Below are 243793 nucleotides of genomic sequence, written 5' to 3'. Positions count from 1 at the left end.
CCTTTTCGGATCTTATTCCTTCTATATCCCTCTCCCATCTTTCCCTCTCCTTTTTCTTCTTCTCCTCACAATGTTCCCTGTACCTCTTTCTCATTTCTTTATATTTTTTCCCTTCTCCTCCTCTCTTCCTCCACCATTTTAACTCCTCCATAACCTCTCTTTTTCTATCCCTACATTCCTCATCCCACCATCCTCTCCGTTCCTTCTTCTCTTCCTTCTCTACTCTCTCTAATGCCACTTCTACTTTTCTCTTCATTTTCCTCCAAACCTCCCCTACCCCCTCGCCATCACTATCCCTCTTCCCAAGTTATTCCTCAAATTTCTTTTTTCCCTTCTCCGTCCAAACCCCCCTTCTTCCTCTCCCTTTCCTTTTCCCGGTCCTCTCTTCCCTCCGGCCTCCTCCCTCCACCCATACCGTTATCGGGTGATGATCGGAGTCTACCCAATCCTCCACCTTCATCTTTTCCACCTTCCTTCTTGTCTCCTCATTCCCGATCACATAATCTATTACGGTCCCTCCCTTCCCTCCTGTATACGTCCATTCCCCCTCCTCATCCCCCTTTACGCTTCCATTCAATATTGACCATCTCAATTCTCCTATATAACCACATAGCTTTTTTCCCTCTCTATTCATCTTTTCATCCTTCGAGCTCCTTTTTCCCTGTTCTGCCCCTCCCTCTTCATCCTCACCTATTCTTCCCCCCTCTCCCCGTCCTAGCATTGAAATCCCCTCCTATTAACACCCTCACCCCTTCCTCTCTGTCCTCCATCCACTCTCTCAGCCTTCCCATTTTTCCCTCCAAATCTCTATTTACATACGAGGTGTGTTCAAAAAGTATCGCGAATTTTGAATTTTCGCGGGTTACGTATATTCGAATTTCGATCTTTTTGTGGCGTTATGTTGGTACTCATGTCTCTCACTTATGCCGACAAGCTCGGCCATTTTGAATGTTCACTTAATTGTTGACAGCTGCTTTGCTTGCACGTGTTTTGGATCGTCTTCGATTTTTACCTATTCAAAAAAATGGATCAAAGAACCTGTATCAAATTTTGTGTGAAAAACGAAATTAAGTGCGCGGATGCATTCCGAATGTTGACTGTGGCATACGGAGAAGCTACCTTGGACCGAAGCAACGTTTATCGGTGGTACAAAATGTTCTCAGAAGGCCGAGAAGATGTGAACGACGAAGAGCGTGCCGGACGCCCGAGCACTTCAACAACAGACGAAAAAATTAATGAAGTGGAGAAAATGGTATTGGCCAATCGTCGAATCACCGTTAGAGAAGTTGCTGAGGACCTAAACATATCGATTGGCTCGTGCCATTCGATTTTTATCAATGATTTGGGCATGAGACGGGTCGCCGCGAAATTCGTACCAAACGCCCCTGCTCACACATCGTTGCTTGTGCGCGACTTTTTGGCCAAAAACAACACACTAATGATGCCGCAGCCACCGTATTCCCCAGATCTGGCCCCCTGTGACTTTTTCTTGTTCCCTAAACTGAAGAGGCCCATGAAAGGACGACATTACGCTACGCTTGACGAGATAAAGACGGCATCGAAGGAGGAGCTGAACAAGATAAAAAAAAATGATTTTTTGAAGTGCTTCGAAGATTGGAAAAACCGTTGGCACAAGTGTATAATATCTCATGGGGATTACTTTGAAGGGGACAAAATAGATATTCATGAATAAATAAATAATTTTTGAAAAAACACAAAATTCGCGATACTTTTTGAACACACCTCGTATACTCCTATTAGTCTCCACCACTCTCCCCCTAAATTTACTTTTACTGCTTGTAATCCCTCCTCTTTTCTTTCCTTATCATCCTTTTCTCTCCCTATCCCCTCCCTTATCCCCACAATCATTCCTCCCATTGCCCTCCCTTTCTTACTCTTCCTTGCCGCCTCTTGCACTTCCCACACGTATCCTTTTGGCAGCCATTTTCGAACTCTTTCCCATCCCTTCTTCTGTAACCAAGTCTCACTCAGGAACATCACATCCCATTCTTTTAGTCTCTCCCTGAAATCCTTCTCTTTATTTTCCATGCCTGCCACATTCCAAAAGCCTATTTTATACTTTTTGCCATCCTCTTTTTTCTTATTCCTCCTCTTTTTCCTATGCTTCTCATTTTCCATATTTCCTTCTATTTCTCCCTCTCCCTCTCCCTCCGTCCACCTCCCTACTAAAAATTCTCTTTCTCTTTTTCCACTCCTCTACCCTTCTCCATCCCCCCCTTCCATTCTCTTACTTCTTTTCCGTGCCATTCCCTCAACTCATCCTTAATCTCATCCCATACCCATAATTTCTCCTCAATCCATATTTTCATATAACCTACTCTTACTTTCCTACCTTCCCTCTTTATTCTTTCCGCTTCCTTCCTTATCCACCACTCTATCCTTCTCTCCTTTTCTGTCAGATCATCCACTATCCACTCCCTTCTTTCCCTCAGCTTTGCTTTTCCTTTCATCACTACAATTTTCTCCCCTACACTTGCTAATCTTACCCATACCATTTCCCTTCCTTCCTTATCATTTTTCCCTATACTCCTTATCCCTTCCACTCTCGCTGTCGCCCCCGTTGCCCCCACTATCTCTTCTATCTCTTTTCTTAACCCCTCTATTCCTTTCTCCTTTGCTTTCACTCCTTTTACTATTATATTTCTCTTCCTTTCTTCCCTTCTCCTCTTTTCCCCCTCTAACTCTATTCTCTTCATCCTTTCTTCTAATTCCTTCATCTCTCCCTTTCTTCCTCTCTCCATCTGCTTTACCCCTTCCTCTTCCTTCCTTTCCTCATCCCCTTCCTCTTTCTCCTCCCTCCCCCTACCTTTCTCTATCTCTTCCACTCTTTTCTCTAAACTGTCTAATCTTTTCCTCATTTCTTCCATCCATTCCCTCATCTCTGCTTTCCCCTTCTTTACCTTTCTTAATTCCGCTTTAATTTCCTTAAAACCCTCCCTTACTTCCCTTAATATCTCACTCAACCCCCCTTCTTCTTGCCTTTCCAGCTGTTTTTCCGACTGCTTTTCTAGCTGTTTTTCCGGCGATCTCACTACCTTTATACTTTTCTTAAAAATATCTGCCTGTAATGCATCTATCTCCTTCCTTTTCTCTCCTCTCTTAAACGCCTCTATCAGCGATAGACTATATGCTCTATCCCTCATCCCCTCTGCTTTGCTCGGTCTCCCCACCCTCCTCTTCTCTTCCCCTGTCCCCTCCTCTACTTCCCTTTCTCTCTCCATCTCGTCTTTCCTCTAACCTGCCTACTTCCTATTCACGAGTTTATTTACTTGCAGTCGGGTTGTAAAAGAAAAACAAAAATTTCTTTTAAGTAATCTATATATATATATATTTTTTTTGTAGAAAATATGACTCTTTTATATTTAAGATGATCACTTTTACTCTAAAAAAAAAAAAAATTTAAACAAGTTTTATAATATTTTAGCTTATTTTTATAATTATTATACCGCTGTAGCAAATGCAAAAATATAAAATCATATATTAAGATATTAAATCGGTTACTTAAACGTTACTCTAATTCAAAATTTCCCGCTACTGCACTTACTCTCTCCTGCTCTGCTTCTCACTTCTACCGCCCGATGTTGCTACCCTCCCTCTTTTCTGCTTTCTCTCTACACTCTAAACCTGCTCTCCCGTCTAACCTCCAAATCCCATCCCAACCCTACTATCCCTCCTGTCTCCCTATTCTCTTCCTCCGGCCCTTTACCCTTATTCACCCTCTACCACCAGCCCCTTCCCTTTCCCTTCACCTCCTCGCACTCCACCACGTCTCACCCTATCCCCTAATACCTGTTTATCACTCGCACTCTCCACACACACACGTCAGTCACTCTCGCTACCGGAAACGGAAGTCCCAGTCAATTAGTGTAATATGATTAATTATTTAAACTTTATTAGCTTACATTAATTATAAACAATTAAAATAATCGATAATCGAAAAATTTTATTTAATGAAAAATAAAATACAGCAAAGTATCTCAAAAAATTCTACAATGCGTGATCATATAAATTAAAAGTAATGAAGCATAAAATTTTTAAAAAATATGATTAAAAATAGGGAGAATGTTATAAAATATAAGATTATTTATTAAAGTTGAGTTTTGTGGTTATATATCAAATAATGTATCCCAATCAGTACACAGTATTTTTTAAATGCTTTTTTAATATTTATTCAATATTAATTATTTACAATTCATTATAACAATAATATTTATTAAAAACTTTATTAATATTTATTTAACATTAATTAAATGTTTAAAATAATAATTTAAAAAAATATTAATTTAATATTTATTCAACGTTTATTTAACATTCATATTTCATTAATTACTCATTTAAAATAATGATTTGGGAAAAAGTTTATTTAATGTTTATTTAACATTTATATTACATTAATAATTTATTTGCAATAATTTAAAAAAACATTACTTTAACATTTTTTTCAAAATTAATTAAATTTTTATTTTGTTCTAATTTTTTATTTAAAACTATAATTTCAAAAACGTTAATTTAATGTATTTAACATTAATTTAATATTTATTTTACATTAAATTTTATTTGAAACAATAATTTCATAAACATTAATTTAACATTAATTGCATATTTATTTTATATTTATTTAACATCCATTAATGTTTAATTCAAATATTATTTAATACTGATAGATATTTATCGTCTCGGTAAATCAATAACATGTGGTTATCCGCTGCCAAAATTGCGTTTCCGCGGAGATTTTTAATATATTTAACATTTTTAATATATTTTTTCCTACCAAACATTATTGATTATATTATTATATTTATATAATTGTAAATCACTCTTATATTTTAAGTACCATAGTAAAAATTATAATTATAAATTTTAACAGTTATTTTATGCAATTTTTTAACAGATCGAAGAACTGCATAAAGAGCATGTTAATGTATATATAAGTTGTGTAAAAAAAAAACTAAAAATATTTTTTATATTTTTTTTCCAATACTAGTCATGTTTTTACAAAAATAAAGGAATTAAAAATTTACGATTAACTAATCTTGTCTATGCTGTCATTTTTTTAAATTTAAGTATTTCAACTCCAGCAAACATTAATTTGAGGTTAGAATAGTACTCTACAGCTTTGTTTAAGTCTACTTCGACCACGATTTAACGAAGATCGTCTTATTCGGCTGTATATACGTCATACAAGACGTCTTATTACGACTATAAATTCATGACTAATAAGATAGTCTTAAGTCTGGTCTTATTTTGAATAAGATCTGTCTACGAATCATGTCGAGACCAAACAAGACGTTTCCAAACAAGATCGTCTTGGACAAGTCTTAACTTGATATTTTGCTCAAGCATTTGCTTGATTCATGACTATGAATCTAGAGGGTAACTTAAGACCGTACTTAAGACGATCTTGAAAATAAGTCGACTATGAATACGGGCCTATGACAATTTTTTGCGGACATAATATATTGCTGCAATATTACAGCAATATCTCTGTAATATTCTTTAATATTATATAATATTACTGCGATAAATTTTCGCGGACATTAAACATTGCAGCAATATTGCTGCAATATTATTGCAATATATCTTTGCAATATTACCGCAATATTGCAATATTGCAGCAGTATTACGTGCTATGCAATTACATTTGGACTGCATACAGGTTGGTGAGGTAAGGAGAATAGAACTAGCTGAAAATCGGCACGTGCATCGAAATGTGTATTTTTTGCCGAGCCTTGGTTACAAAAAATCATGTGTCCGCTTAAAGGTTTTCCAAGCTTTAAAACACTCTTTTAAAAAAAATAGTGCAACGATTTCTTGCAATATCGAATTTCTTTTATAAAAACTCATCTCTTATAAAATGTTATTTTTCAAACTAAAGTTTACGGAAAAATGAAAAAAAAAAAAAACGTATTTGTTATAATATGCCTAACTCGCACAATTTTTTTCAAAATTTTTTAAAGTTTTTTATGTACATCTTTGTGCGAGAAAATCTCAAACGTGCTAAAACTTTTAAGCGGTAGTAGTGTATGTATGTAAAAGAGACAAAAAATAAAACCTTTACTTTTTTTTTAAGAATGTTTGTCTATGGTTGGGAAAAAAGTACACACAATTTTCCTATGAAAATGTTTTATTGTTTACATTATGTGTACAAGACGACTGCTGTACATACGTAAGGAATGGACCAATGCGATTCGTGACTCTAGTCGAATAAACCTGTAATCACATAATGCATTGTGAATAAAATAGAATTAGTTGTCCATTAAGTGGATCAATTAAATTATTGTATTCTCATTTTTAGAATATTGTATCATCATATATATATTCTGTAGCTAATACATGCTATATTATAATCACTGAATGTCATACTATTCTTTAGTTGATTTTTAAAGATTTAAATATAAATATCTCTCTACGACTACCTCAATTTACAAATTCTCAGACTTATAACCGGCATGCTGTTAACTAAAAATGAACAAATAGACTATATTGAAGCTGATTAAATACTCGTTATCTCGTGATCTAAATTAATTATTAATTTTATAATATTAAATATTATATTAAGAGTTACATGTGATTGGATGATTCACTTAAAGTAAGATCAGAGAATCCAGTTGACGAAGCTGTATACAACAATATTAGGATAATAACTAGTTAAAAAGTTAAAGTTAAAAAATTAATTTTTAATTTAACACTGTTAATTTTAAATAATTTAATTTTTAACTAGCTATTTTTAAAACACGTAAACTTTAATTTATTAACTTTTTTCCTAAATTAAATCTATGTAAAAAGAAAAATTATAAAAGAAAAATTCCCATATAAAACTAATATTTCTTTACTTTATATAAACATAATTTACTGACAAAATATTAAATAATAATCTATTATAATTCTGTATTATAAATCTACATCAATGTTTTGAGTATAATTTAATAACTTTAAAAAAAACTTTACAAATTTCTAATTCTTTAATATGAATAATGTTTTTCAAAATTATAACGTTTGATTTAACTTAATTTGACTTTAACGTAATTTTTAATTAAGTTAGTTTTTTTTTGTTCATGTAACTTTTAACATAACTAAATTAATTTTATAATTGCCTCAATGGTCAAACTGACTAATGCCTATTTCCATCAACAGATTAACTTTAATCTGAACTTATTTTTTATAAAAGAAAGAATTCTCTGAGAATTCCTGGATTTTCCAGGAATTTTATTAAAAATTTCAGGTAAGATTAGAGAATTTTTTAATGCAGTTTTAAAATAAATTTATTTTATTATCTTTTAATGTTCCTTAATCATACAATCATGAAGAAAAGCCACTTAAGTTTTAAATATTAAATTTTAAAAATTAAATTTTAAAAAAGTACTAATATTGAAAAAATACTAACAGATAAAATAATATATAATAAAATAAAATAATATATTTAATATGACATGATCTGCCTGCAATACACATATCCAATTCACCAGAATTCAATAAATGATTAAATACACACTTTACATCAATTTAGAATATTGGCGTAATGCCTTTTATTATTAACCCTTAAACACACCGTTCCGGAAAATTACGATTTTTCGATCTGGGACTTTTTGAAGTTATAACTTTGGTTCCAATCAATATTTTTCTACAACCTTTTTTTCTTTTTTTTCTTTTCAAATAAAAGTTTTAAAATCTCAGAAATGTGACTGCATAATCAACATTGCCGAAAAGTGATTTATTGTTAAGTTATAAAGGAAAAACCATTAAGCAAAAATTAAAAATTAAAAATCCACTTTTTCTTTAAAAAAAACCATATCTTTGCAATAAAAATTTTGAAAAATTTTACAATAGCGTTTTAAAGCTAGAGTCATACTTAAAAAAAAATTGTCATTTTTATTCCTTTTAAAAACTAATTATATAACAAGAGATATGAGATATTTTTGATTAACTTAAAGTGCCTAAAATTGAAAATTGATGTGTTTTATGGTATATTTCAGACCCCGCGCAGAAGTCCTCTTTTCCACAGCACTACATAGTATTTTAACTTTAGGCAAAATATATGCAAATAATATACGCAAACGGACCTGTTCGAACATATTTTGTCAAGTTTTTTTATATAAAATTATTCACAAAAAAAAGTTACACTCACAGTGATGGTCCCACAGACACCAATAAAACTTTGCTACCGCACCGTTCAAATTCTACTTGATCAATAAAGTTGATCAACCATATCAATTGAAAGAAATTTCAAACTTTTTACCCCCTGGTTCAAACCTCTTATCTCCTTTCATCTTTACATAAGCGTTCAAAATAGCACAGTAAATTTCCCCCCTAGTGTGTTTAAAGATTCCAATTATATAATTTTTTATAAGAATTTACAAGTCACATAAAAATGGACATGTATACCATATTTATTGTCAATTAATTTTGCATTAAAAAATTGATCAAAAAAATAATTTTGTTAAGTTTAACAAAAATAAAATTCTAGATTTTCCTGAATACCAGTAAAATTCCATGGAAATTCATAATTTTCAATAACAAAAAATTAATTCCCTGATAATTTCAGATTTTTCTGTATAAATTTGATATATAACTTACCAAAACCCATATCATCGTCTGATTCTTCTTCTGGTTCTTCCTTCTTCTTTTCTTCTTTGGCTGGAGCAGTTTCAGCGCTAACAGGTGCTGCAGCGGCCGGAGCTTCAAAAGAACAAAATAAAAATGTTTTTCATATAGAAATAATAATTAAAATAGTTAAAAAGTAATTAAATAATAATATAATTAAATATCAAATATTGTAATTAAAAAGATTATGTTTGTTGGAATAAATACTACTAAAAAAATAATTACACACTATAATATAAAGTAGTGTTCTACTAAAAATTACACAATTTTATGTTTTTTTCTTTTGTTGTCAACAAAACCTTGAGATTGTATCCTCATTGATAAAATCAAAAAAGTTTGTTTTCAGTTTCTTTTACCTCTTTTGCTGACCGAGCTAGCAATTTTAGTAATCTAGATCAGTGGATGAAGAGGTAATTATAAAATAACATTTATAAGTTTTTTTTATAGCAAAACTTAAACAACGTTATTTCAATTTATTTTGGATATGTGCAGTTATAAACTTGTTATCAAATGTCAAGCTTGTAATTTTGTATTTATTTTTTTTTATTTTAAGGTTTTCCAATCTTTTTACATAATAAAAAAACTCAATTAAATTTTAAGAACAAATTTATGATTTATAAATAGATACTTATAAATATTTCAAATCTTTTGATTGTACTGTTTTCTTTAAATAATTCTAAAACAGCATTAAATCTTATAAAAAGAAAAGTTTTGAACAATTTAATCGCAAATAAAATATAAAGATTTTGAAAAATTATATTAAAAAAAGTTTACAAAACATTTTAAAATTAAAAATAAAATTTCCCTGTATCATTTTTGTGTCAAAGTATAAAATATAAAATGTTCATGAATTATACAATTTTCTTTCATCATATTAATAAAAACTTGTTACTACATTAAAATTTTTATTATAAACTTTTCATTTTTTCCTACATCAATATTTATTAACATTACAAAGAAAATATTTTTGAATAACAAATGATCATTTTTATTGCTGAAATTTTCTTTATTATTTATTATGTTAAAAATGACAATGCTAAAAATTTCTGTATTAAAACATATAAATGAAAAGTCATGTGCCTCCTTTCACTTTCTTAAGTAAAAGAATCATCATTAGTAACAATAAATAAAGTATTATATTATAAGTAAGCTTATTTATATCGTTGAATAAAATAATATTTCAAAGCATACTTCCCACTAAACGGAAACGAATTTAAATTGATTAAAAATTTGTAAACCATTTTAATTCATTTTAATAAATTTTAGATTAAAAAATAGTAATTACATCATTTCAATCCTATGTGACAGAAATTAAAATGGATTGTATAACTCACAAAAACTTCTTTTGGATTGAAAAAATAGGAATCACTTCATTTCAATTCCATTTCATTAAAATGAATTACATGGTCCACATAACTTCTTTTGAATTGAAAGAATAGGTATTCCATAGTTTCAATCCCACTGCAAGGTTTAAAATGGATACAAGGACTTCTTAAATTATAATTAAATTTAAAAAAATCAAGAATGTGGATTTGACTACACGAATCCGTTTCTATCCATTTCATTTCATTTCCATTTACTGTAATGGGTTACATTACATACCTTCTCAACTTTCAAAAAAGTCAATTCTTTTTTTTTTTTAATTTTTCTTTATGGTGTTTAGAATACAAAAAGTGGAAAATTATTAAAAACATAATTATTCACATGGATTTTCTTCATCAAACTTTAAACACGTTTTTTCAAAACTATGTTTTTCAAAAATCTTAGCACAATAATGTTAACAATTTTCAATCTTTTTTAATAAAACAAATTTTCACTTATGTAAAAATGCAATTCTCTGTGTCCTGTTGGGCCATTCTTTTTTAATTTTTATAAATATATAAAGATTAAAAATTTGGTGACAAAAATTGAACTTTTTTTTATAAACACTAACTTTTTGATTCTTACAAAATTTTGGAATTTGTCCTGTTAATGTGTCTTGTTAACAATCACTCTAGAAACTCGTAATAGTTTTTATTTCTGTTTGCCTTACAGAATTCTAGAACGCTAACTCTAGAGGGATATCTTGCCAAACAGTCCAAGAGCAATAAATGTCAATTTAAATAAGCCAAAACAGTTTTAAAATATCTTTTTCACATTAATAATCAATAAAACATCCTAATCAATAAAATGTCCTTTGTGTAGATATCAAACTTATTATCCTTTCAAAAAAATATTCTCAAAAAATCAGTAATCTTCTCAATATTAAGATATGTAATCACTTAAAGATGTTCTGGCATACAATCCCAGACAAAAATTGCTTAAATTTGAAATTGATAAAATTCTACCGTTTTATAACTCAAGACGTACACTATATGTACTCGTATCATGTATAGGACTTAAATAATGTCAGTTAACTTGATATTTGGCACTGCAAATAAATATATTTGTATATTTTTGCAATCGTCAACAAAAAACTTTTGGACGTGAATTTTACTAGAAATAAACTGTAAAAAATAAAAAAACGAGATGCATATTGATAACATTTAATGCAATTTAATGTATATTAGATATCAAATCGTATTTAAAAATTCATAAGATATTTAAATAAATATCATTAACATAATATTTGTCCTTCTATCACTTTATACAAGTCAAAGTAGAATGTGGTTACGTAGCATGGTTATGTAGCCCATTCAAAAATTTGACATTTACTGAAATTTTGAGTCATTTTATCATTGATATCTTAGTTAGTAAATCGGTATAAACTTTTTTTTAGAAATATTGCTCAATATTTTATTTACTCATAAACAAAGTTTCAGAATATTGGCAATGTTGCTTCTTTACAATTTCATTGATATAAGTAAAAATGTACTGCTACACCATAAGAATACATGTAAAATTTAAAGCTGAATAATTCCTGAACAAGTTAGAAGATCAATTTCAAATTTTAAACATGTGTTCAGATAATAAATAGAAACAATTTATAAAATTTTCAAGGAATTGTCAATGTTAGACGTTACCACCAGTACATCCTTAATTTATCTTGTATTATATTTTACAAAAAAATGTTACAAAAGGAACATAGTATTATGATTAAAGTTTGCAAATAGTTTATCAATAGAAAAATATATACCTGCTCCAACAGGCGCTGCTCCAACACCAGATCCAATGTTTGTAATCAATTCTTTAACATTTATGCCTTCCAAGGCTTTGGCAAAAAGTCCAGGCCAATAAGATTCAACATTTACATTGGCTGCTTTTAAAATTGTTTGTATTTTCTCACCCTGCAAAATGAAAATATGTAATTCAAATTAATATATTGCACTTATTTTTTATTCTGTATAAAATTAGATTTGGCAAACTTTATTTTATTTCATGAAATTCAATGACATAACTAATAATTAATTTAACTTTCTGCAGTAGTGAAATCAAATTAAAAGTACTACCACTATAAACTTTAATGAAAAATTACTTTGTAATAATTATAAAAATAAAAAATTACTAAAATTTAAGGCTAAACCTAAAATTTTATTTAAAAATTTTTAAATAATTTTTATAATCTTCATATAAATCAAAGTGTTTATACAAATTATCACAAGTTAATTAAAAAAAAACTATTAAACAATTCTTTCTAAATTTTATTATATTCAACAAAAAAATTTAAACCATTTAGTAGTAAAAAATAACAAAAATTCAAGATTAACTTTAATTTTTCTTTTTACTATAAACGAACACGTGTATAAATCCAACGAGATGAGAGGTTAGGAAACATAATTGGTTAAACATTTCATTAAAATAAGACATTACGTACAAAACTATATATGCGTGATGTAATTGTAATATTAATGAACAAATATAAGAACGATAGTGAAACGCATCTGATAAAATCGATAAAATAAAGGTGAAAATAAAGCATGATAATACTAACGGTTACGGCGATATCATCATCGACGAGAATTAATGCGGAGTAAACGCATGCCAGTTCAGCCTCGGTCGTCATTTTCTTGTTTTAGATTTGATTACTCAAAAACGGATTGAACTTATATCGGTGTAAGTCGTCGGATACGACCTTAGCTCTAAAAGAGAGAACAAACACCAAGTTCACGACTTACTAGCAGTAAAGAGCAAAAGAAGCGGAAGAGAATCTTTGTGTCGATTTACCCGGATATCACGTGATGTATTTACAGTCGTGATCATTAAAGGGCCTCGCACATGAAATGCATAAAGGTTGGTTTATGCAGGCCGTAAACGCTAACTTATTCCGGAATCTATAAAAAATTGACCAATCATAATCAATGTATAGAAAAATAATCGACTATGATTGGTCAATTTCTTACAGATTCCGGCATAAGTTAGTGGTTACGGCCTGCATAAACCAACCTTTACATAACATAAGCACGTTTTATAAGACCAATGGACCAATGAGCATCCAACATAAAATCGCCATATTGATTTACATAAAATTCCTATTGGTCCAAAGGCTTTAAGGGCCTCGCACATAAAATGCATAACACAGCATAAAAGTAGCATAAAATCTCAGGACCAATGGGAATCTTATGTAAATCAATATGGCAACTTTATGCTGGATGCTCATTGGTCCATCGGTCCTATTTGTACAGTCGTGAGCTAAAAGGTTGCAACACATTTTCTTCGATGGTTTTTGGAATGTAGATTTGCTTATCAAACGGCGAACGTAATTGGTTCTTACCTGTGAATATAACCAATTACGTTTGCCAATTGATGACATCGAAGAAAATGTGTTGCAACATTTTAGCTCACGACTGTACAGTTTGTGCTAGGTATACCTAGGGTCCGATTCTAGGGTCCACGTTTTGTTCTTAGTTGTTTTTACGTTCATGACTATTATAAACGGATGCTGCGTCAGCAATCATGAGTGTATCGTAGTATTAGTAAATTATGTTTTGACAGCCGGCCGATGTAACCTCAATTTTGATCGGTGAAATCTCAGAAATATTCCAAAGCTTAATTAAAAGGAAGCGGATCAAAGCCTTTGATAATTATCGTCACAAACACTCCGTTGTTGACTATCCTTACATTTATTAAAGAATACGGTAATGTCTTGCACCAAGTTTTATTATTACCTGTAATCGTCAGAAAAACAGTTCACAAAGTGTATTTTCTTATTGCCAAATAATAGCACTTTTTATTTTCAAAACTACAACTTATCTGATATATCAAAGGCTTCGATCCGTTTTTTTTTTTTTTCAATTAAGCTTTGGGATATTTCTGAGATTTCACCGATCAAAACTGAGGTTACATCGGCCGGCTGTCAAAACATAATTTACTAACACTACGATACATTCATGATTGCTGACGCAGCATCGGCTTATAATAGTCATGAACGTAAAAACAACTAAGAACAAAACGTGGACCCTAGAATCGGACCCCAGGCATATCTGGCACGAACTGTACACCTCTGGAATTTGATGAGTGACACTCTTTTGGACACAGCATAATTGGACACCAACCAATCATTTTGACTTATCTAACCAAACCAACGGAAAAACTCTAAGCATTGGCCGCTGTGAGTGGTGGTGTCCAATCGTGCGGTGTCCAATCGTGCGCACCCCGAATTTGATTCTGTCCACGGAAAATTTTCTAAATTGAGAAGTCACCACTTTCTACATACCGTTTGTTTTCTGGGGGTCTATCATGTAACATTTCCCCTAAGGCGAAAACGTGAAAAGTGAAAAGTTTCACGTGAACTGCACGATCATGTACACCCAAGGACTTTGATTCTGTCCATGGGGAAATTTTTCAAACTGAGAAGTCACCACTTTCTACATATTTTCAGTTCATGATTAATGAAACAACTAGAGCTTATTGGTTGTTACGTTAATCATAAACTGTAAATATGTAGAAAGATAGCGACTTCTTAGTTTGGAAAATTTCCCCATGGACAGAATCAAAGTCCTTGGGTGTACACCCAAGGACTTTCCGTTTGTTTTCTGTTCCTGAACTCTCTAAATAAGTGTACACTTAAAATGAAATAGATAGATGTTTCAAAGTTAGCGAAAGCAAGAAGGAACGTTCCAGTGCAGTCTAGTACAGGAATAGAAAACAAGCCTTTTGATTCTGTCCATGGGGAAATTTTCCAAACTAAGAAGTCACTGCTTTCTACATACTTGCAGTTCATGATTAATGAAACGACTAAAGCTTATTGGTCGTTACGTTAATCATGAAGTGTAAGTATGTAGAAAGATAGCGACTTCTCAGTTTGGAAAATTTCCCCATGGACAGAATCAAAGTCCTTGGGTGTATATACACGAGTATGTAGAAAGTGGTGACTTCTCAGTTAAGAAAATTTCCCCATAGACAGAATCAAATTTCATGGGTGTACGATTCCACGGAATCATGTAACTCACTCATGAGCGGAAATATGAACTTTTTCGCCATTAGCCGTGATGGCGAAAAGATGAAAATTTAGGGAATTAATAAATTATATGTATTTTGAAATAAGAATGAAAGTGTGGTAACAGTGTGGTAACAGTTTGAAGAGGTATTATTGAAGAGGTTAACCTTTTTGGTATTGCATTGCGTTGATAGGATAAAGTAATACATACATAAATAAGAATAATGCTTTTGTGATATAATTAGGTTTGATATTTATATTTGACAAATTGATATTTTGATAATTATATAGAATAAGGCTTCATCAAATGCAAATTTAGATAAAAATATACTTTAACGCGTTTTGATACACAATGATATAAGAAAGGTGCGTCTGAAATAGAATATTAATTAATCATGTAAGTGTTTATAACTTATAAATTTGGAAAATACAAGTGTGAGCGGAGAATTCACTTTTGATCAAAGTCCGTATTCTAAATTATTCAATATTTTTTAATTAAACAAAGTTAAATTAGTGACTAATAAAATTAATTTACTTTAAAATTTGCATAAATATAAAACTAAATTAAAGTTATTTTTGAAAAACGTTGTATTAAATTACAATGTAATTTTTAGAATTAGATTACTACATAATAAAATAGTTGTTACAACCCACATAGCACGTAATATTGCAGTGATATCATAGCAATGATATCATAGCAATATCATTTTTACATTGCAATATTACAAATGAATTATTGCAGAAATATCACGAAATATTACTGTGATATCACAGTAATATTAAAATGTCCGCGAAAACGCATCACAGTAATATTACTGTGATATTTTATAGTAATATTACTGTGATATTTCACAATATTTCTGTGATGTTTATATGATATTTAAATAATATTGCAAGAAATTAAATAAATAAATTATTTCAATTTATTTTATTTTTATTGTTATTCTTAATATTATTTTCATATTGTTACATGTAAAACATATTAAACATAAAAAAAATTATATTTATTAAAACAGAATACAATAATGTAAACGTAATAAATGTTTAATTTACAAAAAATAATCTCTTGTATCCTTTTTCATTTTTGTTAAAAAAGATTCAATTTGAATTATAATTTTAATTTATGTTCAAGATTAAATAACAATACAAAATATTATTTACATGTAAAAATATAAAATTTTATATGGACCAGCGTTCCACGCGTACCCCTTAAAAAAAATTGATAAACTTGTTTGACAAAATATAATCAGTTACTGATCAGTAATCAGTTTATTGAAACAAGTTTATCAACTTTTTTTTCAAGGGACGTTACATTGGAAAAAAAATTAGAACAAGTATTCGTTTCCAAATTACAACAAGCAACGATTTTCTTTAAAATCTCACTGAAGTGTGAGCTAGTGAGTCATGGTGAGTCGGCCCGGTCGGCCGTAGTGGCGTCTAAATATAACACCTGTGGCTGCACTTGACTCACGAGAAGGTCTCCAGCGGCGCGGCCACCTAGCGGTGGTGCCAGCACTCACTTGTTTACGTGGAGTCTTATACACACGGCGGGACCGCATAGCGGCTGTGCACGCGCTTGCTTGTTTCATCGTATGTTGTGACGGTCGGTGACCGAGCCGCAACATTATATACATACATATAATTAATGAACATTGTAAAATACCTAATTAATGATAGAATATATATATAATCATATTTTTTAATAGAGTTGAAAAAAAGTGAAATCTAAAGAAAAATTTGTTGGAAATTTAATATTTTAATTAACTTGAAAAACCTTTTACTGTGGTGTATAATAGTCTAATCAATATTAATGAATAAACTATTTCACAAAATAATGTACCAAACAGTAAATATTAAATGACGTGAAAATGTATATTTTTTTAAAAACTTCTAAATATACTTTGAAATATTTATTGCCAAGTGAATAATAAATGTGTATTAACAAAACTTTTTGTAAACATTTTTTTTTAAATTCCTCATGATAAAAATTTTTAAAAATTAAAATCAATTTTGTGCTCCTGTAAAAATTATAAATGGCAATAAGACAAATACAAAGGTTTTTCTGTAATTTTTTAATAAAATCATTATTGATCGAGTTGTAAAGCAATAATTAAATTGATAGATTACATAGAAGAGCGTACATTATAGTTTATACATATATACAGTTTAAGGAATAAACTAAATCTATCTAAACTAATAATAAAAATTAATTAATTTTTTTTCTTAACATTTACTTTTATTCCACGAAAGGGCAAAAACATAATTATTTTATTTGTAAGTTGATTTCTTCTATAGGATATCGAAATTACCAAGAATATTAAGGATACTAAAAATATCGAAATTAATCAAAGAGATAGTGACGTTGCATTAATAAGACATAATAAAAACGTCATTTGACATTACCTTGTTCTTTGAAATTAAATATTGCAACAATATATTGCAATGATATCATTGGAATATTTTAATGTTATTATCACTGTGTAATATCACAATAATATTTCTGTGATATTTCTGTGATATCAGTGGAATATTTCAATGTCATTAACACTGTGTAATATCATAGTAATATTTCTGTAATATTTCACAGTAATATGTAATATTTCTGTGATATTGCAATGATTCTGTGATATCACAGAAATATTACGTGCTATGTCGGAATATATGGATCATCAAAAATAAATGTAATATATATTATATTTGTAAAATAAGTTTATGCAATATAACTAAAAAATATTGCTTTTTATTTATGAATATATTTCTTTACAATTTCTTTTTTTATATAATTAAATTTTTACAGTAAAAGTTATATTATAAAAGCAGGTAGAAATCTTTTTCACGACCGCTTAATAATTGCGATGACAGATTCGAGCTTCTAAAGGCTGAATTTTGGAACGCAACCTAAACTTCCGCGCATTATCCATACATAATCGCTGTGCGTGAAAAGATTCACGTGAACTTTCTATGAGTGAAAAATGAAAAAATGAGAATTAAAAGGTAAAAAGTTCCACATGAAGTTACATGATTGACCCCCTGCTCCTGAACTCTCTAAATAAGTATACACTTAGTGCCACTTGCACCAACGCCGATTAACTTAATCGCTGATTAGTCTATCGGAATTGACCAATTGTATTTGTCGTTAAGTAAAAACGACAAATGCGATTGGTCAATTCCGATAGACTAATCAGCGATTAAGTTAATCGGCGTTGGTAAAAGTGGCCCTTAAAATGAAATAGATAGATGTTTCAAAGTTAGCAAAAGCAAGAAGGAACGTTCCAGTGCAGTCTATGCAAGAATAGAAAACAAGCCTATACTCGCAGTTCATGATTAATGAAACGACTAGAGCTTATTGGTCGTTACGTTAATCATGAACTGTAAGTATGTAGAAAGATAGCGACTTTTCAGTTTAAAAAATTTTTCCATAGACAGAATCAAAGTTCTTGGGTGTACACCCAAGGACTTTGATTCTGTCCATGGGAAAATTTTCCAAATTAAGAAGTCACCACTTTCTACATACTCGCAGTTCATGATTAATGAAACAACTAGAGCTTATTGGTTGTTACATTAATCATGAACTGTAAGTATGTAGAAAGATAGCGACTTCTCAGTTTGGAAAATTTCCCCATGGACAGAATCAAAGTCCTTGGGTGTACAGTCGTGTTCATTATAGGCTGCGTTCCGAAATTCACTGCCAGTACTGAAAATCTATAGTATACGTAACATGAACTATAGATTTTCAGTACTTGCAGTGTATATCGGAACGCAGCCATAGTTGCGACACTTTTTCTTCGATGGTTTTTGGAATGTAGCCTTGCTCATTGAGCGGCGAATATAATTGGTTGGATCCACAAGTAAGAACCAATCATGTTTTCAGCTCTTGTTATAGTTGCGTGTTCAGAGACGCATCTAAGAAAAAGTGTCGCAACTATGATGAACACGACTATACACCCATGGAATTTGATTCTGTTCATGAGGAAATTTTCCAAACTAAGTAGTCGCTATCTTTCTACATATTTACAGTTCATGATTAACATAACGACCAACAAAATCTAGTTGTTACATTAATCATAAACTGCTAGTATGTAAAAAGTGGTGACTTCTCAATTTAAAAAATTTTCTCATGGACAGAATCAAATTCCATGGGTGTACACCCAAGGCTGCGTTCAGATTCCCCACCCGAGTGCACCCAGGCACCTAAAGAGCGTTCAGATTCCTTTAGAGTGCCCCTACCGGACATTAGGTGGGTCGTTCACTTTATCACTCTGTCTATCCCGAGAGAGTGGAAAAACCACATGGGTCCTTGAGCCGGGTGAAACGGGTGGGTGACATAAAGGTGCGTTCCAAAATGTATCGCTATAAAAATTTCTATATATTTGTGATAAAGCTCGTATATTTAAAACAAATTTAAAATAAAAAAATAAATTTAATTTAAAATATTATAGTAAATAAAAATTAAAATGTATAAATATAATAAAGAAAAACGTTAATAACCAAGTAAAGTTTAAACGTTTTGTTTATTATTCTGTTTATGTAATTACAGATTAATAAATATTAATCTTTTATTCTATTAATGTAAGGTTTCTTGGTCTACAGTCTCACAAAACCGTTATATAAATATTTATATTTGAGATTAGTATGTTAAAGATTTTTAGTATTATTAAATATTTTCTGATACTAATAAAATATACTGTTTGTTTCTGTTCCTGAACTCCCTGAATTAGTGTGCACTTAAAGTGAAATAGATATATATTTGAAAGTTAGTAAAAACAAGAAGGAACGTTCCAGTGCAGTCTAGTGCAGGAATAGAAAACAAGCCTATACATATAATAGATGATATGCGCAATATATATCTTCATCTAATTTGTTAAAATAAAAATTTATTTTCATTGTTTAAATTGATTCGTCCTATTCTACTAACATTTAATTTTCATCTACTTTAGTTATATTGATAAGAATATTCATAGTAAAATATTTATGTATTATCTTTATCGTTTATCTTAATTTATTATGTAATTTATTCTGAATCTGAGATATTTATGTTACTATTTCTCAGCGTTATTTGCTAAACACACCCAATGTTTGAGAGTGCGTTCAGATTCCATAAACCACTAGGGAGCTTTTCATTAGCTCCGCCCATTTACCCAGTCACCCAGAGATCACTCACCGGGTGGAGAATCTGAACGCAGCCCAAGGGGTGTTTACGATAACTAATCGGATCTCGGATTGGATTGAACAATGGTACTCAACGTAGGTATAGAAAATTTCCCTAGGCCAATCGGAATGACGATTGCTGTCTCAAATGTAATCCGATTGATGACGAAAGCGTGGAGACCGAGAAGCATGCTTGAAAAGTAAGTCTCTTTATTTTTTTAAACGTTACATCCAGCCTTAAGGAAAAGAGAGGCTATAGCCTGCCGCAGACGATACGTTTTTTCTTATTGGATTTTTAACTGGATTTTCTTACTTGCTACCGTACGGGCAATGGTACTGGCAGTGCTACTGGCCGTGGCTTCACACGGTGTGAGTTTTCGTACGGGTTGAGCAACTGAAATTTGTTTCATAGAAGCGGCACACTTAAATATGGATGAGATAGATGAGATGGATGAAATTATTGCAACAGTTGTACATTGTCATAAAATTGCTATTGCATTATTTTTAATTATTGAAAAATTGCAACAACAAAATAAATATCGCCGACGTTTATGGAGTCGACAGTCAATACATTCTTTAATGCCTTACTTTTACTGTGCTTATTATTGTAATTTGGTGTGTTTATCGCATATAAACATGGTTCCTATTAGTAGGCCTCTATTAAACATAAAATACTTTTTTTGGACTATTTTGAAGTCTTTTCATTTTTGCACGACGTCATGTTTGCGAAGTGAATTCACGTTTGAACTTTGACAACACTTCGACAGTATAACCTTCGACAATATAACCCAGTATAACCTATACGTCCTGATTGGCTTTCACAATAAACCAGTACAGAATCACGTAAGAAAAATAGGACATGATCTATTACGAAAATCCAGTACGCGAGCCAGTAGCGTAGCCCGTAAGCTACCCATTTCCAGTACGGGAGCACGTAAGACTGCCAGTATAGGAGCACGTAAGCAATCCCGTAAGAAAAAACGTATCGTCTACGGCAGGCTTATCTCTCAAAGATGCCTGGGACTTGGTGAAGGCAGGGAAGGATGCAACAAAATCTCTTTTATTCTCGTGACCGCACTAGTGGGATGTACGGCACGAGCCGAACGCACTTTTGATGATTCCGAAATTATGCGTCAACGTGTAATGACACGCTTTAACGCCTTTTCAGAATCGTGCGATCGTTGGTCCTAATTTGAGTCAGAGAACTCAATCTCTATAACTCGGGATTGGACCGAGTGCAATCTTTTCGAGTCGGGAGGTTAGTGTGTGAGTACGAGATGGGTTGATGAAATAAAATTTTACATTGGAGCTTCCTTTTAACTAAAATTTAACATATATTCTGATACTTGAATTTTACATACATAAAGGTTCAAAGAATTAGCAAATAAATACATAATCGGTTATTGTTACTTAATAGAAAAAAGAAACCAGTGTAACAAGGTGATCGTTATCAACTAAAACAGGAGTACGTAATTAAAATATAAAACCGATTAGGTAAAGATTAAAATTTAAGTACATTGTTTAATATGAAATTAACATTATTTTTGAGGGTTGAAAACATTGAGATTTACAAGATGGAATATGATTAATAATCAAGAATACAAATAATTAAGAATTAATGTTAGTGTAAATTACCTATTTTAATTAAAAAAGCTAAACGGTGCATTTTGAATAATTGATCTAGAAACTATATATATATATTGAATTAACATTAATTTTTGAAAACTTAAGCTATACGCATTATTATATACACAGGAGGAGATGGAATTAATTAATTTCGGTTATGGTAATCGTAATTATGCGTTGAGATTCATATTTTAACTATTGAATCAAATCAAAACCTAAGATTTAAGAATAGAAGTAAAACATTTACACTTACATAAAGATTTAAGAAATATTTAGAGGGAAAGTCGGGAATTGTTTAAGATGAGAATTGCTGTATTAATCCGAAATAGAATAATAATATTGGGAACAAGGAGCTGGGACATGAATGGCTGTGATTGCTCATTAGCGATTGATTCCTGGCGAGTTGAATGGAAAATTGAAGTAAAACCGAAAAAGAGAAAAGAGAAAAAACTTACTTATTAGTTGGACAAGAAGAGAAAGGGGAGAACTATGGAAATCTACGGGTTGAAAGGTGCTTGACGCAGCTCAGGCTGTCCGCTCAGGGGATGCTTCAACGGTGAGCTGCTCGGAGTTTTAATGTATGTAATTCTTAAGCACAGATTCTAAGTTTAAAACGATTTTGAAAATAAGCATAGCGCACAGCTTTGATACTTGCAACGCGTGGATGTGAGTGCAAACTTGGAATTTTTTGAATGAATGTTCGAGGCATTCGAAGCTGCGTATTTTATAGGGCTTAAGAAAAGGGCGTGAGATTAGTTTAGTGGGTGAGATGAGGATTTGATTGGGTAAAGCCTTTTGAGCTTTTTCCCTTTCCTTGGAGATTCCTTGTTGTCGAAATTTTGAGCTTATTCATTGGGTAGTTCACCAACGCTCACTACCAATCATCTTCTCGGATGATCTCTCGTTGGCTAATTTTCCATCTTCTCTCGATTTTTCTGAACTCTAAGAGGGGCGAGCAGTTGCATCACCCAATCGCTTAAGGGATTTGTTATCTTACAGTTTCTCTTCTTGGAACGTTCGGTCCCGATTTTTTATATCGCCGCGTCCGTTTATTTGGGACTCGCTTTTCATATGAATCATCTTTCCGTTCGTGATGAAACATAGGTTCGAACAAACAAAGCCGGGTTGTAAATTTTGATTTTATAGTTTTATAGTTTCCGTCCGGCGTCGCGAGTCAATCTTATCTCTGATTGTTGCCAGACTTTAATAACGTTTAGATTTTTTCTCTTTCGAGTCCAGGCTTTGTTCGTCCATATGAATTATTAAATAAGCATCGTTGCTTGTAATTTTGTCGTCGCACGATTTCTCCTTTTTTTGCTTTTATTTATTGCTCCGGATGTAATATGTGGCCATTATATATATTTATATATATATATTCCGAGAACAATGTTTGATTTTTTCTTCTTCTTATAATAGCCGGGTGATAGTGTTATTTGTAAAAGAGAAATCGTGGAGTTCCGGGTATAAGTATTGTAAATTTTACAGACAATCCCTTAGCTTGTTTAGCATAATTTATATAATGGATGCGAAAAGGGAAATCGTGCAATCCTCCGGATGTAACATAAATAATAACACAAAAAATCAAAGATAAAGTTAAAAAGAATGATTTGAATTTAGATTTATTGTAATTTTTTTTGTCTAAACACTGGATTTCGTTTAAATTTCTGTTTGTAAAAATTAATTAATCTATTCTAAAGTTTGTAGTTATATCGGAAACAAATCAAAATTAATAAAACAATTATTAATTATTAGGTACATATTAAAGCATATAATATTTCAAGCATATCATAGAATTCCTGTTTATTATAAACTTAGTAAAAATAACTTTGAAATTATTCAACTACATTATACATTAATCAATATTAATTTATATGTTAAAAATCAATAATGTCTCTGAAAATGTTTTTTTATTCTTTTCCAGATCGTAAATAAACTTCAACTCCAAGAATAAATAAAAATTACTGGAAAATGGATTGACATGAAAAGGGCATTATTGAACAATATCAATTTGTGCTAACTTAAAATTTATAAAATCTGCTATTCTTTGTTAGTTGTTTATTAGAGAGTAATAATAGAAGAACGGAATATACATAAATAAAATTAAAATAATTGTATCCATATATGATGCGTATATTCCATTTTTATATTATTACTCTCTAATAAACAACTAATAAAGAAAAGTAGATTTTACAAATTTTAAGTTAGCACAAATTGATATTGTTCAATAATGCCCTCTTCATATAAATCCATTTTTCCAGTAATTTCAATTCCAGTAATTTTTATTTATTCATGGAATTGAAGTTTATTTACGATCTGGAAAAGAATAAAAAGAACATTTTTAGAAACTTATTGATTTTTAACATATAAATTAATATTGATTAATGTGTAATGTAGTTGAATGATTTCAAAGTTATTTTTACTAAGTTTATAATAAACAGGAATTTTATATGACATGTTCAAAATATTATATGCTTTAATTTGTACCTAACAATTAATAATTGTTTTATTAATTTTGATTTGTTTCCGATATAACCACAAACTTAAGAATAGATTAATTAATTTTTACAAATAGAAATTTAAACAAAATTTAGTGTTTAGACAAAAAATATTATAATAAATCTAAATTCAAATCATTCTTTTTAACTTTATCTTTGATTTTTTTGTGATTATTTAAAAAAATAAAGAGACTTACTTTTCAAGCATGCTTCTGTGTCTCCACGCTTTCGTCATCACATTTGAGACAGAGATCGTCAATTCGATTAGCCTAGGGAAATTTTCTATACTTACGTTAAGTATGTACCATTGTTTAATCCAATCCGAAGGCTTGTTTTCTATTCCTGCACTAAACTACACTGGAACGTTCCTTCTTGCTTTCACTAACTTTCAAATATATATCTATTTCATTTTAAGTGCACACTAATTCAGGGAGTTCAGGAACAGAAAACAAACGGCGAGATCCGATTAGTTATCGTAAACACCCTCCACTACGTGATTTTAGCACAGACTTGAACCATTTTTATCGACAGTGTCGCAAAATGGATGTAGTTTTAGTTCATATTCCGGCCTAAATGGATGTGCGTCGTTAGTGCGCCGGAAATTTTAGTGTTATAAGAAAAAGGCCGGCGTGGCACCTCTCAGGTTCCTCTCTGATTTAACATTTATGTTGGACAAATTAGGAATTGGAATAGGAACTGGATTTGTTACTGAATGTAACAAACGCTAATATTTCAGGAATTAGTGAACATGACTGGCCTAGGCATGGACTTCGAAGACGATTTCTTTTTCGAGGAAGACAAAATGTTGGTTATGTAAAGAATTGTGAATATTTTTATTGTTCAATTTCATTGTTTTATCACACATCGTCATACTTTATTGGTCATACTGTATTGCAGTTTGAATGTGCTTTTTTTCATCGTAAAATGCATGCTTGAATGCCACGGTGCGGTGGAAAAGTGACAAGTCATTTGATTATTCCAATCGTATTCACAAATAGTACGCTGGCGTACTTCAAACGTTTGAACGCAGATTGAGTTTGGAAAAACTTTCGTCGCTCTGATACCACCGTGCCATCGGCTAGCATGGAGACACATCAGCTGATTATTTTGGAGGATCGCATGTAAACACCATTGTTATATTACATTGATTTTTTTATGTTTCTATATAACACAAATGTTGAATCAACATTTGAAAAATGTTTTGTTACAACATAGCGAATGTTGAAATCAATGTTTTAAAACGTAGATTCTGTGCTGAAAAGGCATTGTAGAAATGCCCAATGTTCTTGGAATTAATGTCCATTGAGAATCTCGCAAACATTACAATTCAGGAACAATGTTTATTATTGTTTTGACATTTATGCAATGACCTTATATACATTGCATTAAACCTCTATTAGATGAAAATTTTATTTATGCTGTTTCACTTTGCTGCAGAAAATTTCTATAAGTCAAAATAAAATTTATCTTGAATTATTTGTCATACAGTCATACCTTGTTAACTCAAATCTCTAGGGAAGATTTTGAGTTATAGAGGTTTTGACTTATGAAAGTTTCTGAGTAAAAGAAGGTAAAATTATGAAAATTTGATTTATGGAAGCTTTGTACTAGAATTTCGTACTACTAATTTTCTAATTATAAATGCTCTTAAAGGAAAAAATTCAATTTTTGTTAATGAACTATTTATTGCATACATATAATGTAAACATAAAATGAATATCAGACTGCTACTCATAGTTATTAAAGAATCTGTAATTTTACTATGTTAATGAATTAATACATTGTTGGCATTTTCAACTATAAAGCAGAGAATATATTATTCTCACTATTATTACATTCTTTTATAAAATTTTGTAAACATTACCATTGTTCTGGCCAGCTTAATTGATATTGGAGTTTCTTTCTCTACAAAAGGTTACAACTTCAAGTTATAGAGACAACAACAATAGAAATTTAACTAAAGGTAAACGTTGACTTTCAAACAGAAGTTTGACTACTTTAAATTTGAGTTACAGAGATAACACCTCTACAGATCTAGACAAATAATTGGAGTTAAGATGAGTTTTATTTTAACTTAGAAATTTTCTGCAGTGCGGAGGAAGGAAACAAATTTTTCATCTTATAATTTTCAAGTTATAGAGGTTTGAGTTATCAAGGTTTGACTATATTTATAAGTATTATTTTACCTCTGTAACTGTAAGTCAAACTTTTACTGCCGCTGCTACTATAACTCAATGTTGTAGTTATGGTCAGTATTCGTAGTTGATTCTTATATTTAAGACCATCTTAAGTATCATCTTGAGATGTCATCTGTCAATTAAAGAGTGGTATTAGCCTATTAAGACATTACTTAAGATGATTTTGAAATAAGAATTGACTATGAAAGTTTGATTGTTAAATTATTGAAAAAATTAAAATTTAAAAAGTAGTATTGATTCTCATTATTTAAAATTTAGTCTACTTACTGAACTGCGTACATTTAGGTATGTAAAGTATTTTAGAAAGAAGAACCAATTTTAAATAATAAGAATCAATATTACTTTTTAAATTTAGATTTTTTTATAAAAATTTAAGAACACATTTTTATACACTTATTTTATTCAATTTTTTTTATTAACACAAAAATAATTGTAGTTTTATATCTCTGCAAAATTAAGAATCTTTTATGAAGAAAAATTAAGATATTAATTGAACATTGAAAAAACATAATTTAAGATTTAACATTGCTACGTCTTAACAATGATTTTTTCTTGTTTATTTTTACTATATGAGTTTTTGTTTCATATTTATTTTTTTTACATCATGTCAATTATTTTTTTTACACTGTTGCTTAATGAGATCTAGTCCAGATATAGAATTGGTTATACAAGATTAATATGTACAGCAGCTACTCATCAGTTATTTGTAAGATTTATTATAAGGCATTTTATTACAAAAGATATTATTAAAATGATTTAAGGTTGAACATTTAGAGCCAAAATCTATTATTTATTACATGCTTTATTGAGTTAGCTAAGACACCCACCCTTGAAAGTCTAGAGATTCTAAATCTCTAATGCGATCCTTGACTAAAGTGTTATTTTTTGTAACAAATTCTTTAGTTTTGTTTAAAAACAAAACGGATACACACATTTAGATGCTTGTTAGCATCAACTTAACGTGATATTGCTTATTCTTGTTTAACTTACCAGGGATGTCCGGCGCCGATTTGATTCTCCTTGAAATATGTTGTTAAATATGAAAATTAAAGAGACTCGTTTTTTTATATGGGCGAAATCTCATGCTTGTGGGGTTAAATACCCCTTTGAACAAAAAGGTATTTTTCTTTTGGAGCGAATATCGTCGAAAGTATAAGAGATAAAAAAAAAACTTTTTTAACAAAAGTTGTATGGTTTAAAGAGTACATTAAAGTCGTAAAGAAAATTTTTTTTTTGTTTTTGTTTAACAAAATACTCCCACCACCCAACGTTTTTTTTTAAATTAAAAAAATTTTTTTCAACAAATTAAAGGTGATTTTTTTTCTAAATTTAACCATATATATATATATAGGGGAGACCGGGGCAAATCGTTAAACGGGGTAATTCGATAATTGGAAATATCTTTTTATGGGTACATATTAAAAATTTACTTTAAACACTGTAAACACGTCCTAATGTAACGATGTTGCTAACAAAGATTTGTTGGTAACGGCGTCATATTGAAGTCGTAGTAATGAAAAATGTGTTTTGCGACGGTCGAAGTAATTTCTGATAGTCGGCATTTCTTCGAAATTTAAATAAGATAATAAGGTTTTTTTGAAAACTTTGAATGTGTCGTGTCCAGTTGAACGTATTTGAAACATTTCGTGTTTACTTTTTGCTGTGTGATGTTTATTTTTGTCGATCATACGCAATAATGCGCACATTTGATGTTGAGGCTATTCATAATATCGAGCACCGGGGCGATTCGTTAATACTGATTGCAGCGCCTAACCTAAGTTGGGTAATCCTAACTTTTCGGCTGTGTTACGAACGTCTGCGCTACAGAGTTAAACATTGAGGTAAAGTTCTTCATTGATTTAGTTCAAACATGATAATATTGTGTCTTTTAATACATAGAACATGAATATGAATATAAAATCGTCGCTCTTAAGCAGGTAAAAAGTTATAAAGCGTTAAAGATTGACACTTGTGAGGTTAGGAAATCTGTCACACCGATGGCATAAAAGAACATGCGAACGTGTATGTTTGCATTTGTTTTTTGTATACCTACAACCTTTTTTAAATAAAATAAAGTCTTAACAACAGCTTTTTTACAGACTTTCAACTTAAAATACAAATTTCGGAATATTCCCGGACTAGTTACGAATTACCCCGGGCTTGGGGCTATTCTTAATTCTTGACATTGGTCGACATTTTTATATGTACTTTAAAGCAAGTTCATTTGCATGTTCTATTTATATCGGTATTGTGAAGGGGAAGGTTCAACCTTTCAAACCGGCTTATGTTTTTTTTTTATTATTATTAATATAGGACTCAGGAGACACAAAAGAAAAAAAAGGTCTAACGATTTGCCCCGGTCTCCCCTATATAATTAAAGTATCTTACGAAATACCATTTTTTTAAATTAATTATAAACGCCTCCGTATACGCTATCCTCATATGCGTAAGTAATTACTTCAAATTGTTGATCAATAAGACATAATTCGATAAATAAGAAAATTGTTGCTATTGATATACCCAGCAATACAGATTATAAATAATATTAAAAAAATTAAAATTAGGAAATAATGAGCTCAAAAGCCATGTAGGATATCAGACGCAAATAAATAAATTACAGCATAAATCCAATGTTAAGCAAATGTTTTGACCTTTTATGACGGTTTTCCTCAGTACAGATTTACAAGTTGAACAAATAGCAATTGTGCGAAACCACGATGTACATCTTTTTTCAACGTCTTAACATAATAAACGACCTTACAGAGCGTGTGCAGAGACAAAAGTTTTGTAAAAACAACATGAATTGGTTGCTCTAAGCACTAAAACTCGTGTCACAGCGTTATGAGATGAGATGTTACATCTTGGTGAGAATAGATACAAAAAACATTTTTGTAAGTGAGGTCGTTTATTATGTTAAGAATGAAAATGTACATCACAATTTTTATTTGTTTGACTTGTAAATTTGTATTGAAGAAGACCATCATTAAAGGTCGAAACGTTTGCTTGACATTGGATTTATGCTGTGATTTATTTATTTGCGTCTAACATCTGCGAGGCTCTTGAGCTCATTATTTCCTAATTTTAATTTATTTATAAGAGCCTTAAGCTTTGTTTATTTTGTTTGTTAATATTGGATGTACAATTTAATTTGGTCTGTTTTTTTGCTTGAAAAACGCATTTATTTGAACGATAAAATGAATTAATACCTTATTCAAAGTATTACTATTGCTAGCCAGTACTTTTTTTCCATCTTTCTGACAATTTATGGATTCCGTCGCGGAAGAAGCGTTCATCTTTTGAAGCCAAGAATGAATCGAGCCAATTTTTGATAACCTGTTTTAAAGTAAAGCGTATTCCAATCAAAGCGTTCTGCATCGTTTGAAACAAATGGTAGTCGGAAGGGACAAGGTCTGGGCTATTAGACGGGTGAGCCAGAACTTCCCATCGGCTATTTTCCAAATAGTTTTTAACCGGAACAGCAACATGAGGCCGAGCGTTGTCATGGGGAAAGTTTATGGACTCGTATCTGGTTGCATATTCTGGATGTTTTTTGGCTTCTTTTAAACGGATCAAATTGCCTGTAGAAGCCTCCCGTGATGGTTTGACCAGGCTTTAGCAGCTCATAGTGGATCACACCCTTCTGATCCCACCAAATACAGAGCATTACCTTGGCATCATGGATATTTAGCTTCGGCGTTGATGTTTTTGGTTGGCCAGGTTTTACATACGATTTTTTGCGTTTCGGGTTATAGTGAATCCATTTTTTGTCCCCGGTAATGATTTGATGGAGAAAAGACTTCTTTTTGTACCGTTCAAGCAATATTTGGGACATGCAAAATTGTCGTTTGATATCTCTCGGTTTCAAATTGTATGGGACCCAATTTCCTTGCTTTTGGATGTATCCCGCGGCTTTGAGTCGTTTCGAAATAGCTTGTTGAGTAACTTCCAATGTTTTTGCGAGCTCTTGCGTCTGACACGAATCTTGATCGAGTAATGTTTCTAATTTTTTATCTTCAAACTTTTTTGGTTAACCCGAACGCTCTTTGTTTTTAACACTAAAATTACCACTTTTAAATCGTCGAAACCATTCTCTGCAAGATTGATCCGATGGTACAGATTTACCATACACTTCCACAAGCATTCGATACGCTTCAGCTGCACTTTTCTTTCAATTGAAACAGAAAATTAAAACTTGCCGCAAATGGTGCTTATTTGAAACGAAACTCGACATTTTCAACGCAGTAAAAATTAAACTTGTTGTGCAAAACTCAAAGGCTTGTAAACAATATTAATTTGGTTGACAGATGTTGACATTTCACGATACAGCAAAAATCAGCTGTCGCCGTCAACCATTTATAGCACCTAGAGCTATTTTTTGAAAACGGACCGAACTAAGTTGTACACTCAATATTAAAAATTACAGTTTTTATTATTTTTTTTTTTAGTAAATCTTTTATTGTTTATTTATCTTTGTATATTATTTCCTTACAATATTTTCAGATTATCTTAAAAATATTTTTTGCGTTTTTACATCTGACTTATTTGTGATGTACTGAATAATTTTAAATGTATTTTAATAGTGAAATAATTTTTAAGTGTTTATGTAATTTTATATTTTGTAATTATTCACTTATTATACTTATTACAGTAATAATGTTTGAAATTTGCTTATTCAATAAAGAAAAGTTATTTAGAACAAATTTAGCACAGTAAAAAATGAGACAAAGTAATTTATTTGACTAATTTTTATATTATTGCTTAATTATTAATTTATTAAATAATTAAAAAGAGTAATAATCTTGATACAATAACAAAAGATAAGGGAAAATTATATAGATATTTAAATTAATCCTTAAATACGTAAGTGGGTCTGAGAGACCCCATATGAAGTTTCAAATGCTTCCTGTGTGAAGACGGAATGAGATAGGAGGTTCGGACCAAGACGTAAAAAAAGTTTGAAATCTCCTCTTTCGATTGATATGGTTGTTCAACTTTTTTGATCAACTAGAATTTGAACGGCACGACAGCAAAGTTTTGTTAGTGTCAGTGCGACCCATATAGCGTGTAAATGAAACTTTTTTTGTGAGTATTTTACATAAAAAAGCTAGACAAAATACGTTTGAACAGGTCGGTTTGCGGATGTTACTTGCATATACTTTGTTTAAAGTTGGAATACTATAAAATGCTGTAGAAAAGGGAGTTTTTCTGAAATATATCATGAAACACATTAATTTTTAATTTTAGACATGATTTAATCAAAAATACCTCATATTCGCCTTGTTACATGAGTACATTTTTTAATAGAAATGACAATGATATAACTTTTTTTTGAAAGTATGAATCTTTAGCTTTAAAACGCCGTATTGTAAAGTTTTTAAAAGTTTTTTGTTGCAAAGATATAATTTTTTTTTAAAAATGGATTTAAAAATGCACCGGCCGCACGAGTATTGGCAACCGCTTTCAAAGCTACGCGCACCGAGTCAGGTGCATTACTGTAACTTGCCCTTCCGGCACACGAATAAAATCGTGCATTTGCCGCACGATTGTTACCGGTGGATTATACGGCCGACAACGTGAAATTACCGGTGACACGATTACGCCTATCTTGTAAATACTTTATATTGCGTTATTATTACGAATCACTTTGTCTTGTAATTATTTCTCTAAATAGACTTGTACATATTTTATACATTTAAATCACCGTCTAGTTCTTTCTTAATCCGGATCGTGCCCTGGAATTATCGGCGAGCTACGTCCGTGCGCGATTTCTACACAAGAAAACGGGTTGTTACATGGTGCTCGAATAGGGACCGTTTCCGTTCGGAGAGAATTAGATTTGGGCCGGTTATGCTGGATATACCGAATTGACTGTACCGCGCTAGAACATCATCTTGAAACTCTCGGGTTAGAAACTACCGGGATAGTTGACGATCTCCGCCGCCGCTTAAGAGAATCTTTGATCGGACATCCCGGGTACTGCGAACATGCCGCCCCCCGAGGACGTACCCGAGATCCGTATTGAAATACTAGACCCGCCGACGGAGGATACGCATCTGACATCAAGCAGATGAATTAAATCCGGAAGTGGGGATGCCACTTTGAGGGGAAGGATCCTGTCGCGTTTCTCGAATGAATCGACGAGCTGCAGCAGGAGTACGGGTTCTTTGATGCACTGTTGTTATGAGGGCCCCTCGAGCTGTTACGCGGGAAAGTGCTCCTGCGATATCGCAACAATCGCGACGCTTGGGACAACTGATAAACGTTTACCGACGAATTCCGGAATATTACCTGCCGCGCCGATACGTTGCTAAACTGAAGCGGGATATTTAGGCGCGTAAACAAGGTACCGATGAATCATACCGCAAATATGCGACTGATCTTTTCACGATGATGCGTTGCGCCGGGGGATACGATAAGGAGGAGCAGCTCAATCTGCTATACAAAAACCTTCACCCGCGGTACAAACTGTACGTCCACCGCGAAGGCCTGCGACGAACCACTGAGCTGCTTTGACAAGCAGAAGAATTTGAGGAGATCAGCGCGCAATGCCGCGACCACAACGCAACCCCCAAACCATTCTTCAACAACATCGGCGTGACCGCGTATATATTTCCAAATTTTAAATTTGTAAACATCTAATTGTTGTATTTTCCCTGTAGTGCCTTTAGGTATAATTATAGTAGTAATATGTTTTCCCGGAGGTATTAAATCTGAAATAGTATTGAGACAATGTTCAGTCCATGAATCGATAAAAAAAAAATTATTGGAATCAATGTTTGGGAAATAAGTTTCTCTTAATTACATTTTAAAATAATTTGTAAGAAAAGTTGACTGCGAACAGTCGAACCGAGCGGACTCTAATATTGTGGCTCTCTGTGATACCTGAGTACGACAGTGCGGCGTGGTTGCGCGGGGGTGACTTGAGGGGTTGAGTTGCTTTAGCAGATTATTAATAAAGGGTCCAAGATATATCATGGAAAATGTTCCCCCGGCCGGATGGGGGAGCAGATTCAATCCCTATTCTAAAAAAGAGGTTAGAAAGGAAGTGAATAGAGGTAATAGGAGAAGAAATATGTCGTTGAAAAGTCAAGATTTAAATGAGGCGGGACGAGAAGACGAAGATTTTGCGGCGGAGGAGAGCGATGTAGAGATAATGGATGTACAAGAATGCGCTAAAATATTAGGCATAAAATCGGTTAAGACCCCTAATTTGAAAAGTAGCGTGATTCAAAGTGAGCCAGTAGTGGCCAAGGAAAAATATTGCGAGACAATGGACGAGACGGTTAAAGGGGAGAAAGGACACGTCGGTACAAGTCAAGAAGTAAATATGTTCACAAATAGCGAAGGAATAGAGAAAAGAGAGCAGGTAAAGGATAGGTCGGTAAATACGAAACGTGATAAAACAACCAAACAGAGTACGTCTCAGGAATATAAGTTAAAAGGAAACGGTAATATCTTGCAAGAGAAGTACGTAGTAGTAGAGGGGGAATTAAAGGATGAAAGATATAGAAAAAAGTACTTATGATAATCTAGTGAAAAAAATCAATAGATTTGATAAATTTGCTCAGGGACAATGTAAAATTAAATGCAAGATATCACAAAGTCATTGCACTTCTAACAAAGGAAAAAATAGTATTAAGATATCGTTATGGTGTAATCAGAATCTGGTTTGTCTGATTCCGTTGTATTGATATGATTAAGTACAATCTAGCAGTATTAACTTTCAAAAATGCGTTAGCTTGTCTGGATAAACTTGATAAACAATCTAATGGTTGGTTACACGGTTTTGTTGATTTTGCAGATACCTTTAGCAAGAGTGTAATCACCGATTGCCATATAAAATTTCAGAGTTATGGAAAAATATAGTAGATAAAAAGGATATCTTTAGAATAGAAAAAAATGAAGAAAAGAGCCTGGGATCAAGAGACTAAAAAGTTTCAGATGCAATTTATAAACAATTTTATAATTACTTTGAAAGGCAAAATCAAGGATAGAATTAAGATCTTTAATAACTTAAATATCGACTTGAGAATCAAACCGTATGTGGCTCCTGTGATTCAATGCTTTAACTGTTTTAAATTTGGCCATTTTAAACACCAATGCAAAAATGAGGCTGGGTGCATTGTATGTGGGGACAACATGCACGGTGAGTGTAATAAGCCGGAGGCATGTAGGAACTGTGAAGCCGCTCATCATTCTACCAAAAGAAGTTGCCCTGTTGCTCTTAGAAATAAGGAAATTAAAACAATCATGGCACATTACATTTTTTGAAGCAGAAAGATTACTAGAGGATAGTTTTTCAAATCAGAATGTGACAAAGTGTGACAGATATACGAACCCCTCGACGTGGCCTAGGATCGGCCGCAATAATAAAGAGAGAAAATGAGACTGAAATAAAGATAACTGATTATTCTCGTAACATAAATAATGGCAATAGTATTAAGTATAATAAAGCGACACCAAATCATTAGGTAAATTATAGAACTTATTATAAGGATATAAAGAGATAGAGAAGAAAAGGAAAGACGATGACAAGAGAGAAGAGAAATAGAGGAAAAGGAAAGGCGAAGACAGGAAAGAAGGGAGAGAGAGAGAGAAGCAGGAGTAAGGCGGAGACAAGAATATACACTACTCAAAAAAAAATAGGGAACACTTTCCAGACACCAAAAATTAGGCTATTTTCAAATGACTGTAACTCGGTGAAAAATCATCGTAGATAAAAAATAAAAAAAGCATTTTGAAGCTTGAAGATTCAACTTTAACATTCTATTAGCAGATTTTCAAAATTCTTTTAACTTCCTTGTCTTATGCAGTAAAAAAGCACACCTTGTTTTGTTCCTTAAAATTTCGTATTTTTGACACTTTGCAGCTCGATCAACAAATTTTTTTCGAATAATTCAAGTAAAGCTTCATAAACTACAACATTTTGCCTACAAAATGCTTTTTTTGAAATTTCTCTACAATTTTTTTTGACCGAGTTACGCAACTTTGAAGCTAAACCTGCATTTTTTACAAATGATGTCCATACTCCGTGAAAAATCATCGTAGACAAAAAATCAAAAAACCATTTTAAAGCTCGAAGTTTCAGCTTTAATATGTTATTAATGGTTTTCGAAAATTTTTTCAATTTCTTAGTACTATGCCCCAAAAAAGATACACTGTTTTTTCCTTGAAATTACGTATTTTTAACAGCCTGTAGCTCAATAAAAAATTTTTTCTCGACAAATCCAATGCAGGTGCCATAAAGTATGACATTTTTTCTACAAAATTCTTTTTTTAAAATTTTTCTACGATTTTTTTTGACCGAGATACAAGACTTCGAAGAAACACATTTTTTACAGTACGTTTTTCTGAAAAATGACGTCTACCGCCGACATTAGCATTACCCAATATGCACCACGTGGAAATTGCCGGTCGGATATTTGCACATCGTGTGTGTGTGTGTGTGTGTGTGTGTGTGTGTGTGTGCGTGTGTGCGTGTGTGTGTTACAGCAGAGATAAGGACCCCACAATTCGTCACTTCTGTGGTAGGTGTTTTTCCAAAAACACGGATTGGAAAGTATATCATGATAAAATAGAAAATGAAATAATAACTGCACAAACATTTATCAGTAAGGCAGAAAGAAAAATACAAGACCTATACCTATACTCTTGGTTCGTAAACAATATGAAGAAGGCCATTCTGATTGCCTCAGGAAAGGATCCAGAAAAAGTTAATAAATATGGATGTATAAGATAAAAAAAAAACAGATCAGGTATCTAAAAGACAAGAAGTCAGATGGTGGTACGAGGAATGCGCCAAAGTAAGAAAGGATAGAAAAAGCAAACTAAAAATATGAACACGCACCGGTAGAATAGAAGATTTTGTAGAATATAAAAGATATTGGGCCATTGCTAGAAAAGTTATAAATAAAAAGAAAAAGAAAGACTTTATAACATTCTATAACGGAATTAATAGGTTTACAAGTCTTTCATATGTGTGGAATACAATGAGAACTATGAAAAATGTTCAAAACAAAATGAATTGGAATACCTGGCAACATAAAGATAGATATATAGAACAATATCAGATTTGGCACCATCGTGGGTCGAAGAAATAAGACAGGAAGACAATAAGATGGAAGAACGGTCCACAAGCGACATGAACGGTGAATTTTCTATGGATGAGCTTTCCCGAGCTATGCATATGATCAGAAAAGATTCAACCCCTGGGTTGGATAATGTCGATTACTTGATGTTGAAAAATCAGATAAGCGGAAAACAATTTCTATTAGATCTTTACAATATTATATAGAACGAGGATTATTTTCCTTTAAACTAAAATAAATACCAGGTTATCTTTATTGATAAAGTCGGTAAAGACAAAGTGAGATCGATCACATCGTCTTGTACCCTATGATCAGAAAGTACCGGGAATTTTTAAATAAAACAAAATAGAGTTAAATTTCAGGCAAATTTATTTTATCTCCTTCAAAATATGATCCATCTGAAGCAACACACATGTGCCAACGCTTGACCCAGTCCTCCATGCATCCCTGGTAGGCCGACGAAGGGATGGCTTTTAGTTCTCTCGTCGCATTCTCTTTGATCTCCTCGATCGACTGAAATCTCTTTCCACGAAGTGGCAACTTCAACTTGGGGAACAAAAAAAAGTCGCACGGGGCCATATCAGGTGAATACGGTGCTTGCTTGATGGTATTTACTTGATGTTTGGTCAAATAATTAAGTACAATTCGGGCTCGGTGCGATGGTGCGTTATCATCATGCAAAATCCAAGAATTGTCGGCCCACATTTCCGGCCGTTTGCGACGTACAGCATCTCTCAAACGCTTCAAAACGGATAAATAATATTCTTTGTTGACTGTCTGGCCCGGTGGAAGGTACTCATAGTGCACAACGCCTTGGCAATCGAAGTAAACAGTCAACATCACCTTCACTTTTGAGCGGCTTTGACGCTGTTTTTTTGGCGCTGTTTTTTCGGCGCTGTTTTTTCGGCAGGTTTCGGCTCGTCTTCGAAGCGCCACTCGGACGATTGTTGCTTTGTTTCCATGTCAAATTCATAGACCCATGTCTCGTCGCCCGTAATTATCCGTTTCATGAAGGTTGGATCACTTTGAGCTTCAGAAATCATCTCTTCAGCAACTGTCTTTCGGTGGTGTTTTTGCAAGAAATTCAGATCCTTCAGAACGAGCCTGGCTGCCATGCGTCTCATACCCAAAACATCAACCACAATATGCTGTGCCGTTCCATATGCAATGCCAAGTTCACTAGACATCTCTCTTAAGCTGGTATGACGATTTTCAAGCACCATTTCTTTCACTTTCTTCACGTTTTCATCGGTGTTCGACGTCGATGGACGTCCGGAACGAGGGAAATCTTCCACCACTGTACGACCACTTTTAAAGTCTTTATACCACTCATATGCTTTTGTTTTTGATAGAGCATCTCAGTGATAACAGTTGGTACCGCGTGAAGGTGGGGAAATAACCAACCTTGGGCAAGTTTTTTTAAAGGGATGCCCTCGCCTACCCTTATAATAAAATTAAATTTGAGTAACAAATAATAATTCTCTGAAAACAAAGTAACTCAAAATAAATTAATCAAACATCTAAATTAAAATTCAAAGGAATTAGTTCTGGGCAAGTTTTTTTAAAGGGATGCCCTCGCCAACCCTTATGAATTGGAGTACAGAATTGGAGTATAAGAAATATCTGAAAATTTCAGATAGACTCATCTGATTGTTCACTATCCGTACTCATATTATCTGAAGTTTCATTTTTCTCTTCATTTATTGTTTCTTTGAACAATTCAAAAGTTTCCGGAAACATTTTTTTTTGCTTACTTCGACTTGAATGTCTTAGACTCGTTATGTATGGATCAGATGAGATCAACAGGGAAAACGTAATGTCTTCATTTGTACATTTTCTGTTCTTTTTTCTTGTATTATTTAGTCGAAATCGTCGAAATTCCTTATGTCTTGCTTCTATAACTTCTTCAGATAATTGGCCTATAGGAAGAAGAGCATTCCTTATAATATTGGCACCATGACATAAAATTTTGTGCACACTTGCTGGCATATAATACCAGCCGTACTTTTTTATAACAAGTTTTGCTAAATCCTTCGCAAAAATATCAAATTTGTCAGGATCGATTTCTTCACCACACGCAATAGCCTGTAACAGAATTGAAAATTTTCTTATTATTATTTCGTCCAATCCAGTGATTTCTGCAGTTACTGAAAGATTTTCAAAAAATCTTCTAGCCGTATTTCCATCGTTACTTGTTCCAACACCCTGTTTCACTACATCTATCAATAATCCGAGTTTCTGTCTGAATTGTTGTTGTATATTTTTTTTTCTTTCTAATTTTAATATTTTCTGCTGTGGATCTCTTACAGACCATTTCTGTATTTCAAGATTGTATGAAATGTGAAGCAAATATTCCATACATCTGATCCATGCATGAAGACTGGACATTCCAAATTTCAAATTATTTATGTTTATTGTTCGTTATTGAACAATATCAAAAGAAATCATCTGCTTTGGAGTTGCCCCGCATATATAACAATTCATTGATGATGATTCTGCTACGGCTGAACAAGCTTTACCATCGATCATCGTCAATATCATTTCATGTTTTACGATAATATCGTTATTCAAATGTGTTACAAACAGATTATTTATTTTATTATCAATATTTTCTCTTTCGCGTCTAATAATTTCGTCACTTTCTTTTATAAATTCAAATTTTATTGGGCTACAACATTTTGTTGAAGATGGTTGTGGATTTTGCCATATAATTTTGTCATCACTAACCAATCTCAAGGGAACAAGACTAATTGCAAAAACTGATTCATCTCTTGGTTTATCTATATCAATGATATTATCCGTGAATACTTGTTTGTAAAACGATTGTCCACTAGCTCCATCAAAACCCCATTTAGAAATCAATTTCAAATTTAATAATTTTTCATTAGTATCAATTTTCAGAGTTTTCCATAATCTTTGAACAGTAAGATCCAATAATGCTTGTAATTCGATTTCTGCGTGTGTTTCTGTAAATATCATCATTTCCTTAAGTGGATAACAACTCTTTTAGCTAACTGTATTTGATAGTAAGACGGATATAGATTTACACCGTGTTCTATTGATGTCATTCGTAATTGTATGTATTTCGATTTTGATAAATTCAGCGATATCATTAATGCTAAAGCTTTTTCCCTAGAATATATTTTCTCTTTATATTGGCTTTTACCCTCGTAAAATGCCCATATCTTTGATGCTTCTTCAGGATTATTCATTAGATATGATAATATCTTCGAAATATCTTTATTTCCTGATTGTTGCATTTTCATTTTTGTAGCAAAGGCCAATTCATCTCCATTATTATTCATCCTTAATATTTCGGTTCGTCTCTTCTTTTGTTTGTCAGATAATTCCGAAAATGATTTTCTTTTCACTGGCCTCGATGAACCGGATGAACCTGCTCGTATTAAATGTATTTCTAAACTCTCCTTTGGAATATTGAATTTTTTATTTAACCATGTTTGATGTTTTTTTATGAAATTTTCATAAGTCCGATTTGCATTACACCATTTTTTATATAAATTATTGCAAAATATTCTTAGGGGATCATGTAAATAATTTCTAGCACATTTTGAGAAATTGAAAGAATTATTTGCTTAAACCATTTCTAGTAATGATTCATGATCTTTGAGATTTTTTCCTTGAGTCCTCAAAAGATTGAATAATTCGTAATAAGATATTGATTCCATTTTTCTAAAGCCGAATAAAATACGATAACAAGTGTATCAATAGAAATGAATTTAAAGATTAAATGAAATAAATTGTCAAAGATACTTATAAATTCAAACTTGAATTAAAACTTGAAAATCCTTACTAAGCGTCAATAATATCGCACAAAGAACAAAGATATACGCGTAAGAAGAAACCTTCCATATTTGTATCATATCTTACAACATATTTATACCGTTTGTCGTTTAATTTTAAATATGAGAAGAAGTCGACTGTGCGCCATCTGTTGATTGATGCCAGCGATAGATGTAGCGCTTCTTGTCACAAATGAATTCAATCCATTAAATACATTAAGTACCCAACAAAGAATCGTTATGATTTTAATAAATGATGCTTTAACCACAGAATAAGATATAAACATTTATTACAAAATAAATTATTGTCAAATAAATTATTACAAAATATTAATTGAGAATCATGGTTCTCAATTAATATTTTGTAATAATTTACATAAAACATTTATATATGCAAACCAAACTTAAAAAAATTTATTTATTGTTATTACAAGTATGCTTTTATAATAATTAAAATAATTTTTAATTAGAAATAATATAAAATTGACAATCCGCATAATTGACACTCCATGTAAATCGCAATCCGTATAAATTGCACCAAAAATGTGAAAATATCTTGTGAACGGGCACTTTCGGGCATTCAATTTTTACAAATATTTGAACTAAAAGTGTCATAGAATGATATCCGTGCTTTAGTTATTCGGTCAAATGCGGTCAATTTTTTATACAATTCAAAGAAGTTACGATTATGTGACATATTTCTATGTTTGAATAAAATGTGAACACAAGTAAATATATATAGCCAAATTTTATAACTACATATGGAAAAGAATGTTAAAATATGTTGGATTCAAAGTACATAAGTAATCAAGGTTACATATAAGAGCATCTGCTTTAATTTCAAAGCAAATAGCAGTAATATTTCTTCAGTAATTTTGGGATTTCGAAATTGCTCATGTTTGACTGACGACAGCGGAGAAAATATTAATAAAAATGCATTAATCGATTTAAAATGCTTTGGTTTGATAATTTTAGAATACATTTTTCATAGTTTTTAAAGAAAAATCACTACTTTATTTTTTAGTTCATGTCCATTGATTTTATTCATTCGATCCACTGTGCGCCGGTGCGTTGAAAAACAAATTCGGCACCGGGGCCGCTTGTTGCATGTAGAACTGACTCGGCGTTTTAGGTGGTGAGGGAACCTCTTTTTTTCTGTCCTTTTCCTCTAACTTTTTGAAAATAACATTAATTTTTTTTTTAAGGAAATGTCTGACGTATCTTTTATGTATATCCCCGGATGGGGCTGTGTATAGATTCCGCCGACCGCCACATCGTCAGCATTTTTTGCTCTGCTTGGAACTTTCTTCTTTTCATAAAATGATAAGAGATGGTCTATACTCGCGTGTCTGCTTTCATGGAGGGGATTCCCGTTTTGACGAGCTTGTCGTGAAGCTTGGCGTCAGAGAGCTTTTCTAAATCTTCTCAACGCATAGTTATAATCTCTGAACAGGTAATCACCATGTGATCCTCGTGAGAAATCTTGTATCAAACGATTGTTGACGAAACACAAACCGACGTGTCGTGGACGCGCACGTGTAGCTGGTCGCGTGGGAAAAACTTTGCAGACGGAAGAAAAAAACGATCGAATATGACGACTTGTTTATAAGTCGACCAAGACGGACGAGCGCTGAGTAAACCGATGGGTATTTATCTCACTTCTGAACTGTAAAAGTATTTAACTCGTTTATGATTTACACAAGTATTTATTCGTTTTTTTTTTTTTACAAGAGCTTCTTGTTTTGAGCACGCAAGTACAACGAGTGAGTCTTCGCGTTAGATGCGCCAGAGGGCGAATGCATTTAACTTAAGCGACCAATCAGCGAGTTCGGGATTCGCGGCAAGTGCGCTAATTCTTTACTGTGCGCCATCCTGATATGGCGGGTAATATGAATGGAGTTAATCTGCGCGAGACGCTTTTTCAATATGTATATATATACAGGGTGTAACAAAACAAAGGGACCTGCAGTATACAATGAGTTAGAGGACACGAATTCAAGTCGAAAAGTCCTGAGTCATTTTTTGATCTAAGCCTTCTGTTCCATGCTATATTATGTTAAAGTTACCGAATAAGCGCCCGTCTATAGAAAGAAAGCAGTGACGAACAATAGACGAGCGGAGCGGAGATAAAAAACTATGCGGCAAGAGAACAACGATGAGCAGCGAAACGGTTGTAATCAAACACACACACACACACACACACACACACACACTCTCTCTCTCTCTCTTTCTCTCTCTCTCTTTCTTTTCCCCTCTCTCTCCATCTTGTTTAAAAAAAATTTTAAAGATCCTAAGATGCATAACTAAAATAAATGTTTCGGTGTTATTGTAATTTATTAACCCTTAAACACACTGATCCTGTAAAATACGGAAACACATTTTTGGGGAGACTTTTTCAACTTTGAGAAGCTATATCTTTGATTACAATCAATATTTTTCTACGATTTTTTTTTTTAAACGAAAGTTCAAAATCTCAGGAGTGTGACTGCACAATCGGCATTGCCGAAAAATAATTTATTGTGAAGTTATAAAAGAAAAACTATTAAGCAAAAATGAGAAATTGGTCAAAAATTTACTTTTTCTTCAAAAAATCATATTTTCGCAACAAAAAACATTTAAGGATTTTCAAATACGGCGTTTTAAAGTTAAAGAGTCACAGTATCAAAATAAAATTTGTCAAAGTCATTCTTTTTAAAAAGTATAATTACGTAACATGGAGAATATGAGGTATTTTTGGGCATCTAAAAATCTACTTTAAGAAAAAAATTATATCTTTGCAACAAAAAACTTTGAAGAACTTTACAGTACGGCGTTTTCAAGCTAAAGATTCATACTTTCAAAAAAAAAATTATATCATCATTTCTTTTAAAAAATGTACTTATGTAACAAGGCAAATATGAGGTATTTTTGATTAAATCGTGTCTAAAATAAAAAATTGATGTGTTTCATGATATACTTCGGAAAAACTCTTTTTTCTACAGCATTTTATAGTATTCCAACTTTAGACAAAGTACATGCGAGTAACATTCGCAAACCGACCTGTTTGAACCTATTTTGTCCAGCTTTTTTTATGTAAAATACTCACAAAAAAGGTTTCTCTTACACACTATATGGGTCGCATTGACCCTAACAAAACTTTGCTGCCGTGTCGTTCGAATTCTAGCTGACCAAAGAAGTTGATCAACCATATCAAACGAAAGAGATTTCAAACTTTTTTTACGTCTTGGTCCGAACCTCCTATCTCATTCCGTCTTTACATAGCAAGCATTCAAAACTGCATATGGGGTTTCTAAGACCCACTTACGTGTTTAAGGGTTAATTAATTATTTATTTCCTTATAATTATAATAAATAACTTGATAACTCCGTGGTCTGTTCGATCTCCGGATTACAATTCGTGTGATTTTTTTCTTTAGGGAGCAATAAAAGAAAAAATATTTATACACACCAACATCGAGACAGCTGACGAGATGATGGAATTAGTATTCCGCACTATTGAGGGAATTAGTAATGTTTAAGTTCGAAGAGCTACGCAAAATGTACAAAAAAGAGCAAGAACGTGTATCGAAGTAGGAGAAGCACACTTCGAACATTTATTATAATTATAAGGAAATAAATAATTAATTCACGTTGAATTGATAAATTACAATAACACCGAAATGTTTATTTTAGTTATGTACCTTAGAATCTTTGAGGTTTTTTTTAAACAAGATGGAGAGAGAGAGAGAGAGAGAGAGACAGTGCATGCGTGCGTGCGTGCGTGCGTGCGTGCGCGTATGTGTGCGCGCGCGCGCGTGTGTGTGTGTGTGTGCGTGTGCGTGTGTGTGCGTGCGTGCGTGCGCGTATGTGTGTGTGTGTGTGTGTATACACGTATATGTTTATGTACAGGGGTTGGACAAAATAATATGAACAACCATTTTGACTCCGAAAAATAGGCGTAATTCAAGAGAGTGTAACTTTGTCAAAAATGATCGTAAAAAAATTTTTTTTAATTATTTTAAAGCTTGAAATCTCTAGTTTTGAAATTAATTAATCATTCACAGATCATTTACGAAGTTACGCGGATTTAAATGAGGATGTGTCAAATCTCAAAATATTTTACAAACTTTACAAAACTTCTCGACGCGAAATAAAAATTGCACCAAATGCGATTTACATCATTTGAAAGCGTAGAACTTTACCTTTAATTTGCGTTTTTAATGAGCGTTTTATGATCTTTTTTCACTCCGTTAGGCAATATTAAAGCAAAAATAGCCTCTTTTGCTTCAATGTTGTACAATTCAGTAAATAAAAATTGTACAACGCTCAACAAAAACGCAAATTAAAGGTAAAGATTCACATTTTGAATGCTGTAAACCGCATTTGTGTGCGATTTTTAATTCACATAAAATAAACTTGCAAAGTACATAATAAATTTTGCCGGGGACTTCCGTTTCCGGTAGCGAGAGTGATTGACGTGTGTGTGGAGAGTGCGGTTGATAAGCAAATGTTAGAGGATAAGGTGAGACGTGGTGGAGTGCGAGGAGGTGAAGGGAAAGGGAAGAGGCTGGTGGTGGAGGGTGAATAAGGGTAAAGGACGGGGGTAAGGGAATGGAGAGATAGAGGGGAAGTAGGTGAGTAGGATTTGGAGGTTAGGCGAGTAGGAGATAGAGCAGGCCACGAACGTAGTTAGTGGAGAAAACACTAAGCAGAAGAAAGGCAGAGATAGCGCCGTCGTGGCAGAAGTGGGAAGCGCAAAGGAAGAGATCAGGCGGGGACGCAGGAAATTTGAAAAGGGAAAAGATAGTAAGATAGGAGAAGAACGGAGTGGAAGAAGGAAAAAGGGGCGGTGAGGCGGGATGGGAGATAGGAAGGCAGGAAGAGGGGAAAGGGGAGGAGAAGAGGAAGGTGAGAAGACCGAGCAAAGCAGAAGGTTTAGGATAGAGTATACAGTCTGTCGCTGATAGATGCGTTTAAGAGAGGAGAGAAAAGGAAGGAGATAGATGCATTACAGGCAGATATTTTTAAGGAAAGTTTAAAGGTATTGAGATTGCCGGAAAAACGGCCGGACAAGTAGCCAGAAAAGCAGGAAGAAGGGAAGTTGAGTGAGATATTAAGGGAGGTGAGGGAGGTGTGAGGGAGGGTTTTAAGGAAATTAAAGCGGAATTAAGAGAGGTGAAGGAGGGGAAAGCAGAAATGAGGGAGTGGATGGAAGATATAAGAAAAGATTAGACAGTTTGGAGAAAAGAGTGAAAGAGATCGAGAAAGGTAGGGGGAGAGAGAAAAAAGAGGAAGGAGGTGAGGAAAGAAAGGACGAGGAAAAAGTAAAGCAGATAGAAGGAGAAAGGAAGAGATGAAGGAATTAGAAGAAAGGATGAAGAGAATAGAGTTAGAGGGGGAAAAGAGGAAAAGTGAAGAGAGGAAGAGAAACATAATCATAACGGGAGTGAAAGGAAAGGAGAAAGGGATAGAGGGATTAAGAAAAGAGATAGAAGAGATAGTGGGGGCGACGGGCGGCAGCGAGAGTGGAAGGGATAAGGAGTATAGGAAAAAAAGATAAGGAGGGAAGGGAAATGGTATGGGTAAGATTAGCGAGTGTAGGGGAGAAAATTGAAGTAATGAAATGAAAAGCGAAGCTAAGGGAAAGAAGGGAGTGGATAGTAGATGATCTGACAGAAAAAGAGAGAAGGATAGAGTGGTGGATAAGGAAGGAAGCGGAAAGGATAAGGAGGGAAGGTAAGAAAGTAAGAGTAGGATATGGATTAAGAAGAAATTATGGGTATGGGATGAGATTAAGGATAAGTTGAGAGAATGGCATGGAAAAGAAGTCAGAGAATGGAGGGGGGGGGGATAGAAGAGGGTAGAGGGGTGGAAAAAGAAAAAGGGGATTTTTAGTAGGGCGGTGAACGGAGGGAGAAGGAGAGGGGGGAAAAAGAAGGAAATATAGGAAATGAGAAGCATAGGAAAAAGAGGAATAAGAAAAAAGAAGATGGTAAAAAGTATAAGATAGGCTTTTGGAATGTGATAGGCATGGAAAACAAAGAGAAGGATTTCAGGGAGAAATTAAAATAACGGGATGCGATGTTCTTGAGTGAGACTTGGTTACAGAAGAAAAGATGGGAAAGAGTTTGAAAATTGCTGCCAAAAGGATAAGTGTGGGAAGAGGCGGCAAGGAAGAGTAAGAAAGGGAGGGCAATGGGAAGAATGATTATGGGGCTAAGGGAAGGAATAGGGAGAGAAAAGAATGATAAGGAAAGAAAAGAGGATTACAAGCAGTAAAAGTAAATTTAGAGGGAGAGTGGTGGAGGCTAATAGGAGTGTATGTGAATGGAGATTTGGAGGAAAAAATGGGGCAGCTGAGAGAATAGATGGAGGATAGAGAGGAAGGGGTGAGGGTGTTAATAGGCGGGATTTTAATGCTAGGACGGAGAGAGAAGGGGGAAGAATAGGTGAGGATGAAGAGGGAGGGGTAGAACAAGGAAAGAGGAGTTCGAAGGATGAAAAAGTGAATAGAGAAGGAAAGAAACTATGTGGTTATATATGAGAATTGGGATAATCGATATTGAATGAAAGCATAAAGGGGGATGAGGACGAATGGACATATACAGGAGGGAAGAGAGGGACCGTAATAGATTACGTGATCGGGAATGAGGAGACAAGAAGGAAGGTGGAAAAGATGAAAATGGAGGATTGGGTAGACTCCGACTATCAACCGATAACGGTATGGGTGGAGGGAGGAGGGCGGAGGGAAGAGAGGACCGGGAAAGGAAAAGGGAGAGGAAGAAGGGGGGTTTGGACGGAGAAGGGAAGAAAGAAATTGAGTAATACTTTGAAAAGAGGAATAGTGACGGTGAGGGGATAGGAGAGGTTTGGAGGAAAATAAAGAAAAGAATGGAAGTGGCATTAGAGAGAGTAGAGAAGGAAGAGAAGAAGGAATGGAGCTTTCAAGCCTTACAACTCGTAAAGTATTTAATGAAAATAAACTTTCTTGTAGTGTTTTGGAAAGGTTTCGAGATAAGCTACAAGAATATGTAATAAAAAATAGACAGTCCCATTTAAACAATTGAAGGTGTCCTTCACGTGACTTTCAAGCAACTATTCAAGGTCAAATTAATAACATCTTATGATCCCTTTGAAACCATGCTACTTTTGTCTGAAACATTTTTACTGAAAATGCTTCATTGAAGAATTATTGAGGTGCGTTTTTTTAAATGGCACACCTTGTATGTAAGGCGTGGATGTTTGTGCATGATCCCGTGTCTCGCGCGAAGAACCGCTGCGAATTGTATCAAGTGCTCGCTGCATTTTTCAAGAAGACCCGATGCTTGCTAATTTAATAGAATTAGGATCTGTTAATAAATTGAATCCGGTTTTGTGAACACATCATAAACATTTTTGTTATTTTTAATTGACATTGCCAAACTGCTTTTAGCGTAACCCAGGAACAACGACGTGGACGTAGCAGTTTTCTGTTCCCTTCGGGGTGCTTGATTAATGTGAGTCCCCTCGCCTCTCACAATTCTGTAAGTCTGTAATTTCTACCACATTCACCAAAGGTTATAAGAATATCGACTACTTCTGTAGGCGTATAATTTGCCATTTTACCAGAATTTTATCAGAGTACAAATGTTAAAAAAATACATAAACACTTGTGACTTTGGCACTGAATGACAAAATTTTGGAGAGATACTTAGAGGAACTCCATCAGATGAAAAGTCCAAAATGTCTTGGTACTTTGGACCATTCAAGTTGCCTAAAGGGCAGGTTACGCTAAAAGCAGTTTCTTGAGAAGTAATTAATGAGTAATAAAAAATAATGAGAAGTTTGTTTTAAGACTAATTTCGAGTATTAACAATGAAAACGTGGTATTTTTATTGTTAATTCATTGCAGAATCGTAAGCATGGGTTCTCAGTAAGAGAAATCGAAGAAATTGAATTTCGTCGATTACAGCGCTATCTATCATGAATCGAGAAAAATGTTTCAGACAAATTGTATGTGTTTTTAGCCAAAGATTCCGAATATGCAATAAAAAATAGAGGTTCCCATTTAAGATTTCAAACTTGCCCCTCCTCACCGTCCAGAGGGAGGGGGGGGCTGATTTTAACGTCATTGTACGTCCCCCTCGAAATGACAAAATTTTGATTCTAAACATTTTTTTGTAGTGTGCTTATTTTTCGAGTTATTTGGCTGCCTAAGTTAAAATAGGTCACCCGGTATATGTACATATAATATATATACGTACATATATGTACAATGAGGTGCATTAATAAGGTTCTAATTTTGGTGTGGCTAGTGCAAAAGTCACAGCAATCTTAGCCAATTAAACGAACTCACTAAGTCAATGGCAACACAATGGGTGATTAAACTGCTGAAATTTCTACACCGAAAAAGGATCTCATTAATGCACCTCATTGTACATATACACTAACCTTATTGTTTCTTTCACATTTAATTTTTTTCATGAATAAAAGTTGAAGACATTTTTATTACAACTTTATTATCTATCTTTTATAATATATCTATTGTATAAAATTAAATATGAAATAATTACTTATGCGTATAAGCACGGATAGTGTACGGATAGTGTATACGGAGGGGTTTATAATTAATTCTCAAAGATGGTATACTATAAGATACTTTTATTATATGTGGTTGGATTTGAAAAAAATAACCTTTAATATGCCTGAAAAAAAATTGAAAAAAACATAGGATGGTGGAGGTATTTTGTTAAACAAAAACAAAAGAATTTTTTTTTACAACTTTAAAGTACTCTTTAAACCATACAATTTTTGTTAAAAAAGTTTTCTTTATCTCTTATATTTTTGACGATATTTGCCCCGAAAGAAAAATACCGTTTTTTTTTTCAAAGAGATGTTTCACCACCTAAACATGGGATTCCGCCCATATAAAAAAAACGGATTTTTTTAATTTTTTTGTAACGACATATTTCAAGGACAATCAAATGACAGGACAATCAATCACACTTATGATTATAGTTTTAAAGGCTTGGGAAAAAATCCGTTTTTTTTTTTAATTTTTCGCCGACTTTTTCGGTTTTTTCTCGAAGGTAGAAAAATTCACACAAAGTGTTATATTATGTTGCTACCTCATTAGTATCAAAATTATCTGTTTCATGATATGATGTCTTAACTCTAGCTCGCATTACTCATGTTCGATTTCGTAGTTTGCCATACTTCTATTTGTAAGATAGCTCGATTTTTCATCTTGTCACTTTTTTTAAAATTAATATTCTAAAACTTGTATGGTAAAAATTAAAAAATACATAGTCTAAATATCATACTCATAAGATAATAGTAGATTGACAAAATGATTTGAAATAATTAAATTTATAACAATTATATATAGAAAGAAGTAAACTATAAAATGAGATTAAACTTCAGGATTTTACTGAATCAGGATATGGCGAACTAGAGTTAAAAATATATGTTAATAAAAAATAATTAGAAAACTGTTTGTAAAAAGTTAAAAAGTTAAACTAATATTAGTTTCTGTCCTTAAAGTTTTTCTTTTTATTTACGATAATGTGAATATGAGGGAAACAAAAAGCATATTATAAAACATACATATAAAAACAGAATTGATTTATTTTTTTAAATAAAATGAAACGTATATACTTTTTGATAATGGCTAATATTCTAAAATGTTCTTCAAATAATTTATATATATATATATATTACTTAAAGTAGTCTTTAATCTAGTTGCTAGGATTACATTTGTTCTTAAAACAGTTTGTTTAATAATTATGATAATTATTAAACCTCAAGTGATGTAAATACATTATTCCAAATATAAACATAAAAATTAGCTCAATATTCCAGCACTTATAAAGGTGTCTTACTTTAATAATATTGTAAAATTAGGTACTATGTCATTTACATAGTAAAAACAGCAATTTTTTGCAGAAAAGCAATTTTTCAGAAAAAAATCGGAATTTTTCTGGTTTTTTCCAGTGATTTGAAAAAAGCGTTTTTTTTGAAACTGTACTCATGACAGTTCCCTTGTTAGAACTGTGATTTAACACCAAAAGTTATTCGATGTGCGATTTTGTGAATTTAAAAAGTATATAAAATCACAATAAATATTAACACTAATTGTAAGATCTAGCTTTGACTGACAAGACTTTTTGTTTATATTGAGGTATTATTTGTTTATTAAAATTTCTTTATAACAGTATTGTATCCTAGCTTTAGTCCTTGACAATTTAGATTGATTTAAATTCTTAGAGCATATACAATAGTACATTATGTACTCCCGAGCCGAGCTTTGCCGTTCTCGACTGAGGACAATGTTTTCAGTACGAGGCGTAGCTACGCGCGCAAGGCGCTGCGTTAGCCGAATACTGAAAACAGCGTCCAAAGTTGAGAACGCGTTTGGCTCCACGGTGCATATTGCAGGACAGTTGGTAACATGGCCGTAAATGGGCAATCTTTGGTGTGGGGGATATTGCCATCCGTGGACGGCAAAATGGACTAAATCAATATTTTTGTATGGTTCCGCATGCGTACTTTTGTCACGTGACTTTGCACGTTTCGTGACGCATGCCCTGAACGTAGAGTCGAATGTATGAGCGAAGGTAGTACACTGAGCTCTCATAACTTGTACGACCAACTGTTGCGACCAACTGTCGCAAAAAAACGTGCTTTCTTTGCATAAAATATTGTTTTAAATTTAATGTTATTAAAGCAATTATATTATCAAATTATATATTACGTAAATATTGCAGGAAATTCTTAAAAGGACATATATACTTGGATGAAGCCTAATTTTACGAATTTTTTATGGAGAAAGATTGAGGAATTGTGTTTATTTTATTGTTAGAATCATACTTCTTTCTATTTCGCGTTTAAATTTTATTAAAAAAATTATATAAAATCTTGTTATTCAAATTATGTTTTCTAAATAAACTATAACTTGAAAACGGTTTTACTGATGGACTTGCAGTTTTGTACACTTTTCAGATACTAAAAAATAGCATTTTACATAGTAATTTTTTTACGATGTATAATTTTTTTTTGTTGCAACAAAAAAACGCATAAAATTTGTAGTGAAAACTCATATTAACTTTGATTAGCTGTTATTTTAATCAATAAATGCAGTATTTCGAAAAAAACAGTAACATCAAATGCTAGATAAATTCTGTGGTAATAGCAATGATCCCCATAAATGCTGCTTTTCATAGAACATTTTCTAGGAAAATTAGAATGGTAATGCTATTTCATATTATGTTTTATATTGAAAAAATAATATAAAATTGACTTTGAGAGTCAAATGCAGTTATCTTTGCGCGAATAATTACGTGTACTTTATTGCATCCTTCTCCTGCGATTACTTTGCCAACATTTCGGTTCTAGTTTAAGCCATTTTCAAGATAAGTACAAAAAAATTTTTTCTTATTTAAATCTGTTGTCTCGTGCTTTTAAAGATCTAAGTTTTCAGCTCTCTTAATTTCCAATAATTCATTTTTAGATATTGAGAACAAAGTCCATCTACGAGAGAGAACTTTATTAAGAAATACTTTATGTCAGCAGCATCACGCCTCGTCAAAATAAAACTTCACAAAATAAAAGTTAAAGACTACAAAAGCTTCTGTATGACAGTAATGCATCTCAACGTCATGCAATCACATTATCGAGTCTAGAGTTAAACTACAGCCGAAATATTGACAATAATCGCAGAACTTTAAGAAGGATGCAATAAAGTACATGTAATTATTCGCGTAAAAATAACTGCGTTTAACTCTTAATGTCTAATTTTTAAATATTTTATTGAATATTTTATATAAAAGAATTTGTTGAAACATTAAAATTTTGTTAATTTAAGTGACAATGCTATTCAAGCAATGCTATTAAACGCCAAATAGAAAAAATATATATATTTACAGTAAAACACGATTTTTCTTTCCACTTTTCCACAAAAAATTCACAAAGTTAAATGTCTTTTTGATCTTTGTTTAGTGTATATGCCTCTTTAAAAATTAATGAAATGCGCTATAAATAAAAAGTACATAGAATATGTATAAAGACAATTATAATTTTTTGATTTTTTTAAATATTTTTATCAAAATTTAAATTGTACATAACAAAAATTAATATTGTTAAATATATAATTTTAGATAATATAACATGATATAACAAATTTTGAATGTTTTTTGTAACATAGATAGATAGATGGATATTTATTGTTCCCTTTAGGGTTACAATCTTTTACAAACATAAACGTAACACTTAACCTCTACCTAAAATGTAACTTAATCTTTACCTTAAATCTGACCTAAATCTAAAATCTATAACGCTTGCTTTATGCACACACACGTCCGGAACCTTCGCTTCCGTTACAAGCCATCCGTTTTTATTGTCTTTCTCTCTTTTTCTATTCAACATTTCCGAGGCTTGTTAACCGAGAAGGTTTCCGGATGGATGCCACATGCATGTTGGGCACATTGCTGTTTCGCAAACATTGCAGCTTGCATCATCAGGGCTGAGAGCTCCAATGCTGAGCTCCCTTCGGTTGTTGTGGTTCTTATATATCCCTGTTGCGCCCGGTGGGGGTTGGGGTGAGGGGGGTTGATTTGGTCAGCCAATCGGAGCGTTTTGATTGATCGGCTGGTCAATTAAAAAACCCGGGAGAACCGTATGCCAAATAGGATTTACTTGAAGGCCTTTGTCGCGGTTGAGGTTGTCAGGATGTTTCAAGATTTCCAGACCTTCCCGATATTTTCTGGCGAAGTAGACGGGGCCAACATGGTAGACTTATCATACTGCACGGCATGTCCAGTCTCCATCCAATGTTCCGCCAAGGCTGATTGCGAAAAGTGGCTGTATTTGGCACACTTCTGGTGTTCCTTGATCCGGGTACTGATCTTTTTCCCGGTTTCTCCTATGTACACTACCGCAGACGCAAGGTATCTTGTACACATCTGGTGTTTTCAGGTGGTTTTTGATCCTTAGGATTATGGAGTAATTGAGCAATTTTCTTCTGGGGTTTGAAGATTACTCTGATGTTATGCTTACTCAAAATTTTGCCTATGCGCTCTGTTGTACCTTGAAGATACGGAAGGACAGCCGTCATTTTCTTTTCTCTTTCTTCATCCAGAGTTTTGGTGTCGTTGGGACTGGAGATCTTGTTCTTCAATTTCTTGGTTATCTGATTAATGTTCTTGCTGTTGTACCCATTCCTAGTCAAGGTCTGATTAAGTTGTTGTAACTCCTCATTCAGGAACGTTGGTTCAGAAACTGTGAGGGTTCTGTATACCAATGGGGCGGATCCCGACAGCGCACGGTGCGATAGCCCACGTCCCGATAGCACACGTCAAATTTAAAATAATTCCCGATAACCCACGTATCTTTAGCACACGTGCCGATAACCCACGAAGAAAAACGCACGACTGGTTGATAACGCACGTCTTGATAGCGTACGTTTTTATAGCGCACGTCTTGATAGCCCACGTCTTTATAGCATACGTCTCGATAGCTCACGTCTCTTTAGCGCACGTCCCAATAACCCATGAAGTAAAAAATGCGCTAAAGAGACGTGGGCTATCGAGACGTGCGCTATAGACACGTGCGCTATAGACACGTGCGCTATAGAGACGTGCGCTATCGAGACGTGGGCTATTGGGACGTGGGCTATTGAGACGTGCGCTGTAGAGACGTGAGCTATCGACAAGATGTGCGCTATAGAGACGTGGGCTATCGAGACGTGCGCTAAAGAGACGTGGGCTATAGAGACGTAGGCTATCGAGACGTGCGTTATCGACCAGTCGTGCGTTTTACTTTGTGCGTTATCAAAATGTGTGCTAAAGAGACGTGGGTTATCAGGAATTATTTTAAATTTGACGTGTGCTATCGGAACGTGGGCTATCGCACCGTTCGCTATCGGATCCCGTTTTCCTCTCCCACCTTTCTATCATCTCCATCTGTTTCTTTATTGCCCCTATCATTCAAATCTCTCTTCCTTCCGCTCTCCGCGCTGTCGATTTGCTGTCTTTTTACTCTTTTGAAATACCTCCCCCACCTCTACCTCGTCTCTACCTTCTTTGCCCTCCCCTCCTACCTCTATATCCCTTTTTTTTTCCACATTTTCAATACTCCTGATGTATTTCCACTGCGTTCCTTCCTTATACTCTTTAAACTCAGCACCTTTTTCCCCGTCAAGTTTTCCCTTATCTCGTTCTCCATCTTTTCTTTTCGTCTCCTCTTTATTTTTGTAACTTTTACCACTTTTCACTTTCTCTTTCCTTTCTCTGTTCTGCCTACTTCTTGACTGTGCGCGCGCACCTTGTCGTCCACGCCCACGTTTGCACGTGGCTTGTGCACTCCTTTCTCCTTTCCCCACTCTTCTCTCACCTTTCTTTTTTGGTCCGGAATTCTTAACCCTTACTTCTACTTGCTGTCACTTGCACTCTGTTTCTTTTTTATCCACTCCACTCAATCTTTTTTTTCTCATTTACTCCATCTTTCTACCGTTTTCACTTTCCTTCCACATACTCTACTCTTCCTTTCTACTCCCCTCAGTTACTGTTCGCCTTTAATTTGAAAATCTAATCGCACCCGTCTACTCTCGCTTGCTCCGGAAACGGAAGTCTTGTTTTTGTAACATAAATCGTATTTATAATTGTTTTATACAAATAAATTATAATTTTTTTAATGATATTTTATACATATTTACAGTGATAAAAAGCAGAATAGATTTTCACTTAAATACTTACATAAGGTTATTTCCTTTAAAAGTCAATGACCTTGACATATGTTGTCAAGGTCATAACTGTGAATAATGATCTACAAGTTTTAATCGTCGCTTATTGTTTATAAAAAAAGTAACTAACAAATAAAACCAATAATTATTAATAAACATGTATTTATCTTTGTTGCATTCTCTGCAAAGGATTTTTTGTTGTATATTTATGTATGTTTTTATGTATTTGGTAATTGATTTATGTTGCATATTTAATACTGTTATGTTCCTAAGACTCGTGCGTACATATCGTATGAGTAACAAAAATGTATAACTATTTTGCATTAACTATAAGTTAAAAATAAGTGTATTCAAAATTAACTTTTCTTTACGAAAAATCATGCCAGAATGAAAATGATAACATACATACTTTTTTATCAACATCTTTATATTAATGTTTTTGAATCACTGATTTTAAATCTACATTCATAATTGGCAAATTTTTAATGGCAGATTTAAAATGGTAACTAAAATGGCTATGTATTGAATTTTGATTTTAATAAAACTTTATGTATACATAGGTGAGATAAATAAATAAACATAAAAATTAGAGAGAAATAAAGGGAGAAAAAATTACTCTAAGGCTTCTGACAAAGAAAGCCCGCGACTAGTATATTGATTTTAATAAAATGTTATGGATGTGTAGCACTCACTCACACATTTACAACAGTAAAGCCGTTCATTGCGAAAATTAGCCATTCTCGAGAAAATGACGATTAAACATTTCCAGCATCTTTAGTATCGTTACAGAAGAACGATTGTCAAATCAGCGACATAGCGTGAGGTGTTAAGACGTCGAGTGCTACTTTCGAGGATCTAGGTTCGATTCCCGCGGATAAGACTTTTTTCATTTAAATTTTTTATTTTTAATGATATATTTAACTTGTAACGGTACGCAGTTTTGTGCGGTGCAGGAATTTCGGGATCGATCCGGATAAGGCTTGTTGGTTGGTCAGGTGTTCGAAATGATCGTACTCGATTAAGTAGTTGGTAAAGAAATACAAATTGATTTATTTAGGTCAAGAAATGGAAATAATCGTTAACAAAATAAACCATAACGCATGATTCTTGCGTAAATAAAGAAAGTATTGTACGCAAATGAAACAGAGAGAGCAGTTTGCAGGTATCTAACTATACAGAAAACAATAACGAAAGAATATTGATTTGCGGATGTTTTTTTTCGGTTGCGAACTAAGAGATGCTGACGCGCAGTAGGCTTGCGGTTAATGTAATCGAAAAAGTAACAACTCGTAATTACCCTAACTAAACGGAAAAGATAACATTGCTCTATACTGAATGACTAACTAATACTGTTACGCGGACTTGGTCCGTTTGGTTGGGGGAACCGCGGAACGTGGCGTGTGCATTGCAAGTGCATGCGCGTGGAAGTTGCGAGCGCGGTACGTGGCTGGTCGGTTTGTTTCCGCGTTTGCCCGAGCGCGCTTTATACAAAAAGAGCGTATGATCGCCAGGGCGCAGATGCCCTGCCGATTTTTGAGTTACGAAAGCGACCTTGTTTTCTACGGCATTAAGGTACTCAGGGACGACGGTGATTGGTTGAGAATGTTTGCCCGGTGATAGTGACGAGGATACTCGTCGAGAATCTTGGAAGTGATTGATCGAGAATGCTCGGCCTGTGATAGCGACAAGTATGCTCGTCGAAGAGTTGGCTGATCGAAAATACTCGGGGATAACGATGAGAATAGTCATCGAGGAACTCAGGAGGCGATGAGAATGCTCGTTTTCCAGGAGCGATTGAGAAAGTTCGGTCGCCGATTGGACAGATCGGAGAGTCGGAGGGATCTGAACACTGCGTTCCAACTGCCAGCTTATATATCCGAACGCTCGGTACGCTAATCCGCTAGCTTGGCCGGCCAAGCTGGAGTGGGAGCATTGCGGAACGCCATGGTCGGCGCACGTGCCGCCGCGTGATCGCGCCGCGATTATTATGCTGTACGCGTTCGTGGCTTCTTGCCACGCTCGGTGTGCGATGAACAGAATGGGGCGGATCCCGATAACACACGGAACTGATAGCACACCACCACTCACAGCGGCCGATGCCTAGAGTTTTTCCGTTGATTGGGTTATCCGTTGATAAGTCAAGATGATTGGTTGGTGAGCTATTGCACCGTGCGCTATCGGATCCCGTCCGACGGAATGATACAGAGGCGCGCGTGCGGTAGAGGGGCGTATCGTTACAAACTGAAAGTGCTTCTGTAAATATATAACATACTACTATTTATAAATAAATTTTTTGCAACGGATATAAATAAAAAATTTTGTTAAAAAGAACTTATTGATCTTAATTATTGATTTCTTTAAAATCAACTAATTTGATTTATATTTTGTTTTAGTTGAGCTCAAGTATCTATTGGCGAAAATAAAGTTTGAAAATATCAAGTTTTGAGAAATTTTACAGACAGCCAAACGAACAGTCAGATCAATACTATAAAATTATAAAACATTTTGTTACGCTGCACTGTTTCATTATAATTTATTATTAACTATATTATAACATTTTTTTTTACTTGTTTCTACATTTGTAATCTTATTCTATTGCTTTATCTAAAACAAAACATTTCATCTAAATTTGGTTTCCATATATATATTTCAATATTACAAAGCCTGGACAAAAAGTTCGTGCAGTGACTTTACAACAAATTTAATTTTAATTATTCTCCGGAACGGGAACGGTCATCCTCAAAATACTCTATATTCGACTAAATGCATTTGACTTAACGTTTCTTTCATTGTTAAAAACAGTGTTACGTGTTCTTTGAAATTAGGCCCTTCAGAAGCCTCATCGTTTCACATTTGATACTCTTTACAACCCAAAATATTTACCTTGCGTAATCGTTTTTACTTTAGAGAATTATAACATAAAAAATCACAGAAGACTAAATTGGGCGAGTAAGGAGGAATTATCTTATTTATAGCGATAAACTCGTGCACAATGAGTACCGAGTATGCGGGTGCATCGTCATAATGCAGGATCCAGTTCTTTTCCAATCATAATTCAGGTCGTGACACATCGCACACGTTTACACAAATGTTTCAAAACTTCTACATAAAATGCAGCATTAACTGTTTGACTTTGTAGAACAAAATAACGGAATGTAATGCGGCATATATGAGTCAGGCGCGGTTGACGGTGCGCAGTAAATAATAAGTAATATTTGGTGTTAAACTTAATTTCTGCCGTTTTCTCGTTTATAAAATCGATTTGTTTTGAAGGGAAGATGAATGAATATCTTAATCAAAGTAATTTCCTTCACTTTCTACTACTTTTTTCCATCTCTCCGACAACAGGGCAATCCCACGACGGCAGAACGCGGTGTCTTTTGAGGCGAACCATTCATCCACCTATTTTTGGACTTTGTTGTAACTGGAGAAGTGTATGTCCGTAAGCGTGTGTTGCATCGATCGGAGAGAGATGGTAATCCGACAATGCTAAGTTTGAAGAGTACGCTGTGTGCGGCAGAACTTCCCATTCAAGTTTGCGAAGTACCTGCTTCACACTGTTTGCGACATGCAGTCGAGCGTTATCATACAACAAAATGACTGCATCGATTGTTGACTACGGATGATCTTTTTTGTATCAATACGTCACTCACTCGATATAATTGCTGTTGGTAGCAATCAGCTGTAACGGTTTCATTTGGACCCAAGAGTTCGTAATACACCACACTTTTCTGGTCCTATCAAACGCACAGCAAAGTCTTATGCCCGTAAATATTCCTCTTTGCCGTTGAAGCGGATGCCGAGGTCCACCCATGATTTTTTCTCCTTGGGATTATCGAAATAAATCCATTTTTTATTGCCAGTCACGATGCGCCACAAAAAACTCTTTTTTCTCTGGCAAGCAAAGAAGTCGCAATAGTCAAACGATTCAAAATGGGATTTTCTGACAACTCATGTGGTAGCCATTTCTCTTTCTTTTGAATCTTTTCCATGGCATGCAAGCGTGTTGAGACGGCCAGCGGAGTAACATTTAACTGTTCTAACAACTTTAAAAGCGTTTGGGCTGGATTCTCATCGAGCAATTCTTGCAGCTTGAATCTTCTTGAAAATTTTTTTGGCTGTCCTGGACGTTCTTTGTCTCTTATATCAAAATCACCGTTTCTGAAGCGTTTAAACCAAACTACATGTTCTTCCAATGGAGTTTCATCACTTCAGATAATAAGCGATGCGTTTCAGCTGCAGTTTTCTTGAGGTTGAAGTAGTAAAGAAGCACATGTCGGAAAAATAGCTTGTCGCGATTTATTTTCAGTCGATTGGAAAATGTCTTTGGCGTCGAGAATTCTAATCTATGAGGATTGAATCACTTTCAGCGATGTCTAAACTACAAAAGACATATGACTTTATTGTTGAAACTCGCCAGCGTTGGAGCCAGCACCCTCTAGTAGCAAGCGGCAGGAATTAAGTTTAACACCTAATATATTTACATGAGTCTTTATTAATCACTGAAACAAAATCAAACGGATCATTTTTCGAATATAAAAAAAATGCAATAAGCATGATTTTAATTTTCGAATGACTTTTGCGCGTTTGTTGCAAGACTCGCCAATCTGCTTCTTGTTTTTTTGTTTTCGGATTATACTACCACCCGCTTTTCAACCGCACAAAAAACTGCATTCACAATACTTGCACAGAAAAATACTCGCTTAATTGTAACCAAACTTTCACTTATAAGGCTTTCCCCTAGACGTCAAACCAGCATAGAAATCTACACTATTGTTACATTGAAAAAAGTTTAGTGCACGAACTTTTTATCTATATTTCTTATTAAAATATTAAAATATTAATTATTTGTATTGTGGTGAAAAATATCTTACAATTGATCAGAATTGGACACTTTTTCTGGATTACTAGTTTTAAATTGTCTAATAGTTAATAGTACTTGTCAAAATTAGTCGTTTAGACACTAGGAAGCAATTCAAAATAAATTATTCTTTTGCAATTTTTTAAATTAGTTTGATATTCAATCAATTTTTGCTGTTTTTTTTTACTATTACTTGAAATATGTAAACAAACTATGAAACTCGAGCGCTAGTCACTGGGTAGGGAAAACCGAACGTGTTCTTGCAAGTGCACGAACTTGCCATTTTGTCTGATTTATTCGCAATTAAGTATAGTGTCTTTATAAAATATTTTGTATTTTTAATGTTAAAGCATGATGTATAATACTATATCATCGATATATGTAGTATAGAGTCCTATCCCATGAATGATTGCGAAACGTTATGCGTTTTCCGATTTAAAACTCTTGGCTACTTGCCGCGACCATATGGAAGTCGTGACGTCATAAGCGAGAAATTATACATAAAAATTTCCGTCGTAACATTTGTAAATAAAGAGAATAAAACAGAATAATGAGATTGCTTTAAAACACTTTTAAAAATGGGCCTTGACTATTTTTTTTTGCCTAATATTTAATAAATAGTCGTAAAAACACTTAGAGTAAAGCCTATTCAGACAAGAAAACACAAGTCAACTGTTGAAAGAAGTGAAAAATATGCTTTTATGTATAAAATTTAAAGAAATTTTACTTGCAACCCATTTTTACGAATTTAATAAATATGAGACAAGTGACATTTTCACAATAAAACACATAACAACGAAATGACATGCAAGATAAAATTTCAACGTTAATCTGTCACGTTTTACGCCTATTAGTTCTAATTTTGTCCGCAACGGTACGTCGTCACCGTCAACATGGATTTCTCGGCTGACGAGTCAGGAGTCTTAAACGCAATTTTCTATGCGTTATTATCACTTAATGTAACTTTTAGCACCGCATTCTTGGCTTCAAACATGGTAGAAATATAAAGGTATACTTTTTCTGGGTACGAGTATTAAAAACCCTACTGTGCATTACATCTTGCATCTTGATTACGTCATATTCATGCAAATTTGGTACTTTTTGGAGCACTTGGAGTTAAACATATGGTTGTCTGTTACCGAAAGCGTGATATTGTTATTATTAGGAAGCTTAGATATTTGACAGTGACATATAGTATATTTCTTGAAAAGTATGAGTGCTTGTGAAGTAGAAGGCCAACTGCGTCAACTCATTCAGAAAAACAGCTAAAATTAAAGATCTTGTGATTAAATATTTTATATTTTTGAAAGACGCAAGGTTTGACTGAAGCGTGACGTAAAGTGTGCAGAGATGGAATAAATGTGATGAATGGTAAGATGACATTAATTTACATAAACATATTAAAAGAACAGAAAATAAAAATGATATTAATTTAATGTCAAATTGATCAATTTTACGTTACTTTTTGATCATAATTTGGTCAAAAAATGGCGAATTTGATCATTTTTACATCAAATTGACATTATTTTGACTTTTTAGTTCTTTGGAATACACCTCAAAACATGTAAATAGAGTCAACAGCAATACCAATTGTATTTCACTGTTTGTTATCATTAATGCAGAAGACGTTAAACAATAACGACTACGCAAAAATACAAAAAAATAAAAATAAAAATTAACAAATCTCACAAGATAGCTTTTTTTTGTAATTTTAATATTAAATTGTGCAAAATTTATTAATATTATTAAGCTAATGTTGTTAGAAAAGTCTAATTTTCCGCTAAATGTGATGTAGTGATAACGCAATCAAGACATCGCAACTTGCATAAACTGACCGCCATTACGATACGCAAAAGCATATCCTTGTATTTCTACTATGGCTTCAAAAATTATAAGAAATAATGTTAGTTTTACTCTCCCTAAACACAGCAAAAATAGGCCTTTTTATAACGCCTTTAAAATCAATAATCTTTAAAAATTATAATTTTTTTTATTAAATTTTAGGGGCATGACAATTACATCGGGGAATATTATGATACAAAAAGATACTAGTAATTTAATCGGTATAAGTATCGGTGGTGGTGCACCACTTTGTCCATGCCTTTACATTGTACAAATTTTCGACAATACGCCTGTCGCTTTGGACGGTACTCTTCAAGCAGGCGACGAACTCGTTGCAGTGAACGGAGCGTCAGTAAAGGGCAAAACTAAAGTGGAAGTTGCAAAAATGATACAGTCTTGTGATTCGCAAGTCAGCATTAATTACAATAAATTACATGCTGATCCAAAACAAGGCCGCACACTCGATATTGCTCTCAAAAAGGTGTGTATACATAATCACTCTGACGAAAATTTTTCTCATAATATCTAATAATATTTTGAAGAATTTTTTATATCTTTTTATGAACATTTCTAAAAAAAAGTATTTTAATTTTTTTTAGTTCTTTACATTTTTTTTTTAAATATAGAATAAGAAATCTTAAAATTCCAACAAACACCAATTTACAATTGTATAAATGTTTTAATTTCCGATTCAACAACACATTCATTATATAATAGTTACGTTGTTGAATGGAAAATTATGATTAATATTTATACAGGATTCCAGGAAAAATTTGCCTGTGGTCTCATGGGTTGATAGAGCAAGATAAACTGAGCAGAAAAGTTCTCTACCATTTTTTAAAATTTGCAGAAGTTATAGATAAAAATTAATAAAGTCGGCCAATGAGTGCGTACTTTCCTTATTCACCGCACGCGGGGACCGTCCGTCGGTCATCAAGCCAGAGGCAGCCGCGGCAGGCTGCGTGGTGAGGAGGGAGAAGCAGCAATGTCTACCGGCCAGCGGCGTAAGCTTTGAGCTGCTTGTTCTTTCGCCGCACCGCCTGCTCCTGGCTAGACGATCACTAGGCGGTTTCCACGCACAGTGGGTAGAGAAAGTATGCGTTTATTCGTCAATTTTACTAATTTTTATCTTGGTAATTATTGCGAATTTTGAAAAATGGTAAAGGGCTTTTTTTTAGTTTAACTTACTCTATCAATCCATGAGACCACGAGCAAACTTTTTCTGACATCCTCTATAACGGTAACTTACAGTGTGTCTGTTAGGATATATCAAAATTCATTTATAAAGATTTATCTAAGAGTAGACTATAATGTACAATAATTATTAACTAATGTATTATAATGTAACTAAATGTACTAATAAATATTTCTTTAATGCAGACCTTTTGTATCTTTTTATATTAGCTTTGAAAAAAAATTCTTTTTTTTTTTTTGTTGTGATGAGAACGAGCAGTACGCGGCACCGCTGATAGATAGATGCGGTGGAATTTTATTTTTCGTAATTAAGGTCGGTATTTAAAGTCAATTCTTTTTTTAAGGTTATCTTTATTCTTAAGATGCTGACACGGCTCTCTGATTGGTTGATGGCACCTTAAGATGATACTTAAGCGGATGCTAAAGTACCGCGAATTACCGACATTTACACTGTATAAAATAACTTTGAATTGGCGTTACAGAATCACAAAAACTTTTTTTTATAAATACGCGTAAAAAGTAGAGGTGCTCAGGTCAATTTTACAAGAAAATTGAACAAAAATTTAATAAATCATTAAAAATTCACTTGTATAGTCGTCACCTGAGGTTAACATTACCTTAATACAGAAGTTGTCTAACTCGTGCACAAAATAATAGTAAAGCGTCGTTCAAAAAACATGTATGAATAACACTGACCGTGTGAAATTACGACTAAATACCTAACAAAAAAAAAAAATTAAATAAAGTGATTTTGCCACATACACATTTTGTTCAGCGAAGCTGAACTGTCATAAACAGAGCAATGTGGTCCTCAACAGTAGTTAATAGGTTTTTTGCAGATAACAAAATAATCGAAAAATAAAGACAGATCTATGCGATGGACAAAGAGCCTGGTCTCGCTTGAAAAATAATCTGCAATGATCTGCAGTACCGACGTCGAGGAAGTCCTTCTGTTACTTTAGCATCCTCTTAAGACGATCTTAAATATAAGAATAGGCTATGAATACCGGCCTTTACACATAGCATAGATAAATAATATTACGCATAGCATAAATAAAAGTATTAAGAGATTTCTCAGTTGTTTTGCAAAGTTTGGCAAAAAATATATATTAAAACCGATTTTCAGGTTTGCCTACTGCTACTCTTTTTACCTTACCGCTTCGCGAGCTATGGTTAAGTACGCTTTGACTTACTAGAAATGGATAATTTTTTTCGAAAAGATCAATTTTTTGCATCTAAGTCGGAGACTTGTAAATCAATTTGCAAAAAAATTGAATCGTTAAAGATTAACTTTTTTATAAAATAATACCGTTTAATTTGTGATAAATTGCATTTCTTTAATATTGATAAAAAAATCTCAATTTACAGAACATTTTTATGTTTAGTTTTTGAATTATTACGTTTTGAAGAAGACATTTGAATGCTTTTTTTGAAATATGTCTGAATGTTTGCCTATATGAGTTGAGTTTGCAATATTTGCATTTGTGTACACGTACCGGCAGAAATGGCGTCTCTCCGCGCTGACACTCGTCTGCCGCACATATGCGAAGCCGCGCACGTACGTGTTTCTTGGCAGCGCGTTGGAGATTGGGGTGCGGGCAGAAAGTAGTGGGAGGCGTTACGATAGTGCATCCTCTTCGCTCGACGCTGGGTTGAAAGAGAAGAAGACACAAATCGACGTGTTACATAAAGAAACTCTGTGTCTGCTATGCGCCTATACGGGCGGTATATGGGATACCACGGTTGGTGGCGCACTGTTTTAATTTTTAATTGCATAAAGAAATTTACTTGGATACAAAGATTTGTTTGAAAAATAATGTAAATAAAATTACGATTTTTAATAATAAATTAAAATTATGTTATCACAGTAATACAGCTTTAATTCATGGGACTGTTACTTTATGTCGAGACATAATTTTAATTAATTAATGAAACTTGTAAATCTCTTTAAACAATTATTTTTTAAAATAATCTGTATTAGAAAATAATTTTAATTTGATAAGTTTATAGAAATGTTAACATTATCTAGCAAGCCAGTTTACTGTATAATTGGCGTAAAACAATACTCTAAGAGAGGACCCGAATGAACGTCTGATTCTGATTTTTCTTAAATTTTGTACAGTAATTTGTAACGTTAAAATATGAAGAAGTCTATCACTTCTCAGAGTATTGTTTTACCTCAATTACAAAGTAAACTGTCTTGCTAGATAATGTTAACATATCTATAAATTAATTGAATTAAAATTAATTTCTAATACAGATTATTTTAAAAAGTAATTGTTTAAAGAAATTTACAAATTTCATTAATTAATTAAAGTTATGTCTTGACATAAAGTAAAAGTCCCATGAATTAAAACTGTATTGATGACATAATTTTAATTTATTAGTAAAAATCGTAATTTTATTTACATTATTTTTCAATCAAATCTTCGTATCCGAGTAAATTTTTTTATGTAATTAAAAATTAAAACAGCGCGCGACTAACCGTGGTATCTCGTATACCGTATAGGTGCATAGCGGGGACATCAAATTTTTCTATAGTAGCACGTTGATTCGTGTATTCTCTCTCAACTCAGCGTCGAGCGAGGAGGATTATTGTAACGCTCCCCACTATTTTCTGCCCGTACCCCGACCTCCAACTTGCTGCCAAAAAACACGTACATGCGCAGCTTCGCGTGTATGCAGCAGCCAAGCGTCAGCGCGGAGGGACATCATTTCTGCCGGTGCGTGTACTTATGCAATAGGGTATGAAAGTAACTAGTGTAGGATATTTGGGATATCTGATCCTTCTTTTAATGTAATGTTTCTGCAATTTCTGTTAGGATGAATGTGGTTTAAATATAATTCATTATTCTCAGTCTGATTTCACACGAGACACGTACGCGTATTCTCACACAAAAAAATAAGTTACAAACTATAGAATTTTGATATTATTTAACAAGTACTTGATTAGTTATAAAATAACATGTTTTGATATACTTAAATCGGGGAGAGTAGCAGTGATTACATGAACTTAGGGGTTGGAGCACGTGCATTTCTAAATCTTAAATACCTTCTATATTTTTCGGTATTCTCTTTAACTAATCTCAATTAATATATTGACTTGAAAACACCTCCAAACGCCGAAAGCCGTTTTGCTTTTTATCCGCTCAACTTTAACTTTAATTTCAGTGTAATATCTCCGCCTTTATTTCCTTTTACTCCAACTAGTACGTACTCCCCCTTTTACTGCTGATATTGCGCTCCTCGATTTGAAATTCCTCAACAAGCTTATTGGCTGACTGCGCCTTCACTCGCAGGGTGGCTGTTTTCTTGACTATTAATGATTTTGTTTCCCTTAGGGCTACAATCTTTTACAACTAAGTTACACATCGAACAACACTTAACCTATACTTAAACGCTACCTTAAACCTAAGAAACCTAAGAAAAACGCTTGTTATACGCACACATACGCCCGGGACTTCGCTTTTGTCGCAAGCTGACTATTCTTTTATGTCTTCTTTCTTTCTTACTGCCTTCTAACATCCTTCTGAGGCTTCTTACTCATTTCCTCTTGCATTCTTCATACACATTCCATACTTACACCTTACGCTTTCTTTCATCCGTCTCACATTCTCTCCCACCCTCCCGCCTATCAAATGTCAATACTCTTTTTCCCCATCCCCCTCATCCAGCTCTTTCCTTTTCTTTCCTACCCCCTCCCTCTCCTTTTCCAGCTTTTTCTCCATTTTTTTCCCTTTCTTTCTTTTATCTCATTGCCTAATCTAAACCTCGCTACTTTCCCCTCTTTCTCCCCAACCCTTCTTCAAATACTCTGATACTCCTTTACCCTTCACTCTTCTGTACCACCTGTTGTACCTAGAGCTTCCTATTCTCCCCCACCTTTCTTTCTCTTGCATCTCTCTCTCTCTTTCTTCTCAACTTCCTTCCACAGTCCCCCTTCCTTTCTTTCCGCTTTTCCCACCTCCACTCCTGTATCCCGGAAAAACTTTTTTCTCTCTTTTTCCCAACTCGACCAACCTCTTTTCTTTTCTGCCCTCCCTTTTATTTCCACATCTCGCCAATTTTTCTCCTTTTCTTTCCTCCAATCTTTTCTCAAAACCTTATGCTCTCCTTGCTGCTTTACTCTTTATCAGTTCTCTTTGCATCTTCTCCCTCACCATGTAACCCGGCGTTCTTTCCTCTACCCCTTAATACCCATATTAGAAATTGCTTGTGTAACTTTTCCACCCCCTCTCTCTTTTTCCGCCCCATATCTCCGCCCCATGACCTATCACTGTCCAAACCAGCTTGTCGAATAATCATACCCTCTTACTCTAATCTTTACCGTATCTTCTCTTCCTAATCCCCCACACCTGTCTCATAACACTTGCTGCTTTTTTTACCCTTTCTCTCACATGCGCTTCTTGACCCCCATTCGCCGGAAATCTGTATCCTAAGTAAATAAATTCTTTTACTTTCTCTTCCTTTCCTAAACTTTATCACCTTGGTCTTCTCCGTATTTACCTCCAACCCCTTTCATATAGTTCTTCAACCTCTTATCATGCTCTTTATTTCTCTCTTTTTCTCCGCCATCAGTACAATATCGTCTGAATATAATAACGCATATATTCTGTCCTCCCCACTTTACCTTTCTCATTTCATCTTTCAGGTCCGCTAACACCATGTTAAACAAGAGGCTTAGCGGGCACCCTTACCTCACTCCTTTTGCCGTCCAGAAACTCCCCTCTTTCACTTCCCCCACTCTCACCCTACATCTTGTTTTCCTTGGTAATTCTCCACCAACCCTACTCTCACTCCTCTGTTTCTTATTGCACCTACCACCGTATCTCTACTCACAGAGTCGAACACCGCTTTCAAATCTTCAATGTCACTAATTTTTCCCCTTTTTTCTCTATTTATCTGTTAATCACGTAGTTGTTAATAACGTATATGTTGTTCATAGTCTCTTTTCCTTTTCTAAATTTTATCTGACCCTTTTACAGCTCCTTCTCTTCCACTTTTTTCCCTAGTCTTTCTACCAACACCGTCATGTATACCTTGTATATTGTTGGCATTAACATCACTCCCCTGTACTCGGTTAGGTTACCTCTCCCCTTCTCCTTTTTTTTTACTATGGCCACTATCACTATGTCCTTCCGCGCCTCTGGTCATTCCTCCCCCCTCCACACTTTATTGCACAGACTCCACACCCAATCTATCATCCTCTCCCCCCCCCATACTTTCATACTTTGTTGGGTATCCTGTCTATCTTTATTGCCTTACCATTTTTTAATTCTTTTATCTTTTCTTTTTCTATGTCCTCCTCTCCACGCGACCTTTTCTCTTCCCCCGTCTTCATCATTATTCTTTTTTTCTACCCCACCCAATAACCCTCTAGTACTCCTCCCATTTCCGCATCTCTATATTTTTATTTATCTGTTTCCTCTTTTTCTTTTCTCTTATCACTTCCCAGACCTGCCTCTCTTGCTTCGCTTTCTCCACTATTCTTTCCAATCTCCTATTTTCCTTTTTTTTCCTCTCGCATAGCTCTTTGTAGTCTCTCTTCCTGCTTCTATCCCCGTCCCCTTCCCTTCCTGCTCTTCTTCAAATCCTCAGCTCTCTCTTCACCTCTTTCTTCGCATCTTTACATTCCTTGTTTTATCATCCAGCTTTTTTCTTCCTTCCCTTTTTTTCTCCTATTTCCCCTTTGATTTCCTTTAACACTTCCCTCACTTTACATCCCATTCCTTCTAAATCTTCCTTTACCACCTCCTCTTTTCTTTTTCTACTTCCCCTAGCTTTTCCTTAAATTTTTCTCTTCTTTCTTCACTCCATACCCCTTTATAAATTATATTCCTTTTCCCCCACCCTCCTTTGTTTCCCTTCTACCTTCCCAGTCAGCAAAATGTTAGCACTGTGTCGGCAGGCTGGCGGCAGATTCGATCAAGACGTGTTGACAGACTGAACTCAACTGATCTCAAATTCTGCTTACGTTCTGTTAACAGAAGCTGTTGATATTTTATGTTAGCAGAATGACAACACCAGGCGAGCACGCCGTGCTGCCAGCACATGACGCCAGATAGATGGCAGAATTCAAACATGACATGCGCAACCTAATCTGATGGCAGACTGTTAGCACAAATCGAGCATGCCGTGCTAACAAGTTTTGGCATCACGCTGGCAACAAAAATCAAGCATTTTTATTTAAAAATTTCAAAAATTTTTATTATAAAAAAATTTTTTTTAGTTTTCTTGCAGATTTTATTCTTATTTTTATTATAGGTTAATCTAATTTGCATATATTTTATTTTACTAATTACGATTACGCATTATTTTACAATTTTTAAAAACGCATTGGCGCCGGCGGGATTCGAACCTAAGATTTTAGGACAATAACCTAATACGCTAACACTGATCTAATCGTACACTTGTGATATCATTAATAAAAAGTTATATTTGAAGTAAAGCTGATTTAACAGGAAGAAATTTATCGTGTTGAGTATCGCGTGAACATTCTTAGTAGCCCTTTAATTATTTAGCTTTAAGTATTTTTAAAATAAACTATATAAGCTGTATAAATTATGTAAATAATTAAAACCTGTTTTTGCCCAAAGTAATATAGTCAAAAAAACAACAATTGGAAATAGTACTAGAGCATAAAAAAAACATTAGCGTAAAAAGTACGCTTGCAAAAATCAGTTATGCAACTAATTGTTATAAACAAATTACTAAAAATTGATTGTAGAAAAAAACTGATTACTCCAACCAATTTTACGGGAAAAATGAATCAAGAAACATGCTAAATCTTAATTGTTATAAACAAATTAGTTGTAAAATTATTGTTGCAACGTTTCTTTAGTAATTTTTGCTGTAAAATCGATTGGCGCAATCAGTTCTTTTTAAAAGTAAATTTTTAATAATTTATTTATACCAATTAATTGCAAAATGAGTTTTGAAAAGTTTTTTTTACGTCAATAATATTTTTTTATGCTTTGGTCCTATTTCCAATTCCAATTTTTTTGACTATTTTTGTTAATCAGACCATGGCCAGGAATGGGTTTTAATTATTTATACATGCGGGCAGATGCAGATAGAAATCTGGACACAATACATGCGGATAGATACGGATTCCTGTACGTAATCGCGGACAAGTGCAGATAGAAATTGCAGCGTATAGAATGCAAACAGGAACAGATAGAACATATATATAAAGAAATTGATTGGTCCACTAATTAAAAGCAAATGCATAAGAAAATTGATCAATCTCTTTATGAATATATTATTCATGCATGCAATTATGCAAGTTTGTTTGAATAAGCCCTTAATAAATTCATAAAGAGTAACGTCACATTTTAAAAATTATACAAAACAGCTTGGTTTGCTTGATTTCTGCTGCCAGCGTGACGTCAGATCCTGTTAGCACGGGGTGCTCGATTTGTGCTAACAATCTGCTGTCAGATTGTATTGTCCAGGTCTTGCTCTAATTTTGTCGCCTATCTGACATTAGGTACTGGCAGCATGGCGTGTTTGCGTGGTACTGTTAGTCTGTCGCGTCGATCCTGCTCGTTTGTTACCGCCAATCTGACGCCAGGTCTTGTCAGCACGCGGTGCTCGATTTCTGCTGCTAGTCTGCTGTCAGATTGTGTTGCGCAAGTTGTGCTTGATTTCTACCGCCAATCTGACAACAGTACTATCGACACTATTTGCTCGATTTCTGCTGGAATTAAATGCTAACAGTTTCTGTTCTATTTCTGACAGCAGTTTGTTGACACCGTAGATATTGCAGAGTCTGTGTGAAATCTGTTGCCTTTCTAGCAACAGAAATTGATAGCAGACTCTTCGAATGATCTGTTCGTTCACGTTTGGCTGACGGGGTTCTTTTATCCAAACTATTAATGGGTGATGATCTGACTCCACATTCTCTCCCACCTCCATCTTCCAAATTTCCTCCTTGTCCTCCTCTCTAATCAACACGTAATCTATCACTGTTTCTTCTCTTTCCTGTGTATGTCCACTTCCCTCTCTCATCCCCCTTATTCCCCCTATTTAGAATAATCTATCCTCTTTCCCCTGTAAAGTCTAACAATCTTCTCCCGTCTCTATTTATCTTCCTGTCTTTTGACTCTCTACTCCCCTCCTCCCTGTCCCCCTCCTGCCACATACTCCCTCCTTTTTTCCCGTCCTTGCATTGAAGTCTGTCCCAATTACTGTCTTCACACTCCATCCTTTTTTCTCCATCTACCCCCTCACCTTCCCCAGCTTTTTGTTCATGTCTTCATTCACATACACTCCTACCATTCTCTATACCGCCTCTCCGCATTTCAGCTTTTCTACCATAACCCCTTCTCTCTTCTCCACTCTCTTCTCTCTCTCTCCCTCCGCCAGCTCTTTCCTGATCCCCATCATTATCCCTCCCATCGCTCTTCCCTTTTTATTCCTTTTTTTTGCTTCCTGCATCTTCTATACATAACCTCTCGGAAGCTTACCTTTAGCCCACTCCTGTGTCTTTTGTTCCACCCACGTTTCCATTAATACCATGACATCTCACCTTTCTAAACCTCTCCAAAAATCCTCATCTTTCCTTCTTAGCCCTGCCACATTCCAAAATGCAACCTTTATCCTCTTTCTTCTTGCTGTACTTCCCTCACTCTCTTATATCCTTCCCTCCTCTCTTTTTGCCTCTCTCAGTCTCTCTTTCCTCCTCTACTTCTTGCTCTTCTCTCTTCTCCCGACACTCCTTTCCCTCTTTGTCCCCACTTTTTTCTCCTCCTATCTTTCAACCCTTTCTTCTTTTTATCCCAGAACCACAATATTCCGTTGATCATTGCCCTGTTTTCATCTCCCTTACATCCTCTACTCCTACCTCCGCTCCCACCTTCTTCAAAATATTTTCTACTTTTCTTTTCACGTTTTTTTCACTTGTTTTATATCCCTTTATAACCACCCTCTTCCTTCTTTTTTTTCTACCCCTCCCTTTCCACATTTCTAGCTTTCTCACTCTACCTTCTAGCCTCCGACTTTCTTTTCCTTTCTCCCCTATTTTCCCTCCATCTTTCTCCAATCTTTCCACCTTTCTCTCCAAACCCCTTCTTTCTTTCCCTCTCTCCTCTAGCTTCAATTCCCTCCCTCCTCACTCCTCCAATTTTTTTTCCAAATCTTGTATTCTATTCTCTCCCTATCCTTCCTCCACTCCTCTCTTTTTATCATACCCTGTAACTTCCCCATTAACAACCTCATTTTCTCTTTTATCCTCTCCTCCATTTTTTACCACCTTTCCATTATCTCCTGTATCCATCTCTTTATGGATCCAATCATCTCCCACTCTCTCTCCTTTGCTTCCGCCGTCGACAATCTTACTGTCCTTTTCACCTTCTTCAAACCTCTTCTTCTTTTTTCTTTCTTTCTCTCCTGCCTTTATTTCTGTTTTCTTTTTCCACATTTCCTATACTGTTGTACTCTTACTGCGCCCCCACTCCTGCTTTTCACCTCTGTCGCCCTTGTCTCCGTCAATTCTTTGTTCTTCATCCATTCTCTCTGTCTTTCTACGTTCCTGTAATTCTCTTACCATCCGCTCTTTCTTTTCCCAAGTTGCTTATCTTTTCTCTGCCTAATCTCTGTCCGCGTGCGCGCGCCTCGTCGCACCGCTTGCCGATTTTCTTGCTTGTTCCGTCTTTATGCATTGCACACTCTGTGCCCGCGCTCGCGCGCTTCTTCCTCTTTTTCCCGCTCTCCTCTTGTCACCCTTTTCGCTCCACAACTCCTAATCTCATTTCTACACTGCTCTTGCTTCCACACGCACTCTCTCTCATACACTCCACCCGATCTCTCTTCCTCCACTCACTCCATCTTTCTTTTTCACTCACTCTCTTCTTACACACTCTGCTCTCCCCTTTTACTTCCCATGATCACTCTTCGCCTCTATCAAAATCTCTCTTCACACCCGTCTACTCTTGCTCGCTCCGGAAACGGAAGTCCCTGTTCTCTTGACTAAGTGCTCCGATATCTAATCGATAGAAATAATTTTACACTACTGTTACTTGTAATATTGTTACCGTTACCGTACTTTTTTGATAACAAACTACTAATGGCGTTTTTTTTTCTTGTAATTCTGTTAACGTGGTTACATTTTTCAATAACGATAACGATTTTAACAGTTATTTTTATAGTTATTTTTTATAGTTTGTACTATTTTATAATAATTTTCGTAACTTCAAGTTTTATTTTTCCACTGATTATTTAATGTCTTGTAACGTTGGTACTTTTCGGGTGCGGATGTCGGGATAGGTCGCTCGGAAGGGCTCGCCGGATGCCAGGGTTTTCAACAATAATAACTCCGTGGTTTGAGTGTAAAGATATAAATGTGTAAATATATTCGTTAAATTTGATTTAAGTACAACAAAATAACAACTTCGTGATTTGGTTATCGAAAGTCTAATGGTGTAAATATCTTTAATATAATTCAATTACACGGAAACCTAAATCATTAAGTGTTTGATTAAACAATATGAACGGAAACGGTGCGCAACGGCGCGGACTCCGAAAATAGACCGCGGGCGCATTCGGTTAAACAATATAAACGGAAACGGTGCGCAACGGCGCGAACTTCGAGAATAGACCGCAAGCGCGTTTGATTAAACCAGTGCTGTCAGCTACTTGCAACTTTCGGCCGGATTTTTCGATGCACGCCTATTGCTCTCCTCCCACCGCTCGCGCCTTAGCAACGGCGCCGCCGGACGGCGTAATTAAGGAGCGCGACACATCGTCTCAGGACCGTGCGTAATACAAAAGTTATAAGATTATGAGCACTGATGCAAACGTCTTCTTTTTTAATATCAAATATTTTATCTCTCATAAATACATATGAACAGTTTAGAAAATAGAATTAATTAATTTATTATTTCTGCAAATATTCTTTCTTTTCTTTTTTTTTTGCTTTAATATCTGTAAATATTTACACTTTTTCTACGCAAATTATTTTCTTATTCTTTGTTAATGAAATAAGCTTTACTAGAGAAACCATTTTACAAAAAATGCTTCAATAATAGAGTGATACGGACACCTATTATTTAGTTTGGTATAATTATATATTATAATTAGTTTTATATACATATAATGATTTTAAATAAACCAATATAATTAAAAAGGTACTTTAAAAATTTTGAATTTTAAATAATAAATAAATTGCACAAATTTTTAATTTTACAGTACACATACGTTATAATATACGTAATAATAGTATAATAATAATTATTTAATTATGTAATAATAAAATATTACTTAAATGTAATTATTAAAATACCGAAAAAAAAATTTCAATAACTTTTGTAGAATTATTAGACATTAAATAATTAGACTGTTTTATGACTCATGATCATATAATTTTTGTATTACGCACGGTCCTGAGACGATGTGTCGCGCTCCTTAGTTACGCCGTCCGGCGGCGCCGTTGCTAAGGCGCGAGCGGTGAGAAGGGGGCAATAAGCGTGCGTCGAAAACCCGACCGAAAGTTGCAAGTAGCTGACAGCACTGGATTAAACAATATAAATGGAAACGGTGCGCATCGGCGCGAAAGAAAGCGCAAAAATGTTCTTTTTCGTAGAACTCAGATACGGAAACAAACTAAATGACTAGAGCGTTTGGTTAAATTACCTTACGGGTCACACGGACGGACTCGGATAACTTTGATAATACTTTAAGCGGAGTTGCCGTTAAGCGGCGAACTTGTGAGCGGTTACACGGGCCGTGATTGGCCCGTGTGCCGGCCGGTTTCAATCGCGAGATTGGCGGTGCGCGGCGCGGCGGACGGTTTCTGGCTACGCGAGTGTAGCCGACGGCGGAGACCTGCGCGGTCTCTTCCCGCATGGGTGGACACCTCGCGGGATACGGTTACGGCGGGTCCCGATAGCGCACATCCCGATAGCATACAAACCACTCACTATGGCAGATGCCTAGAGATTTTCTGTAGGTCGGGTTAGATAAGTCAAGATGATTGGTTGGTGGGCTATCGGGATGTGCGCTATCGGAACCCTCCCATACGGTTACTGGTGGACCGGACTCAAGGAACGGCGTCGGTGGGTTGATCCTGAGAATACCCAGGAGCGAACGGACGGTTCCGATTGGCCGGGAATACCCGGCCATCGGCACGACGAGAATGCCCGTTGTACGGTGGAGCGGATCAAATTGGCCGAGCATACCCAGCCGCGGGAACGACGAGAATGCCCGTCGTACGCTGGAGCAAATCGGATCGGATTGGCCGAGCATACCCGGCCGCGGGAAACGACGAGAATGCCCGTACGATGGAGCGGAGCTAGGATACATTTTCGAGGAGGTGCTCGAGAATGCCCGAGCGAGGAAGCGTCGAGTATGCCCGGCGCTGGAGAAAATCCGGTGAGATCGGTAGTTCGGTGTGATCTCTTTTTTTGGCTGCCCACTGCCGGCACAGTATATACAGCAGCGACAGTGCGAGAAAAGTATGGGTCAAATTTCTTCTGCGCATGCGTTGGCTATACAATCAAGAATATGGCAGACTGTCATAACAATATCACATGATATCACATATGTAGTCAAGCTGCACTAAAACTGCGACGATATACCGGCAAATAAAATAAGTTTAAAAATTAGTAAAGCTGAGGAAAATTTTATATTATAATTATAATTTTATTATTATTATTTAAAATGAATGCAAGAGGAGGCTATTTATGTGTTTTTGCTACATGCAAAAATATTTCTGGACGGATAGAAAATAATTCATAATCTTACTAGAATTTCTATTGTACTTTACTTCTTATTTTTTCATTTATTCTGCTTTCAAATTTCTATTAATTAATTAATTTATTTCTGGGTTTTAACTGATATATGTCAACTGCTAACCCCATTTGCAACATCCTACACTTCCGTGCAATGGGAACTAGATGTTTATTATCAACAATTATTAATTATGATTAATTTATTTAATATTTTTTTAGAATAACACAAATATCTTGGAATCTTTCAAGATACGTAGAATCTTTCAAGATACGTATTATTTATGCGATGAAAATGCTGCTACATACTGCAAGAGTCAATTTGTAAATAATTTCATACAAAAAAATGTGAAAAATATAATATTGGATTTTTTATTACTTTGTAAGTGGGAATTATTTAGACTTTAGGGTATTAATGATAATTAAATAAATTTTTATCGTTATTTTATTATTTTTCCTATTCTTCTTCTAATACCAGATAGCATAAATTTGTATACACATCTAAAATTGGGATATAAAACATCTTACAGACTACTTAAGTTATGATGTTTTAAAGATGCCTTATATTTCGATTTTAAACTTGTATTGCCTGAGATTGCCATTAAATTGTTAACTTACAATTATCACACTTCGCATACTGTGTTATTAATTTATTCCAGAAATACATTGACATTAAAAAAATTCTATTTTAGTATATATAGTTGTATATTGAAAATCATATATAGGATTTATCTGAATTGTAAAAGTAGTTTGCAAAATATTGTAACGTCTCTTGTTGTCGTTTAAATTCAGCCCTCAATCAATCCTCAATACAATCAATACAATCCTCAAAATGGCTGACAGTCACGTGATCGAGGACTATTGACATCAAAGAAGCCGACAGCTACTGTCGCTACTGTATATACTGTGCTGCCGGTTTATATATCGGCGCGTGGTTGAGTCGGCCGGAGTGGGAACGCTTACTGAACGCGACGTGTGACGCGCCGGTCGCGCGTAATAGCACGTGGTCGCGGTAAGGTTTGTCGAGCGCACGTACGTGCTTATGCACGTCGATCGGTTGTTTGGTCTAGTGTGGCGGTACGGTGGAGGAACGTAATGTTACAGTCTATTGTTATATATAAGATCGTTTTAAAATTATTACTATTACTATTATATTTTACAATTTTGTTATTTTTATTATTTTTTATGCAAAAATAGTGTAATTACATATAATGATACGAATACGACTAAACAATTTTTTAATAATTTATAAAACTATTGTAAAATTTGCACATTACCGTACATTAGTTTGGATGAAAATCGAAGTAGAATATTTAAAACATAAATAAGTCGCACTCCGTGAACATTTTTATAAATTATTGATCTTTTTTACAAAAACATTTTATGTTATAAAGATTTGGAGGAAAACATAATTGATTAACGTTATAAAATATTTAACATTTGCACGCTACTTTTGATGCGTACCAAGCAAATTCAATTATGGTTTTAAATTGTGGAGCACATAATAAGTAATGAGTTAAAAATTGAATTTGTATAGCATCATATTGCAATTTTAATTGTCTTTTTGCCATAAAAAATTGCTGAATCGTATTATATGTAACTACATTATTGTTGCATGAAAGAATAATAAAAGTAATAAAATATAGTAAAAAAATTGATGCTGTCGGAGTTTGAAACCGATCCGCCACGGAAAAAAAAATATAGCGCAAGCACTTACAAACCGGTAATTGGATTACATTTTTTTTTATAATATTTGTTAGAAGGAAGTTAATAGGCTTATGACAAAAACTTGAAAGTTTTGAAACTTGAGTAAAAATCAATTATAACTCCAATTAATTCTTGTTACGAATTATTTTGTATTTCCATATTTGATTTATTAAGTTAATTGAGTAAATAATTATTATTATTACAATTATTATTTTTCTACGAAGAAAAATATATAAGAAAATGTATTAAGAGTATAAATTAATTTGGTTTGTTTTTTTATGGTCAAAAATGCATTTATTTCAGAACAAATTGAATGAACAGATTAATCAAAGTATTGTCCATCACTGGCTACTACTTTGTCCCACCTTTCAAGCAATTTTCGAATTCCATCTCGAAAAAATGTTTCGTCTTTTGAAGCGATCCAAGTTAGGAGCCAATTTTCGATTTTTGCGAAAGAAGTGAACCGGTGTCCTGCCAAATTGTGCTGCATTCGTCGGAATAACCAGTAATCAGATAGAGTGATGTCCGGCGAATACGGCGGGTACGTTAAAATATCCCACTTGAGCGTTCCCAAATAAGTTTTGACGACTTTTGCGACATATGAGACCGAGCGTTATCATGTAGCAGAATAACTTTGTCATGTCGTTCCTCGTATACCGGCCGTTTTTCTCGTAAGGCACGGCTCAAACGAATCAATTGTAGCCTATACCGATCGCCCGTAATGGATTCGTCAGGTTGTAGCAACTCGTAGTATATAACACCCCTTTGGTCCCACCAGATACACAGCATCACTTTTGAACCATGAATATTCGGTCGAAATCATCCCCTACATGATTTATCAGTTGAAACATTGTCAGCATAAACTTCTACCAGCATTCGATGCGCTTCAGCTGCGCTTTTCTTCCAATTAAAACAGAAAACTAAAATCTCCCGCAAATGCTGCTTAGTTACTACAAAAGTTGACATATTTAACACAATAAAAAACAGGGGGGGGGGTTTGTATGAAACTCAAAGCGATATGTACTGAATATTATTGACAGATGTCTAACCTCTCTGAAATCACCGGAATCAGCTGTCACTATGACACATTCATAACAGCCAGAACCATCTTTTGAAAACGGACCGAACTAATTTATACTCCCAATAGAAATGGAACGATCACCGAATTGTGACAAAATTTGTATACTCCTTTATTTGATTTTTGACGAATGTTATTTAACCCTTAAACACACCGATCCTGTAAAATACGGAAACACATTTTTGGGTCTGGGAGACTTTTTCAACTTTGAGAAGCTATAATTTTGATTACAATCAATATTTTTCTACGATTTTTTTTTTAAACAAAAGTTCAAAATCTCAGGAGTGTGACTGCATAATCGGCATTACCGACAAATAATTTATTGTGAAGTTATAAAAGCAAAACCATTAAGCAAAAACGAGAAATTGGTCAAAAATCCACTTTTCCTTCAAAAAATCATATCTTCGCAACAACAAACGTTTAAGGACTTTCAAATACGGCGTTTTAAAGCTAAAAAGTCACACTTTCAAAATAAAATTTGGCAAAGTTCTTTTAAAAAGTATAATTATGTAAGATGGAGAATATGAGGTATTTTTGGGCAAATCCACTTAAAAAAAAAATCATATCTTTGCAACAAAAAACTTTAAAGAACTTTACAATACGGCGTTTTAAAGCTAAAGATTCATACTTTCAAAAAAATTATATTATTGTCATTTCTATTAAAAAAAGTACTTATGTAACAAGGCGAATATGAGGAATTTTTGATTAAATCTTGTCTAAAATTGAAAATTGATGTGTTTCATGATATTTCGGAAAAACTCTTTTTTTTTACAACATTTTATAGTATTCCAACTGTAGACAAAGTACACGCGAGTAACATCTGCAAATCGACTTGTTCGAACGTATTTTGTCCAGTTTTTTAATGTAAAATACTCACAAAAAAGTTTCACTTACACACTATATGGGTCGCATTGACCCTAACAAAACTTTACTGCCGTGCCGTTCGAATTCTAGTTGACCAAAAAAGTTGATTAACTATATCAATTGAAAGAGGAGATTTCAAACTTTTTTTACGTTTTGGTCCGAACCTCCTATCTCATTCCGTTTTCATATAGCAAGCGTTCAAAACTTCATATGGAGTTTCTCAGACCTACTTACGTGTTTAAGGGTTAAAAACTTTATTTCGACAAAACTGTTATGTTATAACGTATCATCTTAGCGCACTTATTCAAAATTTTTGCCAATTTGTGATACCATTATACAAAATAATATACGCAAATTATATGTGCCTATTGGGCAATATAGATATCGTAGTATGATGTAATGATATGGAACATTATTTCATATAAATGGAAATGTAATTATGTGTCAAAGAGTTTTGCGTTCTTATCAACACATTTTTCATTAAGTATTTGTATGACATACATGTATTTCTTCTCTGAAGTTGGCTGTTTTGTGAATCATTGAGATCTCGTGAATTTTGGCAATTTATTATAATTAGTTTTAATATCTTGTAATATTTTTATAAGATCATGACATGTATAATGCATATACTAATTTATATTTAAGTATGATTCAATCAATAAAGCATTTCAATATCATCGTTATTTCTTCAATGTAACAACAAGTTTACAAAAGTGCAAGAGCACCCACTGTTATTGTACCGTCACTGAGCTCGCGATCTTTAGACTATCCGATTCGCCTACTGTAAATACTTCTCATTTAAAGAGTATTATAGCCTCGACATTTTCATATAAAGATTTTTGTCTTATTTTTAAGTAAGGAATATGTTATTAAAATCTTGACTGCGAATTGTGGGACACTCTGTGTGAGTGAGTGTGTGTGTGTGTGTGCGTGCGTGCGGTGCGTGCGTGTTTGCATGTGCGTGTGTGTGTGCATGCGCGTGCGGGTACGCGTGCGTGTGTGTGCACGCGTGTGCATGTGTGTATATATATATATATATATATATATATAATTGAGAAACGTATATATAATAATACATTGCGCGCGCACGCGTCGCAACTCGGTTTTGCAAGGCAAAAATTTGAAATTGTTTTGCTAATCTGTGCAGTATGGCCGGCTTGTACAGTGTTGCCAGCTTGTGCAGTGTTGTCGGCTTGTAATGAAAGAAAGCGAGAATGCTCGAGACAGAAGAGGATAGGTCGAGAAGGAGAGACCGCTTGAGAAAGAAGAAGACAGTAGAGCTCCTCACGCATCTCTCTTGATGCTGGGTCGGGAGAGAAAGCATGATGCGACATGGACTTACGAATAACTGCGGTATCCTTGCCGTTACGGATGTCGATCGAGTACACATGTACCGGTCGACGATAGTTGGCGTGCACGGAGCGCTGTTCTAGGCGCTTTGTTACATCCTATTATAGGGTTTTTCTACTAAAAAATATTCTCGTTCTTGTTGACGAAAATTTTGCAATATTACGGGAACTCGGCGGTCCCTGATCAAAAATTTTATGATTATGTAGTATTCACTCAAACATTTACTACATACAGCAAAATCGCAGAATTCGCTATTTAGACATTTTTGAGAAAATAATAAAATATTTCTAGCATTTATAGTAACATTACGGAAGAAGAATTATCTAGTTAGCCGCATAGCATGTGTGGAAAAACGTTGACTTCTATGCTCGGCTTTCCAGATTTGATCCCTGAGAATGAGAATATTTCTTTTTGTAAATTTTGTATTAAAAAAAAAATCAAAAATTTAAAACTGTTCTTTTATTATTAATTAAATTAAAATTGAACACAAGAGATATATAACAATTTAAACACTTAATTTGATATTTTTAAAACAATCATTGTAAAATTTTATAACAAAAGTATTTTCTATGTTCATGAAAATGTATATCATAGGAATTTTAATTTAATAATAAAATAGAATTTTTGAATTTTTTTGAAAAATGATTTTATATTAAATAATTAAAAACAATTTAAAAATTGTATGTGTATAATGAACGAGACTGGAATGGACAGCATCATAAAAAATTTTATTAGCTTACGTAATCCACTAAAAATTTCAAAAAAGCATTACATACTTAAAAATGCAGCAAGATACTCTTTCTCTTAGGTTCCATATAATTTTGATGAGAGTGTTAGAATGTAGATGCACATTTGCATCTATTGATACATAATCCACAAAAACAATTTTATATACAATATGTCTCCACGAATTCCAGCTTATGAGGAATTAGTAGACAATAAGCTGGAATTTGTGCAGACATATTGTATATAAAATTGTTTTTGTGGATTATGTATCAACAGATGCAAATGTGCACCTACATTTTAACACTTTCATCAAAATTATATGGAACCTAAGAGAAAAGCGCCTTTTGTAAACTCCTGAACTTGTTTGTCTTTTTGCGTTATGCCATTATAGGGAAGAAATACATATGAAAAATGTAAAGTTTTATAGAACAAGTTTCCTCTAGAGAGATTAAGTTACTTCTCTTCTCATTTTTTTCATAATTTTAAGAAAATAAACTAGTCGCATTTACAATGTTACATCAAGTTTGCAATTCAACACATTTTTATTTATGTTATTATGTTATCATATAAGAATTTTACATAGTTAAAATAAAAAGTGTAATATATAAGATTTTTTCTTAATAGGTAATACAAAAATTCTTGTTGTATATTATAAGAAATGAATAAATAATTGATATTAGTATTCTCAATTTAAAGTAATAGGATTTATACAGTTTTAAAAGGTTACGTTATAGAGAAGAAACTGAATAAGAAGTTCAAATATATTTGATAAAATAAAAGTAAATCTAGATCAGTAAGTAAAAAACTATTTAACATATATTTTTTATCTATGAAAAATTTGAGTGTAATGTAATAAAAATATGAGTTATAAATACATATCACTATAATAAATATTAAGAACATATTATAGATCTATGTATATTTATCATTCATTCATTTTATCACGTTACTTAAACTTTTTATTGAAAAATCCCACTAATTAATATAAATAAAAAATATATGTGAAACAGGTTTTGACTTACTGGTATAAATTTTATATTTTTACTGCCAAATATATTTGAATTCAATTATTTTTTTATTTTGTAATTATATTTAAAACTGCATAAATCACATATTACTTCAAACCAAAACAGCACAGAGAGATTGCAGGAACATTGCAGAATGATTTCATTGAAACATTGTAATATTGCATATTGATTGCGAAACATTGCTGGAAGATTGCAGCAACATTAAGATGTCCGCTTTTTGAAATATTGCATTGAAACATCCTAGAACATTGCAATATTATGAATTTTTCTAAAATATTTACATAAACATTATTACACCACCTAATTCTAATGAACAAAACAATATTTTTATAACAATTTAAAAAACATTTTTCGCAAAAAAATATCGGGATTTTTTTTGGAAATTTCCAAGCGGTCATCCATCCAAGTCGCGACTCCAATGAACGTGCTTGACCTCAGTGATCGCTGCGAACTGATCCCTCATGATGACCTGTCAATACTTTATGCTGATATGTGTATATAACTGGTGTATAGATCAGGTCAATATGCGTTATCGAAAAAATGAAATATGTATAATTAAAGTACAGTATTTATATAAACAAATATAAAATTATAGTTTTTTTTTACTAATTTTGCAAATGTAGAATAGCATCTGGAATAACTTTTCTGTCATTTGTTTAAATAAGAATGCAATTAGAAAATATATATTGATGTAATACAATAATTAAATTGAATATGAAAAAATTTTTATTAAAAAAACAATAAAAAAATATTGTTTGTTTATTGGGATGTAGATCGAAGTTTCTTCATATACGGACCTATTTCGTCTATTGATATGAACATTCATGTTTCTCAACAATACTATGATGCACACGGCATCACGGGACCACATGTCTTTTTCTAGATGTCTTAGAGTCAACATTTGAATGATGTCTGCAGACGTCTATGTAAAGTTGATTTGCAGTCAATTTTGAAAGCCTGACTTGGATAAGTCGACTTACAGTCGACATATGGACGGTTGTGCTGTTAGGGAATGTAAAGATTCCGCGGAAAATTTAGTATATTATTATACGCGAATATTTTGTTTTAACTCTTTATTGCCATTTTGTGGCTCTTTATTAAAAAATTATGATATTGCAATGTTTCCAGAGTATTACTGGCATATGCCATGAAATGTTGCAAGTATATTATTAATTTATGTTTCTGCAATGTCTCTGTAATATTGTGTTGCAATTTGCAACATTGTAACATTGCTGCAATGTTGCTGTAATTTTCTGTGCTGTATGGATTTAGCCATTGTGTAACAATTAAAAAAAAAAAATCTTTGTAAATCATTATTTAAAAGGTGCTAAGATTTTGAAAGATAATTGATTTAAAATAATTAAAGAGTGTAGGATTCAAAAATATTAACCATTTTGTGATTACTTTTGCGGTTTAATGTAAAATTTGTTCTAAAGTTTGAAAGGACTTGTCTTCAAATCGGACTTTTACATCGGAATTGCAATCTGATCGTAGCACTGGTAATCGGCCGATTACTGTGCTACGATCAGATTGCAATTCGATCTTAGAAATGTTAAATTAATAAAGTATTATAAGTCATTAAACTCGGAATAATTAAATTTTATTGATTTTGATTCTAATTATATAATAATAATATCATAACATGATTAACATGATCGGGAAACGTCTAATTATTGTATATGAACAGTTACTAATTTATTTTTTTTAATTATTTTTTTATTTTTTACTGTCAAATTGATCGTTTTTACTCAATACTAAAAAAATACATTAAAATCTTTTCAAATTCTATTTAAAAGTCGATAAAAATAGAAGTATCCGATTTGGACCAGGGAATGGTTTGATTTGAAAACAGTAATTCCAAATCGGATTGGGAATAATGTTTTTACATTTTCCATTATAATTCAACACAGATGAGAGATTTGTCAAAATGATTTGAAGCAAATATAAAGGGAATTAAATTATTTTTTCAACAGCATCTTCGATTTTACGATCGTACTTTATTTGCGCCTTCTAGATAGCAAAAACTGCAAATAGGTCCGACTTACCCTCTTCCCTAAAATTTATTATTATAAAATTATTTTATATCATAAAATTATAAAATGCTTAAATTATAAATTAGCTTCATTATAACCTAGTGATTCATTTTTAGTTAATAACAAACAAAGCTAAAGTTCGTAAATTGTAAATATCGGCCTACATGTATTATATTAGCAGAAATATATGTGTCTAATAATTCATATGGAACTAAATACCCTGGACCAAATATTTGAATATTTTAGACATTTTGATCTGAAATAATCAGAAAAGTGTTTAAACTTTTGAATTATTTTTTTGGCATTTCTGAAAGATATTCTAATTTATACAATAAATTCAAGACATTTTTTTAAAAGTTATAAAATTTATATAGAAATTTAGAAAAATTATATAAAGAATTTTGAGAAAAATTTTTACCAGAATATATTGTAGCACAACTCTTTATACTAAAATTGTATAGTAATCATAAATTTACGAATTTATAGGTGAAGCATAGGCTAGTCGAAGGAATGGGTAGTACCACGGCTGACGCACTTGGGCTGTCACGAGCCATTCTTTGTAACGATGCCCTCGTGCAAAGATTGATGATGTTAAAACGCACGGAAAATTTCTACAGAGGTCTTGTCACACACGCCAAAGCTACATTACACGCTTTCTTCGATCTGATACAAATTTACAAAGGTACAAGATAAAGATTTTAAAGTAAAATTACTAACATTTTTTGATTAGAAAATATCTCTGAATTGGCTTTATAGAATTTCAAAATTTTTTGAAGATTAAAATATGTACAAAAATGAAAAGAACAATTTTATGCCAATAATAATAAAAAAAATCAAGGGACATGGTAATACTTTGCACAAAATAAACGCACGAGACCGAATCGTGTACAAAACGAAAGCTGGCGATTTGCGAGCATCCGAGATTTATTATCGGAGCTCAATAACAATTGAACCGATCAAGTTCTAAGTAGGCTTTGATAACATGGGTTTGAATTATATTGTATAATCATATTAATTAATCATATTAAAGAATTTTAAAACAATTACAAAATTGTTTTTTTCTTGCTGAACACAATGATTGATTATCTGAAGTATAATAAAAAAATCTTTAAGTACAAGTCAAACAAGTTATTGTACTATTAAGCCAAAGAAACAACATGCCAAGTGTATGCATTTCCCAATGGCAAAACTGTCGATTGTGCCAAAAACCCAAATAGTAATATCTTAAGAGGATGCTAAAATAACGGAAGAACTTTTTTGACGTCGGTACTATTTTTCGAGCGAGATCAGGTTATCGTTTTTTGTCCAACGCATAGATCTTTGTTCTTCAATTATATCGCCATATGCGAAAAGATGCTTATCAACTACAGTTGGACACCAATACTGCTCTGTTTATGACAGTTCGCTTCACTGAGCAAAATATACATGTAATAAAAGTACATTAGGATATCTTTTTTGTTAGATGTTCAGTCGTAATTTCACATTGTTAATGTTATTTGTGCATGTTTTCTGAAGGATGCTCTACTTTCATTTGTACGTACGAGCGTACAAAATTTTTGTATTAAGGTAAATTTAACCTTAAATGACGGCTATACGAATAAATTTTTAATAATTTATTAACTTTTTGTTTGATTTCTTGTAAAATTTATCTAAGCATCTCTTTTTTTTACATATATTTTAATTCTATAAAAAATTTTTGTGATTTTGTAACACCAATTCAGACATATTTAGATGCTGTAAATGTCGATAATTCGCGATACTTTAGAACTCCTGATTGATTCGGATTACTTTTTTTTTATACGTTTTAATCGCACATTTTTGGCAGGATTAATACTACTTTTACTAACAAATATCATTTTTTATTAAATAAAGTTCTAATCGCGCAATATAAAATAATGTCCAAACAACGTCCATTTGGTGTCCGAAGGCGATACATTGTACGTCCGAAGGACGTCTTCTCGATGTCTATAAGACACAATTGGTATGTCACTGGGCGTCAAGACATGTCGGACCGCGACGTCCATTGAACGTCCAAAGGACGTCCTTGTGTTGCGTGGGATAATATTTAATCAAACATAACTTATTCTAAAGTAATTGTAAAGAATTAAAGATGTTGAAAAGGTCTACTTTTGGTGCACTCGATGGAAATCAAACAAACACTATTTTTTATAATTTTTGAGATGAAGAATCCGATGATGCTAATCAAGAAACACAGTAGTGTCTCGCCAAGTGTGCGCGCAGCATGAGATTAAAATTACATCCCTTGACGGGAACACAGAAAATTGCGTTTAAATTGGTACAACGCGTGATGTTGCAATTATTCATGAGATGGTTTGATATATTACATGTATTGATAATACACAGATACATAACGTTTTGATATTAAAAATAGAAAATATCTTACAAAAGTGTTATGTTTATTAGCGAAAATATCAAATGCAATGGTCGTGTACTTGCACAAACATGTTTGAGACACCTTTCCCTATTTAGCGGATTACCGCGATGTGTCTTTTGTGCGCCATACAAGCGCACGACAACTTTCCGCGCTTAATATTTTTGCTATTAAATATAGCATTTTATAAAATATTTGTATTTTTAATTTCAAAACATAATGTATGTACCATCGATGCATTTAGCGTAGCAAATAATCTCTTATGTAGTTTTGTCATGTAACGTAATTTTAACTAGCACTATCCTGTGGAGACAGCCTCAAGAGTCGTCGTTAATGCTGGACAACAATTGCTGCCAAGATATACCAGGTGTATGCATAAGTTTTTTCCGGTTTCACTAAGAGATGGCGCCAGCGAAAAATACGCAGCGTATTAATTTGACACATATGTCATTTTGTTCGTCTGACATAGAACTACAAACACACACAAGTTGAGTCCGCCAGAAACTAGCGTCTTTGTTTTATTGTTCAGTGATCATGTCGAGTTTTGTGCCTGAAAAACAACATTTGCGGCACGCCTTGCTTTTTTTTATTTAATCAAAAGAAAAAGGCTGTTGAAAGTCATCGTTTGCTGGTAGAAACATATGGTGAACACGCTCTATCGATTAGAACATGTGAGACATGGTTTCGACAATGTAAAAGTGGTGATTTCAATGTGAAAGACAGTGAGCGCTCTGGTGACCAAAAAAATGCGAAGACGAGCAATTGCAGGAATTATTGGATGATGACCCAACTCAAACTCAACGGCAATTAGCAGAAGCATTACATGTATCACAAGAAACAATTAGCAGACGAGCAATGGGAAAGATCAATAAACGGTAAATGGGTCCCACACAATTTGAATGAACGTCAAATGGAAAATCGCAAAGTCACTTGTGAAATGCTGCTTCAACGCCACGAAAGGAAATCATTTTTGTATCGAATTGTGACGGGTGACGAAAAATGGATTTATTTTGAAAACCTAAAGCGGAAAAAATCGCGGCTTTCACCTGGCGAAGTCGGTCCATTAACACCAAGGCCAAATCGCTTCGGCAAGAAGACCATGCTCTGTGTTTGGTGGGACCAGAGCGGTATTGTGTATTATGAACACTTGAAGCCCGGCGAAACCGTTAATACACAACGCTATCGCCAACAAATGATTAATTTAAACCACGCATTAATCGAAAGACGACCGGAATGGGCCAGAAGACATGGCAAAGTGATTTTGTTACACGACAATGCGCCGTCTCACACAGCAAAACAAGTGAAAGACACCTTAAAATCTCTTAGATGGGACATCCTTCCGCACCCGCCGTACTCCCCAGACCTGGCGCCATCTGACTATCACCTCTTCGCATCAATGGGGCACGCGCTCGCAGAGCAGCACTTCAGCAATTTTGAGGAAGTTGGAAAATGGCTCAACAAATGGTTTGCCGCAAAAGACAAGCAGTTTTTCTGGCAATGGTATTCATAAATTACCTGAAAGATGGGCGAAATGTGTAGAAGCCGATGGCCAATATTTTGAATAAAAAAAAATAAATTTCCCTTGAAAATTACATGTTTTTTTTTTATCAAAAAACCGGAAAAAACTTGCATACACCTGATATTCTTGACTCAGCGAATAGCGCGGCGTAAGGCTCTCCGGGCAAAAACGAAACGATGCTCGTAAGCATAGGTCACCCGATTGCCTCTTGGGATTTTACCCCCCCCCCCCTTTTGGGTAAGATTTGTCAAAGAACTTGCATCAAGAAGACGTTAAAAGGAAGGCCACAAATTAAAAATGATGGAGACCCGAAAAAGATCAGGGTCGAGATTATAAAGATTTCAACTGGGAAAGTGGAAGAATATTGCGCTTGGCAACGAGAAACACTTCCGACATAATTTCATTCAAATAAAGCGATGATCTGATAACGAGACATCCAGAACCTCTCAGATTCTTATAAGAGGAAGAGTCGCAGAAGACGACCAAGAGAAATTTATGACTGAGCTGTTATGTGGGCGAATGCACGTAAACTTAGCTCGGAAATTAGAAATTTTAAGTCCAAAGAAGTTTCCCAATCGAACAGAATATCTCTCCGAGCAGTGCGATGATTATCCACAATGAAGACCATTAAAATCTCTAACTATAAGCAAGGAGCGACCAATAAAATAACGGATCGCCTTTCCGAGATTAAAAAGATAATATAAGGGCAAAGCTATTAAAGCCCTAAAGCTATTAAAGGCTAATTTTCGGCGAAAAATAATATAAGGCGATAAATATCCGGTTCTAACAGATTAGCGCGAAGAACTCTCTCCTTGTAAGTACTGAAACCGACTATAAATTCGTACTAAGATAAGGCAGACAAAAAAGGATCCTCCAAAGGGCAAGCCCACCTTCCATCAGACGGGACACGGTGACATTCTGATAGTACAGCCAATTCGTAATTGTCCTTTAACATTTTTTGCAACATCAGATCTTTAACATTGCTGGATCTCGTGAGGTTGATCTGCAGAAACTGAGCCATTAGGTGCATTCGTAGCCTTGATAGCAGTAACAGCAGACCTTTGCTCCGTTGCTATACCTTCCGCCTTCTTCGGGCTAATAGGCAATACAGACAAACAACCCTAAGAACTCGCCCTATATTCAAAGTTCAGTCCGCGTTCCTTGCACCCTAGAGAACACGGCGGGCTCCTACATTTCTTAAAAGTATGCCCAGAAGAGCAGTTGAAGCAGCACACCGTTTGATCGATCAAACTCAGACATCTCTGGCGTACATGTCCCGCTGCAAAACAGCGGAAACTGCAAGAGTCCTTAACAAATTGACTCTTGCAGTGGACTAACCGATACCAAGCCTTCCGAAACTCACCAGACTTGAGCTGCCGAAAGAGTACACTGCACCCAAACGGCTCTCAATCCACTTCGAATACTCCTCAACGATCTTTATCTAATCTCCTCAATAGCGTAACCTCCGCACACAGCCACATTACCAATTTCTTCGTCAGAGACAGATTCATCCAATTCCGATTAAGGATGCTTTTGCATTTAGGTCCGAGTTCATAGATGTTTCTCAAATCTCAGATCTCAAATCTATCTTTGTCTTGCTTACCATACGCGAGACAGACAGATTTGAGATCTGAGAAACGTCTATGAATTTGGACCTTAGTGACACAAATCGATACAAACATCTTTGTTACACATTAAATATAAAAATAAAAAGATAGTACGATGCTTATGTCATCTTGTGTCACAAAATGGAAGCATCCTAATTCAATCAACGATTAACTTGATCAACAGTGTTACCAACATTAAAATTTTAATGACTGTTGGTAATACTGCTGATCATTTTTAACTATTATCCGACCGGCTAATCTTTCTATCTTTTAAACCTACAATTTTTTCATGATATTTTATGTAATGTATTCTGTGTGAAATACATTATACACACGTATAATGTACGAATATCATGAAAAAATCATGTAGATACAAATATCGTGAAGAAATTTATATTCAGTATACAACTTTGCTTCCACCGTTTTTCAATAGATGGCTTTAACGGTATGTGGTGATGGAAATAAACAGATGTAGACGTCATACAATAAGCTTGGGCACTTGTCAACATAATCCCATCGAAACATTAGCGGATTTGTGTCCGCATTGTAAAGTTATTCACGATTGAAAATGTCAGTTTACGAGTCAAATTCTCGTCATTTGCGGGAGGTTTCTGCTTCAATATGAGGAAATCTATGTCTGAGGCTGATAGAATGCTCTCAAATATTTATGATGAGACCGCTGTTAGTGAAAGAACGTGTCGTGAGTGGTTTCAACGCTTCAAGAACGGTGCTTTTGACATCGAAGACCGGCATGGCGGTGGAAGAGAGAAGATTTTCAAAGATGCAGAATTGGAGGCATTACTTCATGAAGACTCAAACGCAAGAAGAATTGGCAGAATCATTGGGAGTGACTCAACAAGCCATTCCAAAACGCCTGAAAGCTATGGGAATGATTCAAAAACAAGAAAATTAGGTACTGTACGACTTGAAGCCGAGAGATGTTGAACAGCATTGTTTGTGAACAGCTGCTTGAAAGGCGAAGATGGAAGGAATTTCTGCATCGCATTGTGACTGGGGACAAAAAATGGGTTTATTACGATAACCCCAAGCGCAGAAAATCATGGGGACTTGCCAGCCATGCTTCCACGTCGACGGCAACCAAATATTCTCAGTTCAAAGGTCATGCTCTGTGTTTGGTGGGACCAGTTTGGCGTAGTGTAATCTAAGCTGCTAAAACCGTCTGAAACAATCACAGGCGATCTGTATCGAAAACAATGCGTTTAAGCCGAGCACTAAAAGACAAACGGCCGCAATACACCGAGAGATGCGTTAAAGTGATTTTGCAGCATGACAATGCTTGACCTCATGTTGCAAAGTTGGTCAAAACATTCTTGGAAATATTAAAATGGGAAGTCCTACTCTACCCGCCGTATTCTTCAGACATTGCTCCCTTTGACTATTACTTGTTTTGATCAATGGCATACGGCTTGGCTGACCACTACTTTCGTTTTTATGAAGAAGTCAAAAATTGGATCAATACGTGGATTGCCTCAAAAAATGAGCAGTTTTTTCGCCGCAAGATTTTTACGCTGCCCGACAGATGGGAGAAAATAGTGGCCAGCGATGGACAATATTTTGAATCGTAAATGTATAATCAGTTTTGGTAAAACTTTACAAAAAGGGAGCAGCCTTTGACGACCTTGACCTTGACATAGGTTATCAATGGGAAGGTACTGAGTGACATACAAAAGGTTTTGAGTAATGCTCATTTCTTATTAAAAAAATATCAGAGAAAGAAAAAATAGTTTTTTTTTTAATTATTTCACTAAATATTTATTTTACGAAAAAATGTGTCAAACAAAAAATGAAGCTAGTAATAAGTTCTATAAAAAAGGTTATATACATTTTTTATCTAACTTCAATACCTTAGTCGTTATAATAGAAAAACTGTTTTAAAATAATTTTTTTTTATTTTTTCGTAGTTTTGTGTAAAAAGTAGTCCCTCCCCCGCACCCCTTCATGTATTTTTTTAACCCAACCTAACCCTATTTTAATTGTAATTTGACCAAGGATATCTAATTGACGATATTAGATTTGAAATTATGGCCCACCCTCTTTCGCTCCCACCCCGTTATTAGTGGACCTGAGACGAAGTGGGTTGGATTAGAAAAAATACGAGGAGGGGCGGAGCCCCTCCCTCACCCACGCGTTTTCTGTATATTGTAGAAAAACTGTTTTGCGTCGAAAACCCTTTCGACGCAAAACAGTTTTTCTACAATAACGACGAAAGTATTGAAATTAGGTAAAATATGTATGTGACCTTTTTTATAGAGCTTATTACTAGCTTCACTTTTTGTTTGACACATTTTTTCGTAAAATAAATATTTTCCGAAATAAGTAAGAAAAACTATTTTTTCTTTCGGTAATGATACTTTTTTAATAAAAAGTGAGCATTACTTAAAACTTTGTGTATATCACTCAGTATCTTCTCATTGATAACATATGTCAAAGTCAAGGTCGTCAGAGCCTGCTACCCTTTTGTAAAAGTTTACCTCAGTTTCTTACAATAAAGCCTCGAATGTCGAAAAAAAAAACGGCGGAAGCAAAGTTGTACACCTAATAGATTAAGAACGATCGTACCAAATGTTGTTAGCAAAAGCCATTAAAGTCTTGCTGTTGATAACACTGTTGATCAAGTTAATCGTCAACTAGGTTAATCGGAATTTGGTTGAAGTGACCCCTATGTCCAGTTTTACAACCTCTAATTAACTTAATTGGCTGATTTTTCAATTGGAATTAATCAATCACGCTTGTTGTTAAGTAAAATTGTAATAAACCACTTTTTGATCCCCCCCTCCCCTCCCCTCGGACTGCCTAACTGTCCGGCCGAACAACCGCCGGACGGCAATTATCGGCGCATAGCGCTTAATAAGAAATCCTAAGACCGAGTGAGCGAGCGAGCGCTGCCGCGCGCCTCGCATTTCCGTGCGCACGCGCTCTCGTTCCGTCGTCGTCCGCAGCCGCGCGTGGCCCGAAGCGAGAGACCCGAGATCGAGTGGCGGGCATGCTGCCTCTGGACCGTTCCACCGCAACACGTCGCACATCCCCTCACCTCGATTCTTGGGTATATAAAGCGACGTTCGCCGGACGAAAGATACCTTGTCCGCTTCTGACTGGTCCGCCGTACGGAAATTCCCCAGATTGAGGAAGAGATCGAGCACCTCGGTCTCCATCAAGACACTTGACCCTCGACCGCTCCTGATATCGCTCCGACTCCGTTTCCTTGCTCGCCGCAACGGGCTCAAGTAAACTTGGGCCCTGTCAAGTTACTTGACACATCCCGAATCCGGCGCTACCACGCGTATGGGGGTACGGTGCTCCGTGCCTCCACCAAGCGTACTTGTCGTGGGGTAATGCCACCCGGCGAATTGCAGTAAACGATATTAACCGCCTCGTGATGGGCCGCGCGAAATCACGCACAACGACACGGATCTGTGTACGCGCCGTCCCGCTGTACCGCACCACGCACCGCGTCTCGCGACACGTTTTCACGGCCACAATAACAAGGCCGCCCGAGTTTGGGAAAAAGAGCTCGACGCCGTTCCAAGAAACGCGTCTCGCAAAACAGGTGCCTTTGTAAATATGCCTGTAAATAACTAGCCGTATTTTTTCCGCGAGTTTATTGTCACGCCTGTCCGCGCGTTTCCGTTTACTATTATAAGTTTCGCGTTAATTACCGTCCGACTACGTATCCGTATTATCTGTAATTACATCACCGACTCTATTTCGCACCGTCAGATGTATGTTCATGAGACTTGCCTGCACCAAACGTAACAAGCACGTTGCTGTGACGTGCTAACTCGTCGCATATTACGTCTTAGCGACGTCTCAACTGGTGTTCGAAACGTAATTGAGACGTCGCTGAGACGTAACTAACATCCCCATTTCTGATGACAGCGACGTTGTAATGATGTGTATTTTGTGGCTTATGCATTAATTGTGACCTGAAAATTATTGATCAATTTGAAAAATTAAGATTGGTTTTTACTGCATTATGTACGTAAAATACTTGCTAGATAAAATGTATAATAGTTTTACACTGAGAGAAGAGAATGATTGCAATTACCATAATTCAACTGTAATTTATAGTGGTTTTTGGTGCAAACTATAAATTATAGTGATTCTGAATTATAATATTCTACCTTTTATGTATAGTTACATCTATTATGTTTATATGGTTCCAAATATTAGAAGTTTAAAAAGGTTAGTTTTAATCATATAGTAAATTAAAACATCTTTTACTTGATTTTATTTTCAAGGGAATCCATCAGAAAAATTATTTTACTATAATAAAACATCGGTGAAAAATTTCATTATGCTCCGCCTTTTATTTATACCATTTACGTGTTTCCTTTCTTACGAGTAAACTCCATAACAGCCATCTAATGACGGTTTTGTGTACTATTATACGCAGAGAAAAAAGTATTTGTGATTATAATTGCATGGTTAAGGATATAATTATGAAAGATGCATCGGATAGTGATTTTTACCGGATAGCCGGATACCGCGATAGTATTTTCCAACTGTACATTACTCTACGTAACGTTTTCACAATTACGTGTTAAATTTAATTACATTAAATGAAAAACATCATTTTTAAAAAGTAAAATATTATTTATCTTTAAAATATAAGTTATAATACAAAAAAATTCAACAAACAGCTAATTAATTGAAACATTCAAATTATTTAGTTACGTCACAGCGACGTGCACAAGACGTATCATATTTTTTCGATTTTGTGATTAAAACAGCACGTCTCTGTTACGTCCGGTGCAGGCAGGGATAGTGGTCTCACCGTATCTTTTCACCTACCAAATAAACACTCTCAGTTTTACGAACATCCAAAACGAAGTCTAATTCCTTCAGGCGACTCTTTGCGTCCTTTCCGTACCGATCACCGTCCGTGCGCGAAGTACGGTCGTTACAAAATTGATCAAAAATAACCAATCATATTAATATTTAAACGATTGATTAGGTTAGGTTAGCTAGAGGTTGTAAAACTAGCTCTTAATGAATAATGTAGCGGTCAATTTCTGCAGCAATTTTGTATAAAAGTCAATTAATACACGGCATTTAATGCACAGCAATGTACTATATTTGCTCACTACTAGTAAGTGGTTAGCAGATGATTATGATTTATTCTTACCTTGGGATTTAATCATTGCATTAAATTGATAATAAGTTTGAAAAATATAAAAACTATAAAAACAATTATTATTTTAGTTACTAATTATTAAATAAAAAAGTGTAACTAAGTTAAGTTATATTTAAATAAAAAAAGAGTAACAACCCTGCCTGCACCGAACGAAACAGTGCTGTTTTGATCAGAAAATCGCAGAAAATATGATAGGGGAGACTCGGGCAAAAGGAATCGTTTGTTTTCAAATGGCTGTAATTCTATGTTTAAATTATCAAATTTGCAAAATAATTATACTAAAATGTAGCTTGAAGTCTCTACTTTCTGAAATTGACGTTGAATTTTGCATAAAATTAATTTTAACTACCCTCACATGACTTTTACGACACCTTTTTTTAGACACTTTTCAAAACACCCGGGCAAAAGGAATCGCCTAAAAAGATTACTAAAAATTATTAAAAAACGGACTTTAAAGGTGAAAAACTTTATTAATCTGACAGATATTGAAAATAAGTAACAAAATTAAACATAGTTTTGAAAGGAACGATTAAGAAAATTACGAAATTAAGGTATCTATTACAATTCTTGGCAGAAATCGCATACATAGAAACCTATAACTCGTACACGCTTCATGAACCCGGTATAACTCGTACACGCTTCATGAACCATAAAAAAACCATCTAAAAATGAAAACCAGTAGCCTAGGTACACTATTAATGCAAGCTAAGGTAACGTGTTAGCGATTCCTGTTGCCCGATTCCTTTTGCCCAAAACAACATGCTTTCATTACTTATATAATGATGCTATCACTAATTAATTTATGCAAAATAACTTTGGTATTTTCTGAAACTAGACAAAATTTCCTTTACTTTGATATATTACTTACTTTCGTAGCAGTTATAGTCTTCAAATCATTCGAACATTAAAAAACGTAAATCTCGACCAATGATAGCACATAAACACATTGTGTAACATAAATAACGTTTACGCCAAGCTGTTGGAAGTTTTATGGTTGCAAAATATTCCGCATTCGCAGCACTATCGAATGACAGTGTTACCAACTTCCTGACATTAATAAAAAAAAAGTTGTTTCGAGTTTTCTTTTTGCCCGGGTGATGCCTTTTGCCCGAGTCTCCCCTACGTCGTTTGCACGTCGTTGCGATGTAACCAAATAATTTGAATGTTTCAATTAATTAGCTGTTTGTTGAATTTTCTTTTGTATTATGATTTATATTTTAAAAATAAATAATATACTTTTTAAAGAATGATGTTTTTTATTTAATGTAATTAAATTTAACATGTAATTGTGACGTTTCAAAGACGTAAAATAATGTATTACAGTTGGATAATACTATCGCGGTATCCGCGGCTATCCGGCAAAAATCATTATCCGGTGCGTTCCTAATAATTATTTTCTTAACCATGCAAATATAGTCACAAATATCACATATTTTTTTCACCTCCGTGAAGTTGGCACCTGACTTTTACGAAATCAGATTTCAAAGTGTGTTTCTTGTATAATTTTGTCTATAGATGATTGTAGTAAACATTATTTTGTTTGTAGTTAAAAAATAAATATATTGGTTTTTAAAAAACAGTAAGAAATTATTTAATAGCTACATTTCAAATGGCATCAGATTTCAATTTGAAATCGTTTGTAGTTGTTTGTAGTTCAAGAATTTTTGTTTATAGTTTAAAAACAAGTATGTTAATTATCGATTTTTAAAAAATAGTTGGGAATTATTTTATAACTGCAGCACAAATGACATCACACTTTTAAATAAAATTGTTTGTAGTTGTTTGTAATACCAAAATTTTTGTCTGTATTTAAAAAATATGCTTATAATTGACTTTTAAATAATAGCTAGGTATTTATAATAGTAATTTGTAATAAAAAAATTACATCATATTAAAAATCGTTTGTAGTTGTTTGTAGTGTAAGAGTTTTTGTTCGTAGTTCAAAAATTTTTGTTTGCAGTTGAAAAATAAATATGTCATCGGTTTTTAAAAAATAAGGAACTATTTAATAACTACAGCACATTTGGCATCACATTTCTATATAAAATTGTTTTTAGTTGTTTGTTGTTTAAAAAATTTTGTTCGTAGTTGTTTGTTAAATTATCAACAATTTTTGTTTATAATTTAAAAATAAATATGTTATTGATTTTTAAAAAACAGTTAGGAATTATTTCATAACTACAGCACAAATGGCATCACACTTTTATATAAAATTGTTTGTAATTGTTTGTAATATCACAATTTTTTTGTAGTTAAAAGTTATGTTTATAATCAACTTTTGAATAACAACAAAGTATGAATTTATAATCAGAAAAAATTACATCATATTATCATTAAAAATCGTTTGTAGTTAGAGTTTTCATTCGTATGTAGTTGATTGTAGTTTAAGAATTTTTGTTTATAGCTTAAAAATAAGTATATTATCAATTTTCAAAAAACAGTTTCGGAATTATTTTTTAACCGCATCATAAATGGCATCATATTTCTTTATAAAATCGTTTATAGTTTAAGAATTTTTGTTTGTTATTTACAAATAAGTGTTATCAATTTTTAAAAACTTTTAAACAAACAAATCGCACATGTTAAATCTAATACTTAGCTATTACTTAAAAGTCGACTATAACCATATTTTTTAACTACAAACAAAAATTTTGGTACTACAAACAACTACAAACAATTTTATATAGAAGTGTGATGCCATTTGTGCTGCAGTTATAAAATAATTTCAACTGTTTTTTTTAAATTAATAACATTCTTATTTTTAAACTATAAACAAAAATTTTTGACCTACAAACAACTACAAACGATTTTAGGTTGAAATCTGATGCCATTTGAGATGTAGCTATTTAATAATTTTTTTAAAACAAATAATAAACAAATATATTTATAAATTAAAATTAGGAAATACTGAGCTCAATTGCCACGCAGGATGTCAGACGCAAATAAATAAATCACAGCATAAATCCAATGTTAAGCAAACGTTTCGATCTTTAATGACGGTCTTCCTCAGTACAGATTTACAAGTCTATAAAACAACAAATTAATTGCACTAATTGAGATATGAACTTACCGAAATATACAAATAAAGATTAAAAATAAAAACAAGTTACCGAACAAATAGAGATTGTGTGAATGCGATGTACATCTTCTTTCAATGCCTTAACGCAATAACATAATAAACGACCTCACAGATCGTGTGCAAAGACAAGAGCTTCGTAAAAACAACATGAATTGGTTGCTAACAAATAAATAAAGCAATATTAAAATGATGACTTTTAAACTTGTAACAGACAACAATACAAATTAAATAGTTAAAAGAATAAACAAAAAATAAATGAAAGTTGTACAAGTCGTAAGATATAAAATTGTAAAAAAAAACGCATTATAAAAATTATGCAAAATCAAAAAAAAAAAAAGAATAAGGAAATAAATGAAGCAAAAATTATATACAAAATATCTCTAAGCACCAAAACTCGTGTGACAGCATTGTGAGATGGGTTACATCTCGGTGAGAATAGATACAAATAATGAGGACCGAAACGAGATAGCCTTGGTGGCCCAAACGAAAGAAATAGAAGAAGAAAGGATGACGAACTTAAGAAAGGAGAATACGATCGAGGATAGAAAGATACGCATCCGAGAGGAGTTTGGTATCGCTTTGTTTATTGAGTCCATGCAATTGATTTTTAATGTGTAACATCTCGGATATAGATCTTTTAACATAAGATGTCTAAAATCTTTGTCTAAAATTTCTACGTTCTCCCAATCAAATTCATGGTTTTCTCTAATGCGATGTAGTGAAATAACTGAAGGAGAACTGGCTTTCCTAATATCTGCTTTATGTTTGCTGACTCTTGTTTTTAATTGGCATTATGTCTGTCCCATGTAAGAAGAAATGCAATCCTTACAATTAATTTTATAGACCACGTCATTACAAGAAAGACGTTTTATATAGTCTTTGCCAATAGTTATAAATTTATTCAATTTAGCAGGGATCGTGAACGCAACACTACAGTCAAACTTACATGAAAAAGACAAAAATTTCTCTGATATCGACTCAATGTAAGGGATTGTAAAAAATCTTCTCACACGTTTATCTTCAATGTAGGTGTCATCTTTATAAAAAAGGTGTTTAAGTCTGAAATTTATTATGAAGAAAATAAAATTTAAAGGATAATTATTTTCTAATAAAATATTAACTAAAGTTATGAAGTTCGTATGATGAAATTGAGGATGTGATAATGAAAGTAATTTGTCAACTAGACCAAAAATAATACCCTTTTTATGACACAGGGGGTGATGTGAGAAAAAATTTAAGCATCTTCCCGTGAAAGTTGATTTGCGGTATTGATCGAAAATAATCTTGTTATTCACCTTTACAAGCATAACATTAAGAAAACTAATTTTTCCCTCGATCTTTCTCTCCAGTAAATTGTAAACGATCATGCATGGAATTGAACATGTCAAGGATGCCCGATAACGAGTTAGCCGGGGCTGCTAATATAATGTCATCTACATATCTGCAGTTTTGTAAAAAGGTTGATGAAAAGAGAGGAGTTTTAACGCCTTGCACTCCAAATTCTGCATGACCGAATCCGCTAAAATAGGAGACAACGATAATCCCATCGGCAGACCAAAGATTTGTTTGTAGCAAACATTATTAAACTTAAAAAACGTAGAATCTATTATTAAATTTAAAGCTTTGAGAAATTCATTGACCGGAATAGTAGTATTTTTTGAAATCGAATCCCATCTAGTCGTGACGCTTTCTACCGCCAAGTCTTTTAAAACATTAGTGAAAAGAGACTCGACGTTCAATGACACTAAGACGTGATCTGATTCCAAGGGAAAGCCATTAAATTTATTAACCAAATGGAAACTATTTTTAACGAAATTATCCGCTTCTTGTATACTGTTATAAATTATATTGTGTAAAAAATAAGCCAGAGAGTGTAAAAGGCTATTTATGGAAGAAATTATAATTCTTAAAGGGTTATGGATTTTTGGCAAACCGTAGGCTTTCGGCAGGACGCCGTCCGTTGTTAATATATGTCTTCTATATATATGTTGTTTAATAAAACCTTTTTCTTTCCAATTGGAGAGAAGAGAACGTGCTGTTTTGGTTAGTTTTAGAATAGAGACACATGGATGTTGTGTATTGTCTCATTTGCGCTAGGCGTAAGTTGTTGGAAAGAAAAAGTTGTTTTACATTAGACACAGAAGTCTTGGCGACATATTTAATGTGTCTTGTTAATCAAAAACTGACGCTTTTTTGTTTCAATCAATCTTTTTATCGATCCTAGAAACTTTCCTGTGCCACAATCAACCATTTCTTTTTTCTTGAAATATGAAAAAATCATTCTCGATCAATGGAGAGAGGACGTTTAACACACTCTTAGAGGTCTTATAAAATTGATCCCTTAAAAAATGTAAATGTTTGTACGCATCTCTAAGTTCTAACTTTAGTACAATGTTGATAAAGTTGTTACTAATTCTGTCCAAACTATTTAACGAGGTCTTTTGGAACAAATATTTGTATGTTTTCTATAAATATTCAAATGTGTTGGAGTTAAATTATATTTTATGCATGCTTTGATGGATTTGCATGTGTAAAAGTGTCAAAGATCGGCTGAGTTTAATAAACTGATTTAAAAGGAAACATAGGCGGTTTTTAAAACAATTTTTAATAAAAGTAAAAAATTTTAGCGAAGATACGAAGACTTGAGGACTCATGGTAACGCTCGGGTTAATTAACCAACAAAATAAACAAAGCAATGATAATAGGAAAGCCTTCATCGGTCGTAGCTAGGTCTTAGTGCTTTTATTTTTATTTATGTGATTTTATATACTTCTCCGAACTCAACCAGGATGTGCGCCGAATTAATTTTCGGTTATAACACAGCATATCGAGTAAGAATTAGTAATATCACTATTTATATTAAATTAATTAATTTAATATAATACTTGATGCTGATTTGCATCTATATACCCATTTCCCCCTGAAAAAAACTGTAAGAAATTTATTGCGAAAAATAATACCCCACCCAGGGTTCGAACCTGGCACCTCCGAAATCTCCGGTCCCGGCGTCTTACCACCTCGACCACTGGGGCACAGTGATACTTCTCGCAATATTTGGTATATGAGTGACAACGCATTTCTAGGCGCGTGATTCAAATTACAAATATGTTATTGGACCGATAGTGTAACAACACAATGATAGTAAGAAAGCCTTCATCGGTCGTAGCTAGGTCTTAGTGCTTTTATTTTTATTTATGTGATTTTATATACTTCTCCGAACTCAATCAGAATGTGCGCCGAATTAATTTTCGGTCATAACACAGCATGTTGAGTAAGAATTAGTAATATCACTATTTATATTAAATTAATTAATTAATGTTATTTTTCGCAATAAATTTCTTACAGTTTTTTCAGGGGGGAATGGGTATATAGATGCAAATTAGCATCAAGTATTATATTAAATTAATTAATTTAATATAAATAGTGATATTACTAATTCTTACTCGACATGCTGTGTTATGACCGAAAATTAATTCGGCGCACATTCTGGTTGAGTTCGGAGAAGTATATAAAATCACATAAATAAAAATAAATTACTAAGACCTAGCTACGACCAATGAAGGCTTTCTTACTATCATTGTGTTGTTACATTATCGGTCCAATAACATATTTGTAATTAAAATAAACAACGGTTAAGACTCTTATAAATTAATTAATTAATCTATTTGATCGATAAATTGTTTTTATTTTTTATCTTTATTTGTATATTTCGGTAAGTTCATATCTTAATTAGTGCAATTAATTTGTTGTTTTATAGACTTGTAAATCTGTACTCAGGAAGACCATCATTAAAGGTCGAAACGTTTGCTTGACATTGGATTTATGTTGTGATTTATTTATTTGCGACTGACATCCTGTGTGGCTCTTGAACTCATTATTTCCTAATTTTAATTTATTTATAAGAGCCTTAACTTTTGTTTATTTTGTTTGTTAAATATATTTATTTTTTAACTATAAACAAAATAATATTTACTACAATCATCTATGGACAAAATTGTATAAGAAACACACTTTGAAATCTGATTTTGTAAAAGTCGGTTGCCAACTTTATGGAAGTACTTCTTTCTTTGCATATAGTAGTACACAAAACCGTCACTAAATGGCTGCTATGACACTCTATTTTTCGTAAGAAAGGAAACATAAATGGTATAAAAGATAGAGCATTATGAGATTTTTCACCGATGATCTATTTTAGTAAAATAATTTTTCTGATGAATTTCCTTAAAAATGTAATCGAGTGGAAGATGTTTTGATTTACTATGTGATTAAAATTAATCTTTTTAAACTTCAAATTGGAATCATATAAACATAATAAATGTAACTATACATAAAAGGTAGAATATTATAATTCAGAATCATTATAAATTATAATTGAATTATGACAATACAAACCATTCTTTACTCTCAGTGTACAACTATTATCCATTTTATTTAGCAAGTATTTTTGTAGATAGATAGATAGACAAATAGATATTTCTTATTCCCCTTGGGGTTATAATCTTTTACAAAAACATATACAAAAACAGAACACTTAACCTATCCTTATTTCTACCTTAATCTTAACTTAGAACTATATCGCACACACCCGGGACCTCCGCTTCCGTCGCAAGTCCTTTAGTTTTTCCATTCCTAACTTTTCTTTTTTCATCTATATAACCTTTTCTCGAGGCTTCTTACTTTCTCTCCTCACGCATTCTCTCTCTCTCTTTCTTTCTCTCTCTTCTCTCCGTTCACTCTCTCTCTCCCCCCCTTTTGACTTCCGTCCTCCTGTTCCTCCATCATTCTCCCTTCTCTAAATACTTCCAATCTTTTCAGCCACTATTCTCCCTCTCCTTTCTTCCCTAGTACCTCCCCCACCATTTCCTCCCATTCTCTTTTTGCCTCCCATCTCCCACACTTTTCCCATACATGCTTCCATGTCTCTTTTTTTCCACACATCCTACACATCCTCTCCTTCTCTCTCGTCCAGTACGTTTCTTCCTTGACCCCTTCTCCCAAACGATACCTCGCGATTCTCTTCCACTTACTCTCCGCCCATCCCTTCTTCATGTATCCCGATATTCCCTCCACTTTCACCATCTTGTACCATTTATTACATCGCGATTCTCTAATCTTCCTCCACCTCTCCTTCCTCTGCAGGTTTCTTTCCCATTCCTCCAATTTGCTAAAGTTGAATTTTCTCTCCTCTTTCTCTTTCTCCACCTTTTTTAACTCTTCCTCTCTCTCTCCTCAAAAAAATTCTGTCTTTGCTTTTTTCATGTTGATAAGCTCTCCCCTCTCCCTCTTTGCCCTCTCTCTTATCTCCTCCCAACACCTTCTTGCCAGCTTGCTTTTTCTATCTTCTGCCAACCTTTTTTTGTATCCCCACACTCTCCTTCCTACCCTTCCTCTCAGCTTGTCTCTCTGCAATTCTTTCCTAATCATATATCCTGGAACTCTCCACCCCACCCCCATCATCCATTTCAAATACCTTTTTGCATTCTTTCCAGTCTCTCTCTTTCCCTTCATCCCCAAATCTCTACCCCATACGCCGTTACCGTCCAAACCAACGCGTCAAACAACCTATTCTCTTTCCCCACTTCCTTCCAAACTTTCTTTTTCCTATCCCCCATACTTGCCCCATCACCGCCACCCCCCTCTTTACTCTACCCTTCACCTGCTCTTCCTGCTTCCCATTCCTTTAAAATACATATCCTAAATACTTGTATCTTCTCACTTCCTCTACCTCTCTGCCCTCCCATCTCCACCTTACCTTTCTTCTTCTCCCCCCTCTTTTCCCAAACCTTATAATCTTTGATTTCTTTGCATTCACCTCCAGTCGTTTTTCTCTTATATATTTTTCTAACCTACTCATGATTGCCTTCATCTCATCCTCCTCCTCCTCCGCCAGTAGCACGATGTCATCCGCGTACGCCAGTGTGTATATCTTTTCTCTTTTGAGCTTTACTCCTCCCCACTCGCCTTTCTTCATATACTTTTCCAAATCTGCCGTTAGCAAATTAAATAATCCCGGGCTTAGTGGACACCCCTGTTTCACCCCTCTCCCTGTCTAAAATACCTCACTTAGCTCTTCCCCCACCTTTACTCTATTTCTCATTTTCCTCAGGATATCTTCACATCTCTTTACTAATCTTTTCTTTAAAGAGAAAAGATTCCCCCCCTCCTTTCCCTCATCACCTTCCCCAGTACCTCCCTGTCCACCGAATCAAAAACCGCTCTCGAATCCACAAAAAACATTATCAATTTTCCCCTCTCTTTGTGTATCTGCCTGTTAACAGATAATTTAGCACGTAAATGTTGTCGATCGTTTCCATCTCTTTTCTAAATCCCGTCTGGTTCTGTGGGATTATGCCTTCCTTCTCTATTTCGCTTTCCAGTCTTGCCCCCAGAATCATCGTGTACACTTTGTATAACGTCGGCATTAGCGTTATACAAAGTGTTATACCCCCCTATATTCCTCCACTCTTTCTCCCTCTCCTTACTTCCTTATCGGCACTACTATCCCCTCACACCATTCATCTATCCAGTCCTCTCCTTTCCAAATCTTATCACAGATTTCCCACACTCACTCCTCCAACCTCTCCCCCCGTACTTCCACATCTCCCTTGGTATTCCGTCTCCTCCCGCTGCTTTCCTCTCCTTTAACATCTTCAGTGCCTTCTTCACCTTCCCCCTTGTGATCCCTTTCACCTCATCACCCCCTCTATCTCCTCTCATTCCCCTTACCACCTTTTTCCTCACCTCTCCCAAAACCCCCATAAAATATTCCTCCCATTCTTCTTCCTTTATTTTTCCGTTAATCCCTTTTCTTTTTTTCCTTTCCCTGTTCACCACTTCCCACATTTGTCCTTCCGTCTTTGCCTTTTTCGCCTTCTCCATCCACCTTTTTCTCTCTTCCCTTTTCTTTTCTTCACATCTCTTATTGTACTCCCTTTTTACTTTTTGTACTTTTTTCCCCTTCCGCCCATCTTTCTCCACCTTCTTAATTCCCTCCTCGCCTCCCTTTTACCCTCCCTGCACTCTTCATCCTACTATCCCCTTCTTTCTCCTGCTTTCCTCCTTCCCTGATCCTCCCCCAAAATCCCCTTAATATCCTCCCTTACATCCTCCCATCACACCCCCGAATTCTCCCCCCTCCCTTTCCAACTCATCTCCAACTTCTTTCTAAACAAACTCTTTCCCTCCTGCGACCACTCCCACTTTCTCCCCACCCCTCCCTATTTTCTCACCTCCTCTCCCCACTTTCTCCCCACTCCCCCTTCTCCTTCTTTGATCCACACCACTACCGGGAAGTGATCTGAATCAATCCTATCCTCCACTTTCATTTTTTTCACCCTTTCCCAAATCTCTTCATCTCCCATCACAAAATCCAGCACTGACTTTCTTCTTCCCCCTGCATATGTCCATTCCCCCTCTTTATTCCCCTTCCTTCCCCTATTAAATATCCACCACCCCGCTTCCTCTAATGCCTCTACCAAAAACGTACCTTCTCTGTTCACTTTCTTATCTTTTCCCGTTTCCCCTTCCCATCTGCCTTCTTCCTCCCCGTCCTCGCGTTAAAATCCCCTCCACTATCGTTCCTATCCCCGTTTCCTTGTCCTCCACCCATTCCCTGATCCCCTCCCACTTTTCTTTCGCATCCTCGTTCGCATACACCCCAACAATTCTCCATTTTTCCTCGCAATCTTAATTGTCTTTTTCATTATTTCCTCCGTAATTGTTTCTTCCGCTTTCTCTATCACTTCTATCCCGCTTCTCACTCCTATTGCCATTCCTTCTATTGCTCTTCTTTTCTTATTTTTTCTGCTTGCTAACTCCACCTAAATCCCCTCGTTATCCTCTTTTTCATTTTTTTTCCACCCACGTCTCCATTACCACCACAGTCCTTTATTCTCTTCCAAAACTCCCCGTCCTTATTCCCTAGCCCTGCCACGTTCCAAAAGGCTATTCTTACTTCCTTACTCTCCCCCTCTTCCCGCAGTATTTCCCCTACTCTTCTACTTATTCCCCCCATCCTCCCCTTTTCTCTCTTCTCCCTTTCTTCCTCCATTTCTAACCCCTCTTCTCTTCTTCCCCCAACTCCATTCTTGATCTCCTCTTGCCCCTCACCTTCTCCCTCCCCTATCTTTCAACCTTCCCTTTTTCTCATTCCAAAACCACCATACCCCGTTTATTATTACCCTGTTTTCTCCTACCCATACTTTTGCCCCTTTCCTTTTCTCCTCCTTTACCACTTCTCTAATCCTCCACCTCACCTGCCTTTTCTTCCACGTTAAATCGTTCTCTATCCATACTTTCCCTCCCCTCAGCCCCCCCCTTTTTTTGCATCACTTCCTTTTTTTTCCTTCCGTCCTAAAACTCATTACCGCAACCCACCCCTGTTCTTCTCGCCCTGTTTTCACTTCCCTCACTTTCTCCACCTCCACCTCTGTTGCCTTAGTATTTCCTTTATTTTATTTTTTACATTTTTTCCTCTGTTTTGTATCCCTTTATTACCACTCTCTTCCTTCTTTCCTTCCTATCTCTTCCCTCCCATATTTCCTCCATCTTTTTTACTCTCTCTTCAAGTCCTCTCTCTCTCTCCTTCTCCCACACTTTTTCCTTTCTCATTTATCTCCAATTTTCCTACTTTTTGCTCTAACTTTTTTAACCCTTTTCTTCTCCCTCTCCTCAATCCTTTCTCCCATTTCCTTTTCAATTTCTCTACTCTTTTATCCAATCTCTCCCTCTCTCTCCTCTACTCCTCCTCTCTCTTTTTTATCTCCCTTCTAACTCTCCTATTATCTGCTTCATTTTTTCTTCCTCTCCTCCAATCTCTCCTCCATACTCTCCCATCTTTCCATCATCTTCTCCACCTCTTCATAGCTCCCATTATCTTCATCTCTTTTCCCTCCGTTACTTTTACTGGCGATCTCGCCGTTTTTTTACACCTTTGAAATACTTCCGCCTCCTTTTCTTTCCTCTCCTGTCCCTTCCCTCCTACCTCTTGCTCTCTTTTCCTCTTCCACATCTCTAGCGTCCCTGACATACTTCCACTACACACCCTCCTTACACACTTCAATCGTTTTTCCCACCATCAACTCCTCTTTCCTTTCACTCTCCATCTTTCCTCCCCGTCCTTCTCCAAAATATAATTATGCCTCCAAAAAGAACACACCTCTTACCGCTATCCGTTCTCTCCTTTCCTGTCGCCTTTCTCTCTCTACTGCTCACCTCCTAACCGCGCACGCACGTCTTGCTGTCCTCGCCACACTGCTTGCCGACTCTCTCACCAATTCCGCCTCTATGCTTTGCACTCAGGCTCGTGCACACCTTCTCCCTTTCCCGTCCTCCCCTATTTCTCCCTTTCCTCCCCGCTACTCTTAACTTCACTTCTACTCTGCTCTCTCTTCCACGCACTCTCTCTTTCATTCACTCCGCCCAATCTTACTCCTTTCACTCACTCCACCTCTCCGCTTCACTCACTCTCCTCCCACACACCTCACTCTCCCCTTCTATTCCCCGCAAACATTCCACGCCTCTAAATACAAAATCTCTAACTTGCACCTGTCCACTATCACTCGTTCCGGAAACGGAAGTCCAAGTATTTTTGTATATAATGCAGTAAAAACCAATTTTAATTTTTCACAATTGGTCGACAATTTTCAGGTTACAATTAGGGCTCAACCCGTTGCATAAGTAACAAAATACACCTCATTACAACGTCGCTATCACCAGAAATTCGGATGTTAGTTACGTGTAAGCGATGTGTCAATCACGTTTCGAACACCAGTTGAGACATTGCTGAGACGTAATATGCGACGAGTTGGCACGTCACAGTACTTGTTTCGTTTGATGCAGACAGGGAAAGTTAAGTCACAATTTCAAAATAATAATTCTAATAATAACTTTATTACAAGTAACAAGTTACTTTCCATTTCTGCAAATGATTTGCTTAGCTTTGGTAGACAGCTAATCATGTCAAAAAATATGTTATTTCTTTAATAAAATTTTTTTAATTTAATTTAAAAATTGCCCGCACATTGGATGATATAAATTTACTAATATCAGATATCTGAATTTTGTCAACTCGAAAAATACTTAACCAAAAAAAGGTTTATTGTAGCGTTTTGTAAAGTTTTTGAGATGAAGAATGTATAAAAATTTTAATGTAATTTTGACGTGACTTTAACATCACATTGCTATATAATGCGGCACTTAAAACTTTACAACTTTTGTATGAAACATTTTTCACAAAACGTTTTGTTTTCAAGATATCATATCTTGAAAACAAAACATTTGTTCTAAACTATTTTGTCCTGTTTTAAATAAAATCTACATTGTATGTACGAGAGTGATCTGATAAGTAGTAGGATTTGAAATGGAAACGCAATATTCAGCAAAACCGGTTTTACCATCATATACCTCTATCTTTCTAACAACGTCTGTTAAAATTTCAGCCTTTTCCGTGGATTAGTTTTGTGTTGGCAGCCAATTAAAGTGATTGTCTTCGTCATTTTTGTAAATATGGAAAAAGAGTAATATTGTTCGGTGATTTGTTTTCTTTATTTGGACGGAAAAACGTCTGAAGAAGTTCAAAAAAAATTTGAAGCCGTTTATGGGGATATTGCTTCTTCGAAAAGTACCGTTTATAAATGTTATGCTGAGTTTCGTCGTGGTCGCACATCCGTCTTTGATAATGACCGTCTCGGGCGACCTAAAGAGGTTACTACCGACGATTTTGTCAAAAAAATCTACGATATTGTATTAGCCGATCATCGGATGAAGGTGCATGAGATAGCAAACACGGTATATCTTGAAAGAACGCACAGGATATATCCTACATGATTTATTGGGCATGAGAAAGCTATCGGCGCGATGGATGCCGCAGTTGTTCACCATGGACCAAAAACAAAATTAGGTCAAACTGGGGTTTCTGGTCGAATTAGGGTACGAACTGCTCCCCCATCCGCCGTAATCTCCAGATTTGGCCCCCAACGACTTTTGCGATGTTTCCCATCATGAAAAAATGGCTAGCAGAGAAAAAAATTGCTTTTTTTCCATATTTATAAAAATAACTGAAACGTTCACTTTAATCGGTTGTTAACACAAAATTAATGGACGGAGCAGGCTGAAATTTTAACAGACGTTGTTAGAAAGATGGAGGTATATAATGGCAAAATCGCTTTTGCTAAATATTGCGTTTTCATTTCAAATCTTACTACTTATCAGAGCGCCCTCGTATATACAAGGTGATTCAGAACAAACATTTATCTTTAAAATGTCGTATTTCTAGAGCAATTCTAAGACGATTTTTCCTTTCCCAAAATTTCGTCCAAAATTTAATTGTTAAATTATAGAAGGAAATGGCGCATTACGGGACGTGTACAGATGGTAGGCAGGAGCGGAGTAGCTTGCTGTCCGATGCAGACAACTACTCAGGCAACCACTACGATTAATACTACACGAGATGATAAACATGTGTAATCATTATTGTAAGGTTGCGGCACTAAATTTATATTTTCTGCTTACTGCGTTACCGTAATCTATAATTCGCAGGAGAGATATTTTTATAAACTGCTGGAGGGAGAGAGCTAATAATACTGAGTAGTAGCTGTTTAAAAACCAGGAAGAACTTTTATTGTCTTGCACATGTCATGGCGTACAGCCTTCAACGACTTCTTCTTCTTCATACATGTGTGCATGCGCAGATCGGTAGTATCGTTAACCGGTAAGATTACCGAGCCAATCAGCGGCTAGAAAGGCTCGGAAGCTAATCCCGACAGGGGACCACAATGGTGCTTCGATAAGACACTATCGAGGCGTTTCTTCAAGTGATTTTAAGTCGTCGAATAATGAAATGGTAGTGATTAATAGTGATGAAAAAGAGATTTGTTTGAAAATTCCTACTTTTATCGATTAAGTGATTATATCCGTGAAAGTGATATAATCGATACGTGATATAATTTATAAAAAAAAGGATAACTTGTTAATTGTGCATAATGTATGCGGATTTTTTTCTTCGAATAATTTTTAGTTGCCAAATGATTAATCGATAGTGTTTAAAGTAATACATGGTGAACCGATAGATTAATTTGTTAATTAATAAAATGCATCAGTAAATCTGAAAACGTGTCAATACGTGATACAATAAGAGAAAAAATTCTAGTCTATTACTCGGTGAGAATTTTTGGGAACATGTTATCTTATTTCACGGTCGTAAAAATATACATCCGTTGAATTACGACAGTGCAAAGTCATCAAATCTGTGCAAGATAATAGTAAATAAGAGATAGAGAGAGAGAGAGAGAGAGAGAGAGAGAGAGAGATTGTGCGTTTATAACTGCCCTAAGGCAAGCCGTCTAAGGACAAACTATGAGCATAAGTGTACAATGAGTAAGAACAAAAAAAAATAAAAAAACAAGAATAAAGTAACAGAAAATAAAAAGAACACAGATAAATGAAAATAACAAAATAAAATGAAATAAAATAACATAATTAAAACAACGAAGAAGAGAAAAAATAAATAAGAGTAACAAACAAAAGAAAAAATGAAGAAAATGACAAAGATAACAGAAGGAGCGAGAGTGCTTACAAGATGAGATAAATAAAAGAAACGGAAATGCATGTGCTCGCCTTTTTTGTTTGTAACAAAAGAAAAATATAAGGAAATAAATGAAAAAGAAAAGAAAAATAAATGAGAGTAACAAACAAAAGAAAAATAAAGCAGTAGCTAAGGTAACACAAAGAGCGAAAGTGTTTGCAAGATGAGAAAAATAAAAGAAAAGGAAATGCATGTGCTTGCCCCTTTTGTTATTAACAAATGAAAAAGAGATGGTGACAAGAGGGGTGAGAGAGAGAGAAAGAAAGATACGTTTACTCACCCCTTTTGTCATTAACAAAAATAAGAATTTACGTAGAGAGAAGTGGAAAGGATCAGCATGGAGTAGAGTGAGATAAGCGGAGGCTAGGTTTTTCTCCCCCGCCGCAAATATGTGTCAAGGTCCCGTTTAAAGGAGCCGATGGACTCGGCATCGCGAATAGAAGCAGGAAAGGAATTCCAGAGAGATGGAGTCACGAAAGCGAAGGAGCGTTGATAGATGGAAGTGCGGCAGTTGGGAACAGCAAGGTCGAGCGGAGAACTCCGCGAGGCAGCACGAGACCGCGAGCATGGAAGAAGCTTCGAGGCTAAGTAAAATGGCGTTCCGGTGCACAGGGATAGAGAAAATGAAGCATCCTAGGAGGTAGGATCGCCTGTCCGATGTGCTCAGCCATCCAAACTGGGAGTAATAGTGAGAGACATGGTCATCCCAGTGAAGATTAAAGATGAACCTTATACAAGCGTTCATCAGGCGACAAAGTCTGAAGTTTCCCTACCCGGTAAGATTGATGAGAACGGCAGAGCAATAATCAAAAAGAGGAAAGATCAGAGAGGCAAACGCGAAGAGGGCGTGAAAGACAATGTCTAAAGTATGTTAAGCGCCACAAAACACTATTGACGCGCTGAGACACGGTTTTGATTTGCTCGAACCAGTTAAGGGTGGCGATAAGAATCAGTCCGAGGTTGACGGCTTGATTTACAAACTCGATGGGAGACCCGTTTAGTTCGAGAGAAAGGACGTTATGCGTCCGAATATTGTTGACGTAGCGGTTCCCATGAGCATTGCCTTTGTCTTCCCGGCGTTCATGGTCAGGCGGTTCCTGAAAGCCCAGGGCTCAATCACTGAGATGTCTTCTCTGATCCTTCCCAATGCGACCTCAAGGCCAGCAGGGGAAAAGTGCAGATAGATTTGCAAATCGTCAGCGTACAAAATGTGGTGACAGTGGCAAATCACTGACCTCAGGTCATCGATGTACATGGCGAAGAGCAGGGGACCGAGGACGAAATCCTGAGGGACACCAAACAAAATGCAGAACCAGGAGGAAAAGCCATTTGGGCCGCGGACGCGCTGAGATCTGTCAGTGAGGTAGGACGCAAACTAACGCTAGACGGGAGCAGAAATAGCGAACAGAGAGAGCTTACGCAACAGCAACTCATGGCTGACAGAGTCAATGGCCTTAGACAAATCGAATAAAATGAGCAAAGTGACCTTTCGCTGCTTAATAGCCAGCTTGATGTCGTCTGTCAGCTTGACAAGAGCAGTCTGCGTGCTGCAACCTGGTCGGAAGCTAGACTGAAAAGGATTGAGGAAGAGATGCGAAGAAACATGAGACTATAATTGGTCAAAAATGATACGCTCAAGGACTTTGGACAGATAACATAGAAGGGAGATAGGACGGAAATCGGAGAGAGGAATGACGTAGGAGCATGTCATAATGATATCACAACGATGTCATAATGACATGCGAATATCCGCTTTGTCGGACATCGGATGTGATGTCGCTTTGACATTACGATATGAAAACGTTACAGTGATGACAAGTTTGATTCTAATGAGCAAAACAATATTGTTTTAACATTTTAAGAAACATTTTTTGCAATAAAAAAAGAAATATTTTAAAAAATATTAAAATTAAAGGGATACTTTCTCTTTTTTACATTAAAAAAATAGTCATTTTAATATTATTAGAAACATTCTTTTAATATTACGAGGTATGTTCGGAAAGTAAGGTTACGACAAATATTACAAATCGAAAAATGTGAATTTATTTATGAAACTTACATGGAATGTTACGTAGGTATATAATTATTTTTCAACATAGTCACCATTCAGTTTCTTACATTTAGAGAGCCGCGGGATCAATTTTTTTATGCCCTCGTTGCACTCGTTTCCCGCCAACTTCCTCTACCATTCGTAGACAGCGTCTTTTACCTCCAAATTGGACGAAAATTGTTTTCCACTGAGATGCTTCTTTAGACGAGTGAAAAAGAAGAACCTTGCACTTTCTGATTTCTTTTTTTTCACTCGTCTAAAGAAGCATCTCAGTGGAAAACAATTTTCGTCCGATTTGGAGGTAAAAGACACGGTCTACGAATGGTAGAGGAAAGTTGGCGGGAACGAGTGCAACAAGGGCATAAAAAATTGATTCCGCGGCTCTCTAAATGTAAGGAACTGAATGGTGACTATGTTGAAAAATAGTTATATACCTACGTAACATTCCATGTAAGTTTCATAAATAAATTCACATTTTTCGATTTGTAATATTTATTGTAACCTTACTTTCTGAACATACCTCGTATATAAAATAAAAATAAATATGTGTTCTTTAACATAAAAAAAAATATTTATTTTAATATCATGAAAATGTTTTCTTAACATTAAATAAAAAGAATAAAAATATTTTTTGAAGTAAAACAATAATTTTTTTTATGAAGCTAAGCACTAAGAATAAAATTGTAGTATATTTCCTAAATTTTTTAATTGTGGGAGATCTAGCCTTGCCGAGATTTTTTGAGAAATTTTCTTTTGGAACCAAGCGATTACCGGGTATCTAAGTCATAACCACGCATTAAACGTTGCTTGACTTCTGCGACTTCTACGAATTAATCTGTGAATACTTTGTGTTAATACTATTAACTGATAGATCAATGATATACAATATATGCATTTTTACAAATGTTTTTAAGCAGTCTCGTTCTGTTTTATCAAAAGTTTCTTTATTTACAAACGCCACAGCGGAAATTTTATCTTAACCATGTGTTTTCCTGCCTGAATATATAGCTTCATTTTACGTGCTTTTTGCGACTATTAGGCAGAAAAGAGATAGTCAAGATCTATTTTTACAAGTGTTTTAAAGTGATTTCTTTATTGTTTTATCCAAATTCTCTTTGTTTAAATGCCATGGCGGAAACCTTTATGTGTGATTTCTCGCTTATGACTGATATGATTTCAATAAGTCCGCGGCGAGTAAACAGGAGACTTAATATTAAACAAATATTTTTACAATAAAGCTATACAATATTTTTAAATTAAAAACGATTTATGTTTGTGACTTAAGACTCGAGACGTAAGATAATTTTTATGTGTTATTAAAGACAAAGACTTAAATCATGAAACATTGTTTTAAGCAACACTAATACGTATATATGACAATACAATTTTTATAATTGTAATATTGTACTTCATATTCTAATGATGTCACAGTAGCACCACATAAAAGTTACATCTCACTGCGACATTGCTGTAACATAAGCTTGACATCATAAAGTGAAGTAATAGTGATATTAGATTATTTTCTGATGATCTCAGTGACATCACCAATTTATCTGTAACCTTGTGAGCCTATTGTGGCATCACTAATGTTTTTTGAGGGGAAATTAATATTCCTGAATGCTAAATTACATTCAATGTTTTACGAATATTACTAATTCCACTTTTATTCAGTGTGCATGTAATATATGTCTTTTTAACGTTGAATCTACGTTTTGAAACATTTCAACATTGTAATATTATCATTCAATGTTTCTAAAATGTTGATTTAACATTGATATACTGTATGTGTAAGAGCTACATATAATTATGACACATTTACTCATTTTACTGTTTCTTTTTAGTATTTGGAGATGCTTTTGCCGCCATAGGAGTGCGAGAGCCACAACCACGCGCCAGTGAAGCTTTCAGACAATTTGGCGAGCAGCATAGACAAATGGAAAAATTCGGAATGATAATGTTGAAGACTTTGAAACCAATATTGAGTGACCTAGGAACATATCTTAATAAGGCGATACCAGATACACGATTGACTATCAGTAAATACGCGGACGCGAAATTCGAATATCTATCCTACTGTTTGAAGGTGAAAGAATTGGATGACGAGGAACAAAGTTGCGCCGCGCTGCAAGAACCTCTTTATCGCGTAGAAACAGGCAATTACGAGTATCGTTTGGTGCTAAGGTGTCGACAGGAGGCTCGCGCGAAGTTCGCGAAGCTTCGCTCAGACGTGCTTGTGAAGCTTGAATTATTAGACAACAAGCACGTTCAGGATGTTGTGTGGCAGCTGCACAAATTCGCGGCAGGTTTGGCCACATATTACGCCAATACGCGTGATCTGTTGTCGACAGTGACGTTATTCCCGGTTGAAGTCGACTTGTCACATTCCGCGTTTCAGTATAAATCCACCGGGCCGCAAACATTAACGAGCGAGGATATCGATGACTACGAATCTGAAGAGAAACAGCACAGCATAAATGAAGAACTTCTCATCGATACATCAAACTTCCCGCCAGATTCGATCGATAATACGTAGCAACACTTATTAAGTTTCTAAAGAATTTTGAGAGAAATAATTTTTGTTACGACCTGCATACACATACATAAAAGCTTAATAATTTAAGCTTTAATTTAATTTTCGCTTTTAGTGCAACTGTGATTATAGATTTAAAATAAGATACGCGCATGCACATTATGTACATACATTAAGGTGCAATTACATGCAAGTGTCAAGTGGAGTTGCGCAAAAGATTATTGCGCAGCTTTTCTTGCCGTTGGAATTTGAACGTTCAGATTCCAGCTTCTTGACACTATAAAGTAACTAGAGAGGTTACGTTTTGACGTACAGTCGTGTTCATTATAGTTGCGACACTTTTTCTTAGATGCGTCTCTGAACACGCAACTATAACAAGAGCTGAGAACATAATTGATTCTTACTTGTGGATCCAACCAATTACGTTCGCCGCTTGATGAGCAAGGCTACATTCCAAAAACCATTGAAGAAAAAGTGTTGCAACTATAAAGCCTGTACTTTTTAGCTGAACTGATTGCACTAATTCACAGTTTATCTTCTTCCATTCACGTTAAAAGAAGAAAGATAAACTTTAAACTAATGCAGCCAGTTTAGCTAAAAAGAACGCTGGACGCGTTCACGATGGACGCTCACGCACTGTAAGCATCATTTCATCTTGTTTACAAATATTAAACAAGAATAAATGATGCTCACAAACGTTGTTGTGAGCGCCAAAGCGAACGCAGCTATAGTACATACGTCAACATACTTTATTTGACAGTTCATTATGGTATTATGTGCCGTTTCTGAACAAATGAATTTTAGGCGCTACAATTAGACGATTTTAATAATTTATAATTTGAAAATTATTATATCCTCGACATTTCCGTATTAGGATTTTCAACTTAGAATATTTCAAAGAATTCGCTCATAAAAAAACCTTTGCTAATTCTGGGACAGCCTATTCATATATACAGGGTGATTATTAATGGTTGAAACAACTTTTTATCATAGAAGCTTGACTTACCGACACATTTGTAATTTCTAATATTATATTTTAGGGGAAAGTAGGTAAATTGCACGCATCTAAGGGAAATTTATTGCAGTGGAGTGATTTTCGAAGTTGAAATCGATACTAGTACAGAAATAGAAACTTTAAACATTTTTTTATCATTATGTATTGTCATATTGAACAATTTTTTATTTGGTAATGCTATTTGCTATATTCAGCAAAAAGAAGCAAGTGAATAAACGAAAAAATTTCTCGGGTCTTGGGTAATTGTACGTGCGGTGGGATAAATGTACGCGGAGGAAAAATGAGGTTATAGCCCATTCTTTTAGCTGTACTACATGCACTACATTGTACTAGTAGCACTATAGTTGGTCTCACGTAGTCTCACACCTTTCAAGATGGATACGTAAAATTATCCACTGCGGACTTGATTTGATAAAAAAACAATTACTCAGTGACTATTTAATAAAATTTAACAAACAATAGCTCATAAAACGCACAAAAAAACGTACTTTTATTAGGTATAGAAAGATTAAATGAATAAATTAAAAATACGGACTTATTGCCTTATTTTCTGAACGCCGAAATTGCAACAAAATGATTTTACTTTTTCTTACTTTTTCAATTAATTACGTGTTTAAATGATATAATGTATGGTTGTATATTAAAAAAATACCTTTAGCTTACAAATAATGTCGTGGTATAATCTCTATTCATCGGGAAGATCACAAACCACGAAGCGTACAATTATCCAGTGCGTACAATAACTTTACTTTTCCCTATTAGAAATACAAATCAGTAAGGTATGCTCCTATAGTAAAAAGTTGTTCCAACAATTAATAATCAGCCTGTATAATTAAAAATTTATAAAAAATATATTCCAATATTCTGTACACAGAACATTAACTATAGATTTTCAATATTGGCAATGAATATTGGAATACGGCCTCAGTAAACTCATTAAACATTATTGCGCACGCTCGACGCTTGATGCTTCCATGTAAAGACACCTTTAGATAAGTCTAGTGTAGAACGCGAAAAAGTTTGCTTATTTTTTAGAATTTTTTTTAAAAGAAAACTGCATATATTTTTCTACACTTTTACAAATGCATTTGTACATATGTAGAAAATATAGACATTTAGCAATATTAAAATACAAATTTGATATGATTAAATAATTTCTCAGAAATTACTTTAGCTATCGACTTCAATTTTTACGTGTGTAAAATACATATCTGCTTAGCATACAAAGGATTGCTACATCTATAAATTAACTAGTTTTTCATACATGTTAAATTCAATCAATTTTGTTAAAAAATCGATAATTTTTTTTTTTTAAGTGATATGTATTTTACATACATACAAAAACTGAAACAAATCAGCTTATTTTTGAGAAATCATATATTTATTTTTTAATTTACATAATATAAAAAATAATAAACATTCAACCATATGAAAATTCGTAGATATTTCAATATTTACAGGTAGATGTATAGAAGAATATGTGCAATAGTTTTATTTTAAAAAATTTCTAAAAATTAATTACTTTTACGTTTTAGATTAGATTTTAATGTACATTTACGAAAATAAAATTATTACCCAAGTTATTATTTAAAATAAGACATGAAAATAGTGATTGTGTTTCAATTATAGTCGTAATTGATTTTTTTCAATATAAAATAAGATGTATAATATCTTTTATTATTATATATACAAAGTGTTTGACAACAAGTGAGAAAAAATTTAAAGCACGATTTTAGATGATAAAATAAGACAAATATTAAGAATAACAAAATTAAGTTCAATAAAAACTTTAGATTTGCTTCGTTCTCTAATTATAAATGTTTAAATATTAATGTGCTTTGGGCATTTTTCAGGAGCATATTTAAATGTTTAATTACCAACTACTTTACAGGAATTATTTTCTCAAAAATACCATGTAAAAATTAATCAAAATCTATGAAATACAATTTTAAATCTTCCTTCAGTAGAACTCATTCACATTCAAAGCAGAAAAACAGAATGCGAAAAAACAGAATCTAATGAGAAGTTAGATTCAGTTGCATTGGTGGCTCATTTTCAAGTTGACTTGTTTGATTCGATCTTTTGTTTTGCATGATTGATTTATTATACAGACCAGGGACCCTGACTGGACTGAAACCAAAACCGATAACCGAATCATAACCGTTATTTTAGTCAGACCGAAACCGAAATATTGTGCAGGCTAATTTACCGTAACCGTAACCTAAACGAAAATATTTTTCTGGTTTTTTTGGTCAGATTTTTTAAAATGCTATTAAAGATCGTAGGGTTACTTATTTATTTTTTTGCTTTTATTATGATAATTTGATTAAGATCAATGTTATTTTATAGAGAAGAACTACCATTAATACCAGTAAAAGAACGACAAATAACGCAAGTTACTGAGAATGTTGAAGTAAAACAAAAAAAAAAAAGATTTTGAAAGATCCAGAACCTCCAATGATTTTTAAACACTTTTATATTAAACAATTGTTGTTTACAATAAACAGAAATTTTTATAATACTAGAACAACACAAGCGCCATTTATTTCATTTTATGTTTACATATAACTAAATATAAATAATAAGAATTTCAAAAATTATACATTCATGATTAACAATAATACAGTTCACAATGACAAATAACATGTTCTTGATGACAAATTATGAATAAATAAAATAGAATATGATTTGATTTATTATTACCCTATCAGTAGTCAATGTTTTTTAAATGTTTTTTAAATATATATTCATCATAACGTCTTTTAAATATTTAAAAAATATTGTTACCTGATAGGGTAAATTATCTACAAAAGTATCATTAATAGTAGTATACGTTAATATTATATTCTTGTAATTGATATTTGTATGTACAACTCTTTTACGTTTTTTATATAACCAAAATCTACACAAAATTTAAAATTTAAACATGTTATAATTATTTAGTTTATAATTATTTAACATACAATAACGTTTATACTTAGCACGTGATACGATTGCATTTTTGTATTAAGAGGATGCTATACTGACGGAAATTACCGACCATTACAGTGTTCATTAATTTTTGAATTGGCTTTACAGATCACAAAATCCTTTTGCAAAATAAAAGTACGCACCAAAACAAAGTCTGCTCTGGTAAATTTTATGAGAAAATCGATCAAAAAGTTAAAAATTCATTTATTTTCGACTCGTGGATCTGTCAACCAAGATTAATTTTTGTTATTTACTGACGTTCTGTAGCTCGTATGTATAAAATGAGACCAGGGCGGACTTCAGAAAACTCTAACAAACAACACTGACTGTGTATCGTTTCAGTCAACAACCTAACAAAAAAGTTTAATAGGTGAACAGCTGTACGTGTCCAAATTTCGCTTAGCGTACGTAAACGATGGCAAGAAGAGCAGTGGCTGTAGTTAATAGGTCTTTTCGCAGATGGCGAAATAATCGAAAAACAAAGACAGATCTATGCGTTGGACAAAGAGCGATAGCCTGGTCTCCCTCGAAAAATAATCTGCAATGCCGACGTCGAGGAAGTTCTTCGGTCACTATAGCATCCTCTTAAAAACAAATATCCGCCTAAAAAACATTAAAAATGTAAAAAGAAGCGCCAAGTATATTTTTTGTAATATAAAACCACATCGAAACTACAATGAATAAAACCAAATATATAATATCATCAAAAAATGTGAAATCAAAAATATTGCAAATATATTTATTACCGATGGGGTGAGAGTCTTATGAGCACGTTGCAATTGACCACTAGTCACTTACAGTGTTAAACAGTGGAAAAACTGTAGGTACCAGCCGTTCAAATGACTGTGACCAATTGCAACGTGGTCAAATGGTTCACTCCCGTACCGATAAGCAGCAAATTATATGACAAATAAAATCAAAGATGGGTAAAATCTCTAGTAGTAGCGTACTTGGCGCGCCCGTTTTTTTAATATAATTTTTAGAGCACACAGTCCTGCTATTGTTCATATTTTTACTTAAATCACTGACGTATCTCAAAATATTCTATTCGCTTATTTATAAGTTTCCAAATAATTACTTAGAAATTAGTAAATACTTTTTCATTATCTTTTGTAATGTTATAGTAAATAACGAGATTTTAAAATTACATTATTTGATGATTAGAATTAAATTTAATAATAAATACTGTAAAAATTTAAAGTAAGCTATTTGGTACATTTAACAAGCTTATCATGTTAATCTTACCTAATAATTTTTCTAATTCTTTATTTTTTAGCATACTATAATTTATAACATTATTTTTATTGGAATTTGGATTAATTTTTTTTAATATTAATGTCATTATTAGGACTATATTCCAACCAATGCCAGTATTAAAAATTGATTTAATCATTATTTAAAAAATCTTGTAAATAATGATTAAAGTTGAGGTTATATTTTAAATTGATACGTGTGTGCGCGCGTGCGTGCGTGCGTGCGTGCGTGCGTGCGTGTAAAAAATAACTTTAACGGTATTAGTTATATAAAAAAAACGTGCGCCCCAAGTACGCTGCTACTAAAGATTTTGGCCATCTTTGATTTTATTTGTCATATAATTTGCTGCTTATCGGTACGGGAGTACCGATAAGCAGTTTAACCACGTTGCGATTGATCACAGACATCACAGTTATTTGAACGGCTGATACCTACAGTTTTTTCACTGTTTAATACTGTAAGTGGCTGGTGGTCAATTGCAACGTGATCATAAGACTCCCACCTCATCGGTAATAAATATACTTGCAATATTTTTGATTTCACTTCTTTTTGATGATATTATATTTGCTTTTATTCATTGTAGTTTTGGTTTGGTTTTATATTACAGAAAAATATACTTTGCGTTTCTTTTTATATTTTTAATGTTTTTTTAGGCGGATTTCACAAATTTTTGCTAAATATTTTGATACATTAATAATATATTACAAAAAAATATACTTGGCGCTTTTTTTACATTAATGTTCTTTTTAAACGGATAACTTTATCTATTGCTGTTTTAGCATAACGAAAAAAATATACTCGGCGCTTTTTTTACATTTTTAATGTCTTTAAGGCGGATTTCACGAATTTTTGAGTATGTTGGAACAGTATCAATATATATCATAGACATAGTAAGGTTATATAGACACAAAAGGAAATGTATATTTTAATCATGAAAGTAAATATCTGGACACAAAGAGAGAGAAAACAAATGAATTCGGTAAAGAGCAAGGAAGAGCGAGAGAAGGCGAGGAAAAGTGATAGAGAGCGAAGGAGGGCGGTAGAGAGTGAGGGAGAGCGGTAGAAATCGAGAGAAGGCGAGAGAAAGCAGTAGAAACCGAGAGAATACGAGAAAGAGGGCTAGAGAGAAAGAGAGAGAGAGAGACAGCGGTAGAGAACAAGGGAGAGCGAGAGAGGGCGAGGAAGAACACTAGAGAGCAAGAGAGAGAGCGTGGGAGAGCGGTAGAGAACGAAGGAGAGCGTGGAAGAGTGGTAGAGAGCAAGAGACAGTGATAGAGAACGAGGGTGAGCGGGAGAGAGCGAAGAAGAGCGATAGAGAACGAAAAAAAGCGAGGGAAAGCGGTAGAAAACGAGGAAGAAGGGGAGGGGGTAACGAGAGAAGGCAAAGAAGAACAGTATAGAGCGAGAAAGAGTGTGGGAGAGCGATAGAGAACGAGAAAGAGCGTGGAAGATCGAAGGAGAGAGGTAGAGAGCGTGGAAGAGTGATAGAGAGCGATGGAGAGCAAAGGAGAACGAGAGAGAGTGAAGGAGAGCGAGGGAGAGCAGTAGAGAGCGAGAGACAGCGCTAGAGAACGAGGGAGATTAGGAAAGAGTGAGAGAGGGCGAGGAAGAGTGATAGAGTATGAGAGAAAATGTGGGAGAACGGTAGAGAATGATAAAGAGAGCGTGGGAGATCGTGAAAGAGCAATAGAAAGCGAGGAAGAACGGTAGAGAGCGAGAGAGAGCGTGAAAGGACGAAGGATAGAGGTAGAGATTGAGACAGAACATGGAAGAGCAATAAAGAGTGAAGAAGAGCGAGAGAAAGAGAGTGGGAGAGAGTGAGAGAGGGCGGGGGATAACGGTAAAGAGCGAGAGAGAGCGGGGGAGAGAGACGGAGAACGAGAGTAAACGAAGAAGAGAATGAAAAACAGAGAGAGAGAGAGAGAGAGAGACCAAGTCTAAAATATTTTTTATATATATTCGTATATTTTTTCAAAATTATCGACAAAGGGGACAAATCTGAAATTTTTCGAAGATATCAAATAACTTTATAGGGGTTGTTGATAGAGGTTTGGTACCGAAAATCAATGTTAGAGTACTCGAAGAACACTATTTACCCCCGTTAGATTCTCGTACAGTTCCCCATTCGGGTTGTGTATACTTGGACTAAGGGGGATAAATCTGAAATTTTGCGAAGATGCAGACGACGACGACAACATATCTGAATTTTTTTATGACATAAATCGGGCTGAAAAATACATGCATAATTCATATCTCAGCATTGAATGCAATTACGGACATCATTCTTGTGTCATTGTACTCGGAAAAATCGATATTTGTCTCTACTATATTCATTTTTTAATAAAATTAATTTGTTTAATAAAAACATTTATTTGTAAAAAATTTTGTTCCTTCCTGTAAATCAGTGCTCGGAGTTAGTTGCTTATTTTGAGCCAATTCCCGAAGCGACGCCCACTGTCTCCCCACTACTGCTCGCCGCTCGACTGTCGAGTCGGCGATCACGCGGCAGGCGCTCTGCATCAAGAGCGTCCCTGAGTGAAAAATACGCATGCAGCATACCATTCGAGAAAGTTGTCATAAAAACTTATCTTAATTCTAATTATCGTACATTATTGTCATTTATATTTTTGCAAAAAATATAGAGGAGACCTGGGCAAATCGTTAGACCTTTTTTTCTTTTGTGTCTCCTGAGTCCTATATTAATTAAAAAAAAAACATGAGCCGGTTTGAAAAGTTGAACCTTCCCCTTCACCATGCCGATATAAATAGAACATGCAAATGTACTTGCTTTAAAGTACATATAAAAATGTCGACCAATGTCAAGAATTAAGAATAGCCCCAAGCCCGGGGTAATTCGTAACTAGTCCGGGAATATTCCGAAATTTGTATTTTAAGTTAAAAGTCTGTAAAAAAGCTGTTGTTAAGACTTTCTTTTATTTAAAAAAGGATGTAGGTATACAAAAAACAAATGCAAACATACAGTTTGCATGTTCTTTTATGCCATCGGTGTGACAGATTTCCTAACCTCACAAGTGTCAATCTTTAACGCTTTATAACTTTTTACCTGCTTAAGAGCGACGATTTTATATTCATATTCATATTCTATGTACTAAAAGACACAATATTATCATGTTTGAACTAAATCAATGAAGAACTTTACCTCAATGTTTAACTCTGCGTAGCGCAGACGTTCGTAGCACAGCCGAAGGGTTAGGGTTACCCAACTTAGGTTAGGCGTTGCAATCAGTATTAACGAATCGCCCCGGTGCTCGATATTACGAATAGCCTCAACATCAACTGTGCGCATTATTGCGTATGATCGACAAAAATAGACATCACACAGCAAAAAGTAAACATGAAATCAAATGTACGTTCCACTGGACACGATACATTCAAAGTTTTCAAAAAAACCTTATTATCTTATTTAAATTTCGAAGAAATGCCGTCTATCAGAAATTACTTCGACTGTCGCAAAACACATTTTTCACTACTACGACTTCAATATGACGCCGTTACCAACAAATCTTTGTTAGCAACATCGTTACATTAGGACGTGTTTACAGTGTTTAAGGCTCCTGAGTACTCGCCGCGGCCATATTGAAGTCGTGACGTCAGAAGCGAGAAATTGCGTGAAATGACACGTAATTTTGTCTGACATGCCATTTGTAAATAAAGTCAATTTGGATAAAACAAACTAAGCAGATGACTTTAAAACACTTCTAAATATCGGTCACGACTATCCTTTTTCCGCCTAACAATCAGTAAATAGTTGTAAAAAGCATGTGTTGTGCCCCGGTGATGGCTCCAGGGACGTCGGTAGGTATATCGGGATCTTTTCAGCGCCTTAGGAGTTAGGACTCGTAGGAAGGGCCGCTCGATGATCAAAGATACAACACTAGCTCGTTCCAACGTTAAGATAATGTATTTTCTTCAGTATTGCCTTCGTTACACTTGTAGTATGATTATGTATGTCGCTCGTTTTCTTGTTCTTCCCGGACGGCCCGGTATATATAGGTCGGCTGTTATCTCCGGATTGTGTTACAAGCTCGACGTGTAAGTCACGCACGGCGAGTAACACACCGGACAGCTGTTTGTCAAACTCTTCCGTCGCTTTCCGATTTTGTCGCGATATTTATACGGAAATTCGTCGTTTGGTTCGGCCAATCGTGTTCCTTGCGGTATGCAGCTCCCACGCTTAGCCGAAATCCGAATACCGGAAAGCGACTCAGCATTAGCTGGCGCAGCGCGATGGTGTTGCGGGCCGGAAGCCCGACAGACCATCAGCGTCTTTTCGATATTTCTAGCGTATGCGGAATTCGAGTCCGCTACGCGTATGCATAGCAATAGGAATCTTGATTTCCTGTTGCTATGCGTATAATTATCGTAGTTGTATAGGGTACAACACTCTTCCCCCGCCGGGAAAGAAAAACGAGGAAAAGGAGTTTTTCGCTTTTAACACATGTAAAGTGAAGCAATTGAAACAGGAAAACACATGGGCACATAATTTTGTCCGACGTGCCATTTCTAAATAATGCCAATTTGGATAAAACAGACTAATCAGATGGCTTTAAAACACTTCTAAATATCGGTCACGACTATCCTTTTTTCGCTAGCAGTCAGTAAATAGTCGTAAAAAGCACGTAAAGTGACGTCTATTCAGACAGGAAAACACACGGATAGCTATTAAAAGGAGTGAAAAATGTACTTTTATGTATAAAATTCAAAGAAACTTTACTCGCGGTCCATTTTTACGAATTTGGTAAATACGAGACAAGTCATGTTTTTACAATGAAACACATAATAACAAAATGACATGCACGATAACATTTCATCGTCAATCTGTCACGTTTCACGTGTATTAGTTCTAATTTTGTCCGCGACGAAATGTCGCTACCGTCAACACGGAGTTCTCGGCTGAGGAGTCAGGAGCCTTAAAGTAAATTTTTAATATGTACTCATAAAAAGATATTTCCAATTATCAAATTACCCCGTCTAACGATTTGCCCCGGTCTCCCCTATATGTAAATAACAGAAAATTTTATTTATAAAAATTATGTAAAAAGAAAAATTTTTTACAATAAATTATTCGAATGGTACTCTACCAGCGTATTTTTCACTTAGAGACGCTCCTGTGCAGAGCGCCAGCCGCTTGATTGGCGGCTCGATCGTCAAGCGGCGAGCGGTAGTGAGGGAATAGTGGGTGACTTTTCAAGAATCGGCTCGAAATGAGCAACTAACTCCGAGCACTGCTGTAAATGATACGCGGTAGCATCTTTTACATAAAAGGACGAAAAAAGAAATACATGGCGCGAGCCGATACCGCATCTCTTGACATGTCTCTTATACACGAGTCATCAACTTCCAAGCACACAAGATTATCATATCTCAATAACTTCTGAATCGATCAAGTTCTAAATACTCTCAAACGATAGGTAAAGTTCTATAATGAAAATGGTTTTATTTTTTCTATCTATGTTCTAGGGACGGAGATATCACAATGAAAAATTCACCTTTGAAATTTTATTTTCTGACATATACGTGGTCATTAAAAAAATCTTCAAACTCGTGTTTAATTGCATTTTTAATTTTTTCTGTCCTTCATTTAAAAATTTTTACATTTGCAGCCTTCTTTAAATCCTTTCTACTTTCTACTTTTTTCCTATTTTACACTTTCATAATTCTTCCTTCTTCCTTACATTATTTCACACATTTTTTTAAATTTTTACTACAAGTGTAACATTACGCTCCTCCACCGCACCGCCGCACAAGACCGACCAACCGTCCGACGCACCGCATCCGAACACGTGCGTGCGCTCGGCTTACTATAGCACAACCACGTGCTACCACGCGCGACACGCCACGCCACGCGCCGCGTTTGGTAAGCGTTCCCACTCCGGGCGGCTCGACCGCGAGCGCTGATTGATGCGTCGAGCCGCGCGGAACCGTATATAAACCGGCAGTGGGCGACCGAAAGGGAGATCAATCCGAACATCCGATCTCACCGGATCTTCTCCAGCGCCGGACATACTCGGCGCTTCCCAGCTCGAGCACACTCGAGCTTCTTCTCGAGCAAGTATCCCAGCTTCCGCACGACGGGCATTCTCGTCATCCCCGCAGTCGGATATGCTCGGCCAATCCGATCCGCTCCGCCGTGCGACGGGCATACTCGTCGTTCGGCCAATCCGATCCGCTCCACCGTGCGACGGGCATTCTCGTCGTCCGGCCAATCCGCTCCGCTCCACCGTACGACGGGCATTCTCGTCGTCCAGCCAATCCGATCCATTCGTCCGCTCCCGGGCATTCCTGGGAAACCGACTCCGAAATACCATACCCCACGGAACGTCCATTCCCGCGGGAAAAGACCGCACAGGTCTACACCGCCGACTTCCCCGCGTAGCCGGGAATAGAGTCTCTAGAAGTAGAGAGTCTGGACATCTCGGGGTTCCACGTGATTGGATGCACGTGATTGTGCACCTAAAATGGCAGCACCAATACGGATCCCTATTTAATCCTCTTTAGCCAATGCGATAACAGCATACACACATTCAAGTGCACACAATGATAAACATACACACACATAAAGCTCACGTGCATACACTGACATATTCATCATCGACATTTTAGGGGCAGATGTCCAGACTCTCTACTTCTAGGGACTCTAGCCGGGAACCGCCGCGCCGCACACCGATCCCGAGATTGCAATCGACCGGCACACGGGCCAATCGCAGCCCGTTGAAACCGTTCCAGTGAGTTCGCCGCCTCACGGCATTCCGATCGTTTACACCGTGTTAACAAACACGCGTCCGTCCGTTTATATCGCTAGGCGTCCGAAACCGGTTAGCTAATCAGAATATCCGAATCCGTTCATTGTGTAAATATTAATCACCGTTCATTCACTCTGCTTGGATCCGACTGTTGTTTTAACCAAGCAACTCCAATTAGTAACTCAGAGCACGCAGCGCATAAGACGGGTCCGTCCGTTTAAGTCTCATCGGTTATTCGAATCCGTTCTTCTGTTTAAGATATTACTTTGCGTTGTGAATTATATTTGGTCCGGCCCGACCAACCGTCGTTCATTTGCCTTGCGCGGAGCCGATCATTTGTTTAACCGAATACTCCGATGGAGTATGATCATTCGTGTATTCAACCGACGCTTGACAAACACATTTACACGCTTTTACTTTTGTATCTCAACCCCGAAGTCGTTATTTTTCGACGCGTTTAAACGTATGTTTGTACATATATTCCATTGGGAAAATATATTTACTTATTCGTGTTACTACAACCAAAGCACGGATTTATTATTTCTCGAACCTTGACATCCGGCGAGCACATCCGAGCAACCTATCCGCGAACGCAATCCCGTAACCGCACCGAAAAGTACCAGCGTTACACAAGAGATAATGTTCGGTTAATGAAATAGTAATTCTTAAAACAAAATGTCAATATACCATGGTATGCATCCATTATTTTAAAAAACTGCAAATTTGTAGAATTTGTAGAATTACATTTCTAATTTCTTTCGTACTTTATTTAAAACTTTACCTTCTCCACCTTTTTTAATTCCTTTCTGCTTTCTATTTTTTACTTATTTTACACTCTCACAATTCTTCCTCCTTCCTTCTTACATTATTTCATGTCTCACCGTTTCTCTACTTATTGCACATATTTTAAAATCTTTACTAAAAGAGATAATGTTCGATTAAAGAAATTTTCATAACATAAAACTTCATAACATGATATGATATTCACCCATTAGTTAAAAAAATCCTCAAACTCGCGTTTAATTGTATTTTTAATTTCTTTCGTTTTTTATTTATAAATCTTTACCTTTATATAATATAGGTATTCAAAGATTATTTTATGTTACATATATTGAGTGTTGTACAAAAATTACGAATTTCTCTTTAATTAGATTTTATAAATTCGCCATTTATATCCTTGTGTTTTCGGAACTTATTAAGAGGATGCTATAGTGACCGAAGAACTTCCTCGACGTCGGCATTGCAGATTATTTTTCGAGGGAGACCAGGCTATCGCTCTTTGTCCAACGCATAGATCTGTCTTTGTTTTTCGATTATTTCGCCATCTGCGAAAAGACCTATTAACTACAGCCACTGCTCTTCTTGCCATCGTTTACGTACGCTAAGCGAAATTTGGACACGTACAGCTGTTCACCTATTAAACTTTTTTGTTAGGTTGTTGACTGAAACGATACACAGTTAGTGTTGTTTGTTAGAGTTTTCTGAAGTCCGCCCTGGTCTCATTTTATACATACGAGCTACAGAACGTCAGTAAATAACAAAAATTAATCTTGGTTGACAGATCCACGAGTCGAAAATAAATGAATTTTTAACTTTTTGATCGATTTTCTCATAAAATTTACCAGAGCAGACTTTGTTTTGGTGCGTACTTTTATTTTGCAAAAGGATTTTGTGATCTGTAAAGCCAATTCAAAAATTAATGAACACTGTAATGGTCGGTAATTTCCGTCAGTATAGCATCCTCTTAAGCTAGAATTTTATTAATGCATTTGTGTGTTTGTATCTTATTATTTATAAACTTCTTTTAATAATTTTAGTATTATAAAATATTAAATATTAATTGTATTAATAATTATTTAAGGGATAACACCACCTTTGAGGCCCTAAAATGATATCTAAGTTTGGGAATTTATTGTCGGTAAATGAATAACTTTATATAAAAAAAAGCTTAGAGGGCTTTATTGTACATATATTGACAAGTAAAAAATATTTTTTAATTTTCTTTTATGCACAAAATGGCGGCGTACTAGCCCATTTACGAAATCGTCTTTTCTTAAAGATGAATTTTTGCGCCCAAGTTTTTTGCGACATGATTTATGTTGGAACCAAACAAAAAAAATCTTCATTATCTACATATTCAAAACTAAGGAAGTACGTACGGATTTTTAAAAATATTAATTTTTATCAAAATGGCAGTTATTTATAGAAAAAAGTGGATTTTTCACCCAAAAATTTGTTTAAAAAATGCTGATTACAAAAAGAGTTTTCAACATATCGCAAAAAGCCTACGTACTTCTCTGTAGAATAGTTACAAGAAGATTATGTTAAAATTTTAAGTCAATCGGATAAAAATTGTAAGAGTAACCTTGCAAGCAAATTTGAAAAACTATGTTTTGAAAAAAACGCGTTTAAAGTTTTGATAACTGATGTTTTGTGTATAAAGTTAAAAATTTTTCATTTATCTCTAATCTGCGATGCCTGCCCCATAAAGCTGTCCTTCCACAAGTTCAGCAGCCTCATTATAATTCTTTCTTGTTGCTAATAATGATATTCTGGTCTTTTTTGCTTCTTGGGTGAGACTGTGCTCGGCAAGTACGACGCGCCGCGCATCCAATTTTTGGCAATAATAATGACAAATAGTGCCCACCATGAGGTTTTAGACTTGCAAAATTTTTATTAAACTGTTATAGCCATCATTATAATAACACACAGCCCAGTTTGTTGCATAAACACAGAAAAACTAATGGCGTCGCATAAACACAGAAACCGACACTTTCAAAACTATTTACTGATATAGTACAAGTAATAACATTTATATTGTGTTAGACAAAGGTCTATTTTTGGTATATAAATAAGGCCCAAATAACTACGAAGCATAGAGAAGACGGGACCGATCCAAATCGTTTGCAGCTGCTCGGTAGGCGCATATAGAGACGGTTCATTTAATCAGCTCAAACACTATAATACAGTTTGAATTTTGTTCTAAAACTACTTACAGCATATTTTTATAAGTATAAACTAATGATTTAAGCAAAAAAAAAATCGATTTTTTCAAATCTGAAAGGTGGTGTTAAGAAGATAATTACTAAAGAAATTTTTAAGAGATCTTTGTGTTGTTCATATAGACCGTCATAAATAATTTAAAATAAATGACTAACTTGAAAATTATATGGGAATAATAACTAAAAATACGATCCACGTAACACATGTTAGATTAGAGTCTATATTGTAGGATCCGTGATACACGTAATAAATTAAAGAATCTGTCAAAATAAAAAAAACATTGTAACGATGCACCGTTTCTCCTGGGGCCACGAACCGCCCCTCTGGGGCCGAACACCCGCCGGACAGGCAAACAGGCGCTATGGGCCGATAAACGCCTCGTACACGCGCGCGCGAACGGTCCAGCGAACGCGCCGTTAATCGTGCGAACTTTGCGCGTTAAGCCGCACGCTCCTGGCGTTGGAGCAACAAAGAGGCGTGCACGCGAGCGAGAGCGCAATACCAGACCGTTCTCGGAGCAGCGGGAATGCTGTATTTCGAAAAGAACCGAACTCCACCCGAGCATCCCCGACTCTCCGAGATCGGGGTATAAAAGGCGGACAATCTCGTAGAGAGATCGACTCTTTCCCGGTCCAGCTTCCGAGCCAGACCAAAAAAATCCGTGTGGTAGAGCGAGCTCTGTCACCGCTGAGAGATCTCAGTGATTTCCGATTCCGCTTTCCCGATACCCGAGGAATCCGAGCGGTAGAGCGAGCTCTGCCACCGTCGAGAGATCTCGACGATTCCGTCGAAATCCGTCTCCACCTCAGAGTCCGCGGTAACAACTGCCACCCCGGGGGTAAAGTGATCTTTGCTTCCATCGAGAAATCTCGAGGCGAACAGGAATTCCCTACTAAGGGATATCATGTAATATTACCGCATTATTAGAAACAAACCTTCAAACTGGTTCAATTGATGTCTTAATTTTTGTATTCATATTTTATTTAAAAATCTTAACCTTCTCAAACACGTACAATTACTTTCTCCTTTCAATTTTATTTCCATTTTACACTCCTTCGATACTTCCTCCTTCCTTCCTTCCTTTTTCTATTATTCTATTCAATAATCTTTAACTTCTCAAACACCTTCAATTACTTTCTCCTTTCAATTTTATTTCCATTCTGCACTCTTTCGATTCTTTCTACTTTCTTCCTTTTTTTGTTGTATGTTACAACCAGGAAGGTCGTCTCGTTATCACACACTCACGCTGTGACAATAACACACGCACTCCCGAAATAAGACAGACTTTTAATATAAAAACGTGACAATTTGTAAGAAAAATTAAGACGACGACGACCACAACAACCGTTGACAGGGAACGATCTTCTTCTGTCGCGCTTATCAATCGCCTCGCGCGAATCAATATTAGACGCTTCCTCAGGGTACGCAACAATATTATTCTATTCAAAAATCTTTACCTTCTCCAACACCTTCAATTCCTTTCTCCTTTCAATTTTATTTCAATTCTAAACTCCTTTGATCCTTCCGTTTTATATTATTTTATTCCTCTTTTTTTCTATATCTTTATTTCACATTTTTAAAAAAGCTTTACTAAAATACATAATATTCTATTACAGAAATTTTTATTTTTATCACGCAAAATATCATATAATATTCGCTCATTATATAAATCTGATGTTTAATTGATGTCTTTACTTTATTCATCCTTTATTTGAAAATCTTTACCATGTCTACAACCTCCAATTCATTTCTACTTTCAATTTCATTTCCACTCTAAATTTTTTTGATCCTTCCTCCTTTCTTTTCTTTTCATATTATTTTATTCAAAAATCTTTACCTTCTACAACACCTTGAATTCCTTTCTCCATTCAATTTTATTTCCATTCTACACTCCTTCGATTCTTCTTTTTTATATTATTTCTCTTCTTCTCTAGATATTGTCATTTCACATTTTTAAAAAATTTAACTAAAATACATAATATTCTATTACAGAAATTTTCATTTTTAACACACAAAATATTAAAATACCATGTAATATTCGCCCATTATTAAAAAAAAATTTTTAATCTACAATGTTTAATTGTGCTTACTTTATTCATCCTTTATTTAAAAATCTTGATCTTTTCCAACACCTTCAATTCATTTCTCCTTTCAATTTTATTTCCATTTTAAACTCCTTTGATCCTTCCTCCTTCCATCCTTCCTTTTCGTATCATTCAATTCAAAAACTTTTATCTTCTCCAACACCTTCAATTCCTATCTCTAGTCAATTTTATTTCTATTCTACAAGGTGTCCCACAGCAATGTATACATATTATCACGATGAGGTAGAAGAGATCGAGATAAATCAAAAAATCTAATACCATATTGCGATATTTGCAATAACTTTCAAGTAATAAAATATTAAAGTCGGCTGAATAAGAGCGCGCGAAGAGACAAGCGGTCGCTCGCCTAAGTCGTAGGACCGCCCACCGCGGCCCGTAGACGACGCCGCGACAGTAAGTGGCGCGCGGCGAAGGGAAGGATACTAGCTTTTAAAAAGTAATTCATTTGATATTTTTAATAAAATGCAAACACCAGCTAAAGTTTTTTTTTATCAAACCTTAAAAATGTAGGCAAAAGTAAATTTAGAAGAACTTTTATCAATCAAGCATCAATAAAACATTTGCATTAGCGTTATACAAAAAAAGTCCGAAAGCGTACAAGTATGTAGCGCAAATTTTTTCCTTACCTTCTAGAGAATTACTAAAACAATTTACACGAAATATAAAATTAAAACCAGGTATTTGTGATAGTATTTTAGACGAAATTAATGTTTGCGTAGAATAATTTAATAATGATAAGTATAAGTATTGTGTACTCCTCTTTGATGAGGTGAAGTTAGATGCTTCCTTAATTTATAATTCAGCAGCAGATATAATAGAAGGTTTTGTTGATGATGGCTATGATAGAGAAATGGAAATAGCTGATCACGTAATTATATGGATGATAAAAGGTATATAGTAATCAAGCCTGGAAACAACCCATTGCATTTTTTTTCTGCAAAGGGAGTACGCCATGCACAACTCTTATACGTACCTATAAAGATATTGTAACAGAATTACAAAATGTAGGATTAATTGTCGTTGCATCAATATGTGATCAAAGTACAAATAATACTAAACAGTACAACAGTTAATCTTTGAGTCAAAACAAGAAGCGTATTGATGCAACATTGACATTAATCATTGTTGAGATACTTTGATAGATAGCAAAAATTTTATTTTATTTCAACCCGAAAACGATACAATAAGTTACAGTTACAGTTCTATCGCGGACCGCTTCTTCTCGAATCGCCGAAGGATAAAAGACAAGTGACCGGTAAGACGGACCGGCTCAAGACGGACCGGCTCGACACGACCGGACGAAATTACGTCAGCCAGCATGCTGATTGGCTGCTTCTTTCGCGCCTTTGCTAATGAACCGATTTTAGTCGCTCTAGAAGAAAACTTCGGGCGGACACGCATTAAACATTCTTAACACTTCCACCGTTTATGCGTGGTCCGAACTCAACAATGTCGATACTTTCCCTTAACATACAAAATCTTTCCTTTGAAAAAGTCTTCGTGAATATATCGGCCTTCTGCTCCTCCGTACATACTATTCTACATTCAACTCGTTAGCGTTGACCTTTTCACGAACATAATGATATCTTATGTCAATGTTCTTTGTGCGTTTATGAAATTCCGGGTTTTTAACTAACCGTATTGCACTCTGATTATCGACATAGATCATGGTTGCACCAGCGCATGGATATTCGATATCGGACAATAACTTTCTGTGCCCGATAGCTTCTCGTGATGTTACTGACGCCGCAACGTATTTGGATTCCGTTGTACTGAGAGTAACTTATTTTTGCCTCTGACTTGCCCACGTAACCGGACCTCCCGCGAGCTCGAAGATATAGCCCGTCGTTGACCTTTGCGTTTCAATATCGCCTGCGTAATCTGCGTCCGAGTACCCAGTTAACTCAAGTACGCTTCCACCCCCGCGAAACTCTATCCCGTACTCTAATGTCCCAGACACATATGCTAGAATTTGTTTCACGGTACGCCAGTGATCATTACTGTAATTATTCAGAAATTTGCTAACAGAATTTACAGCAAAAGCAATGTCAGGACGACACACGATTGCGAGAAATATTAATGAACCAACCGCTTCTCTGAACGGTACTTTTACAGCTACCTTTTCTTTTAATACCGGATACAAGATCACATTTGGATCGGAGGGTACACTCATCAACTTCGCGTCGATCATTCTGAATTTCTCTAACACGCGCCTTGCATACGCACTCTGATGAACGAAAATTAACTTTCTCGCTCGATCTCGCTCTATTTGTATTCCAACAAATAAACTCGCATCACCGATTGTGATCTTGAACGCTTTTCGTAGGTGCTCAAGAACGAACTCTAGGATTTCGCTTGATTCAGCCACGATCAACCCGTCATCTACATATAAAGCCAAAAAAATACAGTGGATTGCCCGACATGACCAACAAAAATACACTGATTTACGTCTGTCTCTTTGAATCTGAATTCTTTCAGAAAAGCACTGAATTTGCAATTCCAGCATCTTGGTGCTTGTTTTAATTCGTAAAGCGATTTTTCAAAACGACGGAATCTTTTGCGACATTTTCACTAACGCACAGTCCATCCGGCACCTCCATGAAAATTTCCTCGTCGAGTTTTCCGTACAGGAACGCAGTCTGGACGTCGAACTGAGTCAACTCCAAATCTCTCGAAGCAATGAGTCCAAGTAACACCCCAGCAGAACAACAAGTCAAAATGACATCAAAGTGAATAGTAATTGATCGAAAAGTGACTTTTAATGATCATTTTGTACTCACTTTGACATCACTTTGACGTCGTGATGACTTCCTGTTCTGCTTGGGACTCGCAATGAATCGTACCAAACTACAGGTGCGAATGTTTCTGAAAAATTCACGCTTTTCTTCTGCAAGAATCCTTTTGCGCAGAGTTGTGCCTTGAATCTGCAGACTTTGCCTTCAGTGTTTCTCAACTTTCGAAAAACTCATTTCGAATCTATAATCTTCGTATCAGGTTTTCTCTCTACCAGAGACCACGTTCGATTATTCTGGTGTGCTTGAAGCTCTTTCTCGATTGCGTCAATCCAGTTTACGGAGTCTTTACTCTCCATTTACGCTTCTTCGAACGTTGTAGGAATATCGTATTCGACGACATTCGTACGCGATGGTCGAACGACTCGTACCACGATGGTCGTTTTATCAAACCTCGATCTCGGAGATTCGGACCTGTATTGCCGCCACGTGGTACTGGCGATGCCACTTCTCGTTGATTCGCTGGTCCACTCTCGGCTGGTAAGAAAATCTCGTCGTCTTCTTCTTCATTCTCCTCCTTTTCGCGAACAGGAATCACTTCTTCTTCGACCTTGGGCAGTATTATATCTTCCTGCAAATCGTCATTTGCCGGCAACGTGATTTTTCCGATTTTCTCATGAAATACCACGTCCCTCGATACTGTTACCTTTTTTGACATAGGATCGTAGACTCGATAGTTTAAGGAGTTGCGTTCGTATCCAACCAGTATCATTTTCTTCTCTCTGACATCGAGCTTTGTCAAGTGCTGTTTGGGCACATTAACAAAGGCTTTAGATCCAAATATCCTCAGATGCTCCAAGTTCGGTTTTTTTCCCATCCATTTCTTGTATGGAGTCGCTCCATCTTGCACTCGACGCTCCGGCTCGATTCATCAAATAAACCGCTGTGCTGCACGGCTCAGCCCACAGAAACATCGGAAGCTCCTTCGAATAAAGCATTGTTCTCGCATTCTCAATTATCGTAGGGATTATCGCGTTCGGCCTTGCCGTTTTGTTCCGGCGTGTACGGCGCCGTGCACTCACGTTGGATACCGCGCGACTTAAGATAATTATCCATCGCACTATTTCGAAACTCGCGACCGTTATCGGATTGTAGCACGCGCATTGCTCTTCTAAATTTATTTTTAACTAACTTGTCGAACACTCGAAATTTTTCGAACACGTCGTTTTTATGTTTCAGGAAGTAAATATGTCGGAAATTAGTTGCATCGTCCTTGAATATTAGGAGAAACTGCGCACCTCCTAACGATTCTATCGACATGAGCCCGCACATGTCAGTGTGAAACACTTCTCCGGCTTTCGTTGCTTCATGCACTCGCTCTTTCCGGAACGCCTGTCGATGCGACTTCCCTATTTGACATGAATCGCAAAACACTTTATTAGCATTTGGAAGTTTAACTCCTTCCACTAGCCCACTTTTCACAAGTTCTTGCATCGCGCGAGCGTTTACGTGCCCGAGTCTCTCGTGCCAAGTTTAAAAGTCCGTCTTCGCAACATTCGTTTCACTGTTTTGCTTCGCATTTCACACAAAACAGCATCCGATATATCTGGTTTTCTTACTTTATTCCGTATCCCACGGTCGTTCCACCTTTCTCGATTCGAACTTGTTTTCCGCTAAAACACACACGGAAACTTTTAAGCCTGATCTACAATATGCTTTTTGCTTCCTATTTCTTGCTTTTTGCCTTTTGCTTTCTTGTCTCTTCGCGCACTGTTTTACCGACAATCATGTTTTTTGTCACGTGTTTCTTGTCTTTTCTGAAGTTTGTCAAATTTTATCTCGGACAACAAAGACAAAGAAACATGTTGGTTAGGTTAAATACAACCACGGTGACGAATCGAACATAGTCTGATAAAAAATATGTCTGATAAAGAAAATGAAGCTGAAATACAAGTAAACGAAGCTTTTGGCGAATTGTTTGCCAATTTTGTGCAGAAAAATACTTACCTTTTATGCATGACAATGTCTCTCGGCTTCGTGTGACAAAAATACAAAAAGCAAGGAAACAAAAAGCAGAAAGCACAAGACAAAAAGCAGAAAAGACAAGACAAAACGCAAAGAGCACATTGTAGATCAGGCTTTAGATGTACAGACACTGACAAAAAATAAATTCTTTTTCATTTCCGGAACATGCAGCACCTTTTCGACCTGTGCCGCTCGCCACGTGCCATCGATATATTTTTCAATTTTAACTGTTCCTTCACCGACTACTCGATATTCGTCTCCGAGAGACACTGTTCCACCGTCAGACAACTTGCGATATTCACTGAACCATTCGCGTCGGTAAATAATATGATGAAATGCGCCACTGTTGGTAAGCCAGATATCGCACTTGTCTGCCTTCAGCACTGAGTCTGCAATGTCGGTCGGTAACTCGAAACGTCCTTTTTCGGCACTTCCCGATCCTCTGTCACTTTCGCTCTCGACTATGAATGCGCAGTCACGTGAATCACTCGCGATCTTCTTTTTCCCGCTTTTTGTTTTTACATTCTCGAGCGTAATGCCCCAGTCCTTGACATCGATAGCATTGCTCTTTATCACTGTTTTTGTCTTTCGAATTTCGCTGCTCTCTTTTTACTTTTGCACTTGATTTTTCACCCTTTCTAGCTTCTGTCTTTCTTGTCGCTGCAAACGCTCCCGGAGCTTCATCGTTTGCCGACATGCAAACTTCTTCTCGAAGTAACCTCTCCTGCAGATTTCCCAACGTCTGCATGTCCGTCGGCACATTGTCCCATGCCGTCTGGAAACTCGCGTATTTCTGTGATAGACTCCCGAGCACCTTTGCCATTATCATCGGCTCTGACACTGGTTCTCCCACGTTCATTAATTGTGCTGCCATGTTTTGTATTTTTGCTATATGCTGTACCATCGAATCATCCGTCGACATTCGGCACTCATAAAAGCGCGTTAGCAGCATCAGTCTATTTGACGCAGATTTTTGTTCGTGCACCGAGAATAACTTTTGCCACATTTCACTCGCCATCTTACACGTGAGCAATGGTCGTAAATGTTCCGGCTCGAGCGTCGATGACAACAGGCTAGGGATGTTCGATTCCGATTCGATTCTTTACAAGATCGATTTTTTTGGTTTAAAAATCGATTTTTTAAATCGGATTTCTGGTATTCGATTTTTTTGCAAATCGATTATTTATCCTAAGAATCGAAAAACCGATTCTTATTTTTAAAAATTATTTTTTTTTCTTTACCTATTGCCCTTAAAGCGTCTACAATAGAGACTGAAATTGAGATTACGTATGATATTTTGAACGCGGCCATGCTGTTATTTCTGAATTCAGTGTCCATTAAAGATTAGTAATTATAAAAACATTATATAATTTTATATTACAAATAAAAGATATAAAAGTACATAAAAGGAACGTATGTAAACAAAAAATGATATGAAAGCAACCTATATTTTAACAAATTTTTTTTTCAAAAACTTAATGCTTAATTACATAATTACCTGTTTTATTTATTGGTTAAAGTTTTAAAAATTAAAATCTTAGAACTAATAATAGTTAATTTAAAATTGATAAAACATTAATAATTAATTAAATATTAATGTACGTTTTAATTATATATATAAATTTTTAGATCGATTTTTTAGATCGATTTTAGCAAGATCGATTCTTTGATTCCAATTTTTTTGCAGAATCGATTTTTATGATTCGATGCAAAATCGATTTAAGAATCGATTTTTATAAGAGAATCGAACATCCCTACAACAGGCATGGCCCCGTGGGCGCCCACGAAGCATGCGAAGAGGAGAACATGCTCTCTCTTCGCACGGTTGCTTCTTCTCGTCTTTCCTTCTGACTCCGCGATCCACCTATCCCCTCCATACGACCGCTCTCGGTCCCTACTATGCTACAATATGTGCACGTGACTCGCGTGTGTGGAAGGGGAAGCGGAAAAGCTCAAACTATAGTTTGTGAGCCATGCCTGATAACAAGAACATTGCGCGCGCGTTCTCCGTCCGCCACGCTTCCTGAGCCTCTCCTGCCTGTGCTGGTCTTGTTCTCGATCCATATATGATATTCCATATTTGATGCGTCATAAATAGTATGCGCATTTGAAACTTCCTACCTTGAAAGTCCTCTCCGTTAAATTTCGTGATATTTCGAGTTGAGATTGGCTCAGACATTTCGGATACGTTTTCACTCGCGATTGCGTGTCAATTTCCCGGGGGGGAGGACCTTGTGCCAATATGTCCGCCGTTTCGCGCCTTGTGCCTCACGCACTACACTTCCCGCGTACTGTGATTTCGCACTTTGTGTATCACGTTTCTCGCGTATCGCTATCTTCTCAGGGGCCTTACACAAATTTTCTGCTCGGTCTACGTGATTAGGCCCATAACCTGTTGAGATACTTTGATAGATAACAAAAATTTTATTTTATTTTGACCCGAAGACGATACAATAAGTTACAGTTACAGTTCTATCACGGACCGCTAACACGCTTCTTCTCGAATCGCCGAAGGACAAAAGACAAGTGACCGGTAAAGCGGACCGGCTTGACACAACCGGACGAAATTGCGTCAGCTAGCATGCTGATGGGCTGCTTCTTTTGCGCCTTTGCTAATGAACCAATCTCGGTCGCTCTAGAAGAAAACTTCGGGCGAACACGCATAAACATTCTTAACAATCATGATGTAATAATAATTAACGGTCAACAAATTATTTCACTGTACAATCCTCCACATTTATTAAAGTGTATTTGGAATAATTTAATAACGAAGGATTTAAAATATAAATTAAATGACACAACATATACCGCTAAATGGTCTCATATACAGGATGCATATGAAATAGATAGCAGTAATGGACATCTTCAAACATTGCAAAAATTAACTGACCGTCATGTAGTCTTCTTCTTCACGTGCCCTGCCCGGTTCCCCAGACGTTGGCGATCACTCTGGCCATGGTGATTCTATTCACCGCCATACGAAAGAGCTCCTCCGCGCTTCGCACCCCAGTCCATGCTTTAATATTTCTCAGCCACGAGAGTTTCTTTTTTCCGATCCCACGTCGGCCCTCAATCCTTTTCTTTAGTATCAGTTGGAGGAGGCGGTATTTCTCTCCTCTCAAGACGTGACCAAGATATTCGATCTTCCTGCATTTGATCGTTACCAGCAACTCTCGTCGCGCACTAGTCTAAGAGCTGGCTACATGGGGTGCGACATGCCTCGGTGCATGACATATTTTACCTGGAAAGGGTTCGATTGCTGTCAGCAAAGCGAAAGCCCGACCGTCAGAAGGCACGCTGGAAGCTAAGTGCGTGGGCGGACGATCAAACGTGTAATTTTTCCAACTACAAAAACTGTCGATGTGCACGGCTGAAAATTTACATAGATATCGAGGATCATGAGAAAAAGCAGTAAAAAAATTGTCAGAAGGGTAAGCTAAAAGTTGTCAGAAGCTGCCAAAGTTGCGAAAAATATCGGAAAATCTACATTTTAAAGAAAACTTCTGACAATTTAAATTTACACTGTTTACGTATAAAACAAAGTATATGCAAAGTGTCAGAAGTTAAAGTAGAAGAGATTATGACAAAATCGGGTGCAAAGTGCAAGAGCGTATTTCGGCGCGCGGCGCAGCATCGAGCGCTTTTCTTTTGATTTTCACACCGTACATATTTTAGAGCATTTCTGACAATTTACCTGATTAATTAAGGGGAACTTGAGAAAATATTATTAAAATGTCAGAAGTCAACTCAAAAGATATTAATTTTTATAAGAAAAAAAAATTTTATTTGTAGCAAATATTAAAATAATCAATTGGTTTCATATTCCGTATGTTATGCATGTTCTTCATTTTCCGAATCTTCATACTTGGACTCCTCGTCATTAACTGAAAATAATAAATATTTAAATAAACTAAATAAATCATATATACCATGAAGAGTCGCAAATCAAAAATTACCTTCCAAATCCTGATTATCTAAAACATCTTTTACTGATGGTGGCCTTTAAACCATAAAAATTCAAACTGTGGGCCTTTAAACCATAAAAATTCATATTTGCTATTAGTTAAGGTCCATCCTGATGTTTCGGGCTCAAATTCAATTAGATCCTGTAATGTTGCCTTATTCCACAAGTGTGCAATATAGTGTGCCCTTCTCATTTGCTGTAGAAGCTCGATGTAGCAAGGTGGCAGGAAGCGTCGAAGCTTTTCAAATTTGCTTTTAGAAAGGCTTCATCAGTATTTTTAACTTTATAATTTTGGAGGAACATTCGATATCTGATGTTATTGATTTTTTTTGTGTCTCATATCCGTACATACTGCAAACGAATGCCTTTATTTTTGCAAAAGTACGAGGTGTATTCAAAAAGTATCGCGAATTTTGAATTTTCGCGGGTTACGTATATTCGAATTTCGATCTTTTTGTGGCGTTATGTTGGTACTCATGTCTCTCACTTATGCCGACAAGCTCGGCCATTTTGAATGTTCACTTAATTGTTGACAGCTGCTTTGCTTGCACGTGTTTTGGATCGTCTTCGATTTTTACCTATTCAAAAAAATGGATCAAAGAACCTGTATCAAATTTTGTGTGAAAAACGAAATTAAGTGCGCGGATGCATTCCGAATGTTGACTGTGGCATACGGAGAAGCTACCTTGGACCGAAGCAACGTTTATCGGTGGTACAAAATGTTCTCAGAAGGCCGAGAAGATGTGAACGACGAAGAGCGTGCCGGACGCCCGAGCACTTCAACAACAGACGAAAAAATTAATGAAGTGGAGAAAATGGTATTGGCCAATCGTCGAATCACCGTTAGAGAAGTTGCTGAGGACCTAAACATATCGATTGGCTCGTGCCATTCGATTTTTATCAATGATTTGGGCATGAGACGGGTCGCCGCGAAATTCGTACCAAAATTGCTCAATTGCGACCAAAAACAGCATCGCATGAACATTGCTAATGAGATGTTGGACTCTGTCCGCGACGACCCAAATTTGCTCCAGAGGGTCATAACTGGTGACGAATCGTGGGTTTATGGTTATGACGTGGAAACCAAAGCTCAATCATCTCAATGGAAGCTGCCGCACGAACCAAGACCGAAAAAAGCGCGCCAAGTTCGGTCGAATGTGAAAGTTTTGCTGACAGTTTTCTTCGATTGCAGGGGCGTGGTGCATCATGAGTTCTTGCCACAGGGTAGAACGGTCAATAAGGAATATTACCTGCAAGTTATGCGCAATTTGCGCGAAGCAATCCGCCAGAAACGCCCGGATTTGTGGAAGAACAAAAATTGGCTTTTGCACCACGATAACGCCCCTGCTCACACATCGTTGCTTGTGCGCGACTTTTTGGCCAAAAACAACACACTAATGATGCCGCAGCCACCGTATTCCCCAGATCTGGCCCCCTGTGACTTTTTCTTGTTCCCTAAACTGAAGAGGCCCATGAAAGGACGACGTTACGCTACGCTTGACGAGATAAAGACGGCATCGAAGGAGGAGCTGAACAAGATAAAAAAAAATGATTTTTTGAAGTGCTTCGAAGATTGGAAAAACTGTTGGCACAAGTGTATAATATCTCATCGATCACATATAATTTGCATATTTAAGAGACAATTAAAAAAAAATGGTTTAAATAGAGCTTTTAAACATTAATTAAACTTGATTTTAAAACGTGGTTATATACTGGAGTAGTTGGACAACCATGGCATTTTTAGTTGACGTAGTACTTGGACACTTTAAAACCCATAAGTTGGACAATGTTCCAATACTTGGACACATTCGAACCTAATAGTTGTACAATACTTTAATACGGGATATCAATTAGGTAAATGAAGTTGATAATAATGATAAAATAATAGAAATAGAAGTGATAAATGCACATACATTGTAGTATTAATTTTAATTTTAAATTTTATTATTTTAGTACAAAAATAATGCACTTAAGAACAATAAAGAAGTTACATTAACAAAAATAACATTTCATACAGTGGAATCACATTTTTCTTTTTTTACTTTAATTTTTGTTTGTAAAAACTCCATTTCCTCTAGAATGAATGAATTTTCCAATTCAGCTAATTCGGCATTCACTTTCTGGAGCCGCTCTGTTAAGGGACCAACATTTTCTTTGCTGTTTTCCAATTTGATTGCCTTCTTTAAATTCTGTATTTGTAATTTAAGTTCTTTCTTCTTTTGTATTTTTTTCTTCTTATTTTCATTATATTGCTTCACAATAGTTGTTTCTTTGTCTCTTATTATTTTCGCCTTTTCCCTTTCTTGTTTGTTCAATAAAATTTGTTGCCCTTTTTCTTTTTTTTCTGCTTCTTTCTGTTGCATCGCTATCAACAGGTCGTCAACAACAGCCACAGTTGGAGTATTTTTAGATGTACTTTTTTTTCTCTTCTTCGTAAACGTAGGTACAGGGAAAAATTCTTGTAGCTTAGGTGATATTTATATATCATTTTTACTTCCACCTGAAATGAGAAAAAAAATGTAATTAAATGCATTTTCGATTAAAAAATTGCTTTGAAAAAACTCACAAGTACTTGAGTTAGATTCTTCGTTGATGCTTAGGTGACTGTTATTGTCATTTATGACATTTATAGAATTGTGTTTGCTTAATACAGAAGTTCCAAACACAGGACTAGTTTTTTCTAAGATATCAGTCTGTACAGGAGCTTTAACAGAATCATAAGAGTCTTCTTGCTCTGTATTTACAGTATTTTCAGACTCATTGGTACCTTCGGAAGTTATCGTGAAATCCAGAACCTCATCTATAAATAAGAAAGTTTTTATTAGAAAATAATTATGTATACAATATATCTTTTTACAAAAAGAAATTTTTACAAACCTTTGTTTGATATATTCAAACAATGAGAACTACTTGATTCTCTATTCGAGTCACTATTAAACTCTTCACTGTCAGTCTTATCCAAATCATCTTTATTTTTTTCTTCCGGTACAAGTTGACTGTCAACTAGAAAGAGATATTTACTTAGTATACTTATAATTTATTATAAATAGTATTATATAATTATTATTATTACTATTATATAATTTATTATAAACAAAATTGAACAGACCTCTGATATCTACGCTACTTGGGGAGCTGTCGCTGCTCATAGTCACATCATCAACATTTATTGCTATAACTGTGGCTGTTACACGATTGCCCAGTTCATCGTACACCTCAATTAACTCTGCTACTGGCAATTCTGCTAGAGTATTTTGTTCGATGCTTGGAGTTATAGCATAACTCATGTCCAATGAGTTTTCATCCGCTGCGTTGATAACAGACAAGTCCAGCTGGTTGTCGGAATGACTTGAAGCATCAAGCATGGTTTCATCAGTTGCTCCGGATGCGTTATTAATTGCCATACCAATCAAATCAGCATTTGGTATTGGTTGATCAGCTGGTAATGAATTGTCAACTGTTAGAGCTTCATTTGAAGGTACATCATGCATTTCTATACAAATAGAAAATCAAATTAGATGCTGTATATATACATATAGATAATTAAAAGAGCTTACTCACCATTACATAGTTTTTTCAGCTTAAGCCAAGATTCATATAATGCCACATATTTCACATCACCATTCCATTTGTTTTCTGATTCAGCTTGTTTGAAAGACTCTATGATATCCGGAGAAATGACATATTTTTCAAACATAGCTAAAAGTTCTGTATTCTTTATGATACTGTCTTGATCTGAATTGTTGGTTGAATGTAGATTAATGCTTGCGTCTTTCTTCTTACTCTTCTTGCTTAAAACATTATAGTTAACTGCATCAGCGTTGAATGGATATAAGCCACAGGCTCTAAAACCATTTTTAACAGCGTCAGTGAGATCATACGATTCCAAGGCCATTTTTAAAACTGGAGCAAACATATGTTTCTTAACATCAACAACATTATTGTCGATTCTCCATTGACGTAACACTTTTCTATAAGAATCCTTCAGTGGATGGAAGACAGCAACATCTAATGGTTGTATGATGTGTGTGGCATTTGGATAAAGTACTACTAGTTCTATAAGATGCTCTTTGCAGAACTTAAGTAGTGGTAGCGTCATATGTGAGCTATGTCCGTCTACATATAAGATGATAGGAAACACGTAATTGTTCTCTTGTAGCCATTTGTAAAATACATTACTTATATAACTGTAAAAGCTTTCACCTGTCATCCAGCCACGTTCCGTGTTTCCTACTCCCCAGCCTTTTGGTATTTGGTCCAAAACATTCTTCTTTGGCGACGTTTTCAGATCAAATAAAATCATGGGAGGTGGCATTACTCCAGAAGCAGCAACAGTAAATAATATTGTTAAACTGGCTTTCTCGTTACCGGACACTATTTGATATGGAGCCTTAACTTTCTCTGTTATCACTTTGTTGTCCTTAGGAACAAGCAGACTCGTCCAAGTTGAATACTCGGTGTGGTTCTATATGCAGCAAGTTTTTTGTGTCAAGATATTGTTTGACTTTTGCAAACCAGTTTCGAAGGTCTACTTCAGTGACGGCTGCTCTGGTAGAAGTCAGATTTTGTGCTATTCTGGTACTCAGATTTGGATGTCTCTTCATAAAAGCTCGATACCAGTGTTGCCCAGGACGATTGTTCTTGAAAGGACTCTTAGCTTTGTTATTATTGAAATATTTTTGTACGCAGTCAAGGAGTCTTGTTTTATTCACAGGAAAACCACTATGTGCACTGAACACTATCCAACTTGCAATTTCATTGTCTTCTTCCGCACTCAACACAGTTTTTGGTCCCTTCCTACACTCAAATGGTGAGTTATACTTTGATTTTAAAAAAAGAGTACTCTTTGGTACTCCAAAACTGTGAGCAGCTTGACGGAGAGTCAGCCCTTCGCCCATTGCATTGAGAGCAGCTTGAAGAGTTTCAACACTGTAATTTTTTTCACTTCTCTTCTTTTTAGCTACAGCTCTACGATACTGACCACTTGCACTCTTCTTCTTCTTCTTAGCAGTCTCTTTTACAGTTTTCTCATTAATTTTCTTCCTAGCCATCCTGACTACCAAATGCTTGCCAAGTCAAGTTCTGGATTTTCATGTTAAGTTGGTACGAAGGTGCGAAATTTTTTTTCTTGATGTTTTTTTTCAGTCCGTAAGTAAATATTAAATATTCTACAACACTGATAGTTATTAGAGAACACTTTTTGTAAACATTTTTCACTAAAAATTGTACTAACAAAATCCCGGAGAAACGTGTCCAAGTACTGCATTGATATATCAGTGCCTATGATCTGAAGTTGGACACGAGCGTTGCGTGTGTCCAACTACTACGATTATCGAACGTATACTTGGACAGCTAATTTCCAAAGAAATAATTATTTTTGTAATAATATTATATTGGAAACATTGTTTAGTAATATAAAAACTATCAGATAATATCACAACTTATATATATAAATGCATCGCACTTATTGTAACAGTATAAACACAATTAACAAAAATGTAAAAATACAAGAAAAATTATGTCGCTCTTATGGGGCTTAAGGTGACATTTCAAATTGATCATTTTTATTCAATTTTTTGAAATAAGTATTAATAAAAATTATATGTTATTCAAAAAAGTGTTCGCAATACTAATCTATTTTATTTTTCAATTGAATATTTTTTATTTTACCATAAAAGTAGGTTTTTGAGTGTCCAAGTATAGGTCTAAATTTTCATTTTGTCCAAGTATTGGGCATTTTACCTTATTACTCCGGTGTTGTATATCCTATTGAATAGTCCCAGTATCGTCTCTATGTTGTCCTCGTCTATCAATTTTATTAGTTTCATTAGAATCTCATCTGGACCCGCGGCTTTCCCACTCCTGGCGGATGTAATGGCATGCAGCAGCTCCGATTTGAGTATGACAGGGCCCTCCGGCTCCTCCGCTCCAGCTTGGATGTCCGATTTGGTGTCTTCAAAAAACCCGGCCACGTACTCTTGCCAAGTACGTTTAATCTCGCGCTCCTCTAAGATGACCTTGTTCTGCTCATTGCATATAGACACGGGTACGCGTCTTTTATATAAGCCCGCCAGTTCCTTCACCTTTCTGTGTATATTAAACGAGTCGTGCCTTGATATGAGCCACTCTAGTTTTTCGCACTTCTCTTTCATCCAGTTTTGTTTTGTTATCCTGATTTCTTTTTTGATCAGAGTTTGTACCCTCCTGTATTCTTTCTGTCTATTCTTGAGCAGTCGTCGCCTCTCTATTAGGACCATGATTCCGCTCCGAAAGTATGCTGCACGCGTTTCCGGAGCCCCCCAGTCATGGACCAGGACACCCGGAGGGGTTTTAGTGGGTAGGCCCCCGTCGACACGTTGTCGGCGGGGGAGAGCCCCACATAACCGCCAGGCCTCCCCCGGGACCTGGGGTATGCGGTAACGCACTTCCCCTCCGTCATCAAAAAAAAGGTCTATGATTCCGTCCGTCATCCACGATTTCTTCTTTGTATGTCTTTATGGTTTCAAATGTTGTTCGCTGGTCTCAAGGAGAGCCCGCTTTACTTCGCTCCACTGCATATTTACGTCCGTGGGGCTTACTTTCTTTATTCGGCTCAGTTTTCTATTGAGGTCAAGTGTGGCGCTCTCTCTCGTTTCAGTGTTTCGCAGCTTCGAGACATCGATCCTCTTGACGGCAGTTCCACTCCTGACACACTTCAGCCTTAGTGACAGGTCCGTGACCAACGGGTTATGGTCCGATCCAATATCTGCTCCGGGATACGCCTTGATACTCCTTACCATGTTTCTGAAGCGTTTGTTTATCAGGACATAATCAATCTGGTTTCTTACTGGCTCCGGGTTGCTCCCCCCATCGAGAGGCGATTTCCAGATGTAGAGGCGACGTTTTGGTAATTTGTACCATGTATTGGTCACTACCATTTCTGTCTCTTGACAAAAGTCAAAAAGCCTATCGCCTCTCTCGTTACTCTCTCCTAAGCCATGATCACCAACGATATCGGCTCTTCTTCCTTGCCCTATTTTGGCATTAAAGTCCCCCATGACTAGGTTGACGTTGTCACTTTATAGGCCCTGAAGTGTGTCCTTGATAGTGTCATACAAGACTTCCACATCGTTATCGTATCTTTTTTCCGAGGTAGGAGCGTAGATCTGTATAAGATTAATATCAAATGGCTGCCCATGCAGTTGGAGCAGCATGACTCTGTCCGAGATGGGTACGAATCCTTTCACATATTTGACAAACTCCGAGTCAACCAGAATCCCAACTCCGTTGCAGTGTCATCGGCCCTCTTTAGCACTTCCCGAGAAGTAAAGGGTTCCACCTTCGTGGGCACATGTGGCCTACTCCTGGCCATCTTAGCTCACTTATTCCCATAAGCTTGATTTTCATCCTTTTTATTTCTTTGATTGCATTGCTGAGTTTCCCCGCGGCGAAGAGACTTTTAACGTTCCAAGTGGATATACGCAGATTGGACTTCATTATTTTGAGCCGGGAGATTCTTCGCACCCCTTGCCCATCTAAGGGCTGCCCGGGACTAGGGGCCGTTTTTATTGGTTTCCTCACCGTAGTGATATCCTGGGAAATTAAGTACACCGAAGTGGTTTCCCGTTGCCTTCTTCGGTATCCTTTCAGCCGCCCCTAACATAGGGAACAGACGCTGTTCGTAGCCGCCCGTTACGGGTCAGACGCTACTAATCTCGTCATATCTGACTACCCTCACTTAGTTTAGTCTGCAGGTCGATGCAGCTTACCGGGGTGTGGCGCTTGGAGCCATAAGTGAGAGTTGGGTACCCCGTGAGGACCAGTCACCAGCAACCATCTATTCTTGATGCGACCGTTGTGGTAGAAGGGTACTACTTCTACGGTGTATCCCCATACCCCCCTGTAGTCATGTACCTAGTACTAAATAAAATTAAAAAAATAAAAGTATCTAATTGTACTCAAGTTTTCAGTGATACTTTGTCAACAATTATGGCATTAATGAGCCGGAGTAAAACTAAAAGTTTCATTTCTGACAAATCAATGCCACCTGAGGAAATAGATACTGCTGAACTACTGTTCTTTTTTAACAAATTATTTGATAGTTTAAATGGCAGTATCAAATTAAAAAACAATGATCATGAGCAATTATGGATTGAGGCAATAGAAGTTATCTACAGTATGGAATTTGTGAACAAATAAACAAACAATCAAAAAACTCCTCCGGTTTTAAAAAATTGGGTGCACACTTTAAAAGGTTTCTGTCTGTTAAATAAATATTTGCATGATCATGAATTTTCCACTATAAAACAAAAAACTTTAATCAAGATCCAGTAGAAAACTTTTTTGCTCAAATGCGACAATATGGTGTACGTAATACTGTTCCAATTTGTAGCTCATTTTAAGGCTATTATAAAAGTTTACTTGTTAATGCATACACACAAACATACACAAATTCAGGAAATTGTAAACCTGATAATACTTGTGACTATTTAATTAATTTACAAAATCTTTTACGTTCAAATTCAAATAAAACCAAAGATCAATATACATCAATATATTTACTTATACCAAATGTACTTGAGAAAATCCCTACAACAGATGTACATTTAAATATGTCCAATATATCATATTCCAAATTTAAATATGGTTAATATAGTTTTGCCATACGTAAATCAATGATATTTGTCATACAAACATTAATATTTTGCGAGAGAATAAAACTTTAATGACTGAAATATTAGGAGTATAAATAAGTTTCCGCCGTTTTTTTATCAAAAATTGGGGAAAAATTTATCATTTATTGTGAAAGAACGGTACCTAATGTTTTATTCGAAGTATTATCCATCGCTAGCCACTACTTTTTCCCATCTTTCTGGCAGCATACGAATATCGCGTCGGAAAAATGCTTCATCTTTTGAAGGTACACAAATCGACCCAATTTTTTGTATCTTCATATGATGTGAAGTGTTGCTCAGACAGGCCATGCGCCATCGATCGAAACAGGTAGTAATCAGAAGGAGCAATGTCTGGTGAATACGGCGGGTAGGGTAAAACTTCCCAATTGAGTGTTTCCAGGTAGGTTTTGACCGGCGCCGCAACATGTGGACGAGCATTATCATGCAGAAGAATAACTTTGTCGTGTCTGGAGTAGTAGTGGGCACGTTTTTCCTTGAGTACTCGGCTCAATCTCATCAATTGTGTTCGGTAGAGAGCCCCAGTAATGGTTTCATTCGGTTTGAGCAACTCATAATACACGACACCAAGCTGATCCCACCAAATACACAATATGAGCTTTTTTCCATGAATGTTCGGCTTGGCTGTCGATGTTGAAGCATGGCCAGGTAGTCCCCGTTTCTTCTTCTTTGGTTTATCGTAGTGGATCCATTTTTCATCACCAGTGACTATACAATGCAAAAAACCCTTTCGTTTATGCCTGGCAAGCAGCATTTCATATGTGAAAAATCGGCGTTCAACGTTTCTCGGCTTCAGTTCATATGGAACCCAGTTTCCTTGTTTTTGAATCATTCCCAATGATTTTAAGCGATGTGAAATTGCTGGTTGAGTCACTCCTAATGTAAGTGCAAGTGCTTCTTGCGTTTAGCACGAATCTTCATCTAATAATGTTTCCAATTCCGCGTCTTCGTACACTTTCGGCCTTCCACTACGTTCTTTGTCTTCGACGTCAACTTCACCGTTCTTAAACTTGTGAAACCACTCACGGCAACTTCTCTCACTTAAGGCAGCCTCACCATATGCTTCTACAAACAATCGATGCGCCTCGGCTGCAGATTTTTTTAAATTAAAAAAGTAAATCAAAAGCTCCCGCAAATGACGCTTATTCGGCTCAAAACTCGACATTTTCGCACGAAAAAAGATATATGATGCTGATACAAAATCGCTAATATTTTAAGATTATGTTGTTACCAGATGTCCAACCTTACAATATAACGTTTTACAACAGACAATTTCAACCATAACATACTAGTGGCTCCATTTTTTGTGAAACGGCGAAAACTTATTTATACTCCTAATAATTAATGTTACACATTATTGTATATCACTTATATCACATTTACGGCAATTTTCGACGTATGTTAAACAAAATTTAATAAATATAAATTTTAATTTTATTGAATGCGAACATGTTTCATTATTTAAAAAGCGTGTAATAAGCAAATGTGTTGATCAAATTATAAAAAATTATTTTGAAGATATCAGGAAAATATTAAAGGGAATATTACATATAAGTAATGGGGATCTTCTCATGCAAAAAGCAAAAAATTATTTTTTAAAATATTTGAAGAAAAATAAATTTTTATATCTAATATGTTAAAATTTATTATATTTATATTAAACATGTGTCTATTATAATTTAAAATATTTTTTCTGTATATGTTTGTGTATCTTATTGTACGTTTATTTGTTCAAGGATTGACCATATTATTACAATATTTTATAAAATAAAAATTTTTTGCAAGATAAATATTTTTTATAAATTTTTCCCATATTTATTTTTAATAGCTTGTAGCATTGTGCGTGCGTGCGTGCGTGCGTGTGTGGAGAAAGCGCATGCATATATATACATATATATATGTACAAATATATAAATTTCGTATCAACTGAAACACATAAAAAAAATATATATACTACTTTCAATAATTAGGCCGGTATTCATAGTCGAGTCTCAAGTCAGCACTTAAGACCGTCTTGGAGAAGATCGTCTTATTCGAATAAGATCGTCTCAATAGTAGTACATTTCATAGTCATGACTTGAGGCGAGTTTGGCGAAGAAGTTCTTGCTCAAGTTGTGCTTATTTGATTTAAGATCGTCTTCGCGAAGCAATGCTCAAGCTAACGCTTATTTATGAATCGGCTGTTTCCGTGATATTTCCTATGAATCATCCAATGAGAACATTGCATATATTGAGCTAAACGAATCAGACCGAATATTCCATTGAATCTGTTAAACTATAAAGTCAGCGATTACACTCAAGGTAAATCTTATAACCTCAACAGTAGACTCGAGAATTTCGAGTTAATTAATGTAATATGATTAATTATTTAAACTTTATTAGCTTACATTAATTGTAAACAATTAAAATAATCGATAATCGAAAAATTTTATTTATTTAATGAAAAATAAAATACAGCAAAATATCTCAAAAAATTCTACAATGCGTGAGCATATAAGTTAAAAGTAATGAAGGATAAAATTTAAAAAAAATATGATTAAAAATAGAAAAAATGTTATAAAATATAAAATTATTTATTAAAGTTGAGTTTTGTGATTATATATCAAATAATATATCCCAATCAGTACACAATATTTTTTAAATGCTTTTTTAATATTTATTCAATATTAATTATTTATTGTACAATTCATTATAACAATAATATTTATTAAAAACTTTATTAACATTAATATTTATTTAACATTAATTAAATGTTTAAAATAATAATTTAAAAAAATATTAATTTAATATTTATTTAACGTTTATTTAACATTTACATTTCATTAATTACTCGTTTAAAATAATGATTTGGAAAAATGTTTATTTAATGTTTATTTAACATTTATTTAATATTTATATTACATTAATAATTTATTTGCAATAATGCTTTAAAAAAACATTACTTTAACATTTTTTCAAAATTAATTAAATATTTATTTTACTTTAATTTTTTATTTAAAACTATAATTTCAAAAACGTTAATTTAACATTTATTCAACTTTAATTTAATTTATACTTTACATTAATTTTTTATTTAAACCAATAATTTCAAAAATATTAATTTAATGTTCATTTAACATTAATTTAATATTTATTTTACATTAAATTTTATTTGAAACAATAATTTCATAAACATTAATTTAACATTAATTGCATATTTGTTTTATATTTATTTAATATTTATTTAATATCCATTAATGTTTAATTCAAATATTATTTAATACTGATAAATATTTATCGTCTCGGTAAATCAATAACATGTGGTTGTCCGCTGCCGAAATTGCGTTTCCGCGGAGATTTTTAATATATTTAACATTTTTAATATATTTTTTCCTACCAAACATTATTGATTATATTATTATATTTATATAATTTTAAATCACTCTTATATTTTAAGTACCATAGTGAAAATTGTAATTATAAATTTTAACAGTTATTTTATGCAATTTTTGCACAGATCGAAGAACTGCATAAAGAGCGTGTTAATGTATATATAAGTTGTGTAGAAAAAAACTAAAAATATTTTTTATATTTTTTTTCCAATACTAGTCATGTTTTTACAAGAATAAAGGAATTAAAAATCTACCGATTAACTATAGTCTTGTCTTTACTGTCATTTTTTTAAATTTAAGTATTTCAACTCCAGCAAACATTAATTTGAGGTTAGAATAGTACTCTACAGCTTTGCTTAAGTCCACTTCGACTACGACTTGGCGAAGATCGTCTTATTCGGCTGTATATACGTCATACAAGACGTCTTATTACGACTATGAATTCATGACTAATAAGATAGTCTTAAGTCTGTTATTATTTTGAATAAGATCTGTCTATGAATCATGTCGAGACCGAACAAGACGTTTCCAAATAAGATCGTCTTGGACAAGTCTTGACTTGAGATTTTACTCAAGCATTTGCTTGATTCATGACTATGAATCTAGAGGGTAACTTAAGACCGTACTTAAGACGATCTTGAAAATAAGTCACGACTATGAATACGGGCCTTAGATATATGTTAATTTATTTGTGTACGTAGGTAGCTCTGAAAGTTTCCGCAAAATGGCATTAAACACTGCGTCACATCAGTTGTTGATAGGTTAACTTGTATTTACATGTTTAATACGCTTGTGCCTTTGGACGCATCAAAACATATTTATTGGTTTAATCGTGAAACATATTTCAAGTTGACGCGTTCGGGAAAACATGAATTTATCACAAGAGCATTTCCGCGCAATGATTTTTTTTATGACTTTAAGAAGTCGCTGACTCCGTTACAGTATTTCGAAAGTCTTAATTCAGTTTATGGTGATAAAGCATCATCCCAAAGGACTGTTTATGAATGGTACGCGAACTTCAAGCGCGGTCGAGTAGAGCTCTGTGATGAGTCCCGTGAAGGCCGTCCTGCCACAGCAGTCACTCCAGAGAACATTGATGCGGTGCGCAATTTACTGCAGGAGGACCATCTACGACTTACAGAGAAATTAAGGCACATCTAGGGATTGGTATGACTCAAATTAAAACAATCCTCCATGATCACCTTGGCGTCAGAAAGCTGTGTGCTCGTTGGATACCGCACAATTTGATGGAAGCCCAAAAAAAGGAGCGTGTCAAATGGAGTAAAAAAATGCTTAAAAAATATAATGATCACGGTCGGTCCAAAGCAGTGTATGACATTGTAACAGGTGACGAATCATGGATTTACTGTTGTAAACCAGAAAGCAAACGACAGTCAAGTGAGTGGGTGTTTTCAGACGAGCCAAATCCAACGAAAGTGAAGCGCAGCGGAAGTGCTGGCAAGAAAATGATTGTATCATTCTTCAAAAAAACCGGTCCTGTTGTGTCGGTTGCGCTTGAAAATCGTCGTACGGTTAATGCTGAATGGTACACAACAATTTACCTGCCGACTGTTTTTGAAAAAGTTCGTCAAAATCGGCCAAAATCGCGCATCGTCTTGCATCAGGACAACGCATCGTCGCACAACGCAGAAGAAACGAAGAAGTTTTTAGCCACTAACCGTATAGACTTGATGATTCATCCCCCTTACAGTCTCGCTCTCGCACCTTGGGATTTCTTTTTATTTCCATACATCAAAGATAAAATGCGTGGTGTAAAGTTTAACACAGCAGATGCGGCGGTAGAAGCGTTTGAAAATCGAGGATCGTTCGTGCGTTGAGCGCTTTGTAATCTCCACAAGGTCTCCATTCTTCTTCTTTTTTGGGCACCATTGCAAGGGCGAGGACCAACAGCTTTTAGATGATTGTACAATTTCGAGTTCCATCATCTTCTGGAATTCTTTTTTTGCGGCTGTCAACCACTCCAGCGAGTCTTCGTGGCTGACCGACCACCGGCGGACCCAGCGTCGTTTTGATAAAATTCCGCGTAACATGCTTGGTCTCTCTTAGCCGCCCTTTTGGTCTCGTCACGTCAGGGTATTGCATCAGCAATTCGTGATACGGAGTTGTTCCGGTTACCGTTTTAATACTCGGAATCTCGCATTGTGAACAACGTCCTTGCACTGTCAGACTCGTCATGCCATCCACGAGTCGACCATTTCTCAGATCTACCAGCAGTCCATAGAATAAAAAAAAAACAGTCCCGATAATGGGCCTGGATACATCCGCCACGACAAAACGCCACACAAAAAATCGTCGCAATCCGAAGTTCAGCCTCAGAGATTCTGTGCCATATGTATGGATAATTGTTCTGTTCGCGGCCGACAGTTCGTAATTCGATTTTTGTCGCGGACCACGTACCATCCTCCGCAAATAGACACAAAGATCAGCTCCCGTGTCGATTAGGAAACTGACTCTCGTATCGTGATCCGTTACGAAGAGGCGACGACGTGTCAACTGGCCGGAATCGCTTGCCGCCATTAACGGCCGTTGCGTTTTCCGCTTGCTGTTGCAAGGAACACGGAGCCTCGCATCGTCCGGGCCGAAACGCCAATGATAATAGCATAAGCCATTCGTTACATGGCCATCGCGGGCAAGAACGCGAACGCAAACCCGGGCGCGTGTACCGTCGCTCGTGGCTACGGCCTCACCTGGGCTCGCCGATTGCCTCGATGGATTTTCGAATGACCGTCAGCTGCTCTGCCATCTCTTGTTGCATCGACAAGCGTATCTGTGCTAGCTGCAAGTTTATTCTTGCCTCTAAAGATATCGCGTTGTCCTGTCCTGCGCTACGCGAAACTGAAGACGGGCACCGTTTCCGCAACTTGCAACGATGGGGTACGCGTCGCCTCCATAATCGTATCCACGATGTCTGCTACCTGATCCAACGAATCTTTCGATCGCGTCACTAGATGCGGCTGAATATGAGCGGGTAGACAGCTCAGCCAAATCGTTCGCAATACCTTATCGCCGACAACATTGCCGGCGAGGCTACGAAGATGACGCAAAAATTATGATGGCTTGCGGTCGCCGATCTCATTGTGCTCGAGTAAGCGACGCGTCTTATCCCAATCACAATATTTAAAAAATGTTTTTAAAAACATTTAAAAAACATTTTTAAAACATTTATAGAAACGTGAAAAATAATGGGTTAAGTGCCCTTTTTTCATTAAAAAAATGTTTATTTTAACGTTTAAAAAAATGTTTTTTAAATATTATAAAAACTTTTTTAAACATTTACAGAAAATGTTTATTAAACGTTAAAGAAATGCTTTTTTTTTTTAACAAAGCATAAATGAGCAAAATAATATAAAAAAAAACATTAAAAAAATTTTTGCAATAAAAAAATTTTTCAAAAACGTTAAAATTAGTGGATTTAAAACCCTTTTTACATTAAACAAATTTTTTTTTAATATTGAGGTTTTTTCTTAAAAATTTTTTTTCGGAAATTTCTACGTGGTCACCCATCCAAGTTGCGACCGATGAACGTTGCTTGATCTCTGTGATCGCCGTAAACTGATCCCTCGTGATGATCTGTAAACACTTTGTGCTAATACATGTATATACATCACTGATAGATCAGTTCAATACATGTTATCGAAAAAACGAAATATATATAATTAAGTTAATTTTTTACTGATTTTCATAGATGTTATTGAAACATTTTTTAAACAAATTTTAAAATCAATAATAATTGAAAAATAAATAGCTTAAATGTTAAATAAATAATAAATGAACATAATTTTATAATAAAAATAAATTTAAAAAAATAAATTAAAAAATTAATATTAAATAAACATTAAATAAATATTAAATAAACATTTAAAAAATGCTTACTAAAATTATTTTTTTAATTAAATAATTCATAAAAAATAAATACTTAAACAATATTAAATAAACGTTTAAAAAACGTTTAAAAAACGTTTATTGAAAAAAATTAAAATAAATATTAAATAAATATTAAATTAGTGTTCAATAAATGTTAAATTAATATTTTTGAAATTGTTGTTTCAAATAAAAAGTTAATGTAAAATAAATATTAAATTAATGTTAAATAAATGTTCAATTAATGTTTTTAAAAATGTTTTTTTAAATGAAAAAGTAATGTGAAATAAATATTAACTTAAAGTTTAGTAAATGTTAAATTAATGTTTTTAAAAAATGTTTTTTTAAATGAAAAATTAATGTAAAATAAATATTAAATAAATGTTAAATAAACGTTAAATAAATATTTTTCCAAATCAATATTTTAAATATTTAATTAATGTTAAATAAATGGTAAATAAACGTTAAATAATAATATTAAATAAATGTTTTCTCTAAATCATTATTTTAAATATTTAATTAATGTTAAATAAATATTTAATAAATGTTTAATAAATATTTTTGTTATAATGCATTGTATAATGAAAGATTAATACTAATAAATATTAAAAAAACATTACAAAAATATTGTGTGCTAATTGGGATGCTCCTGCGATGAGCTGTTTGATCAGTTCCGATTTTAATATTTTGTACGCACGCTCCTCCGGCGGATTCAATACGATGTTTCGAATCTCGGCAGACTGATTACTGTCAACGCGTCCGAACTTCGTCGAGTCGACCGTTATTTCTACGGATTGAAAACTACGGTCTATAATGCTAAACCATAATTTCGGGTCCGTGGGCGAAAACTCCGGCATTCGCATGCCCACGCGACTCACCTCGGATCCAGGCACAAAACATCCTGGCGGCCCTAATATCGAAGACTGCATCAGCAGTTGCCTAGGCGGCTGCGTCGGCGCCTGTCCCTTGTCGTCGTGCATGAGAGGCATGTCACTGCACTTATGTCCATCCGTGCACTCAAAATTTCACCACAAACACGCGTTAATTGTCAAAATTCCGCAAAACTTTGCGCTTGATCGTCAAAAATATTGAAAAAATGATTACGTCGGGGGTCACTACTTTGGATGTTAGGAATGTATGGTAGTGCGTGAGGAGTGATTAATTAATAAAGCTATTGAATGAAACTATATATATTTTTCTCAACAAAATAAGTTAAATAACAATCTTAACCGCGCCGGAGATGTGTTTGGTATCGTAGTCAAAAGGGTTCTAGTCTTCTTGTCTTGTCCGGGCCGACCATTTCACTTCTGATCTATTGTAGAACGAACATGCTCTAACAATAGACGAATTTTTAAGATTACCGAATGTTAGAAAATTTATGGCTAACATTTGGAGACCATATGCCCGGTACATGAATTTTTTCTTTTTTTTCTTTTTTCGTTTGAATGAGAATTGATTACCACAATTTCATATCAAGCTTATAGAAACATTTTTGTTATAAAATTTTATATGAAATTTTACAAAATACTTTCTAAAGTATTGCACATGAAATGTAAAAGATTAAAACTTTTCTGAAAACTTTCTGCGACAATCAATGTTGTATAAGTTTATATTAAATTTCAAATTTTTATTGAAAAATGTAAAAATTACAAACGTGTGTGGTCCCGCACTATTTAAATTTTGTTTTTTTTTTTATCATACTGCATTGTGCTACATTTGTGCTATTTTGTGTCGGAATTCGCAGCTCAATAACATGAAGCATTTTTATTTATAAATAAAAAGCCAAATTTTTGCCATCCCGCACTTTTCGAATTTTGTATTTTTCTTAATTGTGTTGCGTTGGATTACGTCTGTGCTGACTTGTGCCATAAGAAAAAAGTCGATAACTTAAACAAAAATTGCACGAAAAAGAAATAATTACTAGCCCTGCACTTTTTCGAGACAAAGTTCAAATTTTTTTATAAAAATGGCATTAACTTGTGCCGTGTTGTGCCGCCGGAAAAATTTTAATATCTCATTCCGTTTTGATAAAAAAATTTACAAAGATAAATGAAAAAAATATAAATAATTTGCAATGCCTGTAATATTATACTTAAACAAATGCAGAATTTCTAGAAGTTATGCGTTTATACTGAGATAAATATAAAGTAAAAACAAGAGACAATAGCTCTGGAAGCTTAGATATCGATAAGAATTAATGAGAAAAAAAGCGATGAATAAAAAAATTTTACATTTTAAATTTCTTCAGTTGTACCGAATTGTGTTAGAGTAGCACGACTTTTCCTAATGACAAAATTTCCGCATTGACATAATTTGCAGTACAAACAAATTTATGATGTTAGGAATTTTAGGAATAAAAGATTTCAAACTCGTGTAACTTGCGAATGGCGAAAGATAATCGAATTTTGCGATGATTTTGTGTTGAGTTGTGCTACGCAAAATCCATATTAAGATTTACTTAATACAAATGCACAAACAGTACTTCAATATTGCAAACAATTGTTACGTATTTGTTAGTACAATGCGGTACAATTAAAAAGAAGTCGAAAATGTCGAATTTTACAAATTTGAAATTTTTTATTACTAAAAATTCCAAATCTGATTCAAAATTTTGCTTCCGCAGCAAAATGTATCGATCTACGAAATTTTGTCATTAGGAAAAGATGTACTACTCTAGCACAATTTGGCACAATTGAAGAAATTTGGAAATTGTAAAATTTTTTATTCAGCCCTCCTATTTTTTATTAATTTTTATTGTGTCTTTCAGCTAATCCCTGCTTGTGCCTCGTGAACTTTGCGTAGCACATCTCAACACAACTCGAAGAATTCCATTATCTTTTGCAAGTTACACGAGTTTGAAGTTTTCTATTCCTAAATTTCCTGACGTCTGCTTCATAAATTTGTCTGTACTGCAAAATGTATGTATTTGAGGAAATTTTGTCATTGGGAAAAGTTCTTATACTACTCTAGCACAATTTGGCGCAATTGAAGAAATTTCGAAAATTTTTTTACTTATCGCTCCTCTTTTTCATTAATTTTTATCAATATCTAACCTTCCAGAGATTATTGTCTCTTGTTTTTACTTATTTATCTTAAAATAAAAGCACAACTCCTAGAAATTCTGTATTTGTGTAAGTATTACAGGCATTACAAATTATTTATATTTTTTTCATTTATATTTGTGAATTTTTTTATCGAAACAAAATGAGATATTAATATTTTTCCAACGTCACAATACGGCACAAGTTAATGCTATTTTAATAAAAAGAATTTGAACTTTGTCTCGAAAAAGTGCGGAGCTAGTAATTATTTCTTTTTTTTTAGGGGGAGAAATTTTTGTTTGAGTTATTGACTTTTTTCTTATGGCACAAACGTAGCCCAACGCAGCACAATTAAGAAAAATTCAAAATTCGAAAAGTACGGGGCTGGTAAAAATTTGATTTTTTATTTATAAAAAAAATGCTTTATGTTATTGAGCTGCAAATTGCGGCACAAATTAGCACAATGCAACACGATTAAAAAAAAGAACAAAATGCAAAAATGCGGAGCCAACTTCACACACGTAAATTACAACCAAATAATCGAGAAATAACATATTCACTCCATTGTGCGCCGTCCCTGACTCATGCGTAACCTAGAGCTCTCATTACCTTTAATGTGCTCTCATTTAAGAAATATTGGTCAGACACAATTTTATCGTAGGAAAAAGATTGCTTCTTCTTGGCACCAATAATCACGCCATGCATTCCATCTTTAAGAATATTGGAACACTGTGAATAATATATTTTGATTATTAATAAAAATAGTATATAAAAGTATATTTTATTTATAGTACTATATTGTTAGAATTATTAAGAAAATACAAATATGCATAAAATACAAAAATTATAGGAAATAAATTTGATTTCTTTAATTTGAACTTTTGCTTCAAAGTACCTGCATTTTGAATTTAAAATCATTAATGTATGTCACAACAAAAGCGCTATACAATGATTCTCGTGAAACTCCATCTCTCGTATTATTTAAGATTCTTATTGACTCCATTGCCAAGTCTACATTGAGAGTGATAACTTAAAGCAACTTGGTTAATTTCAAAAATATTTACATTTTACGTTCAACATTTCTGAAAAAATTCTACAAATTGTATTTGAAATATTGCAATAGGTAAAAATGTTTCTAAAATCTATCACACGCAGTAAATTTTTACAATTTTAAATTGAGCAAATTTTCTAATTGGATAGGTTAACATACTCTAACAGAAAATCTTTGAATTCCGTTTATTCACATCTTTATATGTAAAAATATTTTTAATTAGTGAAGAAATATCTGGATTTATATAAAAGTTTTTATAACGCTTACCAATAATTTAAAAAAGTTTTAAATTTTAAAACATTTATTTTTTTAATTTAAACTTTTAAAAATTAATTTTTAACGTTTATTAAACATATGTTAGAGACGGGAAAATATATTATAAAAATGTTTACATTACGTACATTAAAATAAAAATAAAAATATGTTTCAATAAAATACCATTTGTAATCGATAGCGCAAATTTGTAAATTTTCAATTTGTAAACATATTGAAGGTTCCCCTTTTGTTTGATAATGAATGATAATAATTTAATAAATAACCCGTATATCTACAATTATTTTAAATATAATACAAGTATATAAAAACCCTATATTTAAATATAAAAGCACTACACAATTGTTTCAAATAGAAAAATAGGAAACTAAAATGAAAAATAACGTTGTACGTACTCAAGAATAATTCAGCTTGTCATGTGTCATCTTTTTTTACGCATACGTTGTTTGCATAGGTATGTACGTATACTTTGTGTCGATATATGGAAGGTGATTCTTATTTCTACCGCTTTGCTTATTTAAGTCGCCACTGTCAATACAGACTTGACAATCAAGCCAGCAAGAATCTTAAATAATAAGAACGATAGAGTTTCATGAGAGCCGTCATATAGCGCGCTTGTTGTGACTTACATTAATGGTTTAAAATTCAGAATGCAGGTATTTTAAAGTAAAAGTTCAAATTAAAAAAATGAAATTTTTTTGTAATTTTTTGTATTTTGTGCACATTTGTATTTTCTTAAAAATTAATAAAATGCTTCTTTAACAAATTATTGAATAACAATTTTTCATAAACTTTATTAATTTTTAACCATTTTTTGTCAAAAAATAATTTACTATGATAGAATTCATGAAAATTATTTTGTAACACATTAACTTGTAATAACAAATTAAAATTTTAATATCGCTTTATTCAAATTACTTTATCATTAAAAAAATTTGATTATAAATTTATTCTTTATACCATTTTTAAAGTGGTTGATATATTCTTTGGTACGCTATAAAATACACGTAGGAAATAAAGATTCAGTGTCTATAATAAATCCTACATCCATTTTCAGTGTACAAATCAAATACATCTGCGTGATCGAATCAAATCGAATCAAATTGGATTGAATCAATATCAACGAATTTGAATCAAATTTTCCCATATTTAAGGAAAAGTTATAAAATGCATTGCATTTAAATGCATGCTATTTAAATTATTTCATATTATATTTTTTATTTGATATTGATCTGTGTGCAAATAAACATTGGAAATTTAGCTTAATGTATTATCTAATACTAAAACCTATTATCAATAAAAAATTTATTATAAGTCTTCTCTGTAAAAAAAGTTTTTATTCCGGGTTGAGGTTCTATATATCAGGTTGAGGAAAAAGAAATCCATTATTTATGTATATACGTAAATAACATATATATGATTATACATATATATAGGTACAAGACAAAAAATTCACGTTTCCCATACAGTATTACCACCTATATTCATAATCTTCTAATGACTTAACTTCTGTGATTACTTAAGCGCGATAATCTATCCAATTTGTGATCGCCATTGCTTAACTTCAAAGAAAGTATAAAATTAACATTTTATAATGATTTAAAACACTTGATATTTATGGATACATATTCATGATAAACAATTTAATAAATGTTGTCAAGAGATGAAATGTGTATAGTGAATATATTCAAATAGAGCAAGAAGAATTTCTAATTTTAAAAACCAACTAAAAAGGGGGGCTTTAAAGAAACTAGTGCAGATATTGATGCACAGATTTTAATATTAAACAACTTTAATACCGCAAATACGGTACATTACATACAACATTTTTCTCAACTCTATTGTGAGCCATCTTCGGATCGCAGAGTTATAAAGAAAAAGATTATTTACTAATTATAAGTTTTGCGATACTGTTGTTTAGTCAATTAATCAGTTTATACTTCATGGCGATAAATACTTTAGTTACTATTACACTTTAACGTCTATTTTTTTCTATTTATTTAATTAATTTTTTATCTATTTTTATGTATTTCAATTTTATACACTGTTTAGTAACTACTTACTCTTTTTTTACAACAAATTTATCTTTAATTTATTTGTGATACAACTTTACGGTCCTGATAGTGAGACATCTCTTTTATTTTGCTAATTGTTACTGTATCTTACGTAAGTACGATGCAGAATTTAACTGCAGAATTTTAAATGTCATATCCTTGAGTTTTTTCTCACACGATTATTCAACCATTGTAAGCGACGTATTGATAACGCTCTTTAAATGATTAAAGAGAGAGAGAGAGACGGACCATTATTTTTAGTAGCACTTAATTGATTTTTATAATGTGTTTTAATACTTTTAATTCTATTTAAAACCATCTTCAGATTGTTGAATTATAAAAATTAGTTAAGTGGTATTAAAAATAATAATCCGTGGAGAGGGGCAAGTTATCTTAAGAGAGTTATCAATATGTCGCTCACAATGGTTGAATAATCGTGTGGGTAATATATTTACTAAAATTGCTTTATATTTAAATCTGCACATCAATAATTGCATCAAACTCCTTAAAACCTTCCTTTTATTTTTTAAAAATATTTTTTTTAAATAAATATAAAGTTATAGTTTTTATTAATTTTCATATTATACAGAATATCATGTAAAACTTACGAAAGCCCTGTTTTTAGCTATGTTCGGGAAAAAGTAAAATAGATGCCAAAAGAAATATATGTTATATCGCTTTTGCAATGCAAAATGTAGAAAGTGATCAAATTATAAGTAACAACTAGATGGTGTAGTTTTTTAAACAATTTAGTCTCCTTTAATATTATTGTACATTAGTACGTTTCGAATATATTTAATCTTCATTAGCTTGCATTATATCGCAATCAACTTACTCGTATGTCTAGATTTAGTAAGAGCCTATATCGACGCGAGACAATGCTCAACTTTTAACGTTATTACGCAACTTTAAAATCATTATTGTCACGTATGTTTTGTCCGTAGTTTATCCATGTGTAAAAATGTTAATAACAATTTATCGAACAGTGATAAGAAATTGCAGATTATTGTGAAAACTTTCACACGTGGGCAGATTACGGACAAATCATATTGTACATGACAATGACTTTATTGTTTAAAGTTGAATGTTTTCTCGCGTTGTTATGGTCCTTTATTAAACCTGGACATAAGTTGATTCGATGCTTGTTAAAATTACGGGAACACCTGAAAAATTAAGTTTCAATTTAGAAAACGTATGATACCGCGAATCTTTCGCGAGACAGGTCGCTAAACACTATATGTATTGATACTATATCAGCCTTATTCAAAATTTCACTCGCAAACTAAAACGTTTTCATCTCTCCACCATCTTGATAAAACGACATAGAAAGATTAGAAAATAAACAAAAAAGTGATAGACTCAACAATTCTGCCTCAATTTTGTTCAAGTTTATAGAACTGAGAGGTTCCTTACTTCTGTTATCGTTATTATCGTTAGATTTTACCTATTCTTTAGCTGAAATTTATAACAGTGCTATATCAATTTTTGTAACGCACCCTTTTTTTTTTACTCCGACGGAAAAATTTCTACGAATAAAGACGAATTTCAACGCGAAACAACGTGTAAATATCAAAAAATATGAAAAAGTACGCAAAACTACAAGAGTTAAGGATTTTGAACTTTGTACTTGATTTTTCTAAAATACAATGTTTGCAATTTCGGTAACTTTTTTAAATAGCAGTTTATAGTTTCTAATTATCGAATTTAATGCTAATCCCATTTCAACCGAATAAACCTTTCCCTATGACGTCACATATATTAACCCATTAAAGCTCACCAGCTACACAAGTAAAGATAGCGAAGAAATAACAATTGGAAATATGACGAGAGCGTAAAAAGTTAATAATGACACAAATGGACTTTGCGGAAATGTTACAACTAATTGTTATAAACAAATTATTATAAATTGATTGTACAAAAAACTAATTACGTCAATCAATTCCACGGCAAAAATTACTAAAGAAACATATATAACTTTTTTCATAAATCATTATTATTTTACACATTTATGTATCATTATCATTATACACAAAAAATAAACTATATTGTTACGTCCGAGACGTCTGGGTACAATGGCCGGAGCGCAATTTTTGAATGAAATGATTGTGATTCGGGGGAGAGAGGGGGGCTTTATCGCTTTATAATAGAGTACAATAAACTTTCGCTATATTAAATGTATGTACATATTAAAACAAAAGGACAATGCTATACATGTTCTCTATACAAGTATGTAACGCTGGTACTTTCTCGGAGTCGGTTACGGGATTTAGGTTCAGGATCGGATGCTCGGATGTGCTCGCCGGATGTCCGGGTTCGTGTCAAAATGATAACGCCGTGGTTTGTTAGTGAGAACGATATAGGGTAAATATATTTCGAGACGTTGGTCTAATACAACAATAATACTACAGTTCCGATATCATTATCGGATAATACTGAACTCCTCGAATAGCATTACGGCCCTCAATCGCGCGGTCGTCGGCCCGCGTGGAATCGAGAGAACGGTCACAATGTATTCGCGCGGTGCTTAATATCTAGACGGAACGGACTTTAGTAATTCCGGAAACGGACGGACGGTGACTGTGCGCTCTGCGCTCGGGGTTAGCAATCGAGGTTGCTCGGTTAACAGTCGCGGACAAGAACAATAGGCACGGACTCGGATGAGTCGTGCAATATACGGACGGCTTCGGCTTACGCTCTACGCGTGAGATATCCGTGTTTAGAGTGGTCGTGCGGCGATCCACTCTAATGCCGTGCTCAGGGCGCGATTGGCCCGTGCGGTTGACCGGTTACGGTCTCGGATGCGACGGCTCGCGGCGCGACGGCCAGTTTCGCGCTGCGCGAGGGTCGTCGCCGGTGTCGGCCTGGGCGGCCTCATCCCGCGGGGAAAACTCCCCGCGAGGTACGGTATGCGGACACAGGAACGGTGTCGGCGCGGACGGTCCCCGAGAATTCCCGGGGACACTCGGAACGGTCTGGTCGGGATAGCCGGACGACGAGAATGCCCGTCATCCGGCTGAACGGAATGGACACGCCGTGCGGTGAGAATTCCCGCCGCACGGTGTAACGGATGCGGATTGGACCGGACCGGACGCACGAGAATACCCGTCGTCCGGCGGAATGGTCTGATTGGCCGCGCGACGAGAATGCCCGTCGCGCGTCGGAGCGGATCGGAGAGGCTGAGCATACCCGGCCTCGGGGACGACGGTTATACCCGTCGCGGGAAGGCAGGAACGAGTATGCCCGTTCCCGAGGAGGTGCTCGAGAATCCCCGAGCTAGGAAGCGCCGAGTATGCCCAGCGCTGGAGATGATCCGGGGAGATCGGATGTTCGGAAGGATCTCTCTTACGTTGCCCACTGCCGGCTTATATATCGTTCCGCGCGGCTGGACGCACCAATCAGCGCGCGCGGACGGGCCGGCTAGAGTGGGAGCGCTTTCGGAACGCGGCGCGTAGCGCGTCGGTCGCGCGCGGTAGCATGCGGTGGTCTTACGTAAGCCGATCGTACGCGCGTGGGTCTTACGTAAGATACACGTGTTCGGCTGCGGTGCGTTCGACGGTTGGTCGGTCTGGAGTGGCGGCACGGTGGAGGGGCGTATTGTTACAAGTAGAATAGCTTACTTATATTCTAATCGAATGATGTTCCCGATGAGACTCTTGTTACATCGTAATGCATTTTCACGTTCTCTATTATTCGGGCTTCACATAACGCGGTGGTCAGAAAGTGACTTTGTTGTAGAATTGTGGCGGTGGACTTTTAAGCCTGGACAGAAATGAGGGCCGGTCGCATGGGAACTCCGAAAAGTAACATAGGCCCCAGGCAGAAATAGTTCCTCGAAACGATGTCGTTTCAACATCGTTAAGATCGATTCAAAATGTACGTCGAAATTGCAACATTTTCGAGGTTGTAGTTGGTGTGAAGTTGGAACCCCATTTTTTTTAAATAAATATTTTAATCAGAGTTCCGTTTGCACCCACAATAGTTTTACAGTTCTTGATAGATTAAATTTTATCTTGATAGATTAAATTATAGATAAATTAAATCTATCTATCTTTAACTATTGTTTTAATTATTAAAACAATAGTTCTGTCAATTTCAACAAAAAAATTCAATTTTAAAGATATGGGGTGCCAACTTTCCGTAGCACCCCAAGTTACGAAAAATATAAATTAAATCACAAAATCTTATAGTTTTTGAAGAGTTCTATAATTCTTGATAAATTTTAAGAATAGTTCTGCATATTTAGTGTTTTTAAACAATTTTTTAATCTGACCGCTGCACTTCAAGTTACAAAAAAGAATAAATTAAATCAAAAAATCTTACAGTTCTTGAAGAGTTCTATAGTTCTCGATAAGTTTTAAAAAGATTTCTGCATATTTAATATTTTTTAGTAATTTTTTAATCTGATAGCTGGCACCCCATTCATCGTAGAACGCGGTGCTGACAGTTTCGATCAATTTGTTAAAGGATCTCGGTAGTTCTGGCATACTTTTGACTATTTCGAAAAGAGTTTTATCGATTATTTATTTACAAACAATTTTTAAACCTAAACGGTGGTATCTCAACACAAGAATAAAGTATCGTCTCATTGCAAGTTCTGGACGGCTGTTTGTCATTCTTCGATAGTTCTGCAATAGTTCTAAAGCTTTATATAGGTTTTGTTAAGAGTTCTAGCGTTTATAAATTTTTAAACAATTTTTAAAACTAAATGCTGGCATCCCACACAAGAGTAAAGTACCATTTTACTGCGAGTTCTGGACGGCTCATTGCCATTTTCATATAGTTTTGCGATAGTTTTAAAGTTTTCTATAGGTTTCGTCAAGAGTTTCGGCGTTTATAAATTTTAAAACAATTTTTAAATCTAATTGCTGGCACCCCATACAACTTTGTAATACTTTATGGTAGGTATAACTAAGTGGTACTTTACTCTTGTGCGGGATGCCAGAATTTAAGTTTAAAAATTATTTTAAAATTTATAAACGCCAGAACTCTTGACAAAACCTATTAAAACCCTGATAGCCAAACCTGACGCAAGCACGAATTAAAAATGTATGATTTACATTATGTTGGCAAAAGTCAAGCAGAACCCAGAAATGTTTTACTGTTTCAGCTAATATTAGCAAAATAACATCAAAATCCGAGCAAGCACTGCGTCACGACATTTTAAAAGAAATGCAGCAAAACTTATTGACATATAGAAAACAGAAATCAAACACACTGTGTTGTCATAACATAACGCCAGAAACGCGGCAGATGTAGAACATGGTCTGCTTCATCAGCTCTTAACGGCAAAATCGCAGCAGAAGCATAGCGTGTCGTCATGAGATAACAGGGAAAACGCGGTATAAAACATGATTTGATTAATCAGTTATTTGATGGCAAAATCACAACAAATTTCGTCAAATGTAAAATGTGGTAGAGTTTGCTAAGACACTCTACCGGAGATCCCACAGGTTTGAACCCTGATGGCTGAGGTGATATTTTTCCTAATAAATTCTTTACACTTTTCTTCAGGTAAGAAAGGATTCTAATATTTAGATGCTAGAAATTAGCATTATTTATTACACAGACACACAAAAAAGTGTTATGTCTGAAAGGCTACACCTACGTATCCCTATGTATTTTGACGCCCTGAAACCGACTATGATCTCAGAATTGCTCCGATAGATCAAGATTTTTTTACACTCAAAAAATGGTTTCTTAAAATTACACTATTCAGCCAGGTAAAAAAATCCTACTCTAATGGCGTAATTCTGAGGTTATATTCAGTTTCAGGGCGTCAAAATACATAAGGATACATAGGTGTAGTCTCTCAGACATGACACTTTTTCCTTTTTGTGTACCTGTGTTATCAAATTGATTTCAATTTAATAAACGTGATATTACTAATTTTTATTCAACTTAGAGCTGTGTTATAACTGAAAAGTAATTCGGCGCGCAGTTTGATAAATTTGAAAAAGTTGTAATAACCCGTTTTTCTTGTATAGAGATCGCGCGCGGGCGTAGCTCGTCGGTTATTCCAGCGCACGATCCGAGTTTGAGAGAGAACTAGACGGCGATTTAAAGTACGAGGTGTGTTCAAAAAGTATCGCGAATTTTGTGTTTTTTCAAAAATTATTTATTTATTCATGAATATCTATTTTGTCCCCTTCAAAGTAATCCCCATGAGATATTATACACTTGTGCCAACGGTTTTTCCAATCTTCGAAGCACTTCAAAAAATCATTTTTTTTTTATCTTGTTCAGCTCCTCCTTCGATGCCGTCTTTATCTCGTCAAGCGTAGCGTAACGTCGTCCTTTCATGGGCCTCTTCAGTTTAGGGAACAAGAAAAAGTCACAGGGGGCCAGATCTGGGGAATACGGTGGCTGCGGCATCATTAGTGTGTTGTTTTTGGCCAAAAAGTCGCGCACAAGCAACGATGTGTGAGCAGGGGCGTTATCGTGGTGCAAAAGCCAATTTTTGTTCTTCCACAAATCCGGGCGTTTCTCGCGGATTGCTTCGCGCAAATTGCGCATAACTTGCAGGTAATATTCCTTATTGACCGTTCTACCCTGTGGCAAGAACTCATGATGCACCACGCCCCTGCAATCGAAGAAAACTGTCAGCAAAACTTTCACATTCGACCGAACTTGGCGCGCTTTTTTCGGTCTTGGTTCGTGCGGCAGCTTCCATTGAGATGATTGAGCTTTGGTTTCCACGTCATAACCATAAACCCACGATTCGTCACCAGTTATGACCCTCTGGAGCAAATTTGGGTCGTCGCGGACAGAGTCCAACATCTCATTAGCAATGTTCATGCGATGCTGTTTTTGGTCGCAATTGAGCAATTTTGGTACGAATTTCGCGGCGACCCGTCTCATGCCCAAATCATTGATAAAAATCGAATGGCACGAGCCAATCGATATGTTTAGGTCCTCAGCAACTTCTCTAACGGTGATTCGACGATTGGCCAATACCATTTTCTCCACTTCATTAATTTTTTCGTCTGTTGTTGAAGTGCTCGGGCGTCCGGCACGCTCTTCGTCGTTCACATCTTCTCGGCCTTCTGAGAACATTTTGTACCACCGATAAACGTTGCTTCGGTCCAAGGTAGCTTCTCCGTATGCCACAGTCAACATTCGGAATGCATCCGCGCACTTAATTTCGTTTTTCACACAAAATTTGATACAGGTTCTTTGATCCATTTTTTTGAATAGGTAAAAATCGAAGACGATCCAAAACACGTGCAAGCAAAGCAGCTGTCAACAATTAAGTGAACATTCAAAATGGCCGAGCTTGTCGGCATAAGTGAGAGACATGAGTACCAACATAACGCCACAAAAAGATCGAAATTCGAATATACGTAACCCGCGAAAATTCAAAATTCGCGATACTTTTTGAACACACCTCGTACATAGACCGAATTATTGAACGTTTTGGTTTAAAAGATGCGAAACCATCGAAAATTCCATTGGATCCAGGATATGAAAAATTTAAGGAATTATCAGAGAAATTGCCTAACAATAAGCAATATCGTAGTGCAATAGGAGCATTATTGTATCTGTCCATCTACACACGACCAGATATCGCAGCAGCAACATCTATCTTAAGTAGAAAAATAAGCGCACCAACCGAAGCCGATTGGGAGGAGGTGAAGCGCGTAATCAGATACATCAAAGGATCTAGGCATTTGCGTCTAAAATTAGGAGAAGACAATACCAACGAAGATACTGCCTTGATTGGATATGCTGACGCAAATTGGGCGGGAGATGTAACAGATCGAAAATCAAATTCAGGATTCGTAATTAAACTTTATGGAGCACCAATCAGTTGGGCAAGTCGCAAGCAAACGTGTGTGGCCTTATCTTCTACAGAGGCTGAATATGTTGCACTCTCCGAAGCCTGTCAAGAACTATGGATTAACCGATTATTGAATGATTTCAATATTTGTCTAAAAGAACCAGGTATATTATACGAGGACAACCAGAGCTGTCTCAAGATGTTGGACTCCGAGAAGATGTCAAATAGGACGAAGCATATAGATACTAAGTATCACTTTTGTAAGGAATTAAAAACGAATCAACAAGTTCATTTTTATTACTGTCCAACATCTGAAATGATTGCAGACATCTTAACAAAGCCACTTGAAGCTGTAAAAACACGTCAACATGTATCTGGGCTTGGTTTAATTAATTAAATGTTCCATAGTCATAACTTTGAGAGGGGATGTTAAAATTATTTTATTATTAATAATTTTTTGTTCAACGTTATGATTGTATACATGCAATTTTTTTAATAGGTTCTCTAAAGTCACAATTTTAATTTTGTTTATGCATCTACTATACTTTTGTCTATGCTTGTGCCTAACTGAACTTACTCATCTCTCATCTCTCTCTCTCTCTACGATGTCTTTGTGTAACTTGCTTATAGATAAGCGATTTGTATTCGTATAAGAAAAATATATTCACTCAAGGAAATACAAGTACATTCGTATATTCAAGATTGATCCATCCATCAAATCCTCAAATTTCAACAGCTCGTTTTGTCACGTAATGGTTCCACCCAAACGAATTTACTGAGTACATCGATAATCACGAGAATATAAGAATATCCGTCATTATAACTTTTAAGATTTCGCACCTCAATCAAATCGCCCTCCCACACATCGTCGATATTCGTTACGTTGTAATGCAGTCGAGGAAACTTTCGGCGCAGTGGATGGTGCAGCGAGTACGCATCTTGCGATTCCAGCCAGCGAGCGACATTGTTACGTGTGAAATTCGGCTTAGCGGCACGTGTCAGATTTTCCACTGCTGAGAAGCCGGCGTAATGCGCGGGATCGTAGTATAATTTTTCAAGTTCCGACATTATCGATTATTTCTTCAGTGTATTCCAATCTAGCAAACGCCTTTTTCGCGCAGGAAGCAAATCCCCGTTTTTCATAAAAGTTGTAGATGGATAGGCTTTACGAAAGTAAGGGGACAGATACAATGCGTAATCAGGGGCTCTTTCTTCTTCTCGTTCCTGCTTCTTGCGTTCCGATTGACGTTTTGTCGATCTCGTTGAATATGTTTTCGTTGCAATCGGCGTGGAACTTGACGAAGGCCGATGTTTCACATTAATCGGGGAAGAAAAAACGAGGGTGCCATTTAATAGTCGCTTATTCCCTACCAGTGTCGAACGCGTGTTTAAGCTGCGTAGTAATCGAGCAAACTGAACTCTTCCTACTGGTGGTTTTACGGTTTTTCTTTCTCGCATCATGTCGTTCATCAGCTCGCTGATATTCGAATCTTTTACAATGCTGCCATCTATAGTCACGACTCCATTCTCGTTCCAATTAATTCTGTCAGGCACCGCTTTATCGAGCAAATGTTTCATCAGTAAGCGAGCTTGAGCGCGATACGATTTTGGAACAGTTTCTACTATTTTTCCGGCACTTTTCAGCAATCGAAGGCTATGTTTTCTTCTTATCACGGTATTGTCGATATCGGATAAATGAGAAAGATTAGCAGAAATTTGCAATTTTCGGGAGATATCGTGAGAAACGAGCGTCGATTTGCCATCGCTATTGTTGCTGATCTCCTCCAGGAGTGGTGTTTCGTTGTCGACAATTTCAGTTACGCTGGTTGCATTTTGTTTTCGCGCTTCTCGGATATAGTAAAGATACCGCCAAAGTACCTCTCTGTACATTTTCCATCTCTCATCCTCGTTACGCTGGTAAGGTGAATTAAGAATACGACTCATTTCCGCATCGAGTCGTGTCAGAAGGGTACCAGGAGTTTGTACGGAATTATTATTATTATCGTTTTCACCGTTCTCCGTCGTGATATTTTCCTTCGGCTCTACAGCAATCGATTTATTCTGTTGTTGCTGCTTTTGCTGCTGTTGCTGCATTCTCTCAAAAGTTCGCTCTTCAAGAGCCTTCTCTCAACATTTCTGTAGAAATTAAAACCATCTTTTTTGCCCTTTCCATTGCGATTTATTCTTATGATTCCGTGCCTCCGATGATTCGAGTTAATAAGGCCGACAATATGGGTCCTATGATATAGGGTAAAAATCCGCCTCGTTGTACCAAAAGTTGTCTCTTATCCTTCCAATTTCCGCGTTTTGTCGCAATACGTCGCAGCGTCGATTTGTATTTACTCAGTCGATCTTTTTCACGTCGTTTGAGCGGGACGTTGCCTTTAAGTGTATTAAAAACGCACTCGCAAATACAATGAATAAATTTATCGTCCGCGATTCGAAGAAAGATCATTCGCTGCTTATTGTTCAGATGACACAGCGCCTCGAGAAGACAAGCGTTTCTCTTTCCGATTGAACGTCTGGCGATTTTCGTCATGCTGTCCGAACTCATGTTGTCCTCCTTCGTCGCGTGAGAGAACAGCGCGACTGGCCTCCACGAGCCGCGTTACGCGATTTTTATGCAATGGAAAACGATCTACGCGGTACGTAAACGTAATGTCTAATATCATCGAGAAAGACGCACGTACGAAATCGATATTCGTCCGGAGTTGATTGCTTCAGATCGAGCAACAAGTATCCGTGAGGTCTCGAAGTAGCGTCGTAATAAGCCTCTTCTAGAAATTTCGGATCATTAGGATAGACTTGTCGCGCTAAATGACGAATTTGAGCGCGATCGCGAGGATTTTTGAAAACCACGATGTAATTCGCGTTGAGAGATATGTCCGCGTCCCTGATGGAAAAGATTCTGCGAGATAAGAATGACACTGAGATTCTTATGATGACTGCCTTTGGTAAAAAGATCCACGATCGCGTCGCTCGACGACGATTCTCTCATAAGGTCATCGATTATCACGAGTTTCGGGGTAAACGGATCGTTCGAATAATCTTCCGGGCGAGGTAATCCCTCGCGAAATTCGATTATATTTTTCTACGTCATTGTTGTCGTCGCCACTTTAACGTCGTATCCCCGTGCTGACTCTTCTGCCTCGCTTACACTCACGTCGTATTTTAATTGTCGATAAGCTTCTTGCCACTCAGCGTAATAAAATAAAACTCTCTCGAAACTCACGTCGGACATGCTCGATAGATATTTGATAAAAGACTTTACAAAGATCGTTTTCCCACACCCGGTGGGACCGCATATAATCGACGTCCAGGGATGTTTCCAACGCACATCCATTTTGCGAAATGATTGACTCGATTCCGGTGCGCTGCTTCAAAAACAAAAAAGAAAAAAATGGCGGTCGATGCTAATAATAATACTAATCGTCGACAATATCGATATTAATAATTCGCGGAGTTAAATTTTCGAAGGCAGAGATAAGCGCATCAACGCGGCGGCGGCCCCGGCGGCGGCGTTCGCATGCTCGCGTGAGCGTACCCCCGCTGGTACGTTAGCCAACCGCGGCCAACAACGAGCTGATCCGTGCCGCGGCGCGGGGTACATACAGGCTTATCCCACTCACTTAGCGCTTAGGTCGGCATCGTTTTAATGAGCTAATAGACGATGCCGCTGGGGAGGGGGAAAATAATTCACGAAAAAGAAACAAGGGAAAAAGTACACGGGAAACAAAACAGGATTCGGATTGGAAATGTATAATAAAATTTTTTATGAAAAATTAATTAAAATGTTTTTTTATTTTAGCACATTTTTGTCCTAATTTTATATTGTAAAAATATTTACATTTTATTTTTTACAATGCTAAAACTAATGAATGACTTATGATTAATACGTTTTTATAGAATTTTTACAATGATACTTATGCGCTGCGGACGGAAAAATTGACGACTCGAAACTTAAATTTAAGCGAGAACAAAGCTCGAGTAAGAAAAGATGATTATTCGACAAAACCGTATGGAAGCGAATAACGATTATTAATAAATCTACGCTTTACCAATACCACTGAACATGTTTTCCTCTCTTCTCTTGTTACAATTTCGTGAAAAGCATTGCGACGAATTGCATTAAAGCGCAGATTTATCACGGGTTCCCTTCCACGGTTTTCTTCATCTTCTCCTTCCTCTTGCCTTTCTCTTTCTAATATTAAATTTCTTATACTATGGAAATTTACAAATCTAGAATTATTATAATTTAAAGTTATTTCTTTCACTTTACAAGTTTCACGAGTGATTCCATTCGCTGTACGAACCACATACGCATAAAATTTTGGGCCTCCTGACACAAACGATTCGATGTACCTAGCTACCGTTGCCGTAGCTTTCGAGTTCGTCCGTCATGTCGCCCAGAAAATTCCCAGTACATGGTTCGTACTCGTTTGGATCACCACTACTCAAGTATATAACAGAATCGGTATCGCAATATAATACGCGTCTATTTAACTTTTCTAAATAATCATACAATTTTAACCTAGCTTGTGCCGTCGTGTATGCCGCGATCACAACGTTGGTAATCGGAGAAGCTACGATTGCCTCTTCTCGCAGTCGCCACGAGACATACAATACCTCGTCGTTGACTGGTAATATGTCAGTTATTTCGTGCTCAGGGCTAGTGAGCAAAGTTGCGAAACGCTGAGGCGATTCTACGATCTCGGTACTAGGAAGATTCGATCGTTGACCGAATTTTCCCCAGAAGGAATTTAAACAGAGCTTCGCAACCGAGCACAAGCCAGGATTACGTGAGATGTTGTTTCTATCGAGTGTAATACCTTCGATTTCCTCATATTCACGAAGGTATCGTGCTTTACTCTCGTCATCTACACATTCGCTCGGCCATCCACTAGCTTCCTGCTTTAATTGCAAAAAGGAATTTATATATCCGGTGAACAATCCACCCTGCCGCCTATCGCGATCGTAGCGAGCAACTTTGTATTGCCAAATTTCATTTACTTGCCTCACAAGATAACCTTTCTCGATGGCTTTACGTAATTCGCATGATACCCAAGTACCCTCGAATTCACGTTCGTCAGGATGTTCGTGAGTGCACGCGGACTGCGAGAACATTTCGCAGCAACTCCGGCACAACGCAAACAGCAATTTTCCGCGCACACGATACGGGAGTACCGGGTGAAAGAGATTGCGCGGTGGGAGTACTCGACAACGTACGAGACCTTCGACCGGGTCGAAATTATACCCTGGTCCGTCGCCGATTAACGACGAGCATTCCGCTCCGATATAGATTACAGGGTGGCCGATCGGAAAAACGCCCGTCTTTAATACGTAAGGATACAGAGAACACACGTCCACGTAACGTATTTTCTCCGCGTACCCCGCTACTTCGAGTCGAGTTACGATAATTTCCGTGCGGCCACCAAAAAACACGTCACGCGGATCGAGAGGCGCAGATTTTAGTATAGGGTGATGTTCGAGAAAATTACGCATCTCGTTATTTGCCCTCATCTCTTGGTCGAAAGCGCACTCCCATTTTTCAATCACCTGATATCCTTGCCGGCGAAGACGCCATGTCGTTACGATAGTTCGTTCGTAACGCGTTTCTATCGTATCGTCGCGGTTAGCAGTTGAAAGCTTACTGTCACGATTCACTTGGAAGCAAGTAAGGCAACCGTGCCAGAAGCACCCGTGAAATTGGAGAACGAAACTGAGTTTCAGTCCCCAATTTTGTCTCGTAATATCCGTCTACGTGGCTACCGCCGATTAAACGCTCGCGACCTCGCCCGGCATGGTTTATGGGATGACCGAGCTCACGCTCCTTCCACACTAACCATTGTAAAGCTTTGCGCGATTGTCTATCGGCGTTTCTGTATCCGCCCGGCGGGATGAGTCCTATTTCCTCTTCGCGAAAAAAGTTTTTTCGAAAAACTTTCATACACGTGGAAGCGATAGTCGTGCATTCTTCGAAAGGACACACACCGCGCTCTAAAAATATTTTTTGGAAAGCTACACAAGCACGTCGTAAAATATCTACGTCATTTCGACAATAACGTACGATCTCGCGCTGGAAGTCGAAGACGACATTTTTATTTGTCATTTCCGTATGCCATGTAAGAAATCGCTCGCGCTCATCAGGTTTCATTTGATCGGGAGAATAAAATCGAGCCTCGGGTAATGGACCGACATACGATTGATTCTCCACAGTGTTAAATAAATGCGGAAAAATGCCTTTATCTGCCGTATCCCTTAACCCGAAAGCTTTAGGTAGATCAGATAATCGCATCGGCATATAATTAACGCTGTCGATGAATTTTGTATGACCGATCGTCATCACGATAATCTTCGTCCCGTTCAGAATTATCCGTGGCTTTTCCGTTATTAACGATTTTTCGACTAGATATTTTAAAATAAATTGCGCGTCGAACGCCTTTGCGTTGTGAGCGATACAAATAATACTTTTAAAATGTTTTGTCGGTCTTGTCACGAACTCTATAAACTGCTTTACCGGGTCGATATTAAATACAAATTCGCGCGTTCCGCACCAGCGACATCGCACCGTCATGTCGTCTGTCGCCACGCAAGCAGCGCAAATTTGCTGTGCTACGCAGAGAGTCGGAACGTGTAACTTTACGTTCTCGGTTCCTTCGTACGTCTCGTCCTGCCGCGTTTCAAAATCGTAAAACACGAATGCGACAGCTCCCTTGACTTCATTGTCGTTCTCACCCTCGAGATCATTAGCGTTTCTTTGCGCCTCTTCACGTATCGCCGCAGCACTCGTACCCTCTCCAGGGTCTTCAGCTTCGACTCTGCGTCGAAAAGGTTGCATAAAATACAAATGATTCACGGGTTGCTGAGAACGACATATCCTACAATAGGCGCTATTACATTCGTGCCGCGAGCTTGATTTTATAAATCGCCCACAATTGTTACAAATTTTAACCGAATGGCAAACAGTTGATTTTCCTTCATAAGATTTTTCGGTACGATGACGCTCGAAACATGAATTTCCGAAGAACGTACGATTACACGTATCGCACCTGACTTTCTCCGCGTCGTGATGTTCACACGAGGGTATAGCGTAGCAGCGTGGACATCTTTTAGAGCAACGATGCCCTCTGATGGGGCGATAACCAACGTTACACGCTACGCAATATCCACCTTGAGAACCCGCAGCGACTTTTAAATTTAAAATGGTATTATAATGGTGTCTACCCTCATAATACATAATATTTAAGCAATGATTTGGTTCGCGTTCTAGTGAGGCGAGTATCGTACGCCCGTCGTAGATTAGGTTCCCCCCGCGTCCGAAATCTTTAAAACCGTAAACCATTATTGCCAGATTTTCAGCGACGAGATACCGTTGGAATTGCTGGATTTCGTAAATCCCACATCCCTCCTCCGGTATCATGATATCGGCGTTCATCGTTAATTTTAACGCTAAATCGCGTTGTAGTGAGGAACGTCGGAATCTTACGGCTTCCCACATTTCGTGACGCGGCCCCGTCCGAAGATTTCCACGTTCCACGCAGTGGATTCGCGCGGCTACAAGTGAACGAGGAAAGCATAAATTATCGTCATTTACTATTTCCAATATCGATCGTTTGACGACATCCTCACGCGTTAATGGATTCGATACCTTTCCACGTCCCACCGGTACTGCGACATTGAAAACCCTGATGTTAAAAGTTTCCGTGACTTCAATTCCGCCGTTGCTTTGCGCTACCGAACTTACGAGTTCCCATATGTCCTTGTAAGTCAAGTCGCGCGCCGGACGAAACAACAATCCCGCCGATTAAAGCGTCAAACTTTCGGAATTGAAAGATAGTCCTACGTAATCCGTCGGTTCACTTGAGCTTATCGCGTACGCATGGATTTCGCGGAATGCGTTTTCTAACCAACGCACGGTATCGGCACCCTGTGGCACTGGACGTATCGCGAAACTCGCCTCTCTCCCGAGTATAGCAAAATTCCTAAATCTACGCGCGTTTTCCGTCTGCAGCTCTATATAATTAAATCTATCATCAACCCGATGTTGTTGTTGCTGCGACTGCTGCTGTTGCGATTGTGGGTCTTGCTCCTGTTGCTGAGAATGTTGCGACTGTGGTTGCTGCGACCGATGTTGCTGCTGTTGAGGCCTTTGGTCGGCTACATTCTCCGCAGTATTGTGGAGAAATTCTTCCCCACTAGCGTTTCTTCCAATTACAGCTTCAGCAAGTCCAGCGCCAGTTTGAACTGAAAGATGAAATATTTTTATTAATCATTGCTGTCTTATATTCTGTTTTATTTTTTCTTTTCTTTTTTACTAATACACGAAAACGCCGACAAAAGATATAATATACTAACTAACTCACCAAGTTACCCCACGATATTTCCCCGCCCAGTGATATTAATTATGCCCTCCATGGTAAGGTATTGGCATAATGTATATCATCTAAAATTTTGTTTTATATTACTTCGAAATAAAATAATTTAATAATAATATTAATAATAGTTATCATCATACTCTGGCGAAGCAACTTTGACTTCTCTTTCCTCGGCGTCATTTTCTATTTCCGCCCCCTCTTCATTATCCTCCACTTCACCGCCTTCATCCGATTCCTCTTCATCTCCTTCTTCCTCATCTTCCATCGCTTCCTGCTCTTCTTCTTCTTCTTCTTCTTCTATTTCATTTTCCTCTTCCTCTTGATCTTCTGCCTCCTCTTCTTCATCTTCGTCTGTATCCTCCTCCTCATCTTCTCTTAATGCTTCTTTTTCGGTTTCCTCCTCTTCCTCCTCCTGCGTCGCTCTTTCCTCTCTTTCTTCTTCGTCCTCCGTCTCGTTTGCTTACACTAAATAATATTTTTTTTGTTATTAATTATGATAAATAACTATATGTTAGTTTCTCCAAGTCTATTTTTTAAAACTTACCTGGAGTAAATACAGCCTCATCGGCTGAGGATCGAACTCTGTCAAAATTACCTCGAGTATCGTCGTCATCATCTAAATATATAATAACAATTGTTATTATTATTACTATTATTACACTACTATTATAACTTTATAACACGATATTTTTAAATTTACCTGATGATTCACCGTCGGGGGTGTATCGAGGTGATGGTGCCTCCGCAACTAAGTCCGCGATTTCAATTCGCGGTCTTCCTATAAAATTTTCTATATGTAATATTTGATAAAACTTTGAATATTTAATTTTCTCCACGAGACGCGTGTCTCATGCTTACTGTACGTAGAGTTACTTACGGGCTGCTACGACACCTTGAAGCTCCTCTTCTGCGCGTCGTCGTCTCGCCCCGTAGTTTCGCTCAAGAGGTGCCGCACGACGAGGCGGTAGCGGCTCAACCCTGGCTACGTGTCTTACAACTGTAAAATTAAATATAATTAAATCTAAAAACACTTACATTAATACGCTCAAGTTTAAATTTACATCAAATTTACTTACCTTCTCTTTGACGCAAGAAGTCAGCTATATGACCCCCCGCATCATTTTCAAAAAACGCTTTATTCTGTTGTCGCGTTTCAACGTGACGTCGAATTATATTTTCCAACGTCACGTTGCCATTACAGTGCCCCAGTCTGTGCATAACACACAGCAATGTGCTGGAGCACTCCTTAGCGAACTTGTCGAACAATGCGTAGTTCGACGCGTCATTGTCACGCGCTACCTTCTTAAAATAGTGACCCTTCACTATTTTATTATTAAAATTACACGCCACGATAAAAAATTTAACAATATCGTCGCGCAACATTTTCACTATTTAAACTTCACTATTTTCACTTTTTCACTCGCAATAAAAATTGCACTTACAACGTTTGTCGTAGTACAACGAAAAACTCTCGACTTATAACTGGAGAGTACGAAAGCCGAACTAACGCTTAGCTTTCGTGAAACTTAACATTTATACGTTGCATCTTCCAAATATTTCAAAAGCAAGAAAAAAGAAAATGAATTTATCTCGACAACTCAGCCTTCTTTCGACTCTGATTTTTCTAGTTAGTCCTATCTACTGTTCTGTTTTGTTGCTAGACAAAACCCTCGTTTCGTAGATTAATCTTATAGTAGATAATGTTCCCTATTCTTCGATTAGAAAAAAATCATACTCTTGTCAAAAGTTGACATTTGAAAAAAATCAGGCTAAAAGCCAAACCTTAAAAATTCTTCTAACAAAAGCATATTTTTGACATTCTTTCCTGTCGATAAAACGAAAGGCTCGATAAAAGTTTAATCTTTGACTCCCTATCTAGAAAAAATCACGCTCACCGCAAAGGATGATATTTTTGATAACGGAAGTGAAGGAAGTCATTTATCTGGAAAAAGTCAGTAAGTGCAAGTTATCACATGTCTGAACAACTTATCGTAAGTGCGCACACTCACGTCTTTGTCGTATTAGACCTCGTGATATTTTAAATCATATCGCTGTAAGATTATTTCTGTTAGAAAATTTAGAAAAATTTAAAAATGTTTTTAATTTCTTAGCTGCGCGCGCAGACTCGTGTCTATATTGTTGCAACGTCGCAAACAGAGTCGACGTGGTCAACGATACCCCGTACTGAAAATCATTCAAGTCTCCTCGTTCGAAGTTAACTTCGTTAGAGAGTAACCTTGTGTTTTTATTACTGTTTGTTAGTCCTGTTACTTTTCATCAGTTTCGCCGTTCGATAGAACAAAGTAAGAAGAAGAAGATGGCTAACCAGCAAGCTAATAATAACTCTGCAAAGCGAACAGGGATTCCCGATATCAGCGAGATGCATAACGACGAGAGGAGAAGCGAACGCTTTCCCATGTTACTGACAACAACGTATGGACTCAACAATTCACATACGAAAAGGATACTCGTGGGACTGCAAACTACTAAAAAGGGAATCTTTGAGCCTGTAGTGAAATTAAGCGGGAGCAACGCTGACGGAGTATATTTTGATGCGGAATCGTGGCTGCAATTTCAAGAAAACATGGGAGTTATGAGCAACTACTTGAACGCGAATAACAAATTCAAACCGGAACCTGTAGTAATATCTCAGTCATCTTTACCTCATCCTACGGGTCAAAAAGTCTATTGTTGACGTACAAGGAGAAAGAAAAGTCAGATTATGCGGAAAATACCAACGAGGAGGGCGAAGATTCAGTACCACCGATGAAGAAACGGAAACTCTATGCCGTAGCAATCGTGATGCAGAAAACTACCTTCCTGGGCCTGGAGAACGTAATGAAGTGCGTGGATGCTTATTTAGAACATTTAAAAACTTTAAGCAATATCGTCAACGAGTGCGCTCACTATTTAATCAAAGAAATAGAATTGAAACTTCCGAAAAGTTACGTAGATCGCGATATTATAAAACTAACGTTAAAAGGAAACTATAGTGAAATCGGACGCGATGTATGTACTCAAATTAAGGATTTAACTTTTCTTGATATGTACTTTAATATAATATTTTTAGAAATAACTTCACTGCGCTTCGACGAAATCGTTCATATAATTCTGTCAAATCACGGGTCATAATTTGTACAATTTCATGATATAAACGCACTCTTTTGTAGCATCATATTTAATCATGCATTTTTTAAAAGTATAAATCTTCGTATGATTAATGTAAGAATAATAATAAATAGTTTGTAAGATTAATGTAACAATAATAATAGTTTTTACAAATTTTTTCTTTATAATAAAAGAAAATGCGTGATGAAATTATCTGTATGCTACCCCATTCAATCATGTAACTTAAAAATGTAAGAATATACTTGTAGATGTATGAAAAAAAGTTGAATGTTTCAATAAATACTCTTTTGTAACTTTTAAAACCGAATTATTTTTTCACTCGACCTACCTAATGCCAAGACTCTATCTCCTGTACGTAGTAACGCCAAAATCGTAAAAGTGCTTCCTTTTGATAATTATCTTTTTCTAAACGTACCATTCCTTTGAAAACATATATATATCGTAAAAGGCGTTTCCGTCCTTTCTATCGTAATTTCCACATAAAACCTTTCGACTTCTCAGGCCTCTTTTACCCGTTCCCCACTTTGCTGTTAAATTTTTCCCAAAATACCTGTTTTTCAACCAATCCGCTCCTGGGGCAGCCGTGGGGGAAACCAATAAGCACACTCTAATTCCTCCCAGAACCATCCCCTTTACTTCCCAATAAAAACGCTTCTGATATCGTCAGGTCTTCCCCGCCCCTCCCCCAGGTCCTGATATCGTCAGGTCCTCCACGCCCCGCTCCAAATTTCGTCAGGCCCTCCCCTCCACTTGGCCCTTTTACTGCTAGCGCGTCACCCCCACCACTTCACTGTTAAGACTGGCGCCAGTGACGTCATTTGTTTTGACGCCCCATGGCTAACCATATACTACTATTGTGTCTCAGTGAAAAAATGGAGTTAACACGCGAACACTTTCGTGCAATGATTTATTATGACTTTCGACGTGGATTATCGAGACAAGAGTGCATCGATCAACTTGCTTCCACTTTTGGCAATGAAGCACCACACAAGACCACCATTTGTCGCTGGTTTAATGAATTCAATTATGATCGTAGTTTGCTCACCAACGAACCTCGCGAAGAACGTTCAAAATCAGCTGCTGTGCCAGAAAACATCGGTGCTGTGCGTAAACTAATAATGCAAGATCGACATGTGACATACCGTGAGAATCAGGCATCCCTGGGTGTTGGTATGAATTGCATACAAACGATATTGCATGAACACTTGGCCGCAAAAAAATTTGTTCACGTTGGATCCCGTATAACTTGATAATTGCTCAAAAAGAAGATTGTGTGAATTGGTGCAAAAAAGTGCTGAAGAAATTTAATCAAGATACGTCAAATGCCGTATATAACCTCTATACAGGTGATGAGTCATGCTCCGGAAGTACGCTGCACGCGTTCCCGGAGCCCCCCAGTCACGGACCAGGGCAGGACACCCGGAGAGGTTTTAGTGGGTATGTCCCCGCCGACACGTCGTCGGCGGGGAAGAGCCCCACATAACCACCAGGCCTCCCCCGGGGCCTGGGGTATGCGGTAACGCATTTCCTCTCCGTTATCAAAAAAAAAAAGGTGATGAGTCATGGATCTATGCATATAAGCCCGAAACTAAAAAACAGTCGACTGTATGGGTCTTTCAAAATGAATCCAACCCAACAAAAATTGTTTGCGCTCGAAGCACTTCGAAACAAATGGTCGCCTGTTTTTTCGGAAAAACTAGTTATGTGGCAGCAGCACCCTTAGAGAATTGTAGAACGGTTAATTCTGAGTGGTACACAACCATTTTTTTGTCAAAAGTCTTCGGCCAAATAAGGAAAATCAGCTTAAGACGACGAATCATTCTTCACCATGACAATGCGAGCTCTCACACATCTGCTCAAAGAACCACTTATTTGACCGGTGAAAACGTCGAATTAATGGGTCATCCACCAGACAATCCTGATTTGGCACCCAATGACTTCTTTTTGTTCCCAAACATCAAGAATAAACTGCGTGGTCAACGATTTTTGACGTCAGAAAAAGCAGTTGATGCATTTAAAACACATGTTTTGGAGGTACCACTTTCGAAGTGGCATGGATGCTATAATAAATGATTTGAGCAGAAGTGTGTTGATCATCATGGAGAATACTTTGAAAAACAATAAAGTCATTTTCAATGACAAATGACCGTGTTTTTCTGACTAGTCGCAAAACTTACGGAGCAGCCCTCGTATAACATGTAATAATTATTGGCCGATTGCACAAAAAGAGGCAATTTGTAGTGCTTTAAGACGTTATATAATATGTTGTCGCAAAAAACCTATAAGTACAAAGCAAATAATAAGTGATTTACCGGCTGTGAAGGTAGCGCAATCACGAGCATTTTTATACACAGGACTGGATTATGGCGGTCCGTTCTCTGTAAAAATATTGCGCAACAAAACAAAAAAATGTTATTTGTCTATATTTGTCTGTTTAATCATTAAATCCGTACACCTCGAGTTAGTGCCAGACTTGCCCACAACGTCATTTCTTAACGCGACAAAAAGATTTATTGCTCAGAGAGGTAAATGTGTGACTTTATATTCCGATAACGGAACCACATTTGTTGGTACAAACAATCAACTCTCAGATCTTAAGGAATATTTAACAAAACAATCAATAAAACCAGATAAAAGAATACTATACTGAACAATTTATCCATTGAAAATTTATACTTCCATATTCTCCTCATATGGGAGGGATATGGAAAGTTGCAGTCAAGTCAGCAAAAACTCATATGCAAAAAATTGTAGAAACTACTGCGTTAAGTTTTGTGGAATTACATACTGTTTGCACTACATATTGATATTTTGCATCCGCGTCTGAAATTCCGATCATCCTGCTTTAAGGCATTACTGAGACCACGATAATCTCACATGATTGTCTCGTGTTGTTACCTTGTGTTTTTACGTGTCTATAATCGGCCGAAGCGATGCTTGACGTAACGCTCTGTGTTCAGTTGCGAATAAACTCGAACGAACACTATCTCCGGTAAACCTTTACAAAAGGGGGCAGCCTCTGACGACCTTGATCTTGACATATGTTATCAATGGGAAGGTACTGAGTGACATACACAAGGTTTTAAGTAATGCTCACTTTTTATTTAAAAAATATCATTACAGAAAGAAAAAACAGTTTTTTTTACTTATTTCAAAAAATATTCATTTTACGAAAAAATGTGTCAAACAAAAAATGAAGCTAGTAATAAGCTCTATAAAAAAAGTCGTATACATATTTTACCTAATTTCAATACTTTTGTCGCTATTGTAGAAAAACTGTTTTGCGTCGAAAACCTTTTCGACGCAAAACAGTTTTTTTGCAATATACAGAAAACACGTGGGCCGAGGAGGGGCTCCGCTCCTCCCCCTGCACCCCCTCCACATATTTTTTCTAACCCAACCCACTTCGTCTCAGGTCCACTAATGACGGGATGGATGTGGTAGGGGGTGAGCCATAATTTCATATTTAATATCGCAACGTCAATTAGATATTTTTGGTTAAATTTCAATTAAAATAGGCTTAGGCTAGGTTGGGTTAGAAAAAATACGGGGAGGAGGGGGTGCGGGGGAGGAGCTCGGCGAAGTCCCTCCCCCGCCCAAACATCTACTTTTCACACAAAACTACTAAAAATAAAAAAAAATTATTTTAAAACAGTTTTTCTACTATAACGACTAAAGTATTGAAGTTAGATAAAAAAAACATAACCTTTTTTATAGAGCTTATTACTAGCTTCATTTTTTGTTTGACATATTTTTTCGTAAAATAAATATTTAGTGAAATAATTAAGAGAAACTATTTTCTTTCTCTGATAATATTTTTTTAATAAGAAGTGAGCATTACTCAAAACCTTTTGTATGTCAGTACCTTCCCATTGATAACATATGTCAAAGTCAAGGTCGTCAAAGGCTGCTTCCCTTTTGTAAAGTTTACCCTATCTCCTAATCTCTATATCATTTAAAACCTCTTTACTTTTGAATAGATTCGACGTCTACAGTAACCAGCAAAATTTCTCTAATCAACGCGTATCGCGGCAACACATACAGTATTAACACAAATCGAAGCAGTTCTAAATCCTAATTGAATTGGGAAACGACGAAGCAATTAACGAAATTAGACCATGATCTTTAATTACTGTATCATATTCGAACTCTAAGCCGCGTTGAAAAAAGTTGTTAGCATTGTATTATAAAAGTCATATACACACTGAAAAAAACTCCGTCTAGAGTCAAAACGTCTGCGACAAAAAGTTGTTATTAAATACAAACTACGCTTTATACAAACATCCTGAATTTTTGCTGAAATGTAGCATAATTAAAGTGACAGAAAAAGAGAGAGAGAGAGAGAGAGAGAAAGAAAGTTTAAATAGAAATGTGCTGTCCGTATACTTTTATCAGTCATTTGAGTGCAGAAGGCGCTTCAAAAAAACACCCACAGTGAGTCGCACCGCCCCTGTTTACCACTTGTATTCGACCCGTCATAACCAATTTTTCTTGTAACTTGAAAACTAAGCTCCGGACAAATTTTTGCAAAAAGAAAAATTGTTTTAGAATTTGATTACGAATATGCCAACTTCGGGACCAATATGTTATTTTGAATCATTCTGTATATAAAGCTTTAGAACTATCGCAGAACTATAAGAAATGAGCCGTCCAGAACTCACAGTAAAATGGTACTTTACTCTTGTTTGATATGCCAGCATTTAGGTTAAAAAATTGTTTAAAAATTTATAAACGCCGGAACTCTTGATAAAATCTATAGAAAGCTTTAGAACTATTGCAGAATTATCGAAAAATGCCAAAAAGCCGTCCAGAACTCGCATTAAAGTGATACTCTACTCAGGTGTGGGGTGCCAGCATTTAGGTTTAAAAATTATTTGTAAATAAATAATCAATAGAACTCTTTTCGAAATAGTCAAAAGTATGCCAGAACTACAGAGATCCTTTAACAAATCAATCGGAACTGTCAGCACCGCGTTCTACGATGGATGGGGTGCCAGTTGTCAGATGAAAAAATTGTTTAAAAATACTAAATATAAAGAACTATTCTTAAAATTTTTCAAGAACTTTATAGAACTCTTCGAGAACTATAAGATTTTGTGATTTAACTTATTTTTTTCTAACTAGGGGTGCTACGAAAAGTTGGCATTCCATATTTTTATAATTAAATTTTTTTGTTCAAATCGACAGAACTATAATTTTAATTTATCAGAAACTGTAGAACTGTTGTGGGCGCAAACGGAACTCTAATTAAAATATTTATTCTTTAAAAATGAGGTGCCAACTTCACACCGGCATTTTCGAGTAACCAAAAGTTATGTATGTAAAAAGTATAATGAAAATTTCTTAGATTTTTTAATATTTTTGGAATATATACGTAATAAATAGTCTTATGTTCTAAAAAATTTTGTTCAAAAATCGAATCAATATCGATTCGACGATGCAATGATGTGAAAAGAAAATTAACTAATTGCGTTTCTATTTTTGCATCGTTTATTTTTATTATTTATTACATGAAAACAAGTAGAATGATTTGTAGAATCGACATTATTCGACATTGTTTTAAACAATAATTACTGCTTATCTCAAAAATTTTCCAGAATTTTTGAACTTATTTTGGAACATTTCAGAAATATTGAGAAATTTATATTTTTTCTTAGAATTTTTCATATATATATAGGATGATTCAGAACGACCATGTGTCCCTGTAAAGACGTGTTCTTGGATAAATTCTGAGACAATTTTTCCTGTACGAAAATTTTGTCCGATGCTTACTTTTTGAATAATAAGACGATAAACTTAGCGAATCACGAGCCGTGTACACATGGTAGACAAAGGCGGCACAACTCACCGTCTGATACGTGCGCTTACCCATATCGGACGGTGAGTTGTGCCGCCTTTGTCTACCATGTGTACACGGCCCGTAATTCGCTAACTTTATCCTCTTGTTATTCAAAAAGTAAGCATCAGACAAAATTTTCGTACAGGAAAAATCGTCTCAGAATTTATCCAAGAACACGTTTTTACATGGACACATGGGTCGTTCTGATTCACCCTGTATATATGAAATATATATGAAATATCTAAATATGAAAATGTATCTTTTTTCATTACAAATGTGTATACACACATCCATGCATAAACAACGCATGACAAATACGCGCGATTTAAGAAATGAAAAAAGATACATTTCCATATTTAAATATTGTATTAAAAAATTTCATTTTCATAAGAAAACGAGGGAACGAGCAGCTCAGAGCGACGATCTAGCACTACTCACCGCTCGCGAGTACCCATTGCTACTTCTCCCTCCTTGCCGTGCCGCTCGCAGGCCGCAGCTACTGCTGTTTTTCACTCCTCATCGCACAGCGCCACACCTACAGCCGCGGCTGCCTACGTTTCGGCGACCGGCGGGCGGTCCTTGCGGGCGATGATACGCGCTTATTCGCAGACTTCATTAATCTTTTTTTTTTTGTTAACTATGGCAAATATTAAAAAATGGTAAAGAACTTTTCTGCTCAGTTTTACTTGATCTATCAATCCACGAAACCACGGGCGGTAGTTACCTGACACCCTGTATATACCATTTTTTAATATTTGCCATAGTTAACAACAAAAAAAAAATTAATAAAGTCTGCGAATAAGCACGTATCACCGCGCGCAAGGACCGTTCGCCGGTCGCCGAGACGTAGGCAGCCGCGGCTGTAGGCTTGGCGCGGTGAGGAGGGAAAAGCAGCAGTAGCTACGCCCTCGAGTTACTGCTGCTTTTAAATGCCTCGTGATCGTGCTCGAAACGCGTTTTTCGGCTCAATAGCCGGTGCGGAGTCGCGGGTCTCCTTCTGGTCGGGACCGCCCGGAGCCACCAAGTACCTTGGTGACAGCAAAGAACCTTTACCGCCTTTAGTCTCTGGGGTAGTTGTGTGGAAGAAAACTATGCTCTCTCGAGCGTCGGCTTTGTCGAGTACCTCGACAGCGGCAAAGCACCTTTATCGCTTGTTCTGCCGGAGGAGTTTTGGATCGGGATCAGAATCGCGGAATGGATGCTGAGTGTGCGAGCGGAGGCAGTCTCCAGCGGCGGTTCCTTACTCGCGCGGTGTAGGCGCGGCTGACGTGGACCGCAAAGTACGGCACGTCCACGACGGTGCCGGGGGTGACCCCCACGGCGATCGGTGGCGGCGGTGCGGGGCCCATGACCCGGTCGGGTTCGAGCAGTCGGTCGCGACTGGTGTCCCTGCGGTGCGATGACCCGCGGGACCGGCGGTGGCGGTCCCTTGAGCCACGGTATCGGAGCCGCTTCGGACGTACGGCTCGGCGGTGTCGGTCGGCTTAGACGGGTAACGGCCACGGCGGTGTCTCCTCGGTCCGGTGGCGGTCTCGACTTCGCCGGCTGCTCCATCCCGGGCCGTTCCGGATCGTACGGCTCCGGTGCTTCGCCTAATAGCTCGGCGATTTCGGCGAGGATACCGTCGTGCTCTATCTCTTCTGAGAATGAGCCGGTCGGTTCTTGGTAACAGCCCGCGAATTCCGGCTACCGGTGCGCGCGCTGGTTGTCGGTGTTTGTCCATGTGTCTCGACCGTGCTGCTGTGTCGCTCTTGCCGGATCGTCGTTCGGCTCGGCGGCCGAGTTACGAGCGCGCCGCATGCCGCGTTGTCGTCGTCGTCGTCGGTGTCGGATTTCGTTTCTTGTTCTTCGGTCGGAGCGGGGGCCGGCTTGAGGTCCTGGACATGGATGTGCCGGTACCACTTACCCCCCGCGCTTCGGAGGTCATAGATTACCGGCGATATGACGCGACGTACCTCCAGCGGCCCAATGTATCTCGGCGCGAGTATTGCGTTGAACGCATCCGCACGGCGGGAGAGGGGGTGGTCACGCTTCCACACCCAGTCTCCTCGTTTCGGTCGCCATTTTCTCCGGCGCAGATCATAATACTGTTGTTGCCGTTGGAACGCGCGCGCTAGCTTGATGCGAACGAGCTCGTATGTTTCGCGCAGCCGGCGTTGTAACGCGTGCGGTCGTTGCGGTGTGCCGGCTGGCGCGCGTTCCTCCGGCCGTCGCAGCTCGTGGCCGTGGTTCAAAAATGCCGGTGTATGCCCCGTAGCGTCGTGAGTCGCGGTGTTGTACGCAAACTGCAATTCGGCGAGACGCTCGTCCCACTTACGGTGGTCGCGGTTCAGGTACTGTCTTATCATCGTTTTCACGGTGCGGTTCGTGCGCTCGACCGGATTGCAGTGCGGGACGTACGCCGGCGCGAGACGGTGGCGGATTCGCAGCGCACGCAGTAGATCGGTCAGGGTCGCGGAGCGGAGCTGGGTACCGTTATCTGACCAGATCTCCTCCGGACATCCGTGTCGTAAGATTACGGCTTCGGTCAGCGCGGTGGTAACATTCGCAGCGGTAGCGCGTCGGAGCGCTTGCATTTCCAGCCACTTCGTGAACCGGTCCTGCATCGTCAATAGCCAGGTGTGCCCCTTGATCGATCGCGGAAGCGATCCCACCAGGTCAATTGTCACGTGTTGCCACGGTTGCGACACGTCGGTCGGGTGGAGCAGTCCGGCCGGTCGCCGTTGCTCCGGTTTATGGGCCAGGCATGTTCGGCATTGTCGTACGTATCGCGAGATGTCGCGGAACATGCCCGGCCAGTAGAAGTGGCGGGCGATGCGAGCGATCGTCTTCACGGTTTCGAGATGCCCGACGGTCGGTGCGTCGTGGTACCGTTGGAGGAGCTCGGTGCGGTTTTCGCGCGGCACGCACTCCATCCACTGCGTGTCGTTCGGCGCGTCGGAGAAATCCAGTGTGTGGAGTACGTGCCGGTATAGGCGACCGTCCGCTATACGGAAGTTCGGGGCGGCGTCTGGAGTGTTGGAGGCGATGCCCCACCACTTCCGGTACCACGCGCAAGCCGTGTTCGCGGCGGCGTTAACGGCCGTTTGCCGTGAGAGCGCGTCCGCGACTTTATTCAGTGTCCCCTTCCGGTATTGCACCTCGAAGTCGCACTGTCGTAGTTCGAAGGCCCAACGGCCTAGACGTCCGGTCGGTGAGTCCAATTTTTGCAGCCACCGGAGTGACTGATGATTGGTGACTACCTTGAAGCGGTAACCTTCAAGGTAGTCTCTCATTCGGCGGATTCCCCAGAGTACGGCGAGGCATTCAAGCTCGATCGCGCTGTAGTTGCGCTCTGCGTTGTTGAGTGTTCGGCTCGCGTACGCGATGACGCGCTCGCCCTCAGGGAAGTACTGGGTGAGCACGGCGCCCAGTCCTGTCGTGCTCGCGTCCGTTTGTAACACGAACTGTCGCTCGAAATCCGGGCAGGCTAGTACGGGTGCGGACGTGAGGGTTGTTTTTAACGCGTCGAAGGCCGCCTGTTCGTGGTCCCCCCACGACCAGCGGGCGTTTTTACGCGTGAGTGCGATGAGCGGTGCGGCGACGGTTGCGAAGTCGCGAATAAAACGGCAGTACTAGGAGGCGAGGCCAAGGAACTGCCGTATCTGCCGCACGTTCTGCGGCGCGGGCCAGTTCACGAAAGCCTTCGTTTTCTCCGGATCGGTCCGGATTCCGTCGCGGTCGACCACGTGGCCGAGGTATTTTAGCCGCTCCGTGCAGAAACGGCATTTCTCTGTGTTCGGTCGGAGTCGTACTTCGCGCAACCGGCGGAAAACCTCTCGCAGTGTGTCGAGGTGCTCGTCGAACGTCTTGGTGACGACAATGATATCGTCCAAGTAGACGAAAACCCGCGGTTCTAGTTCGGGTCCGAGGACATTGTCGAGCAGCCGCTGGAACGTGGCCGGCGGAGTGAAGCCCTACGGCATCACTTTAAACTGCATCAACCCTCGGCCCGGCACGGTAAAAGCGGTAACGGGTCGGCTTGCCGGTGCCAGGGGTATCTGCCAATAGCCGCTCATTAGATCGAGCGTCGAGAGGTAACGCGCGCCTCTCAGCTTGTCGAGCGTGGCTAATATCTGCGGTAACGGGTAGGCGTCGCGTTCCGTTACCTCGTTTACGCGGCGGAAATCTATGCAGAACCGCGGTTTCCCGTCTTTCTTGCGCACGATGACGATCGGCGAGCTTCATGCGCTGCGAGACGTCTCGATAACACCGGCGCGTATCATCTCGTCGACATCTTGGTCGATGATCGCCTACATCGCCGGATTTCGAGGACGGTAATGCCGCTTGATCGGCGGATGGTTCTTGACGCGAATAACATGCTCCGCGCGATCGGTCGGTCCGTGTACATGGTCGAACTTCGGCAGTTCTTCGGCGAGAAAAGCCTGTAACCGTGCGTCTTCCGTGGGTTCGGTACTGGCGACGGTCGTCGGGCGAGCGGCGTCTCGCGGTGCGCGGTCGTCCTCCCGGTGTAACGGCGGCGGAGGGATCGTTATCCGGGCTCGTGCCATGACATCGACGCCGATCAACATGTCGACGTCGAGTCCGGGTAGCACACAGAATTCGTGTCGGAACGAGCGTGCCGGGAATACGACCGGCAGTACGAGGCAAGTCTCTACCGGCGTGGTGGAGCCGTCCGCGAGGTAGATCCGACCGGTGACGGGTAGCGTCGTGTACCCCTTCCCGCGGAGGCGTTCGGCGGCGTCGGTACTCACAAATGAGCCTTCGGAGCCCGAGTCTAGCAAGGCTGTGAGCGTGGCGTCCCCGACGGGGACATCGACGTGCGGTCGCGGATTGTATCTTATTCGGAGGACCGGGGAGCGGTCTCGGTGCCCCCCGGTCCCGGTGGCGTTTCCCGGCGGTGGATGGCAGTCGCGGGTATACACGTTATCTTTCCCGCACTGGGAACAGAACTTGCGGGCCGCGCGGCGGCATTCGAATCGCGTGTGGCCGCGCTGCTTGCACCGCCAGCAGCATTCGTTCTTATCGTAGGCGCCGGCAACAGAATTCGCGGACGGTTTCGGCGCGGGTTGCCGCTCGCGGTATTGCGAGCTAATGTGCTCGAATTCTTTTGCTCGCCGCAGTAATTCGGTGGCACGGTGAACGTCGTCGCGGCGGACGTATAACTTATATCGGGGGTGCATATTGTTGTAGAGGAGGTCGAGCTGTTCCTCCTCTCCGTAACCCCCAGCGCGACGCATCTTCGTGAGTACGTCGGTCGCGTACTTGCGGTACGGCTCGTCCGGAGCCTGCGTTCGGGCTTGAATGTCCCGCCGGAGCTGAGAAAAATAGCGGCGCGGCAGGTAGTACTCTCGGAATTCTCCGAGGAACTCCTGCCATGTCCCCCACGCGATCCGGTTGTTGCGATACCAGAGGAGCGCGTCTCCCCGTAGCATCTCCGGTAGTCCGCGAAGGAGCAACGCGTCGTCGTAGCCGTATTCGGCTTGTAGCTCGTCGATACGTTCCAGGAGGGACACCGGGTCCTTCCCGTCGAAGTGACATCCCCATTTACGGATCTGGTTCATCACCTTCGCGGGAGAGTCGTTTTCGGTCGGTGCGGTCGGTTCCAGTACGGTGACGTTAATCGCGGGCGGATCGATCATGATTCCGGCCGGCGCGTGTTCGGGGTGCAACACCAGGAATTTGCTGAGTTGGCGGCGGAGCTCGTTGACGTTCCCGTCGGTAGCAAGATCGGCGTGACGTAACTGACGGAGAAGTTCGGCGCGGTCGATATGGTATATCCAGCTCCGCGGCATCGAATCGGTACGGGTCTAATTCTCCGGTCGGAAACGGAAACGGTCCCTGTTCGGGCGCCATGTAACGACCTGACTTTTTCCGCCCACGGGGCGGCGTGAGTTCGGCGGACTAGGACGCGGATTGAGGTCGCCAAGAGAACTAGACAGTTGGTTGGGTAGAAAGAAAGCAGCGAATTTCTTTCGCGTAACGTATTGTACAATACAGTAGCGTGGCGTTTTAGCCACGATGCGCGGACGGACGGATGGCGGTGACGCTCGGACGGACGTAACACAACTTAGAAATTACACGCGGACGGACAAACGGAAACCAGAGCGCGCGGACGGACGAACGGTATTTACACGCGAGATTCGTAGCGGTCGGCCTTTAACGCGGTATTATACACGGGTCTATTTACAAGTTTCGCGGGATTTCCGAGCCGAGATTCTCGGAACTCGGAATCCTTGTTGACGCGCGGGTACCGAAGGTTGCCGAAGGCCGCGGCCACGGCCGTAGGCGACGCGCGCGCGGTACAGCTGTACTGGGTCTCGATCGCGGCGCGTTGCGGTTAATACCGCGATGTTCGGCGGTGGTGATCGACTCACGCCAAGAGCTCTTGGTAGAGGCGCGGAACTCCACACCCCAAGTCGTGAGTCGATACCGAGACGGGACGGCAGATCGGGAAGTGCCGACTACCAGGATCTCCTGGTGGAGCCCAAGATGGACTTGAGCCCGTAAACCGGCGGTCTAGGAAGGCGGATGGCTCGTGTCAAGATCGCTTGACGGAAGCTAGGGCGCTTAACTCCTTGTGAGCACTCGGGATAGGCTTTCTTCTGCGGACGGGAGATCGGACGGAGAAGAAGAGAGCCTCGAAGCAACGGCGCTTATATACCTGAATCTCGAGGGCAGGGACGGTGCGGGGGGACGGAACGGTACGGAATCGGTGGGGGTCTCCCCGCCGCTCGAGATCGGTCCAGCGGTCGCCACTCCGGTCGAGCGCGTGCGCGCGGAGATCTGTCACGGCGATCTCACGTGCGGATGCGTCAACGCGCGCTACGCCGGTGTCTATGTGTCTTATTGGCGCTACGCGCCGTGTTTACGCTGTCCGGCGGTTGTTCGGCCCGGAACGGTGGACGGTCCGAGGGGGGAGCGGAAAGGCGGTTTGTTATAATACAAACCAATATCGAAACAATCTCGATTTTTTAATTATTTTATCTAGTCAGAAATAATTCTTTAAAAAAAGAAAAAATAAATTATTTTTTTGTTTTTGACGGAGTGTTTTCGGAAAACATTAAAAGCTCCTCGGTACGTCGTTTCGATGTCGAATAAAAATCAAAAATTTTTGACTTGTATTGAAATTGAAACAACATCGTTTTGAGGAACTTATTTCTGACTGGGGCATAGGAGCTTCTGTAAGTGAAAGCATTAGCTAATAATAAGAGAAAAAAAAATGAAAGAACCAATCTCTATCCTTGTCTAATGTTGCGTTGAGTGGGAAGGTACAGTAAAATTGTTGAAGGGAGGTTTATCCTGGTTTATGCTCAAATCCTGATCTCCCCATTTAATTGCGAAAATCAACAACGCTTGCGCGATTAAACAAAGAGGCTGACGGGTCTCTCGTTTTCTTTCCCTCTTCTATCATCTAATGCGTTTATGGCTGACTCTTTTAGGCCGGTTCTACAATGCGTCGTGTGTCGTTGTCGGATGTTGTGTCGTAAAAGATGGGAGACGTTTATTCGTTCCGAAGGCGACTGCCGACTAGCCGACAATACAATACGCATGCGCCCGACATCCAGTGTTACCGTTCGGGCCGCGTTTTCTCGCGCATGCGCGGCAAACCAGTCATGTCTAGCTATCTGTGATGATGGGTTCTTTTGGTGCCCGGCTCCGTCGATGTAGGATGTAGGCAGTAGGAGTAGGAGTAGGTTAGGTTAGGCTAGGTAAGTATGTTAATTTATTATTAATATCTATCAATTTATTTATATTTTTTTAATATAACTAAACATGAATCCTGAAATTGGTAAGGTTTTTGGCAATTTTCCTTACCCTTGCAACAAATGTTGGTATTCTTATGATTCTGCCAAATAAAATGTTTTATTTGATTTAAATATGTAAAAATATGATTAAAATTTATTTCGATATCCTTTCCTTCATTTCTATATTAATTGCACTTTTTTGTTTTAATTATTAAGCATAATTATAGCCTTGTTAAATTCCTCTATAGATTTATCATATTAATTGCACTTTTTGTTTTAATTATTAAGCCTAATTATAGTTTTGTTAAATTTCTCTATAGATTTATCTCATCTGACTGTGGGGGGGTCTAAATATACCTTTATTCCTCTGAATTTAATACTTCGCTGAGGTCACGTGCACGGCCATCCGCGAGAAAACGCGGCCCGAACGGTAACACTGCCGACATCCGAATACGTCATATGACGTCATTGTAGAACAGGCTTTAGCAGTACCTAACAGTATAAAAGCGTTTTTCATTGGGAAAACTAGTGCGCATTGAGTGTGCACTTGCCGCTGGCAATTGGACGTTTCAGTTCGCGCAATGACGGTGCCAACGGAAACGCCCAATTACTTGCAGCAAGTGCACATTCAGTGCGCACTAGTTTTCCCATTGAAAAACGCTATAAGTAAGAACAGTACACTGAACTCAGTACAGTGAGGTGCAACGATTCGCAGGGTCATAGTAGGTAGCTTGAGTTACCGACGCTGAGTCGGTAACGATAACGCACGCGCGCGCTCGGAACATGAATAATTTTATAGATCAAATGTTTTTATTATTTATGTTTATTACTTTATTAGTCTACATATTTGTGTATAACTATATATAATTATGTATGAAATATTTTTACTGGAAGTGAGAAAGATAAAGAAATAAATTAATATGTCTCAGATACTTTGTTTTCAATTTTAAATATAAATTTATTTAGTTTAATGTAATTATGTTTTTGTTTCTATTGCGTATAAACAATAATATATTCATATAATTACATACGCAAAATTATTAACGCCAAAATGCAGTATATTTGTGCCTGATATAATTATCTTTTTTGCAAAGTTGCTTATTCGTATGATGAATTCGAATCTTTAAATATTGTTTAATAATCAATCTAATCATTTCTGTTCTGTGATTAAAAAACAGATCTTGTAAATAATTAAACTTACATGTGATATGTAGACGCTCGATCTTGTTCCTTGCAAATGTAGCAATACATTATTGTTACAATTTCGTAGTATAGTGTTCCATTCTTCCAAAGGGGTTTTTTGATTACGCGTCCTGAACTCAATAGAACTCAATACTTACAAGGCTTAATTAAAGGTTAGCTTAGATGCCTTGGATGGCGACCGTGCACGCATCTGTATGGAGCATGCGCATTACAAGTTAGGACCATCATCTCTCCATCCTTGTCAATCTACTCTCGGACAATCAAATGCACGGGGCTGATAGGGCTATGCTCCTTCCAGTACTATATGTTCTAAGGTGTAGACAATATTTCAGTCAGCATACTTTTGACGATGCTTGTATCGCTAAAAAAGAGGTTTACGACAAAAAGAGACAACTAACATAACGTAACCCTCTCTCTCTGACCACTTGTTTCTGGCCACGGCTCTTTGCAGTATGTACAGTGAGGTGCAACGATTCGCAGGGTCATAGTAGGTAGCTTGAGTTACCGACGCTGAGTCGGTAACGATAACGCACGCGCGCGCTCGGAACATGAATAATTTTATAGATCAAATGTTTTTATTATTTATGTTTATTACTTTATTAGTCTACATATTTGTGTATAACTATATATAATTATGTATGAAATATTTTTACTGGAAGTGAGAAAGATAAAGAAATAAATTAATATGTCTCAGATACTTTGTTTTCAATTTTAAATATAAATTTATTTAGTTTAATGTAATTATGTTTTTGTTTCTATTACGTATAAACAATAATATATTCATATAATTACATACGCAAAATTATTAACGCCAAAATGCAGAATAATCTCCGTTACGTTATGTTTATACCATTTGTAGATCTATCCGTATAAATTTGATTCAGTATTATGTTATTATTTTTGCACAGACAGAGATATACATAACAACAAAGATAAACGTGTATGAGAAGGTAGGAAAGGTAAGGGAATAAATCATTTTTTAAAATTAAAAATATATTGGTTCTTTAATATTTTCTTTTTTTTTATTAAATATTGCATTCTTGACAAATGTTCCACCGTTAAATAATTTGGTGGTTCTGAAAAGAATTTTTAGGTGAATAGACATTTAGCGATTGTATTTTGTTTATATTCCTTTTCCATGCTAGTACGATATGCAAGAAAGCCTGCGCAGAATCGCGCGGCGATTGTTGCATCTCTTACTAGCATGGAAAAGGAATATAAACAAAATACAATCGCTAAATGTCTATTCACCTAAAAATTCTTTTCAGAACCACCAAATTATTTAACGGTGGAACATTTGTCAAGAATGCAATATTTAATAAAAAAAAAGAAAATATTAAAGAACCAATATATTTTTAATTTTAAAAAATGATTTATTCCCTTACCTTTCCTACCTTCTCATACACGTTTATCTTTGTTGTTATGTATATCTCTGTCTGTGCAAAAATAATAACATAATACTGAATCAAATTTATACGGATAGATCTACAAATGGTATAAACATAACGTAACGGAGATTATTCTGCATTTTGGCGTTAATAATTTTGCGTATGTAATTATATGAATATATTATTGTTTATACGCAATAGAAACAAAAACATAATTACATTAAACTAAATAAATTTATATTTAAAGTTGAAAACAAAGTATCTGAGACATATTAATTTATTTCTTTATCTTTCTCACTTCCAGTAAAAATATTTCATACATAATTATATATAGTTATACACAAATATGTAGACTAATAAAGTAATAAACATAAATAATAAAAACATTTGATCTATAAAATTATTCATGTTCCGAGCGCGCGCGTGCGTTATCGTTACCGACTCAGCGTCGGTAACTCAAGCTACCTACTATGACCCTGCGAATCGTTGCACCTCACTGTACATACTGCAAAGAGCCGTGGCCAGAAACAAGTGGTCAGAGAGAGAGGGTTACGTTATGTTAGTTGTCTCTTTTTGTCGTAAGCCTCTTTTTTAGCGATACAAGCATCGTCAAAAGTATGCTGACTGAAATATTGTCTACACCTTAGAACATATAGTACTGGAAGGAGCATAGCCCTATCAGCCCCGTGCATTTGATTGTCCGAGAGTAGATTGACAAGGATGGAGAGATGATGGTCCTAACTTGTAATGCGTATGCTCCATACAGATGCGTGCACGGTCGCCATCCAAGGCATCTAAGCTAACCTTTAATTAAGCCTTGTAAGTATTGAGTTCTATTGAGTTCAGGACGCGTAATCAAAAAACCCCTTTGGAAGAATGGAACACTATACTACGAAATTGTAACAATAATGTATTGCTACATTTGCAAGGAACAAGATCGAGCGTCTACATATCACATGTAAGTTTAATTATTTACAAGATCTGTTTTTTAATCACAGAACAGAAATGATTAGATTGATTATTAAACAATATTTAAAGATTCGAATTCATCATACGAATAAGCAACTTTGCAAAAAAGATAATTATATCAGGCACAAATATACGAAACTTGTACTGTTCGATAACCAATAAATAAATATACAAATTATTATTCACATTTGAATGCGTTTTTATTCAGTTAATATAAATTATAATTTGTCACTTGTCACTTCAATATTTCTTTTATCATAAATTAGTTTTTTATTGACCTTTATACATATACCATTTTGTGCTATAATTCATTTGCCCGCGCTTCCCTGGTCATGCGCATTACAAACTAGTATCATCATCTATCTATCTCTGTCAATCGAATAGATTGACACTTTCAAGAGACTATGCTCCTTCCAGTATTATATGTTCTAAGGGCTACACACACAAGCTCGCACGCACGCACTCACACAATTTAATAAATTGTGTTCAAGCAATGCAAAATAAATTATTGTCGAAATTCAAGAATGAAGCTTATTTATATATATATATATATATAATACATATGTGTGTGTGTGTACTATATAATACATATGTGTGTGTGTGTACGCGCGCGCGCGTGCGTGCGCCTGCGCATGTGCGTGTGCGTGTGCGTGCGCGCGCGCGCGTGTGTGTAAAAGAAAAAAACAAGTTAAAAATATATTTTATAAGAGAAAAAGAGATAAAAATGAATTCTCTCCATTTTCTCGATTGTGAGCAATAATAATTAATGTTTTAATTCATTACTTAGATGTAATTAATTAAATAGTATAAGATAAAATTATCAGACACTTTTTGTCTAATAATAAATTTCCTCTTTAAAAGATAATTAGACTTTTGTCTATTGTAAACTAATGATACTACAAAATGTATAAAATTTGCTAGATATAAATAGAGCAAAATCAAAAGTCAATTATGTATCTTATATTAATAAAGAAAGAGGAAAAAGAAGTAAAGACACATTTAATAATTCTTTTAATATTTAAATACCTTTATTATTAACAATAAGTATTAGGTACGTCTAAAATTTTATTTACCATATATTAATATATGCACTTATATAATCATTGCGCTTCTGATAATACTGCAGAAAATATGTTAATATAATTTTTAAATTAACAATAAGTAGCGCAAAAAATTTAATAATCAACAATATATAAAGCGGACAAAACACCAGAAATTATTTTTTCTTATTGTTAATACATTATGTGAAATTGGTTGTAGCTATCGCGATAAATGCACCAAAAAAATTATAAGTTTTAATTAATAAAATAAAACATTAAAGAAGTTTTTATTTTGGAGATATCTAAAGTTAATCCAAACGGGAACAAAACTAAAAAAACAACATTAAATATCTGTAATATAAGTATAATTTTATATTCAAAGCAAAACTGACTAATACTACTTGATATTTAACATAATAATACTTAATAGTTCTATAACCAAAATAATTAACTGATCACTTTATATAACAATTGTATAATAATCTTATTTTTACTAAAATCACATAACTTTTTAAAAAACTTATTAAACTTGTCTGCACTATCTAAAATCTTTCTTTTAAACGTGATAAAATAAAATAATATTATGTAATTTTTGTCTTATTCTAGCTTTATTACCTAAATATTCTAAACTTTTAGTTTTTGTGTAAGAATGCAGTCTTAATTTTGCCAAAGATTCAGCTATAAATTTAATAATAGATATATAATACTAATTTCATGCAATTCTTCACACTGATTAATTGTTGATACAACCAAATAGACAGGTTGAAATAACGTAGATATTTTTGGCAAAAAATGTTTGATAGCTGTTGCAACTACTCTATTTTTTAAATTAATTGCTCCAAGAAATCCTATATTAATTTCTGTTTTAAAAATTTTTTCACAATATTGAACTATTTCAAAAGCAATACTTGAAAGGATACATAATTTTCCTTTATTAATATAAGAAAGAAATGCAGTATAATGTTTAAAATTTATAGTGTAATCATGATCTCCTTTTTTTGATAATACAATATTGTGGCAGTGTGAACAAAAGCATTTTTTTTAAATAAATTTTGATTAAAATTATATTCCCAGTAATATAGTACAAAATATTCTGTTGATAAATTGAGAAGTTAATATTATCAAGATTGACTTATTTAGGTGGCGTGCGAGTGAGTGGATGTGTGGCGAGAGCGTGCGAGTTTTGGTAAGCGTTGCGTAGATAAATAAGTCAGCGGAGGGAGGTAGGAGAGGGGAGAGAGAATCAAGAGAGGGGGTAGTTTTAGGGTGAATGAAGACAGAGGGGAGGAAGAGGTGAGTAAGAAGCTAGAAGGGTAGATAGGTAGTAGCGGCGAAGAGAGGTTAGGATGACGAGCAAGGCGGGAGATAGAGAAGTCGGTAAGGTAGGGAGTAGAGATTTGAGACAGCGAAAGTTGGTAACTGAGGAGAAATCGAATGGTAAAAATGTCTCATTTAGGTTAGAGGAGTCGGGAGGGACGAGGATAGTAGACTGGGAAAGAGAGCGAGAGAAGATGAGAAGAGAATGGAAAGAAGAGGTAAAGGAACTGAAGGAGGAGATAAAGAAGTTAAAGGAGGAATTACATAAAACGAAGAACAAAGAGAAAATATGGGACGAAAGATTCTGCGATGTGGTAGAGAGAATGGAAAATGTTGAAAAATGGAAGGAGGAGGTCAGGAAGGAGTTCATAGGAGAAAAGGAGGAAGAGGAACTGAGAAGCAGCGAAGGAGAAAGTGAAAGAGGAGGAAGCAGCAGAGCATCCAGAATAAGTAAGTGCGGGAGTATAAGATCAATAGTGATGACATATTCAGCGACAGAGAGGTGAACAAACTGAAAAAATGGATGCACGAGAAGGAAAGAGAGGAAAGAAGCAGCAACATAGTCATCAGAGGGCTGGGTAGAAGAAGGGAAGAACTAGAAAAAGAAGAGGATAAGAACACATGGATAGAGAAGTTTTTAGAGAATGAAATCGGAGTAGAATGCAAAATAAAGATGTGTAGGATAAGCAGAACGGTAGTTATAGCAAAAGTGGAAGGAAAAAATAAAAAGAAAGAAATCATGATAAACAAGAGTAAGTTAAGAGGAGGCGGAATTTTCATAGTAAATGATTTATCATGGGAGGAGAGAAAGACTCAAGAGAAAATTCACAAATGGAGAAGAGAACAGAGAGAGAGGGGAATAGAAATAAAAATAGGGACAGGAAGAGTAAAGATAGGAGATAGATGGAGAAACTGGGAAGAGACAGAGGAGGAAAAAAAGAGAGAAGGAAGAAGGGCAGAAGAAGAGGAGAGAGAGAGAAAGGAAAAGAAAGGAGGAGAGTGGAAGACGGAGAAGATAAGAGACGGGAGGATTTCAACTAAGCCAGGAAGAGGAAGGGGAAGAGGAAGAAAGGAAGGAGGAGAATGAAGAGAAGAGGAGACTGACCTTTTGGAATATAGCAGGTATCTGGAGACAAGATGTAGAGTTTTGGAAATTTATAGGAGAAATGGATTATGTATGCTTAATAGAAACATGGTTGGAGGAGAAAGGATGGGAAAGAATTAGGAAGAGATTACCAACGACACATTCATGGGATTGCAGCTTTGCGATTAGAGAGAAGAAGAGGGGTAGAGCAAGAGGAGGTTTTATTGTAGGAATAAATAAAGAGTGGGGAAAAAAGCAGCTAAAAGTAAAATGGTTAGAAGAAGAAGGGATGTTAGTAACAAAAGTCAAGAACAAAGAAGATAAACGGTGTTTTATAATAATAGGGATATACGCAAGAAACTGGGTTACAACAAGTAACATGATAGAGAGGATAGTGGAGGAAAATAAAGGAGAATATATAATAATAGGAGGAGACTTTAATGCAAGAACTGGTACGGAGGGAGGGAATGATGAAGAAGGATGGGGAGTAGTACGCAAAAGCAAAGACAAAGTAGTTAACAATAGAGGGAGGGAATTCATAGATTTAGTAGGAGAAATAGGGGGAAACATTATGAATGGAACAATGAAAGGGAATAAAGAAGGGAATAAAGAAGGGGAATTCACATATGTAGGAGAGAGGGGTAGCTCAGTAATAGACTACGTAGTAATAAGCGAATATTGTAGAGAAATTGTAAACGATTTTAAAATCGTAGGACGATCGGACTCGGATCATATGCCCCTGGTCTTGAAGGTGAAGAGGAACACAGGAAAAGAGAAGAAGAAGAAGACAGAAGAGAAGAAAGAAGAAAGATGGAGGTGTAGGTGGAAAGAAAAGGATATAAAGGAATATAAGGAAAGGACGAATGAGACGGAACCGAAAGGAGAGATAATAGAGGAGGTAACAATAGAAGAAAAATGGAAGGCGCTAAAGGAGTTGGTTCTCGAGGCTATGACAAAAATAAAAGTAAAAGAAGGAAAGAAAAGGAGACTAGGATACAAGGAATGGTGGGACAAAAGTTGTACAAGGAGGAAAAAGATAGCCCACAGAATTTACAGAGGTTGGAGAGTGGGAAAGCTAAACAGAGAGAGATTTATAGAGGAAAGAAGGAAGTATAGAGAACACATGGAAGAAAAGAAGAGAAAGTGGAAAGCGAAAGAAGAAGAAGAACTGAGGAAGTTGAAGAACGAGGCGGAGGTATGGAAAGTAATAAATAGGAAAAGAGGAAAAGGAAATTGGATAGGAAATGAGATAAGTAAAGAGGCATGGACAGAACATTTTAGAAAACTAATAGGAGGAGAAGAAGAGGTCCCAGAAGAGGAAAAGGAAAGAAGAGGAGCAGAGGAGAAGAAACAAGCAAAAAAACAAGAAGTAGAGGAAACGGACGAAGAAGAGCTGAAGGAGGTAGAAATAATTACGGCAATAAATAGATTGAAGAAAGGAAAAGCAGCAGGTATTGATGGGATTCCGATGGAAGCCTGGAAATACGGAGGATCAAAAGTAAGAAAAAGATTTGTGAATTTAGTAAAGGAAATCTGGAAAGAGAAAGAGATTCCGGAAGACTGGAAGAAAAGTGTAATTGTAACAATTCACAAGAAAGGGGACACGGAGAAAGCGGAAAATTATAGAGGAGTAGCGCTGTTATGTACGGCCTACAAGGTATACGCAGAAGTTATAAGGAGAAGATTGGAAAAGGAAATAGAGGAGAGAGAGATAATACCGGACAGCCAAGCAGGTTTTAGGAAAGGAAGAAGGACAGTGGACAACATTTTCATACTGAGCCATGTTGTCCAGAGAGAGAGAGAGAAAGAAAGGAAGATGGAAATGAAAGAAAGGTGTTCGCCTTCTTCGTGGACCTAAGAGCAGCATTTGACACCGTAAACAGAGAAAAGCTTTGGGAACTGATGGAGGAGTGGAGCATAAACGGAAACATAATCGACAGGTTGAAGGAAGTATACAAAAAAACGATGGCAACAATCAGGACGGGAGATGGACTAACAGAGGAGTTCAAGACAAGAAAAGGAGTAAGACAGGGATGTGTTCTGAGTCCGATACTATTCAACATGTATATCGCGGATATTGATAAGTGTTTAGATATAAGAAGGGTAGGGGAGGGGGGCTAAAGATAGGAAAGAAAAGAATTTGGTCCTTGGCGTATGCAGACGACTTGATTTTACTAGCAAAGAATAAAGAAGCCATGGTGGATATGATGGGAACGCTAAGGAGATTTCTAAAAGACAGAAAACTAGTTTTAAACGTGGAAAAATCGAAAATTATGGTTTTCAATAGTGGAGGGAGAGAGAAGAAAAGAAAATGGACATGGGAAGGAAAGAAAATAGAAGAAGTACAAAAATTTAAGTATCTAGGCTTCACGTTTAACAAAAGAGGGGATTATACGAGTCACATAAAAGAGCTAAGGAGAAAGGGAAGGATGGCGGCAAATATAGTATGGGGTATAGGCGAAAGGATGTGCAAAAACGATTTTTCGAGGCGATGGATTTTATTTAGATACTTGGTAGAAAGCGTGATGGTATACGGAGTAGAGATATGGGGATGGGAAGAAAGGAAAGAGTTAGAAAAGATACTTTTGGATTATATGAGATGGATGTTCAAATTAGATTTTTGTACGCCAAGATATTTAATAACGAAAGAGTTAGGTTTAAGAAAGTTAAAAGGAGAATGGGGAATTAGAGCAAGAAAGTACGAAGAAAAGATTGAAGAAATGGAGAAGGAGAGATGGAGGAGAGATAAAGATATGCTGGAGAGAAAAAGAAAAGGACGGATGGAAAAAATTATATGGTAAAGAAAGAGAAAAGTATTATAATAGAAATGGCTGGGGAGTAATAGCGATTAATGACATGCCAAGATCGAAGAGAAATCTAATAGAGGAGCTAAGAGAAAGAGAAAGAGATGTACAAGCGCAAGAAGAAGAAAGCAGAATAAAAGAAGCGAGGTATAATAAAAAATACAAGGAATTCAGAAAAGAAAATGGTGTACCAAGATACATAGAAGAAGGATTAGAAAGAGGAGATAAAAGAGAAGAAGGAATAAGGGCTTTAATTAGATTAAGATGCGGAAACATGGAAAATGATAATAAATACTGGTTAGAGGAGGAAAATAGGATTTGTATATTTTGTAAGGAGGGGAAAGACAATATGGAGCATTTTACAAGTGAATGTAAGGTAATAGGTGATTGGTTTGTAGGATTAGGAGAGAATGTAAGAGATAGAATAAGAAAATTAGTAAATGAGGAGTTAGACGAAAAGAAAGAAGAATTATTAATTAAGTTTTGGAAAGAAAAAGAGAAGCTTAAGCGTAAAGAGGAAGGGAAAACCGAGGAAAAGGAGAAATAAGATGTTCAAATAACAAAGAAAAGTAAGGAAAAGAAGAAAAATTAGAAATAATAGGAACTGGAGCAGGTTTCGCATTTTTTTTAAATTTTCACATGAGTAGTCATATAAGCTCTCTGTATATTTGTATAGTGTATATTGTAAAGGGAGTACTAACACGTTTTGTATTAGAAGGGGAGGGTATCAAAAGGTATTTTTATTTATTTAAGTATTCATACTATACCATAGTGTAATCATCTGTATTATATTGTATTGTATTGTATATTGTATATTGGATATTTGTTAGTCTGTAGTAGGGTAGGATACAAGGCCAAGGGCGTAATGTATATAATGTATATAAAGATAAAGATAAAGAAATAGAAAAGGACCATCTAATAGTTTAATAATAGTTTTAGTATTAGTTTATAGAATAAGTAGACTTTTACAAGCATAGTACAAACTGAAACGTCAGTACAAAGAAAGATCTCACATAGATATTTAGATATTTAGATATTTATATGCTAGATTTAAGTAGGGGGAGGTAAGGCATGGGAAAAGAAGAAAGAGTTAATCAAAGAAAGGAGGAGAAGAGAAAGGGAAACTTTCGGAGGACGTAGGGGGAGGGGGAAGAAACTCGCACGCATGCATGCATAGTACGGAAGGATGTGTGAGATAAGGTCTTTTGTAAACCAAGTCCCTCTTCCTGGCTGTATGTAGCTGAAGAAAATAAACATTCATTCAATATTATCAAGATTATCAATAATATTATCATCACAGATTCTTGATTCTTTTCTTGACTAACATTTTTTTCATAATTATCTCTTTTTTTCCGACCGATAATTTAAAATAGAAGATAATTCAATATTATCCGATAGACAATTGGCATTGAGACTAGATTGGATTGAATTTTTATAAAGTATACGCCGCGCGCCGTACCGCCCACAAAACTTGCATAAGATTCGAATTATTATTCCAATCACCTCGAGATCGAAGACAAGAAAAATATAATTCAATATGATCTTGTGAAAATTTGTAAGTAAGTAGATATTTAAGAGGTTTATTTATATCATTTAAAAAATCTAAAACTAATTGTTTGACGTTTTTTATATCTATGAGAAAACCAAGTGCAAAAGTTTTCTTTGGATGCTGTAAAAGGTCGACCCTCTAACGTTAATGCATAAATATATTTTTTAGTATCTGTCAGAACTTGGTCCCAATATGTAAAATTAGACATACTAAGAGGAGATTTATATCGTCTTCCATACGCATTTCTACTGTTCAATAAGTCAAATAACCTATCAAATACCCGCAAAAATTCGCAGGTTGCTTCGCTACCATAAAATTGATTGTTCTTACTAACTGCTAGATATTCTATAGCATTAGCTACGCTATTGCTGATTGTTTGCACTGCTAGACTAACTTTCATTTTTTTGTCCTGAAATTTAATATATGAGAGTGATAAACGATTTGTAAATTTTAAACCTTCTTTATGTTGAATTTCATGTAAATTCTTTACATATTGAAATGATATTTGTCCTTTTGCAGAAGACATTATTTTCTCAGGAAAGGCATTTCTACATAGCTTAAGCATATGACACGGATCCATAATTGCATAAATATTGGAATTATTGCATGGATGATTTCATATTTTGTACATCAAAATTGTACCCCAACTCATTAAATGTTGCAAAATTTGTTGATGCTCCATCGCAAGTTATTGATCGAACAGTAATTCCAACTTCATACAATTTTTTTATTGCAGCCAAAAGTAATGTACTTTGAGATTTTGCTGAAATTTTATTGATAAAAAAGTGAGCTATCGGAATTTTAAATTTTGTGGTATATGATACTATCTGAAATGCTAATACTTCTGTTGCCATATCTGTGTTATTATATGTTATGTTAAATTCTTTTGCGGCATTTCCACAAAGTAATTCACAAATCCTTTGAATAAACAATCTTTTTTGTCTAATATGACTTGACTTCTAATTGCCATAGAATCAAAAATCAATGCTACATTTTTCAAATTAAGGTTCGTACTTTCCTTACTTAAAAAATCAAACACTACACTACAAAATCTGCTTCTGCAATTCAGATTCTGCAATCCATTTTCGTAAAGTAACTTGATGAGGCAGATTTAATTTTAAGCGAACAAAATTATATGCTTTCGGCGAATAGTAATAAAGAGTCAAAGCAAATTGTTTCATTGTATCGCTATAACTCTTTTTAATTCTACGAATATTTTTTAATTCATTATGAAAAAGTTCCAGATTAAATCCTGAAAAATTGTTTAACAAAATTTTTTCTAGTTGATCTGAGTGTTTCTTTTCACTTTTTAGAAATTTTAACAATTGACGCACATTCGACAATTTATTTTCTTTGCGCTTGATTTTCTTTTGAAAAGTATGTATTCGTGTGCGTAACTTTCCTGATAGCCACCTGTCTGTGTTGTTGCTGTAATGTTGCCGAAAACAAAGGGCATTAGTTTTAAGCAAATTTAGAACAAGGTGTGTGTCTCATTTACCTTTGGTTTGACATCATATGAATTCAGCATGTTTTGCTGCCAATATGCTACGTATTTGCTGTCAACGGTTTATCGCTATACATAAAGAGCAACATAAGAGCAGGTTGCCAACAACATGTGCTGAGTCATAAATTTCAGCAAAAATTCGACAACATATCGAAAACGGTTAAATATATGTACTTTTTTTTCAAATATATAAAAAATAAATAAGTTAATTCTTCTTTCTGCTGAATTGTCACCACCCTGCCAAAAATGTGCGATAAAACCAATTAAAAAAAAGTAATCCGAATCGATCGAGATTTTTACACCAAAAATACGGTATTAAGGCCGATTAAAAATAAGATCGGAATCCAGATAGATTTATTAAAACAGAATACATTAATGTAAACGTAATAAATGCTTAGTTTACAAAAAATATTTCTTGTATCCTTTTCGTTAAAAAGAATTAAATTTAAATTAAATATTTAATTTATGTACAAGATTAAATAACAATACAAATTGTTATTTACATATAAAAATATAAAATTTTATGTGGACCAATGTTCCACACACACGTTACGTTTGAAAAGAATGAGAGTGAGTATTCGTCTCGAACTTACAACAAGCAAGTCCTAAAAGCTTACGGAAGTATGAGCTGGGGTGTCCGCCGCGGTGGCACCTAGATATAACGCCTGTGGCCGCACTCGACTTACGAGAAATTCTCCCGCGGCGTGGCCGCCTAGCGGTGACGCCAGCACTCACTTATTAAATCCATTTCAATCCGATCTGATAGCCAAGTAAATAATTAATTTACTCCTGTTTATTTATTACATTACACGCGCTCGCACAATCACATACGCACACGCGTGCACACACACACAAATCATTTTCGACATTTTATTTGGCTACAAGACAATAATTAATATATTTAATGTTTTTAACAAATACACGACAAAAGCACAGCATCATTATCTTTTTTTTATTATCGTCACGTTGCTCTTATGTTGTTGAATATGTAGGACTATGCGTTACGTTTTCAGCAAATACACAGCAACTAGTCGAAAATTCATGCTCAGCATTAAGTTGCCTGATTTTGCAAAACATGCATGGCTATCAGGGTAGTCTTGGACCTTATCAAATACGCAATGCAATTTCATACGATGCAGAAAGAAGGAATATTCTTAGTGCAAAAGTTTAATCCAAGATCGAAGCACCCGTCAGCAGCTTTGAACTATGAGAAGTATAACATCTCAATTGAAGAACCTACATTGATTAAAGCGCATATGAAATCTCGTTACCATGGTGGTCAATACCATTACATTTTTATTTTGATAGATAAAGCAAAAACTGGACGAGATTTTATTCGTGAGAACTATTGTACTTGTCAAAGTGGTGCTTGGGCTGTAGGTTGTTGCAGTCATGTAATAACAATTGTATGGTTCCTTGAATTTGCTCAATATCATGGGATACAAATACCCAATCCTGAAATATGCAATGTATCTATCACGATTCATAAAACAACCCTGCATAGTGAGAGGCAAGGAAACTCTCGGTAGAAAAGCCTCTCGATCCGTGAAAGACGGTGTCACGTGTTACTTCAACTCCATCTATCTCGGGGAGTATTCATACTAGAGGAAAACTAAGATCATATTTCAATCCAGAATAAAAATCCATAAGAAACAATGTTTTACTTTGTTATATATATTTTTTAGATAGATAGAAATAGATTTTTTTTAACGCCATGCTGAGGTAAAAATAATCATTTTTGATACTTTTCTAAGAAATCTGACGTAATAGAGCAATTTGCTTACCAGATTCGTGTTCAGCGCGCAAAAATACAATGGGAAATGGTAAATTTTATTCAAACAACAGAAAAAAAGTCTAAAAACGGCGGCCTGTGTTATGAGAAACCATCACTTTCAACCCTTTATATCTCCGGAACCGCACTTATGCTCATCTTCAAATTTTTTAGGATTAATGTTCTATTATATAGTACTATTTGGCATAAAGAAAAGTTGAAATTCGAGGTCCAAGAAATGGGCCAATTTTGCTGACCCTCTTTGTTGAAAGTTTTGACGACAAATTTATAACAAATATTAAACAAGTTTGCTATTGCAAAAATGTTAGCAATTTTTACGCAAGAATGCAATATTATCTCTTTGTCAAAGTACACGACAAATTGGAAGTTGATAACAGACAGATTTGTTGTTTGTATGATTGACAAATTGATGGCAGATAGTAAACAAGCTTGCTATTACGAAAATGTCAGCATTTATCACACAAGAATGCAACATTAGTTAAGTTCCATAAAGCGCATAATGCGCGTGACATAATCCTTGTTGATCACCAAAAGTTAAACAAGGATAAAATGTTACATTACGTACATCATGCTCTATTTACGAAATTCGGCCATTATCTTTTTATCAAAATAATTATGCAACTAATTTGTTTATAATAAGTATAACAACTATAACAATTAAGAAAGTATCATATATGTTTCTTTAGTAATTTTTCCCGGTCCATGGATTGGTGCAATAAGTTTTCCTCTATAGTCATTTTTAATAATTTGTTTATAACAATTAATTGCAAAATTGACTTTTGCAACGTACTCTTTACGTCAATAATGTTTTATTATGCTTCGATACTACTTCTAATTGTTATTTTTTGTCTGATCTGGCCAGGAAAAGGAAATTTTAAATACTTATATAGTTTATATTAAAAATATCTAAGCCTAAATAATCATAGGATTAGTGATAGTGTTCGCGCGATATTCAAAACGCGTTTTTTTCGGTTCAATTCAGTTTTACTTCAAATAAAACTTTTTATTAACGATATCACATGTGTACGATTAGCTCAGTGTTAGCGTGTTAGGTTGTTATTCCGAAATCTTAAGTTTGAATCTCGCCGGCGCCGACATGCGTTTTCAAAAATTTATAAAATAATTCGTAATTGTAATAAGTGAATTAAAATGTTATATGTGAAACAGGATACAGATTAAGCTATAAGAATGATAAAATCTGTTTAAAAAAAAAATAAATTTTTTTGTTGATCTCGGAAACATCAGATTTGATCTTTATTTGGTGTCATTCTGTCAGCACGTTTGAAAATAAATTTGGTTTGTATTTGACATTATTTTGTCAACGCATTTGATAACAGATTTGGTTTGTGTTTGATGCCATTTTGTCATCACATTATTATTATCAAATTTGTTCTGATATTGGTTTCAATTTGACTTCAGATATGTTTGTCAGATTTGGTTTACATTGGGCATCCTAATGCGGACACAGTAGGATACGGTTTTGGTACGAAATTCCGCTGGAATTTGGTGCCAATTTAATATCTTTTTGCGTACAAAATGTTTGCTGGGATACTGGGTCCCGTTAATGGCATATTTGTAATTAAATTTTGATACGATTTTTTCTTTGACAAAAATTCGTCCAGAGCTCAGTTTTCAAATTATAAGAAGAATTACTTAAGCGTATGACAGGTCGGATACAAGTGGTAGACAGGGGCGGCGCGATTCACTGTTACACGCGGATGTTTCCATGAGGTGCCTGTTGTGCTCAAATGATTGACAACAGTACACGGACAACACATTCCTATTTAAACTTTCTCTCTCTCTCTCTCTCTCTCTCTCTCTCTCTCTCTCTCTCTCTTTCTCTCTCTCTCTCTGTCACTTTAATTATGCTACATTTAACTTGTCAAATATCGATCTCTGTCATCCGACAAATATCAGGATGACCGTTAAATCTTTAAGTTTACATTATTATAATGAATGCATACCCGCAAATAATAAAATTTAATGCAAATAGGATTACTTAAATATTATTTGCAAGTTAAAAGTAACACATTTAAAACGCATAAGAAAGAAAGGAGAGAGAGGGAAGGGGGAGGGGCGTTCGAAAAAATTTAAGCACGTTTATTCACGCACCATCTCACATGGCGATCAGCTTATTGTTTTTACGATGCGACAGTTTAATTAAAATTTGTCCTCTATCCGGGTCAATCCCTCGAAGTTGTTTCACATTTCATCACATTTACATTATTTACTCTGCACTTGATCGATAAACGCGGAACGACACGACGAACCGATTGATCGATTTTATTACTTATTATTAATCACTACTAATCACTACAATCATTTGATGCGTTATAATTACTTTGAACAAGTTATATATATTTATTTTTTAGTAATTTTTTCCGTAAAATTGATTGGCGCAATCAGTTCTTCTATAATCAATTTTTAGTAATTTGTTTACAAGAATTAGTTGCAAAATTTTGTTAGATGCTTCCGGATGGCAATTATCGGCGCATAGCGCCTAATAAGAAAATTTAAGACCGAGCGAGCAAGTGAGCGCATCTCCGCGCGCACGCGCTCTCGTTCCATCGCCGTCCGCAGTCACGCTCTACGCGCGTGGCCCGAAACGAGAGACCCGAGATCGAGTGGGGATGCTGCCGCCGGACCGTTCTGCCGCAACACGTCGCACATCCTCTCACCTTGATTCTCGGGTATATAAGACGACGTTTGCCGGACGCAAGCTACCTTGTCCGCTTCTGGCCGGTCCGCCGAGCAGAAGCTCCCTGGGTTGACAAAGAGATCAAGCGCCTCGGTCTCTGTCAAGACACTTGGCTCTCAACCGCCTCCGATACCGATTCCGACTCCGCTTCCTGACTCGCCGCAACAGACTCAAGTAAACTTGGGCCCCGTCAAGACACTTGACGCAGGGCGATCCTTTCAGCCTCCCGAGTCCGACGCTACCTTGCGTAAGGGGGTACGGTGCTCCGTGCCTCCACCAAGCGCACTCGGAGTGGGGTAGGGTCTCCCGGCGATTGCTGCAGCAGTATTAACCGCCTCGCGACGGGCCGCGCGAAATCAAATACGACTACACGGATCCGTGTACGCCCCGCGCCCCGCCTTACCGCACCACGCGTCGCGTCCCGCGCTATATTTTCACGGCCACAACAACAAGGCCGCCTGGATTCCAGGAAAATAGCTCGACGTCGTTCCATGAAACGCGTCTCGCGTAGCAGGTGCTTTGTATATACCGATTGTAAATAGATTTCCGTATTTTCATCCGCGAGTTTATTATCATGTCCGTCCGCGCGCTTCGATGTATTGTTGTAAGCTACGAGCTAATTACCGCCCGGGTTTATTTCCTGCGCTAGCGTAATCACGCTACCAAACTTATCTCGCGATCTTATACTTCTATAACCACATCACTTTATTCTGTAATCACGCTGCTAAATTGAGTTCGCGATCATATACTTGTCATTTTATCATCTCACTCTGCATTCAATAAAGACGCTCACTTTTGCGAACACTAACACTACGTCTAATTCCTTCAAGCGACTTTTCGCGCCCGTTCCCGCGGCCGCCCACCGCCCGTGCGCGAAGTACGGTCGTTACAACATATTAAAAATTTACTTTTAACACTGTAAACACGTTCTAATGTAACGATCCCTTACGGAAATGAACTATTGGAAAGGCAATAATCATTTCCTATTGACTTACAATAGTGATTATTCATTCTCTAATAGTGATTATGTAGCATCTAATGATTGGATTATTTGCAATAATCATTTCCTAATAGTTTTTGAATGAGTGATTGTTGATTTCACAATGAGATTACTTGCAATAATCATTTCCCAATAGTTCTTTTATGGAATGATAATTGATTTCATCATCAATTTCATTATTTGGAACAATTTATATGTGTGCTCGCGCACCTTATCTTTAATTTTTCTTAAAAATCCAAGTGGTACTATTTTTGTATTTTGACTAAAATTTTTCCATGGTAACTCATGTGGTAATTTTACCTTTAACTTTAATTCTACAAAACAATAGTAGTACTACTTTGTACTTTGTATTCTCATTAAAAAATTTTCCTATTCCAACCTTTAAATTGCGCCAATTATAAAAAGAATATATTGCTGTTTGAAATAACTACTGTACTATTTTTAACGAATAAAATGCAAGTGATAGTATATTTATTTTTTAAGTAAAACTCAAGTAGCGGTATCTTTAATTCCTTTTTAAATAAAATTCAAGTGATACTGTCTGTGTATTTTTATTGAAACATTTTTCTGTTCTAACCTAAGTGAATGTACTTAATTTAAAAAGTTTCAATGAAATATATAACATTTAATCTCAAAATATTAAAGAGAAAACAGAAATGAGAATGTTTTATTAAAATAAAAAATTATAAACTACAAAAAATTGGCGCTGCTTTATATTATACGAGAAAAAAAACGCGCGCTCTCATCAAGTATTCTCTAGCCTCAACACATCGTATCTTGTAACTCGGGCGTTTTGTAATTAAACCAAACGTTTGATATTAAACCGATAGAAAGCTCACTCGATTTCTTAATTCATTAATTTACTACTGCACACTTAGCATCGATTTATACCCAAAGTGATGAAAAACCGACGTGATTTAATTTAAATTCGCGTTATTTTCGCGACAATCTGTAGAAAAACTTAGCCGTATCGGCTCGGAGATTTTGCGTGTGCAAGTGTGTGAGTACACTGACACAAAGAAGACGCGTGTAGCATGAGTCTCACGTTGCGTGACGACGACGGAGCGAGACCGCGCTCGCAAAGAGAATCGAGTGCGTTGATGCACGAGCAGCGGACGATGCAGCAACCTGTAATGCAGTCGTTGATGCAGCCGGTGATGCAGCTCGCTGTGGAAGCTAGACCAGGATTTCTTTTATCTGGCCCTGAGGTGAGCCGAGTAGGCATGCGCATGCCGTCGTTTACACCTACGGATCCCGAGCTGTGGTTCAGCATCGTGGACCGCAGCTTTCAAGCTGCCGGAATTACGGTCGACGCGACTAAATTCGGATATGCGCTAACGGCAATCAATCCACAGTACATCAGTGAAGTCCGCGATATAATTATGAATCCGCCGGCGGAGCGAGCATATGAGATACTGAAAACAGAGTTGGTCAAACGCTTGAGCCTATCGCAAAAACATAAAACGCGAAGATTGCTAGAGCACGAAGAAATAGGCGACCGAAAACTGTCGCAATTTTTACTACATCTCCGTAGTCTCGCCGGGAATGTAGTCGGAGACCAGGTACTCCGTATAATCTGGCTAAGCCAATTGCCGGCATATCTTCAGCCGCATTTGGTTACGCTCGCGGCAGATCCGTTGGGCCGAGTGGCAGACACGGCGGACGCAATTGCGGAGGCTACTCGAGTGCCCGCGTTACAGATCGCGGAAACGGCGCAAGCTCCGGCGCCGAACAGCTTCCGCGCGGACAAAGCGGTAACAGCAGAAACTAAATGGGAGTTGCGTTTCGCACAATTAAGATTGTCATTGCAACAAGAAATGGCAGAGCAAATGGCAGCTCTCCGCAAGTCAATTGAGGCTATCGGCGAGAGAGAATCGAGCGGAGAGCGTGGCAGAAATCGGTATCGGAATCGTTCGCGTTCCCGTTCGCGACCGCGTTTACGTGACCGTGGTTATCCAGCAAATGGATTGTGCTGGTACCATTGGCAATTCGGGCCGGACGGGTACCATTGGCAATTCGGGCCGGACGCTCATCGTTGCGAGCCGCTCTGCTCGTCAAGCCAGCAGAGAAACGCGGTGGTCAATCGTTGATGGCGGCGAGCGATTCGAGTCACCAAACGCGCCGCCTCTTTATGACAAACCTTAAGACAAGAATAAATTTTTTAACTGACACGGGTGTGGACCTTTACGTCTACCCACGAAAACTGATTCGAGGACCGCGACGGAAATCGACGTACGAACTCTCGGCGGCAAATGGAACGGTTATTCATACGTATACGGAAGGGAAACGTTAACGCTGAATTTCAGACTGCGACGCGCATTCACATGGAGTTTCGTAGTTGCTGACGTATCGAGACCGATTATCGGCGCAGATTTTCTATCATTTTACGGACCTACTCGTGGACCTGCAAAACTCCCGCCTAATAGATCAAGTCACGAATTTGAGAGTGCCAGGACGCATTTGCTGTGATGCGCCTTGCATTAAGAGCAGCGACATCGTATCACCAATTATTGGCACGGTTTCCGGACGTGACAAAGCCAGAAGGAAACGTCGGCCAGACGAAGCACATCACGGGGTATTACATAGAAATAACGCCAGGACCGCCTGTTGTATGCAAGCCTCGAAGACTTGCACCGGAGCGATTGGCGACGGCAAAAGCAGAGTTCCGTAAGCTAGTAGAAGCAGGAATTGCCAGGCCATCCAAAAATAGTTGGTCAGCGCCTTTACATCTCGTTCCAAAGAAAGGAGAAGAATGGCGACCGTGTGGGGACTACAGGGCTCTAAATGCACAGACGGTGCCAGATCGTTACCCAGTGCGGCATATCCATGACTTTGCACAGACTTTGCAAGGTAAGAGAGTCTTCACAACACTAGATCTCGTCAGGACATACCACCAGATCCCAGTAGCGGAGGAAGATATACCGAAGACCGCTATAACAACACCATTCGGAATGTACGAGTTTTTGTACATGTCTTTTGGTTTACAAAATGCGGCGCAAACCTTTCAACGATCTAATAAAATTATTTATTAGAAAAATGTTGCAAATGCATGTTTATCATTATTTGTTAAAAATTGTATAATTTATAAGTGACTTTATCAAAATAATTATTATTTATTTAAAATATTTAAAAATTGATTTTATCAAAATCAAATTTCTTCTAAGTATTTTATTTATTTTTTATTTTTTATTATTTGCGAAAACCATGAAAATATTCCTTCTTGTGTGTTTTAAATGTGCTACCTTTAACTTGCAAATGATATTTAGGTAATCCCATTTGCATTAAATCTTATTATTCGCGGGCGTACATTCATTATAATAATGTAAACTTGAAGATTTCACGATTTTCTCGATATTTGACAAGTTAAATATAGCATACTTAAAGTGACAGCGAGAGAGAGAGAAAATTTAAATGGGAATGTGTTGTCCGTGTATTGTTATCAGTCATTTGAGCGCAGCAGGTGCCTCACGGAAATACTAGCGTGTAACAGTGAGTTGGGCCGCCCCTGTCTACCACTTGTATCCGACCACTTGTATCATACGTTAACTAATTCTTCTTATAATTTGAAAATTAAGCTCCGGACAAATTTTTGCCAAAGAAAAAATTGTCTCAGAATTCGATTACGAATATGCCATCTTTGGGACCAATATGTTATTTTGAATCATCTTGTATAGAGACGCAATCAGAATGCATAATTTCTTATAAAACAAATTTATATCTAGGTCATTTCTTTATTAGTCATATAAAAAAATATGTCCTTAGCTTATTTTGGTTGGCCTAGTTATCACTTAAAAAAAATTCTCCTATTAAACTAAATGATAATTTGTAGGTTGAAACTATGGACAATATTACATACTCATTGTTCACATTAATTTACAACTTAAAAAAGATGTTAGACAATTTAAAAAAGATAATACTTTTATATATAATGGTAAGATAAAGATGAAGATAATATTCTAATAATCTAGATAAAGATAAAATAAAGTTTAAAATAAACCCTTCATTAAGATGATGACTCACAATTAGATAATTATATATTGATACATTCCATGTAGTCGATGATTCGTTCGTTTTAGTAGTAGTTCTAATTTATCGGCCTGATTTACGTGGATTGACAAAAATTCTTGCGCATTTCATCAGAATTTCATTAACGAACTATCCCATTCAAAGACAAATTTGAATTGAAGCAATTGTGATTCGATTTGAATTCGAACAATTCACACACTTTTAATTTTTTACCTTTACTTTCTTTTTCCTTTCTTCAAATTTCTAAATTCTATTACTTTTCAATATTTTAATCTAATATTTTAAAAAGACACTCAAAAATTTAAATTAATAAGAAAATCCTGTTTTTTAGAAATCTATTTATTAATAAATAGATGAAAGATGCCATTATCGATCAGTACCTGACTTAATAATACTTTTTATATGAAATTTTACAATTATTGTTCGCGCATACTGCGCGCTAATAGTTTGTCGGTCTTTAAAACACAGTTACAAATTGAAGATAAATTTATTATTATTTCTAATATATCGCCTGAAGAAGACGTTTCTTTAACATACATTGATTATTGCAAGAAACATTACCATATGCTTTGATAGGCAAAATGTTATATCATAGGATGTCTGTAGGAACCCAGGTTCGAATTTTGACTGAGGTATTATTTTCTGCAATAAATTCTTTATAGTATTTTAAAGATGCATGTTAGCATCAAAGTATTATTAAATTACTTGTCAATTTAATTTGTTATATTACATACTCTAGCTTCAATTTATATTATTGTGTCTTTTTAAATAATTGACGCGCAGTTTGTGTGAACTGGTCATTCTAAAATTTAGATGAAAAATATTACTAGACACCAAAATCTGCTGTTGACTGATAATAACGCTCTTTCATCTTCATAACTCACAATTTTATCGATCCTAGTTTCACTTATTATCTTTTTTTTCCAAAGTTTGAAATAATATTATAAAATATTTCAGGTAATGATGAGCTTAAACATGGTCTACTCTCTATTTGATCTATCTCTGCCTTTGCAACAAGAGTGCGTTCAGTCTGGACGATGAATTGACTTTAACGTCATCGTTTTTATCGCAAGATAGTGACAGATATCAATAAGTTGATAATGGTCATAACGATAAAAGGAGCAGTCTGAATACTTTATCGCGCCGAGGTGGAGATTTTATTTATTAAGAATTTATATATACATATATGTATGTTGTGTGTGTGTTTATACATAATATATACATATTATATGTGATATATATATATATATATATATATATATATATATATATATATATATACATTGTGAATTTGAATATATTAAAGAAGAAAACGAATAGGATTATTGAAAAGGATAACCAAAAATAAATAAGTAAATATTACGGCAATCAGTTAATGGACGCTGGCATGTACTTTTAAAAAAATTTTTACGTACAGATACAGACACGCATACATGCGCGTCCGTTAACACGAATACACATATACAACACACACACATACACACACAAAATTAAATTCGTAAACGTACTGATAACTCTAAGTAATAAGAAAAAAGAAATTAGTATTCTGCTGCAACAATGAGATCTTGGACTTTTTAATTAAATAAATAATAAACCATCGATTAAATTAAAAATAATTGTGACATAAGATTCAATTTCAAAAAACAAAAGTATAAAATTAAATAAGTGAGAAACGATTCAAACTTTAATCACTGAGGATGTTCCTGCCGACGCTCGCTAACAAGACATACTTGGCGTTTCTACTACTATTACTATTATACTTCATCGGGATGGATCTGCTACTTTATTTCAGAGTGCAAAATTACAACGTTCGTCCATATACAAACGCTACGCAGGCATCATCATATCAATCGCCTATTCTGTGCGATCTGAATCCGATTTGTACAGTAACAGTAAAGGCCATGATGTTGGACCATCCTAATCATTACATCCTAAGTCCTTTGGCATCCTTGATGGATTATTTGCTGAACATCAGTCACTCCTGGACTTGGTTAACACCGAACGCCATCAGCATTTCTCACGTGCTGATAGCCGTAATTGGCGCCCGATGCATCACACGGAATTCTCTCTTTCACAGACAAATAGGTGTTGTTTTGTTCCAAATCAGAGCCTGGTTGGATAACTTAGATGGACACGTGGCAAGAACGAGGCTTAATATCAAGGGTGAAAGATCCGACGTAGGTTCGATTGGTTTCTTTGTGGATGGCATTTGCGACGGTCTCGGTTGTATCGCTCTTATAGTCGCGGTATTCATTTTTCTGAGACGTAACACCAACGACTGCGTTAACTACGAACGACAACCCACTCGAACGTCGTTGTTATCGTCGTTACCTTATAGTGCCATCTCCTCCAATACGTCTTGGAAATCGTCTCTGTATAACATGCTAATAATAGGCCTTCACTTTTCTTTGATAAGCTTCGCTTGGAACCGATATATATCCCTATATCAAGACCTCTTGGAGACCGACGGCAAAGATGTTCTTCTAATCAAGCAAGAAGATCTCTACGACAGACAAACCATCGTCTTTAGAAGTTTCTCCTTTTGGACTATCACCTTCGTCTGGAAGATCCTAAACTTTCACGCGATGATGGATTACCTACTTCTGGCGATATTCCTACCAGGGCATCTGCGACATCGAATCTGGGAATACGTCAGGCTCACGTGGTGGCAATTACCCGCCGTTTTATTATTGCTTGTATTTGTTAGCGAACTTCACTATGTCAACGCATATACTTACATAAAAACGTTATAGATAAATTAGAATTAACAGTAGAGATATGCAAACTATTCGAATATGAATTGAATCAAATCGAGTCTTGCCTGATTTAATTTGATTTAAATTTAAATTTCAGCAAGTTTCAAATCTAAAAAGTTCGAATATAAATTGAATATACTGACATATTGAATACAACAAATACATTAACAATTTTATAAAATTATATTTAAATAACTTTATGTCATAATCTTTTTCTACATAGAAATTCTTCTTTTATTCTTTTTATCTATATTAAAATTATCTATATTAAAATTCAATCTCATGGCAATTATATTGTTAATTCAAAGTCATTTTTAACGATTCGATTCAATTCAGTTTGGGGAAAATTGTGTTCCTTCAGTTCGACCCGAATAAGAGTAAAAGAAACAAAATTCGATGCATTTCAAATTCAACATCGAAAAAACCTCTGCATTTTTTGCACAAAAAGAAAAATACTTGCTAACAAGTTTCTCTTCGGTTACAGTCACGTTGTTATATCGCAGCCGCTAATCCTTTTGTATGACTATCTAAAGGCAATAGGAAGAAAACTATTTCTTAGGCAACTAAAGGACAATAGTGTACGAAACTTATTAGTATAAAATTTCCAATAACTTGTTATAAATAGTTTTCGACAATTCTTTATTATAATATTTCCTCCAAATATAAAGAAATGTATGTTAATATCATAATTGATTAAAATTATATATTTATGTATTTTAATATATTTCAATGAAATATGTATGTTATACCCAGATAGCACACAATATTTATGATAAATATCAATAAATATTTATCATAATTCTTTTATAAATATAGAAATATTTTATACATATTTTATATACATGACAGAAAAAGATTATAAAAATATTTATTTAAAGTATTGTTAAAATATTTATTAAATATTTTCTAAAATATTTATGGTAAATAAAGAATAAATATTTACAAAAATATTATTATAAATATTTATAATAAATAAAAAAATATTTGTAGTCATATTTTGTAAACATTGTTATAAATATTTTGTTCATTTATAGTAAATATAAAAAGATTTATTCTGTTTTAATAATATATATTATATGTTAATGATTTAATGATTTTGTGTTTTAACTGCCACATATATTTTTCTTATAATAAAATACAAAATGATACTTTTAGCTATGTATCTAATGTACATGTACATGTGATGATACACACGCGACACACAAATAAAATAACTAGTGATATCGTTACATTATTGTTGCGCAGTTTTTTTATTCTTTTTTATACTGTGCCTATATATAATCATATGAAATTATAAACAAAATACTTAGGTTCATGAATGAAGAAACCTCGATCTACATCCTAATGAGCAGACCATATTTTTTTTAATGTTTTTTAATAAAAATTTTTTTGTATTTAATTTAATTATTATATTATATTAACATATATTTTCTAGTTGCATTTTTATTTAAACAAATAACAAAAGTTATTTTAGATGTTATTCCGCGTTTGTGAAAACTATAATTTTATACATGTTTATATAAATAATATGCTTTAATGATACATATTTCATTTTTTCGATAAAGTATATTGATTTAATCTACCAGTTTTATATACACATACCAGCATAAAGTGTTCACAGGTCATCACAAAGGATCAGTTCGCAGCGATCACAGAGGTCAAGCAACGTTCACCGAAGTCGCAACTTGGATGGGTGACCGCTTAGGAATTTCCAAAAAAAATTCCTAAGAATGAAATTTTTTTGCGAAAATTGTTTTTCAAAATATAAAAATATTGTTTTGCTCATTGGGATTATAAGGTGTAATATAATATAATAACTTAAATTATTATAAAAATAGAATAATTATAAAACAGAAGAAGGAAATTGTTTCCCTTCGGTTGCGCACAGTTGTTTCTGGTATGCATTGCCGGCAAAATCATAAGCAAAAGCGGAAACCGCTTTCCTCAATAAAGATAGAAACTTAGGCAATGTAATTTTTATCAAATTGATCGCAACATGAAGGAAACTTGCTATCTGGGACTTGATTCGCATCTCTAGTTAACGATTTCTTCCTTTTATATGTAAAATTTTCGTCTATAAGAATTTTGTTTTTGCTAACATAAATATCTTGTATTTTAATTGCAGTTTTAATAAAAACTGCTTAAAATCTTATTTCTCAATTTTGTTTCTAAAAACTTTAAAATTCTTAACATAAACAATCAAAATACTTAATGGATCTAGATCTTAGTGCTGATATTTATTATGTGGTTTTATATACCTCTCTCAAATTCACGAAACTGCGCGCCGAAATCAGTTTTAAAATACAGTTCCAAGTTGAACAAGAAATGGCAATATCAAGTTATCAAATTCTAAGTCAATTTAATAATAAATGATGCTAACAAGTATCTAATTTATCAATGATGTCAATGAGAACATTTTCTCCTAAAAACTGTAAAATATTTATCGTCAAAAGTAACATCTCACATAAAGATTGAACCTTTGAAACCTCCCAACTTTCGAACTTTTGGGAGCGGATGTCTTTTAAACTTTTGTTTTTCAAAATGATAATTATATGATTTAAGAAATATTATAATTTATCATACAGATTTAAACGTATACAAAATTAAATATTATACAACTACCTACTTCCTTAAAGCTTTAGTTTATCTTTAATTTATTTTAATGACTAAATAAATTAAATTAAATCTCGAGGACTTGCAATAAAGTAGTTTTTAAAAACAAGATTAGGAGACCTATGTCAGTCACAGCGGTTTTTATAAAGAAAGCCCTCGAAAAAACAAATCACCGATTTTAATAAAATATTATAGGTGTGTAGTATTCACTCAAACTTTTACTGTAGTAAAGCAGTTTGTTGCTAATATTAGGCATTCTCGAGAAAATGTTGATTAAATATTTCCAGCACCTATAGTTATCGTTATTTTTTTTGCAATAAAATTCTTTAATTTTTCTGGCGAAAGGGAATACTTCTAAAGCATTAATATTACATATTCCATTAATATTACATATCCGGTTTCATGACTGTTTCAAATCCGACGAATATACAATTTGAATAAGTTGGAGATTGTAAAAATTAAAATGATTATTTGGCATTAAGAATCACTGCGACTGACATATATAGGCTTACTAATCAGACTGTCCACACCCTCACAACCCTTTTGTTATGGGTGCGGACATCCTGAGACGCATCCTAAAAGAGTGCCGTCAATGCGTTAGTTTAATTGAATTTGAAATTTAAATTGTGCTGACTATTTTCATATTAAAATTATAATTTTGTATTTATTATGGTTTAAAAATTTTTTATATCAAATTTATATAGCATTGACAAGTCCGCGTTTTCACGGAGATTGATTATCATGTTTTTCTCGAATAATCATCGAAACGTTAAGTACGAAATACTTCCATTTGATCAGAAAATTCCGTGAATTCGGGAATTTCCGTGAATCCTCTCTGATGAACTAGGAGACAGAAAATTTCGCTTATTCACGGAGAATGATACTACTCTCAAAGTATAAGAAATTACACACCGCTTGCTTTTTGTGGCTTAAAGATTTTGCAAAAATAAAACTTGTAATTTCAAGAAAAAACAGTTTCAACTTTTACATTACGCCTATCCTCCAAAAAAAAATACCACCGAATAATCCATCTTTCAGATTAATTATTTTCGTCGTTGCGTGGCCCCTGGAACAGGATTCGAAGCTGTACGCACAGGTTTGCATTCAGGAACATTAGGGATATCATTTTATGTTTTTGTTGTTTACCCAGTCAGAATGATAAGATTGATTCGACGTCGATATGATTATTTGAAACTTATGCTTATGCTTTTTTGATTTTAAAATCCAAGATTTCTTTCTTGAACACAGTACTGTCGAGAAACATAAATATTATCGATAAACGAAATAGGTCGATAAATGAAGAAACTTTGGTCAACATCTCAATGAGCAAATAATATTTTTTAATTGTTTTTTTAAATGGTTTTTTAATAAAAATATTTTCATATTTAATTTAATTACTGTATTATATTCATATATATTTTCTAATTGCATTCTTATTTAAACAAATAACAGAAGTTATTCTAGATACTATTTCGCATTTGTAAAATTAGTAAGAAAAACTATAATTTTATATTTGTTTATATAAATAATGTGGGAGCTCCCAGTAAGCAAACAAACATTTCTGTAATGTTATTACAACATATTTAATAATATGTAACGTTTCCAAATATGTTGTTTTTAACGTTATAATCAACATCACTATGAACAAACTTTAACATTGATTTAGAGGTTTCTGTAACGTTAAAGTAACAAAAATTATATCGTTACAATTAACATTTTGCTAACATTCTTTTAACATTTTAATAATGTTTATTATATAACATTATATAAGCAAATGATACAATTTAATGTTAATGCAAATATTAGTATAATGTAGCAATGTTAAAGTAACATTTATTTTAACATTTATTTAAAATTGCTATCAATGTTTTATTTTTGTTATATATAAAATTGCTTCAAAAAAATTTTCAATATTAATAGAACGTTTAAAAATATCTCAGATAGCAAGTTAACGTTATTTATCGCCATTCTAACGTCAAAATTTTATTGTCAAAAATTATTTTGACATTAATATGACGACAAATAATATCAGCTTGCTACCTATAATATTTTTTACATATTATTACATTTTTTATTAATATTTCTATAAAAAGTAGGAAGTAACGTATCACAAACATACACATTTAAAAAACGAATATATTTTCATATATGTGTTTATATACATAAATATCAAATATATTATTCCAATAAATCCTTGCAAGTCAGTATAAAGTAAATATCAAAATGAACACAGAAAAGTATTTTCTAAAACAGTCTTAAAAAAAAATAACATTTATTTTTCTGAACAAGTAAATAAAGGGAAAGAATCAAAATCCTTGTACATCGTTTACAAGAAACAATAACAGTAACAAATAAAACTGTATGCGAAGGAGTAAACTGGATTCAACTTTTTTTATCTAGCATTCCTCTGTAACACTATTTCTAATGTTACAGAGGAATGCTAGATAGAACAGTTGAAATGCTAGATAGAACATAAATCTCGTAAGCAAAGTGATTAAAATCCATTTTGTTTGCGGACATACTTTACGCTCTAATTAATAGAACTAGGAAAATTCCTTTGTTTTATCTCATCTACTATTACTGCCCATTGTAGACGGCTGCGTCCCGAAATTCATTGCCAGTACTGAAAACCTAGTATACGTAAAGTGACCTATAGATTTGTACTGGTAATGTATATCGAAACACAGCCAACGTACCATATACATATTAGAATGTAATAACTAAATTATTAGCAACTAAGAACAAAAAATTTTCCAAATATTCTCAATATAAGGATTCTTAATGTAAAAATTGCACAGACATAAAACTATAATTCTCAAAGTGGAAACATTCAAAATTCTTACATTCTTGTTGTAATTAGTATTAAAATAAAAACGATGAGATCAACACTTAGTATTAAAATTAACGATGAGATCAACACTGCATACTCTTTACTCTCTTTCCTTTTCTCCTTCTCTATCTTGTCCACGGTTGTCTTTTTCTGGAAAATAAAAATAAAATTTGATTAGTAAAAGACTTAAGTGTTGCATTACTTATCGTACGCCCCTCGTACAATCGTTTAAATATTTAGGTTTTGTATTAAATAACAAGGGTAATTATAAGGAACATATGAAAGAACTTTGTGGCGAAGGTAAAATAGCAGCTAGGAAAGTATGGGGTTTACGGGAGAGAATATGTAGGAATGATATAAAGAGAAGATGGATGTTGTTCACGTACCTGGTGCAAAGTGTTATGGCATGTGGTGTAGAAATATGGGTTTGGGTAGAGATGGAGAAACTAGTAAAAATAATGATGGATTATGTTATATGCCCAGATAGCCAAATAATTGCAAGTTGTCGACAACTTGTCACAAATATTCATATTAGTTGTCAGCAAAGCAACAGAAGGGGGTCCTCTTACCATTACGTTCTTGCCAGCAATAGTTTTTAAAATATAATACCAGCAAGTTTCCAACAACTTATCAGCATTATACTTATTACAAGTTATAAATGGGAATTGTTGCTCACATGTTGCTGTCATGCTCGCAGATTGCTATAAACAATTTTTAAAATATAGTAATGGCAAGTTCTAAACACAACTTACCACAATATAATAACACAGATTGACTTCAATAATTTTTCTACATTTGCTCGACAATAAAACTCAGCATATTGATACTAAATTGACTAAAACATTTTTGTCGCATTAAATAAAAGGCAACGTAATAGCAATTAACAAGCAATTTAATCTGCGCGATGATTTGCTTTAGATTGAGTTATCACGTTTTGCTATCTGGGTGGTTATTTGGGTTAGAATTCTATACACCAAGATACATAATATCAAGGATGATGGATAACTTAGAGTAAAATGGGGTATCAGAGCTAGGAGATACAAAAATAGGATTAAAGAAGGAAAAGCAGGAGAAATAGTTAAGGAGTGTTGGTGGGAAAAAGAGAATTATAACTGAAATGACACGTATGGGAAAGAAAGGAAAAGATATTACAATAGGCTGGGGGATAGAGGCAAAAGAGGTAAGAGAAGATTTAGGAGATGACTTAGAAATGGAATTAATAGACAGGAAAAGGGATACTCAGAGATAATGAGAGGATGAAAAAATTACAAAGGCAAGATATAATAGTATTATTGTACTCGACGAGACGAGCACGCAAGACTCCCGCGAAGAAAGGCGCAAACGCACAAAACGAAATGACTAGGCACTCTTTTATAAAAAAGAACACTGACTTTAATTAGATCTCTATGTACACCCAAGGACTTTGATTCTGTCCATGGAAAAATTTTTCAAACTGAGAAGTTGCTATCTTTCTACATACTTATAGTTCATGATTAACATAACGACCAATAAGCTGTAGTTGTTTCATTAATCATGAACTGCAAGTATGTAGAAAGATAGCGACTTCTCAGTTTGAAAAATTTCCCCATGGACAGAATCAAAGTCCTTGGGTGTACAATAAATTTGTAGCGGAATTATTTCAAAATATTGCTTGACAGCTTCGCGTCCCGAACAGAACAAAAGCCGGCCGCGCCTCATTTCTTTGATGATCTTTTCCACTTCCTCTCTCATTTGTAAAGGAACTCGACGAGGAGCTTGCTTAATAGGAGAACAATTTTCTGTTTGAATAGAATGTTCAATAATTTTACAATTTTCAGCAACGATTTCTTCTGAGAAAATGTCCTAAAATTCTGAAAAAAATTCTGCAAAAAGTTTCTTTTGAAAATCATCCAAATTCTCAGAACTCCTAAGAAAAAAATCTTCAAGAAAGTCTGGAACTGTATCTCCACTAATTCAAGCACAAAAGTTTTTTTGTATTTCCTTAGATTTCGGAGAACAAAAATTTGAATCAAAAACTCCTTCTAAATTTAATTTAGAAAGAAAATCAACTCCAAGAATACAATCGTCTTCGATTTCTGCAATAAAGACCGGAAATTCTAAGCTATGATCTCTTAAAATAATCTTAACTTTCTTTTTAGAAATTATAGGAACTTTCTCTCCAGTAGGATATCTTAATTGTAAGGAATTCACACTAACATTTTCAATAAGTGGTAGTACGAATTTTTTACTTAATATAGAGACATTTGAGCCTGTATTAATCTTAAAAATACAATCCTGTCTATCAATAAAACCAAGATAACAAAAACAATCTTTTAACTTAATTTTCCTACAATTTTTAATTTCCGAAAATGTTGGGGTCTTTCTTTGAATGGTCAAGTCAATCCCGCTAAGCTCGACCAAACCTAGTTTCTCTTTGTTAAAGAAGAAACCGCAAGACATTCTGATCTGTAGTGTCCCTTTGCACCACACTGCCAACACTCTTTGTCGACCCTCCACTTATTAAAATTTTTCTTTTCAGAATCCTCTGAAGAAATTCCTTCTTTTCTATTTCCTACTCTCATTTCACTCTTGCTCTCTAGAATAAAATTTTCTCCTTCCGCCATCTTTATTTGAGGAAACGCGAGAAAAACTACTTTCCTGAATAGCTTTAATCATTTTCGCTTTCTCAATTGTAGAACGCAAGGAAGAAATTCCTTCTAGTTGGAGAGTGCGTCTCAAAAATCCGTCAGAAACTGCAATAATAAATTGAGCACAAGCAATCTTGTCGCGCACTTCTTGAGATTCCCGAGGAATCTCCGCGGTTGGAGGACAAACAGAAAAAGGTAACGACTTACCTGAAAAGTGTTGTAGCCGCTCCTCTAGACGCTGAAGTCTCTCGTCGCGCTCTTGGAGCAGTAGCTGCATTTCCTCCTCACGTTGCCGCTGCTTTTATCTCTCAGCACGAAGCTGACGCAATTCCACGGCGACCGCCCAAAGAGAATTTGCTTCGGTGGAGAGTCAAGATTTCGCAGGTGTACGGAGACGCATTCTCTTACGGAGCGGACGTTCCTCCGCTCTCACAGTCGCTGCCGTAAAGTCTTCCGAGATGTCCATTTCGTGGTCCGAAATCAGACGAGATCCCAAAAATGTTGTACTCGACGAGACGAACACGCAAGACTCTCGCGAAGGAAGGCGCAAACACACAAAACGAAATGACCAGATACTCTTTTATAAAAAAAGACCCTGACTTTAATTACATCTCTATGTACAATAAATTCGTAGCGAAATTATTTCAAAATGTTGCTTGACAGCTCCGCGTCCCGAACAGAACAAAAGCCGCCCGCGCTTCTTCTGTCTAATTGATCGATCTTCCTTCGGCTAGCTTTTCAAGCTCAGCCGAAAAGCGGGCATAACTATATACAGGAAAACAGGTTTAAGAGGTAAGAAGTAGGCTGCCGATATACTTAGAAAGTAGAAATATAGAAGATACAAGTAGAGGTGATGAGATAAGGGCTAAAATAAAGCTAAGGTGTGGGAATTTAGAACAAGCAAATAAATATTGGTTAGAGGAAATGCATTAGTTTTGTATATTTTGCGAGAAAGACAGGAATTGTATAGAACACTATGTCAAGGACTGTGAAAAAACTAGCGGATGATTTGCGGAATTAGGAGATGACAAAGACAGGGTCATACATCAAATATACGATGAAGACTTAAATAGGCAGAAAGGAGAAGTAGTGAAAAAACTATGGAAGGAGAGGGAATAAAAAAAAGAGAGGAGGCAAAAGAGAGAGAGAGTAGGCAGGAAGAAGCAGAGGAGAGGGAGAGAGAGAGAAGAGTAGAATGAGATTGTAATATAGTTTTACGTATTATAAGGGAGTACATGTAGGGGAATGTAATATAAAACAAAGATTGTAAAAGGCTGTGAGAAATAATTTCATAGACATTAAGTAAGACAAGATGTAAATGTAAAGGTAAAGGAAATAAAAATGTAAACGTGAAAAATAGTAGAATGTTAAAGATAATATAAAAAGAAAGGAAACAAATGTAAACGAGAAGTAGGGTACAGAAAAGAAAAAATAGAAGTAGGGTATAGAAAAGAAGAAAGTAGAACATAAGACTATGGTATGGATGAATGAGTGATTTAGAAAACTTTGTAATCCAAGTCCCCTTCTCGGCATTGTAAGCTGAAGAGAAATAAATTATCTATCTAAATAGCACTAAATTCTAAGTAACTTTTTAAATAATTACATTTATAAATAACTTTCTTTATGTTATACATTACTTATAACAAATTATGAATTGTAAACATTTACAAATTTTAGAATCACAATTAATTTATCAGTTTAAACTGAACTTACTTTTGATAGCCAGCATAATATTGGTATCTCCAATTTTAAAATTATTTTTCTGGCCTATCCATGAACACATACAGGCTACGTCATCGGCAAATATTGCACTTAAAGCTCTTCTGATTAAACCTTTTTCTTTTTTACCTCCAATTAATAACATTTTGTTTAGCTAAAAAATTATTTTTCTAAAAAAAATAAAACGAAGGTTAAGGCTCTTATAAATAAATTAAAATTAGAGAATAATGAGCACAAGAGCCACGCAGGATGTCAGACACAAATAAATAAATCAACGCATAACTCCAATGTCAGGCAAACGTTTTCGATCTTTAATGACGGTCGTCATCAGTACAGATATTACAAGTCTATAAAACAACCACTCGCACTAATTAATCGCACTAATTAAGATATGAATTTATCGAAATAAACAAATAAAAATAAAAAATAAAAACAAGTTACCGAATAAATAGAAATTGTGCAAAACCGCGGTGTACTTCTTATTTCAACGTCTTAGCATAATAACATTATAAACGACCTCACAGAGCGTGTGCAGAGACAAAAGCTTCATAAAATCACATAAAATGGTTGCTAATAAATAAATAAATAAATAAATAAATAATATTAAAATGATGACTTTAAAATTTGTAACAGAGACAACAATACAAATTAAATAATTAAAAGATATAAACAGAAAATAAATAAAAATAAAAATAAATATGAAAGCTGTACAAGTCATAAGATATAAAATTGTAAAAAAACGCATTATAAAAATTACGCAAAATAAAAAAAAAGGGAAATAAATCGAAGCAAAAATTATATACAAAATACCTCTAAGCATCAAAACTCGTGTCGCAGCCTTGAGATAGGACATTACATCTCGATGAGAATAGATACAAATAATGAGGACCGAAACGAGATAGCCTCGGTGGCGCGAACGAAAGAAATAAAAGGAGAAGGGATGACGAATCTAAGAAAGAGAAATACTATCGAGGATAGGAAGATATGCATCCGAAAGGAGTTCGGTATCGCTTTGTTTATTGAATTCATGCAATTGATTTTTGATTTGTAACATCTCGGATATAGATCTTTTAACATAAAATAGCTCTTTCTTTAACATTTCCACGTTCTCCCAATCAAATTCATGATTTTCTCCAATGCGATGTAACGAAATAACGAAAGAGAACTAGCTTTCCTAATATCTGCTTTATGTTCGCTGACTCTTGTTTTTAATTGGCGTTTTGTTTGTCCCACGTAAGAAGAATCGCAGTCCTTACAATTAATTTCATAGAGCACGTCATTACAAGAAAGACGCTCTATGTGGTCTTTGCCAATAGTTATAAATTTATTCAGTTTAGAAAGGATTGAAAACGCAACACTGCTGTCAAACTTATATGAGAAAGACGAAAATTTCTCTGATACCGACTCAATGTAAGAGATCGTAAAAATCTTCTCACACACGTTTATCCTCAACGCAGGTGTCATTTTTATAAAAAAAAGGTGTTTGAGTCTATTTGTTTATAAAAAAATTGTCACTTAAAAAAAATAAGAAAAAATTAGTTTTTCTACAATTTTTCGTTTATTTTTTAGATTTTCTCCTTTTACATATTATACTTAAAGCATGTTTTTTCATACATAGCATTTTTATGTCTTATACAATTTATTTTCTCACATTTTTATTTTTGTTTACAAAAAAAGATTAGATTTTTTCATCCAGTTTTGTGATTTCACGGTTCTTAAAATTTGCAAATCTTAAAAATTCCGTAAAATTACGGTAAGTTATAGATAAAAATTTAAAAAGATATAATTTGGAAAATTAAAATGAGAAAACCAGAAAACACGGTATAAAATTGTTTTCTTATACTTATTTTTCAAACTATTTTTTAATTTTTATTTATATAGTAATTTTATAAGATTTTAAATTTGCAAACTTTGTAATAAAATTACAATTGAATAAAAAAAATTATAATCTTTTTTATTAACAAATAAAAAAATTCGAGGATTGTAAAATAAATTTTATGAAATATTCTAAGAAAGTATAGTACTAAATGCTGTGTATGATAAAATATGAAAAAATACGATATATTTGAAAAAAAAAATCTAAAAATGAGGCAGAAAAACTTATATATATTTTCTTCATTCATTTTTATGAGAAAATGATCATTCAATGTAAATATGGTATATTATTTTGTAACGGTACATGCCCGTCATTGATTCGACGGGCATGTACCGTTACCGATAGTAGATGGCTGACTTACCGACGTCATAGTCTAACATATACACAAGCGGTCATTAATGCCTTCCCTAAGGAGGTTAGGCGCGTTCCAGCACACGCATCGCATCTAGGTGTTCATTACACATGATTGTTAAATCTGACTTGCCAGATTGGTCAGATTTAACAATCATGCGTGATAAATACCTAGATGCGATGCATGTGTCTGGAACGCGTCTAACCTCCTTAGGGAAGGCATTAATGACCGCTTGTGTACAATATATGCTAGACTGTGGCGTCGGTAAGTCAGCCATCTACTATGACCCGTCGATTCAATGACGGGCAGTGTACACGGTTTTGTTGCTAGACGGTGCGGTGCGGGAATTCCGGAATCGGTCCGGATTAGAATCCTATATAAAGAGAGAAGCGACATTGATGTCCGAAGCTCTGATTGGTAATCTGATTGATGCTTGATTGGCTAAGCGAGCAGCCATATTGTGAACACAGCTGTTTGCAGAATGATATGAATAGTGTTTGATGACGTTAAAGGCCTCGCACATGAAATACATAACAGAGCATAAGCGTAGCATAAGGCCTGTGAGCCAATGAGAATCTTATGTACATCAATATGGCGACTTTATGCTGGATGCTTATTGGTTCATCGGTCTTATGCTGTGCTAATGTTATGTTATGCATTTCATGTGCAAAACCCTTTAAGGGCCTCGCACATGAAATGCATAACATAACATAAGCACAACATAAAAACGACGGACCAATGAAAATGTTATATAAATCAATATGGCGACTTTATGCTGAATGCTCATTGGCCCATTGGTCTTATGTTGTGCTTATGTTATGTTATGCATTTTATGTGCGAGGCCCTTTAGAGCGGTCCCAAAATGGCGGTGGAGGATTCAATTGGATAGAACTGAAGGTTGTGATGGGGGTTCGATGTCGCTTCTCTCTTTATACAGGGTGATTCAAAATAACCTATTGGTCCCGAAGCTGGCATATTCGTAATCGAATTCTGAGACGATTTTTCCTTTTGCAAAAATTTGTCCGGAGCTTAGTTTTCAAGTTACAATAAGAATTAGCGTATGATCGGTCAGGTACAAGTGGTAGACAGGGGCGGCGCGACTCACTGTTACACGTGGGTATTTCCGTGGGGCACCTGCGCTCAAATGAAAAACAAAAGTACATGGACAGCACATTTCTATTTAAACTTTCTTTCTCTCTCTCTCTCTCTCTCTCTCTCTCTCTCTCTCTCTGTCACTTTAATTATGCTACATTTAACTTGTCAAATTTCGATCTGTCATCCGGCCGTCAAATATCGGGATGACCGTAAAATCTTCAAGTAAGTTTACATTATTATAATAAATGTACGCCCGAGAATAATAAAATTTAATGCAAATTAGATTACTTAAATGTGCACTTGCAAGTTAAAAGTAGCACTTTTAAAACGCACAAAAAGGAAAGAGAGAGAGAGAGAGAGAGAGAGAGAGAGAGAGAGAGAGACGGAGGAGAAGGGGGCTTTAACAAGTTTAAGCACGTTCACTCACGCACACGGCAATCAGCTTATTGTTTCCACGATGCGACAGTTCAATTTAAATTTGTCCTTTATCCATATCTATCCCTCGAAGTTGTTTCATATTATTCCACATTTACACTATTTACTCTGCACTTGATCGATAAACGCGGAACTACGCGACGAACCGATCGATCAACTTTATTAATTACTACTCTAATCACTACAATCATTCGATGAGTTAAAATTACTCAAAGAAACACGTGTTTACGTTACGATCACACAACACGTGTTCACTCGACGATATGAAGCAGTCGACTGGATGTTATTGGTTATGTTGTTATAAGAGTGTCGAACGATTGGTTAAAGCCATAAGTCAAAACGCGGCAATTTAAAATAAAAATATTGGTTATACAATTTACATCAATCCAATTTATTAGAAAAATGTTGCAAATGCATGTTTATCAATATTTGTTAAAAATTTTATGATAGTGACTTTATCAAGATAATTATTATTCATTCTAAATATTCAAGAAATAATTTTATCAAAATCAATTTTTTCTAAACATTTTTTTTTATTTCTTATTTTTGAATATTTGCGAAAACTGTGAAAATATTCCTCGAAATAAAATATTTGGTTGCCCTGAAAAGGGCAGATTATCCGTTGCTGCAAGAAGATTTCAAGAATTATATCCTTGAAGTTTTTTTTATAATAAATATTCTAAATAATTATCTTGATAAAGTCACTCACAATTTTCAACAAGTAATAATAAACATGCATTTGCTACATTTTTCTAATAAATTGTATCGATGTAAATCGTATTAATCAATATTTTCATTTTGAATTACCGCGTTTTGACTTATGGCTTTAACCAATCGTTCGACACTCTTATAACGACATAACCAATAACATTCAGTCGACTGCTTCATATCGTCGAGTGAACACGTGTTGTGTTATCGTAACGTAAATATGTGTTTCTTCGAGTAATTTTAACGCATCAAATGATTATAGTGTTTACAGTAGTGATTAATAGTAATTAATAAAGTTAATCGATCGGTTCGTCGCGTAGTTCCGCGTTTATCAATCAAATGCAGAGTAAATAGTGTAAATGTGGTGAACTATGAAACAACTTCGAGGGATAGATCTGGATAAAGGACAAATTTAAATTGAACTGTCGCATCGTGGAAACAATAAGCTGATCGCCGTGTGCGTAAGTAAACGTGCTTAAACTTGTTCAAAGCCCCCTCCGTCTCTCTCTCTTTTTTCTATCCCTTTTTGTGCGTTTTAAAAGTGCTACTTTTAACTTGCAAGTGCACATTTAAGTAATCTAATTTGCATTAATTTTTATTATTCGCGGGCGTACATTTATTATAATAATGTAAACTTGCTTGAAGATTTCACGGTTATCCCGATATTTGACTGCTGGATGACAGATCGAAATTTGTCAAGTTAAATGTAGCATAATTAAAGTGACAAAGAGAGAGAGAGAGAGAGAAAGTTTAAATAGGAATGTGCTGTCCATGTACTTTTGTCAGTCATTTGAGCACAGGAGGTGCCCCACGGAAACACCCACGTATAACAGTGAGTCGCGCCGCCCCTGTCTACCACTTGTACCTAACCCGTCATACGCTAACTAATTCTTATTGTAACTTGAAAACTAAGCTCCGGACAAATTTTTGCAAAAGGAAAAATCGTCTCAGAATTTGATTACGAATAAGCCAGCTTCGGGACCAATAGGTTATTTTGAATCACCCTGTATAGGACTCTAGTCCGGATAAGGCTCGTCTGTTGGTCAGGTGTCCGTAATGATCATACCCAGAGTGTGTAGTAGTAAAAGAAAGAAGATAATTTATTTAGCAAATAAAGATAATCGCTAACAAAACAACAGAGCGTGATACAAGAGAGTTCGGTATGTTAACAAAAAGAAAAGCGGTTCGCAGGTATATAAACTAATTCGATTGCGAGCGGAACGCGGTTACTCAGAGATAACGCGTGAATGAAAACTAAAGACGCGTGCACAATCGGCAACAATACTTCGCATACAATATCAAACAAAAGACTTAATGAAATACTTAGGCTGAGATAGTGTACGGTAAAATACTACGCGGTAGATTACGCGGGCTGCTTGCCCGTACGGTCGGAGAGTTGCGGGGCGTGACGGGATTGGCTATCGCGGTTGTGTGAGCGCGTGCGCGAATGTGGGTTGTTGCCGGCGCGTTCGGCTCCGATACGCCCGAGCGCGCCCCGTGCAAGTGGGGCGCTCGATCGACAGGTTGCTGATGCCCTGCCAATGACTGGGTTACAGAAACGCGGCTGTATGTCGGTGCGGCAGTGAAGGTACTCGAAGACGGTGATTGGTCGAGAATGCTTGGCCGTTGATGATAACCAAGGTCCGTGGATTGGCGTTGGAGGGGAAGGAAGGTCGTTGCATCCACTTCAACGATGTGGAACGAAAATGGCAGCGGCCATACTTTTACTGCACACTCGCTCACTCACACAACTAATAGCTGTAGTACCTTACTATCTACGTACATACACTAACACTGACTCGCTGTCTCGAAAATGGCGGCTATGCAACGACCTTCCTTCCCCTCCAACGCCAATCCACGGACCTTGATGATAACGAGGGATGCTTTCCAACAAGAGACACAGGCGACACTGTGTAACATAAGACTTGTTTTCTATTCCTGCACTAGACTGCACTGGAACGTTCCTTCTTGCTTTCGCTAACTTTGAAACATCTATCTATTTCATTTTAAGTGTACACTTATTTAGAGAGTTCAGGAACAGAAAACAAACAGACAGTGTCTACATTGGTGCTTTCCAACTATGACACAGAGAGACACAGAGCGACACTGCAAAACACAGCTCAATCTTAAGTTTGGCCTTGTCAGCCATCAATAGTGCCAACACATCGGGCAAATAAATTATTTTTTCAAGTGTGGCACTGGTACATTTTAGTCATGTTCAGTAGAGTCCTATATAAAGAGAGAAGCGACATCGAACCCCTACCACAACCTTCAGTATCCAATTGAGTCCTCCACCGCCATTTTGGGACCGCTCTAACGTCATCAAACACCATTCGTATCATTCTGCAACAGCTGTGTTCACAATATGGCTGCTCGCTTAGCCAATCAAGTATCAATCAGATTACCAATCAGAGCTACGGACATCAATGTCGCTTCTCTCTTTATATAGGACTCTAATGTTCAGTTATGTTTTGTTGCCTTAACATACAAAATTAAAATTATAGTTTGAACTTTTCGTTTCTTTACATACTACATTTTTAAATTAGCACAATGGACTTATATTTTTACTAAAAATGTTTTGTGTTCGAAAATAACGTACCAGACCCAGAATTCTTAGATGGTAATCAATATTCATTATTTTTATTTAAAGAATTGTAAGCCTAAGAAACAATGCATTGATTATTCATTATTCATGCGTATTTCATCGGATTAATTTGCATGTTTATTCTTTTGTCGGCATTGTAAAGAAGTTATTCCTACGTTGGATAATGTAAAATTCCTTCTTTAACGGGTCTGGATTTTCTACGGATAGATTTCTGATTCAATTCGAATCTGTGTTTTTTACTAAGTCAGTCTTTTATGCACTCTAGTGACCGTGTTTGGTAACTTATTTGTTCCAATTAGACTACACAACTGTGTTACACTGTGTCTCTCTGTGTGATACTGTGTCACCACAGTATAACCAGTAGCGGCACTTCATGTCGGTCCTTTTGATGTTGGTGTCCAATATCACGTGACATGAAGCCATGTTCTTGGTAGTAGCAACGCGCAAATCTTTAAATTGTGGAAAAGAAACGCAATAATAAAACAAAATATTTTATTACGCAAATAATCGTAATTCGTATTGTAATAAATAAATTTTTAAATGCAACATTAAAATAGTTTAAATAATTGTACAAAAATAAATAAAAAACATTTAAGTAGCAATATTAAGTACGTTATTATATTTATAGTAATTTAATAAAATAAACAATACATATTTATCATTTTTATTTTATTTAATAATAAACAATTGAAATTAATGTACAATTAGATTTATTACAAATTATGCATAAGACGTCGATTTACAGCATAATTTCTTGATCAATGATTCATATTCTCTTATAAAATAAAAATACACAATTCTTTTATATTTTACACTCTATATGGATATAAATTAATCATTCTAAAAATATATAATTTATAAAAATGTACAATTTCTAAAAAACATACAATTTTAACTTTATGCTAAATACAATTTATAATGTAATAATGTAAAAGGCTAGAAAAACGAACGTAAATAGAGTTATTTGTGAATTATTTTGAGACTTAATTTAATTTTACTTGAACTTAATTGTTTAATATTGTTATGTATTTGAATATTTATTATTGACGGCTGAGGAAGACTAAATACGCCAAAAAGTTACATCTTTATATTTAATACGGAATAAATTAATTATATTAATTATATTACGATCTAATTATGCGCTCGTTTTATAGCCTTTTACAATTACTATTTAAGAATATATGAGCTGATAAGTTAATAGTTTTTATAATTTACAATTTATTATAAAATATAATAATTTATTTCTATGTTATTATTGTTATTTTATGTAAAATATTTAGTTCACATGGAAAATTAATATATTTCTGTTTTGTTAATATCAACAATTCAAAGAGTAGCACTCGATTGCTCATGTTGCTAATAGGCTTATTTAATATAAAATTTGTTGATTGGCTGTTTCAAAAAAAAACTTCTATGCACCCATCGTTGTAAGTTAATTACAACGTCATTGTCAATTGGAACGCTCTCAAATAAGAATAATTTTGTTGATAATTATGCGCTGAATATTTTGGCAGGATTTAGTCACCTAAAAAAACAAAACAATATTAATTGCAAGACAAAAGGTTTCTAATAAAAAATGACATCAATTAAAAGACAAAATATTTTTATTAATATTTTAAACAAATTATTTACATTCTATGTAATGAAACAATACATAAACTATGCTTTTCTTCATTTTAAACGTATAAAATAATATTGATCAATAAATGTAACTCAATATAATCTTTTAATATAATTTTTTAATATTAAAATAATATTGATCAATAAATGTAACCCAATACTTATAATTTTTACAATATAATCTTTTATAATAAATAATAAAACGAAAAAATCAAACTAAAAAGTCAAACTGAAAAATAAAAACTTAGAATAATAACATTCAAAACAAAAAATTAAGTGTGATTTAAAATTATAATCTTTTTGTTTTTCTGTTGTGTTTTAAAATGTCTGTTTGCAAATTTTAAAGTAAAATAGAGACGAACTCTGGCATACAATTTTAAAAAATATTTTTTTGGAAAATCTTTACATGGGTGAGGACAAATTACTGTTTCTAATAAAGTAATCATAGTAACAAGAACGAATTCATTTAAAATAAGCGTATTTAAATGATTAAAAAAAATATTATCTAAATTTTTTATGTAAGTTACAAATATTTGGTTTGGAACACATAATCCGCCATACATATTTTCTTCAGTAGATTTTGTTGCTCTAAATAATGTATAATATCTGTTATTATTAAAATTATCAATGTCTTTAGCAAAATTTTCACATGTATCACAGGAATGTTGCTTTAAACTTTTTGACATAAGATAACCGCAAATATAATAAAATGCATTTTCTTCAACTATGTCCTTTTGTCGATAATCATGGTCATCAATTTCAACAGGTACTACTTTTTGCAATGATGTGTTTTGCATAAACATTTCATCTCTAAACTCGTTTATTCTAGTCATCATATCTGTTTCCGAATCTTCAACAACTAAAGTACAATTTCCTGTTTGAATTGAACAATGATTAGAAGCAAATGATTTTTTAAAAAAATAATAAAATTGCACTGAAGTTGGATTAAATGCATTGCCTGATAAATTTCTAATATTTCCAAATGTATGTTCGACCATATCTTGATTAATACGCCTCATTAATAAAAATTGAAAGCCTAAATTAATTTTTTTTAAATATTCCCACATTTGATTTAAGCTATTTATGTTTTGATTCCAGCATTTAAATACATTAACTTTGTTTGTAATATCTTTGCCATCTTTTGTAAAAACTGTAAGACTGCTGAAATATGTTTGTAATGATTTTAAAAATTCCAATTGTTCTTCTGAAGCTGTAAATGCGTTTCTGCTTGGTTTCTTTCTTTTAACGGATGATGAATTAAAAATATCAAATGCAGCATCTAATTTTTCAACAAATTCTGATGTATCTTTAGCAGGTGTCGGCAAACGTCCAAGTGAGATCATAGTATTAATAGCAGAAGCTACAGAAAAACTTAAAATTTGAGCTGCATATTTTACTTTCATTCGTTGAAAATTATTGGGATGGATATGTGTGTCCTGATTTAATTTAGGTAATAATTTATTAAAATTTTTTTTATCAACTTCATATAAATTTTCAATGTGTTGCCACGAAAGAATTTTATCTCCTGATTTAATTATATTATTCAATAAATTATTTCTAGCTGCTTTTAATAAGATGTGGTGGATCAAAAAAGTAAAATATTTTTTGCCCATTAACAGTATAATAAGGTTTCTCATGAGTTACACCTAATTTTTTAGCTGTCTTTTTATAATCCGTTCCCATATCTGTTACTTCTGCAACAACTCTTAAATTTATATTCTGAAGCCGTTCAACACATTCAATAGTAATCATTTGCAACTCATCAGCATCCATAGCAGAATTAAGAAAAAAATAACCAAGTGGTTGCTTAAATTTATTTGTTAAACCTCTGACCATGATTATCGCTGCATTACATGCAGTTGAAAATGTTTTACTATAACCTGTATCGTGAAATCCAATTACTATATCTCTATTAATCATATAAAATAAACTTGCTTTTAATGACATTGTATCAATGCAAATACAACAATACTTATCTAACAAATGCAAATTTTCAGTTTTAATCTTAAGTCTTTCAAATATAATATTATTTAAACCTGGAGGAATTATAAGTCCTTCTATAATGCGTTCAAGAGTTCTTTTTGATGGTAAAATAAAAGTATTACTTAATGCTCTATAAGCTTTGGGACCTTTAAAATATAAATTTAAACAGAACATTTTAAATTCTTTAGTATATCTATTACCATTTTTTTTGTTATTGAAATTATCTCCCTGAACTTTCATAAAATCAGCTATCGGCTTTGGATAAAATTTGTAAAGGAGTTTCTGAAAATCGCTATAAGTAATATCATCTAAATTTTTTTCCTTATTATATTTAAGTTTGGCACGTTTTAATCTTTTTTCTGCAGTATCACATTTTCTTCTGAGAGCTTCTTTCCTTGGTGTTCGATTGGATAATTTTGGTTCGGTTTCAGTAGCTTTATCTTCTTTACATTGTAGAACACTATTTGATGAATTAAAATCTATTGTATTTAAAATAGCATCTAAAATTACAAATATAATAAAAATTAAAAATCTTCCAAATAAAGTAAACAAAATCTAATGTAACTAAAAGTTTCTCTAATAAATAATATTCTACCTGTCAAATTGGCTCTTGAATAACTGATTTTAACTTCGGGCACATTTACTTGTACATCTTCTGTACAATTTTCTATTGAAGTTTCAACTAAAAGAAGATTTAGTATAAACAATTTAATATTTATATAACATATTTAATAATAATAATATATTAAAAATAATTAGTAAAAAATATGTAATGTAATAATTTATTTTATAATTAAGAAGAATTACCGTTGATTTCACTTTCAGTAGCAGTGACAGCTTCGTTGGAAATATTAGGGACCGCACTTATTGGAACTGCATGTGGCTGAAGTCGATTCTTTAAATTATTTAAAAACATGTGGGGGGCAAAATGTTTTGAGCAAACTCTATAATTATTGTAGAGTTTTTTTTCTGGAATATTCTTTTTTATCCCACACGCTTGTAGCCACACTTTTGCTCTAAAATACATATTATTGTAATTTTAAAAATAATTTAACATATGTACATACATCGTATAGAAATTGTCAAAAAGTTTATACCTTTCTGAATTAGATGGAAAACGGAAGAAACTTAAATGACGATCCGCTCCCGAGTTGTTATTGCAATCACTCATTGCGCACATAAAACCGCCAACAATTACACGCTCCATAACACAAATCTTGTTTAATAATATAATAATGTAATAATATAACATAACATAACCATACTTCACTCACAGAACATGTGCTTATTATACAGTTGACGCCATATTGTGGGTAGTAATGTAGCGCATGCGCTGTAGCAATTCTCCGACGCTATTTTTATGAAGTGACGCTACTGGTTCTACTTATACTGTGTCGCAACTATGAAGCGGTCGTGAAAAAGGTTTCTACCTGCTTTTATAGTATAACTTTTACTGTAAAAATTTAATTGTATAAAAAAAAATTGTAAAAAAAATATATTTATAAATAAATAGCAATATTTCTTAGTTATATTGCAAAAACTTATTTTACAAATATAATATATATTACATTTATTTTTGATGATCCATATATTGTAACAACTATTTTATTATATAGTAATCTAATTCTAAAAATTACATTGTAATTTAATACAATGTTTTTCAAAAATAACTTTAATTTAGTTTTATATTTATGCAAATTTTAAAGTAAATTGATTTTATTAGTCATTAAATTTAACTTTATTTAATTAAAAAATATTGAATAATTTAGAATACAGACTTTGATCAAAACTGAATTCTCCGCTCACA

The 243793-nt window shown here is 35.6% G+C and overlaps 10 protein-coding genes and 1 long non-coding RNA gene across 16 annotated transcripts; 3 read left to right on the top strand and 8 right to left on the bottom strand.

Moving 5' to 3' along the window:
* Positions 1-6127: 6127 nt before the first annotated feature.
* Positions 6128-12812, bottom strand: LOC105198985 (60S acidic ribosomal protein P1). The gene is made up of 4 exons (XM_011165858.3): positions 12533-12812; positions 11738-11888; positions 8596-8697; positions 6128-6231 (listed from the first exon to the last, which is right to left on the bottom strand). Exons 1-4 carry the CDS (start codon positions 12602-12604, stop codon positions 6218-6220), a joined length of 339 nt encoding a protein of 112 aa, XP_011164160.1. The 5' UTR covers positions 12605-12812; the 3' UTR covers positions 6128-6217.
* Positions 12813-24849: 12037 nt separating this feature from the next.
* On the top strand, positions 24850-118808 carry LOC105198987 (PRKCA-binding protein). 6 transcript variants are annotated; one of them, XM_011165860.3, is made up of 5 exons: positions 24861-25050; positions 25144-25367; positions 61892-62210; positions 84921-85116; positions 114661-118808. In XM_011165860.3, the coding sequence occupies exons 2-5, from the start codon at positions 25330-25332 to the stop codon at positions 115350-115352; spliced, it is 1245 nt and encodes a 414-aa protein (XP_011164162.1). In that variant the 5' UTR covers positions 24861-25050; positions 25144-25329; the 3' UTR covers positions 115353-118808. The 6 variants fall into 6 exon arrangements, with proteins under 6 accessions (XP_011164161.1, XP_011164162.1, XP_011164163.1 ...); XM_011165861.3 differs by having other exon boundaries at positions 24861-25069; XM_011165859.3 differs by lacking the exon at positions 25144-25367 and having other exon boundaries at positions 24850-25050.
* Positions 118809-134243: 15435 nt separating this feature from the next.
* LOC120357514 (secreted RxLR effector protein 161-like) lies at positions 134244-134651 on the bottom strand. Its single transcript, XM_039448037.1, has one exon. The coding sequence runs from the start codon at positions 134649-134651 to the stop codon at positions 134244-134246; it is 408 nt and encodes a 135-aa protein (XP_039303971.1).
* A 1552-nt stretch (positions 134652-136203) lies between these two features.
* Positions 136204-138235, bottom strand: LOC105198988. Its single transcript, XM_011165864.3, has 3 exons — positions 137831-138235; positions 137343-137763; positions 136204-136601 (listed from the first exon to the last, which is right to left on the bottom strand). Exons 1-3 carry the CDS (start codon positions 138233-138235, stop codon positions 136204-136206), a joined length of 1224 nt encoding a protein of 407 aa, XP_011164166.3.
* A 2813-nt stretch (positions 138236-141048) lies between these two features.
* On the bottom strand, positions 141049-144704 carry LOC120357513. Its single transcript, XM_039448035.1, has 5 exons — positions 144291-144704; positions 144059-144184; positions 143748-143981; positions 143676-143681; positions 141049-141101 (listed from the first exon to the last, which is right to left on the bottom strand). Exons 1-5 carry the CDS (start codon positions 144670-144672, stop codon positions 141049-141051), a joined length of 801 nt encoding a protein of 266 aa, XP_039303969.1. The 5' UTR covers positions 144673-144704.
* A 30-nt stretch (positions 144705-144734) lies between these two features.
* On the bottom strand, positions 144735-146232 carry LOC113003182. Its single transcript, XM_039448028.1, has 2 exons — positions 145714-146232; positions 144735-145646 (listed from the first exon to the last, which is right to left on the bottom strand). The coding sequence occupies exons 1-2, from the start codon at positions 146230-146232 to the stop codon at positions 144735-144737; spliced, it is 1431 nt and encodes a 476-aa protein (XP_039303962.1).
* Positions 146233-155138: 8906 nt separating this feature from the next.
* On the bottom strand, positions 155139-155762 carry LOC105202758. Its single transcript, XM_011171422.1, has one exon. The coding sequence runs from the start codon at positions 155760-155762 to the stop codon at positions 155139-155141; it is 624 nt and encodes a 207-aa protein (XP_011169724.1).
* Positions 155763-161640: 5878 nt separating this feature from the next.
* Positions 161641-222235, top strand: LOC105207917 (ceramide phosphoethanolamine synthase). Its single transcript, XM_039447875.1, has 2 exons — positions 161641-162127; positions 219725-222235. Exon 2 carries the CDS (start codon positions 220465-220467, stop codon positions 221518-221520), a length of 1056 nt encoding a protein of 351 aa, XP_039303809.1. The 5' UTR covers positions 161641-162127; positions 219725-220464; the 3' UTR covers positions 221521-222235.
* On the bottom strand, positions 175665-176822 carry LOC120357511. The gene has a single exon (XM_039448027.1). The coding sequence runs from the start codon at positions 176820-176822 to the stop codon at positions 175665-175667; it is 1158 nt and encodes a 385-aa protein (XP_039303961.1).
* Positions 179119-181886, bottom strand: LOC120357473. The gene is made up of 3 exons (XR_005574485.1): positions 180754-181886; positions 179666-180674; positions 179119-179546 (listed from the first exon to the last, which is right to left on the bottom strand). It is a non-coding gene; the product is annotated as an uncharacterized LOC120357473 (long non-coding RNA).
* LOC113004029 lies at positions 202340-214041 on the top strand. Its single transcript, XM_039448026.1, has 7 exons — positions 202340-202760; positions 203472-205051; positions 205278-205416; positions 205573-206092; positions 206220-206610; positions 212463-212526; positions 213743-214041. The coding sequence occupies exons 1-7, from the start codon at positions 202340-202342 to the stop codon at positions 214039-214041; spliced, it is 3414 nt and encodes a 1137-aa protein (XP_039303960.1).
* Positions 222236-243793: the final 21558 nt, after the last annotated feature.

The sequence above is a fragment of the Solenopsis invicta genome, chromosome 4, assembly GCF_016802725.1.
Source record: "Solenopsis invicta isolate M01_SB chromosome 4, UNIL_Sinv_3.0, whole genome shotgun sequence".
Classification (NCBI taxonomy): domain Eukaryota; kingdom Metazoa; phylum Arthropoda; class Insecta; order Hymenoptera; family Formicidae; genus Solenopsis; species Solenopsis invicta.
This window is presented reverse-complemented; position numbering and strand designations above follow the sequence as displayed.

What these genes read in the sequence shown, in the direction of transcription:
- LOC120357514 (XM_039448037.1), bottom strand. Translation starts at nt 134,651, where the DNA reads ATGATCGACGCGAAGTTGATGAGTGTACCCTCCGATCCAAATGTGATC.
- LOC105198985 (XM_011165858.3), bottom strand. Translation starts at nt 12,604, where the DNA reads ATGACGACCGAGGCTGAACTGGCATGCGTTTACTCCGCATTAATTCTC. An exon ending in ATGATGATATCGCCGTAACC is followed by an intron (nt 11,889 to 12,532) that starts GTTAGTATTATC and finishes TTCATTTTGCAG; the next exon opens with GGTGAGAAAATACAAACAAT. An exon ending in AGCAGCGCCTGTTGGAGCAG is followed by an intron (nt 8,698 to 11,737) that starts GTATATATTTTT and finishes GTTCTTTTGAAG; the next exon opens with CTCCGGCCGCTGCAGCACCT.
- LOC105198988 (XM_011165864.3), bottom strand. Translation starts at nt 138,235, where the DNA reads ATGGCGAGTGAAATGTGGCAAAAGTTATTCTCGGTGCACGAACAAAAA. An exon ending in GTGAAAAATCAAGTGCAAAA is followed by an intron (nt 137,764 to 137,830) that starts GTAAAAAGAGAG and finishes ATCGATGTCAAG; the next exon opens with GACTGGGGCATTACGCTCGA. An exon ending in TTTATTTTTTGTCAGTGTCT is followed by an intron (nt 136,602 to 137,342) that starts GTACATCTAAAG and finishes CATGTCAAATAG; the next exon opens with GGAAGTCGCATCGACAGGCG.
- LOC105202758 (XM_011171422.1), bottom strand. Translation starts at nt 155,762, where the DNA reads ATGGCGGCAAGCGATTCCGGCCAGTTGACACGTCGTCGCCTCTTCGTA.
- LOC105207917 (XM_039447875.1), top strand. Translation starts at nt 220,465, where the DNA reads ATGTTCCTGCCGACGCTCGCTAACAAGACATACTTGGCGTTTCTACTA.
- LOC120357513 (XM_039448035.1), bottom strand. Translation starts at nt 144,672, where the DNA reads ATGCATGATGTACCTTCAAATGAAGCTCTAACAGTTGACAATTCATTA. An exon ending in AAGTAGCGTAGATATCAGAG is followed by an intron (nt 144,185 to 144,290) that starts GTCTGTTCAATT and finishes ATCTCTTTCTAG; the next exon opens with TTGACAGTCAACTTGTACCG. An exon ending in TTTGAATATATCAAACAAAG is followed by an intron (nt 143,982 to 144,058) that starts GTTTGTAAAAAT and finishes TCTTATTTATAG; the next exon opens with ATGAGGTTCTGGATTTCACG.
- LOC120357511 (XM_039448027.1), bottom strand. Translation starts at nt 176,822, where the DNA reads ATGAGGGCAAATAACGAGATGCGTAATTTTCTCGAACATCACCCTATA.
- LOC105198987 (XM_039448757.1), top strand. Translation starts at nt 74,891, where the DNA reads ATGATTGGTTGGTGGGCTATCGGGATGTGCGCTATCGGAACCCTCCCA. An exon ending in CCGGCGCTGGAGAAAATCCG is followed by an intron (nt 75,293 to 84,920) that starts GTGAGATCGGTA and finishes ACGAATTTATAG; the next exon opens with GTGAAGCATAGGCTAGTCGA. An exon ending in TCTGATACAAATTTACAAAG is followed by an intron (nt 85,117 to 114,660) that starts GTACAAGATAAA and finishes GTTTCTTTTTAG; the next exon opens with TATTTGGAGATGCTTTTGCC.
- LOC113003182 (XM_039448028.1), bottom strand. Translation starts at nt 146,232, where the DNA reads ATGGCTAGGAAGAAAATTAATGAGAAAACTGTAAAAGAGACTGCTAAG. An exon ending in CCAGAGCAGCCGTCACTGAA is followed by an intron (nt 145,647 to 145,713) that starts GTAGACCTTCGA and finishes TGCTGCATATAG; the next exon opens with AACCACACCGAGTATTCAAC.
- LOC113004029 (XM_039448026.1), top strand. Translation starts at nt 202,340, where the DNA reads ATGACGAGCAAGGCGGGAGATAGAGAAGTCGGTAAGGTAGGGAGTAGA. An exon ending in AGTTCAAGACAAGAAAAGGA is followed by an intron (nt 205,417 to 205,572) that starts GTAAGACAGGGA and finishes TGATTTTACTAG; the next exon opens with CAAAGAATAAAGAAGCCATG. An exon ending in TGGGGAATTAGAGCAAGAAA is followed by an intron (nt 206,093 to 206,219) that starts GTACGAAGAAAA and finishes GTATTATAATAG; the next exon opens with AAATGGCTGGGGAGTAATAG.